Consider the following 252,233-nt stretch of genomic DNA (forward strand, 5'->3'; position numbering starts at 1 on the left):
TTTTAATTTTCCACTGAAGCATCTCCACCAAGGAGAGACCAACATTTGTAATTGCTATCCATTTAATTCAGCAATCCACTGAAAAACAATTCAAAATACTGTTCACGGTTGGAAAGTTAAATCTTTAATGGACGAATAAAATATAACTCCGGATCACGCTTCGGGGAATGTGGTCGGATGTAAACCCATATCGACATCGATACAAAGATAAGCTAGATCCAATATTGAGCAACGCATAGAAAACAGGCCACTGAACACAGGTTCGTGAGTGATGAAAATTCTTCCTTTGCAGCAAGAAAACTTTCTTCTTTTTTATTTTTTTCCGGCCTCTCATTCGCTGCAGTCGCTGTTTACAATTCCGCCGATGCACGTCGAGGCAACGTTAACGCAACGGGTAGGCAACAATTGTCTCGTTCGTACATTTAAGGGTGAGTGCACCTCCCTCAACGCTGGCTCACTCACTCAAACCCATGGGATCAACGAGCCCGCACACGTGTGTATAAAGGGTGCTCCAGTTTCTGGGGATTTTCAATCGTTAACTTCGTGGTGGCGTACCGCAAGAGCAGGGGCCTAGCCGACCGCCCACGCTCCGTGCAGGTGGAGAGGTTGGCAGAGGTGAAAGAGGAGGAGGTAATGAGGAAGCGAGGAGGTTTGGGATGCAACCGGAGTAGGTGAACGCATCGAAACATCTGTGTCTTTTTACAGCCCCATATACACATTCGGAAGCAAGAATTACTTTTTATAATCAATAATATATACATCAATTTAAATTAATGGAAAGGAAAAGAAAGGGATACGTAACACCGAGAATAAAATAAAAAAGGATAGCGGTCAAGCGAAAGAATAAAGAAGCCAAAATCAGATGGTAAAAAATGGAATGGAATGATGAAGGCTCGAACTTAGAACTTCACAACGTCGGGCCAGATTCTAATTTTCATTCTCTTGGACACCTAAATTGATCATACTTCAGTGGTGGTTGATACTATGAGTATAAACTATAGGTGGGTCTCACAGGCTTGAACAATAGCTCACATATAGCGACGGTAGAAAAGGCATAGGAACATGCGTTTAAAGTCACGGTGAGCCCAACTACAATGAGCATTATTAGAAAATGGATGTACACAAGTGATGGATAAAATTTACAGCAAAAAATTATCTGAAAATTTTATCCCAGGAAAATTATTACGGGGATTCTTATTTGCATCCCTCAGGTGGTAAGGTATTCTCTAAGGTACACCACCAACCGAACATCTTCCAAAGCGAATTCCAAATTAGATTTTACTGATAAAGATTTCGTATAAGATGGCGAATACCTACCGCTAGATCGGACGCATTTTAAATTTGGTGAAGATCACTCACTTAGATTCCACGGTTCCATCTTGAAAATTCCAATGAACTTTTAAGTAGACTTTTGTCAAAATTTGATTTTATATCACCAAAACTGGCAGACGAGTACGTTGATCTTCAACGGATGTGATGTATATATCGATCAAATATACGGCTATTGTATCATCAAATCAGAGAATAATGCAGCCTACAGTTTTCAATCTCCACATAATAAACTATGATACCCTTTTCTCGATTTTACGCCCTTTGGTGGGCCACCTCGCACTTCCGAAGATTTTTATTTGCCACAGGATGTACGATCGTATTGCCTGCAATTTAAACACGGTACCCTTCGTTCCATAAACTATCGCTCTACCCAGTAGCCTGCCACTCTTCCAACCAAACCATTAGGAAACGATATGTCTAGTTGCACGGTGGGTGCCTGCAGTTTTGTAAAACTTCAAATGGAGCCCCAAGTAATGTTGCTAATTAATCGTAGTGATGATGTACTGATGATTTAGAAGCATTTATACATACGAAATATTAGGTAAAGTAAATGACGAGGATAGAGGAAAGGGTTGGTAAAAGTGAAGACCGGGCGGTCAGGTCATATTGAAAACTCAACTCTGCTAACGCAATTTCATTAACCTTTGGGTAGATTGCAACGATAAAAATAGTCTTCAATGGGTAATGCAGATTGCGGGAAAGTACCACCTGGCAACTACTCAACAATGGCTCTGATTAAAGCAAGGCTGCATCAAAATGCATAGATAAGCAAGCGCAGCCCACGAAAATAGTTCATCTAAACTTTTGTACAAAGGAGGAAAGAAAATGAGAGCAATTAAGAAGACGCCAACTATATATTGGGCAACCAACAACAGACAATGAGGTTGAGGTTAGACAATGAGAGCGTATTACCTTGGGAAAACTGTAATTCAAAGGCAGGGATCATGTTTCTCAACCTCGCTTGTCTACTGGAAGCAAAACAACGGAAAAATAAAGCCTTTCTCAGGAAAATAACTGATGGGTAACTCCAACCATACTTCTCCACCACTAAAGAGCCTACACAAATACTATTTCGTTATTATTCTGTGACATGATCTTTTAAACAGGAAGTAAATAAGTCAAAATTTGCAAGTAAAATAAATGAGCCAATAGAAGAGGACAATTTTTGATTTCCGCGAAATGAATGTTTAATGGCAAACTAATCGCACTACCTTTGTAATATTACAGGCAAAATAGCTGAGCGTGCGACGGCCAATCATTACTGTAAAACGGTGATTACTTAACCGTAAAAAAGGCTGATTTATGAGGAAAAGACTGAAACATTCACGGGAAAACATTATTAAATTTATAAATACTTTAAGACAGCTTTACAAGATAACATCGCACAAAAATTTTAAGTAATAATTTTACTCACACGAGATTGCATTCTTCATATCGTGGAAGTGAGTAGCCCATCCGAGGACATTTCTGATACTTAATTTCTATTAAATCAAACTCTTATACTACTTCATCCGATACACTAATACAATACTCCTCGCGTCTCAATAGCTCCAAAAGTGGTTCCCAATTAAAAAAAATAAAGGGTGGAAAGCACTACCCTACCAGCCCCAATCCACACACATTATAGGCATTACAATAGGCCGGCTGGGTGCAGCGATGCATAAATAAGTTAACACGGCATTTCAATCGTTTACGTCGGAGGGCGCACCGCAAGTGCAGTGGCCTAAAGCCGACCACCCCTCACGAAAAGGGGAGGTGGAAAGGAGGGGTGTGGGGCGAGCATGATGGTCGATTTGCAGTGGGGGATGGGGAAAGGAGATTGCACCGAGAGGGGAGGGAAGTGGAAGCAGGGAGGGGGGGGTTGTATACGGCCATCCGCGCGCCACCTCCTCCACTCGCGCTAACCACGCCGCCGTCCGCAAGGTCCTTCAAAAACTTCCTCGTTCGCGGGAAGAGCGGTTTTGCCAGCGGACGCGCGCGATCGAGGGAAAATACGCAGCCGCGGTTTTTTTTTTTCGGAAGTGTTGGTGCGTTCGCGACGTTGATGACATGAAAATCGGTCACCTGGGGAGGCCGAGGAAGGTCGGAGAAGTCGCGCGGGAAGAGGACAGTTGAGCCTAGCAGAGCGCGAAGGAAATAAAGCGTGCTGAAGAAACTCTTCACATGTGCAGTGCACTTCAAGTGAGTGAGGCGCAGGTTATGCGACAGGCAAGGCGGTCGGATCCGTTTCATCTCCGTCGCAAGCACTCGGAATTCCCATCTGTTTCGTAAAGGTAAGGCATTGGCAATGAGCTTCCTACGCTCTTGCTCCTTAGCGATTCACGAGATGCATTTATGTGCTCGCACGGAGATAGCGGAACGCATATTAATATTTTCATATTTTTACGTAGACTAACTACAAGTCTCTTAGAGAATCATAACTTATGTTAAAATTTGTTTTGCTCCTTCTTCAACAACCTAGAGACTACAATGAAACATGTGTAACACAGTGATGCACCTATTTATTTCATTGCACATCAAATATGTAAATTAGCAGAAATTCGACAAAAATTCACACATTCTACGTGAGCTTTACAAATTTAATGATAAGTTCAAAAAGTTGAATGCTGAAATATTTTCCAGTAACAGCCATTTCTATAAACTTTCCAAGTTATCCTTCATGCTTAATATTTACTCTAAAAATTAAATTTATAAATTATAATATTCACTATATCCACCGCTTGCAGGCAAAAAAAATCTTCTATGGTGTCCAATACAGGGTAATAGCCCTGCTCGCATAGTAAAATCAAGTGTGCTAGTACCCACGCCTTGAACTTGCAGGAATCTGTATGATCCAATTTTAGTATATGTACCACCGAAGCGAGTACATTGAGTTATACGATAATCAGCTCTACAAATACCATCTTAATGGTTATCCATGTAGTCCGCCAGGCTCGTAATTCCTTAACCTGATTCACGTGCGAAAGTGCATTTAAAAATGCATAAAGAAAAAAATAAAAGTGCGAAGCCGTAATTCGGATGAACGTAAGTGCTAATGCATTCTCCATGTAGCAAATAACACCGGTATTGCTCGCCCGAGGTTGAGAAAAATATGTAGCTTGAAAATGCTCAATTTCATGCCCCGTGTAAAACAGGCTTCAGGCCACCAGCAGTATTAGAGAAGCGGTAACGGATTCAGTGTTGTAAACTTTCCATGTAAGTCATTACTGATACAAATAAATCAGTCACAAAAACCCAATTACAATCAGACAGTATTATTTATTTAATTTAGAGTTTCATTGGCACATGCAGTGCAAAATATTCGCATTCGAATGTAGTCCACAGGAAGAAAATTTTATTCAAATCAAATTCTCTCAAAGCGGACTGAGTGATTTCTATTGGAAGTTATCAGTTGTGAGATTTATATTACCAATGCTGCGTCATGGGAAGTGGTGGAAACTAATTTTGAACAAACTCACAAGTAAATATTTATTTTGAACGAGTCGCACCGCTAACCTTTCACTCATGCATCTATGTAACTGCGAGTCCAACTAACTATAAGATAAGACTAATATTGTCGTTTCTAGTCATTTTATTATTTCATAAAATTTCAAAGTCAATGAGAAAAGGGCAGTTAAAGTTTCGAAGCTCTTTATACAAAGAACACATTCCCACTCAAAATGGATTTTTCAATTTTCATTTTTTCGTTGAATCTAGCAAAAAAATCAAAGATCAATTCCAGAAATCGAATATCAGGTTAAACCAACATGCGCATCACAAATTCTGTTAAACTATGACTGACTGAAATTCTTTTATCAACCAAATGTAGGCATGTCAAATCATGACTGGTAACAGGTTATTATATGCGCCTTTTCCTCTATCCTGATATCGTTAAGCACTACTTAAGATGGTGTAAATTAAAATCCCTATACCATTGCACACTGCACAGTGCTTCGAAGCTAATCAAGATTTTCACACTCTCACCATAAGGCCATTGTAGGCATCCTCCTCCTTTATTATAGATGTAGTACTAATATATTCAGCTGCTTTACATCCACGAAAACTTCCATCCTCCATCTCACAATTAGCATTATATAAAGGTGATCAATATTGTTGACTCAATGAGGACATTTCTATGGTATTGACATGTTAATTTCAATTCAAACACATGCTACCGAGACCTATCTACAAACTTATACTCGTTCGGGGTCATCTTTAAATGTATTGCAGTCTAGGACGATTTTTGAGATGGAAAACGACGAGAGAAAACTGGCTAACTTAACTTTTTTTAAGTTCAAAGTATTTATTCCGCAATTATTTTTATTGCGGAATAAATACCAAAACAAATCGAGGAGCTAAAAATCATAGATGCTAACCTCTGGTCGATACTTATAAGCCATATAGAGGCTTCTCAATTTGGAAGTGGTGCTCAAACAAATAAATTCTCAGAAATATCAGGTCATTCAATTTAAGGTATTTTCATAAAAACATGAGCCTAATGTATTTTCGCTATATTTCGTTTTGAGTTCCAAATATTACACTAAAAAAATTAAATTAAAACATTCTTATTCAGGAAAACCAAAATAAAATATAATTGATTCCACAAGTTACTAAACCCACGGAATGACGACCTTGACACGAATTTGACCAAATACAAATGTATAAGATACACGATCATGGCATTGCATCCATCGAAATGCATTCATTTGCATTAGAATGTAGCAATGCTGAAACAGATTTATATAAATGGTACATTCGTTATGCTACTAGCGTGGGAAAAAGGTTAGCATCATATGTACTTGAACTGCATTCCAAAGATTCGACCACAACTGCGGTGAGGAGAAAAATTATCTAGTGAATATAACTAAAAGTATCAAGGTCGATGTTGTGGAACTGTTCCACCATGTACAATTGAACGAATCGCAATTTCCCTCTTTTTAAAGAATACCATGAAACGAATACTTTAGTTATCAAAAAAGATAGAGTATCGAAAATAGTGGTTTAATCAAAGTGCTTGAAAAATTGAAAAATTACGATTCACTCAACATTAAATAATGAATTGCATATTGAATTTTGGTTTTTACTAACTATGTTTTTTAGTTTTTGTATTGGTATGCCAGTGGTGAATAAATTGAACTCTAGTAATATATTAGGACTGGCATTGTTTTCAAATGCTATCGATTAAAGTATATTTAGAAGATAAATAAGATCAACATCCTATTTCCTTGAATTACTTAGCCATAAACGTCGCAAGAATAAAAATACACCTACAGAGTTTTCATAAGACTAGAGAAACGCGATTCCGGAAATATAAAACTGGTCGATTCACTGAAATTATCAAATGACGACTATCATCGCAAGAATTTTCAGCATGCCCTTTACTATGAAGTTTACCCTTTCAGCCGCAGTTTCCATTAAAATGGACATGAATTTTAGGGGATCTTAACCTCCTAATGTGCATACTTCTCCATAGCTATGGACATGAACCATAAAATTTACTTCGCAAAAAATAGCCAATCTTTTTTGCAAAGTGTTCATGACACCACAATTAAGTTTAAATAGCAAAAAGAATAATTTCATCAGCGTAGAGAAATAAATATTTGACTGGAAAGGTTTATATCGTTTCAAATGATACTTTTAAGTCTTCAAAGTCAACAAATAAAGAAAGTAAATTACCCAGCGAGGACGGGGAGGGTGCATCGAGTGCATGTGATTCAATTATCAATTACGCACTACTTTCAGCAGAATTTTAGGATATGAATTCTGTCAGTGGAAGATAAGCAAGATTTTCACAACAGGATCTATTGATACGGAAGGAAAGCGTGATGTATGTTTTTGATCAGAATTTTCTCGGGGTATTGTCGCATCGTAACTACGTTTGCCGCGATAACAAGGAAACCGCACATGAACCAAATGATAAACAAGAAAAGATACGATCATCGCTGAGCCAACGTCTATTATTATTTTCCGGCGCATGATGAATCGAAACGAAACCATACCCACTCGCGAAGTCAGATAGCGCGAGGGGGCAGACGGGCAGTTTTGAACGCGCGCCTACGGGGAGGAGAGGGTCGATAACAGTTTCGCCTTTTCACGACAGAGCGCTCTCGCGCGCGGCCAGAGTGCCTCTGCGTCAGAAATACACAACACAGTCACCGAGTGGCGCTATGTCGGAACAGGTGGACATTTTGCTGTTTTGATGTTGTGTTTGTTGTCTTAAAAATGACAGAAGAGGAATGCAGCATATCTCCGAGCTCACCTTAGCATCGTGCCGGACCAATTAGTGCTATCAACCTGAAAGGAACGAATCAAGGTTGGTGTGTCATGCTTCTCTGTGATTTCGAGACTTATATTCGTGAAAATTCTCCCTTAGCGACCAAGGTCCGCGGTGATACCTGGGGTTTGTGTTTCTCCTGTGTGTACTGGGATGATATCATAGAGCAGTGTTCTCGAAATTTGGTAGTTAGGGATCCGAGGCATTTCATCTGAGATATTTGGACCCATTGCTTTACGGAAGAAGAATCCATTCACGAAGGGCGATGATCCTGAGGGTTGTGCATATCCTTTAATTTTTTTCCATTTTGAATATTATCCGCAGGAAAAATTTTTCTCTGACCGATGGTGGCGTAAAATTTGTGCAACACTGCGATGGCCCGTAGAAAATTATGATCCCATCATAAGGCGGCTATCTCTAATTGATTTCCTTGTCTCCGCTACTTGCCCACGTACAGGTGCTACCTTGTGGCGGAATTTCAAATCTGAAGGTGTAAATTAACGCCTCCGAGTGAGTTATGGTGTCGCCCTATTATGGTTTGTGTCCCTAAATTATCAGGGGTTCCGTTATGAGGACACAGGTGTCGATGTCGTCCCTTACTGCTTTGCTCGCCCTGCCTGCCGCACTTTAAATTGAAGGGGCGAAATATCCGATTTGTGTGCCACAGCGTCGTCGTACTATTCGTGATCGTGGTTCAGTGACCGTTCCATCCAAGTCGAAGGCTTTACGAAAATTTCGAGTGCATCAAGGAGTGGTTTTCTTCCTTCTGCTCGCGCAACTCACTTAAGATCACGCATTTCTTAGCGTTGCCTTCTTCTTAAGTCATGCTTGCGTAATGATTTATTTCATTGAAAATAACCTATCAGGTGGGACTGTGGCTATGCAAAATCGTTCTTTAAGCTCTCCTGGCATCCCCCACCTGCATTGAGGCGCAGATTTTGTAATCACGCATGATCGTAATGTAAGCCCTCAATTGCACCCCGAGAGACGATTCCTGATATTTTGGGGCTTATTTTTCCCAAGCAGTTAATTTTTTGGACCAACTTGCATAGTTCGACGAAGGCATTATCTCCTCGAATAAATTTACATGAAGAGATATTTCTTTAACGGTTTGACTCTACATATTTCGTAACTACGGGTGAATAGTGAGTACAATAAAATTCTTTATTGGGCTTTTAATCGGAGTAAGGGGATACTGTGTACTCGTATCACATTCTGAGGACCCTGGTATTCAAATAAAAAAAATACCATTACATTTTTTCATTATTCTTTAAAATGAGTTTTGGAGATTATGAAATTTTGAAAAAAAATTGTCCTCATTTCCTTTATGCCTTTTGAATGATTTATCGTGTTTGTAAGGCGTGGGCGGCGACCTGACTTGTCTAAACCTCTTATTTTACTCGCACGTGGACATTGGTTGTCATAAAGAAACTAATAATAATGGTTGTTTTGGGGATGTTGTTGCGATAAGCTTGTCCGATTGTGAACTGGTTTGTGTGACTTAAAATGAAAACCTTGCGCTAATTCCTTGATAAAAACGCCGAGGGTAAATTTTTTGTGGACACCCGCTGCGTGCTTCTCTTAAATTACTCCTATAATGAAGGTCTGAAAGACCGGATTAATATACAGTGTGCCCGTGACTTGTTTCGAACCCGACCCCTAGAGGTTGGTAGCACATAACTCCTCCTTTTGCGGTCCGCCGATCCTCGGTGTAATGTTGCATCCTTGTTCGAGTCGCCCTTGATGAATGACGTGGTCTATGGGTGTCTCACCAATTCCATTGCTCACTGGACTTTCCCAGTCTTGGGGAATACATTTTCCTCCACACTGTGCGTCCTAACCGCTTCCCTCCTCTCTTGTACGAGAGAGTGGGTGGGTAAGAGAACCTGGAAGCAGGCGTGTGGAGAACCTTCCTTCCATGATGTTTCGCAATTTCCTTCCAGCGAGGAAGGTTGCCATGCCTCCAGTTAACGGACGGGGTGAGTGGCGCGTGTCCCAGCCCTCACCCACCCCTCCCCCCTCTCCTGGACCCTTACCTTCCTCCGGTTACCCCACCCACCGTACTCTTCCTCCCTCCCCCCCTTCTGCCCTCCTCTTTTTTCAAACGCTCCGTCCGCCACGAACCGTGAAACCGTGAAGTCTCCTGCAGTCTTTCACCTGGTCGGGCCCTTCCCGCCCTCGCATGCACACGCTGGCTCGCTCAAGAGACTCCCCACATCTGGTTTCTGACGTATTTTTTCCTTCCTTTTTTTTTGCTTTAAAGCCGCCTCCGCCCTTGCCTCTCCCTGCTGTGGTGGGTGACTCAAAAAGTCTCCGAAAAGGAAGCGACACCCACCGGTGGGAGATAAACACGTGAGGGCCCAGCCTTCGGGTTCGGTCACCATATGAATAACTCCTTGTAGGTGATGAGGAAGCTTCGGTTTCGTACAAGCATCTGCGTACGGTGCGGCCGCTCCTCCGTGGTGGTAGCTGGAGATATGATCTTCCGAGAGCGTTGACCATCCCAGTGCACATGCATTAGCGCTTCGGAGAAGTTACGAAAAAACGGGATTGTCGGCCACAACGCTAGCGACCAACATTGAAATAGCAAAATTCGACATCATCAAAGTGATGGATCTCATTCGCTATTACAGACGATATGGTTTATTTACATTCATTATATTTCGAGGGTAAATTTAATTTTCATAAAATTTAATATTCCTGAAAAAAGACAAGTATCAGGATTTAAAAAATCAGAGATAAATTATTTAATTAGCTAACATTTTCCATGTACGAAAATAATATCGTAGTTGGGGGTTTAAATGTTGGCCTCACCTTTTCATTGCTGGAAAGCCACCTTGATCGCTTTTGCCTTTATCATATCTGAAGTTGGTACCAACAAATACTCGACTCTGCTCTACGAAACTTTAATTTATTTCAAGACCATATCTTTTTTTCTCAGTTTTTTGAAAACCTCTCGAAATTCTATCCCCAAATATATTTTTAAAAATTCGACTTTGTATTTTCAGGTATAACAGAATTTATTGTACAGTATTTTTCTTATTTGTAATCGCTAAAACTGTACCAATTGCTTTTTTGGCCTCATTTCGTTCTGCAGAATCGGGTATATTTCAATTTCGAGATGAATAAACAGAAATGCTTGAGTATTTACTTGGTAGAATTGCATGATGTAAAGTAGAAATACTTTCAAGAGTCCACTCATGAATAAAGTGTAAACGAAGGCATGAGGAAAAGGAAATTTCATTTCGGAGTGCTACTGCTTGGTGGGTGATTTTTAATATTCTATTGGAGTAGTGGTCAGAATATGCGGGTGAGACTGGCTAGTCGTTCGAGTTCTGGCAAGTGTCTTAATCCTCAAGCCGCCAAGAAAGAGTAGTCGATCGGCAAACCTCCTCAAAGATGTTTGTTTGGATGGAAGCTACATCCACCCTTATGCGTACAAGGTACGCATTGGAGGTTTTTTTGGCGCCTCGAATTCTTAGGTCACTCCTAAAGAACATGCATATTTCTTCAGTAGCCTATGTTCCTGGATGTTTTATTCACGTGTACGCTGTCACCTTCCCTTCATTTTCAGTTTCTTCCTTGAAAATTTCCGCCTTGAATTTTCTTCCCACTCACGTCTTACCTGTCATTTCCTTTCTGTAACTATGCGTACCTGCTACTGAGTTGAGCTCACTCCAAGCATCTTCATATCGTTCGCTTGAAAAACTATGAAGCCATGGAAGATATATGCTTAGTTTTGCTAGTTCATATAATCCTTGATTTAATTCAAACCATTTTCGTACCAATGCTAGTCATAATAACTGAAAATATTTTAATTGACGTTAACTAAACTGATACACTAACTGACGACGAACGCCCTTAATGAAAAACCTCTACTTAAGCTATTGTGATCGGTATTTGCCTGATCTGTTACAGCTCTTTTGGCCCAATGCTTCCATGAAGAAAGCTCAAAAGCTGTTGAAGTAATCACTACAAAAATAGTTTTCAGCCTCATCAGTATTTAATCATTGTTTGAAAAAGCACCAGTTAGGCCATTGTTCCTAGACTCAACTTCCTCTTTTCGTAGCACATTCTTGCTTACCTACGTATCACACGCCCGTTATCTGTTATTTCAATTTCCTGCAAACCTTTCTCTTTCCTGATGACGTCCAAACAGTATATCCTATTCCTTTCTCTTCCATATTTGTCATGTTTTCTCCCCTTAGTCACCACCGTCAACGTGCTATCACCTGTTACCATTTCCTCATTTCCCAGTTTTCTGCTTAAGTATACCCATTATCAATTTTCTTTCCATTCACGTCACAGAATTCTTTCTTGATTTTGGACAGAGGAAATACAGAACTTTCCTTGGAATAGTTGTAAAGACTATGATGACGATTCCGTGAATGGTTTGGATATTAGTTCAAGGATATTTCAATATTTACAAAGACGCAGTATAGGTGTGAAGCACACAAATATCTCATAGAAAATTTCTATTTCCTTCACCCTTTATGGGTATTTTACGACAATTTTTGAATCCAAGTAGACTTCAGTTATGTATGCATACAGAACGACGTAAAAGCTATCGCGAGACCTCTAAAATGTATTAAAGCAATTATAATAATGATTAACAATAATTATGATAATATTTAATCCTAAATTTGGATTTTTACAGCTGAATAACAAGGAGAAGGAGCTTTATGTGGTCTCCAAGGTCATTAGAACAGAATTGAGCCACCATCAAATAACAAAAATATATGCCAAAAAATAATGCTGTAAATATTACATAAGTGTTTAAAAAAAATAACATCAAAATAAATGTTCAATCATTTGTTGATAGAAAAGGCAGTCTTTGGCAAATATTAACATTTTATTTAAGGATTTGTTATTTTAATGTTAGCGGGCAGTAAATTAAATAATTATAAGCGGTCTGGGTTTGTGAAAGGTAAAACATTTTATATCTATATTTCAGTTAGCAAAAACTGTTACACCAAGGTCGATCTATATTATAAGAAATGCTTCAGACTAAATAGCCCAGTTCACGACTGAAAATGGCATAAATTGACAACCTTTAAACCGAGACAGAGAAATGTAATATTTCACAGGTCACAGCTCAGGTCGCGCGTTAAATCTTAAGTTCGATTCTTGAGTACTTCACTAGCCACAGCATTCAAGTTCTAGTGTACCAGCTATTTATTTCTAAATACTAAGCTCCACAGTTGCGCCAAGTCAAGTTATCGAGTACGAGGCTTTAACCCCCGTTTTCAGCAACTTAATTTGGCGTAACTTGCCTTATGCTGACTAAAATACAATAATTTACCTATCACAACTCAGACCGAAGACCAATGGTATAATAGATTTTTGAGGTCTCACGTTAGCTTCTATGTCCTTCTATAGACAAAACCGTTTTCTTGTGAATAAATTTGAGTACTTCTCGACTAATGTCTTTGCTGAGTTGAGTACCAGCAGACGCTCTTCTCAAGTTATCAACTCCGTGGTAATTCTGAATCAAGTCAAGTTCTTGCGAACAAGGCTTTACACCATAGAATAAATTTGGGGCTAAAATTTGAAATTCCATTCTTTGTTTCACTGATGATTCGGTGTAGATGAAAAATAATAAGTTGCAGGTCCACATGCCGACGTAATGAATTGCGGAATGATTAACGAAATGAAACCGAAAAAAACACTCAACGTGAAAAGCATTCGAAACTGCAAACATGACCATGAAATGGAGTTACGTGTGCGCACCAATCACATTCATTACAAAATCCATGAAGTTTTGCGAAGAGGCTTTGAGAGAATAAAAACTATTTAAATTAATTTCCACGCCGTGGATCAAAGCTCACGAAACCATCGCTAAAATAATTTCATCGCGCAAAAAGTTCAATTTCAGGCAATGCGTGGAGAAAATATTATAGAGGAAAATAAAAATCGGTTGAATCCCTCGAAAACTTTCAACCATCGCAGGAATAACAGCCACAGTTTAAATGCTGAAATTATTCGTATAGATTTTGATTTTCGGAGGTGAAAAATGATCCATGCTTACCATCTCCTCCATTTTTAAAATCATTTTTGCCAATGTTTTCCCTTGCGCTTTTAAATATATTTTTTGTATAAACACGCTTTCATCTGAACGTGTGGGATGGACGAATCCGGCACCAATAGCCCACGCAACCCACAGGATACGTAGGATGAGGATATAAACGAGCAGAACCTCCGACGAACAGTCCGACCTTCGATTCGTTCTAACTTTTTGGGCATGAATAGCGAAATGGTTTTTTTTTATCGCGGCTTCCTGTTTTCTTTCTGCTTTGCGGTTTGCGACTGGTACCGATTTCTTGTGCCATGACGGGAAGGAAACTTGAATGAGTCCTTGATTTTACGGATGTCTCGCCTTTGATTCTCGAGAAACACATTTCTTTTGTTCCTGCGCGAGAAGGAGGTGGAAGGTTTGGAAATCACTGTGCACCGAATGCATTTGAGTATAGGTATAGAAGTACGCAGACGGGTAATCGAATATCCATGCCTCCTTCCGGTCTCTCGATTAACGAGACGGGCACTCAAGTAAGCTTTCGTCTGGGTCAGGGCACTCTCTAAATTAGGAAAAAGAAGTAATCATTAAACACCTCAATCTAAATTGCTTAATTGAATCTTGTGCCACGGCATGGCCGCAGCCTGCAGAGATACTTCATCTTAATGATGGAAATGATATTAAATGTAAAACGTCATGGGAGTCCCTAATTATAAATACATTTAACCGAGCCTTACGTTGATCTTGGCCCCTTAAAAGATAGAATTTATATTCGCCAATGGTCTGGGTACTGGACACTTAAAATTATTTTCTTTGCTCTTACTTTGTCGTAGTTATTCTCTGTGTTCGTTTTGTGCATATTTTTGGTTAAACGCGCGTGTTATAGTAGGCTTTTGGCAATACTATTAGTGACTCACGGAATCTACGGATTGCGTGAAATGAGAAATAATTGTTTTAAACTCGTTAAAACTGGATTACCAAAGTAACACATGGGTGATCGGCGATATTCACCCAAATCCCGTACTGTGCTCGCCGACGAAATCGAGAGACCTTAAGAGGTATTCAAGTTTCCATCTTAGGCCGATCGGTATTTGACTAATTTGAGAAAACGATATAGTAGTTGTAGAGCTGGACTTCACTCCACCGTTCCTTTCCAACCATTAGCCATTATCGGTGGCGGCAGGCTCAAGTCGTTGCCTGGTAACCCATAGGTCACGGGTTCGCAATCCCTCCTTTTTCTCCACCCAAGTTTTAATGCATGTGCACGACCAAAAAAAATTAACTATGAAAGAGAACTTCACGGTCGAAATTTCGCTTTATAAATAATGAAAATCTAACTAGGTATCGTGATTATTATGATGTAAATGACCTTATGGTGCAAATGAAATGGCCACCTCCTCCAAATACCTACCTACCTAAGCGCCTTGCCAGTGCTTCGCTAGACACATTTCTTTCATTTGTGCGTGGGAGGGAGAGATTCGGAAGGTGTGAATGGTGGGAGGGGTGGTCGAGGGAGGAGGGGGGAAGGGGCTCCTTGGGAAGTCGGCTGCGACTCCCGATTGTTCCCGTGGCCACTGCCAGCAAACGGTGCCTCGCGACTGGGGCGTGAGAATGGGAAAGCGCGGGTCCTTTTCGTTCGTTCGTCTCGACAACAATGGCACGCAACCTACTCAACGCATCTTGAGTGACTTAGTTTGAAAGCTTGGTGCGTCGGAAGCGGGCATCCCGCCCCGTCTCCTAAGCTGTTGAGCGTGGCCCGGACGAAATCCCCGGATTGATTGGAGGATTAATTGTCTTCGTCGGTGGCTCCGTTGCGGTTTCGTCGGTTGCGGATGCGTCGGTGCTCGGCAATTATCCTGCGGTGAGTCCTCGAGGTAACTTGAATCACCGCGCGATGATGCAAGCTCGATTTTCGTGAAGGCCGTGGTGTCAGCCCCATCATAGTGGGCTTAGCGGGCCGTAATGGTCGTTGTTATTAATGTGAATTCCGTGAAAGGGTTGACTCCCTGTCTGCTCTGTGTAAAACGAAAAATACGACTGGATTAAATCTTTCGATTGGATAGTAATATAATTTCTTCTTTAGGCATTTGTTGTTCGTGGGAAAGTATCGGCTGATTGTAATTATCTTGCGGCGAGTAATAATCAACATGAGTTCATTCATTTGGCTATGATTGATGATGTAAGTTTAATTCCTTCAAAGACAATCAGATCATTCTAGCTGTATTGAAGTTATAGGAGTGGGCCATAAGTATTATCAATATTAATGACTCTGAGGGATGGTTGACTCTGTGTTTTCTTGGTTCATAAAGGCCGCTATACTCAGTGAATGATCGTGCGAGTGATCATGCTGAATGATCACATGATCATTTGCAGGATCATGCGATCAAAATAGAACATGTTCTAATTTTCACTGAAATATCATGCGCAGGATCATTCACCGTGTACAGCGGCCTTAAGAGAAAGTTCATCTAAGCTATTTATTTTAAATTTAGATTTATTTTTCGTTTTATTTGGATTGATGTTGCTGGTGTAATAATATACGTGAACAACCTTCATCATTTGAAGTGTTAAAGTGGACATATTTTGATTATTCAACCTGTAATAGAGTCAACAGAGTGGGTCATAATTACTAATTTAATGTATGAATTAAAGCACAGGTTGACACAGTCCACGAAGTCATCACAATGATTGCCCATTCGTACAGATGAATGGCACTTCCGAGCACGAACCGACTCCGCGTCTATTTGGTTCAACACAAAAAAGTCGTTCAGCCAATATATTTTGACAGATGAGATTTACTTTTCCACATCCCTAGCTTGTTGTCGTTGAACATAAATCATCAGAGGGTAATGTCACTACATCAGAGGATAAGTCGTTAAGCATATCATACGATTATGCATTGAACTATTTTTTTAAACTGACGCGATCACCGTGGTATTAGAGCCGGCTAAGTGGGAAGTATTACTTCTCCTTAAAATAAAAATCATACACCAGTTGATTCTCTGTCTGCTGTGAGGTCGGAATATGATATATGTTACAATTTTTACTCTAAATGATGACAGTGCCATTCACAAGTACATGTCTCATAAGTAAGTGCATTTGTCGTGAGGGTGGCACCTCAGTGTAGTTTACAATAATAATAATAAAATGCCTTTATTCGGGCGAGGTTGAGACTAAGAAGTCCCCTCTTCCACCAATTAGTGCATGCTGGAGAGTACTCTCTCGGTCATACACGCCAGAGGTGGCTCGCAAGGTATCATGTACTTATAGTGAAAGCCAAAAAGTCGTGCAAGAAAAATTTTTGGATTGAAGATTTAAATAATTTTCTTTGCACTTGGCTTTCTGAAGGGGTGCGGATCTATCAGAGAGACGCAATTATCTTAGGCGAAAGGTAAAATAACGTGACTCATCGCTATGATGCAAGCGACAATTTTTTTAAGGCCGAGGCTCATCATCTCTACGCCACAGTCGGCAAAGTGGGCCATAATTCCTATTATTATTATTAATCGCGATTCCTCTCACGGCATGAGCCCAAGGTCAACTTCGCGGCTGTGCCAAGAGGCGCTCGGAGTTTTTATCGGTATTTCCTTCAGCGAAATGTCTCTCTCTATGGCAGAACTCAACGACCAGTCTCCGACATAATCACAGATGAAATTGGTCAGTTCATGTGGAACAGGCATGGCAGTTCGTGGTCTTGAACTTGAGGGTACAAGAACAAGCATGGGCAGTCCATGAAATAATGTGATGTGAACACAACTGTTGTATAGTTTCATGTGGTCAGGATGATTGGACTGCGCTGGTGCGCATATGTTACTATGTTCAGCCGTAACTGCTAATCGCACGTTTGTCGGTGGTTTAAATTGGGTGGTTTTGCTGTGGGGTGTATTATGTAATTTATTGGAGACGGATGTGTTTTAAGATGTGGTTGTTTTATCTAATGAACGTGTTATTGTTGCTAGATGCAGGGGCGCAGCTAGGAATCAAGGCTGGGGGGTTTAGGTGCAACTAATACCGGGGTGTGTGGGGGGCATAGGGTACCCACCAGGATAAGCGGTAGGTGCGAGATCAATAAATTTCGGAATTTAAGATAAATGATTCAAAATGGTGAGTTTTACGGCTTTCTGAGGGATATTTTATTAATCCCTACACTATTCTATTAATATCAAAAAGTAAAATGGATTGAACGTAAATATTTCTCTGAGCTCTGGGGGGGGGGGTTATCCCCCAAAACCCCCCTCGCTGCGCCACTGGCTAGATGTATTTGTTTTCAGTGTCCTTTTAATTGGGTTGGGGGTGGTGTTAGAGGCAGAGGAAATTTCGGTCTTCATCCAAATAAATATTTGTACTAAAGAAATAGAAAATAGTATAATATCTGCTTCTATGCCAGTTTCCTCCTGCTCAATTCCAGTTTGATAGGACCGCTGACGTCCGAACTCATCAGACATCCCGGCTTCATTGTCGCCGAGTGTTTCTGCATCTCGCGAATCTCTACGCTTTTGATTGGCCTAGACGCCTTTCGCGTGGGATTGAGGGGAAGATGTAGAAAGGACGGCGTGTTCATTTATATTGAGGGGGTCACTCGACTACGTGCCCCGCTTACCGAAGCGTCGGTCGCCCTGTGACCGTGGTACATTCACCATTGGGATCACGTATGCACCCCCAATTTCTTTTTGAATGTAACGGAAAACGCTGGCCAAATTTTATTCAATGGAAACGCGATTGGGGGTTGGGCTGTGTTTTGATGCAGAGCGGAGCTTCCGATGGCCGTACGGAGATGTTCGCCGAGGACGATAATGCATTAAGATTCACGTAATCACTAGAAGTTTCCTTTTTCTTTTACTTTCTTTTTGTTGGCGTCTGATCTAATTATAGCCTCAGTTGAGGAGGCTGGATTGTGAGCAATCGTTGAGCTCACCGCGGACTCGATAGCTGAAAGTGAACTCTCGGTTTCATTGAATTCTCTTTTCGCGGCCTTTCACCCTTTGAGTCGGATAAGTTTTTAAGATAATGTTCATTCTTGACCTAATTGGTTATTATACTATCGTTCTGTATTTTCTGTAACTTACGAGGGGATTTGTAGTGTAGTTTAGATGAGTTTTTTTCATAATTATATTCAACAGCTTATAGAAGTCATGATTGATATTTCAACTTCATTAACCATCGTCGTATAAAATCGTAAACACAGGGATGAGAATAAGCCCAACGTGACGTGGTATCATGAAATAAGACCAATTGAAAGGGGATCGTCGGGAGTGTATAATCCGAACCTCCCAACATCGTTTCATGCTCAGTATTTCACTTGCTTCACTATTAAGGAGAAATACGGAATGATTGGATATCGTGAGCTGCGTAAACTAATGGGGTCAATAAATAGAAAGATTCTAAAAATATGAACAAAATTTTAACTAGTGACACCACGTACTCAGTTCAGCAGTTGAAAGCTCATTCTGAATATTCCAAAAAATATGTAAACATCCTGTTTTAAGCACTTGTAAAGCCCATTGTTTCCTTCCATAGCGATTTTCCTCTCACTAATGTAGTATCTGCGCTCTGCTCTCAGATGAATTGTCAGTGGAAGTGAAACTAAGTGACCTCTCTACAATCTCCGATGACCCTCCTTGCTCAGCGCATTCAAGCAAGGTGAATGTGGTAATCGAGTGAAGCTTAGGCAAAAGCTCAGGCTTAGGTTTCAAGCGATATTTTGCTGACCTAGCCGCCGTAACTCTTTTAATTTTCACGCTGGTGGACTTACGAAAGTCCGGAAGGTCTCGTTACTGTCACAATCTCTTCAACAAGTTCAGGAAACGAGATAAAATGTGGAATTTGTCGTCTATTGTTTCGTCGTTATCATGTCATCGAAATGTGGAAGTAATTGTTTCAAAATCGTGAGTTCTTATCTCATCATATTCTATATCGTTCTTAGGCGTAGTTTTAGATACAGAAAGGGGCTTTCACTAAATCCTCACCTTAAGTCGCTACTGATCGAGTGCCTGTGAGCGTAAGCAGTATCCTAACGAACAGGTGGAATAGCTCTATCACTTGTTTCTACGATTTTCGATTTCGTAATTATCCTTGACTTAGTGAGTTTAAATGTATTTTCCGAATTAAATTCAGTTTTCAAATACGATAGCGAATTGGTATTACTCTTTACTGTGGGTAATTGCCCTTCGACTGGAGAAGATATTCTAACGTCCGTATTCGTACGTACCACAATGTAAAGGTCGATTTGGGAATCTAATAGAAAGGCCTAATGGCATTTTTTCGTCGAGGTAATGTCCTGACTCGCACACTACACAAAGTTATTAATTTCAGGGGAAATTTTTTCCTACCTAATCAATACTTAGCATCCTAGAGGACATATAAAAATTTCCAGTGGAAGTACGAAGCCTGAGTTGAGTTATGCCGAGCTTATCGGCTCGAACGAAGGCCCGTGATTTGATCTCCATCCAAGGAGATTTTCCTCAGAGGTTCTTTCTGCGTACCTCATCGTCACAGTCTTCGGCAGGAACTGAATCACTTCGCTTCCAAGGCATTCATTTATTCGTGTCCGGAGTCTCGTATAGCAGCTTATTTAAAGCTCACTTACTGCTTAGCTTACCTCACCTCTCTGAATTAAGAAGTGGCACGTACGGAATTTGAGATTTTTTATGTCGTTCTCGAAGTAAAATACATGCTTTATATGGAATTGAACCGATTTTTCATCCACTCTGATTACTAAGTATTTATCCAAACATTAGCTGCATGCTGTCCTTACAAGCTCATAAAATACAAGATCTAAATCATCCTATCGAGTTCCAAAAATGTACTCGCTAACAAGGGAATAAAGGGGTAGTAAGCGGAGAAATTGATAGGTATGAGAAAGGTTAATTACTCTTCGTGGGGTAGTGCGTATGCCAGGGTAGAAGTCAGAGCGACTTTCTGTGCACCAAAACAGTCGTCACCGTATCTTTCCATTTTCCTGTTGAGCAATCGTGATTTCACGCTACCATCCATTCGATAAGCGCAGGTGCCAGATGTTTCTCCAAACGGATTTGACAGGTGTCGAGGTACACAAGAGCCAAAGGTACCCCCACTCTTATCTCAACAAACATCATAGAACAGATTGCGAGTGAAAGAAAGGTGGACGGCCCGCTAGGCGGTGTGTTTCGGGCATGATGAATGCCGTGTTCGAAGTACTTCGCCCGTAATCCTGCCTAATCTGATTGCTAGCCTTCACGAGTGACATCTCCATGTGGAGGTATTTCGTGAAGAAATTTTTTCTCACTTCTCGGAAGTTACCAATCCTCGGTTATTGAATTTTTTCAATCTTTCTCGTCAATTCTTTTCTATCAGCATGAATATTTAGAAAAGTGTGATTTCAATTATTTTTCGCTTTTTCGTGAAAATGTAGGCTAGGAACATTTCTAGACGATATTAGCTTTTTTAACTTTTCAATATTTGATTGAGCTTAATGATACACTGTGGAAATCTCCATGTTTTAAGTTTTTCATAATAGCTGTCGTTGCATTTACGCTCATATTTCGCAGAGAATATTATTTTTTCTATCTCTCCGGAAATGTTTTCAATTTTTGCTCGTTGTTCGTTTGGGATATAAAAAAATTTCACCAATACCGACAGTTGCGTCTATGAGCTTAGCTCTTCCACCATATTGCTGTTCGTCTAGGTCCGCTGGGACTTGTGCGTCTGTTTTTCTTGCTACCTCAAAGATAGGCGTAACATCCAAAAATCTGTGTAGCATGGCGCTCTGCTCATTGGCCCGGAAAACCATAGGTACCACCCCAGACGTATTTTTTTTCGTGCCCTCGATAGATGAACCCCACCCAGCCTTAAAAGCGTGTATTTCCTGTGTTGTTTTTCGTCTCTCCTGATATCTCCTCCCGTTCACGAAATTCTGATTTAAATGTCCACGATTGGCCAGCCCACTAATCCTACGAGGTGTCATCATCATCTTGGTGGAGCATGGTAATGATTTTTCCCTCAACTTATGCGTTAATTTTTTGTCGACTTATACACTTACATTAAAATAGCAGTAATATTTTCAAACATTGAGCCTTCGCCAGCTGGATAACTTGCTTCGCCAGCTGACCAAGTTGGCGTATTAAGACTGGCAGGCTGACAAAACTCCAGCAATACTTACCATTACCTCATCTTTGGGTACATTCAATTATTGAGCATGATTCTTAGCCCACCTTTGGAATTATTTCCCCGCTATCGTCTACAAATTCCATTCTGTTTTGGCGAGACCCAGTATTCCTGGTTTTAATCCTGCCAGTTTTATCCAAATAATGGATGAATACTAACGTTTCTGCTTTTTTCTTTTGAATGAAACCTAACATTTTAGTGTTCGATTTTTTTCAATTGTTTCCTTCAATGCCAAGAGATAAATTCGTGCGGACTACCAATAGTAGTTAAAAAGGAAGAGGTTATTCTTCCTCTGATTTATCTTTTGCCTACTATATCATGAAATATCCTATGTAGATAATTTACTGAAGTTTTGTTTCTTTTTCGATTAGGTTGGACAAGATTGCATCAGCATCGTTGCCGTGATAACAGACTAATGAGTAAGTATATTGAGATTAAATATTAGGGGAAGGTATTGTTTGTAATACAATTATCAAAAAGCATAAATTCTCGTGGATCAGATGTCGCACCTCGGATATTAAGCTTTACGAGTGAATGCACTTACGATCCATGTCCTGTGTGGTAGCATTGGGTGTGGGTAGAATACTAAGAAACGCTATTTCAATCAACTTGTAGCTTAATTATGGGATTCTCTGGGCAGCGTTGCGGTCTATTCCTGTTTTTTTTTGCTTCTATTTTTTGCCTAAAATCCGCATATGGGCCGCAAAAGTATCTATTTGGACAACATAATTCCTTTAACTGTATATTTTAAGGATTATCATGTTAGATTACGGGTGCACCGTGTACCGGTTAGCGCTAACCAGGTAATATAATACCATTCCATCAGCGAATTAAGCAACCTTGGCACAAAAGAAATCGAAGGTTTATGAATCAACTAAATTTAGAGTGGAGCATATTTTTAGCCGTTTCTTTTTCTATTTATAATGACTTGGTATCACAAAGTGAAGTGCGAATCAATCTCATATGTTCTCGGGTAACTTCCCAGGATGCCAAGCCGGATGAGCTAGTTAATGAGCGCATGCGACCAGGTGGTTATACTATTTTTCTTAATGAAAATAACCATATTCGGAGAGCAGCCGGATCTTCAAATGAATCGTTCAATGTGTCACTCATTGCTTGAAGTAAAACACGATGTAAATGAACCTATTGTGAGGAAGTCCAAAGTCCCGATGAGCCCTGTAAGTGAGTTGTGATTCGTGCTCCGTAACGGTCACTTATTGAACTTATAAAAAATGCCCGTATTTGGCTGAATCTGTGAAGTCATCCGAATTCAGAAACACGGGATTAGCCCCCTGACGAGCAAAAGTCGAGATGACGAGGGGAAGAGTGAAAATGCATGCGACAACGTGCTGCTGGGAAAGAGCGAAAGCTTTTGCTCGGGTGAAAATTACCACCCGGTGTTTATACCGACAGAGTCCAATCAATGACCCAGTCGTCCTGAGCAACCATCGGAGAGTTGTTGCGCGGTTTATGAAACGTGGGCCGAGTCCGCCGCGCGCGTGACAGGTCGTGCGTCGTGTCTCGCTTGCATTCCTGGGAATAATCGACTTTGAGCAAGGAGCGGTCGCAACCGGCGCGAAGGCACTATATGTTCTATGGCGATTGCGGTCGGTCGGTCGGTGGGGTGTTTGCACTGTCGGCGGCCTTTCGCAACGATGCAATCCACTCTTTCCGCCATTTATACGTGGGATCGGTGGGGGGGGGGAGGGGTGGAGGTGAAGGAGGAATAGGAATCGTGTGTTTGCCCTCGGGCGGGAGGGAACATTTAGCGCACCCTTCGCGGAGACTCGATTTTGCCGTCGATTCGCACGGCGTAAATGAAACGGGCGCGAGAATATACACACAGCGGCCGTCTGACCTCTCTCTCTCTCTCCTCGGATGTTGAATTTGATGCGCAATTGAATTACTTCCTCGTTCCCGAACGCTTTGTTTTTTTATTATCGTGTGCTCGCAAAACGTAATACCTACTTCCGAAGCTCCAAAGGGACTGCGAACCGCTTGTGCATTTCATGAGGATTATAATATATGCAGTTTTGTGCGTAAGATAATCATTAGCGTATCTACGGAAGAACTTTAGAGAGGAGGGTGATATTCAAGATAAACGGAAAATGTCTTCCATCGTAACCAATGCTCTTCTTCGGAATTTATAATCGCTGTTTTGACAATAAATAGAAGCATACGAATAAAATTGTATGCAATTTATATTATGCCAGCCTTTTATTAAGCCAGTTGTATTATCACAATGGTAATTTCAAATTAATTGATGTAGTTTTTGTCACTATAGGTAATCATAAAAGTTGTAGAAACCTAGGTCTAACTTTATAGATATCATCGGGGATGGACTTTTTCGTGGAAATAATTTCATGGAATTTTTTTAAAATGATTACTCTGTCTAATAGTTCGGAAAATGTTAATACTTTTATCAATATTTTCTGTTGTACACAGGGCCATTGAAATTTCTTCTCAGTTGTGGTTTTATTTTTTGAATGACTCCGGAATGAGAAAGGGCCTTATAGTCACGAATGCAATCTCCGCATGAGGATAAATCGACCTAATAGCATATTCGTTGACGTTTTTCGATGTAATCGGCGTGATGTTGATGGTTTTGCCGCTTAAGACTGTAATGGTTTGGACACTTCGCCGAGTTCAAAACGCTCGTTACAGTACGTGGCCTAGTCCTCGGTATCGCTCTCTCACCCGGAAAATTTTGATCGAGTAGCAAAAAGTGAGCTCATTTCCTGGTGCAATGAACACCTAATAAAAAAACATCCCCTTCTTGGAGTAGGGAATTCGTCCAACTCGTCGGAATCAGGAGGCAAGGACCTTGCTAACGTTGAGGCCGGAGAGAATTTGTTCTCTTGAGCAACCCACCGGTATGCCGTTGTAGGACACCGACTAAACTGATGTCCATGTCACTCGTCAGGTAGTACGTATTGATGAATATTTTTCCATTTTGCGGATTCCAAATTTTTAGATCATATGTGGTTTACTATTTACCTTTGAGGAGCATGGCAGTCTAGTCGGTAAGGAGTGTTGGGCAACTGACCGTAGGACTAGGGGTACAAATCCTGAGTTAAGCCAACCCAAAGCAAATATCCTGTAAGTTCGAGGAGTCCTAGGGAAAGGAAATCGACCCCTGCGCTGAATTTGTGTTAATTCAGTGCAGGGATCCAGTGAATTTGTGTAAATTCACGTCCCTGTGGCTTACCTCAGGGTGAGTTATACTCTCACCTATCCATACCGACTTTCGAGTTGAATGAAATAGTGAGATATTTTCGTCTGGTGAAACTTCAATTTTACCATACTTATCTTGAATACTCCTTGGAAACCTACCTTAATCGGTAGAATACTATAATTATAATAACCTTGGCCAGGTGAGGTATAAAACATATATCTCCTGCGTAGAGATTCATGGAGAATAATTAATTATAATTAATAATACGTCTTTATTGGGCGAGATTGGGACTAGAAAGTCCCATCTTCCGTCTAACCCCTATACACGCCCAAGAAGTTAAACCACGATTGGTATCGAAAAATCTCGTTATTTGCTATAATTACTTTCTTTTAAAACGGATTTGCGTGAGGTTTAATGAGAAGAGGGAAGGCATCCGTGGCGTCAGAAACCTTTAACATAAATATCCTTTTCTGTTTGTAGGAATGAGATATAACAAGAAAAAATCACCGGCACAAATGTTTCTGATATTTAACATGAACACCTGTTGTGGATGATTTATTTACGAGCAGAGTAATGAGCCTTGTCTCGTCTACTCTCCTTCTGTCACAAAATGCCGTGGGGTATGATTAATTTTGACTGAGACAGACACTAGTCGATGCAGTATTTTACGAATTAATGGCACGCGGCCTTTGAAACCTCGCTCAGGAGCCGTAATCCAACGGAAGCGCAAAAAAATAAGTATCGCGTCTGGTTTGGCGGTGGGCATTAAAAATTTGATAAGTTGGAGGTCGTTAGGAGGCTTCGTAATTTGAAACTGCCGCTGCCGTACTTGCAGGCATGGATGAGTCCGTGCTTCACGAGCATGAATTCTATTTGTTTATGTCGAAATATTGACGTGTACCTGAATATTGGGAACCCTGTTTCGAACGCAATTTGAGTAGATTGGTACGACAAAAGGAGTAAATGTCACTCTCATACAAATTCCGAAGTATACAAATCTAATTGCACTCAAAATTGACGGCCACAAAAGTCAGCATCTCCGTGCTATAATTTCTGCAAATTGAATTTGAAAATATGATTTTTTTAATGCAAGCCCTTAGGGCATTACTTTTATTATTGGAATTAGAAAAATATTGATTACTGATATTATATGCATGAAGTATGAAAAAATAATACGCTGTTCGTTATAACTTGAGAACCATGTTCCAAGTAAAATTAAGGCTCATCGCTAGACGTTTTCAGTTATGAGCAAGTGAATGCAATGATTGAAGTCAAATAACGTTTTTAATAAAGCAATGGCGTTACGATCGGCGTAAAAAGCTGGAAAAAGTTTTGACTTAATAATATTAAGATTTACTTGTTTATATTTTAGTAACGTTATATTTCTTTTTAACTGTGATTTCGTCTCCACTTTCAAATTATTTTTCAATAAAATAAACGAAAAGCTATGCAACTAACACACCGTTCCTTATTTTGGACTATGATGTCATAACTGCCATAAATGCCATTACCGTCGTTAAAAAAATAATTACTTAATAACTCCGCCGCTCCGTTACGATTACCTTATTTACTTGTGTTATCTTGGACATCTTATTTCTCATAGGCTGATGAAAAGAGGGTATGCACGGCGTAAACGAATCCAAAAATCTTTCCGCGTACTTTATTTTCCTAAACGAGTTTCAGAAAGTTCTGAATATCATATCAAGGCCTAGCAAGGATTTTGAAATAAGGTGGTGCCCAAAGGCGTCACCTCGGTAACGACCCAGAAGCTTCTGATGCCAAGTGCACTACCTCGGCCCCTTTCTCGTCTTTATAGCCCTCTTATAAGTACAACTCTTCCGAAATCATATCACCCATTACTCACAGTGGCTATCCCTTCCACAGGCCTTTCACTTCCATATGTGTGTGACTGATTTATTTACTACTCGGTCCCCGTGGATTCTTTCAAGATGTCCAAGCCAAAGATCTCCAAACTCTTCCATTGCATTCGTCTGATATTGTTGAATCCTTGCGGAAATCTTTTATTACACCATTCTTCACCTCATTTCCCTCTTTTTAGTCTCTGATTTACCCTATTGAATTATGCCTGCTGTAGAAGACTGTAACATTATTTTGTGAAGATATATTATTCTTAGACAAACAAAGGGTGATTTAAGGGTTTGTTTCACCTAAATTTATTTGTTAACTTTGGTATAAAAACTGCAATCGCGACATAAATAAGGGTTTAGAACACCTTCAAAACGGCATTTTAAGATGCATATTTTTTCTATCTTTCCATAGTCCCCGTTTTACCTGGGGTTCTCTATGGGGATGTAGACCCATCTTACTTAAGATGCTTTAAGTTACCCATATGGATTCATTCAAAAGGCATGCTAATATGTAAAAAATATAATCCTAATGCTTCATCTAAAGTTCAGTACTTTCCGTCGTAATTGAATCACATATTATTCTACAGGTCAAATCCTTGAGTATTAATCGGACTACTGTTTGTTGAATATTTTTCATTCTTTATATAATGAGGCATTACAGATAAAATCTATTTTTATGGTGATGATAGTTTACGTAATAATCATGCATGATGATAAAAGTTCACGCGCTACCAATTTTATATGGCTGAAAGTGCATTTACGACGCCTTCTTTCATCTTATTCGTCATTCTGTAGGATGATCTCAGCAAGAATCTCATAAAATATCCTCCTCAAGGAAACGTATCCATCAGTATCCATTTCATCTCTGTTCTTGACATCCAAATAGAGATTACGACGGCCCTTTGGGATGTTATCTGCCCTTTTTTTTACTGTCGCTCTCGTTTTATTATGGTAAAGCTCCCATCCGTTTGTCTCCGAAAATCGCGGCATGCTCGGGAGACGTTTTGTTTACCTCACGAGAATAATTACTCGTCGTCACGACACTCGCATCGCCCAAGGGATGCGGCCACCGGTTTTATAGCCCGCCCGGTGTAATTAAAACGCTCGCGGCTCCGGGATGCGCTTCATGCCATGTTATGCTCGGGCGCGACGACGGCCCACCTTTCGACGCCAGCCGCTCGTCGCTTGTTTAATTCATCCCGCCGCCGAGAAGTGTTCGTGTCGGGTCAGGAAGCGACGGTCTGGTGGGCAACATGAGATCTATCCAGTAAGGTACATTCGGCAGTTTCTCGATATTTTCGCGTGAGTGACCTCTTCAATAAGACAAATTCCAGCGTTTTGAATGGTATTCGTGGAAAAAAATACCGGGACTAGCCACGGTAATATCTTTGCGGAGTCACCCGCAATGCACAAAAAAACTGTGCGAAAAATGTGCGAAATTGTAAAATGTGAAACTAATTATTGTCTCTCTTTATATTATCCGTGAACGTTGTTCTCTTCCATCTTGTCTTGCATATAGTTCTCCAAAGTGAAACATGCCTCGGTAGCTAAACTGGCTATAGCACTCAACCGTAAACCGAGAGATTCGGGTTCGAATCTCGGTCTATGCAAATGATCTTTTTTCTCTGTGGAATTTTCGCACAATTCGGTATTAGAGATATTTTATGTTATCACTGTTATCTCTCCATCTTTCACTCACGTTAAATCTGATAAATAAATTTATTTCGAGGCTTTCAGTCATAGTTTTAAGAAGTGAAACAAATTATTGTCTCACTTTTTATTATCCGTGAACCTTGTAGGCTTACTCCAGCTTTACTTTCCCTCCACCAAACAGCCTTCTCTTTCTCATAATTTATTCCATTATCCACTTCAAAGGTTTGCCTCCGTGAGTCATGTCGTCTCATATACCGTCAAAGCGGAACTGAAAATTACGTCATCAGAAATTAACCTCTGGCGACGAAACGAGATCGAAGCGAGTCATCTTAGTGAGCAACAAAAATGCAGTTGATGTCGGGAAATTTTTCGTGGTTGCTTGATCCATCGCGGACTCACGATTCCTCTGTGTCTACATGGATGTTGGAACTAAAAAATGCAACTTATGTTAAAAATACATCTAATGCTTTAGCAGGACGTAGAACTTCCTCTCATCCTGCTGTATTTTGGCTTTTTATGAAGTATTACTTGCTAAAAACGTAGGTTATAACATTTAAATTGTCAGAATAGATAGAGTGGACCTTATCACTTCTAGTCACAACCATATATAAGTAGGGTAAAGGGTAAGCTGAGTTTCTCATTCCCCGCAAGGAAGGAAAAATAGATGGAGGAGAGGATCAAATAAATTATCCGTAGTCATGTGAAATGTGTCCCATCTACTCAAATGAATTTTAGCAGAGGACTTTCGTTCTTTCGAGTATTTTTTGCGGATAACGTAGCAAATATTCCCCGCGGTATACCTTGTATTTATCTTGGAAATTTTAGCTGCGAAAAGGTTTCCAGTATCATTGAGGATCCAATGCACTCTAAAATTATTAAAACTGTCTTATTTCTTTTGATTTTTCAAAGCTTTAAACAAAGCGATCCTGAATAACAAATGAGAATACTCTTGTTTCTGGCTATGGCAAATAATTTTGGAATTTCACTCCTTGTATGACCTTTTTCCCTAAAATGACGAATGTCTATTTGCTGCTCCAAATGCATGAGTTTGCGGCTGTAACTGTTCTCGCCAGGCATAGTGCCTGAGAAGCATTCAAAAATAAAACAAATAAATTTAATTGGTCGGAGAGCGTTGTCACTCGTTTATGTTACATTCTGGAGTTTCCGCCACACAGTTCCAAAGTGTAAGGTTATGCGCCGCGGTGATTATTGGACGATTTTATTTTTCGCCGATTCCACGTGCCAGAAATCGATCACTTTTGAAATTCCGTCGAAAAGTTGCGTGCGTCCAGTGATCGGAACACCTCCCTTGACCGTGGAACTGAGATAATCCTCCCTACTCCACGGCCCGGACACGTCATCACGTGTGATTGTGGCCAATAATTTTTTAATATCATATCCTTTAGTAAAAAAATTCATCCTAAGCTTTTAATCGCCTTACTATCCATTTTTTGCATTAGTGAGGGAATATTTTCCATTTCCGATGCAGGTTGGATTTTTCAACGAAGTACTGCAGTCGACGTACCAAAATCTTGCATGACGAACAAAAGGTCTGTGGTTCATGTCAGCTAATGAAATGCCTAGGGTTGAATTGTAAAGGGTCGAATGTATGCATCTCATTTCATGGATATGGTTTCAAGTCCTTGTGGTTTATAGGGGAAACCACACCCGTAACTGGGTGTTGTGTGGCGGGCATTTCTCTGAAACCATAGTTTGATTATAAATTGATTTGTTGCTTTTGATTGCTTTACATCCATTTTAAAAATTTATGGTGGAAGTATTTTCTTTTGCCATTGTATGTACGACTTGCGAATGAAAATCTGTAGTCAGCGTACAAAATTTTTCGTAATGAACATAACATGTCTGCAGTTACTCAACGCATATAGGTACTACATAGGATCGGGTTGTTGCGTCGGATAGATTATAGGCCTTCCATCTCGGGGACCAGGGCTCAAATCCCGGAGGTTTTTCATGGTTAACCTGACTCCTGCTTGTGTTCTCTTTCGAGGGCACTACTAGTGTTAAATTCATCCGTGGAATCAAATGTTTAACTGGTTTAGTTTAAAACAGGCTAATGCCAACGAGCCGAGTTTCTCTCCTTCTCCTCCTGAAATACCTTGAACTCGAATAATAAATTTTGGCTGCCTTGTTCTTCTCACCAATTCCACGTGCCCCACATCGATCATTTTATAATTCCGTTTAGAAGTTGCGTGCCTCGTGTGATCAGACTTCCGAGTTGATCGATGCTCGTCCCAAAAGCGTCTCTATCGGTTGTTCCGTGGGCGTTTCTCGAATTAATCATTCTCGCCTCCTCGAGATGCGTGTCGCTCGGATTCGTGACAGTCATTGTACCCACTGCTGCTGCGGCCCTCTCTGCTGTCCAACCTCCAAGAACTTCCGGCTCTCTTAGTGTCTGACGTGACCGCGAAGTTCACAACAGCAACCTTTTCTTATGTATGTGTTCTTTAAAAAAATATTTCGGAGGATCATTCATTGCCAAAAGCCAAAATCACTGTATTGTCATTACGTTATAAAGATTTCCATGGAAACCAACCAATGGGTGTAGTGAATTAATTTATCAACTATTGCTTGATGACGGGGCGTTGTGGTTGGCATTGTCTTTTTTTTGTGATAGAAGTGAATTTGAACCACAAATTGTCTTCAGTGTATAGGGTCAGTCAGCTTGTTAATCAAGTATGCTACAAGGGATAAACGGCGCGATTTTGTAAAATTGTGTGACTTGTAGCCTAATCAAAAGAGTGTCTTTTTGTGAATGTTGTACTCTATTAAATTTGGACCCTAAGATCTTCGCGGATTTTCAATTGCATATTTTACATTTTTCATTATGCAATGCAAATAAGTCGACTAAATATTTTGAACTTCGGTAACAATTTTAAAAGGTCTAGTCGACTTCAGAGCTATTTTATAAAAACTTAAATAAATAAATTTCAACTTCAGCTATGGAATACATTTTCTACTAACTATACTATCCATAAACTCTCAATATAGTGTAGTATGCTACTCACATGTAGTTTTATATCGACCTCTTACGCATCTTTTACAGTTTTGGATATCACAACTGCATTTTATATACCTTTTACAGAGAACCTGCCTTAACGTAAATGGTGAAATAGGTGGATAATCGTGAAGGCTTCATTATCAACATAGTGCCTTTTTGTGATTAATTATTAAACGTCGTTGCTATAAGATCGCAAGAGGTATTACGGATTCCCTGGAGACGTATCTTTAAAAGCCCCATTTATTTGATAACAATTAGTGGTGGAGAAACGCATATTTTTGAAATTTTCACTAAAATGACATCCACGTCGTTTCAACCTCCTTAAGCTTCTCGCCTTTCGTTCTCTTCCTTTTCAATTCGTTGTGGCCCCACCCTTCTTAATTTTCACGCGCCGTCACTCCAGGCTGGGCTTCACCCTCGCGAAGGAAGAGGGCGTCACGCCACCCTCATCGTAATTTTGTCGGTGGCCCCCCTTCCCTTTTGCCGCAGCTTCATTTGTTAGTTATTTTGTGGGTCGCAGTTATTGTGTGGCTCTCAGACGTTGACTAATGCTTTCGGACTGGAGAGCTAAAGGAGAGATGGGCAAAGCAATTTTCAGACTCTGCGCATGACAGCCAGCACGGACATTCGTAGGTAGGTCTTGCTCTAAAGTTAAATTCACCCTTCAAATTTTAGTTGTTTATGTTTTTATTATTAGAGGTATACTTAGAGAATATCTTCATAGATAATTGTTTCCATAATTTTCGTATTTCCTGGAATTATACCTACTTGTTTTTTGCTTTGGTTGAATTTATAGATTGTAAATATCCGTGAGGAACACTAGAAAGTGGACAGATATCATTTTGAAATATGGATACGGTCATGAGGGAATCCTAATTGACCAACCAAATGACAATGAAGTCAGTTCAATTGATAGAAACGTGCATGAAATATTAAATGTTTTCATAATTAGTACAATAAATAACTAGGATGCACAATCTAGAGGCCGAATAGGAGAATTAGGCATTTGTATTCCTCTGGATAGTTTTGTTGATACAATTTATGTAATTGTTACTCATTACGAATGGATCGAATGTTTTTCCTCTTTCCTTGAGTGGAAGGACGTCGTATAAGTGAAATATATGAAGTTCTCGCGTGTGTGAAAGATCTGGTAACTTGGGAAAAAGAATATTAAGCTCTTATATCCACGCGTTATTCACCTTGTTTTAATATGGCTTACATAAGCAAATGATTTTTGCTAGTCCTTTTCTGAATTGACCATTTCGAAATCTCCTTTATCTAATGCTATCATTGCAATGATTCTTAGTATAAAATCTTTTTCATGTCAAATTATGGAATTAAATATATTGATTCCGCACCTCTGAAGTTGTCCCATTTACCATCGTTTTAAATATTCCGACCGATAGCCTTTATAAAGACTTTTTCCTTTCCTTTTTATTTCTTTTTTATTTTAAAACGATAAAAATTTATTGTGACGTATAGCCAAGCATCCTCCGCTCGTCATCCTCTGTGCAGGCAGTGCCTCGGTCCCTCCACCGGCGAAATCATTTAGGAAAGGCGCCCAGGAGATCAAATAGGAAGTTGGAAATGACTGTTGCGATTAATCTTCCACCATCAACGGAGGAGTTAATGAAACCATCCCAGGAGACGGATGGAAATAGTATCCAAATGTTCCTTCTGCGTGTAAACCTCATAGCTCAGTCATAATTTTCTTTATGACCACCTGCCATTGCTAATTGAAGAGTCAACGACCTTATAAACTTGCAGGCCTCATTTTCAAATTTGCTGGGGTATTTCCAACTTAAATACTATCATTTTCACTCCATAAGTACTAGCTTTCTGCAATAAACTATCCCGATAAGTGCTCTTTTTATCAAATTTTGTGAGTAAATTGACACCCTTCCATTGCAGCAGCGATTGGAGAGGTCTAGAGGTTCAAACCCCTCCTATCTCCGAAATACTCTGGAGATGTGTACTGCCTTCTGCATGCAACATACAGCTGAACCCTCTCACCGATTTTTTTCCCTTCCGAAGTGAACACCCCCGAATTTTTTCCTGGTTACGGGCTTGACTGTTTTCTATAAATCATAGAAACTTGAAGTTATTCGTTTAAGTGAAGCCTTGTGTACTATTTCATATAGTCCCATAAACACAAGCTATTTTCACACTCCATATCGCTATCTGGTTTTCACGAAGAGAACATATCGTGTGTTATACTTCGACCGTCTCATATTTTGCTGATAACGTGAGCACATTAACACACTAGAGCAAGTAGTGTGCTTAGAGAAAAAAGATGCTGGTGGTTGTTATGGGATAACAGGTGCTGAGGGCAACAAAAACAATGCAATGAAGATGGGAGGAAAATAATACAGTCTGATTGATTTTAAATTTTATATTAATATCATAGGCCATGCCTTTGTCTGCGGCTTCGGTTGCGTTTGATAATTGTGTCTTCAGCTACGAATGGCATAAATCACCTGATGGGTTTTGCACGGACAAAAATACACCAATAGTGGTCACTTAGACCAAATAGAAGTGAGTGTTATGATCAGGGAAACAATATTTTTAGACATATTTAAGGCATTTTGTTAAATTAAATAAGAAAAAATTGTTCTATTTTTAACGAGGTCATTAGCGCCATTTCTATGATCGACAGGTCAAATGCAATCGCTTTGTCGGCCATGCTTAGTACATACTCTGGGAGAATATAGCGCAGGTCTCGCGAAAAATTGTGTGCCCTTCCCAAATGACCTTTCTCCGACTCCAACAAGAAAGAGACCACTCCATATTTCCCACTGAAGCGAATTGTTGGCCTGAATGCTCTGGTTGGAATGCTCTGATTTGATGTGCAAAATTTCATAGCTGGCAACGAAAATAGTTGACGTTTACCCAGCCCCCAGTGCTGCAAATCCAGCCAGCAGTACGAAAATATACGACAGCCAGCAGTTAGAAAATATAATCTTCCATTTTCAGAATGGTACTCTGCTCCTAGCATTTGCGGGGATTTTAGGGAGATTCTCTTGTGACGTTGTGATTTTTTTATAATAGTAAAAACGTATCTTAACGAGCACATGAATTCAGGAACGTTCCCCAGCGTCTTCATCCGTTTTTCGCTTCACCGCTAGCTCGATGCGCCACTGAAAAAGAATCGTCGCTCGCGAGGTAGGTTCAATTGTTGCGAGAAAGGTACTAGTGATCCTATGGAGCGTGGGTTTTCTACGTGGAATCCTTCCTGGGGTCTTTGTTAACAACCTTTCTTCCTACCGTCCTTTCGACAACTCCTTCAGGTTCTAGGGTGAGCAGTCTCCTCCTCGCAAGGTTGAGAAACCCTTGAATGAATGGTTCGCATTAACGAGACGTGTTTTATTCATCGGTAGCCGCGGTAGGGATCGGGAGCAGCAAGAGGCCCTCCTGTAGTTGTGCAGAATTTACCGAGGATTCTCTTTTAATTATGAACGGGTACCTTTCATTCCCATCGACAAATTTTATACCGCGTAGCTATCCGCGTAGCCATCCGAAAAACCCACGATTTTGTAATTAAGTGGAGGTCTAAGTAGGACGTGCGGGTAAACTTAGTCAGTCAGAAGAGCCACTCCTGAAATGATTCTGTGGTTGGAAAGTAGAAAGGCAACACTATTATTCCTATATAGTTCATAGTTGGAACGGCCAAATACTAACTATGATGATGTGCAATCGCCAATGGAAGGAAAGAGTGGCTGGTGAAGGAATATTTTATGAATGAAGAAAACGAAAGTACTTGCGTTTTCTTCCGCGTAGTCATAAATGTTGGCGCCAAGGAATCCACTGTCAACGGACGGATTGATTTTTGCCTCGGTTGATTTTTGATAGTCCATTTCATCATCATTTTCGAAACGATATGACATAGCATGCCTTATGGGCAAAAAAAGTTTTTCAGTCATAATGCCAATCTATTCTCCATCCATTTCTGGTGTGGTGAAGTTCAAATAAAATAAAATAGAGGCATTTAACTTCTATACTAATATAACTTAATATGTATCTGGTAAGCATGCATTTTAAATCTTATGGACCTCAAGCATCTAAATATAATAATGCCATCGCATGGCACGAGCTAATTTTTACTTATGAGTCCTCTGAGCACACTTATGATAATGGCTATATTTGCGGAAAATAATTTTTGGCCGATAAACTAAATAAATTGATGCCAAATGTATTAAGTCAACGTGAAAATTGCTCAAAACCAGTTTGTCTGTGAAATATTGTGTATATTACCTTCGGCGTCTTTTATTCCGTACGATATCTTTCTTGGCCGTTTTTCTTACCTTAAAAAGAACAATTTATTTTATTTTTCTGAAAAAATACTTAAAAAAGCGTCATAGGGATGGATTCGCCGACAGTACTTGGTTCAAATAGGACGTTTTATTGCAAATAAAAACTCTTAAACTCTATTTTTCCTAAATATTTACTTTTTCTGGCCCAATAGAATTCTTTCCCTTGTTTGTGAAGACTATTATCTCGAGAAAGATCGGATCTGACCCATCGAAAATAAGGCATATATTTCCCCGTAAGCGCTTTTGTATTTTATTTCTCAACATCACAATTTGTGTTTTTTACGTGCCCATCCTGCGGAGAAAAGAGCTTTTAAATATATATGTACCTATATGTATTTTCAGTCTTTGTGTCTTAATGCACTATCCGCAAACGCGAGAATTATTTTTGTCAAAAGCCGAGTGTCTACCAGTTACTGCAGTCGTTTGTCATATCGTGTTCATTTTATTTTTCAAATTTAGGAAAAATCATACGAAATTAGAAATAACAGTATCCGTTCTGGCTAATAATACGAGTCACCATTGTACTTGCTAAGGCCTCGTGGCGGATTTATGTGCCGTATGGCTCTTCGAGGGGGCTCAAGTTGTTATAGTAGCTGTCAATAGATATCAGGTTGCCCTAGTGACGATCGACGGAGAGAGCACACAAAGGAAGGCACACTTGAATTGGTATTCGAAGGTACTTCTCGTGTTGATGGAAAATACATATTTTGATGCTAGCTTTTATGGCTTAGAACACGCTTGTATTGAGAGCCATGATAAAAATAAGATCAGCGGGCATACAATGGCACTTCTTACTATTCTAATAAAAGCAATAGCTCACGGGAATAAATATGCATGCACGGAATAATTTCCATAGGTATCATTCCTTTCATCGCAGTCGAATTGAATGGTAAAAATAAACGTTTGCAACTTGATGATTTCCTTTTATGTTATGAAGAAATATTTGAAAGGCAACTACCATCTTTCGACAGGGCCTTGGTCAAATATTAATGTTAATCACAAATTAAAACAATAGCGAACGCAGTTGAATTTTTTTCTGGCTCAATGATATTATTCATCTTTTTCGAGAAGAAATTCATCGGAGTGTTTTTCATCTTTATTGCTAAGTCCGTGATGAAAAGGTCTTCACTATTACATATCTTCCACAATAATTGTAGATGAAATAATGGAGGGAGACTTTTTTGTGCCATTTCAAACTGTAAATGAATACATTTTCTACTTAATGATGATAGTTAAGCTGAGGATATTATTTTAAAGATTTAAATCGTACATTTTCTTTGAATTGCCCTGGAAAAAAAGGGTTTTTTGCGAATGAAACGACGAGCGGATGGACCTGAATTTAGAACTCCCAATTCTTAGGTGAAAGTACGACATCAAGTTAGGACCTTTGTATTTCATGCCATACTCACGAAATCATTCGCTTAATGGCAGTTATGTTGAATCGCTTTCTCAGCCCATTGAGTTATTTCCATAATTGTTTCGCTTTCTCCATGTGAGTACCTCAGTGAAAGGGATTGTGTTTTGTTAAAAAAGGTCGCCATTTCCACCGAAAATACATATTTCGAAGCCACGGATGGTAAGTCTCGCATCACGTTTCCATAATTTTATCGAGGCTTTGGATTGGCATGATATACACGCGAAGGTTTTCTCCACCCACCTTTCATTAGTATAAAAGATATTTTGTTAGAAAGCTGCTTTTGAATCTCTTTCACACGCTTCAGCTGTCTCAAATGCATATTTTCACCACCATTACTTTTTAAACCGAGCGTAAATTTTTCAACACCACAATAATATTTGTGTCTTAAGCGGCCCCTAGACGTTCAATATTATTGTGCTGCAACATTTTCATATTATATCTCGATCACAGACGTGCAACCACATTGTGCTAAGTGTCCCTGCCAGAATTTCATGAAGCCAGCATGTTGATTGAAATTGAATTGTGATGCATGGTAATTGCTGTGGACGCATGAAGTAGTAAAGGAAAGAAAACAGGCTCGCAGAAAATTAGAAAATGGGTCAAACTGTGGTTTATTGATAGGGAGAAGTTCACTTACGACAAATAACTATAATCTTTGCACTTCACATCCCACAGAGCCGGAAGGCCACGACACACCTCAATAAAATCAACAATAAAATCTCTTTTGCAGCTTTCTTGTCACCTTTGATGATAACCGTGATTGATACGACTAGTTCAAACAACCGCTAGAGACCAACTGACAGGATATTGCACAATATTGCCAACTGACGGCACAGCCTTATCCCGCTGGCACAATATATTTTCAAGACTTTAAAAATCTTACAATATATTGCACAACTTTTCAATATTGCCCACATACGATCAATTATATTGCACGAACCAAAATATTTCATAATAATATTGACCGTCTAGGAGCAGCTTTTAGGTCTGGTTTTTAAGAAAATATTTCGTCGATAAGCAAGTATTTTCTCGAGCCTACATTAATTAATACTATAAAAATTACTTAATATACATGTAGCCTCTCATTCGTGGACCTGGCTTCCGTCGAATTTAAGTCGGGCAAAGAATTTCAGTTAGGTTTTAAGGTTTACTGCTTCCATTCCTGCTTCATCAGATGGATAATTTCAAATTATCTCATCCTTCGGAGCACCTGAGACAATTCGATTTTCCGTGATTCCCTCACCTGTTAGAGGCGGGCGCACTAGCAAGGATTTACAATATTTAAGATTTCGTCCTTCCTCAAGACTAATGGGCTCATCTTGAAACTTTAATCATCCAAAGAGCCGGAATTATCCCTCATCTTAAAATTGCTACGGAGAGTTTTTCTGTAAGGAGTACGGTCCTTTGAGATGAATTAGCTTTTAAATTGCCCACGCTAGAAGGCCAAGAAATAAGATTTTACTGTAAACTGAAAAAATATAATTAGTATGATTCCGCGGGTAATAAAATTTCCTAGCATTTTCATCAAGGTTTTTATTTTAGTTTTTGGAAGATATAATATTTTATATATTATATATTTATATATAATATATAAAATATATTATTATAAATTATTTTGTATCTAATAAGATTCATTACTTATTTATAGGCTATTTCTTTTGTCTCTCATTTCTCATTTTCTCCTCTATAATGATCACCCAAGCCATTTAATGACTTTCTCAAACCATTCATTCCTTATTCCTGAATTTTCAATTCGGCAATTATCACTCATAAGTTGGTAACAGCGGCTTTCCAGTTAGCATAAGCTCTCTAATAATGCAAGTGGATAAAAGCCTGGTAACATGTAATTACTTATTCTTCATATGGAACGGAAATTATTAAATTCAATTTTGAATGAAAGTAAACTTTTTCTCAGGAATTAGGAAATTAAAAGTCAGTATCAAGAAGCTCTTCAAATACAGAAATCAATTATGATAACCTAATTTATTTATTTTCGACACAGGTATTAAAACTGGAAATTTAGTGGTGTTAGCACTTAAATGTGAAAAATTGAATAAACGCATTGGAGTTGGGAAATACGCGATATCGACTTACCATTGTGTGACGATCCATTTATGCCCAACTTTCCATGAACAATTAGTTTGGAGGGAAAGGAGGATGAAAGAATGAATTTACTCGATTGGGTGCTATTCTCGCGAAAGTGCCATTGATCCTGACTGGAAATGGTTAGTGTCTCCCAATGTCGGCTATTGGTGAGATGCCGTCCATTATCAGCAAAAATCGGATCTCAAATTTCTCAGAAACGATAACATACGTACGATTCATCCTTTGGGTTGATTGAGCCTAATATTAACATATTAATAAATAATTAAATGCTATATTGAAATGTTACCATACCTACATACCCATCCGACACCGTAGCTCGTGTAGCCTAGAAAACCAACCCGCAGAACCAACCCAAAATATGGCGGAAAATGCTCGCCGCTCTAGCATGAAGCAGTACGGAATGCCATTCGGAGGAAGCAACCGACAGCTAAGGTCATTTACACGAACCACTGACTGTAAGGAAGGGTGAAGGAAAACGTGGCGTTGCGACGTGTCGACCTGTTCTTAACGAAATGTGCTCAGGGCACCATGGCCTTCTTCCGACGGACGGATTACTGCACTTGAAGTACCGAGTACCTAAAGGCCGTTTAACACGGTACACGGAATTGCGCAATCTGACGCACGTGCGAAGGTAAATCAAAATGTCGTCGTGTAAAGCGGTGAATTGCTGGAACACATGCGAGAATGCGTGGATGCGAGACGGCAAAATAGCCCCTGTTCTAATTTTGTTCATGCATTCGCGCAATTCCACGCCATTTTAGAAGTGAATGCAACTCTAACCTGCGCAATTCCGTTCCCCGTGTAAAACGGCCTTAAGACCAGTTAGTATATAAGCTAGGAAAGCTATATAAGCTAGGAAATATATAATAACTAATTCTTGAGAAGGAACGGAAATTGTTAAATCTTTTTAACAAAAGTCTTTTACTTTTGAACGAAAGAAAACTTTTTCTCGGGCATTATTATATAAGTTCCGAAAGAAACATTAAAGCTCATTTTCTTATTCATAGGGAATAAGCCCTATTTTTCTCGAAACGATAAAAAAAAACATTTCGCTAGTGGTAGCTGGCGCCAATGAAGACGCGAGATTATCCCTTCCCAAATTTCCGACCCTATCTTAAACCGGGGATTCATCGTGCTCATCACGGCGAGACTCCAATTCCCTTTATCCTTCCCTAAATACTCTCATGAGAATGAAAGGTGACAGGTTGAAAAAGTGAATGACTTGTGCACTCGTACGTGTAACCCGGCTAGGTAAGAATGCTTAGATTCCGCTGTGCATGCAACATCGAAGTAGGCGTCGGGATTATCCTAAAAAAATCCTCCTACGTGATTTATACTCTTACACTGAAATCGGAAACTGGAACTACATCACAATCTGCATTTTAGTCAGTAGGCAGGGGAGATTTCTAACTGATCGAAATTATTACAATCGGTTTTCATTACTTGCGGATGCTGAGTGATCGCAATGCGACAGGAATTAGTTTTGTTTGAAAATTTCCATTCCGAGGAATGAAGACGAGGACGTATATCGTCGTGTAAATAAAAATTTTCAAGCACAACGAATAGAAATCGCGTTGCCAACCACTCGTAATAAAAACTGATGGGAAGAATTCCGATCAGTATCAAGTGCTTCTAAGGTACAATTCCATTTCCACCACAGTAAACTTAGCTGAGTAAAATGTGGAGTGAGCTCATACTGAATTATTACCATCGGTGTAATATCTCCTTGTGCACGTCCTGTCTCCTAGTTCGTCATAGCAAAATAGCTATAGCAAAAACCGGGTTGTTCAGTGTTCACTCAGACCAGAAATCGCAAAACATAAAATAATTCGGAAGATGGAAGGATAGATGCGTTAGGATGTAAAAAATCTTCCTCCTTCGGCTAGTCATGAATTTAAAATTTAAAAACGTGACATTTTCAGCGCAATTTTAATGAGTTGGTGATGCCATTAGAGTTCTAGATCATTTACTCGTCCAGGGAGGGACTTCTATCGAGGGAAGGAATCACTAGCAAGAAGATAAATAAAGGCGAATCATACAAAACGCATGCACAGCTTTCGAGAAGCTGCGGAAAACAGCTGGATATGAGTTCGTGACTTCATCAGCTTACCTCCGAAAGGGTCGATCTATCGTCGCGAATATATCAAAATGTACGCGACGGATTTTAAAAATGGAAAAATACGTTCATTTTTCAGACTCTATCATAATAGTCAGTAACATGAAATCGGTGAACGAGGCCTTAAGTTTTTTTGAAGGAGCACGGTGGAAAGTTTTATATCATCGGCCACCTTTCCATTAGCTTACTCTGAGGAGGTGGATGAAAGCCGTGAATCCGTCATGAGAATCTTCGGGGTAATCCGGGACGTGAGTCGCTCACTGCATAGCACATCGCCATAAAGGATACGGAGTGAACAAGAGGAGTTTGGAATGGGTCGTGCGTGTAATTTTTTTTTTAACGGGAAAGAATGGGAGAAGAAAATCTCCAGACCGTCACTATCATTATTCCATCCTTTTCTCATCGTGGTGCGACGTAAACATGCGACGATATGGGCGAAGGAGTGTAAGGCGAGCGGCTGGCTCGCAACTCGGTCACGTTCAATCTCTGGAAAACGGAAGCGAAAGCAACGGGAGTGTCTTCTTTGCTCGTAAACAAGGAAAAAGGGGGAATTTGAGGAGAAGACGTTTTCATTCGCTCTGTTTCCACCCTTAATTGAAAGAAACAGCTTACGTCCAGTTGACTTGAATTAGCTTTTATTTAAAATTTACATTGGGTTGGTTGAATTTTTAAAATCCGGATCAGAGCAAGAGGAGTATTTCTGGAGTTAGTGGGTGATTTTCAGAAAAGGACAGGATGAAGTCGATATTTTTGCAGCATCCATCACCAATAAAGATTAAAGTTTCACGACATTTCTGCGTTCCGTTAATTTTAAAAATCCTAACGCTTGCCAACAACTTATGGAAATACAATGTGTTATTTTAAACTTTAATTTCACTTTATTGATGAAAGTGGTAATTTACAAAATTTTCTCGTTAAGTAGAATATCAGAAAGTTGAATGCAAATACTGTATCTAATATTTTGGCACTTGCAAATGCTCACCATTCCATTTTCGATGGGATTATTATAATATAGAAATAGGGATAAATATATCATAAGTTAGCAAGTTATATTTGCTCATATTGATCTTTTGGTGATGCTGCGGTTCTATTCAAACAGTCTGAATCCTTCAACTCGTCTGAAACCTCACTCTTATCAACTTAACCAAGCGTAACTTGGATTATTATGCAATGGACCAATACAATATATTAATATGATGCAATTAGATTGCGCGTGTTGCTAATGAACTTAGTTGTCGACGCACCCGTAACCCCAAACCTACTACTAATTGAAGTACTCTATCAGTCACAGCTTAGACGGCATCGAAATGAAATATTTATACGAAGAGAACTTTTAGTAGCTCTCGGATCCATCAACGATCTTACAATTAGTTGTCTACCTTACTGCTGAACGAGCGAACTAGAAAACTAAATTTTTCTTTGGTGCGTCAAGTCTAGTTGCGCTGCTTAAAGTTGGTGTGAATTAGTATAAGCTCTTCTTCAAAGTAAGAACTCGCTAAACTATAGTAATACGCCAAATTTCATTGATGTGCACGAACAATATTAGTCTATTCAAACATTCTGGCCGTCTAAATCAGGATTTTTAGCAATCTCACGGTTAAAAATGTCACTCTACGTAGAAAAAGTCATAAGCCACACCACGCCCTGTGACAAGAAGTGAAGTTGCTGCGAATTTATGAGGGTACGTGTGTAGCCAAGAGGTAGATGTAGATATGTTTATGAATTGAATCGATGCCATGGATACGGATCTGATTCATCTCGAGATGGAGGGGCTGCGCCTTCGGTCGGTGGCGAGTGAATCCATAGTGCGCGTTCCGTGGGGATGGCTGGCGTGAGAGTTCCCTTCGGATCCGATCACCCGAGAAGCTGATTCATACCGGCCCGCTTCCGCCCTCGCTCACCTGCCACAGCCTCCCCTCCCACTTCGCACACCCTTCTCGCCCGCCCATAGTCCTTGGCCTACGAAGCCCGTTACTCATTATCACCGGCGAGAGTTGCTCTCAAGTCCTCCGGATCGAGCGCGATGCTCTTTAACTGGATTTGCCAACTATGAATAACACCGAGGATACTCCTCTCTGGTAATACTGACGCGTCGCGACGTGGCGCAGTCGAGTTAGTAACGTTTGATGAATAACGTTTATGTTTTAATGAAAACTGTTATTGATTTGATATTTAATGAATACTGATGAAATGTTGCCTAAGAGTGGTTTAGATGAGAGAAGGAAGCCATTAAAACAATTGCTTGAAGGAGGGAGACGAGAAAAAAATTGTAATTTGAAAAGAATGACGAGGTCTTTGGGAGAAAAAATTGTCTGCAGGTGCCTTTATTTCATTATTCCACCTTTGTGATGCAATGTTTGTAGTATAGTTTGTTAGTATACGGGACGTTTTTTGGACGGTGTGGTGTGCATGTGGGAGTCCAAATGCATGCTGCATGCTGGTGATTGATCACCCCCTGCCAAACACCCTAGAGGTGGCTCGCAGGGTATTATGTAGATGTAGATGTTTAACGCTTTGTTGAAAGCCTTTTTATTCCGAAGGTAATGAATGATCTCAATTTGCGAGCGTCGATTTATTTTAAAAGAAAAACTCACAAAAACGCCACTTTACCCTTGCGGACCTTGTCCGTATCCGACCTCGTCGGACCTTAGTCTGGTCCTCAGTCGGATGAGAAACATAAACTGAGACTCAAGGGTACTCGTGTTTGCCCGTTTCGATGTACGGTAAGCGTCCCTAATGTATACAGTGGATTGTTTACACATGGAATCGTATCCCACCTTCTGTCTATTCATTCATTCTCGTCTATTTAGTTTATTTTTCTCACTCACATTACCGTATCTATTCCTTGCCTCTAATTTATTCTCAGCCTTCGTCTGTTTATCTCTGGAGGTTTTTTGAAAATTTTCTAGGGCTATTTGATATCGTCCACTCCGCTAGCGCTGCCATGCCATGTTAGATGCTCCCTTTGTATACCTCGCCCTGTATATCCATTTCTAATTCCATCAATGTTCATTTTTGTTTCATTTGTTACTTTTTGTAATCTCCCCTCTCCGTGATATTTTCCTTTTCTTCATCTTCATCTTGCTCGCTCTGCATTTGAATCTATTTCAGCCCAGTGTTTTCCTGACATTTTAATATTTCCCTTTTTAGATGTTGTTAGGGATTTTGAAGGGGAGGGGAAAAGAAATTTCGAGGGGTTACGGAGGTGAAGAGTTTTCAATGCTATGAAAGCTGCCTCTGAAAAATAATTGCGCTCTTCATTAATATGCACGGAAAGTAAGAATTGCCAAATCCCTTGAATCGAGTCCGATTCTGGCATGAAAATTCTACCGGTTCGTTATTTGCGCGTTAAGTGCTGAAATATCTCTGGTTTTTGTGTTGAAATAAATAAGGTGTATTATTAATGCTATACGACAGAAATTTCCACTCTTATTTTAGTACTTAACCTCCAACAACTTTTATGGGAAATAAATATTAACTTATCTTGAGCAATAGTTGTTCGATCGATCAGCGATGGACTAAAAGGGAAGTACTACTCCAACGTTGAGGTATTTTTTCCAATGCAAAATCAGAAGTTTTTTAAACATTACGGTGTTCATTTGTATCCCCTGCATGCAGTTGGAAAAGTTCGGCCTTATGTTATTTGGAGGGTGCACATACACTCATTGTGAACTACGGTCGTCGGTGCGCCCCAAGGTTCACTTATTTCCTTGAGCGATTAACCTTGGCTTGGCGCCGGAAATATCTCAAGGAATTTTACGCATCCCTTTCCTGTCACATGGATGGTATTCTCCTGGGTATGTGTTCAAGCCTTTCGCTCTACGGATTAAGATCAAAGTCGCGGCGAAGGAATGACTATTGAGTATAAACACGGACCGATGCGGGAGTATGTTTCATGCTCCGGCACAACTTTGGGTCAGTGGGGCTAGCGTTTGATTCTAATATATGTATTAAAAAGGTATTTTCCCGGGAAAGCCTCTTCACACTTGAGTGCTATTTGACGGGTGGTGAAAAAAAATATAGCGTACGTTTAATGGTCTATTAATTAGTAGTTTTGAATGGACTATGTTGAGAGTGATATAGTAAATATCTGTAAGCTCCGGGTGTTCTTTCATCATTCTTTGCTTCCTTTAACTTACATATGCATCACACCGTTCCGAATGCGGGTAGGCGTATGTGAAGAATAGTTTGAAATGGGGTTAGACCAAATTAAATAGCTTTTTTAAAAATCTATCCACAGTGTACCATTTTAAAAACTTATTTCGTATCCACGTCTTTTATACGTTGCTTCGTGAACCCTTTTTGTTCGTAAAATATTTAATCATCCCCTTCTTTGTCTCCAATATCATGTTCACTGGGTGAATGCTAAGGGTATAGTACTTATTGTTAGTTAAGGTCGTTAGGGTCTCGGCTTTAAATCGGGATGAAGCATCTGGACATTTATGCCGTAAGAATTTCTTCACGTGATGTCGCAGGTAGCCTACAGGAAAGAATAATTATACCCAGAATGCATGCATTTCATGCACCGATACCTTGGTGCAGGATGAGCTTTACCTTCAACCGATCAAACCTAACTGTGGATTAAGTTTGAGAATTATCGTGTTCACCCACCTTCTTAGCCTATTATTTCCTATGCTGTCTTGAAATATCACTCATAAACCTTTTTTCTTTACTATAATTTCCTCCTACTTATCCGGGGCCGGTCTTTTTTTAACATCAGTTAATTGCTAATTATTATAAATCCAACGTTGTGGTCACCATTAAAATTCTCAGAAAGGCTTCAAAAGTTTTGTTTTCCACTTCCCTTAATACAATAGAATGCCCAACTTCGCTTTCATTACTACAATATTAGTTTTTACTCTCTCCAGATTAAATACTAATGAAAACAATGTTAATCCCTTGATTGTCTTAAGAGGACAAATAAACATATTTGTAATTTTCAATTCCCAGGCAGATTTATGAATGAGGACCGAAATATTGTCTCAAAGAAATGATAATTGAGGGGGTGAGAAGCCAAGGGGTACAAGTGATTTTTTTCTCAACAGAGTTAGGTAAAGATGATTGTTAGAATAAATCCACAGAAATTGGTTGCCAAGGGATTGAGTCTCAGTTCTGCGCAGACATCGAGTAGAAACTCGATGCACTACTAAATATCTAATTGATCTCGTTTTTTTTCTATACCACATTTCTGTTCCTTGCTGTGTATAGAAAAAATAAATAACTTGTATCCCTGGGCATCCAACCCTCTAAATTAATTATTGATTTAAAAAGTACAGACCAATTTATGAGAATTGAGAATTAAATATTATCATACCGACGGTTGAGAGGAAAAAGATCACTTTTTTTTCGTATTTTTATTTTGATTCATTCTCTAGCCAAAGGAAATCCAGCGAAGCGCACTCTTTTTGTGTGCATTACCTGAGAGTACATTCCACTATCTTTCATGGTCCACTCACTCGTGAGTCCACCTCCATCCTCCCAGCGTTCAACCCAAACATTTCTCAAGGACTGCAAACCCACAGTTCAATACCTACGGATAATATCGTCCAAGCAAACCCAACTCTCGCCATCGCAAAGTGATTCTAGCTTCGGAAAAGTCGATAAAAATGACCTAAGTACTTCTCGGAGATCTTACACTCTCACATTTACGTCGGTGATTTTCAAATCAATCGAAATTTATTCATGTTGAATGGCGAGAGCGAGAAAAAGCTGGGGCGGCTCCAGCGCTGAGGCAGCGTGAGAGACGGTTCCCGAAAAATGAGATTCCGCCCTTTTCCATTGAAATGGGCTTTCTCCTGGCCGTAATAGAAAACAATGCCCGTGAAATCCTCTCTTCCGTGGGAGGAAAGGTTATCTTGAACCTACTTGAGCGCATAAAATTTCAGGTCTTATGCCGTTTCCTCAAGGAGAAGTTTTATGTAGTAAAGCTTTATAAGACTATTTATGAATGACGCTTATAACGCACATGCTTGCTCACGCTAAAAATTATTCACGGCACTGCCAACCTGCAGATACGAGGCGTTTTGCTCATGCCACAATTTAATCTGATCATCTTGAAGGTACCAAGTTTATTATTCCGATTATCATTTCTGTTGCTCGCGGTCGCAAGAGAAAACTTTGTCCGTGAAATTGTATTTTCCGTCGAGTCATACGTTCTCCACGAACCAAATGGAGCTCATAAAATTCCGTGTCTTATGATTTTTACCAATGGTAAAATTTTCTACTAATTACTTTTATAAAAATTTGAATGAATCATGAGCACAACGCTCTTTGCTTGCTCATCCTAAACGTACTCATGGTTACCGCAAATGTAATCAAACTGCATGTATGAGATATAGCTAGATTTCATACAAGCAAGCTTATTTATTTAATTAATTGATTTTTATGAAATTTTAACCAATATGTTAACAGTAAGCGACAGGCGTTATCGTTGAAGCCAAAACGCGGTGTGGACGTAGCCAATCCCGATTATCTTGATGTTTGTGTTCACTTTGCCCACGATGCATTCCTCGAGGTCTGGTGCCGATGCCTTCATTTCCTTATCTCGTTAAAACAATAATACCTGCTTACGTCGTGCAGTTTTTCACGTGAGATTTCGGGGTGGACTATGAGGGGATTGCCTTGGGGGTGAGGAGGCCAACGTATCTATCAGTATACGAATTGCTACTTTTACTAAGAAGCGTTGAAATTTAGGGAGTGGAATGAAAAATCAGACCGTATTCTCATATTGAATAAATTCTTTAAATGACCATCATATGAATTAGTTAACATCTATGTTTCACGAATAACGCTCGAGTATTCGAGGAAAAAAGATACAAAAAAAAATGCACGGCAGTGGAAACCATAATTTCCAAAACGCGTTTTGTCCACTTTGTCGTAATTTGGAATGAACAGTTCTTGGTATGTTTATGGGGCTAATATAGCTTTTTCTTTATTTTTTTTCTATGAATGGATAAACCGTAACACATTTATCAAGGGGAAATGTTGAAGTGATTGCTTTAGTAGCTTTGATAACGTGCACAAAAATTGTTTGTATCAAAACCTTGCAATTTTGGATTTCACGGTTTCAATTTAACTCTGATACTAGATTCTATAAATCTAGAAATATTCTAACACTGCAATATGCCTAGTTTTACGCAATAACTTGGATAGTAGTTTTATTCCGTAGGGGTTAAATTACTAATTCATTTGAATTCCCTTTTTGTCGGATACTTCGAAAAATATGTACAATCAAGTAAATAAATCATGCAAAACAACGTTTGATAAAAATAGTTTCGATCGAGATGTAAATTTGAAAAAACGTCTTATATTTACTTTTATTCGATATTTTCCAACTTCTTGTTTTTATAACACTTAGCATTTGAGAGCAACATTACCACAACTTCACAACCAGTTAGAGTTACATGTGTATGCCGCTAAGAAATGGATAAAGTTGCTGCGAGATACGATTACACGAAATAAGGCATATTAAAAGTTTGAAGATAATATTTCAGGGACAGCAAACGACGTTAGAGAAAGCGAGTTAATGTAATATTTTTTCTTTTTTTATATTTTCATCGCCTTGTTCCAAAGCCACTCCTAACATTTTTAATTTTAGAATGGGGTGGAGCCCAATGATATCATGGAAGTGACGTCTGTCCGGCAGATGACGCACTGAAAGCTGGCAAGGAAATACTTCGTATACTTTTATACATTTCGTTTGTTTTCGTCATATTATGTTTTGATTGGGATTGCTAATCATGATGTGAACTGAAAATATTTTTATCGGTAGTTTTGGTGGTTCACGCCGATATTAGTGGTGCTACATTGGAAAAGGAAAATAATGACAGGAAGTGAGCACATATTAATGAAATAAATGACTAACTTAGTTTTTCTTGGATGAGAGGATGTTGGAAAGTAAACTTTATGCGTTATAATACCCTCAATGAAACACATTATTAAACTCCGCTTCATTATCCAGCAATGTTTCGGCACCTCTGTGTCATTTTCTGGGTAAAAAATGTAGCGGTCGGAGTGTATAGGTAAAAAGGGGTAAGGGGGAGGCGATGAAAAAGAGAGAGACAAAAAAGGAGGAATAGGTTGGGGTAAATCAAGGTAATGTGAGGTGATTGATTATACAGTTGCCTTTGTGGGCTGGCATGCACAACCGGGGGTAAGAATTTCTAGTTGAAGGCCCGAAGGTAGTGGGAATGGGGAGCGGTGACTTTTGGAAGAGGTAATTCATTGGGTGAGGAAAATTTCATGGTCATTGCACCAATTATTTTTAAATAGTTAAATTTAAAAATAATTGGTGCAATGACCATTTTATTTTTAAATTTAACTATTTAAAATTGCTCAAAAATGCAGTTTATAACCTCTGTCAGCAGCAGTATGAACAATTTCTCCATGAAAGTTGCGAAAATTTTTATGTTAAGCGAATTTTGAGTGACAATTTCTAATTACGCAGGACCTCCTACTACGTTCTTTCTCTTAGTTTCCGAATTCCTTCCCGTTTATCGGCCGTAACAAATTTCACGATCTTCAAACTTTCAGGTGGAGTTTAATACTGTATTTTATTATGAATATTAACAACTTTCACGAAAACACGTCTGAAGCGATTTCTTTCATCCGTTTTTTAAGTTCCTATTTAGCTAAGTGTACACTTGAGGTGAAAATTTGAACTTGATAATTTAATTATAAATGCTAGGGCTGGAAATTTCCAATTTAATACCATATGGGAGAGAGCATAAGTAGAAATATTGGAACAGGAGTCTTCAAAACGACAATATTGCTTCCAAATACACGTAAAAACGGGCTAAATCGTCGTCATGTTCAAGTTACCACCGAGGCGTCGTGCTAAAAAGAAAAGGAACGTTGAATAAAGAATTATTTCCCGGAATGAAACGGGATATATTCGAATAAAACAGCTGCGGGAACTAGAGCAGTATTAATTTATTCGAGTCTGAAGTTAACCGAGTGCGTCATTATTGCTGACTAGTATTATATTGTTGACGCATCAGTAGATTTCAGACTCTTTCACGGAGATCCAGTGCTTGAGCTCCTATATTTCGGGCCATTATTTTCGCGTTTGAAAAAAAAAAAGAAACTCGACTCAACTCGGCGAATGGATTCATAACTCCGGTGGATTTTCGCCAGCTGCTCACTTGTTCTAGTTCGGAGACCGCGGTACGGGGAAACGGGCTCGAGATGATTGAAACGATTCAAAGACGGAAAAGAGAATTTTACCGGTTCCCATAGCGCTGTCTCATGCTTTTTACGTCATATTACCGTTTGCAATTCGCTTGTGGGAAGCGTTTACTTCACCTTGAACGAATCTGAGAATTATGAATGAAACGGCATAAGCAAGGCGGAAGCTTTATTGCCGTATAGTATTTGTGTAAGATCCTACATTATTCGATGCGTGTCTCAGTAACTTGCCTACCATTCGCTGTAAAATACCTAGGTATAGGTAGGTAACTATTGTTTAGAAATTTCCTCGTCGTTACATGACCGTTATGTGAATATCTCAACGTGTTTACGAAAATCGTAATAGCTAAAAAAAAAGATAGCTTTCATTATAATCACGAATATTATAAAAGAGGATCCTCTAGTCGGGCTCTGAATGGGTTGTCACCCACTGCGCGTTTAAATAGGTTTACAAAAGTCGCCACTTGCGTCGCTGACGGACAAAAGATCCTATTTAACGGAAAAATAAGGTATAATTAGGGAAATTAAACGAAATTTATATACATGATGATGTGATCTAACAAATTCATAACCTTTCCATGGCATTCCTCGCAATGATAAATATAAATAATCTTGTATATATACATCAAATTTACCCTGCCTAATATCGAAATATATGGTCATTTCAATGTGCGTAGCCCATACCGCTATGGCTTTGATTGGCTATAGTTAACATTAATGGCGAATTGATATTAATTTGGTTTCTATGTATAATTTTCTGAAATTAAATTTTTCACATCATTTGTACTGCCTATTGAGTAAACTCTTCTCCTCTATCTAAGTATAACATTCCCAGTAGAATTGAATCCTAATTCTGTCGATATTTCCCAAAGTACGACACATCTCCTCCACCACGGGAAAATTTTTGAAACAATCATAAATATCAGCGTTTTGTACATTTCTTTAACGTGAGATAGTCATTACATTTGTACCCATATGCACAAAAAATGAGGGTACATCAATTTACGTATCCGCGAAGTATATTGTTTACCGACTTCAACTATACTCAGCGTCATACGGCGTGTAAAAGGTTATTTAATTAAGTAATTCAGTCGCATAGAATCCGCTTGTTTCCTCAAATTCGAGTGCAATTTGAACTGAAGGCGACATCTCTAAAGAGCGAATTCCCTGGGTTTAGATGTAGAGCAGGAGGGGAAAAAAGCGATATCAAACTCTGCGCGAATAAATATATTCGCATTTTTTATCGTTTTGTCTCATTAAAGGAGCACTTTTTGTTAAAATTGCTTTCATCACTTTTCACAATAAGAATATATATCCCGAGTGATTAATGCTATTCCGAGAACGACGGAATTGTTAGACAGCGGCTCTAAGGGCTCGTTTCATTCCATCAGATACAATATGTGCTCAAACTTCTTTATTCATGTTTCTATTTCCGTTTCTTCCGGCCTCGAAAGACTTCATTCGGCCGCTGCTTTAGGCACTCCCCTTAATATTATAGCGACGCCATGCAAACACGACCGTTTCCTTCAGGACCTACCCACTCCGACTCCGCTAACCGAGAGACCTTTCTCTGGACTATCTCATATTAAAATCCCGCAGGGTTCGGCGTTGGGGGAAAGGTCAGAGAGTCCAAGGGTTAATTTTTTGCTCAGAGCGGCAAAATGAATGCCTGACCCTGTGGGCGGTTGAGTGGCGCGCTCACGGTGGTAGCACCCTCTTAACCTTCCCACCCCCGCGCATCCCTCTTAAGGCCTACCACCCGTTTGAATGCCTCCAAGGAGATGGTTGCGATGCGAAAATCTGAATATTTTAATGCCAAAATCTCCATTCTTTCGGCACTACCGCGTCAGTTGTTTCATGATGATAACAGTTTTAATAGGAACGATGGCTACCACTTGGATGCCGATTGGAGGAGACTAATCAAACGGACCAATGAGAGAGCAGCAGCCACAACTGGCGGGACTGAGCCCTTATATAAGGAGGACAAAAATCGTGGACCGGCATCTTCGACCTGAAGACGCTGGCAGCAGTGCCAGCGAAACTGTTGTCATCAAGAAACAACCGACGCGGTAGCACCGAGAGAATGGAGATTTTGAAACCTCGACACCGCGGAAACCTGCGCAGTCACATTTTAATGCCAGTTAATACTCCGGATAAGCCGGCCTATTAGAGGTGGGCCCAATGATTACTTTCCGGTATCAATTACAACCGATACTGGTGCATTTCGGTATCAAGTTGTGTGTAAGGATTACTTTTTTACTCTCCTTTCCTCGCTGCAGCCCTGGAACCAGGGCGGGGCAAAGGGGGCAAGTGCCCCGGGCGGCAAAATTTGAAAAGTTTATTTTAAAAGATATTTAATTTTTTAATTAAATTCTTTGGAAATAATTATTATTTATAAATTATTAATCAATAATATCTACAAAACTTCTTAATAGCAAACATACGGTGTGTAATTTCAACTACTCAAAAAATAGCATTCGGGTGTGTTATATTTTAGTGGTGGGGGAGGGAGCGAGGAGGGATCAGGGGAGAGGGGCGGAAAACTGATCTTTGTCCCCCTGTAAAAACTCCTACTTAGTTCCAGCCCTGCCTCGCCGTATCCTCTTCCAATGGCGTCTGCTTTTACTCGCTATGACTAGCTATATTAACTTCAAAATTCACTAACTCTTGGTTAACTATGTGGTATTCCATTATTTCCTGGATATAGACAGTTACTTATACCACTTATTTTATAAGAGCGCGACCCGGGTTTCAATGAGTAATCATCATCATCAGGCGCTAATTATAATTATAATTATAATTATAATTAGCGCCTGATGATGATGATTACTCATTGAAACCCGGGTCGCGCTCTTATAAAATAAGTGGTATAAGTAACTGTCTATATCCAGGAAATATATTAACTTCCTCTGACTATTCCTTGTACTCAGGATTCCTATTTTTATCCGGATATTGGCAGTGATTGCGAGAACTCTTCCCTCGATACAACAGTTTTGAAATATCTAGATACATTTGTAGAGGCACGTACCGATGCCTTTGAAGTGATTACAGATTCATGGACATATCTCCACGGCTCGTGTGGAAGCCAGTACACGATTGAAGGGATCGTAGTGGAAGAAAAGGAAATCCTTTATTCATTCATGGCATTGCAATTCCAGTATTGGTGTGCGGGAGCATGGTGTTGTGCGTGGGATAGATTTCTAGGCTATTGATCGAAGTATTCCGGATTCGAATACCGTGTGAAGCCTTTCCACACCCCTGAACAAAATTTACGAAGTGTGAGGAGACCGAGAGAAAGGAGTTAGACCCTCAAACCCGGAATGTACGAAATTCAAACGCCTGTGGCTTATTGTTAGTTAAGGGGAGCTTTACTCTCGCATATTTTAACCTCACTCTGCGCTTATTTTCATAGTTATTATTTCGATAGGATTTTACTTCCATTAAATTTAATGCTCACAAATAAGGCGTTACGCTAGTGCGTCAATAGAGTCTATTTATAAGTGTCTCATTCGTTATCTCTTTTCGTTTCCCCTAGTTAAGTTGTAGGTGTAGGTTTCAAATTAGCTTTAGGGGACTGCGCATTTATCATGAGCGGTCTTCATTTCATATTTCCTTTGAAGGTATGCCCTTGTACAATTGTCTAATAGCTGCGTGGCCCATCTTCTAATTTCTTTCTTTAGTTCAGTATGCAACTGATCTCCCTTCATCATCACCAACTCATGCCTGTTCAAGGACATCTATGCCCAAGATCCTTCATAAATAGGCCTACTCCTAATATTCCCTTCTGAGGGTAGCATTCCCTTTTGAAGTACATTTACGAAGGGTTGCATTTCTCCCATGGTGTGAAAGATGATGCCAAGATATAATTCATCTATTATTATTGAGAAAGGGTTAAGGATGGATATTTTTCATTGAAAATAGCACAAGAAATAGGTGTTCGATCAAAGAGCTGAAAAATACGAGTTTCTTTATTTACGATATATTTATACGACTTTGGGACTGCGCATTTATCATGAGCGGTCTTCCTTTCATATTTCCATTGAAGGTATGCCCTTGTATAATTGTCTAATAAATGCGTGGCCCATCTTCTAATTTCCTTCTTTAGTTCAGTATGCAACCGATCTCCCGTCATCATCATCATCATCACCATTAGCCAACAATCGTATGATTAGTTAGACGCAGCTCTCCTTCTCGCTCTCCTATGTGCTAGCCTTTTCATAGTGATGCATTTCTTCTCTTTTACGTCCTTAATAACCTGTCCCATGTTACACATTGGGGGTCACTTCTTGCCGGTTTTTCAGTTCACCCTTGTTAAATTCGGACTCAGTAATCGCTAGTACTCTGTACTCGATTCTTCAGTTTTGAAGTATGATGAAGATACTTCAGTTTTGGATAACTCCGTTCTCTATCTGTCCCTTAGGAGGACTCCAAATATCATTCCCATGACCTATGACTATTGTCCCCCATCAGGCTATTATGTCTCATGATTTGGCCGATTTAGATCTCCCGTCTTCTTCTTTTTTTTTAGTTTAAAGGGTTTTTAGAAAGCTGCTCTTTCCTTCAATCTACTAATCAATTCCTCATTAATAACTCTGTCGGTCCATTTATCTTCATCGTACATCATCATTTTATCTTCGTGTCACCGTATTTCTAATTCTTTCACTCCTGGCAAATCTACTGCAGCCAGGGTCCAAGCCTCGTCCCCATGCATAAACATGCACCAGCATTTGATAGAATGTTTCCTTATTTCTATGCTTGCCTTCTCATGTTTAGGTAAATTCTTTTTTTGTATGATGCCCGTTTTTTCTCTGCTATTTTACGGACTATTTCTTTCTTCCTTCGTACTATAACCCTTCAGCCCATCAAATGACTCCGCTCTTTTTCTGTCCCTTTCGCCGACGCCAAACATCCCTCCCTCTGCTAGGAATTCCAGCACTCCCTCATAACAAAACCCATCCACGCCCTCTGCTTCCTAATATCATTTAGCGAATTCCTCTCCTCCACCACCTCGTCGAATACTTTCTCACTTCATTTGCCATGCGTCTGTCTGTCTCCCGTTTTTATCCCCTCCAAACCCGCATCTCGGAACCTAAAGCCCATTTACATCCAATTTTCTCTAGATGCACGCTTCCGCGAAAAACAACCTAACACTCTAACTGTTGTTGCAAACCAGCTATTTTCTTTATACTCAAACTTTTTGGCAAAGGTTTTTTTAAGGCAGTATATTCGAATTAATTCACAGAAAATAATTACTCAGTGCTTGGTAGGAGTCTATCAAACAAAATTTTATTATGAATCGTAATAAATCGATCTCATCAAAAAACTACCCCATTCCTACTATATTCGTAAAAAAATAACTTATATCATCCACATATACAGATACACGCTTCCGCGAAAAACAACCAAACACCACGACTGTTGCTGCAAACCAGTCATTTTCTTTTTGCTTTACGAAAACGTGTGGAGAAGGGATGTTGAGAAGACAGTATCTGAATAAATTCACAGAAAATAATTAGTCAGTGCTGAGTAGGACTCTATCAAACAGAAAAAATTATAACGACAAGTAATAAGTCGAACTTCTTCGTTAAAACTTTCGCAGGTACTCTCATGTTAAATAAATAATTATGTAATTATAAACAAATGATTTAACATGACAATAAATCGATCTCTTCATCTAAACACTTACTTGTGCTCTCGTTTCGTAAACAAATAAGTTTTATCATATTTGTTTTCGTTAGAAAAATAGCGATTGTAGTCTGAGGTTTCAGGCGAGATGGAGTGGAAACGTGACATAAAAAGCAGGAGCAATTTCCACAATTTTAGTGTTTTCTAAAATTGTGGAAATAGCGATTGGTTTAAAAAACATATTATTGCAAATAAAAATGACAGAAATAAGTATGAATGCATTGAAATTTTCTGTTTCCTCACCTCATTCAGTGATTCAACCCGAATACTACTTTTGGATAGGTGAGGTTTGAGTATACCACGGACTAAACTGCTGGCTAGTGATTTAGGTTATGGATGCCAGTTTCTTTCCCCTGGACCACCTCGCACTTAGACCATTTTTGTTTAGGGGTTACCTTTGGCTCCACGGAGGATTTGAACCCAGGGCAGTTGAATCGCTAGCCCAACGCTTTACTTATTGGGCCACCACGCTCACCATTGGTTCCTCAAGTATGTATGGATACATTTAAAAACGGCCTGTAGTCACGCGTCTCGAAAATAAACATAAACATTTCCTAACTAGACCAATCTTTTTCCCTATCCTGATGCCATTACCTCTGTGGGATGATCGAAACTTGGAACCTTCTGAAATAAATGATTCACGCAGTAAAAAAAAACGGTTCATGCTGTGGGACATACGAATTTCTGTGAAAGCCGTCCCATGAAAAGGTATACAGTATGATAAAACAAATTCTTCCTCAAATCCGTTCGGAAACGTACCTCCCATACTCTATCCTATCTTTCCGGCATAGAAATATACGATGACGATGTCACGTACAGAAACGTGGCTGATCTGAATTGCTAAAGCAATCTATACGGGTCGATGCATCGCAAAACCGGACCCTCACGGTGAGAGGCGACCGGAAGGGAAAACACGTGGGATATTTTTTTATTAGCGAGTTCAGCGATTCTTGAAGAATCCTGGCTGGGTGAACCGCCGAGACATATTGCGCATTAAATGTTAAATAATACTCGTTGATATCTATAGTAGTATTTCATTTAATATTTCTGAGTAAACAACGCAATTTATGCTAGGTGAAGGGGTGTAAATGTGATGTGTTACTGGGAATTGAGCAAAGAAACATTATGTATTGCACAATTTTTTGTTTATGCATCCACGTCTACGATTTTGTAACGTAAGAATACCCAAGTAGAATTTATAATCTCTCACACTACGTTAAAAAATTAAAAATATATTAACTGGTGATGTCATTTTAATATCCAAGAATGATATTCGGAAGCTTTCGAGATATTGATGGGGAAGAATGGAGAAGATGAGGTGGGCACGGAGGAGGAACGACAAGTACTGGACATTGTGGGTAAGGCAGCTTTCTATATGAGATGCTGAGGAGACAGAGGTTTGGATGGAGCGAGTACTGAGCGGGGAGGGGACCTTGAAAACAGTATTAGAGGAAGGAATGTTGGGTAAGCGAGGGAGGAGAAGGAAGAAAACAGGGTTTAGAGATGGAATGAAATGGTGTGGTCCCTATCGTGAATTGAAGAGGAAACTCCAAAATGGTAGGGGAGACAGGCCGGAGTGATCAGCAAAATACCCCATGTATATCTCCTTTGACCATTAAAATACTAGAAGGATATGGTGCTTTCCCGGCGAATGTTGATGATGAACTCTTCTCGGGAAATCAGCCGGGTCAGGATGGACATTGCTGCCAACGTTTCGAATGCTTTCTCTGCCATCGTCATCAGGGCGAATGATGGACCTGGTTAGTGCCGGATTTATACATGTACACAGTTGGGGCGGTCAAGCCTTCTCTGATTGGTCCGTGTTTGGTGTCCTTCTGCCCCTTAGCTAACCCATTCGTTTGATGATGGGATTCCATGTTTTGCTCAGGTTGATACCAGCGTCTCTATTCATTGTATTCTTTGCGAGTCTTATTTTAATCGCATTTTCCGAAAGATTTTCCGAAAAAGCTGAAGACTGCCGCTCGGCCTAAAGTTTTATCCAGTTTGAATGCTTGTAACTAGACAACGGCGAATATACATGGCAATTGGCATCCCGTTCATTATAATACAAAACCATTTTGAGTAATTTTTTGTAATTTTCAAGCTTCTACGTCGAAAAAACGCCTTTTTTGCCATTTGCCGGTCTTATTTTTTCCATTTCAGCCTTCCAATATTAATGATTTCAAATGCGATGAATAATGCCTTGTGAGTCTCCATAGGTGTTATTTTCCTTGTGCTATTAACTCCTCTCCCTCCGTCAACACCGCTTGCGTGCATTTCTCCGCACATTCCTTCGGAATTGAGGAAGTTATGTCTCAGGAAACACGTGGGGACCCCAGTAAGTTCGTGAGTGCACGTCATTAGACCTGAATTTGCATTGAATACGTCCGTTTCAGAACGAAATCTTAATTTTTTCCGAGGTTCAGTGGGTGAGCGAGAAAAAAATGAATAAATAAAAAGATTTTATCCAATTTCTACCCTTATTTTTCTTGTGTCACCACTGGTATTCAAACGCGCGATATTCCTGGCTACTTTCTCCTCATCACACCTCATTTTCAACACGAAAAATAGTAAGTGGTAGTAGATAGAAAGGGGCATTGTCATTATTGCATCAACGTTACATAACATTTCACCCCTTGCTACCCATAAGGGTGATAGATATGGAGCACTGCCATAGGAGACTTATTATGAATGACAGAAAGCTATAAAAACACAGAAATTTTGAACGTTCCATACCCATTCGTACGCTTTTTGGCCCATTTCAATATTCCTTATCTATGACAGCAAAATGATAGATGCTCATAACCCCTATCCATTTTCTTATCGAATTAAGGAATGTGAATAAGCTTAGTGTCGCAGAAAGTAAGAAAAAAACACTACTTACCCCTGTTCCGCCAGCCAATGTTGCCCAGAAACCGTGCTGTACGCCTTGGGTCAAGGTCCATCTGATCTCTCAGACACCTGTAATGCAAATAGCTTATTGGTTTACTTGGTTCTCTTACACTGACATACAGAATGACTTGTCCTAGTTAATTAAAAAAATTCTCCTAAGAGTTACCAAGTTACTAAATTCATATCCCGTCATTATTATGGGTACAAATTACAACTTTATCTCAACAAAAATAAACTGGAAACTCCATATCCCGACCCTAGACGGTTGGCTCATGGAATTTAAAACTTTCATACTATCATCTTACATTAATTTACATTCAGATCAAGCTTGTAACCTTAGGGGGGGAGGGGGCCCGTAGGCTATAAACCATGCATTCTTGAGGGAAATACAGTCTTTAGTTCACCCCCTCCAATTTACTCCTTTAGCCCTCGATTTTTCTAAATGACCACGGCCTTGCTATAGGGCCTACATGGTTGATTCTGGCTGAGAAAATAATCAATAAATTCCATTACGCACATCGTATATTCTAACCACGAGAGGAAACGGTGAGGCAGGTTAAACTTGCGTGTACAAATTTATGTCCGCAGTCCTTGCGAATGAGCCCCTATTATGGAATTCATAGGTATGACATGAGGTGCATAAATAAGGCAGTGTTCCTGTGCGGATCAGGACTCATAGATTTGCACCCAAGCATAAGACGTGCTCACGTTTCAAATTTTACTCCCGAAGCTACCGCTGACATTTCGACCCTGGCAAACAATTTCGTTTCCATCCGTGGTGGCCTGTTAACCACAAATGTATTTTTTATTAGAGGTATTATGAGGTTTGTAAGTGACATAGTTCGCTTTTTGAATGGTAATAAATGGGTTATCCTAAGGAAAATCGTCGAGGATATAACTTTACAGAATTATCATTTACATAAAATTAAATAACATAAAATTACACAATCGGTACAAAAAATAATTATAACTAAAAACCTTCCACGCTTGATAGTGGAATCGATTTAAGTTTCAATGGGTCATGTAAGCTTAGCCCGGCGTAATGAATCGATCAGGGGAAAGTGCTATTAAAAAGTCTATTTGGTTTTCAAACCGGGCACTTGCCTATGGAATAACCTAAAACTTAATTTACGACAATGCTTAACATTATTATGGCATGTGACCTTTATTAATCATTTCAATGTGCATTTTGGACGAAAAATAATTTTTCTTCCATGCTCAGATGTAACCCAGGAAGTTGACCTTCGATTGTGGTGTGAGTCACCCCTTTCCGAAATGTTAGCGAATCGCATTTTCTGCCACGACGTAGGAAGCAGCTTTGGGGAGACAGGACAAGCGAAGCCCTACAATGACGTAGAGAGGACCTCCAAGGGGAAAAGAAAGGAAAGCAATAATTATGGCCTCCAGTGTTGTGAAGTTACGTAATCGATTTGTCTCAATCCCCAAGAATGTATAAGCGAATGATCGTGGGTTATTGTTCGTCGAATTTTGGGATTGCGTCACAAGTGAGGTTAATATCAACTGGCAAGGGGTTTAATTCCGGTGTATAGAAAGAATTGATGAAACATTAAATTAAGCACGTTGATAAAAAAAGGGGAGAGGCTCTTGCTCGTGCTTTGAAATATTAACGCGTACCTGATGACATTTATCATTCTTCTGTTGAGCAAACACCCAACTGCCGTACATACGGTATTGAAATCGAGTGATTAAGTTTTGCTGTAGCTTCATGGATGACATTTCCGGAGTTTACTACTCCATTGCATGATATGTTCCTGTTTTATTTCATCCCGAGACGTCTTCTTCCATGATTCTCAGTTTGAGGTAGCAAAACACCGACGAAAACGCATGAAAAAATGACTTAGACAGTGCTCGTTCCTAAAATTTCACGCAATTTTTCTCGTGGTTTTAGCTATTTTCCGCGAAAATTATTTCAATGATCTCTGCCTCTTGACGTATGGATACAGGAATCTTGCGATGGGAGAGGTAATTTCGCGACTCTGCGATCTTAAATAATACTTCTTGGTTATTCAATTAAAAATATAAGTTTTTTCATCATAGATGACATAGAAAGAGGTAAGCAGCTAAATTATGGTGTACAAAATATGAATGATTCAGTCCTTTTATTTTTATTCTGTACCTTTTCCAGCTATTAGAGCCGATCGTGGTACCATTACCATTCAAATGTAACTTTCGTGATTTGCCTTTTTTACGGGATTCATTTGGGATTAACTCAATAAGTAGTACACTGATGGGTCTACACATTTCTACTATCATGATTCTTAAAGTACAAAGAATAGAATATCGGGTTTTATCAAATTGTAAAAGCGGCGCTAAAAGTATGGCAGTAATCAATATCTTTGTTAGGCTTAGAAAAATATTGTTATAAATAAGATTGCGTAAAAGCACGGCTTTTCTATTACATCCTCCAAGTATTATGCCAAGTCATGGCTGATTTTATTTCTCGCCCCAGACCTCTTTAGTTCACCCCATCCAAATGATACCCTAAGTCTATTTTTCCAAGTTTTCTTTTTATGAGAGTAAATTTAAATTCATATTTTAATGAGCTTGCCCTACGAAAAGCTAGAATGAGTAATTTACAATTCACGGGAAAACTCCGTAAAAATATACCCATCAAAATTTAAGGCTTCTATTTTGTACTACTTACACTGTTAAGGTGTAGCGATGAATTTTCCCTTTTATGTCGGTCCATCATCGAAGAATTAGTATGAGTAAATGCGTGTTGGCATTTCAGATGAAAAAGTTATTCGCAATGTTATGTGTGGGGCATCTTAGATGAAAATCGGAGCAAGGGAAAAAATACCGTTGTGAGAATGTATGGCTAAAAAACGAAAGAATCACCGTTAATTATTGAACCCTGAGAACATACGAAGCCCTCTGAGCACAAATTCACGTACGCTATTCGTAGAAAGTTTTGCCAACATAGATGACACCCATCGAGGTTAGAAAGCAAAATTTGTGTATACTGAATACGGACTGTTCAATCTTTATCGTTTTTAGTTTATACTTTTTCCTGATACCTTTACTTAGTTAATATATTTTTCTCGAAACACATGCGACAGGAAATAAGAAATTTAATTCTGCGTGGCGTTATAAATGATAATGTAAACCAATTTTGGAATTGTATCTATATAGGCATCAAATATTTCACTCCATGATAAGTAACCAATGAGTTCTTAATTAATATTCAAGTCTCCTGTGGTCAAACCATATTGCTAACGATATATTATGCTAGTACTCTAACCATATAGTGAACTCACTCCTATTCTTTCATAATTTCGTTAAAAACAAATCGAAAATGTAGACAGAACGTTCGATAGAGTTTGTGTGTATCTGAAAGCTCGTCGCATGGAGCAGGTCAAAGATTAACGACATCTAGTAGTCTAATGGACGCCAGGCCTCCACTACTGAATGGAAGTTAATTACCAGCGGGCGCTAAACGTCTGAGAACGACGGCGGATAATTGCGATCAATGGCCAGAAAGAGCGTTAAAATGTCATCACCGAGGAGCATGGCTTTTTTTCGCTTAAGAGACGGGGGAACGAAGCCACCGCACCCTTTAAAAGCCCGGAGTAGTCGAGGAAAATGTTATGCCTATTTAATTGGATGCATTCAAAGCCACAAGAGAAATAAAACTTCAAATGCAGTGAAATGAGCGTAATTTTTTGGAGTTAAGTTTACGTGGAGGAAGAGAGCAATCGGTGGTAGACATTTAATGGATGGGTAATGGTACAAACATGAAACGATTTGCTTAAAAATAGCTAATTTGAGAAAAAGCATAAATTTACATTTTCGAGAGAGCACTTTGAAATATGAGATCCACCCGGTATTAAAATCACGAGGAAATAAAGCCATTGACTGGAATGATTTTTTTTCTAGTTTCCTTTCTATTATTTTTTTTTTTGCTGTTATACAGATGGAATGTTTACGCGAAAAATTGATATAAAGTTGTTGCCTGCGGGTTAAAATTCCACCCAGAGACTGTAAAATCCTTCTCAAAATTCATGAATAAAGATAATATCTGGCGTTTAAAAAACGTAGCCTATCAGAGATTTAATTATTATCAGTGTTAAAATTGTGGTTCAGTTTCAAAAAGAAATTTAAAAAACCAGCTATTATTAAACGATAATAATGATGCTTGGTAGAAAGACACGACCGTGAATGAAATACTTTTGATTAAACTCCCTTAGATAATGACACGTGTGCGTTAAAATCGGACGGAATCGAATTATACAGTTGTGAAATATTATAAAACGTAAAATTCGTAGGACCAATTTTGAATTAATAATCTATAATATTTTTCATGCTTCGAAGACCAACTATTTTGCAAATTTGAAGCAGAAACTACTCGGCTAACCGAAAAAACAAAAATAATTATAAAAATTACATTGATTTTATTTTGGCCACCTCATAACGATCACTGTAACACTGTGCTGCGCGGCGCTTGGAATCTGCCTTGGGACGAGGCGATTCACAGTCGGAGCAATGAGTCGGTTTACGGCGAGGAGCAATAAGCGACTTTGCTACTTTAATATTCTATTTTGCCAAGAAGCTGTTGTCACGATAGTAAAGATAACACCGGCGTGTTTGTCGAATGAGGAAGACAACCTATTTTGAGGAGCTCTACTGCCCAAATGGAGAAACTGATTTCAAAGCAGTAAAAAGCATAAGAGAGGCAAAGCATAAATTGCAAATTATTGGAACGAAAACTCAAAACCAAGTGCTCAAATTTAGGCTATTCATTTTGCGCGCAAAACACAGGTGCTACTAGAAATTCGTAGAGGTAGTTTTTAAAGTATATAATCAAATTTATAAATGAATACTCTCCCACATACTATATTCCACGTTGATATTTATAGCATCGTTATACTCTAGATCTTCCCTTAACTCAGTTTCTTTCATTATGTATAGGCAGTAGGATTACTCTCTCCATTGCCAACTTTGTCATTAGTCATAACCTTTCGATGAATTTGAATGTCTCCGCCTATTATCCGCTGCGAGGGGTTTAGGGCACCTTGTCACTTTCCTCGCGATATGCGGCTTCGTGTGTGATCCGTGCTCCATGAGGAGTGGATGTGTTTTATGCGGCTCAGAATTCCATTTCCACGCTGTCTATCCTTCATTCGCTGTCGATCAGACGCTTTGAAGGTCTGGAATGTGCTCACTTTCCCCTCCTTCTCTTTCCCCTCCCACACATTTCAACCCCTCCATTCGACCAACTTGAAGGCATTAAGAGCGGTTAATATGAACAAATCAGTAATAAATTTGAATTTTACGCTTAACTAAAAATTAAATTCACAAGTTTGGGGCGTTTCTAGAAAAAAATAACTTGCTGACGATGTTACCTATCACTCTTCTTCAGAACTATAACAGCAAAATGCCTCACACATAGTATTGATTTGTTAATTAGCCGCATCGTCGTCTGTCTTAGAATTTACTTCTCAATAGGGAAGTTTCCTTCATCAAAGAAAACGAAAGGCATTGATTACGATTCGTTTCCCACCATTAATGTATTCATAATATAAACATTATTTGGTTTTAGAAATCCCAGTCTAGACGAACGTTAATAGTCAATTTTAACCTCTTTTGAAAAAGGCCAGATAGGCGCCAATGCGATTCCACTCCACATGACGTCACAGGGACCTAGATGCTATACGAATAGTCAGGAGTTTTATATCGTCTGAGATTAACAATGCATGCATGAGGCACTGAGCTCAGGGAAACATCTCTTAATAATTACCTATTAAAATTGCCTAAGGTCGAAAATTTTCCTTCGTTTGATGGGGCATTAATAATCCTTATTTAAGCCAAGCGCTACCTGCTAGCAGCCTGCATCGCAGCGGCGCTCATAGCCTCGCACCAAGGTGGCCTCACATGGCGGAAAACGGAACCAGAATGACGTCAATCGTGCTTTTCCCAGCAATCATACCGCAATAAGCCGTCGCGTTTTTGCGCACATGAAAATTTTCACTTTTCATTTAATCGCGAAAATAGATATCGTCATTTAAAAATCTAAAAACGTGAAATACTTACCCTAGGAGTAATAATCCTTCGATTTAAGCAATAAAAAAATTGGAAACCACCCTATTCTATATTTTATCCTAGTAATTTTTCATTCCGAGATTTCTTCTTTCGCGATGCACGGTTAAAGCTGACAAAACACGGATGGAAAGCGCATGCAATAAATTATTACGACATTGCGTGTTCAAAAGTTTCCAGCTAATTTTTCCGTAAATTCAAAATATACCAAACCCGTTAAATTTATCTGGTTCTTGGCAAATTTTTTCTATGAACGCCGACATTGACATGTGGGTAATGGAATCTCACGTTATGTGTTCTCCACAACTAATTTATTACTAATTCTTTCTTTAAAAACGGCCTTAAACTTTCGCGAGGACATCGTGCAAATTTGGCTCGCGTATCTTATTTTGTTTACGTAATTCCTATAACTATAACACTGCGCGACGTGGCGTTCAGAGCCTGAATTGAGGCGAGACGTATCGGATTGTTCGCATTATCGCATAAGGGGACGAAGAAGAAAGTGGTTCGCAACCGATAAGGGAGTGCTAGATGGAAGGGGCGAGCGAATGCATTCCATTTTGCGTGGCGTGCTCCCTCCGGATTTGCAGTGGAAAGGAAAAACGGAGGTTGGAATAAGGCCTCTTCCCCGGCGCGCGACACCGAAGGACGCACTCGGACTCTCTGGGAAAATAAGTAACCTTCTCAGGCACGAACCGACCGTAAAGGATGACCTTAAACCCCGTAATGCGTCTTTACAACCTTACGTAACTTCGGGCTTCGTTTCATCCCGTTTTTTCCTGCTCTCTCCCGGTATATACTTACGCTTCTTACCGTATCCTCAGGTAGACTAAAACCTGGTGCAATACAACTCTTCGCTTGCAAAGTAACTGTTTTCCTGTATGGGTTGTAATTCAGGTGCTCTATTTAGCGCAGCGTAATTAACATTCCGAAGCGCAATCAGGAATGTGATTGTGATTTTTAATTATTATTACACATCATTCTTATTAAGCATCATTATTGGACAAAAATTAATACCATTTGTCCACTTAATCGCATGTGTTGTGATTTAATGTAATCACATTTAAATTAATATCAGACTTTCAATGAAGTTAAATTTATTGACTCTTAAGACGTACAGTCGGATTCAAAAGTATTGCAACAAATGGAGCGGCGCCACTTTCGCCGCAGTTTGGAAATCGAGTTTCGGCATTTTCTATTGTACCAGTGGGAGGGAAATTTGAACAACATTCCCACCTCCCGTAATATTTTTATAACAACATCGTTAAAGGGAAATGTATTCGGGATATGAGCAATGTTTAATACCACATAATTTATGCAGCTCCTGCTAGATAATAAATCTACGTCCAGAACGTCAATTTACCTTCTCTCGTAAGTTGGCCGATCCGTCGAGTTATATTGTCTTACAATTAAAGCTGAAGCTTTTCGATCAGCGATAGCGAGCATAACATACATATAAAATATCCACCGCAATATCACAGCAAATAATGCGACTGAGTGTTTAAAATCAGTATGATTTAGTGACACTAGAAGACTGGTTCATTCCCTTGCCTGACAAAGCTCGTAATGAATCCACTATGAAGTCAACGAGTGACATGGACTAGTGGTTAAGGAGAAGACTTACCACGGCAGCAATCCGAAGTTGGTGATTCGAACCTCTCCGCCCACATTTTTTTTCAGTTACATAGTACGGCAGTAACATTTTTTTATCCACTTTAACGCATATTAAATTAATTAAACACTACTGTCGTTATGATATTTTGAATGCAGAAATTTCTCTTTTTGCTTTCCGCGGATCTCATTATACGTTTTTACCGAAATATCAGTGCATCAATAATATGGAAAATATTTCAGTCAGGTAAACTGCTCCATCAATTCCTTTTTCGTATTACCCGAATATTCTATCGTTTTCAATAATATGTAGACACTCACGAGACCCGCTTAATTGATGTGGCCGGGTCGGTGAAAACTTGGAAGGTTGGCACATGAAGCAACCTGCATTCTTTGTCTTCGCGGCGAGCCGACGAGGACGGAAACGGACGCGACTGAGAAACCGAACCTGGAGTCAAACTCCAGGAGCAAGTGCCCAATCGAAATTAAGATTAGTGGATGGAATGTATTGAGGTAATTTGCGTCCCCACAGACGCTGGGCGCTTGGAGTGTTTTCTTTCGGTCTCCGTGGCGAGGTTTTTCCTATCTTTGGATTCATATTTGGACTCACCGTTTACCTCTTTTCACTACGTGGCTCCGTGGCCGAGTGGGTCTATACTGTGTGCTGTAATTTCGCGAGAGTCCTGCGAGGGATGGAGTCCGAAGTAATCATACGTTTTTCATTTTTTAAAAGATGTATTATTAATATCAACATAATCTATGCAGGTGACTCAAGAAAAATTCAGTAATGAATATTTAGACGAAGAAAGGAATTAATTTAATGACTCTAATTTGATGTTAGTGACAGTTATAAATAAATTAGTATTTTAACTCTTTCACTTAAATATCCGACGACTAAAAGTACCTTTGATATAAAATCGAATGAGTATCATCCATTTTTCCTACTTTTAAGTTATCATACCGAAATATAGATATCTTTTTGGAAATCTATTGGCCTTGCCTTCGGATTTCATTCCTGGCAACTTAAGAGAAACACCACGGCCAGCTCATTTATCCCACCTAAATGCATCACAGCTAATCACGGGTGAGCGTTATTAATAAGTTTGAAGATATGCATGTCATCAATTTTGGCCTTTAGCGTATTAAAATAACAGTATATCTTCATCATTTTCATACACCTACTATTTTATTACCAGGGGCGCAGCCAGGAATTAAGGCTAGGGAGGGTTTTAGGCGCAACTAATACTTACGGGTGTGGGGGTATTGCATACCCATCAGGGTAAGCAGGAGTTGCGAGGGCCCTCCTTCAGAAAATTTTTAAGAATAATGGTTAAAAATTGCGAGTTTTACGGCTTCCTGATGGATATTTGATCAACCCATGAATGGCTAGCGTGCCCATATGGGCACAGCTGCAATGGTTTTTAGAATTGCGTATAAATTCCGACGCAAGCATTATAGAGCATTCTGTCTTCGCCATAAATGATTACAATGTATCACTTTATTCGGTTCGTGTGCTTACGGCCAGCATTTATAGCAGCAGTTGACTGTGGCATGATAGGTATTCTTACTCACTCTGTTCGAGGTGGCAAAAGAGGAAAAATGGCGAAGTGTCTTCAGAAAATGAGATTTTTTTCCTTCTTATTTTTTATACTCGGCTAAGTATTTAATCTTATCCTCATAATGAATGTTGTCAACTTCAGTTTCTTTTTCCAGCATTGTGATATCTTTCGTATGAAACAAGGAATTTGAATTTATTTTTGGGTGATCCCATATGGGCACGCTAGCCGGTAGCCGGGGGTGTCTTTTTTGGCTGGTGTCCTTCACTACAACCGTCATTATTGGGTCTATTATCAAATAATTTCGATGTAAAACGCTAAGTTGCTGTCAATATTTAATTTTTTTCTTATGTAATTCGATTTTAACGACTTCAATATTTTTTTCTGTATTTTTTTGTAATATTTCCATTAATTTTTAGTACAAAAAATACATTTTATACTATTCAACACTTTTATTCATGGTGCTTGCGTTATACTTTGCTCAACTATCTAGTATGAAGAATGATACGGCTATTTTCTACCACTGGTATACATACCCAACAATCAAGGGCATGGTGAAAGGGTGGATGAGAAAGCTAAAACTTGATGAATCCATGATAAAATATTTTGGCAATCATGGCTGCAAACAGTTCATACGGGGTGAACCTATAAGTTTCGGCTTTAAAATATAGTGCTTGAATGCTCCTCAAGATTACTCGGTGGAATTCAGCATATGGCAGGGACTGAGTGCTGAAGAAAAAAATAACTACCATAAATTCGTAGGTAAATGCTCTTCGTATTTGCTTATCATGTTGGACAATTTACTAGAGCAAGCGATAAATGTTTTCCGTTTATTTTGACAATTGGTTCACTAGCTTTCCTCTAATAAGTCAGTTAAAATCTCAAGGATGTGAGGGTACTGGAACAGTTCTGAGAAAAAGGATACTCAAATGTCGAAAAATCAGCTAGCTAAGCAGCCCCGCTGCTCCCATGCTTTCGCACGGGGGGAAAAAGGAAATATTGTTGTTGCTAGATAGAATGACTTTTCGGTAGTGACTGTCAAGTCACCTTCCCAATGTGTACACTCACTCAAAAAGGTCACGAGATTCCCGCGTGTTACCTCAAAAATGGTACAAGTTAGGCAGCCAGCAGTGGTCTCTAGCTACAATGTTTAGATAGGCGGAAATGATCTCACGGATCAAAATATCAACAGGTACAGGAATGTTATCAGAGGAAAAAATGGTGATGGTCCACATGAAGCTATTTCCTTGATGCCGTCATCGTAAATGCCTGGATCTATATGGAAAATTCTGGTTCAAATATACCGCAGTAAACCTTTAGGCGAGAGATTGCACAAGTGGTTTTGTAACGAAGATGTACCTTTCCCAGACCTGGTGGTCGTATTTAATATTCCCTATCAAGTGCAACTAATAATAGAAAGTCTGATGACATAAGGTATGATGGCAGGGATAACCAATTTGTCCCGTTTCATTAGACGCCGATGTTCTTATGAAGAATATTTTTCCCGCGCGCGCTCAGACTCAGGCTAAGTGCCCAGGTCTTTGCCTTCAATGAAATTCTAACTATCATACTCGGAAAATGAAAACCCAATATATATTATTCAAAGACTCTACCAGCAATATAGGACTAACTTTGTAAATAAACTCATCGATAATGTGTTTTTTTATTCAATAACTGTTTTCAAACCTGAGTTTTATACTGCTAACATCTTTGGACAGCCAAAAAATGTTTAAACCGAAAAAATATAGTATAATTATTTAAAGTTACTTCAAATTGCCAAATAAAAAAAGTATTATAGGTAAATACGAAAATATATGGCGTATCACGTAGTAAAAATAAGAATTATGATGGTTCGAGCGATTCTTCTGCAGAATGCAGACCGGTGGCCGGAACAGCTAGCGTGCCCATATGGGCACACCCCCTCTAGCAAAAACGAATCGACAGAATTTTAAAACTAAGTGTTTATATGAATCCTTGGGAGGTAATTAAGCAGTTTTTAACGGAAAAACAAAATAAAACTCCGAAAAAAAACTCCGCTGTTTAAGGGTTAATCCTAACACTATTCTATAAGTAATAATGATCCAAATAAGTAAAATGGATTAAACTTAAAAATTTCTTTGAGCTCTGGGGGGGGGGGGGGGTTTATCCCCCAAAACCCCCCCTCGCTGCGCCACTGGCTATTACTACCCCGTAAGCCGCCTCAATAGGCGAACGGCGGGAAGTATTAGAACACTAGCCGCTTTCATATAAAAAGTCCTTTATCGCGCGGGTGAAAAACGAATTCCCGCACCTATCCGTTCGGCAAAATACCTCTCTTAATTTGTTGTTTCTGTCGGACCCGGAAATCTAGTAGCGTTATAATATCATGTTCTCCGTGTCACTGTTAAAGATATCCATTATCAATTGCTCAAGCAATATAAGCTTCGCTCGTAGTCGGCGGGTCTCTAGCGTCTCCTAACCTAATGCGCTAAACATATATGTAAAGCTTCTTGAACAGCCGTGGCAGTTTTCGACTAATCTCACAGCTTTCCTATGTGTTTTATTAAGTTCAACAATTAAGTCTTTCTACACCGCATCCGATATCCTCGTTGCATATTTAAGATATGGTCGGACGAGTGCGAAATAGCACTTCTCTTTTAATTTATCGTCCTAAAATCTTCTCTCAATACGCTTGACGAATGCTAACTTCTACAGGGCTCTCAAAAAATATTTTTTTTGTGTGTTCCCAGCAATAGGTTCGAAGCCATCGTAACTCCTAGATACTTCACTTCATCTGTTGCCTTTATGTTTACCCCAAAATATGCCCGAAATTAAATATTCCGTTTTGGTTTTACAGATGACTCTATTCCAATTTTTAAGGCTGCAAAAATTACTCTGTGATCACATATACCGTCTATGACATCGATTTGTTTTATCAAATTAGGATGGCTTACTGATTAATGGTCTAATTTTTATTTCCTCTAGCGAGCTTGTCAACTACTTGTGCAAGTGAGTGATTTGCTAGTGCGTTTACTAAGATTTTGGAGATTTATATATTCCTTGATTTAGGTTTTAGAGTGTAAGAATCCAAAATTATAGATGTGGGATTGAAAAAGTGAATGCAAATACTTGATTTTCTAATTGGAAAATAATATTATTTCGTTCATTAATTGTGCACCAAAAACTATCTATTTCAATATAAGTTAAGGCGCTGTATGTTTTAACTGGTAGCAAAACTCCACCACCTATTCCATCGTGTCGATCGCAATTGTAGATCTTATATACTGGAGGGAAAACATCGCTGTCGGTTATATCCTTCGTAAGTCAACTCTCTGTTCCTATGACCATGCCTGCGTCTTGAAATTTACAACCGATTTTATCACTCTTGTTTATAACGCTATGACTATTAATTACGGCAAAGTTAATGTCATATTTTTAGATTGCCTTTCGGTTGGTTCTTTTCCTCGCTAACGTGTATAAGATGAGTGTATCATTATGAAAGTGCTAATTAATTTAGATATAATCGCTTTCCCTGGAGTAGGTGCTTTGGAATTATCGTTATATCCCTGCATTACCGCTCCTGTATTTACTTCATGTGATGTAAGGATTTTCGCAATGTGGACTACCTCGGAGGGTATATTTAGTTAGATAACTTTACTCGTTTAAAAAATTCAGTACTGAATTTTTCTTGAGTCACCTGCATAGATTATATTGATATTAATAATACATCTTTTAAAAAATGAAAAACGTATGATTACTTCGGACTCCATCCCTCGCAGGACTCTCGCGAAATTACAGCACACAGTATAGACCCACTCGGCCACGGAGCCACGTAGTGAAAAGAGGTAAACGGTGAGTCCAAATATGAATCCAAAGATAGGAAAAACCTCGCCACGGAGACCGAAAGAAAACACTCCAAGCGCCCAGCGTCTGTGGGGACGCAAATTACCTCAATACATTCCATCCACTAATCTTAATTTCGATTGGGCACTTGCTCCTGGAGTTTGACTCCAGGTTCGGTTTCTCAGTCGCGTCCGTTTCCGTCCTCGTCGGCTCGCCGCGAAGACAAAGAATGCAGGTTGCTTCATGTGCCAACCTTCCAAGTTTTCACCGACCCGGCCACATCAATTAAGCGGGTCTCGTGAGTGTCTACATATTATTGAAAACGATAGAATATTCGGGTAATACGAAAAAGGAATTGATGGAGCAGTTTACCTGACTGAAATATTTTCCATATTATTGATGCACTGATATTTCGGTAAAAACGTATAATGAGATCCGCGGAAAGCAAAAAGAGAAATTTCTGCATTCAAAATATCATAACGACAGTAGTGTTTAATTAATTTAATATGCGTTAAAGTGGATAAAAAAATGTTACTGCCGTACTATGTAACTGAAAAAAAATGTGGGCGGAGAGGTTCGAATCACCAACTTCGGATTGCTGCCGTGGTAAGTCTTCTCCTTAACCACTAGTCCATGTCACTCGTTGACTTCATAGTGGATTCATTACGAGCTTTGTCAGGCAAGGGAATGAACCAGTCTTCTAGTGTCACTAAATCATACTGATTTTAAACACTCAGTCGCATTATTTGCTGTGATATTGCGGTGGATATTTTATATGTATGTTATGCTCGCTATCGCTGATCGAAAAGCTTCAGCTTTAATTGTAAGACAATATAACTCGACGGATCGGCCAACTTACGAGAGAAGGTAAATTGACGTTCTGGACGTAGATTTATTATCTAGCAGGAGCTGCATAAATTATGTGGTATTAAACATTGCTCATATCCCGAATACATTTCCCTTTAACGATGTTGTTATAAAAATATTACGGGAGGTGGGAATGTTGTTCAAATTTCCCTCCCACTGGTACAATAGAAAATGCCGAAACTCGATTTCCAAACTGCGGCGAAAGTGGCGCCGCTCCATTTGTTGCAATACTTTTGAATCCGACTGTACATTACACAGTGTCTTACAACGTACTGCCCCCGCTGACATAACCGATCACGGCTGACTTCTGCTCAGTGCCATGTGCGCCACAGGCGCTGGTGACCAAAAGGTGAAACACAGCTTTTAGCCAACCTTAGTGTGAGGCACTCATAACAACATGCTTAGGGACATACAGCTCGTTTTCAATAACTTTATTTTTCTTAACCAAATTAGGTATAGTGTGTTACTGGCGATGTAATACTTCGAGATGCAAATAGTTCCTGATAAGAAAATATATAGAAGGTGCGGTGATTTTTGTTTAAATTTTTATTATTCTATCTTTGTTCAACTACATCCCTCTACTGTCAACCTAAGATTAACCGTAAGGGATATTTTCCTATTCGCGCGGAAAAAATAAAAATATCAGCTAAAAATATACCATGAAAAATATATGCCCTCACTTTTAAAGTTACAATTCATTCGTACTATACAATTCGCATCAGTCAACTTGCCTCGCGAGTCGCTCATAATTAAATATCACGTAATAATGCAGCAAGTTTGGATTACCTTTGACCTGTTTTTTGGTGAAATAATGGGGAATAGGCAAGTGCAGCATAAAGGACATTATCCTAACTTCACTCTTTGTACTGCAGTCTCTCACTCAACCTTGTTTATTCGACCACTTTCTGTTTCAGTTTGAAATATTGTCCCTTTTACCGTACAGTGGCATTTTTTGCGTCTGGCCTTATTTCTCAAAAACGTTTTTTGTCCAAATTACGAAATAATCGTGCTTTTGGTTTTACAAATGCACTCCGTGCGATAGACAATCGCTATAATAATAGGAAATCTGTCACTCAGAAAATCCCATTATCATTAGCCTGTTTCCGTGGGACCAACCAGTTTTAGCGGAGTCATGTTGAAATGGACATCTGTTGCTACCATATGTGCGTTTTTGTTTTAGGTATCCTCAAATGACCTTGTTGGAACTGTAATCAACCGACGATTGCTTTCCTTTTTTATTCCCGTCAAACTCCCATCCATTACATGACGAGATCTAATTTTCATCTCACTTTACCGTCCAACTTAGCAAAACTTCAATTTAAAGATATTTCTGTATCTGCATATCCTTCTTATAGGGAATTGGAAATAATGCAAGCATTTATTTGGAGCGATTTATGTATTCGAAAATTCGCTTCTGAACTGAACTTCTATCTTAATTAAAGAGGGCTCTGCAAAAAAATAATTGAAAAGCATATTTCGTTGTTATTCATGTAGGCTTAAAATTATTTTGCAAGCCCCTTTGCCCAAAGCGATTATACTAGGTCATATCATTCGCACGCTAACTCACCTTGGCACTTAAGATTTCGAAGTTACGTTTTACTGGCTATTAAATGGCCATAATTTTTTATGGTTACAGCGGCAATGTTACTTTAAGGTATTCTTCTACTGATTGTCATAAATATTTAGTTCATCCTTTTTATAACGCAGAAATAATGAAAATTGAAATCCGCCTTAAGTATAGCAACAAATTACACCAGATGAATTTTTGATAAAACCAGTTATCTGTTCAGAATATTTATTTTAAATCCCAAGATGTATATGAAAATATTGAAAAATCAATGAATAATTCATGGTATATAAAAGGTAATTATTTGAGGAAGAAGTTTCATCACGGTCGTGGAAAAATCCTTACCTTGATGAAAAGGAAGCAAAGATGACGCCCAAGAAAGCATAAAATCATTAATGCTATAAAACGCGCAGTCATTGTCGAAAATAAAAATGTGTCGCCCGCAATAAAATTAAAAAGAGCTCCTGAAATGTCGGCATTGTTAGTTCGCTTTGAGTTTAATTATTGACAGCGGCATTACTCTGGGTAATAAATATATTTATACCATCGGCAATACGTTTCAAGTACGCTATTCCTTCGTTATAAGTAAGCAAATTTAAACTGCCTAATTAGGTTTTACCTGTTTAATGTGCTAAGTAAAGGTATTTTGAGAATTGGATCCTTTTTAGGACGCCCAAGACGAGATATACTCGTGAAAAGACTTGATATGGGAGCGAAATAATTGCTGCGCGATGCTCAACGGATATTTAAGCATGTTTAGGCTCGGTTTTTCGAAAACCGTAAGAAACTTGAGGGCTTTCAGCGTTGTAGGTTTCTTTGGCCTCTTTAAAATTACTCCTGAAAGGTGAACGGTAGCTCACACAAAGTTCGTGCAAAGCAGCTCAAAAGTGAGAAGTCTGACCCATTAATACCTACATATGAATAGGATATAAGCGGATAAATAGCACACAGCTCAAGTCTTATGATTTAAAAGCCTTGTAGCATAAGAGATATTCGTAACTTTGTTTCCAGTTTAACTGAAGTGCTTTGCCGAATAAATAATTGATCACCAGCAATTTGTAGAGTTCTGAAAAAAAGGAAGTTTAATTAATGAAGGCTGTAAAATGAAAAAAGTACTCATCTTTAAAGCGCTTGCGAGTAACACTGACCAAAGTTTGATCGGATACGTGAAAAATCTCTTTAAGTTTCTCATTCATTAAATAAATTAGTTTTAAGTATGCATGCCATTATAATTTTCATAACCCATCAGAGTGGCTTCGTTTCAATATACTATGATAATTTTTTGGGAAGTTCCTTGCTATAGCTCATTCAACAAGGATGGCTCAAAGAAAAATGGCGTAAAATTGGGAAAGAAATAATCACCTATCCGATATTTCAAGAAAGTTTTGTCCTGTCACTGAGAAGGAAATTGACAAAATATTAAAGTTCCGTGGTCTTATCTAGAGGATTTATTTGACGGGGGGGAAGGGCCATTTTTAACATAGCTTATTGTGAAGCACTTATCTTTTACAAATACTGGCACTCCCACAGCAAAAACTGAAGTTCGTTTTAGTACAAGTTTTAGTAAGTTGGGTACGTACCGGTTGAATGAAATAAAATGAGGTGAGAGCATTTTAAACATTCCGTATGTTTTTTGCAACTACAAAATCCTCATTTCAACCATTTTTTTAACCAAACTTCGTGCCTTCCCAAATGAGCCCAGAACTAAGATCTGCCCTTCTACCGTGAATATGTATTATGCACCCGCCCATGGATTAATCTCGTGCGAGCTTCACCCGCACCTATCCAAACCTACCTTCCGCTTAAACCCCGGAGCGAATGATATGTATTTAAATGATTGACGACTGTATTTGCTTCGAATGTTCACTTTTAAATATCGGGCTAGTATTTCGAACACTGAAGGTTTTTATTTTACCTGACAGGTAGATTGAAAGGTCGTCCGAGTATCGCCGCCCTGAAAGAATTCCGGTGCGAATCGTGTAAAAAAATTGCTTTAATCATACCGTCCAACGTTGCAAGTGTGCTTTTCCAACTTTCCGCTGAAGAGATCTGAATTTGTGAGCCACTGGACACTGGCTCACAAATTCAGATCTCTTCCGAGATAATTCTTTGCGAAACAGTGAAGTGGCACTCGATCCTATTAATTGGGATGTCGCTCGCATGTTCGCGAACTTTTATCGTCGACGTTCCAATTTCATTAAGCTCAATCCTTCAAAGGATGATAGGGTGTACAGGAAAGAGCGAGGCATGGTACACACTCGACCATTCCGTCACAGTGGCTTCGAATGTCTCTTGAATCGGATTCGTCCTCATTTCCAGCCTTTCGTCCCGGTATCGGTCAGCAATCGATAAATATTTTAACGTCACCAGCGGTACATGCATCACTTGTAGCTATAGAGAAACTAATAAAATGATACGACCAGCCGCCCTACAAATACCGTCCGGGTAAAAATGTCTTCCCTCAGAGTAGACTTTTCCTGCTGAAAGACATGACACGAACATTTCCAATTACTTCCAATGGCTTACCGATTATTTAATCGAAATTAATCCTAATGCCTCGTTGAAATTACGATTGTTCCAGCAATCGTTGGAACTATCGTGCATTCACACGACGATGGTTTAAACCTGTGCTGCCCTCTAGTGCTGACATCTAAAGTGAACGAGAAATTGAAGGTTAGTAAGCTGTTGAGGTATGCAGGGTCAAGATATTAATGTGCCCAACGTGTATTTACAGAATAATTTTTCTTCCGCGCGTATACTTCCTTTTTTGGACAAATCCATGAAAAAAATAGAGCAAAGAGAGCTTCACGAACTTTTCGTCTTTCTCTTGTCTCTTCCTTTTCCGGTCTCCCAGCGCCTAACCATCGCAAAGTGGCAACGTTCGGAACTACAGTAACTATTGTAAGAACATGCATTCACATGGCTAGTTCGACCAACTATCGTTGGGACGATCGCTCGGCGAATCGTAATGTGAACGAGGCATTTTATAGTTTTCTTATGGTACTGTAGTATGAAATAAACCAAGATATTGCCATAACTTCCGACTTTCGGTCTTACAATGGCAAGTAAACAGCGGATATCAACCACAAATTAGTGCTCAATGGAATTCATGCACCATGATTATACATATTATGAAGCCGTTATTATCACTCGATACAGTGCCTAAAATGTCGGAGCGCTTCGGGGCCTCACTTTCAAAAGATACGCTGAGTAAATTATATAATTACAATTTTTCATGAAAAATATCTTTTTCGTCGCAATAATTGATATCTTTAAACAGGGGTAGGTATCTGAGATTCTATTATCATAAGTAATAGTGAATAAATTGTTAACCACTGAAAAGGATGACTGTTTACAGAAATCCGTCTTAAATAATAAAAATTCTTTTTAAAAGATATAACTCATTCTTCTGAATTCCGAGAAGTGATGTCATCAGCGTCCATTAATTGGTACAACTAGGTGAAAATTCAGTCAGGTATTTAACATAACTTGGTTTACAAGGACAGTATTTTTTTATTCGCCGGTGAAAGGAAAGATTTCTATTGAATTCCATCCATTCGTTTTCGGTAGATCACCAATTTCGCTAGCCATATGTCTGAATTAAAAAAACAACAGTAATTTCCCCAAAATAACAGGTGTATGTTAATCATATTTTGAAAGAAACAATGTGACTGTTATAAATATGTATAAAATATTCAGGCTTCACATTTTTCTGAGACTGTTATAACTCAACATTTCATTTCAGTTGGTGAAGCTATTCTTACATTTTTGAAAAAGCAAAAGCACCTTTATCTATTCAGTATAAATTGTCGAGGAAATGATCGTGATCACCCGTATAAAACCAGTTTTCCAGCAGTATCATTATCTTTATTTCATTTTTAGATGGAAAATCTATAGAGCGCATCGAGAAGAGTTACCTTAAATAGCGTCAATGAAATAACGAAATAAATCTAGAACACAAATCGGTTGGCGTTTAGGCCTGAAGTTATACAATCTTTTTCTCCCTAGCGTCCAATCGGATTGCTTCATCCGCCGCCGATGGAAGAGGTGTTGTCGGAGGAATTCAATCGAATTGCACGCGTTAAGCCTCGAGCGCGGATAGTAATTTGCCGCCGGTAGCAGACGAGGCGAAGCCCTCACTCCTACGTAATAGAATTATGGAGACTTCGGACGAGGGGTCGATTGATTTTTCACCCAACGTTTTTCGTATTAAAGAGGAAGAGAGGAAAAAAAAGCCATGATAAAAGGCGACGACTAAAAATTTATCACGATCCCCGTTCCAGCACAAGTCCCCAATTGCGGCCCGGGGGAAGGAAGTCGTGAAATAAGAAAGACGCTGCGGGCGGTAGACCTTGACTTAGATATGACTACGCCTTATTTAGACGCCTCCGCCGCTTCGCGATTGAGTGTGCAGAAAAGTGCCAAAGGAAAGAAGTAGTTGACGTAATCGCACGCCGCGGGAATGAGCAATGTGAAAAGGAGTCGTACCTAATCTACCAACGGATGTGCGATCGCGAAGTGGAAGTTGTCTCAGCGATCGCTAGAGTTTGCTTTTCTTCGGAGACCCGTGCGTTGAATTCAGTTTTCCACGAAAGGAAAAGAATGAAAAAAAAACAAAGGCCATTTTTTCCTCACTCGGCCTTAACCGAAAAATCTTTTTAGGGCATTAGGGTCTTGAATTTTTACACCTGTGAGAACATTTAAGTACTGCCCAGTCGTAATTCGATGTGGTTTTCAATAAACCGTATCTACTGATTCTCCGCAATTGAACGCAATTCGCTTTCGTCTCCGAAGTCAAAGTAGGCCTTAAGTGTGGAGGGAATTGGCAGGAAAGAGCGTATTACTCTTTTTTGCAATTTGAAGTTATAAGCATTGTGCGAAAGATCCGCAGAGAAAAAAATCATCTGCCTTGACCGGGATCCGAACCCGGATCCCCCAATTTCCGGTAGCCAGTTCCGATTTTAGCCAATTAAGCTACCGAGGCGTCATTCTTACCTGTGGATATTTTTGGATTTAAGAATGACGCCTCGGTACCTTAACTGGCTAAAGCACTCGACCTGGGGATCCGGGTTCCAATCCCGGTCAAGGCGGATGAATTTTTTCCCTGTGGATCTTTCGCACGATTGTGCATTGCGGGTGACTCCTGTATTAGTTAACACCGTGGCTAGTCCCGGTATACTTTAAACTTATAAGCATTGTTTTATCAGAAGAATATATAGCCTACTTGTCCTACTGCCGGCGATTAATCTTAAAATGAGTACGAATTTGATAATAAAATGATTGTTACTTGGCAATAATGTTCGTTAGAATCTGTGAATTAGTACAGTCCTTCCGGTAAAATATCAGGAAATAATTAGCGGAAAATTAAATTGCATTCAGTAGCTCTTGCTCTTACGTTAGTTCTCGCATGTTCGGAGTTGTCCATTAGTCTGTTTCGAGACGAAGGCCAACGTAAAATAAGGCATTTATTTTCTCGATTTAGTTCGAGAAGACGCAATGCATCGGGAGAGCTCAGTAAATGGAATGCATTTGCATTCATTGAGCTCCTACGTTTTCGGAATGTATCAGGCTTCGAAGTGTCGTGTAAGTTTCCATGAGAATTTCAATTAAATACGAAGCGCGTGAGACACGTGAACCTGTTTTTCAAGTTGATTATCGCTTTGGAATGGAATTAAAATTCCTTCGTTATAGCCAATTAAGTTTTTAAATCTGTCACCCATCTTAAGTAGCGGCTTAAACTTTCTCGTTAGAATTCTGAATTTAGTGTAATATTTGAAATTTGGAAAGATAGTCGTCTTCATAAGTCATTATCGAGCTTTCGTGACGGGGAAAATTATGACTTGGAAAATAATTACATTTGCATCACCGTCGACTGTAAGGGTTTAAAATTACATTTCATCTACATATTTCTAATTAAACAATGTCCATCCTTCGCTAGTATTCCAGTATCGGTTATTTCCCTATTAATACACGCGTAAAAGCGTAACTAAAGGCGCAATATTCCTAATTCGGAATGTAGACAGATAATACAAGGAAAAGATAATTAACTAGATGTAATCGAATTAGAGGTTCCATTCCTAGTTGGCGAACCAATAATAATATGGCTGTGACGTAGGTTACTTTACAGCATTTCTATTTATGGTAAATTTTTGCAAAACATATGAGTGCTAGAAAATCTATGCTTTTCTGAAATCCAAAATTTAAGTAATTCAAGATTTTCATCATTTTATAACTATTTTTCTTCCACCCCTCTCCTGAAGATACTTCTCAACGCCGCCTCTGCATTCAGGTGGCACTTCTATTTCCCGACTCCCTGTTGTGGTGATGGTGAAGATTGCTTCCTCCGGATATAAAAAAACACTGGTCAGTTGTATGAAATGTGAGACAACCTACGTCTATAAAAAATCGATTATGTCATGAATACGCAATGCGACATTATTTTCCCCGGCAAGATGAGGATGGTGCATAACCAGCGTTGCACTCGGGGGAGTAAAAAAAAAAATTTTTTTTAACGGAAAAAAATGCTATTTTTGTTGGATTGTTTTGGTCCTCTCGTATCGTGAGAGGATGGAAGTTTCTCGCATGAATGCGCACCAATTCAACAAAGCTCTCACTGTTCCGAATGTTTTGACCCGCGAAAAAAATCTTGTCCACTCCCAAATTCACCGGACTTCGCTCGGTTGGACTTTCGACCGCCCCCGAGCCTCTAAACGAGAGTTAAAAGCTCGTTGCACTCCCACAGTTAGCATACGCAGACTGATCGTTTAGCTTTTGGACAGATGGGATTTAGTACAGTACTGAAGCTTTATTATTATATTTTTTATCTTTTTTATCTGCAAAACCGGCGCCATTTTACGAGTGAGTAAATTTATTTCCGATAAATATAGTCATCATTGACTGATCATGAATTAGTATTAATTCGTGGACTGCTGTTATTTCCCGTGATTTTTATTTCAACTAGCAAAACCCTTAAGAACTGTTGCATACCATAATTTCATGGGCTAAACCATGGTTCATTTATGAATAGCGTGAATAAAAATGACCTAAATTATTCTTTTTTTAAAAGCATAAATCACTTTGGAGAGGCTTAATTTTCTCGTATTATCGCTTGTTTTTTTTTCATACCTTTCTCTGAACATGTGTGGGGGAATAAGTTGAATAATGACAAGTTCAGTCCAACAACTTCTATAACATTGCACAAATTCTGTTTTAAATAATACTCATTAAATTGAAAAATTACAAACGTGATCGACTGTTTTATTTGGATCTTAAAACATGAACTGAGAATTGTGAGGAGCTGTATCATTACTAATGAATAACCCTAAATGAGAGGACGAGAATCACTGAAGGCTCACCAACCGAAAGTTGTAGTAATGAGCATTTATGCTCCTAAGGGCAACTGTTTTTGTGGGGAATAAAATACGAAGAGACTCTTAAGTTTAAAACACTCACACATTCCTTAAGGGAGTAACGGATCCAGGATAGGAACAAGGGGGGCCTAAGTGGCGGTAATCTGCAAGTAGTAGTGGGGGTCCGAAAAAAATTACCACTCTATCTAGTGTAAATTGGATACCCAAAGGGGGCTATAGCTGGCATACATGGGGGAATAAGTTGAATAATGACATTTCCTATTCTCCCCCCCCCCAATAGATCTACCACTGCCTTCAGGTAAACTCAGTGGCGCCGACTCCATGGGGCTTGAGGGGGCCCGAGCCCTCCCAAAAATTCGTTACAGATGTGAGGAAAAAATGTGTAAGGCTTGTCGATTTTCCCCGGAGTGTCCAGATATCGATATTCGAGTGAACAGGGTTCTAATGTTGATCATATGACTCTTCTAAAATGCTTAAAAGCTTAAAATTCACTACTTATAAAATTTACCGGGGCAAGGTCCCCGGTTTGGGTCCCCCAATACTTTTTGTAAGTACCCTGGGTAAACTTAAAGGAACGAAAACATGAAAATTTTCGAACCTATACATCAAAATGAGCACTACATTATTTACTCCACCGTCCACTTTCTTCATGGGAGAACAAATAAAATCAGTTTTAACATATAAAATCGCGATAACTTAGCCTTGTAAAACGAATTTGAAGTATTAATGGCGCATATTTATGTATTTCATTTAGTATCCTCGTTGAAGGTGAATTGGAATATCGTATTATATTTTATTGTAATATTTATCCCAGTGATTCTTGAAATGCAAACTCAAAATTACCTTTCATGAATTTTTGTGGCTAAAAAGTGCGACTTTATATATTTTTAAGCTACATTGATACTGAGGACTATTCAGGGAGTGAAATCGACGTAAGTTTTACACTCCTGGGAAATCTCCTCTGGACTACTGGAGAGCTTGAGCAAACTCACCCTGCAGTTTTTGTGAGTTCCTTTGGGTAAATAACTGGGGATCGCATTGAAAATAGCCGAACTTCTTTCTTTAGAGGTTTTCCAATATCGATTGGGATAGCAAGACGTCTCAATTGCTTCTTTCCTGGAGTAATCACAAAATTAATGACTGTGTCGTGGTAAAACTCTTGGGAATTAGATTAATTAGTTCACTGCGGTAATTTTTGAGTTTCATCCTTTCCCGTGAATTTTACTGCAACTAGTAGACCCTTAAAAATTTTCGCATGCCATAGATTTCATGGGGTATTACGTAGTTCATTAATTTAAACACAGTTGTAGGTAATTACCAACTCTTTAGAGAGAGGCCGCAATGTAAGGCCAAAGCCCTCAAAAATAATATACACTCAAAATCCAGTAGCAAAAGACGAAAGCTCCCAAACTTAGTATACTCACAAAATTCACTATCAAAAGACGAAATCAAGCTAACCTATACAAAGGACTGAGGAGACCAACAGAAAATAACTGTGAGGTTTTTACTACATTTTAATGACTTTATTTCTTTCCTTGAACACTAAATGCAAGACAAATTCAGATATGTGGCGCCCGAAAAACCTCTCGGCTAAATATTTAATCTACAATTTTCCTTCATGCAAAGCTTGACTTACTGTGAAAGAGGTGCATAAATGAAACCGCATTGAAATGTTGGAATGTAACGGATGAATTCAAAAATTGAATCAAAAGAATAAATTTCCGGGGTGAAGCTGATGGAAGGAGGAAATGAAAATATCAAGTTGTAAGATTTCATTGTACTAGAAAGGGAATGCAAGATTGAAGATGAGAAAACTGAGCTTAGCGCCTTGAACTTTTATTTTCACAATTAACATCATCCGCAGTACCAAGTAGAGAGTATCTAAACTTTCATATACTTCTTTGAGCTATTTCGTACACGAATATCTACGATTTTCATGAACTTAGCATTCTCTTACAGCTACTACAACTTTTCGACAACTTTTTCAAATTCAAATTATTATCATTATTGATATTTACAGCGGTACTTAATACAAAAATACTAGCAAATTTCATCATAATCCATTTCATTATGTATTTTCATTAATTATTATATTCAAAAGTTATGAGGGTCATATGAAATCGTTAGCCGCGGATGGCCGACCACTGATTTGGTGTATTTTATATTGACGCGTCAATTACCAACAAAACCTCTTAGTACTGCCTTTTACAAAGGAAAGAATCAACATTTTGACATTTATATAGAGAAAATCTTGTCATTGTCATACAAAGGAAAGGCAATTTTCGGTTTTTAAATTATTTGGATGGTAGGAAAAACTCATTTATTACGTTTCAAGAGAGGTAAAAAGGCGGGTGCCTATATTTTCCGATGGCGGAGACAGCGTTCTCGGAACAAAATATTTAATCAGAGTTTTTATTCCATCCGCGCAGAACTTTGTTCAGGTGCAAGGTTTAATTAAAACTTTTTGGCGCCCATTCTCCGAGAGTCCAAATATTAACGCAATCCCAGGCGATATTAGCCGAGAAGTGACGAGCGCCTTGAAGATAGGGAAAAAAGTCTTCATTTCACAATTCGTATTACAATTTCATTCTTTCATTTATTGAATGGGCACCACATTTCGTAATTTCAAAAATTCATTTTCTTTAACACGTTCCCTGCCACGCGCCGCCATAGGGCGTCTCACATAACTTCAAATCGGAGTTAGTGAGACGCCAAATGGCGTCTCGCATTGCTGCTGGATGCAACTAGTGAGACGCCAATGGGCGTCAAAGTAGCGTTTTCGTTGAATCATCAAGCGATGAATAGAACTTGAAATTTAAGCTACATTTTCTTATGCACTGATGAGACAATGTTATCTTCTGTGAAGGGAGGGTATTGGTAACACATTTCAGCTCGAATATAATTTTTTTTTCGCCTTCGGTTTCTCATGTTTTTTTCGAGAGTGCCATTTTTCAATGGCTCTATCATTCTATGTCTCAAGTGGAGCTTGAGGTATTATATCTCAACACAATGTTTCAAATTACATTTGCTGAGCTTTTTTTCATTTATTTCCTTCCCTCAGTTGTCGCTCATGCCTAACCGAGTGAGGAGCGTATCAGTATACCAAATTTATTCTCTGTGCCTGTGTCTTCCATACGGAAGTGATAACCAGTTTAGTGAATATATCATGTGTACTCCGTCACGCATTATTGGGGGAAAGAAACGTTTTAACGAAGAAGAAATCAAGCATATGTTGTATTCTGTCCATTCGGCTTCCACTAATGACCTTGAAGGATTTTCTGAAGGAGACACCGCTTATTCACGGTGTCTGAGGAGTCGTATGAATCCTCATAGTCAGGTAATCTTTCTTCTTCTAATACAGGTATGATTGCTTATTTCAATTTTTTATTCACATTCTAATAACTCCTTCTCCGTGGCACCGACTCCACGGGGCCTGAGGGGGCCCGAGTCCACCCTAAAATTCGTTACAGATGTGAGGAAAAAATGTGTCATGCTTGTCAATTTTCCCCGGAGTGTCCAGATATCGAGATTCCAGTGATCAGGATTCTAACGTCGATCATATGACTCTTCTAAAATGCTTAAAAAACTTAAAATTCACTACTTATAAAATTTACAGAGACAAGGTCCCCAGTTTGGGCCCTACCAATATTTTTTAAGTCGGCACCCCTGCTCCTGCTGTAATGTTTAGATACTTCTAGTGAGGTGATTCATCCCGCGCTTATAGAAAGAAATCTTGGGAGATAAGTCTCATTTTGTGGGAATCATTAGGAACAATAGGAAAGGGCTGTTGAGAGAAATAACGACTGCTAAATTAAAGAAAGGCATTTCAGTGCTATGAAAAACTTGTGGAGCAACGGTAAAGAAATGGAAAGATCAGCGCGACGTATTCATGATCTCCACCACCATCAGATAGGGGATAATCCCAACGGGGAAAGAAATCGAAGAGGGGAAGTGGTTACTAAGCCAAAGATGGTGATTGAGTACATACAATAAAATAAAGGGAGGAATTGACCTTGCTGATACCCTTACGTTGTATCACTGCACCCATCGAAAAATAGTAAGGTGGTACCACAAGGTGGCCGATGATGCTCTTTTTGGGACCTGCATTGTTAATGCTTTAATACTGTGGAATGAAACACAGAATCCAGGTGCCCACATGATCTCTCTCCTGCAGTTAAGACGATAAATTATAGAAGAATGGATGCATATTCTTCGGGATTCCGTTGATAGGGTCTAAAAAATCGATGCACTACCTGGTAAATACAAATAACACTGAAGGAAGTCTTCGAAGTCTGGTAATTTAGAGGATAAAATTATCATCACATAAAATTAGTATCAGTATTTTTTGCACTATTTTTAGCGCTGTATCTTCATTTTAGAAAAGCCCGTGTTGGCTGTCGCGGATGTTACAAAGAATTCTTGCAGACAATGAACCGCAAAGTTGCCCTCACTAAAGCCAAACGTGTTTCTACAAAATTTATGATCTGTCCGGATCAGCCGTACCTAAGTCTCCCAAATTTAAATCATTGCACTAATCATCTCCGGATACGGTAGCAAATATTATTAAAAGCATAATCAACAATTAAAATTTGTTTTGACATTATTTTCAATCATAGCTTTTCAGTGTACACTAAAAAGTTGGAACGCAGATCCAATTGCCTGAGCCGCCAAATGGTGTCTCGTCAAATTTTAGGCATTGTCAAAAGTGGGGAGACGCCCTATGGCGTCGCACGTGACTTAAGTTACAAGCGATAGCGCATCACGTAATGAGTGTAAATATACCGAGAAATATTAGTAAAACCCGGAGATAGGCTCAATATCATTATTGCCGTTTGGTAATAGGTTCGAAAATATTCGCCTGGCACACGCGGAATGACAGTAGAATTCGGGCCCGGCAGCGAACGTGTTAATGTAATATATGCTAATCGTTCATATTCTTTTAATAAAGCGTGACTTTCACACGCTCATTCCAAAGTATTTAAGTGAAAATAATGACTTTTCTCTCATTCACGCGCTGTAACGTCGTGTCCATGATGTTTGGCGTAATTAATTATGCGCTGATGTTTAAATTTTTTTTGTTATTTGTATGCATATTTGTATTTATTTTGGTGTTTAAGAGGTGATGGGGATTAAACGGGATTGTTAGAGATAGAAAGCCATTTTGGATGGAGGGGATGAAATAAAGCGCTTAAGAGTATAAGTGATTAATATTGTCTCAGAGGAAAAAGGTTGCGACATCACAGCGCCCAAAATAATAGACGAAAAAAAGAAGTGCCGAAATTCATGTAAAACATTTTATTTCACATATCCGAGACTTAAACCCTGGGCTCCCAGTTGTCAAATAGGTCCATTAGCCACACCAGGGGATGTTTTGCGAGTGTGCATTTGCTCTCTCACAAGTCCGCAGCATATGTGCTTTTACATGGATGCGGCTTTTGCTCGAGCACAGCTTATAGAAGAATACACCTTTTACGCGAATTAGGTTGAGGGCCACGTGGGACTCTGAGGCTGACTCTGTGCTTGGCTTAGATTGCTTGATATGTAAAGAAAAGATACCTTTCAGACTGAAACGGCGAGTATCAACGTGAACCGCACCATATTTCCAAGTGCGACAGAGACGATAAAGTAAGAGGCATACTTTTCCGAAACAAAAGTTACTAGGATACGATTTTTCCCCGAACAATAAAAGACTCCAATAAATCATACGTCTAACTCAGGGAGACAAATATCTCGCACTTTTTTGTATTCTACTTACTCTAACGTACACTCTTACTTCAATACTTTTTAGTATTCTCGTGAAGGTTACTGGCTAATGTCCTAACACCTCCCGCCACACGCCCTATGAGGCTATTTGCGGGGTAGGATGTGGATTTAGGTAGATGTATGAGTGCAGTGGCTTATGAAGCATGACATCGAGGGAATTCTATACCCCTCCACTCCCCATATTCAAGAGAAAAGGTTATATGATGGGATTATAAAGTCACCGCTAAGAAACCAATCAACAGTACAGATGACGCACTGCATTTACTCCGAAGTAGAGTCTCTATTTTGGAAAACGTGCAAAAATTTTCAACATTTGGGCCATCCAAATCATCACTTATCGCCTAATTATGTATTGCGTGCTGCCTAAGCTCCAGAGGCTTTAGGCCCAAATTATTGGTTTAAGGGTATAATCGATTTATAGCTGACACTAAGTCTTGAATTGTATTGGGATAGCTAAAAAATTATCTATTTAATATCAATTCACCTAAAATACAACTTCTATTAGCTCGCTTACTGCTCATCTGCCCTATTAGTATGTACCGCGGCACATCTGTATTGAGTGTTGCCAATGCTCATGGGGTACCGAGCTGATACTATCTCTAGGTGTACATGCCCAATAATTTCGAGGGGATTTGAATTACATTTCTCCTCCCTCCCTTGCCTTGCTTATGATCTCAAAAGAGGTACATATATTGGATAATAATTTCATTAAAAACACCGTATCTCATTTATATTTTAACCTTGATTTTAATATCAATTATTTTCATGTAATTATATAAGGCAAAAGTCGAAAAAACGCTTAAAGTATTGCTTGAATCTATTGCATTACTTGTTTTGAAAATGATAAATGCGCTGCCATGATACTAAAAAATTAAACTTATGATGCTTTTTGTTTCTCCTGCAGGTAGTTGAGCTGATACGCAGCTTAACAGCCGTGTTGGTGCCACTGTTCAACATGCAGGACTTTTCTCTTCTTCCACCTAGGTGATGTGGAATCAAGTTCAGACATGACCCTACATTGGTGGATGCATTGGTTTTGGGTCACACTCACCTTTTCTGTAGGTGAGTATATTTCCCCACACTTATATGTCCCATGAGATATCACTGCATTACACTGTGTTCTTCCACAGGATCATCATGAAGTGGCTTTTTCCTCAAACATTATTTGATGAGGCAGGGGCGCAGGCAGGAATTAAGTCTGGGGATGGGGGGGGGGGTTTAGGTGCAACTAATACCGGGGTGTGTGGGGGTATGGAATACCCACAAGGATAAGCGGTATATGCGAGATTGGTAAATTGCGGAATTTTAAGGTAAATTGTTCAAAATGGTGAGTTTTACGGCTTTCTGAGGGATATTTTATATCTCCTTACACTATTCTATTAGTAATATCAATCCAATTAAGTAAAATGGATTAAATTAAAATATTTCTCTGAGCTCTGGGGGTGGTTTTAACTCCCAAACCCCCCCCCCTCGCTACGCCACTGCGACGAGATAACACATTGAGGTAGTCTATGGCACCAGCATAATTAGCGGTACTCAGTAGAGATGTAAAATTTGTGAAAATGAAAGGGCAAACTTTTATTTGAACAATTTAATTGCTGAAAGTAAACTCATCACCCTATAAAATTGATAGCCTGTGAGTTATATATGGTAGGCCTTCGCTGTGCGATATTAATCTATTCTGGAGGACCAATCGTAAAGTATTTTTCCATCATGTGGGATAGGAGTAATAACTCACCCCTGAGAAACCAAACAACAATACAGATGTCGCACTGAATTAACTCCAAAGTAGAGCCTCTATAATGGGAAACAAGTGCTGAAATTCTCACCATATGGACCTTCAAAATCATCACTTATCACTTCATTATGTATTTGTAATTATTTCCAGGCAAGGAATTTATTTACAGAGCATCAGTACATGTTTAGATGTTCATTTCCTTCACATTTGACTCTTCAGACCTGACTGACGAGTAATAATAAAATGATTAGATACTTACAACCACTTATAAATAGCACTTTCCATGACAAATGAAAGAAAAAGGTCTGTACATATTTTCATAGTGTGTACTAAGTTGAGCAAGACTCAATTTGTCATCCCCTCAGAGTAGGAAGCTGAAAATAAGCTTACATAGCTGTCTAAGACTTACTTGTATCCTTCAAATTGCAATTCATACAGGATCACTGTGTTCTTTGGAGCCTTAATTTATTTTCCATCTTTGTCCTTTCTCATATTGACAGCCTTCTCTTCTCCTCCACAGCCACCATTACTAATTTTATTAGGGATGGTCCATCTGCCTTAAATTTGGTCTTAAACAATTTCATCATGGTCTATCACTCCACTGGCCATGTCTTCTCCCTGTAAATAGACAAGTATATAACATCTTCTACTAATTCAAACAGGTCTTAGCCTATGCCAAGAGCTTGGAATAATAACTCTTGTTTAGGAATAAAAATCAATAATTTTTTCATCACAAACAAACTTTTTACTGTCACCCTTAATATGTGTCATTTAAACAACAAATTTATTGAAACATTGAATGGAACTACACGGTTAGATAGCTTGGAAGGAACTGTGTACATATGTACTTTAAGCCTCATCTTTATCCCTCATCTTGATATAGAAAAATGAGGAATAAAAAGTATTGGTAAAGTGGAAATGTGAGAGGATATTATGACGAAACACTGCTATGTTAATAGTAAAAACAAATTATGTATTCAAAAAACTGAAAAAAATCACCAGTTTAGGAATTTTTTTTAGATAGATCGTAGTGGTTTAAATATGTTGCACCTAACATGTGTACATTTATGAAAACGTCACCTATAAGCCTTAAGGTGAGAGTAGATCTACCTTTGTGACACCAAGGGTAGAGATACCTCCCACATGCATGTGAATTCCACATTTAGGGTAGAGGGAGGGGCAGTTCCTTTTCATGGGTCACCTTGCACTTCGAGAATTTATTTGGTGAGTTGAAAGGTTTTGCCCAAGATTTGAACCCTGGACCCTTTGATTGCCAACCCAGCACTCTATCCACTGGGGCACCAAACTCCTCCCAAAAAAAAAAACTTGAGTACACAAGAATAGTAACAACTTTTTCTGCCGTTTAATAATATCAATTATTTGGAGCTATTTAAATACATAGCATGGTTAACTCTACGAGAATCTATCATTATTTCTAGCCTCTCATCAGGGTGCTTCCTGTTGAGAAAGCTCTGGTAAAGGAGTAGACAAGGGCAGCCATGAGAGGAGGGAGAAAGAGAGTGGACAAATGGAATCTGATTATGATAATTGGCCTCCAGCTCACTCTTATCCCTGTTGTTGTTTTCATCTTGGCCTCAGAGTCTGTCTGGCCGGGGGAAAGCTGAAGTGCTTGGAATGCATGGGGAGAAGGAGATAATGTTGTTATTGACATGTTTTATTTTCACTTTTCTTCGTCTAACAATGCATCACGTTATTTCTTGTTTCATTGGTACACAGATATTTCAAAATCAAAGATACAATTTTTGAAATAAGAAGCCATTGAAAAAGAGAAATACGCAATCATTTCAGAGAAAGAGAACATGCTGCAAGTTGAAAGCTTAAAATCAGTCCAATTTTATAGGCATCAATATAACGAAGAAACTATAAGAAAAGTGAATGTCCATAGAGTTAACGTTACTCCATGGCTTTTAAAATACCATTGTTTTGGTATTCAGACAGTTACTTTAATGAAGCTGTATTTCAACATAGGTGATGAGTAACCTGTCTATCACAGGTATTTTTAATGGTACATTCCAGTTTTCTTGGACAAAACTTTAAGAAAGCGAGGAGATAGAAATATAATTCAACATACGTAATGGGTAACATTAGTAGATGATCATACTTACTTTTTTATTTTGCCCTTCAATTTAATTCAAAGCATGTTTTTGGTTTGAAAAATTGAGCTTTCTCATTAATTATTGAGTTTTTTCTTTAAGTCAAATATTTAAAATGAGTGATAAAAACAATGTTGCTCCTGTGATGGGAAAAAGCTTTCGGGAGTACAAATCTTTTCTCAGAACCCTTGCCACACTTGTCCTTCTTGCTCTAGAAACATGCACCATGCCTACCCCTAATCTCATTAAAGTTGGGCACAGAAGTAACTTAGCCTGGTGAATCATGATGATAATTCACTTTGTTGATCTAGGAATTCATGAAAGGAAAAACAAAATATGCCTCAGACCATGTAAGACTTCCTCTCCTTTCACGCAGTATCTTGAGGCTTTGGGCATGAGGCGTAAGTCATGAGGAAGGATCAGGGAAGGAGGTCCCCGAGGGAGAAAGAGACTGACAAGAGCCCCACAAGTTGGGAGGTGTGGTTTTGTGAGGACTTTACCCCCCTCTGCACCCCTGTCTCCCCTCCACCCACTGCTGCCTCGGCTGTTCTTGTATGGGTTCATTCCATGCAGCACATCTCCTTTCCCCCATTGGCCGCAGGAATTCTCCCAAACCCTCCCCCATGCCCTCACGCTAACTTGGTAATTTTTCAACCACCCTCTCCACATCCAACTCTCCCCTCTCGTCCCATTAGTCGTGTGCCCTGCAGTCATCTCACTGTCACCAGAGCTGGAACTGAAACTACTCCTTCTGACACTGTTGATTCCCTCGAGTGATTATTGCTTTGCATAAGGCAGTGCTGTTTTGTTTTAGTATTCTCACAGGGGGAGGAAGGCCTATGGATCGTACCTTCCTCAATCTGCTCGTCATCGGTAAGAGTGCTTTCCATTTTGCGCAAATTACTCGGGTTCGTTACTTTGTGAAGGCCAGTTGATGGTGATCTCATGTTGTGTGCTAGGAAGATTTGGTGCAGTTCTCCCTGAGATGCTCACTATCAAGACAAGATGGAAAACTTTTTTCATGGTGATATATGTGCCACATCCCAGCTGGTATCAGCTACTGTGCTACCAAGGGATTGTGAAATTCATTTTTACATGCATTGATATGTGAAACCTGAGGTATAGATTGACTTTCACGGTTTACAGTTCAATATTAAACCCACATGTACTATATTTTCCTTGCTTGTAATTTCCCCTTGCATTTCCTTCACTCCTGACAGAGGTATAAAATGCTGATCCTTAGATAGTCAGCACTTTGGAAATGATCATCAGCCAAAATATTAGTCGTTTCATTAAAATAGCATGAATCAAAACTGTGAAAGTTTTATTTTTTTATGTAAAGAGCCTACACTAAGTCCAATTCTAGTCAATCAAATTTGTTTCAAAATTGGGGTCAGTATTATTAATGAAGAATGAATATTTCTCCTCTGTTTCAGTTGCTCTTTCCCTGCTGCCATCTGGTATATTTGCCATCCCAATACATGAGGGGATCCACAGCATACAGCCTCCATTGAACTCCCCTCCCACTGCTCCTGGGGCTGATTTTCCAGCCACTTTAGGACATGAACACTCAGCCAGTAAGCAAACACTAGCGGAGAAGGTTGCTGCCGAGATTGTAGCCGATTCCCCAACGATTGTGGTCCCGAAACGTGAAGACCATGATTATGACAGTACCGAGAAGTCAGTGAATGGTGAGGGACAGCGTGTCCCAAGTGATGATGGTCATGATGATTACGAGAGTGTGAGTGAATCGAGGAAGGATGAAGTGCCATTGTTCCTTGAGGAGGAGGGCGAAAGGGGTTGGGGGCTTGAAGATCATGCACCCCGCCCTCCATACTTCCTGCAGTTAGGGGAACAGTATGAAGCCGAGAGGGAAATTGAGTATCTTCATGCACCAGATGGCATGCCATGGCTTCCCCCTGCAATTTCACCAGCAGCAGCAAAGTGAGTGTAAAATTAGTTTTCATCCTTGTTTCATTAGTTTCTTTTTCATTCACATGCATGAGCCACATGAGTAAATATAGTAATTTGACAGATAGTACGAAGTGGGTAAAGTTTGTAGCAACATTAAAAGAGCTTCTGGAAAATATTGTTCTCATATTTTATGTACAAATAATTCTTATTCATTAATTTTTCACCTAATCACACACATATTTCCAACAAAAGGGAAATGAGTGCGATAGTAAACATATTTTATTCTTGCATCGAGGAAAATTTTTAGTTGACTGATGATGATAAAATTGAAAATTCAGATGTGAAGACATTCAATTTTTTTCTAAAGCAATTAGGCTATCATTAGATGTCTAAATCTCTCAGCATTTGATAAAGTGATGTTTTAGAAAAGAAATGCCAGCATGGAAAATTTAGTATGTGGTGGCAAAAAAGTAGAGATTGGGTATTCATTTGGTATTCCATTGATTTGACATCAGACTGAATTTATGGATTATGAATTTAGATACCAGTCACAGAGGTTCTACGTATTTTCTAGTGGGAAAAAACTGCAGCTAAGAAACTTCATTATAGATAACATAACTCAGTGGCCAATGGTCAGACTACGAGTATATTTTGATGATTGGGCATATTTGGTTAACATTACCGGTCATTTCTGGAGGAAAACAATCAAAAATCATTTGAATCTGAATATCAGTATTAAATAGGCCTTGTTGTAGCAAAGTTGTGATTTCAAAGTTATCTCCGTGGGAAGAATGGTACACAAATATCCAATGGACGTTGTTTCTTTTCATCTATCATTTTGCTGTGATATGGGATATTTGTCTCTAAAAGATGCAAAGCTTCCTTTATTATTAATAGCCCTTTTTCACTGCCGTTTTGACTATGTAAAATGTCCTACGTTTGGATTTTGAGGAAATTTTATTCAATTTTTTTTACTTCGCCGTGACATATAGACATGCAACTATTTATGGAGAATATTGAATTAATGGAATTATTGTAACATTTCTTTGATTCCACATCTAATATTAACAGCAAAAACTAGAATAATAACTAGTAACAAATATCAGAATAATAGAAATCAAGCTTACTTTATATATTGGTCAGGGTCATGGCCGCAAATATAAATTGAACTCAACTAATTGGAATGGAGCTCATTATGAATCTTATGATTAACAACGTGAAAGATTTAAGCAAACTTTAATATGGAAAGAATAGTTTGTTGAGAAAAAGAAACATCACCACTATGTGTGGCATTTTGACTGTTTAGGATATTTTTTGCCAATTTCATACCTCATGAAAAGGCTCAAAAAAATGGAAGCTATTTCACTATTTGGACTTGGCACTAAATAAATTAGATTTGTCTAATACATATTACAGATGCCTCACATTTTTCCACCATCGATTCTTTGTAGCAAGCTCAGCCAGTCTTAATCCTTTCACTACTAATGCCGGAAATATCCAGCAGTACGTACCTTGACCCAGGAGACAAAAGCCAGAAATACCTGTCCGTGATTTTCCTGTGAAGGTGAACAAATGCTGTACATGTCCGGCTACTTGCTCCCCCCTTTTATGGCGGTCATGCGTATGCAAAGTCTTAGTTTTAGGACCCAATGCAGTGAGCCTTAGACCTTAACCTCAAAATCCAGGAGCAAGAACCCAGACCCCTCATCTCATAACACCCCTCTTTGTGGTAAGAGACCGCGGTCATACGATTGTTATTCAGTCATTTTGCAAAATAAATATTTGCACTTTTCTCAAAAAATACAAAATAAGGATTGAATTCTTTGTCTTTTGATCAGTGTTAACAATTTTCAAACAAAATTGTACCATAAATATTAACTTATATCTCAATTTCAGAATAAACATCCACATCGAAATAATTGATGCATTAAATGCATTAATATTGACAGTGGAGCTTTGTTCAAAATTTGACAATGCACAGCAAAAACTGAGGAATGCAATTCAAACTCTGCAATGCAAGCAACAATTATCCATGTAGCTAATACACACAAAAAATCATAAGTTGACAGCGAACTAACGCCACTGGTAAGGTTATAAACCCAAAAAAGGATGGAGCCTAACTATCCTAAGTCCGAGATAATGCAGAGTCCCGCTTGGAGGGGTCAAAAAAGGTTGGGGCTGAAAGTGTGTGGTTATCCGCGAGACCTTTCTTAACCCTTTCGCTGTGGGATTACGCGATTTTAGCTACCAGCCTGTACAGGAGAGAACTAAGAAATATTCTTTCCTCCAGCCTGGCCGAGTGTCTTGCAAGAAGTGAACCCTTATAATCCGCGGAAACTCTTCTTTCTTTCTTACCAAAGGGAGGGCCTACATTTGGGCACTTGTCATAGGCATATTAACAGCTTGGAGCAGGAAGGAAACAGTACAAAATGGGCAGTACGATAGGAAATTCCAGGAGGTACCCCCTGCTGTATGGGCTGGCCAGGGAGAGTTAAGCTGTATTAGCGATCCCTACATTGAGGGATTGTACACTTTGGCTCCACACGAGTGGCAATAAAAATTTTGGGAAACTGCCAAAGGTAGTCGAGCAATGGTCAAACGTTTAAAAACATTTTTACCCCACAGTCAGCATACAACACGCTTGAAAACGTTCCGGCAGACTAACGGTTAATGAATGTCCTACAAAAATGCTCCGCACAGAGGGTATGGAAGAATCTCTTGGGGCTCAGTCCAGCAATCATGCTAAGGAGAGAACTCCACCATCTCCAAAGGATTAAAATTAGTCCCACTATTAACAATTCATTTCTCACCCCCTTGAATCCATTCCATTTCCATTTAAAAAATCCCTCAAAAGTCTAATAAAAATTGGATGAATTTAAGCGTGAACAATATTTGAGAATAGTTTTTTAAATTGTTAGATAAAAGACTTATAATTTAATAAATATGATTATTTTGGATGACTTTATAACATTTTTTTGTGTTGCAGTTCAAGAATGTTAATGACTTTTTTGTTGTATTTGGGACCTCTTTACACTGCCTCATGGAAACATTAGGATAGATAGTGCAATTAATCTTGTTAAGAATTAACAGAGTATAGCAGAATGTAATATGAAGGATTACATTATTTTTCACCATTGACCATTAAACATAAACAGATAACATGATCCTAACTAGCCATAATGTCAGGGACAACAATGAGGTTACCCATTGGACTCTTAAAAATGACCCTAACATTGAGATCATACTACAGCCAATTTACACTACAATTTTTTTGTCAAAAATTTACTAAATGAGAGGTAGAAGGATAATGAGCACTTTATGTTTCTCCGTAATCAATGTAGGTGCAAGTTTCTCACTTTGTGTGATAAAGATAGCATTGAGGAACTGATAGTAAAAAGAGGAGCTGGGGGAAAGAAAAGATAAAATTTTGGCTCATCTCCAAAAAAATTATTTTTAGATTTATTATTCATCCGTCAATGTTTTTAATGAAATGATTTTGTGATAATAATGAAGAAAAACTTCCACTCCTTATTTCCTAAACGACTGGTTTCCTTTGATGAGTCATCTACAGGTTATAAAAAAACTTTGGACATTAACACAGCCTTACAGCCAAAGCCAGGAATTTTAAGAGAAACAGTGGATATCACAAATTTTCTCCTCTCAAAAATTATAGAAATTTTCCAACATGCAACAGCCCCCAGTTTTGTTTCGTCTTTCCAGTTTTGATGAAAGGACGAGGTTTTTAGATTGGAGCGCTTACAAATGAAAATCTTCAAATTTTCCAGCTCACCTCTCCATCCGGCCATCCACCCCTCTCAGGATCCAACACCATCTGCCAGTGAGGAACCACAACCATCCGATGGAAGCACTCCTGACAGTCCATCAGCCAGCCCCAGCCAAGCACCGGAGGGAGAAGAGGATGGAGGGAGAGTGCTTCGAGACCAATCCAAGCAACATGCCTCTGCATCCCAAGTCCCTTCGACGGAATCCCCAGAGGTGAACCCCAATCCTGAGGGTGCAACCACCCCATCATCCTCGCTGTCGAATCTCGCGACGACCCTTCCTCCATCTTACGTCACCACCCCTTCCCCTTCAGCTAGCGTTTTTTATGGCTCATCCCCTGCACCGATAGACCCCGAGAGTAGCTCTACACCCTCCCCAGAGCATTCCGTGGCTGCCCCCTCACCTTCCACTTCCCCATCTGCACCACCAGAGGCCCTTCCCTCGTTGTCCAGTACTCCCGTCCCGAGTGATGACCCTCCATTGGTGGAAGCTGTGCGAGGGAGGGAGGGGAAGGCCATAGGTGTCAGCCATGTTGACCAGCAGCCCAAAGTGGAGTCGAAGCCCACCGAGGGCGTAGCCCCAGCATCTGAGCCGACTGGCCCGACCACTGAGATGCCGACCAAACTTGATGTAGATTCTAGTCCAGAAAAGTCTTCCTCTAGCATTAACATGTCTGCAGTGGTGGAGAAGGAAGATCAGGCTGAAGTGGGTGCAGCATCGCCTGACCCCAAGGACCCAGTGCTTGCCGACTCTACACATTCAAATGACAATGATAAGAGGGACGACAAGGTACAATCCAGTGAAGTGAGTTCTTCCAGTGTGATTGAGGAAGAAGTGGAGAAAGTGGTGGAACCACAGGTTGTGATAGGGCCTACGTTACCCAAGGACGTCGATTTGAAAAGTGACGAAAGTATAAGGCCAAGCGAGAGTGCTCCAGGTGTAGGTAAACCCATCCAGGAGGAAGATGGTGCTTCCGCCATTGAAGTGCCAACGGCCGTGGCTGTGAGGGAAGGTGGGGTGTCTGGGGAGAATACAAGGCCAGAGGATAAAATTACTGGTGGAGGGGAGGAAGGTGAGCCTCCAAATGACAAGGTTGGCAAGGAATCTTCCACAACGGTCGTGGATGTACAATCCACGGTCCAACAAGGGCGGATGACTGCACCAAAGGCTCTCGATGCTGCTTCTATTGTTGGTATCTCCCTAGGAAGTGTTCTCCTTGTTGGGGCAATAGCTGGTAAGTAGTCCATTGAAGATATTATACATTTGAGATTTTTATGAAAAAAATTGCCATTAGGCTTACCAATGACAAATCTGTTCTTTTTTAAATCATCAGATTTAACATTCCCTATAACTTGGAGTGTAATAATATTGCTTGAAAACACCAAGTTACCCCTAGAGAGTAAGTGGTATGATGCAAGCAAACATTAAACCATCACAGACAGGTTGTGTCACAATCAAATTATCTGATTTGTATTAGGTATTTTATACATACGTAGAATGCAAGTTCATGCATGCCAAAGTATTAGTTATAAATTCTACACTAAGTTCCCGGTAGATGTAAATTATCTGATGTTTGCATCACAATATGCAATCCCTCATCATCAAAAAGTTTCCAAAAACACATTAACTCTATAATTGAGTTCATAATTTAGTGTTAATAAATATGTATATTATGTAGAGAAAAGCCATTTTGATATATATCCATGCTTCAAGGGCATGGTAGTATTATGTATGAAATGCTGAAAATAACATCTCTACTTCACAATTAATTGCTAACATGAAGCAAAACATACGTGGGTATGAATAAAAATAGCTGATATAGCCATTAATACTGATTTTATATAAGTATCATTTTCAATGAAGTTACTGCCTTCTTCTCTTTCTGTTGAAGAAAGCATAAACCTTAAAAAAGCTTACAAAGCTAAAGAGATAAATCACAAAGCAAATTTGGGGACTTTTATTATGCTTTTATACCGTAGCCAGAAATCAGAAGTTTTTTCCACAATGTAAATGATCACTTATTTGAAGGGTAGGATACTGCTGCAAGTATATTAATTGAGAATGTCAGTGACTGTAGCATTTACTGAGGTTACTAATTGTGCTTGTGATAAGGAATCAACTTCACTGATGATGCAATAAAGAATAGATTTAAATTATGATAAAGTTAAAATGAAAATCTGGAGAGTTTATTTTGAGATTTCTTTCAACAATTGTTAGTGCCAACTTTTAAATGTGTTGCAGAAACGCCTACTATCTTTTCCGAAAAAACAAAAATGTTGCACAATGAGACCTTCGAGCCTTTGAAATTGAACAGAGTGAACTCCTCAAAATCAGTGACATGATGTTATGTATTAGTGATTACTCAATCAGCATGACTGAACTTGGTGCTTGTTTTCATTCGGCTAATCAAATGGATGATTCTTTCAGTATACATTTCAAACAATACCTTCTTCATGATGAATTCTCTCTTCCTATTCAGTCCAAGTGGTATTTTTTAGATCCTAACAAGTTTATATCTCGGATAGAGTATGATGAGAGTCCTATACTTACTATACTCTGATTTTTATAAAAGGGCATGTGTTAGATCTCTTTTGTTGACTCTAATATTATTATTATGAAATAAAAATTTCTTCTCGATAAGAAGTATTTGCTATAATAGTCCATTGAAGTTAGTAGGATTAGAATACCAATCCCAAAAAAAAATACCTATTAAGTAAAAAAATCAAATTTCATAAATGATGGTTGGTCAAGTAAAGTGAGAGGGGCACACTAACTAATTTTAGAGAAGACATTTCCTCATTAAAAATCCTTCAAAAGGAACTTGGAGTGGCAATAGAAATATGTAATCCCTTGTTATAGCGAACCCAAGGGATTGAAATTGCTTAACTGAACTTAACAAACGTTACTCAAGAGTGTTCTGACAGGCACAATCACCTCTCGTTACTGAGGTTATGCTCTACATATGGGCTAGACCTATATGTACTGTCACTGATGGTAGTTCCCTCAGAAGTGAATATGCTGGAGGAGTCCCGCACCGACCCCTCCAGCAAAATTACGATTTATGTACATCCCTGGTTCCGCCAACTCATCTCTTTGTTTACTTACCCCATTTTCATCATTTCCTCTCACTCTCTCACTTATATCAATAAAGCTCTTTGCATAAATTGAAATACATTGTCAGTATTGTTCTGATGTCCATGACCTTCCCCAAGAGTTTAAATTTTCCCCATTCCCTATACCTCAGAAATATACTTAGCAGGGCTCATTCCATGGGTCTGACCTTCATTCAGCCATTTTCTTCCGTTGAGTGCAGTCTGTTTCAAATCTGATGACACATTCTTAAGGCAGATGCGCACTAGCGCGACCACGACCATGACCAGTGGCCCACGACCAGTTTTAGCATTGCAACAAATGGAGCGACGCGCACTAGGCCAAGTGCGACTCATTGGTCAGACCCGAGTCGTCCGACCAAAATTTTTGAATTTTGGTCGTCCCCGACACAGCGGTCGTTGCGGCCAGAAATTACACACATTCTAATGGCACGGCGCGCACTGACTCCGACTTCACTCCGACCCGACCATACCGACTGAGCAAGTGGTGAATGTGTTTTGCTATCGTGGTCGTGGTCGTGCTCTGGTCGGAAGGTGTGTGACAGAGATCTGTCGTGGTCATGGCCGTGGTCGTGCTAGTGCGTGCCTGGCCTTAGACTGAAAAACATTTGCACTCATATTTAGCATAAGTTTTTAAACAACATTGAATGTGCTTACTAACTCCTGATGCAACATTTTTTTAAATAAATCCTGGAAGTGTGTATCCATCCATCCATCGTATCAAGTTCGCATCCAATAATAAGCATTTAAGTACATATTATAAACATATTAGTGATAAAATAAACTGGCGAACTATAATATTTGATGTAATCCTCAATAAATCGAAGAAACATTTAAAAATCATTCATTAATTGCAATTTTTTCCCAAATTTAAACGAAAAACAATAAAATGGTCTGTTGGCTTTAGAATTTAGCTTGTTTGGATTATTGAGAACTGAAAGTATTAAGGATATCATATGACCCTCAAATCACGGTGGTACACATAACTTTTATTTTGTGTATTTATAATGACTTCTATAGATATTAAGCCAAATATCCAATAGTGAAAATCTTCTTTTATTATACTAAAATTCAGTTGCATCCAGTGCACCCAGCTGAATAAAAGTAACTTAAAGAACTACCATATTACTCTGAGCGTAGTTCCCCACTTTGTTTCCTCAGTTTTGGTGGGAAAAGTTATCAGGGAATTAAATGAAAGCAAGTGACTCATTTTTTCCCACAACTGATACTTCAAAAATTCTGGGAGATGGGGTGGATTAAGGTCTTTGTACGGGGGGAGGGTTTATTACTTTAAGCACCGCCTTGATGGTATATAAAACCTGTCAGCCATAATAAGGTGAAATAAATACTTTCATTGGAAAACCCTGAAAAATTTTCCTATTTTGTCGGAAACTTTGGGAGAGGGGCACAATTCCTTTTAGTCTACCACTGAGAGATAAGATAACTCATAATTTTTCTTGGTTTGCAGGTGGAGTAGGATTTGTGCTGTATAGAAGATCTTTGTATGCAAATAAGCCTCAGACACTAAACGATAAGTGCAGCAACCCTGACTCCAGTGGTTACATTGACGACACGCTCAGGGTGAGTTCTGGAGGCCCTCCAAGAGTGCCTCGACCTATGCCAAGGTCTGGCAAAGAGTTGACTCGAGGTTGTAGCCAAGGAAGGCGAGGAGGGGGTCGAGGTGGGGGGGTGGGAGAAGGGGGCAGACCACAGCGACCAGGCAGAGCTAAGGTAAAGGCTGCAAAACCCTAACCCTTTCCTAACTCCCCACATTGAGTAGAACGCTCGAAAGTATACATAAATCTGCCACTGATCTCAGCAAGTTTTAAATTCATATTTACAAGGGAATCTCGGTCTCAGTTATTACTTACTTACACCTTTATTGTGTTTCTTTTTTGAGTAATTTGAGCTACAAATCCCTGCCTCTGTATTAATTATCATGCAGAACTAATATCATTGATGAATGTAATATTTATGGTGAAAATATTAGCTTTAATGGTTTTAATTTTAACTAATAATACATGAGAATGGCTTTGGAACTATCCCCTTGTGAATACTTGTAAGAAATTGCTGGATGACTAACAGTTTTAGTTAGGTTATTAATGAGTATTAAAAATCACAAGCATCAACCAATCTGTTTATGTCTAGTGATTTTCATTGGGACTTGTCAATGAATTATGAATTTCACTGACTTAAACTATAATATGGAATTAGTATCATTTGTGAAAATCAGCATTCAAATTTTCAGTACAAATAATAGAGCGCTAAAATTTTTGAAGAATTGCTTTCAGTCAGCATAAAAATACTGAAATGCTATTTGGTGGATAAAGCCATTGTATCTTTGCCAGTAACAACTCAATAACTAAACCTGGCCTGGGTTGCCTTCTTTTTTAACATGTAAATTTATTTAAAATTAAAGTTAATAATAAACGTAAATAACTCATTCCAACTGGCCTGAAAATTAGCTGACTATGAATAATACATATAGAATTTTTCTGAAGGTAGAACGAAGTAATGACAGATTTACAAACCCATTTTAGATATACATCCAGAACAAGGGAACAAGCCTGCCTGAGGGGGTTCATTCAGTTATGTTTCCATCTCCTCATGTATGTACATAATTTTTATTGCAGACATTACAAAACTAATAATTAATTAGCCTTTTACGGCCCTATGATTTGTAAATCAATTGCATTGATTCCATAAACCTTGCTTTGTTATTCCCTGCAATATTTTGTATTTAGCATTTCATATCCAAGGCATTCCCATGCAATAACCCTCATAGTTGCTAGATATACTTTGGCTTGAATAGCTCAGAGTGAAGAATTCAGGCATTACAAATCTGAAAGTTAGATTGCCATATTAGAATGATTCGTTAATCATTCATTTTTTACTTCCCTTCATATGATAAAATCTAGAAAATATCGTTTAACGAAAATATTTTTTAGCATCTTGTTGAGAATATAGGTATCCAATGCTGTTGTGGTAAAATGAAAAATTCACTTTATGTTTTACTCATCGCGAGGAAAATTTTTGATGAACTTGCTGTAACTTGAAACGTGCAGTTTCTCTTGCAGTCACAACTTGGATGATTAGGGCTTCCCCCTCAAATTCCTATTACCCATCCCACTGCAGCCAAGAGTAAGTAGGCCAGCCAGAGCCTGTGGTTAATCCCCTCAACCTAATGCCAGGTATTTTTTTCCATCCCCTTTGCTTGCCTTTCACTTGCAGCCACCGCTTTTACACTTCAATGAACAGTAAGATGTTGGTGCTAATGGTGTGGTTGCTGTTATTTACTTCTTGCCCAAGTACACAAAATAAAATTTTGTAACCCTTGAAGTAGTGTGGCCAAAATAATGTGAGGCAACATAGATAATCTAACCATTTTTGATACATGCTTGAATCTTTAGTTATGCGCGTATTTGAAACTTCGTTTACCTTTTTTGGCAAAGTAAGAGACGGAAAAAGTTATTTTCTTCATCTAAGGAGGTAAAATCATTCACCAAGTCCACCTTAATTCTGCTAATATGGTAGATTATGTACAAGATAATTCAGATCACACGAGCTGTACAGTGAAAACCATAACCTGAACTCACATTCTTTTGGTAGTAGTAATTACTAAATGTATAACATTATGGGTGAACAATGTGTCAATTAAGATGATAATAATTAGCTCACAGTAAAAAAAAATTTGATGCTATTAATGCTCGGCCTGTATAAGATGGAAATGTTTTCTGCCAGTGTAGTTGTGTGCTGTGCCAATGATACCTTGTGTCTTGGGTTATATTTCCTCATCCATAGGGCTTCAGAATAACTAATGCACTCGTGGACTTTATCAGCAAGGGTTACCCATCGTAGAAAATATTATCTCTGCCTCTCTAGTCACAGAACTCTTGTTTGTGCAACCTTAATTTGATGTAGCTTCTTGGGCCAGAATTGCAGCTTTAGTTGGTTGTACAGAAAATTTTAATTAATATTTCATACCTTTTTGTTTGTGGGGTTAAAAATAAGCAAGTATAAAAAAGTGGAATTGACATCAAACCAATTCTTTAAAATAAATGTAGGCAATAAAATTTTAGAAACTTTTTTGCATGGGTATGTTACTTCTAATGACAGCTGTGTGGATTTCGCAAATTAATTCAAGGGAGTATCTTCAAGGATGGGGATGTATCAAGGGAGTTGAATTCTTGCTCTTCCTTGAATTCTAATTGATTGACACATTGGTACTTCTAGATTAGTTTTCATGATTGCAAGTTAGGAGTTCCAAAAAAGGAAAACCAAAACTGCACTCCAGTTCACGCTTCAGTTAATGCTCTCAGTATTTCACTGCGTGTATAGGCTTATAAGGGTGAGGCTAACAAAAATTATAAGATTTTGTTCCAATGCATTTGAGAAATGGTACCGAGAACTTCTTCCAAGCAATTAAATTTGAATGCTGCATTGTATATGGTTTCCAATGAATGGTAATTGATATTTATGGAATTGAAAACAAATTTTAGTGTTGAGTTCACTCAAGAGCATTATTACCAGATGTGACATAGTGTAGAGGGGACAGGAGATGTTCAATGCTAATTCATGTCAAGAAAATGAACTTGGCATCCAATGGGCTTGGCTCATACATAGTTCAAGAAAAGAGGACTGATAAAACTTATTGAAGCATTTAACTTGGGGAAAACATAAAGTCAGGCTGCTCGGTTAACTCACACCAGAGACATGCCTAGTGTCATTAGGTCTGTTATGAATTCAAATTCAAGTCAATTCAAATATTATTAAACATGCATGTGGCTGCAACCCTAGAGATGACAGCCATGGAGTTAAATCATTACAGAAGTCCGAGATTGTTTTTACCTTCCTTGAAAGAGCTTAAAACTGAGTTAAGATGAAATTAGCCTGGCAAATGGGTACTATTTCAAGGATTCACTGTAGGCCTTCCATAGAGGAGATCAGATCACCTCGAGTCTGGACCGGTCCAGCAGATAGTGAATTAAATTTTTAAACAAGATTAGTTTGATCTTGTCACTTGCCCATTCTTGATCACGACCTGGCACTGGCATGGAGCATTTCTGTTCTAAAGCTTTTTTATTTTACTTACAAAAAAGGTTCTCTATTCGTGGAAAATTTCAAATTAATATCAGTCTTGCTCAGTGATACATGCAAGCAGTTTTTGTGACACATACTATTTTTCACTCACTCCACTCTGGCCTTATGAATCAACACTAATTGCATTTTTGTCATTTTTCTCATTGTTTGTTTCAACAGGAAAACTCAGAAGAAATGTATAGTCTGGATAATGATTCCTTCCTCAACAGCTTGGAGGCTATGACCATTCAAAATTATTGGACTGACAGTGTGAAGCATACAAAGTTGTGAGCCAGAGAAATAAGAATTTGTGTTTAGAATACAGGGAAGTTTCCAGTAAAGCACAGGGAGCAAATTATCTCCCTCTTGACATCACAACCAATTTATTTCCTCTTTTATGTAAACATGTAAAGGTACTACATATTAGAAAAAGGCTGGACCTGTTTTGTTGAGTTCCATGTGCTGGAAAGTATATGTACATTTTATGTAGTGTTATGTAAATTTACTCTCAATGAGTAAATTGATGACTTTGGTAAATATGTAATATTTAAGAAATATTTAACTATATTTCAGAATTCATTCCTTCTCATTACTGTCTATCATAAAAACTATAGTACCTGAAATGGAATTCAAGGCTATGTGTGATGCATAGTGAAGCATAACTCTTGCAGCTACTCATCCTTCAGAAACCTGATCCTAATAGCCATTGATAGACATTGTTCATCAAGATGTCCTTCTGAAGTAAATTTCCATGCTTACTTCCAGTTAATGTGTAGATGAAACATGATGTTATAAACACGACCAAAGATAATAAGGGATAAAAAATGGGGAGCTCTAATTATCATAAATACCCATTTCTCTCCGTATTGACCTGGCAATCGATCTTGATAGTTGAAAATTTTTCTTTCTGCATAGAGGAAAATGGCATGGAAAATTACAAAACCAAGAAGAATTTCATGTGAAATGCTTCATCCTAATGTATGTATTAAGTTTTTAACAAAATTTTGGCTAAGTACTTATGTACATTGATTATTGAGAGAATGATCAATTTATTGAGTCCAGCATTAAAATGAGGCAACTCTCGGTTTTTTTGTGAATTATCGCTAAGTTACTTTCAAAAATTATAACCCCACTATGTTCACGTAGGCAAATTTAGTTCACGCAGTTAATTCCTGATCACACTCTCTTTTCACTAATATTTAGATCATCCTATAGTTTGACTACAAAAAACATTGATCATGATAGAGGCTATTCAAAAGGAAAATGAAACTTTGGGGGATGTGATAAGTAACAGTCCTTCATACTGTAGATGTGCAGGATTACACACTCCAAAATCATTGATTTCTCAGTCTCTGCAAACATCTACCTGGTGTGAAACTAGCCACTTTCAAAATAAAGAAATAGCTGTTAATGTAAAAAGCAACACATTTGTAAAGTAAACACAAATGGCTTTGAAAATTAAGACAACTTCAAGTTAAAAATAAAACCACAGTAACACTAGAAACATAAATACTCCAGATTTTGATATACATACCATGCACTAACTTACCCACTAAAAATCAATAAATTTACGAGACCATCAAGTTAATTGAAGCAGTAAAAAAATTTGTACAGCTACAGAAATTTGCTATCTTCCTTCTTTGAATTTTTTAAAATGGCTATGTTTTCAGTTCAAGAATGGAGGTGGTTGAGCTGAAGATGCACTTCTTAAAATCATGCTAATCCAAACACCCAAACTTTAAGTCCATAAGTTCTAGAAGGGCTCAATCCTCCCTTATTAAAAAAAAACATCCTCAGTGATACATAATAAATAAATTTTAAGAAATCTCAGCACTGTAAGCATTCACATTCAATAAAGTAGTGTCATATGATTTAATATGAAGAGAGAAAGCAATCATTCACAGCCACCCCATACCCTAGCGACTAACCAAGGACCACATGCAGTATTAAAATTTGAGAGCATATCCAACCAGGGACATGGTTAATCAAATTCAACTTAATTTTCAGTTCTCAAATATAATTAAAACCTTCTTATGTATATTTAGATAACCAAAAAGAGTAAAAATGGTTGAGGGAGTACATATTTATCAAATCTCCAACAAGTTTTTATTCCCTCAAAAATCTTTCTGAGAGATGCAATTCATGACATAATGTCTCAGGGTAAGAGGAAAAACAATCTAAAATATTAGCTACAGCAAAAAAATTCAGGGCTCAAAACTTACTGCCAAATTACGAACATGAGCTGGCTTCTTAGGCGGGAACTGTAGGTATGAAAGATCAGTTAAAATAACAATTTTCTAAAAAAAAAAGAGCATTTTCCCTATGGTTTGGTTAGATGACTGCAGTCTGTTATTTTGTCCCATGTTTACTGTACAGGAGATGCAACCCTAATCAAGGGAAAGGCATTCTGAAATCAAAGTATATTTGAAAGAAAAGCTTCTCAACCAAAGCAGAATTGCCAAATTCTAGAAAAACTAAAACAAGAATTCTATGAACTGATGCAAAATTATGCTATAAACTAAAATGTGCAAATTCTTAAAAGTTTCCAAAAGTACATACAATCAATACACTGTTTGATTTTTGCCTGCCCGTGATCCTTCCTTCACGTGATTTTATCTTATATGTTTATGTCTCATTTTATGAATTGAATTTCACGATTGTGATTGGCGTAAAAGAAAAGTTATATCTTGTCAAATGCGGTTATTTTCAAAGGACACTATGAACAACACTAATTAAATGCTGAAAATAGATGGTGTATGGAATGATTTGAAACTGTTACTGTAACTATCACAGAAAAGGTTTTTGCGAATCAGGCTCAGTCATTAAAATCTTTTAAATCAATATACTTCACACTTTCACTCTCAAGAGAGAATATATTTTACTTCACTATCCTCCAAGACCCAATCTAACTGTACAACCCACAATTAACTGTTACCTAAATATTATATTTACTAACTAAGTTTATTATTTAATGGCACTCTTCAAAATGAACAGACCTACAAACCAATTCTTTGGAGTGGTGTAAATAAAACAACTACTGTAGGACAACTAATTCACATTCCTCAGTACAGTATTAATGGCATAATGCCACGAGATATCTCCAGAATGTCATTTCAGGAGCAATAAGGTTTAATTACACACCTAAAAATGATAAAAAATGCAGTTAAATATGCAATATGTGTACTGTTGCTTTAACATACTGATTGATATAGAAAAACATATCCCATTTATGAGATCACTTTAATGCCTCCATATTAATTATCATGCCATTAAAGGCTGAATCATGAGTACATATCCTCACAGAATGCGTACCATTTCTCTTCAGGTTTTGAAATACAAGATTTAATGCATAAGGGAAAACTTCAGATGGGGAAAAACTAAATAGTGAAGATTTTGAATGGAATGCAGGCATAATGGTTCTAACAAAAACTGTACAAATGATTTTTCATGCTTTCATCACTATCAAATATTAAAACGTTTGTGTACGATACATTCATAGATTTCGGCATTGAAGTGTATATCTTAAGTGTACAAAGCTGCAATAAGGATGCAAAAATTTATTGACCATGCCTGTTTTTATCACTGGTATCTGTTATTCAGTAAAGAAAAAAAAACTATGTGATATTCATTGACTATGTGCAGCTAATTAGAAAGTCAGTGATCAAATAAAATTGAAATTACTATCCATTGTCTTGTATATTTTTTCATAAAACCAATACTAGCACTGAAATGTCAGGGGATTAAAAATGATGCCCATCATCCCATTGTGATAATTGGTGTACGAACTGCAGTGGCATGCAATATAAGCCTTAATTTCAGGAGTTTCATTTACTCATCATGAGAAATTACTTCTTTCTAAATATCAATTACTCCAGACTAACCAGATGAGGAAATTGCCCACCATCAATTTCTGTCAAGATAGTCCATTTATTATTTTTTTTCTATAAAGAGGTATGAACAGGTATTAGGGCACCTTATTGTCAGGTGAGTGTGACCTGTTGCCATCTGGCACACCTGACAGAAGAGAGACTTGACATAATTCACACCCTTTTGCCAAAAAACATTTCATAGCCTCAATTTTTTTTATACGTGTACACCTGAAGACGTGATGACTTTGCATTCATTTGTGCAATGTGAATGTGAACAAAGAGTCATGTAAGGCTGTCACATCAAATACTCCCAAGGGTCTCTTTTGAAAACTAAGACTGCCATTTGGATTGTGCTCACTACACTGAAACCTCTCTTATACAAAACTCAAGGGACAGAAATTTCGCCGTTTCGTTGATCGGCAGTTCGCTCCCCGAAGGTGATTCGCACGTTGCATCATCCTAGGGGCATGAAAATTGAAGCAAGTCTGCAAGCGTTATCTTCATTCTACCTACGCATACTTCAAAACAATGCCGATTTTTTTCAACTGCGATGCAAATCGCGGGCAATAGACCACATTTAAGAAGCCTCAGTTTGCATTATTTTATCACTTGGAGTGCTTTTTAATTGGTTATCAAAAATATATGGGGCGCATAGCTGTGAGCGTGAATCGATCCAATTATTCTCAATAGTTGAATTAGAGTAGGTACATGCACTTGCAAGATTTAAATTGGAAAGCTATGAAATCAATGGATGGACTCATGCGTATTTTTCTACCATCACGAATATAAATTTACGTTTACAGCCCCAAATATTGTTTTATCGCCATTAAATTCAGATCGCTCCAGCACAACGACGAAAGCGGCTTTTGTCGACCGACTAACGGGTGGCATTTCTAGTAGTCGAATCAGTTAAATTCTACTACAATTGTTGTGGTGGCGGACTTCGTAAATAATATATTATAACGGCATTAATTCCACCGTGCTCTGAATAGGCAACTGCCGTTAAGGAAGCAACTTGAAAGGCCTCATGCAAGAGAACTCTCAACTAGAGTAATTCGCGATTTTGAAAAATGAGTTTTCGAGAAATTATATTCTGGAAGTCACTGATCGCCGGAAATTTTTTCCAAACTCTGAGAAAAATTACGTATTTTTCTAATTGAATGCATCCTAGTTACCCCGAGAACTAACCTTTTTTCCCCAGACTAAGAATATGCACACTAGTTACATCCATTTCCGAAAAGAATGACTTCGTGAATAAGGATAGCATTCAGATCAGAAGTTAGAGAATGCAGGGCAGTTAATGGCAATATTACACCGGTGGAAATTTCTGGATGATAGTCTATGCCAAGAAACAATGGGAAACTTTTAAATTCACGAAAAAAATCCGTTCTGACAATCCGTACTCTAATGATGAAGTAATGCAAAACACAAACCAAATTACTTACTTCAATGATGCGAATCATTGTCGGTCACTCGGAGAAAACTTGTGTGAGAATAAGGATGAAAATAATACAAAATAGGAATGAAATATTATAAAACAAATTTATTTTTCAACTTTGAAATATGAAAGCAAAGATGCTTGACATTTCTTTCCCCTCAATTCTTTTGCCACAGCATCTTCCACTGTTCTAAACGCGCTCATCACACTTTCTGAAAGCCCCGTGCACAAAATAAATTTCTTAATCGAGTCCATCGCTTCGCTGACCGTAACGGAGTTGGGACACTCGGGGTTGTCGTCTTCTTCCGGAGGCATCACTTCCTCCGTTGGCACCTCCTGCAGATTGGGTGATTCATCGCGGGTTATTAAATTGGTGTCTACCTCTGAAAACTCACCGAACGACTCTTCAAAGTTCATTTTTTTCGAGAGATCCCGCCAGACCTCACTGATTTCGGCATCACTCTCCGCCGAGGTGTCGCAGGTTTCGCTGTTGACAACGAACCCGGCTTTTGTAAAACAATTGGAAATGGTGACTGATGTCACACACTTCCATGCTTCGCAAAGCCGCTGCATTGCCTGCAATACAGTCCACTTTAAATTGCGGCAATCACTTCCATCCATGCGGCACATCAAAAACTCTATTAGCATACGACGGTAATGCCGCTTCACTGCCGAAATAATCCCTTGGTCTAAGGGCTGCATTTTACTAGTGCAATTTGGGGGGAAGAAAATTACCCGCACGTTTCTTAAAGCCGGCCCTTCAATGTTGTGGGCTGTGCACCGATCGAGGAAGAGCATTATTTTTCTATTCCCCCCCTCCCCCCCCAAGCGCGCATCAACACCCACCAACCACCGCCGAAATAATGCCGCCGTCATCCAAGCATTTTTACTGCTTCCATAGGGGCAAGGCATCACTTTAACATTTTTAAAGCAGCGCGGTTTAGCGAATTTACCCACCACAAACGGAGGCAACTTCTCCGAGCCGTCGCTATTGGTGCACAGGAGTACCGTGAACCGTTCCTTACTCATTTTACCGCCGCGGCTCGCCTCTACCTTTACAGCCAGAGTACAATGAGGAAGCAAATTGTAAAAAAATCCTACTTCATCTGCATTAAAAATGTCCTTAGGACTGTAGCCCTCCCCAATTAAAAAACTTAGATTCTCCCTCCAACTCTCCACCACATCCGGATTCATGGAGGCTTCCTCCCCACAAATCTTCAATGAGGTCAGGTTCCACCTTTTTTTTTAATTTGTGGAGCCACCCATTCGATGCCGTGAAGCCATCTATTCCCAACTTCAGGGCCTCCATTCAAGCTTGCTCTTGCAGGATGGGCCCTGAAATGGGAATCATCCTCGCCCGTGCCCGAGATAGCCAGTTGAAGAAAGCCTGGTCGAGGTCCTCATTAATGTTGGTGATGAGGCGTTTTCGGTTTGCCCCCTCAGAGGCAGCGTTGATAACTTCGGTCCGTTGAGACAGGATCGTGGACAGAGTTGACGGCCGAATATCGAACATTTTCGCCACATCCGTCTTCTTCATTCCGCGATCCACGGCCGTCAAAATATCCACCTTCTCCTCCAACGAAAACCGTCTTCGCTTCGTACCACGTTCCACCATCGCTACAAATATACTAAAGAGACTGACATTAAGAATAAAGTACTCAAAATGACATCTAGATGAATGAGTAAATTTTGACCACCATTACATAAGCGCTAATATCTTTTATTTATGAGAATTAATCCAAGATGGCGGCAAAGGCAAGAAGTCCTCCTTAGTTTTCAGATAATATTGAAATAAACCATGAGAATGTTAAAAGGTTAATGCTGACTCAAGAGAATTAAGAGAGGCAAATGTTCGCTACTCTTCATCTTCAAGCACGCCCGTTCTATTCGCCATAATTTAAAGAAGCTATCCAAGATGCGGCGAGTGAAAGTGCTTCTTGAAATTGATGCGTTACCATTCCGTAAATCATCATAACTTGAGCATTTACGTATCCCAAATTCGACCGGTTTGAGACAGGTATCTTCAACAAAGTGTAATAAAATTCAAAAAGTAAAATACAAGCAAAACACAACTCTTTGTTTGCAAATGAATGCATCTTTTTCAGTTTTATCAACTTTTGATTTTTAATTTCAATGCTCAAGTAAAAAAGATTTATCGTTTTTTAGCTCTCCTGGAAAGTTGCTATTTTTGAGATACGTGTTGTTAGAACTTAGTCATCGATATGTATTCTGTTAAGCACCCAAGTGTATACATGTACCTAAGTCCAGTAAACTCTCGATTATACGAAGTCAGCGGGATCGGAAAATTGGCACTTCATAATATTGGATTCTGTAATTTCAAGCCTATTTAATAAGTCGCGAAAAAAATCTTTGCTTTTTTTCCCACCGCCCTTTTTTGCCTTCGGTGACCTTTTTTTTTAACTTTTTCGGCGGTTACTCAAGATAGAATTAAAAAAAAATTCTTTCTGCTATTAATTTTATGCTATGAAAGATCGTTAAAAATCATACGACCCTAAACTTCCCATTATTTATAGTTATAATTTCAACAATCTTAGCGCTAAAGAAATTCCCGTCCATTTTAGAAAATGTTATCAAATAGCGACTTGAAAATATTTGTTCACAAAATTTATTATAGAAATTTTTGTCAGCAGCGAATAGGAACTACATTATCTACGCATAAGATAGATATTTGCCTACGAAATTTTACCGGCAGCCCGCCTAACCGCCATTTAAAAAAATAATAATGATGTCGCCCTCTATATATCGCTCAGTGATAAAAAAAGCAAGCGTTTCCAAAATAACCTTCATAGTTTGATATTTGTAGTTACTTCCGTGCTGTCACGGGAATGTACGATTTTTTAATTTGTTATTTTCATTATGATTCCGTTACGATCATTGATTACGTAGGATGTGATTCGCTACCGGCGAATATTTGAGGTAAATTCTTTTCGGGGTCTCTGTCCGGCTGCCGTGCTCCATCATCTTTGCGGACTTCAAAATACAAGACTTTTTATTCGCCATCAAGCCCATTAATGCCGGGTGTGAGGTTCCATGTTTACTAAGTTTTTCTCTCTTCTTTTATGCCGACAGGACGAAGTTTCCTACCGGAGAAATGCTGGAGGAGCATCTTCCATTATCGAGGAAATAAAGAGAGAAACGTCATTATCCACATTCATCTTTTCCTAAAAAAATACGTCCATATTGGAAATATTCCAGTGAAAAATATTCAATTGAACCGCTCAATTGAAAAGTGACCCATTTCAATTGATTTTTTTTTCAATTGATTTTTTTTCAATTGAAAAAAAAATCAATTGAAAAATCCAATTGAAATTTAAATTTCAATTGGATTTTTCAATTGAATAACAATTGTTACTTTTCAATTGAAAAAATTACAAATACATAAATACATCCAATACGGTAAACTTATTATTAGGTAGGATATACTTAACATCTAAATTTCACGAATCCCGAATTCTGAATAAATAAAATATGTTAACAGAAATTAAAGTTGAAATATTTTTAGAAGCAGTGTCATAAAAAGTTTAATTGGGCTTTTCCACATCTTTCATCACTTCTCACAATCATGAATAGTTATCGAAAAGCTGTATAGTTTTGCCATGATTATCAGAACAACAACTATACCATGAGAGCCACATCTTTTACCAGTTCTAACAACGTTGAATAGTTGTCGAAAAGCAAACGTTTTTCCGCGATTAGCGATAACAACTTCACACAATAATAACAATCTCACACGTCTTTATCTAAGAAAGGCTTCTTTAAAATACTAATTAATATAATTCTGGTTTTGCATTAAGCCAACATAACTTGTTTTTCACAACAGAAACATGTCACTCATGTTTATACAAGAACACGGGAAAAGTCTTATAAGAATTCCTTGAATAATTATCAATAGGGAAATTGCATACTTTTTATTGACAGTATGCTGATATACTACAGTAAACACTTAGTACCGCAATATACTTTTTTCCGCTTAAAATTCAGTTTATACACTAGAAAATGACTCCCAAAAGTCTCCCGAGTTTCGCGGGCTAAAAAATACCGCCCCCACTAATCTTAGGCCGTGACGTCATAGTTCAGTAGGAGTCCAAGATCCAAGGCCATTAACGTCGTAGCTGCAGGTTTGGATGATCCACGTTGCGTTTAAAGGAGAACATAGCTGAAATAAGGAAAAATTACAAGTGGTGCATTGCTCCTCCATGCAATAACACCACAGAAAAAATTTTCGTCTGCATTCCCAAGGAGGAATTTAGAAGAAAAGCCTCGATGCATGCCGTCTGTCGGGATGAGCGTTACGGAAAAATAAGAGTATAACAAACGGAATGATAAACCCGTGTGCTATGTGAGCGAAGATAACTTTAATATAAATAATATTTCCATATTTCATCGACTGAATAACTTGAAACTGAGATTTTTCTATAATTCGGCCGCCGTAGAATAAAAACTCAACTTCTCAACAAAAATCGAGATACTTGTTTCTCGACGGGTACGATCCATCGATGGACTCGAATTATTTATGGCACTTGTTCAATTTCAGTTACGGAAGGACATAGAAAATTCCATGATGTTTAAAATCAAGGGAGTAAATATGAAAATAAAGAGCAACGTTGATCTTCATGCATTTGACTGCCAGCCAAGAAGACAGCGTTTTCTTCTACTGTCGGCGTCAAAATGATGTGCCGCTGTACTTTGCAAATTTATATCCTGGCTTCACTGCATGCCATAATAATGAATTATACGTCATTTTTTTAAAGAAAATTTTATCCTAAATTCTGGTTTATTTTTTTTTACAAATAATTCGAAAATGTAGACACACCAGTGCAATAAACTCCGCGCACCGTAAAATTAGCCGCTGTGTCAACTTCATAAACTTTGTAATTCAACCTAGGGAAAACTACTTCGTCTGCAGCATTCATCTTCCACAATAATTAAAACACTCATCAGTGCAGATTAATAAAATAGCTTTTGGGTATTTTTAGAATTTATATTTTGTTATAAATTAATGAAAATATTTAAACATTATCTTATCCTATAGTTTACCCCGAAAGAAAAAATAAAACTGATAGAAACACTTTCAATTTATTTGTAATTTTTCTATGATCCATAATCTATGAAAATATTGATTCTTGTGAATGTTAATCAACTCCTTCCAAGCAAGGTATTTTTAAGTTGAAAGTATCATTGACAGCTTCGAGGTGGAAAATAAGTTCACCATAAGACTCTCTACCGGACTGCCAAAAGAATACACATTTCACATGAGTGTACGCTTTCGCCAATATTACATGCAAGTCTCACTTTGTTATGAACTATAAAACATTTCAGATGCACATCAGCTACCTTTCCATTTCTCGGCATCGAATTTCGGTGCCGACGAAGTCTACAGTTTCACTAAAATACCCTGGTATCATGATGGAATCAGTAACAGGAAGCTTGCTACGATCAGCCTAAGAATAACCATATTCCTTCATCTTTACGCAGTCTATAGCTTTCAATGAAGGAGAAATATATCAAATAACAGCCCTGAAGTCACAATGAACAACTCCGATACGTCTGCACCTCAAGAAATGAATCATAACCACGCCGTCGCTTGTATTCAAGTATGCAACCTCTACTATGGCCGTGCCGCCTCGTACTGAATAATTACGTCACTTTTCTACCAACCAATCATAGGGCGTTTTCGATGCTCACTTGTATTTGAAAATTCTCGTGAACTTTGATGCATTAAATATCGCAAACCACGTCATAAAATAATGATAAAAACTTTCACCGTGGTATGCAAACATATATTTTTATATAATTTTGGGGCTCTTGATTATATCTGAAATATATGCAAGTCCCCTTTTGCCAACATAAGTTATATGACATGACTTAACCCATTTTTGCCCAAATTATTTTTTTGCTACAAATTTTAATGTTTTTGGCATTTTTTGTTATTTTTATTTATACTAAGTACATAAATCGTATTTACAAGAAATTTCCACCCTTGGAAGTACAGTAATACTATTTTCCAATTTTGGAACACTGGGAACGAATGGGAGCATAAAGACAAATCCGTTTTTTATTGAATATTTGTCGTAACATCACGTTTTAAAATGAGAATACACTTGCTTCACATTAGTATGTCACATGAAACTTTTTAAAACACATGCGTTCCATATTAAAGTGACCCTATACCGGCAAGAGTTACCCGTAATAGCCCGTATGACACTTCCCAATTTATTGGCCAATCCATTGGATATTGGATTGTGGACCCACTGACACACACCAATTTCTAGCCCAATCTCCGTTTCACAATGGGTGCTTTCCAATCACCTTGCGCAGATTAGCTCACATCGTAACAGATTGAAACACATTAGCGCACAAAGAAACAGACGATTGGAACGCATCTGCGCTGATGTGTTTACAAATGGTGGACCGATCGGCGGCAAAAGTTGAATGTTCAAATGACCTGTAGCTTTTGAACTGACCTTCGCCACATGATCAATCAAGAAGGATGATAAATGTTCGTCTATATCATTTTGTATTTATATAAGCACTAGTAAGTATTAATTGAAATAAAATACTATGGAACTATCGCTACTTAATAATTACCTCTCCCGAACCGCTACTGTGCCGGCAGTTATACTTCATTTCGCATTTCTGGATTGAGATACACATACAATAATAATTAATAATCCATATCACGCAGGTAAAGCCGTAAAAAATGTTAACACTGCATTATAAATCTGCCGATTCTATAGTTATTTTGCGGTACTGAATTACAATTAATGGAATAGAATTAACGCCACATGAACGTTAAAGGAAATTTGGTATATAATACGTCCGCTATCCATGTAAGCTAATGAAATAAATCTGCTTAGAATCTAAGCAATATAACATATTAGTTTAATAGCTTACATTCTCCATTTCTAATTTTTTTGATAAGGACAATTTCTCTAGAAAATCGACTAGCCTCCTCTTGCTATCGTCCTTTGCTCATGTTATATCAATCATTACGTTTGACGAAGATAATATTATATTTCCCAAATTACGAGCTTAATTAAACTTATGTAAGACATATACAGATCAAATTATAGTTTATTATTCTCAAATGATCATCATACTTATCTTTGTGATGGTGGAATTCATTTTCCGTCAGCAATATATTTTCCCGCCATCATTAGTTTTGTCTGCTAGCGCAGACGAACAACGGTGCAGGATGTGTTCCCATCTGTTTAGCGCAGATGACGTCACAGGTGCGATTGGAACACGCTCTGAGCTAAACAGTTTCAAACAGATCAGCGCAGATACGTGATTGGAAAGCACCCAATATTGGGCACAATTTCTTGGCCAATCTAGATTTTAGAACGGGTTCTATTTTCTCGAGGCCAATCTCCAATCAGAACTCAGTCTTGTCGACTCCTAGTGGCCAAATCTATAAGCTCTTTGCAAAACATTTCACCTCGGAATTTTAATATCATATATAAAAACTTTAGAAGCATAGCAATCCATGGAATAGCTCAAATAATTAATATGTAATTTGAGAGAACATAAATTCACAAACATTAACTGTCTAAAGTGGGTAATTCGGATATAACATTTCGGATATTTAATGATTAAAAACGTCGTGATTCTCCTCGATTGCGTCTATATTTTGTTTAAATTACAATTATTAAACTATTTTTCATGATTTGAGCGCTAAAGTTTCGGGTGAAAGTCCCAATTGATGACACAATCTCTGTTTATTCGATGAACATATTCCAGCCAAAACGAGCCGCTACGTTATCTTGGCTCACCTATGAGATCACAATATTTCCTATCTCTCATCATTCAAGGAACTCACCCGAATGAAATTTCGAGCAATTCGAAAATATCCTTGCAGCCCCTCGAAATAGTTATTAAATTTACAATTATTATGCCACCTCCCATTCTGTAGCTCATTGGCAATCAATCTGCGTCTTGAGATGCTCTTTTGTCATTTTGTGTTATGTGGCGTTCTCTAGTGGGGTATTAGAACACTATAACGGCCAATATTGGTGTAAATATTGGTACGTGTCATACGATGCCTAAAGCCCAATATTTTAACCAATATTGCGCGCCGATATATTGGCCAATAAATTGGCAAGTGTCATACGGGATTAAGGGCGAAAAATTATTAGTTTTACTTTATATCATGCATTATGAATAATGTTTGAGAAATACATAAACCTTCATAAAAATGGATATTTTTAAAACATTTTGTTTTTTTTTCTAAGTTTTTATTGCTTCTTTAAGCACTGAACAACACTGTCTTTGAAATATGATTTTATGCTTTCCCGGCGAATAATGTGGGTAAACTTTTCTCGGGATTCCCACCAGATTTCCATGGCACTCAAGAGGACTTTTCAGCCACGGGATATACAGAAAGAAGGTGGAAAAGAAAAAACCGGTAGCCAAAGCTTGCCTGCCGTTCGTCTCCACTATTTCGGGTAAAATATCAAGGATACTCAGGAGACACAATATTGAAACTATCCACGTGCCTCCGGTCAAATTAAGGGAGCAGCTGGTTAAAGCGAAGGACCCAGTTGGTATCAAGACTCCTGGTGTCTACCGTGTCCCGTGTGAGTGCGAAGAAGCTTACATTGGAGAAACTTGTCGCACCATTGAGACTAGGCTCAAGGAGCATAAGCGGCACTTAAGACTCGGGCAACTGGAGAAATCTGCCATTGCCGAACATTGTGTGAGCCAGGACCACATCGTTAAATTTGAAGAAGCAACAATAATTTGCCATGCTAAAGGTTTTTGGGATCGCATCACGAAGGAAGCTATAGAAATTAAGCTGGAGAAATATAACTTTAACAGAGACTCTGGGTTTCCATCAGTAATACTTGGAAACCCGTTTTACAGAAGATTCCAGAAGTGAGGAAAAATTCGCGAATGCAAAAATCAAAAACTAACGCCACCTGCAGTCACAGAGATAGCCAATCGTGATGCAGTTGACCAAATTATTTCGAAATTACAGTTAACACGTTCCATGCGGGTGGCATCATAAGATGCCACGAATGTCTTCCATGGGTGGTGGGTGACATCATAAGATGTCATCAGTAGTACATCGTTTCATTATTTTTTTTTCGCGCCCAGTTTTGATCCAGAATGTCTTTTTTCGACGCAATTTAGTAAATTAAGATTTCTTCTTTTCAATGGTATTATCCGTTTCTGAATTCTTTTATATCCTCTACCTCTTATCTGTTTTTTTTTCGCAATTTTTTCAATATTTTGGGTCATGCTCTTCGTCACCTCATCTATTTTTTTCTTATTTATTTGTTATCATTGCGTGAAATTTGTGTATTGATAAAACGACGGGCAGGGAGGAACTCATAGGTGTTTCACCTGGTCAATATAAGTTTCATGGTGAGTTTTTTTCCTCACTCCAAAATTGCTCCGCTCCAATGCAGCACACAATTACCGATCCGGTGTTTATAAAACGTTAGCAGCACATGATAATTTGAGCTTCCTTCGCAGGAGGTCTTACATTGTTTCTTATACCTCGCTCACCCTTCCGTCCATTCGAATGAAGAGTACATTTTACAAATTGTCTGGAAAATTCTCTGTTCCGGGGCTTACTCCCGGAGGTTGCAACATTGTTTCATTACTACCCTCACTCCACACATACTTCCTTCAAATGTTAGTCGCGAATGGTGCTCTGCCCTACCACACGGCACTCTGATTCTGCACCTCAGCTCAAGAGTTCAGCTTACATACGTGCTGCCGTGAGATATTGTGTTTTACGACTGTAGGCGTTCGAAATGCACAGGAAGAAATATATCGCCCATTCAGAAGATACCACCACAACCGTGCTCAATTCTGGTAAGGGTTCAACACTCATTCTTTCATGTTCAGTAGGATAAATATCTTAATAATGTATTTATGTTCGTATAATAAGGAGCAGGAAATAGGAGAAAGAGGAAGTTGGAAGAAGATGAAAATGGCAAGAAAACTGAAGCAGAAACAGGACCATCTGTCTCCTTTGAGTTTCAATATCTGCGAGTGCAGTTTGGAAAATTTATTCAATTTTAAACATATTATTATTTTTTGCTATAATTAAATATTTTTTTTAATCAATAACTAGGATGTTCAAAGAATGATCCTTCGCGAGCCCTAACACAGAGATTGACCGAAGACGACTTGAGGAGGCTAATATCTGAGACATGTTCTTCGGGAGAAGATGAGGATTTATGTGAGGAAAGCGCGGAAGACTTCCATTCTTAAATCAGCGACAGCGAAGATGAGAGCGAGGACGAGGACCTAGGAGATTCTGAGCGTGACAGGACCAATGTTTCTCCAACTGATTCCATCATTGAAACCATGGCACCAAACCCCTCAGGTACCGATAGATTTTGTGAAATGTGGAAAAATGAGCAGCCTGCTATCACACGGATGCCATTTACTGGTTGTCCCGGGTTGAAGGAATCCCCTGCTGGCAATCACCCACGCGATTATTTTGACCTCATAGCCAATGAGGCATTTTACGACCTCTTAGTTTCAGAAACCAACAGGCAGGCTGAGACCCTTCAATCGGCAAATTTATCGCCACATGCCAGAATAGCCGACTGGAAACATATGTCGAGAGACGAATTTCAAAAGTTCCTTGGTTTATTGTTCCACATGGGAACAATTAGGCTTAATATAATCCAGGATTATTGGAAAAAGGATGATTTATTCAATTTAATGTGCTTTTCACGGTATATGCCTCGGGATAGGTTTCTTGGCATTTTGCAAACGCTTCATTTCGCTGCAAATCCTACGGAAAATGAGCCTCTACCAGAGGATAAATTGTTCAAAATCAGGCCATTGATTAATCATTTTCAAGGTAGAATGCATGCCATTTATTCACCCGCTAAAGATTTATCGTTGGATGAATCAATGGTTTTATGGAGAGGCCGTCTGATTTTTCGACAGTACACGAAAGGAAAACGTCATAAATATGGCATTAAAATTTATTTGTTAACGGAATCATCCGGAATAGTAATTCGAATGCTGATATACACTGGGTCTGCAGATAAGGAATTAGGAGGGCAGGGGCACGTAAGAAATGTAGTACATAAACTACTTCAGGGCCGAGAGGATTTTGGCCATTCTGTTTATTTAGATAATTACTACAGCAGTGTGCAGAAGTCAGAGAACTTCTGGGAAAGGAAATGTATTGCACAGGCACATTGCGGGTAAACAGAGCAGGGAATCCCAAGGAAATTGTGTCCCAAAAAATTAAGAAGAGTGAAATAGCAAAGCAGTGGAGTCATGATGGCATCTGCGTCTTGAAGTGGAGGGACAAACGGGACGTTTTGGTCATCACCTTCGAGTATGGGAGCCAGTTGCTTGAGGTCCCGACCAGAAAAGGAATAGTGAAATTAACACCGGAGGCGATAGTTATGTATAACAAATTTATGAGAGGCATTGATCACGGCGACCAAATGCTAGCATATTACCCCTGTGAGCATAAATCGGTCAAGTGGTATAAGAAATTATGAATACACATCTTTCAGGTGATCATTATAAATAGTTACATATTGTATCAAAAATACAGTGGACACAAAAAAACACTGTACGAGTTCCGCATAGAGCTAATACGATCCCTGGTAGGAGCACAAACAGGCCCTACCTCACGTCCATCCACACCGAAGCCCCCCGAATCTCATTTTCCCGCTTTCTTTCCTGCCGACGCGACGGGGGGAATAGATGGAAACAAAAGCGATGCCGCGTTTGTCACACCAAAGGAGTCAGGAAGACCGTCATCACTTTCTGCCCAGATTGTCCGGATGAGCCCGGATTATGTCTTCGTCCCTGCTTCATTGAATATCATGGGAAGATGCCAGAGAAATAATTAATGTGCATTTTTAAGTGTAATGAAAAAGTTACTCTTTATTTTGCATGCTATTTTTTGATAAGTGCTATATTTATTTTTACAACAATGTATTTTACTTTAAACTAAAGTAAAACATTAAAAATGTATAATAGTGATGGTTTACTTTCAAAAAAGCATTGTATTGGTCATGCAGAGAAAGCTTACAGCAAATTGTTGGAATCAAAAAAATTGAAGAAAAATGTGTATTCTTCTTCATCGACTTATATTGCTTCCTAGCTAAGGCTTCCTCGGAGTATTACTTTGGAAGTACCTAGCCAATCGGGTTCTCTACTGTTAATTGCCAAATGTGCGGGGAAAAATGTAAGTTTGCTGTAGAGAACCCAATAGACCATTGCCCTGACCATTGCAGTGTTTCTAATCATTTGTTTTGTTTTCGATATGCATCATCATCATCACTGGTCAACAATCCTAGGATTGGTTTGACGCAGCTCTCCACTCAGTTCTCCTATCAGCTAATCTTTTCACACCTACGTATTTCTTCTCTTTCACATCTCTCTGTACTTGTTCCATATATTTTGTTCGAGGTCTTCCTTTTCCATTCTTGCCTTCCACTTGTCCCTCGACGATTGTCTTCATCAGGCCATCATGTCTCAAGATATTGCCTATAAGGTTGTTCCGTCTTCTTATTAAGGTTTTCATGAGGCTCCTCTTCTCTCCTACCCTTCTTAGGACTTCCTCGTTACTAACTCGGTCGATCCATTTTATTTTCATCATTCTTCTGTAGCACCACATTTCAAAGGCCTCTATCCTTGCTTTCTCCGCTGCGGTCATTGTCCATGCCTCACTTCCGTATAGGAGCATACTCCAGATGTAGGTTCTCAAAAATTGTTTCTTTTCTTCCATATTTAAGTTTCCCGCTGTAAGCAGGTCTCTCTTTTGGTGGAATGCTCTCTTCGCCTGGGCTATTCTGCTGATAATTTCTTTCTTGCTTCTCCCGTCACTAGTTATCTTGCTTCCCAAATAACAGAATTCATCCACCTCTTTCAGTTTTTGCCTCCCTATTTTAATGTTGGTCTTGACTTCTACTCTTCTGCTGCATACTAAGATCTTGGTTTTCTTCGTGCTTATTTTCAGATGATATCTACTCATTACCCTACCCATATTAACCAGAATATTTTTCAAATCCTTCTCTGTTTCTGCTATAACGGCTATGTCATCGGCAAATCTTAGCATGCTAATTTATTCTCCATGGATATTCACTCCCAATTCCTTTTCTTTGATTTCATTAATGGCTTTTTCAATGTAAACGTTGAAAATTACGGGTGACAATGTACAGCCTAGTCGCACTCCTTTCTTAATTCTTGCTTCTTCACAGCTGGGCCCTGATTTTATCACGGCTACTTGGTTTTTGTATAAACTGTGGATGATTCTTCTGTCATTATAAAGAACCCCAATTTCCTTTAGGATTCCAAGCATTGTGCTGCAGTCCACGTTGTCAAATGCTTACTCTAAGTCCACAAACGCAACGAATGTTGGCTTGTTCTTTTCCATTCTTTTCTCTATGAGCAGTCTTAGGGCCAATATTGCTTCCCTTGTGCCTTTGTTTTTTCTGAATCCAAATTGGTCCTCATCCAAGTACTCTTCTGCTTTTCGTTCTATTCTTCTATAGATGATCCTTGTCAGTATCTTTGACGCATGTGTAGTAAGGCTTATGGTCCTAAAATCTTCGCACTTCTCCGCTCTTTTCTTCTTAGGAATAGGGATTATAATGTTCCTCTCGAAATCCTTTGGTATCTCACCTGTCGTATACATTTCACTAATGATTTTGTATAGCTGGTTCAACGTCTTCTCTCCTGAATTTTTAATTAGTTCTGCAGGAATGTCATCAATGCCAGACGCTTTATTTATCCTGAGGTCTCTTACAGCCGCATCAAATTCCGATCTTAAAATTGGAGCTCCTATGTCATCGGCATCCACTTCCCTCTCGTTTTCGATAGCATTCGTTTCGATATGCAGGAAGCCAAAAATACTTAACAAAATATTGCAGTTTAACTGTCAAAATTATATCCAGTACTTATTATTATTTAATGTTAGCAACTAAAATTGAAATGAACTTTAGAATAAGAAGGGGTTTGTTGCAATTTGAAAAATAGAATTTGGGGTATTGGTGTATTGCTGGTTGCATGGTTGCATTGTTTCGCCATGGCGGACGACATCTTAAGATGTCACGAAAAAAAGTTTAAAAATAAATATTTCCCGTATGTTATCGGCAACTTAAGATATCAAGGTAATCATTATAAACCGAAATCTATTGGAAATTAAAATAAAAAAATTCCGTCACCCGGAACACCCAAGATTTTGTCGGCCGCGTGGAATGTGTTAAAGAACTTCATTTATATAAAAAGGCCACATAAGGAAATTAGACTGTTTAATATAGGTGCGATTAAAGAATTGGCATCGTATTTTATTTAATTATTTTTTTTCAATATATATTTTTATTTAACTAAATTTATTACAACAATGAGACTTAGCAACCAAACATTAAATAATTCAATATTCAGCCCTAATGATGACTGCCGAGACGGTACTTGAAACGTTGGCCGTTATAAAAACATTAACCCGGTGGGAATCCCGAGAAAAGTTTACCAACACTGTCTTTGTTGAGCAATAATGATGGTCAGGTTAACAATACCTTTTCATTGTTTTAACATCAATTAGTGATTGTTGTTATGAGTGAATGGATTGCCCGTGAAGTCTTCATTGCTTCGACATCATAATTTAAGGTAATTTCTTATCATCATTAGCTGAAATTGCTGCTTTTGTTTAGTGTATTTGTCTGTAACACCCGTTACTAACAACATAGAAAAGTTTATCTATCAATTAAACTAAAACACTGAGATTTTTTATTTTTTGGAAGAGTGAAGTTGTGTTATAGTGGAACTTTAATACCTATAACAAATTTAAGAATATTAAAATTTAGTTGGTGAAAATGTGGTAACGGGTGTTACAAACTTTGGTAAAACTGAATTTTGTCTTTTATTTTACTAATAACTTATTTTTATACTAAGATGTGTATTTAAACCTGGAAAAAAGAAAACTAGGGCTTATTTTATACCCATTTTTTTCTACTATGAGCAAAATCTGTTTACAGAAAATGCCACCAATTGAAACGACGATTTTGATGAAAGCGTATCGTGAACGGCTTAAAGCTGACAAAGATAAATATCAGCAGCATCTTATAAATGAGAGGCAGCGTGAAAAGCAGAGAAGAGAACTGAACAAAATGAAAAAAAAAATGACAACAAATTACTGCTTGAAAGACGTACACGTGTCCAAGAAAGAGTGAGGAAGCATCGCAACAATGATAGCGTTCAGGCGAAGATTGCGGTGAGTCACCGGTGCCTCACCGGTCGGTGCGCGCTGCCATCGGCTGAACGTGAAAATCAGCAACCGGTACATATTCTGGCCACGTGACTTGTAGCAGACAGACATGCGAAAATGGGCGCCAACGATGAAGTGAGAGATTTGGCTATATTTATCGCCGCCGACGACGATTTCATGCCAAACATATTAAATATGATACAGCATGAAGTTGTTGTAAGGCGCAACAATAGGCTGGCCATAAGACAGCGAAGAATTATTCAGCGGAACGAAAATTATTTCGAAAGAGTCATTCCTCTCTTCAATGATGATTTGTTCAAGGAGCATTTTAGGATGTCAAGGGCCAGTTTTCAGGTACTTTTGAACAGGTTTAAAGTCTTAATTCCGTATTTGAGAGCATCGCATCCCATACAACACAACAAGTATTTTACCCCGAGTGGGTAATCACACACGTAGAGTACGTGTGTAGTTATGTATTTGATTTATTACAGTAATTCCCAGCGAGTGTTGAATTCATTTAAGTCAATGTATTTCAATCTCTGAAGAAATTACTATTGAATATTGACATTCAAGAAGTTCTGTGTTCTATCGTGTCCTAGTATAGCATGTCCCAATACCGATAAAATTATATTTTGTTTTTGGAAATTTGTCTCATGTTTTACGATTTTAATACCAACCTTATGCATTAAAAATTAGTATTGATCTAAACCAGGTCATGATAGCTATCTCTTCGTAACAATTTCACAATTCAATGTACTCTGATCAAAAAGTTTATATGTGAGTAGAGTTATCCTTTGAGTAAAATTGATTTGAGTACGAATTCTCTTTTAGGCATTAGTTACTTTAATTGGGAACATGATGGAAGGCCACAGGGACAGATTTTTCAACCTGGCAAAGAAAGTTCAGGTGACAATTTCGATTCTTTACAAGCAGGAGAGTTTTCTCGCTGTCGAATACCGGTTTGGAATATCAAGAAGCACATGCCATGGTGCTTTCAAGGAGATAATTCTAACCTCAAAGCACCTAGTGCCAATATATATCACCTGGCCTAATATGAGAATACTTTTGGACAATGCTCGAGGGAGAGATGATCCCATGCACACTACTTTCACCACTATATTTTATAATCTTAGTGAATCACATATCATATCAAAATAGATTGAAAAACGTATGTTTTTCCATCTATTTTACACAAAGAATTAAATTCATTGAGTTTTATATTGAAAATTTGTCCATTCAAGGCATTTCAACTCAAATCCAATGGATTTCCCGGCATTGTAGCAGCTGTTGATGGGTGTCACATTCAGTGCAGGCAGCCCCCTGGAAATGCTAATGATTTTTATAATCGGAAAGGAAACCATTCCATAATTTTACAGGGTACTTACGAATCCCTTAATTTGTTTCATGGTGATGACTGCAATCATCATTTGAAAAATGAAACAAATTTAACAAACACCTGATTGCATTTTTTATCATATAATAGTTTTTGATCTCATTCTCCCCTTTATAGGTCATTGGGATAATAATTTCCCACCCCCTGCTATAGTTTATGAATTCTTTGCTTCCTCATGTAAACCCTGATTTTTATCCTTTGTTTGTCTCTCTGTCTTTGTAAAATTAATTTAAATGTATTTTAAAAGTTATTAATCAGACAGGAACATTTTTCAAGAACTGAAAATTCCTTATTTTCATCTTTTTTCCTCAAAATCCTAATTCTGAGTTTTTTGCTCGATAAAATTGGTATTTATATTTTCCACTCTTTTAGTAATTGTCACTTATGAAATGAATCCTATTCAATTACGTTTTCTTTTATTCACTTTATATTTTTTATTTATAATAATCATTAATTTATTTTATAAATATTTTTACGAATATTTACAAGTTGTTGTTATTGTCATTATATCACAACTCAAGTTATTTAATCCTTTTCAAATATTCTAATATAATGTGAAATAACTCAAATAACAATTGTTGCAACTATTACGTAACTATTGCCATTAGCGCAGCTCTTGGGTAGTTTCTCCTCCTCGGACTCCATCAAGTTGTGACGTCATTTTTTTTTTCACGCGATAGACTAGACCAGCAGGCGAGACGGACGGCTCTTTTTTCGGCTAGGTGAACCGCTTACTCGTTATCAGCTGTTGACAAATGTAGAGCTGGAGAGGAAATCTTCACGATATACGAGGGGGTAAAACGAAACTCAAATTATTAACATTGTATCGCTTGCACTCAACAGTGGTCGACTTGAAGAATATTCAGGCTCTGCTAAATTTATCATTCAAACACTAAATGTGTCTAGTTTGTGTTCTTCTGAGATTGTAGCTACGAAAAGGACATTTCTCAGTAGGCTCATTTTGCAGCAGTCTTTCTCAGAAACTCTCAAAGAGCAAAACCTCTGCTGCACAGTTGGAATAGAGATATTAGAAAATAGGGGATTATTTTCAAAGAGGTACGTTCATATTTTTACATGTCGATAACCAAAGTCTTTTCATAATTTTGTTGTTGACACGCAGTTCTACATTACTTTGTTTTGTTTTATGAATAAATGATTCCTCATATTTTAGCCATGGAAAATTTATCGGCATGAGAAATAGTGCCTGCACTACTGGAAATCACAGATGATTAGGCATATAATGTAGTACATAGTACGATGCACAATCCAACAAATCCTACTAAAGTTCTGAGGAGACATAGAATTAGACATAGACAATAGAGACATAGAGACCAAACACAGGCTTATTGCCTTATGGGCTACCTTACTTCCTTGAATGGATGTAATAGTCTGTAAAAAATATATATGCATGGAAGAATAAATTATTATTATTATTAATTGGCAACCGCGAAGAAGTGCCATGTACAGAGGCTATTGTGGATTACAATAAATATATGGGTGAAGTAGATAGATTTGATCAATACCTATCTACATATAGTATCGGGAAAAAATCACGTCGATGGTGGGTAAAAATTTTTCACTATTTTTTTGACTGTGCCATAGTGAATAGCTTTATTATTGTATATAACAATACAGAAACACTGAAGAATAAGGGGCAAAAACACTTGAGTCATCTAAATTATAGATCAAAATTGGTGAATGAACTAATTGGCAACTATTGTTCTAAGAAAAAATCAGGTTATATGCCAATGAAAGGCAACGCGAAAAAGCGAAGAAGCTCAACCGGTGCTGCAACAGTAAAAAATACAATTCAACTTATGAATGTAGGTTTGCATATGCCTGAAAAATTGAAACATATTGGAGATGTGCAAGTTGTAGTACCAAAAAGAAAGAGAAAAGGAGCAACGTAATATGTAAAGAATGTGGCAATGTGTGTGTAAGGACTGTTTCAGTCAATTTCACAAGTCGTGATGTGCAAAATTATATAATTTTTGGTAGTGAAAATTCATTTTTTTTATTGTAAAGAATTTCGTAAATGCAGGAGATAATAGTTCATTCACTCCCCCAATAAAACATTTTATCTAACATAATTTGTTTACATTTTTATCAGAAAGAATCAGCACAGAAAGGCTTATCATTGTACCAAACGAAACGCAACCCTCAACGCGTGATACTGCGATAAGTTCAATGTTAAATTTGCAACAAAAAACTAAGGAGGAAAAAATTGTGTAGGCAGTTATTTATTCATAAAACAATAATAAATCATTCAGCGAAAGATGAAGGCTGTAGATAAAAATATAGAGGACATATTACGCTTACAAAATATCGCAATTTGTAAAAGTTTATTGTAAAAAAAAAATTTTGGGATAAAAATATAGAAAAACTTTATTGATTCAATCATATAAAATATACATTATGCACCCCGCCAAATTTTGTAACTTTTTTCAAATCGCAAGTCTTTTGACCGTTAAAGGGTTAATGAAGTTCGTATATACTGACTAAAAAGATAAAACAAACTTTCTCTTTATTAAACAGGTATATGTGACCATCGCACCAAATTCTTGGATATTTTCGTTGGACTACCAGGGCGCATTCATGATGCCCAAGTGCTAAGACGAAGTCCTATCTATGCCTCCCTGGTGAACAGAAACAATCCCTTGTTACCCCCCCACTTACACTTGATAGGAGATTCAGCATACCCTCTCCTGATGAATTTAATGACTCCCTTCCGAGATACTGGACACTTAACGAGACAACAAATTAATTACAACATAAAATTGAGCTCAGTTCGGTCAGTAATAGAGAGAGCATATGGTTTTCTGAAAAATAAATTTAGACGACTAAAATATCTGGATGTTCAGAGCTTGCAATTAGGATGTGACATGGTGGCAGCAGCCTGTATGCTCCACAATTTCCTCATTTTAAGAAGGGAAATTATTTGTGATGACATTGAATTTAGAGACTATGCTGACGATAATCCAAATGAAATCGACGATGAAGATATTTTGGTGCCTGCTGCCATCAAAAGAAACAATATTGTTGAATTATTAAAGTAAATTACTATTCCTTTTAAATCATGTACAATGAAAGGTTTAATGAATATTACCCATGAGCTTGTGATGTTTTAATACTATGTGCATGAAGGATGTTGGTAGCACCAATGACATCAGATATCCAACATACTTATTGCCAGCACTCTACCGAAGGTCAGGATTTATGGATAGCCAGCATATCATTTATAATGCATAAAATCAACATTTTAGCACATAGAAATGTTGAAATGAATCAGAGATATAAGAATTCCAGCTCATTATTCATTTTAATAACAACCAGTTGAAAGTGATGCATAAACATATTTTAAAGTAAAGAACCATATGAATGGATGGATATATGTGAACAATTTTTATCATATTATTGCACTTTCAAACTGTCAAAGTTATAATTGAACTTTTGAAAGAAATAAACAAACCCAATCGAAAAAGCTCTTAAAAAGCCCAAAAATTAAATAAATTAACTCTTACATAAAAAGGAATATACACAAAAAGGGTTATAATCTCAATATATATTGCGGTACAAAATAATTCCTGAAATCAGAGGTTACTCATCATTATTTTGTTTTTTTTTGTTAACCATCAGCATTAGAATTTTATTTCTTTCCCTCTGGATTTCGTTAGATTCCCTAATGGCTTCTGTGAGGCGATTGATGGAATATATTATGTGTTCCCTTTCTAACTCCAACTGTTGTCTTCTCTGCCCATATAACTTTTTCTTGTTGACGTTCTTAAGTATGGAAGGCAATTCAGGTGGCAAAGTGACATTATCAAAGGAGTACGGAGGTGAAAAATTTTGAGGGGGATCAATAGGAGAATCGGGTGGACTGCATGAGGCTTCCTGTGTGGGATTCGCACTGGAGACTGCTCTTCTCACCCCAGACGTCGATGGCATATCTCTGCTAAGGGAAGGGACAATGGATGACTGAAATGAGGCCACTGTATATCCAGGGTTTATGGTTCGGTCATCGGTGAATATTTCAACCATGGAATCATAATAATCCCATGAAATGTGACCCCGGCCAGTGGCTGACTTATTTTCTATGACTCTTTGAAATGTTTTCTTGAGATTTCTCATTTTGGCATCTAAAATATCCGCTGTCACTTTATAACCCTTTGAAAGGAAAACGTTAACTATTTCACTCCATACACTCCTCTTCTTCACCTTGGGATTCCGAAAATTTTCTTTTCTCTCTCTGTATGCACTTAAAAGAAATTTCGTGGCATTTGGATTCCACGCAAATATTTTTGTTTCATATCTCATTGGTTCCTTAGGTTCATCCACAAGCTCTGGGGGAGCTAAAGTTACATTGGTAGTTAGTCAAATGACAGATATGAATTGTTTAATGCTTAAGTACATTTTGTATAATGGATTAATTTTGAGAATTCTCACTGCATATGTCTACATAGATTTACATCAACATTAACGGTGATTTTATCACCATGTTAAAAGTGCAAGACAGGGAGAAGAATTATTCATAACTACGTTGTTCCCCAGTAAGTGAATAACTGATCTACGATAATGTTATTGTAATACTACACATTGATAGCATAAATAAGAGGCTCCCACAGCTGTTGAAAACCGGCGCTCAACTTGGTAGACTTCGCCTTTAAGATGAACTTATAGGCATATAAATATGTCTTGACTACTCACTAATTACCTACTTGAACTACCTAAGGGATTACTGAGTTACAGTCTTAATTATTAACGTCAGCAGTTCAGAAAAATACTTACAAGGATTATTCAAATGGTGCTCAACAGAGTTCTTCTCCAAGTATTCAGCAAAATATTTCTCGTCTGTAAAAATGAGTATTTTGAAATTGAAATAACGCTGTGTAAATTTTCAAAGAAATCCGTCTAATTACCGCTACTTCTTGCGCGATTATCACAGCTATCTTCCACTGTGGTTATTTTATCAATTTCATTCTGTTCGTTAGTCCTCCAAGAGCAACATGCCTTTATATTCACTTAATATATCTTAAGAGGCACGTGGAAAAACAGAGGAAACATTCGTAAGCTTGTGCATAGATAAATTTCCAGGAGGACATTTCGAATTTACCGAAGACTATCCTTTGCATTAAATGCAATTATTTTTAATATAGAAGTAAAACAAATAACTGTCCTTTCCAAGAAATGAAAAATCGCAAACTTCCGAGAAAAAATACAAAAAATATCACTGCCTAGTTAGGATGGAGAAACGTGAACATCAACATCATTAGTCGAGCATACGTTACATGAAAAGTGCGAGGGTGTTTGCGGAGAGGGAAACTCTTGATTTCCGAAAATTTAAATAAAAACAATCTGAAAAAAAGTCTGATCGGAGAGTTGAAATGATGCTAACATATGATGATGCTAAAGTTGAAAGAAGCTCACATATACGACACAATTACGACCTATCTATATAAGAAATATATAAAATAACCGATATATAACCTGAACTCAGCCTTTTGTGAGTTTCTGGGCTATCTTCAATCTGTATGGTCATCCCATTGTAAATATACACACAAGTTATATTTTCGCCAGAAGAAGTCATGGGGGCAGCCGTATTGATTCTCAACATGTTACCAATTCGCACCGGAGATGAATCCCGGTGGAAAAAATGGCGTCTGATCTGCAACATATTGACTCACCGGTAACTAACCGGTGAGCGTTCAGGAGATAATTTCCACCGGTGCCGCAACTGTTGAGTCGCCTGAACGCGACCAATCTTAAACTTAAAACATCAGGGTCAACAAATAACACCATATCTCCAATTGGCAGCTATAAGTGCGCCCGATCATTTGGAAAAGCTGTTAATAGACTGAAAAAAAACCTTTCTCAAGTAGCCCAAGCAAAAAATATGCTGTTGTGAGAAAATTCGCCCTTGATTTTGGACTAAACTTAACAGAGGAAAATAACACTGATCATCTACCACATCGCAGAGTGCCTGCGGAACACAAGGAGTTCATTGTAAACTTTTATTGCAGTGATACTATCAGCCGACTGGCACCTGGGAAACAAGATGTTAAGTCAGTGAAATGTAAAAAAAAACTGGCAAGAGAGTGCACATGCAAAAACGACACTTAACTATAACAGTTAAAAAGGCTTTTGAGGAGATTAAACCTTATCATCCTGATATTGCTTTGAAGAAATCTTTGTTTTTTTCCCTTCGCCCAAAGCATGTCCTACCTATTTCTCAAATGCCACACAATGCGTGTGTCTGTAAATATCACAGCAATGTTAATTTTTTATTAGAAAGTATTTCCAAGATTGAGACATGCATGTTGGGTATAAGCTCACAATGTTCAAGTAGAAAAGTGAGTGACCTATTAATGAATGCCCACAAAGAAAAGATTTCCTGGAAAAAATGGGTTGATGAAGGAGTGATCCACTTGACTGTTGTGACTGGGAGTTTAGAGAAAGCTATTGAAGAGTTAGAAACAAAAATGACTCATTTCAAGAGCCACTGTTGTGTAAAAAAATACAGGAAGATTACTTTGAAGATTCTATTTAAGGCCTAAATAAAGAAAAATGCACAGAAATATATGGAGCAATACAAATAGACTTCGCTGAAAACTATTCGATGACTTATCAAGATGAAATTCAGTCTGCCCACAGGAGCCACCAACAAGTAGGCATTTTTACATGCTGTGCATGGCTACCTAATAAAAAAAGAAACTCCTATGTTGTAATTAGTAATGACACAAGCCATAGTAAATTTTGTGTGTGGACTTTTCTCCGAAAAATTGTTTTTGATATTAAGGACCGTTTTCCTTTCCTTGATAAATATAAAATATTTAGTGACAATTGTGCAGGACAATTCAAGAACAAATATTCCATGTCAGCATTGTGTAAGATGGAAGCAGATTTTAATGTTACCACTGAGTGGAATTTCTTTGCATCAAGCGATGGGAAAGGTGCTGTTGATGGAATTGGTGGGGTAGTAAAGCACCATGCTTGGACGGCAGTTAAAGGGAACCGAAATGTTCACATTGAATCAGCAAAAGACTTTCACAATCACATTTTGAAAAAAGTAAATGTCATAAAAAGTTTTTATGTTGACAAGAGGGAAGTTCTGGAAAATGAATCCACTTTACGAGCTTATTGGGCCACTGTTGTCCCAATCCCAAATATTTGGTCAAGCCATCATTTTCGGGTCTATGATTCTTTCCATATCTTGGTAGCAAGAACTACAACCTCTCTCATGACCGAAGTACCAGTTTTTAAAGAGACAACGGAAGACATACAAAAAAATATTTTAGATCGTAAGAATAGACTTCGATAGGAAGACGTCTACTCCGATAGTGGAGAAGAGCTTCATTCTCCAGAAAAGATGTTGCCAGTGTTCACTATCAAAACACCAGTAGATGTTTCCTCTGGGATGCATGTACTTGTGGAAGTTCCATGCGAAAAATTGAAAAGAAAAAAATTTATAAAAAGGGAAAAAGTACTACTATGCAGCCATATGCCAAGGGAGTGTGGAAAATGAAAACTACATATCTGTGATGTTTTTAAGTTCCTAGATTTCAAGAAAGTTTTCATAGCTGATGATGATGACATCAACCATGTTAGTTTTAAAAACATTTTGGGAAAATTACCAGACCCAGCAGTAAAGCCTAAGGGCCTGATCACAATTTAATATGAATTCAGTGGGGAGATTGACGTTCTGGAGAAATAGTGATGACCACATCTACTACACCCATACAGGTCACATGCCAGTTCTTGAATGTAACTGTCACTAATACCAGTCACAGCAATTATAATTTAGGAATAATTCTAGTCACTATTTATAAAAATGATACAATTTTCCACTGTTAAATCGTTGCTGTAAAAGCCTTAAAGGAATTTTTGACACATGAATTTGACGTAAAAAAATGTCATATTAGTGGGTATTAGTTTGGTCGTCAGTATTTACTTACATAAAAACAATATTGTAAATGCATTATTAAGATTTAAGTCATTTATTTTCGTTCAAAATGAAGGATGATCCCAACTCTGTAACATCAGTTACCCTTACCTGTAACACCCGTTACTTTTTGTTTGCCCCTTTAATATGCTAAATAAATTCTGAAAACAGAAAACCCATAGATGGCTATGATGTTCTTACCTTAAATAATGTATTTATTTCTTTTAGGATATTTTTAGAGATCATGTTTCACAGAGTTTTAACAAAAACTGGACTAACTGCATGGAGAAAGTCCAATGTGTGTAACACCCGTAACTGTTGTTATTCGGTTATACAAGAGGAAATTAAATAATAATTTAAAAGTTAAACTAGGCATTGCGTTATAATACAATATTTATACCCCATTATCACATAACTTATACTTTTTACTCTTTATTTTGGGTTATTTGGACATTTTACGTGTCAGAGCGTAACACCCGTTAATATGGAATGCATGTACTACGATTGCATATGTTGCAGGATACGGTTCACATAGAAACCTTGTTTGGTTGTTAGGTTGCTAGGGATTGCTTTTATATTTTAATCATTCACTATGTTTTTGTGATAGCAGTTTAATGAAATAAGTCGCGTGCTTCTTACAAAAATAATTATTTTCAGAAAAAGAAAAGGTGGTCACGAAATTAAGACCCCTGTGGTTTGCCTTGGTGCGCCATTTGTGGGGATACTGCCACCAAAGGTGAAAAAAATTTAGAATGCGTTTGGTGGATTGGAGGGTGTAAAAATACATATTAGGGTTAACGTTGAATGCATAAGAGTGTTTACCTCCAGAATTTATAGCAGGGAGAGGGTACGCAGGGGCAACATGATTAAATTTATAGGAGAAAAACAGGTGGTAAACATAAGGCTGTATCGAGTGCTTAGTGTTTTCAAATGACTCTTTTTATGCAGTTCTTCGTAATTTTAAAGTCACAAAAGCGCATTGCTTTGCAAACAACTGCCATAAATTTGTATTGCCACACATTAAAAATCTGGATTCCACTAATGTGTATGAACTAGTTAACTGCAATCACATTTTAAGTAAAATTTTATATTTTGAAGGCTTGGCAGTGGAGTTGCCAAATTTATTTGAAATTAATCTATGAAGTTGGCTGTTGAATTAATTCATGTATTCTTTACCTTTTTCTAGCAAACAAAAATTGCATTTCAAGTGATTTTATATATAAGTTAATTAATCTTTTATTTTGTCATTTCTGTTTGATAAACAAGCAGCTTTAATAAAAGTGAAGAATGAAGCTCTTCTAAAGTTTTATTCTTCATAACTTATGTAGTCATTCAGGGGCGGATCCAGGATTTCTTTCTGGGGGGGCACAAGCCAGGCCGTATCCAGGACTTTCTTCTGGGGGGGGGGGGGGCACAAGGATACCTCGTGATACAAAACGAACGCAATGATAATGGGACCATACTAAAAATCTTGCATATTTTTTAAGGGGCTGGAGGGGCCTTGCGTCCCCCCCCCCCCCCCCCCCCCAACATCCACCTATGTAGCCATTGCATCAGAAATGAATATGCATTAGCCAAGAGAAAACTTAATCCGTTGGAAAGTATATCTTTTCTACATAATTTTTACTCTTTTGAAAGGTATGATCGTCAAACTTGATGCAGACTGATTTCATTACAAAACCTCAGTTAGAATTATGTCTAAAAATATTGAATAAATTAAATTATTCACAGGGTACATAAATACTTTTTAGATCCACTATAAATTTTGTTTCCATACATCTACATTTGTTGTCAACTTTCGAAGCAGGTGGTATTGCTTAGACTGTTTCATGAGATGGCCTGTCGTTGGATTGCTGATGAACTAACATAAGCAAATACCTTAAGAGTGGAGGGACTATAATGCTCTAAATTGATTTCTGTTTAGTTTTCTCAGCTGTTTCAGCATGAGATATGAAGAGGAAATGTAAAAAGAAGACACTTTTGGGTTTAGATCTACATAATATAAATTACCAATTTTGAGCTAATAATTCACCTTGTACAAATGCCCAGTTAATTAAATAGCCCGCAAACAAAGTTCAAGGGCCTTAGGAGAGATTGTATTAAATTGTATATAGACTTAATGAAAATAGCATAAATTTTTATACAGATTGTATAGACTGTATACATCCTTTTTTTAAGTGCTATACAGCCACAGCTCAATACAATTGGAATTTTATACGGGTCTGTATACAATGTATAAAATATTTATACATTTGCATAAGAATGTATACAAATTTTATATAGGGGTAGTAGTGTTTCTTTTAATGGGTGCGTCGGCGGCTAAGGCCATTTTGCACCACTCACTGACTGGTATTGATAAAAGGGATTAGGCCCGTTCTGAATTTAACGTGTCAATAATTTACAAGAGGTATCATTTATATTTTATTGAAAAGTCGAGTTGAGTGTAGGAATGCTATCAGTCGGGAAATGTTTTCGGGAGTGTCTCCTAGTACCTCAGCTAGGTTGACTCCGAGGTTGTGATTCACCCGTGCAGTACGATATCTGGCACAGTCCGTCAGGATATGTCGCACTGTTAGTGGACAATTGCAATTTAAGCATTGGGGCTGTATTCTCTCTTCGGTGAAGAGGTATGAATGGGTTAATAAGCAGTGACCAATTCTTAAGCGTGTTAAAGCCACTTCCTCCCTGCGGACATTTCTTATAGAGGTCTGCCACGCAGTTATTACGGGCTTTATTTCCCGAAGTTTGTTATTTTGGATTTCGAGCCATTGCGTCTTCCAATTTTGTCTAATCATACCCTTCATGGCATTCCCTAAATCTTCCGCTGGCATTAACTGAAAATCTGTATCCGGAGACCTGAGCGCATCTTTGGCTGCAGAATCTACTTTCTCATTCCCTGGTATGACCACATGTCCAGGGACCCAAGCGAAGCTTATAGTGGTCCCTTTTTTACTCAGGGATAAGAGTGCTTTGTATGTCCTGAACAATGGGGTGACAAGGAGAATAAAGAGATATGGATTGTAGAGCACTGTATGAATCTGTGCAGATCATAAATGACGCAACACTGTTTTTAATGGATCGGAGAGCAATCCTAATGGCAGTGAGCTCAGCCGTAAAAATGGAACAGTACGGATGCAATTTTGCCTTAAGGACTCCATGATATGGGGATACCACAGCGCACCCACAGGCGGTATCCGATTTGGAACCGTCAGTGTATACGAACGTAAATTCGGAGTTTTCGGCGCGGAATTCCTTAAAAAGTTGTTGGTATTCTCCCGGCATAGTAGTAGATTTAGAGCAACGAGTAAGGTCAAGTCTCAAAGCTGGCCGGGGAATTAACCACGGCGGCACGTTACTGTACCCAGTGGGGTACGTGGCGGGCAAGGTAAAATTGCGTTCTGCGATTAGGTTTCTGAAGCGAACACTTAGAGGTTTAGTGGACCTTGTCTTTCGGTTAAAAAGGTCTAAAAGCAGTGGGTGAGAAATAATGTTAAAACAGGGGTGGTTCGGCGCAGATAAAATTTTTGTGGCATAATTGCACATCAACGTCTCTCTACGATTGACTAGGGGAGGCTCTCCTGTATCGGCGTAAATGCTCAAGACAGGGGAGGTCCTGAAGGCACCGGTTGCTAAACGCAGTCCAGTATTATGAACCGTCGAGAGCGGTTTCATGTAGGTCTCACGGGCGGTTGAGTACACAATCGATCCGTAGTCTAGCCTAGAACGTACTAATGCTCGATACAGCATTAGCATTGAGGTACGATCCGCGCCCCATGTCGAATGTGACAGAAACCGTAAAATGTTCAGAACTTTGAAGCAATTGTCTCTTAGAGTTCGGAAATGTTCGCGCCAATTCAGGCGCCGGTCCAATGTCATACCCAGAAATCGGGCGTTCTCAACGTAAGGAAGCTCATTACCATTGAGATATAGGGACGGTGGGGCTTGTACACCCCGTCCTCGGTAAAAGTGAATGCATTTCGTTTTCTCAGTAGAGAAACGGAATCCATTCCTCTGAGACCAAACGGAGAGCTTATTCAGAGTCAGCTGGATCAGCCTAGAGGCATTCGTTAATTTTGATGAACTGCAGAAAATAGCAAGGTCATCAACAAACAATGAGCCCATAACTGGGGAGCGGATACACTCGGCCACATCGTTTATCGCAATGGCAAATAGGGTCACGCTCAGTACGGACCCCTGGGGTACTCCATTTTCTTGTGGGTATAAGGTAGATAGATATTCACCTATTCTAACTTTGAAAACTCGGGCAGACAGAAATTTTTTAATGAAAATAGGTATATTTCCTTTAAACCCCCATTTATCAAGTGTCTTCAGAATTTTGTACCGCCAAACACGGTCATACGCTTTCTCTAAGTCGAAGAACACGCCAATTACGTTTTGCCGCAAGAGAAATGCTTCCTGAATGAAATTGTCAGTCCTGACGAGATGGTCGGAAGTTGACCTACCTCGTCGAAAGCCGCACTGGATATCTGAAAGTAGGTTCCGCCGCTCCAACCACCAAACGAGACGACGGTTTACCATTCTTTCCATCACCTTGCATACGCAGCTGGTGAGAGATATCGGTCTATAGTTGTTTGGGTCCGATCCATCTTTTCCTTGTTTAAGGAATGGTACGACTATGGACTCCCTCCAAGGGTCTGGAAAACTCCCCTCTGACCAAATTTGGTTAAGGGATCGCAGCATATGGGGGAGTGCTTCTTTGGGAAGATTTCTTAGAAAAGCGTTATGCACCGTATCTATTCCTGGTGAGCCGTCACGGGATTCGAGGATGGCGGAGGTCAACTCCCACAGAGAAAAGGGGTCGTTGTAAACCTCGCCAGAGTCTCTCGGGTTAAAGGTAAGAGGTATCGTCTCATTCTGCTCTTTCACTGTCCTAAATAGTTCGTCGTAGCTGCCGTTACAACTCGTCTCCGCAAGTCGACGTCCGAAGAACTCGCTTATTTCGGGAGGTGACGTCAGGACTCGGTCAGTCTCCTTCAGGGTTGAAACTGCAAGGTTGTGGTTAGAGCCAGAGATGCTTTTAATCTTCCTCCAGATGTCGGATATGGGAGTCCTGTGGTTTACAGAACACACAAACTCCTCCCATGAAGCTTTCTTGGCCTCCTTAACTACTTTCCGAGCTTTCGCTCTGAGGCGGCGGAAGGCGGTGAGATTAGTCGCCGTAGGATATTTGCTAAAGATTCGGAGTGCCCTCTTTCGCACCTGTATAGCTTTTGCGCACTCCTCGTTCCACCAAGGAACTGTGGGCCTGTGAGATTTGCATTTAGAACGGGGTACGGTGGAATTTGCGGCTTCTAGAATGTTATCTGTGAGTATTTTTATGTTCCCCACACCATTCACATTGTCGTCGTGTTTAAAATAAAATTTTCTTTTAAAAAGAGACCAATTGGCCTTGCGGACAACCCAATTGCTTGGTTGAGTCGGACGGTGGATAAAACCGCCACCTTTAGTAATTAAAATAGGGTAGTGGTCGCTACCGCATAAATCTTTATGTACGGACCACTCAAGCCTACGCATTAGGCGACCCGTCGAAATGCTTAACCCTTAGAGGACCAAGGGAGGGCTAAAAAATGTCCACCTTTTTATTTTTTCAATATTTTAAGTACTCATTCACCCAATAAAGATTTATAACTTCGTTATATTGTCAAATATAGGTTTAAAAAGATAAATACATCTTGATGTATATGGAAAATTTTGTTCATACAACGTTAAGAGAGCGTAAATACGCGGTGGACACAAAGTAACCCTCCCTTGGTCCAACCTGTGACAAGTTTTTCGACCGAATGGAATGGTGTAATGGGACAAATAGTTTTGTTTGGCATTATAATTTATAACTTAATTAGTTTAAATTAAGTATTAACGTTTATTTTAATTCAACAATAGGCTCCATATTGCATTTATGTATTTAAACTATAGGATGTAATTACTTTGATTTTATTTCACAAATTTCTAGTTTACATAGTTTAAATTATTATTCTATTCTAAGAACTCAGAATTCGTAAAAATAGTTTTCAATGTATTTATCTTACATATTGATTAATTTTCTTCAAAAATTTTGAACTGCATGTTTAAAATAAATACTCTCTGTTTCTATTCACTTTGCTTACTCTTGTAGGCTCTGCTTAACAGAATTATAAACTGATACATTATATCGAAAAAAAGCTTCTAAATACCCTTCTGAAATTTTGAATATTGAAGTCATTCCCTCTATAATACTTTCACAAAAACCTTTTCATTGTATTTATTTTATTCACACATGAACAGGAAAGGGCGCAAAGAACTCTATCCAGCCATTCATGAAGCATCTTTTACTAAATGAATTTTTGCATGCCCCCGAAACACTTTGTTTACCTATCTAATCAGACTCGCAATAATTCGAAGTATTTTACCTTCATGTCAAACTGGAATGCCATTGATACGAAAATATGAGTGCAACAAGAACTAGCCCACTTTCTTACCGTGATATTAGTGTTTTTAAATTTATGACACACCGGCTAATTTACTCAATACTTTCACCCTCACTCTCAGCTGCTGCATGATTTGAACTCTCGCCATTCAAGATGCAATCTGTATATAATATAATGCAATTTATACAATCAGGATACAATCCCAAAATTACCTATCATACGGTGAGCATTTACGATGCATGACATGTTGTCGGCAAAGCACCTGTGAAATTTTGGTCCTCATGTTGACATCTAGAGCTACTATGCGGTGGCTTTTGAGTAAAAGGGTTTATATCTTTGAAAAGTTTTCCTATCTGCTTATCTACTTGACTGAGAGTGACGTGTAATGAGAATTGGAAATTACAAGTGACAAGGAATAAATCAGTAATGAAGAATTGAGTGAAACTGTAGTCCATGTTAGTATAATCAGTTCAAATAATGAAGTAAGGCAGGTGAAGGTAGTGACTTTTGTAGGAAAAAATGCAGCTAGGAAGATATAGAGAACGTTGCAAAAATAGCAAGGAAAAACCTGAGTGATCCTCCTCGCGTGACTAGGCGAACCATTCAAAATATATTGCGGAAAAAGCAATGTTTACTACCTGCTGGTAAGGAAAAGGATATGCGCAAGTCATTTGAAAAAAATTCAACCCTGAATTTCTTGACATGATTTTACGGCATACAAATGAAGAAGCAGAACGAGCTCGAAGTCTAAAAATGATACGGTAGAACTAAAATCCTTCGTAGGAGTGTTGATATTGTTCGGTGCAAACAGTGATAGCAAGTTAGAATTGCATGATTGGTGGTTACGTAGATTTGGAAGGTCCTCCTATATTGCTGCGAAGAGTTGAAACTTATTTCAGGAACTATTGCCTTATTTGATGAAAAGTCTACTCGGGGAAAGACAAAAATGAAAAGACAAAGTTGCGCTTATTTTTCAGTACTCCAAATGGTCAATGGGATATCACCCAAATATTACATTTGTGAACCCGATATGATGAAATGATGAAATGTTATCATTGTTTAGGGGAAGGTGTAGATTTATAGTATTCATGAAACAATAACCAGGGTAGTATGGGATACTTATAAGAATGTTCACCAACTGTTATGAGAGGTATGTGCTCAACATGGAAATTGTTGCCTCAGAATATAATGAACCATCAACAAGCAGTGGTTCAAATGAAATAGTGAACGCCTGGTGGTCCCAATCAAGAATTACGGGAGAAATATGTCAATGGGTAGATACTATAATTCTGTGGAGCCAACAGAAGAACTTTATGGATTGACTATGGTTGGAACTATGCAGAGTAACAGAAAACGTATTCCTGAACAATCGAAGGGAACAGCTAGTCAGAAGATTTTTTCAAGTTTGTTTGAATTTACAGACCCGAGATCTGAGAGTCCACCGGTGACTCTTATCATTCATCACCAAAGAGAAGCCTATGAAAAATATCGTTTCTCTATCCATACAGCATATAGAAATCTATTCATATCCGATATAAATGTCAGTATTTGTTTCAAAAATAAATGTGACGGAAATTTGCTCTACTACAACACCAAAGGAGGAGTTGATATTACTGATCAGATGCTATGCAAGTATTCCACCAAAAGATCTACAAGAAGTTGGCCAATCTGTCTTCTTTGCACTAATAGACATTGCTGCCCTGAATGGATTCTCTCTTTTTATACTCATTTTCCTCAGTAAAATATCAAAAAAATTAAAAGGAGACATCATTTAGGCATATTTGTTGGGCCTTGAACTTGTGCGGTCACAATACAGTATTAGTTGGAAAAGACAATAGGTTTACAGAACCACATTTTATTGATGATGGAAGGGGTCGCAGATAGAAAAATACAGCCGTCATGTTCCTGTCAAAGTAATTGGCACAGGAAGTTTCCACGCGTGCAGCAACGCACTCACATAAAAAAGAGAAAAACCAAACAAATTATAAAAAACTATGATAATAAGTACTATATGTGACAGTTATATTTGCGGTAAACATGGCATAAAAACTAACGTATACAATACAGGCAATAACACTGCCTTATCAGAAGATTTGAGTTGATTATTCATTAGTGATTCCTAATGTTAATAATTTTATAACTTTATCGGAATGATATGGTTATTAATAAATAAATACTACGAACAATATAGAACATAATTTCTTTAATTAGGAGACTCATTATGATTTATCATGTACTTTTAAATTAGGTAACTGAAAACGGAGTGGAAAATTTTAGGTTTATTTCAAATAATTATAAAATTGTTGTCCTGGAGCACGGTTGCTGAAAATTGACTTAAATTTGAAATACTATGCCTTATTGTTATTTTAGATGCACAGTATCGGTGATTTAGAAACTTAATTTTCAAATCAGAGCATGAAATCCGGAACCTCTGTGAAGAAGTTTTATCATAATTTCGTTTATGATCAGTTTAAAAGATTTGAAAATTTCAACATTTTTATTGCGATTTTATGACTTTCAGCTGGATAAACAACTTTTAAAATGTTTTGACAATGTAAAAACACAATTGTTGAAGATATATTGTTTCATGATTAGTTAAAACGAAAAAATATAACTGGACATTTTTTGACCCTCCCTTGGGCCACGGTGTAACCTGAAAAAGGTTGGTCCTTTAAGGGTTAAGTCAATACACGAGAAGGTACCGTTGAAGCTGTTGAATCGAGTTTTTTCACCGGTGTTTAGTAAAAACAAGTTAAGGTCATTGATAAAATTTGTAACTATGTGTCCCCTTTGATTGCACTGAGTTCTTGTGCTACCCCATAGGGTGTCGTGTGCGTTGAAGTCACCCATTAAAATATAGGGCCGAGGTAGCTGGCGAACGAGGGATTCTAAATTCATACGTGTGACTGGTGCTCCCTCAGGCAGATACACGTTACATAATGTAACCGCCTCGGGGGCGTGTACCGTCACTGCTACCGCCTGAAACGGTGTGGTTAGATGTACGCGGTATGAGTAAAGAGACTCCCGAATAAAAATCACCACTCTACCCTTGGCTCGTTCACCAGTGGTATCGTCTAACCTGAAAGCATTAAAAATTTTTTAAATCCCTTTGTCCGTGGTTTTAAAATGAGTTTCCTGAAGGCACAGGCAGCACGGTCTAAAGTCTCGCAATAAAATAGCAATCTCCTCCTTATGCCTATAAAATCCATTGCAGTTCCACTGCAGAAAAAACGCCATAAATAAATTAAAAGAAGGAAAAAAATATAAATATAAAGTTATAAATAAATGAATATATTATCGCCGCAGGCGATTGCTTTTCCCCTTCTTCCTGGCCATTGAAACTTCCGCCGCAGAGGGATAGCCGTCGTATTCCATCTCCTCCATCTGACATTGGGCGTTCCCAAGTAACATTGACCGTTGGGCCTCGGTTGGGGAACCATAGTTACGGTTGGCTCATTGTGGGTGGATATGCCGACCAAATTCCGCTGTTGGCCCAACGCAGATATTGTTCGTCGGCCCAACGGAAATCCCCAACGATGGCCCTACGAAATGGATTATCATTGGGCCACCGTTGGGACATCATACCATTTCCTCTATTTCCGCCATGAGCGCTGCAAACAAAATTCCGACAAGATCTTCAACGTAGAGATGGGCGAAATTCCATTGTAATCAGTTTATCGTATCAAATGGTTATCGGATCGGTAGCATCGGTAGATTCATTAAAAAATAGGGATGGCATAATCGATTGCTTTGACAGTCAGTGCTACCGACTATGTGCAGGCAGAATAATTATTTTACCTTTGATGTATCCAATGATACTCCAAGTTGATACAATCAAATGAAGATAATGCCAAACAAATGGTAAGCTTTACCTCATCTCTCATCATATCATTATGCGTCCGATTCACGTGACTTTGTATATTAGTGGTATTCCTACACGTAATGATAAATTCACTGCAATAACGACATGTCGCAGTTTTTCCCAAGTTTTTATGAAAACATTTCCATAATTGACTTTCTAAGGGAGCCATATAAATTTATTTCTTTCACTAGAATATCCAGTCTACTTGGTTTAAATTTCAAAATAAGAATATAGCCGCCGGCAGGGGCGCAGCTAAGAATTAAGGCTAGGCCCTATTGGAAAATTCTTATAAGTCTTACAGAACTTCTTATAGGATTCTATAAGTCTCACAGAAATTCTTATAAGAACTCTGCATATCTTAGAATTCTATAAGAATGTTGTGCGGGTCGCATACCTTTCGGGTTTTTATCCAGCAGGCGAGTCACCATAACTTATGCTGGCAACTGATAACTATTTAAGGAATTCTACATAAGATAATTTTTGGAAATTATGTATAACTCTTTTTAAGTAATGTTCTGCTAATTTTCTGGTGTTTTCAGCATGGTATTTGACATCAATGGTTCCAAGAAGCGGAGGCTTCTTTAATGCAACTAGTTAGTATATATATCCCGGAGGGCACATGAAAATTTTCAGACTTATAAGATCTGTCTGTTTCGAGTCTAACGTAACCGATGGAAGTTCGATATGGGCCGTGAATAAGCACGATGTATACTACTATTGCATACGTTGCAGGATACGGTTCACATGGTTCCCTAGTAACCTAACAACCAAAATTTGTTTGGTTGTTAGGGATTGCTTTTATATGTTAATCACTCGCTTTGCTCGCTCGGGGGGCTCTGCCCCCCCTAGGCCCCCCCGAAAAAGGCCTGCGGCCTGTTATGCTCACTGTGGGGGGTCTTACACTTTTTGTTTGCTACTTGTTACTTAAGGATCGTTTACTTTTAAGCTGGCTAACTTAGGTATAAGCAATATTTCCACTTTCACGTAAAACGAGCGCATGGTATGTAGGCTACCACCACACTTTCGATGTAGTATTTCAAAAATAACAACTAATTTCCTTCCTTATATTTCTCCGCTTTTGATTTGAATGCGCTTTGATTTAAACAGATGTTTGTTCTTGCGGAAAGAAGACGCAAAGAAATAGACACTTCAAATATTACTTTCTTAATTTCCTTCCTTATATTTATCAGTTTTTCGTTTTAATTCCTTTATCTTCTTTCCCAATTTAGCTCCTCTTGTTTGCATAAACAAATATGTTGCTATGATTGTTCGTTTGTATGACTGCCGCGCCGCCATTGGAATGTGGTGGCCATTTTTTGAACTAATCCCCATACTCAATTTTAGATGAATAGGCAGATAAATAATTGTAAATTTAGTGTTTTCATAATTTTTCCTGGGGTTTCAGACAATTTTAGAGGGGGTCTTCATAAGACTTTTTGTCGTATCTCGTCTCGTTCACCCCAAACATTTGTATGAGTGAGTGAGTGGTCGTAAGTGGTCTTTATAATATATACTCGCTTTGCTCGCTGGGGGGGCTCTGCCCCCCCTAGGCCCCCCCGGAAAAGGCCTGCGGCCTGTTATGCTCACTGTGGGAGGTCTTACACTTTTTGTTTGCTACTTGTTACTTAAGGATAGTTTACTTTTAAGCTGGCTAGCTTAGGTATAGGCAATATTTCCACTTTAACGTAAAACGAGCGCATGGTACGTAGGCTACATTATGAATGTAAATATTTATAAAGAGAAACGTTTTTCTGAGGGGCTAAAAAAGTAAATAAATTTCTACGAGTTTCTCTAACTTATTCAATTCAAATACAAAAAACGTTGAGACCACGTTCCACTGCATACGTAATATCATAACATAACACCACCTAATGCATACGTAATATCATAACATAACGACTTTACGTATCACAATGAAAAACACGTTTATTAATTATTTTCCACAAAACTCAACCAAATTCTTGATACACGAATAAGATGTAACAGCTGTTCCCCTTCGTAAGCGAATTACGTAGGGACAGAATATCAATATCTAGAACAAATGCGCCTAAGCATGAATTGGGGCTAGTATGATGAATTTTATCGAAATATTATTTATCGTGATCGCGAATGATTTCACTTCAGAAATACCTCTATTTAAAGTTTTAATGAATCGGGATACACAAATATCTCAGCTTTAATATCCAACGCAATGCGCAATAAATCTGGTGAGTAACGGATCACAGCCTTTGGTGTACAAGACATTGTGAATGTCAAGATTTCGATAATTTTCACAGTTGAGTAACTTAGTCACTCAAGGAAACGTGATTTTCGCAAGACAAATAATTGAATAAGAAATACCTTTATTTGCACTTATCTTCCATATTGTATTATTCACTGCCTATTCACTCCTGCAGCTCACGGATAACATTGTACATTAAAAAGGAAATTAACGGAAAAAAGAACGTAAACAAAAATAAAAAGTTATCACCATCACAAAACACGATAATAAAATCATTTTTACCAACCTATATTATGTAAGACTTGTTTAAAAGTCTTTCTACTACAATCGTGTATCGCCAACAAGATACGAACTATAGTCAACAGCACGAATCTTATTTCTAAAATGGCATTTAGTGTACTTGTTAACTTGGAAATTAATAACCACCACACTTTCGATGTAATATACCAAAAACAACAACTAATTTCCTTCCTTATATTTCTCCGCTTTTGATTTGAATGCGCTTTGATTTAAACAGATGTTTGTTCTTGCGGAAAGAAGACGCAAAGAAATAGACACTTCAAATATTACTTTCTTAATTTCCTTCCTTATATTTATCAGTTTTTCGTTTTAATTCCTTTATCTTCTTTCCCAATTTAGCTCCTCTTGTTTGCATAAACAAATATGTTGCTATGATTGTTCGTTTGTATGACTGCCGCGCCGCCATTGGAATTTGGTGGCCATTTTTTGAACTAATCCCCATACTCAATTTTAGATGAATAGACAGATAAATAATTGTTCATAATTTTTCCTGGGGTTTCAGACAATTTTAGAGGGGGTCTTCATTAGACTTTTTGCCGTATCTCGTCTCGTTCACCCCAAACATTTGTATAGGTGAGTGAATGAGTGGTCGTTAGGGGATTTTATTTTATACAGATTCACTATGTCTTTGTGATAGCAGTTAAATAAAATAAGTCGAGTGCTTCTAACAAAAATAAGTCATTGACCTCATTCGGTAAGTCTTACAAAACTGGCATTCCTAAAATCATGTTACCTTAAACAGATAGTTTCGTGGAATTTTAAACTTTTCATCATTAATTTAGATAGATCGATATGTATATTTTTTCAGATTGTGGCATATCTAGTATAAGTGGAAGTTTTAATGAAAACAGTGTTTCAATGGACAAAGTGAGTGATTTAGACCTCTCTGAAGAGAATGAGGTTGAATTTGTATGAGTAAACCTAAATGACATCTGCACAAGTATTATTATATGGAAAATACATCAACTATTATACTCAATCAGTGTTTCTGTGATTCCTATTAATATCCCTAAATCTTGCACTTATTGTTAGCCATATTCTACATATCCTTTTCTCCAAAATGGCATCAAATTCCATTTTGCTTTGTTTATTTCTTTCATTATCTATCCAAATCTGCATGTAGAGGTCTCATTCTCTCTGGTATCTTAAATAAACATTGCTCATATGCATTTGATTTATAAAATTTTACTTTTCCTTCCCATGTAATTTCTTTAAGTACCTATCCCCAGTCGAACTTGAATTTTATTTCATTTGCTTCTTCAATTTTCCAGGTTAAATCATATTTCATATTGCAACTCCTGTATCTTTCATTGCGTAGTGATTGCCAAAGTCGTATTCAATTATCAGTCCATAATTCTAGGCTATCGTTCCCAGGCAGCATCAAGAGTCAGTTTTATATCACTCTGATATCGTTTTGATATCACCAACATCACTTTTACATCAGGTGAGTTTGCCGACGTAAAAGTGATATATGTTAGATATCTTTTCCCGCCGTAAAAGTGATATCGTTCGAAGTATCTAAAAGTGATATTCAATAGATATATAAGTCAGATGTAAAAATGATATCAGTGAATGAGAGAAATAGAGAATGCAAAAATGGTATGAGGCCTCAAGACAGAAGAAGTGTGGTTTTATTCATGAAAGATTCTCATGGGTATGTACAGGTTCTGTACTTTTTTTGGAGAAATTACCATATAAGTTGGGGGGCAGACTCTCCCTGCCCCCGCCAATGCCTTCCCCTTATGATTATGAACAGGGGCGGATCCAGGATTTCTTTCTGGGGGGCACAAGGATAACTCGTAATAAAAAACGAAGGCAATTATAATGGGACGGAATTAAAAATCTTGCATATTTTTGCTTAAGCAGCATTTAAATCTTGGCCTTCGCGGGGGTTTTTGTGGAGATTCGTTGAGGCGGATGTGTCAAAGCCGATCATCGGAGCCGGTTTCTTGATGTATTACGGCCTCCTTGTGAACATCCGTAATCGACGGCTCATCGACAGCACGACTTCTCTGAAGGTAAGCGGCGGCATAGTGCGAAACCCTCTCCCCCGCATAAAGGCCGTATGCGGTGGAAACAAATATCATAGTATCTTGGCAGAGTTCCCTAATGTGATCCATCCTGGCGGTGCACCCAGGCAGACATACCAATCCACTGTTAACCACATGCCAACCACCTCTCTCCTGCAATGCGATATGTTTGTCATTCGACAATTTCCGATCGACGACACGAGAATTCGCAATCATGATGCGAGATGGAGTAGCACGCCCATCGGAGAGCTGTAGGGCATCTTCCCTCCATCTACTGCCCAAAAAGGGAGATGATTGGTGACCCTGCGGCACAACCTTTTTTGAAAACCGGCGTTTCCAACCATATTATTTGTGCGGACGTATCATCAGGTAGGTACCCATTACTCCTGAGGTTAATTCAAAAAACACTATCTAAACTTTGTTTGGACTTTTTGAACTTAAATTCATTATGTTTGGCATACGTAACCCTGACCAGACATTTATGCGCCCCACGAATGAGGTGTTTCGAGGACTTGAGTTATGTTTTGCTGACGTCTATGGTTTTTTAGACGCTTCTTATCCGGGAATAACATGAAAGGCACCTCCGCCAAATGCTCACACGTCTGAATGATTACGTGGTTGTTATTAAGGCCCCTATTAGCCGAGGCAACCAGACGCGCCACCGGTTGCGCGTCCGGTGGAACTGGTCAGTCGTGGGGCATAGAATCAAAGGAGTCCTATTAGCCGAGGCAACCAGACGCGCCACCAGACTTGCCAGTCGCCTGAGCCCCAAAACCGCGCCCTCCACTTTGGGTTGCTCAGGCCCCTATTAGCCGAGGCAACCAGACGCGCCACCGTTTGCGCGTCCGGTGCCGCATCTGGTTGCCTCGGCTAATAGGGGCCTTAGGCTCAATGGCTGCCTCTAAACTGCAGTATATCATCGACAATCGTTCGGACTTGAGCGTTTTTCCTCGAACCCTACTCAAATGCCCTGCCCAAAATCCTAGAACTAGTAATTCGCTGCGAATGACACGGTCATTGCCAGCGTATTGTCTCTCTATCATAAATCCTGGACATCTAGATATTTCATGTCGAAAGTTGTACAAAATTATCACACTAAAGTGTTTCCTAGTTTTTTTTCACATATTACCGATGAGACAGAATTTTTAAGACACTGTAGACCAGTGCTTATGTTTTAAAATCATTAGATACTGAAGCACGTATCAACACGTTTAATCCGTTCCTTTTTTAAGTGTATGCACCCACCCTAAATTTTTTTAGGCTAAACTTGCAATGAAAGTTATAAAAATGAATCATGTTTTATCAGAAATTAAAAAAATTAATAACTTTTTTAACAAGAGACGGATTTCCCTAAGGGGTGCCGATCACCGCGGTGATCCGATCCGGTGAACGCGTTCTAGTGTTTTCCGTTCGAAAATAATCAGGACTGTAAATAGCATGTCTAAATCAAGAGACATTTCATTTTGAAGAAATTTTACTTTCTTCAAAATGTTTTGCTATGCTTATTATTATGGAAATGGTCGTAGGGTTGGTGTTGTCAAGTCTCAGAATATAAATAGCAACCCTCGTCGTGTGAACTAGTGAACCCTTGTTCTATTGAGGTAAGTGAACTTTTAACAAAAAATATATATTTCGTAGTTAATAATGTGGGAAAACTTTTACCGGGATTTGCACTGGATTTGAAACTTCATTTTAGCTGACGTTTTAAGCTCGGACATTGGGCTCTAAAGATCGGAAAAAATGGAGTATCTAAATCTCTGAGAATCCTAAGAGAATTTTACCCTCAGTTTAATTTTGACTTATTGAGCCTAGAATTATGCTAAAGGTAAACAGAATTAAATTCTGACCAAATGAATCCTTTATGTGTGTCCCAGTTAGTACAAAGTGAAAAAATGATTGTTTCTCATGTTTAAAAAAATATATATATAACGACGTAAAAGTCGCGTTGGTTTCAAATAGAAGTAGGTAGGGGTTCGGCAGTACGTTATGCACTTTGGTTGCCATCCGTTAAGCTGTATGGTAACGCATAGCGGACAGATATTGTCTTTTTTATGTATAAATTATATTGAAAAACTTTTTTATAGCGAGGGAAATAACGATTTCAAGGGGAATATAGGGGTGTGTATTGCACGTGCTGATGGACTTGTTTTTCTCACAATTTGGGCATCCATTTATGCCCGTCCTCATTTTAGATACAGGTACATAAAGAATGCTTTAATTTAAGAGTTTAGGGAATTCACTTGCGCGGTTGTATTATTACATTCTTTTGTAAAACTGTAAAAGTCTCGAGTTCAATGGGCACGGGTGACGGGGTTCACGGGGTATCCGGTGACCGGGAAAAACTGGAAATATGCGTCAATCATACATGAAGTTTTGCTCCTACTTGTAATTTCAAACTCATTAATTTCAACTTCATTTCGTGGTAAAAAAATTCCGCATCAACGCCCATTTTCTGGCCTAAAAATGTGTTATTCGTTATCATTTCTCGTCAGTGCTTATTTATCGCGAGTAATCACTTAAGATTAACCTGGAATTTTGTATAATTTCCGTGGGTAACCTGAATTAACGCATGCATTTCTATGCTTTGATTGGCTGGACACTATAGGCCGGCCATTATTTTTCAGAATTTCGAAAAGTTATGTTTTCCTGGTCTCAAAATGATCCAAATGAGGTCTATATTCACTTGTTAAAATTTCGTTACTTTAAAATAGCGGCAACCCGTGCCCCAAGGGCCCTAAGTACGAAGGACCCTCAATTGAGTTTCTTGGAGTTTAAAAAGTGCTATTCCTATGTAAAACGTAAAAGTAAAGCCCTAAAGGGCCAATTTTCTGTTTGTTTAGACCTATCTCTAAGCGTTTAGGAGATATCGTCCGTCGTAATGTAATCCCCCCCAGGGCGCCTCCCCGCACCGCGGCACCGCTGAGGTACGGCCCGCACCACTTACTACAGAATTCCCCTTGTTTTGACTGTTTTGAAATACGGCCACAATGATGTATTGAAATGGTAATGATATAATTATGTGAAAAATCGTGAAGAGGACCCAAAAAGTGAATTTTTTTTGCATTATTCCATAGGTTATCATGTCTAACTATGAAAGAGTATCTAAATGTAGACCTATCAAGAGGAACCTACAAAGGTATCTACAAGCAGAGGGAGTTTCATTCTCTTCTGTCTCAACTGTGGCAGAACCAAATCAAATGACTGCTGGCAGTGCAGAGGAAATGGATTATTCCGCCTCAGAAGAGAGTGATGATGGGTTAGTTGTACAGGGTTGTTTCTTCGTCAACCAGTCATGAGAGCGATGTTGATGATTCTGAAACAGTAGAGCAGGGGAGTGCAGACAGTATGGGAGACCTGCAGTCAAAATTGGCTGCTTGGTCCTTGAAGCATAGCATAACCCATGCTGCATTGAACGATTTATTGTCACTGGATGTGTTCAAGTATCCCTTGCCTAAGGATGCTAGGACTGTGCTCCTCACTAATGCTCTCTGCAGCAGTTTAACCTATCATTCTATGAAAGGATCCAGTGCTGTAGGGAAGTATTGTTACTATGGTGTAGATAGTGGCCTCAGGAAGGTATTTGAGAATAATCATGTTAAGATTGAGGACAAGACTTGCATAAGGTTATCATTCAATGTAGATGGAATGTCTGTGTTCAAAAGCTCCTCCACTCAGTTTTGGCCTATTTTGTGCAAAGTTGTTGATTATGACTTTGATCCCTTGGTTGTGGCTCTGTTCTGTGGGAATTCTAAACCCCAATCAGCATCAATTTTCTTGAAGGACTTTGTTCAAGAACTCAGAGTTCTCTTGGATGAAGGATTTGTATTTGAAGAAACTGAGTATAGTGTGCAGATATATGCTTTAATTTGTGATGCCCCTGCTAGAGCCTTTATTAAGTGTGTAAAGAGCCATACAGGGTTCTATGGATGTGAGCGGTGCTCTCAAAAGGGGAGGCAGGTTAATTATCGAATGGTGTTTCCTGAGACGAACGTTCAATTAAGAACCGATGCATCTTTTATGGACTTGGTGGACAAAAACCACCACATTACTGAATCACCTCTGGCACTTATTCCCTCATTGGGTCTCGTCTCTCAAGTCCCCCTGGACTACATGCACCTGGTGTGCTTAGGTGTTACTCGACGTCTCATTGCACATTGGACAAAAGGTTCTAATAAAACCAGAATTAGTCCTGCAGGGAGAAGTGCAATATCAGAAAGGCTCTGTCGTTTGGCTAGAAATACTCCCTCTGAAATTTGTCGGAGGCCAAGGGGCTTAGATGCCATGGATCGCTGGAAAGCAACAGAATACAGGACCTTCCTTCTGTACACAGGGACCGTTGCTTTGAAGGAAGTGTTACCGAAAGAGCTTTATGACCATTTTTTGATCCTCCATGTTGCCATAAGGCTGCTATGCTCAAAAGACACTGCAACTTCTCATTGCCAATATGCAAAGGAGTTGCTGAAGTGTTTTGTTACTCACATGCCCCGTTTGTATGGGGCTGATTCCGTTGTGTACAACATCCACAATCTCCTGCACATAGCTGATGATGTGGAAGTATTGAGAGGCCCTCTGGATGACTACAGTTGCTTCCCTTTTGAAAATTATTTAAGAAAGTTGAAGAAGATGGTAAGAACTCCCAACAATCCTCTGGCCCAAGTTTCTAGGAGATTATTGGAGTCCAGCTGTATTACAGTTCGTAAAGCCAGTCAAATCCAAGTATTTGGGACAAGTATTAGTGACATGGGCACCACAGTTACAGATGTGTGTGTGGGCTCCTGGAGGTATTCCAGTGTGAAGGAGAAGGATTCTTTTGTTTTGTTGGAAGATGGTAGGGCTATGAAAATACATTCAATAGTGATGGACTGTGTAGGTGAAGAGGAGATCCAAGAAAACGTTTTTTTTTTCAAAGGATATGCCTTGCAGCAGAGTTATGATTTTTATAATTATCCTTGTGAATCTTCAAATATTAACATTTTTCTGGCTGGAGATTTATCTAAGAAATTGGTGCAATTTAATTACATTGACATTAAGAGAAAATTTTTTGCCATCCCTGAAAATGGTGATTATGTACTGTATCCTCTCTTCCATTAATGACTTCAAATTTCATAATCCTATAGTTGAAATAATTTGGCCAAAATGGACATGGGAAAGATGTTCGCAGTGGTAGAGTTCCGGGATGACGTGGTGGAGGTAATTCCAAGTGGCTGGGTTATGGAGGACATGAACCATGCTCTTTGGCCTTCAACATTTTCGAAAAGGAGGCAAGAAAAGGCCATAATGGGTTGCATGCAGCCAGAGGAAGACTGGGCTCAATGGCCAGTCAAAAAAATATTTGCTACAAGTGGTAAGATACATGCAAAGCATTTCTCTGCTGATAATATTTCCTTTTTGCATGTTTGATATGTGCTAATATGTGATCATTTTCTAGATTCTTTCCAGAGAGCAAGAAGAAAGGCTAACAACGCTCTGTACACTTCAAATATATCCGATTCTTCAGATGGGGGCATTCGGAAGAGACAAGCCAAGCGCCCTGCTAGGTTTAATCTTAGCGATGATGAAAGGGAAATAGAATCACCAGCCCGGGAAGGAACTACAAATAATGTTACGCCGACGGTACCAGCATTTCCATGCAATGTTAATGGAGCGAAAAATAATGAGGATGGAGTATCCAGTCGAGACTCCAGTAAGACCATCAAATTGGAATTGAAAATTAGTTAATATTTCAATGTTTATATGGCCATATTTTTCGTGTATTCTTACTGATTGATCTGTAGTATGTGAATGGTTTGGAATATTAAGTGTACTTTAATATTCTTTTTCTCATTGGCTTTAGCTTGAAATCAGTCAATAGTGTTAAATTAAGTGACCACGTCTAATGGGTCCATATTGGATGAATTATTTTGTTCATGTTGTTCCAATATGTGTTACAGATTCCCAAGTGTTAAAATGCCTGGCAAAGTTGACGTATGAAGTTCAACATATGAGGAAAGAGCTGCTTGCCATGAAAAATTCTCTTAAATGTGCTTGCAATGGTAGTAGTTCTCCAGCCCCGGAGTTAAAGTCAACTTTGCCCCTCTCGACTGAAGAGGAGATGGCCATCATGTGTGATGAGGTCAAGGAGGGAATGGCCATGGATGCTTTGGTAATGTCTGTGATATACTAATTTGCTTTCAGTGCCACTTGCATAAATCACATCAGAATTGCGATGCTTTCAACCACTAATTCTAAAATCAATCTCTTTTCTGCAGGTCAATACTTTATCTGTTGCTGGAGGAGATACCCTGGTGAAAGTAGTGGTTAATATAATGAGGAAATTGATGACAAACGATCTGGCCAAAGTATATAGTGCCTGTGGAAGGAAGGGGAAGAAGAGTCTTGTGGCACTTCCTGTGTACAAGGCAATTGAAAGTGAGCAAATTACATAGAATTCCCTTTCTCGGAAGGCTTAGGATTTCTATCTCTGTTCTAGCATGAAATTAATCGTTTATGCAGTGAGTTCCATTTGGGTAATGTGTAATATGATAACTTTTACAGTTAACAATAAGGTGTAAAATAACTGAATTGAATTTATCATGTTTGATGACAGGGAAGAGATGTAGTGTTTGGCTTTACTGTCATACACCCCTTGCTTGTAAATATGTAATAACCTTTTCACTAAAAGATAAATCTCAAGAACTATATATTGTTTATTAATATGATTTTTAAGTGTTCCATTTTCGGAGCACTAAGGTTATCCACTACCTCCCGGAATAGTAGGCTTTCCTTTTGATTCATCTTCAGTCGTAGGATTTTCAAAAGGGTAAAGACTTAAAATAGAATAGCTAATGTTAACTTGAGTTAACTGTAATAATGCAGGAGTAACTGAATAGGGCTCCTAAATTTAGCATGTTCTTATGTGGAAAAATGTTTAACTTATTCTTTGGGGAATGGTCCACATGTTTTTCTATCTTTTTTAACTTTATTTCTAACTAAGTATGTAGTCAGTAAATGGTAGTACTTCAACCACATTCTGCTCTGTTAATTACCTCAACAGTGTTAGGTAGGGGATGACTTTATCATCATAATTTTCAATAACAGACTCAGGAAATTGTTGTGATTTGTTGTTTTGAGTTAGTAAATGATAAGTAACTAAATGATTCCATCAATGTACTGAAGTAGGCCTATGTCTGGGGTGGTTATAATTGCTCTGATAATTTTTGTCTTCACGCCCATAATCTATTTTCTACACCAGCTATGTATATCCTTGTCTCCTCTTTGTGGACCCCCTTCAGAGTTCATGCTCATAGATCTATCTTCCTACCAGGTGCAGTGAGGAAAAACATTGTTGGCGCCACGGACTGTGATGTCAGGGCCAAAGTCAGTCGGTACCTTGCCTGTGCTATGGATCGTGAGGGGGGAGAAAGGAAAGAAGAGTATTTGCTCAATAGAATTGCTTGTACTATGCAATTAAATTTAATTTTTAGTTACTTGATTCGTGATATCTCGCCTGTTCTGTGATCCGTGAGGGGGGAGAAAGGAAAGATGATTTTCTCAATAAAATCATTTGTGATATGCCATTAAATTTCATTTTTAGTTATTTGATTCATTGAGGCATACACCATCCCAATGAATTTCATGGTAATTAACTTTTGTTGCTACTCTATTCATGTTTTCAAGACCAGAACATACAAATTCTTGAAGTTCTTTAATTTTTTAGAATTCATAAAATGCTTCTACCTTGAAATTTATTTACTGATGAGTGTAAGCTTGAGTGCACCCAACTCTTACTCATTCAACTATGTGGTATAGCTATTAATATTTTGTACATTCACGGTTTGAAAGTGGTGCAATTGCATTGGTGGATTAAAGGAAGCCTTCCTATCTTACACCTTGCCAAATGCATATTTTTATGCAGCTATATTCTTTGATGCATCAATTTGGAATTCATAAGTTTGTTGGTTGTTTAATTATGTGCGATAAATATCAATTTGACATCAGATTCTGAAGTCCTTTTCATATCATATTATAGTCAGGTAAGATATCCTTTTATTGTCAGTTTTATATCACTTTGACATCGGCATCTTAAGTCCTTTTTATATCATATTATAGTCAGGTAAGATATCCTTTTATTGTCAGTTTTATATCACTTTGACATCGGCATCTTAAGTCCTTTTTATATCATATTATAGTCAGGTAAGATATCCTTTTATTGTCAGTTTTATATCACTTTGACATCGGCATTTTAAGTCCTTTTTATATCATATTATAGTCAGGTAAGATATCCTTTTATTGTCAGTTTTATATCACTTTGACATCGGCATCTTAAGTCCTTTTTATATCATATTATAGTCAGGTAAGATATCCTTTTATTTTCAGTCATATATCACTTTGATATCGTCAGCATACGTCACTTATATATCGGCAAATGTTATCATTTTTGACCAAATGCCGATATCGGCAGTCGATATCATTTTGACTAATAAGTGATTTTTAATGATGTAAAAGTGATATCAAGCTGATATCAGTATGCTGCTGGGGTTGGTTTCATTGATTTCAGTTTCTTTTAGCATGTGAGGACTTTAACCCTATACAGAACCCATGCCCTGAAAGACCTCTATGGTATCTCGCCTTGTCTGGCCAGTCAGGTGAACTTTAAAGAGCTTGAGTGTCCTTTTTGATGTACACCAATGATAGACATCTACATTTGGTTCATAGGAAATCATTAGGTTTGCTGTATACCAGATATAGGCGTCTACATTTGGATTGAATTAGGTATAATGCTAACTTTGTACTCTCCGTAGGGATGTAAATCTTATGTAGCTTTTTATAGAAGTTTGCGCAAGTGTTTTAAGCATGTTGATATGATATTTATAATTAATATTTCCATCGGAAAATTTCTTATAACTAACTTTTGTAACTTATAAGAAAATTCTTATAAGAAAATTTCTTATAATAAATATGTCCAATTTCTGATAAGAATTTTCCAATAGAGGGGGGGGGTTAGGCGCAAGTAATACTTAGGAGTGTGGGAGTATTGCATACCCGCCAGGGAAAGCAGGAGTTGCGGGGTCGTCCTCCAGGAAAGTTTTAAGAATAATGGTTCAAAATGGCGAGTTTTACGGCTTTCTGAGGGATATTTGATTAATCCTAACACTATGCTATAAGTAATATAGCATAGTGTTTTAGTGGATTAATTAATTTATAACTGATCCAATTAAGTAAAATGGACTAAACTTAAACATTTCGTTACCAAAGACCAGAGAATAGGAATTGTGAAGGCAATTGAATCAAATAACTAAGGGGTGTACATCTTGCAGTGTGACATGTTTGAAATTAAGGAGGATTTCTTTGAATTACCTTTAGAAGTAGTACCATTGGTATATTTGTAGTAAAAAAATTGGTACCTGGATGCAAATTGCACAGTCCACCCAGATTTTATCTAAGTGTGTTTTGTTGCCCTACAAAGAAGATGGACAGTTTTTGTGTGTGCCATATTGTAATATGGAAAGGTGCTGTTGAAATTTTCCTAATTTTGTCCTAATAAAAATTGTCCTAATTTGTGAAAATAAAAGTTGGGGACCTTCTGAGCTGATATTGATTTTTTTTCCACTTTTAACCACTGCAACATTACTTTGTCCTATAGCATTGATTGTTAATGTATTTAATTTCATTTTGATTTATAGGGAGTTAAAGGTAAAGAATCTATCTACCGGTATCGTATCAAGTGAGAAGGTAAATTAATTTTACTTTCATTCTATAAAAATGAGAAATGCCAGTAAAATATAGCAGTTGTTGGGAAACGAATGGCAGAATGTAAAAGGGCCAGCGGTATATCGTTGGAGATTTGTTGGCCTTGGGTTGGGAATACGAAGGCCCGACTGTAATGCTCTGTTGGCCCATCGTTAGGGAATCGTTGGTTGGGATACAGTTGGCGAGGTGGCCAAATCATACCATGGGCCAACCGCTGTGTCCCATCATCTGCCAACAGAGGGCCAACCAAAAATGTTACTTGGGTTGCTCTTGACTTGAGGCCCGGGGAGAGTAGAATTGTCACCTCTTTTAGGCGAAACACACTTTGATTTTTTATGTCCTCTCTTCGGAGGACTTTCAGGTGTTAGGGTCTTTGGAATGGAAGGATTATCCTTACGGTCGCTCTGTGATTTTTTGGATACGTCAGTTTGTTTATTTCCATTATTTGTACTCTTCTGACCAGAAGCTTGCTGGTCGCGTTTCTCAACAGGAGTATCTTGGATTTTTTGAAAATCAGTCTGTGTTGAAGCGCAGCGGACAGAAACTGAAGCCACAGAAGCAAAAGAGCGGGAGAAAATTGGAGCCTTTTGGGCGTTGAATTTCTTCCTAGCTTCAAAGTACGAGATCTTTTCAAGAGTTTTAATTTCCACGATTTTCTTTTCATCCTTCAGCTTCGGACAGTCACGGGAATAGACGGGATGATCGCCGTCGCAGTTCACGCAATGCGCTTTGGAAGAGCAGTTTTCATTTTCGTGCTTTCCCTCACCGCAGCGTGTACAGGCAGCAGTGCCTCGGCATCTACTGGAGATGTGTCCGAAGTGCTGACAGTTGAAGCATCGCATTGGATTTGGGTTATAGGGACGCACCGGATTGGAAGTATAGCCCACAAATACCTTATCGGGTAGGGAATCACTGGCGAATGTGAGAATTACAGATGTTGTATTTATTACTTGGCCGTTCTGTTTTCTTGTAAACCGGCGACATTGTATGACACCTTGGGGGGCCATTTCGGTCTTTATTTCCTCCACATCAACGTACAGGAGATCAAAGCAGGTGACCACTCCACGACACGTGTTTAGTGTCTTGTGTGGTTCTACTGTTATCGGAATGTAATGTAGTTTTTCTAGATGCAACAGTTTGCGACTCTGTGTTTCATTTCCCGTTTCTATCAGTAGTGTACCCCCGCGTAGCTTCTTCACTGATACCAAATCTCCAGGAATGGCGGCAGACAGCACTCTACGTATTAGGAACGGAGATACTTCGGACAGATTTTCGCCTTCTTTTGTGCACTTCATAATCAGAAATTTATTTCTTTTTTTTAATTTCGAATTCTCCCCCGTCCACATATGGACGGGATCTCTTGGGTGGAGGAAGAGTTTCCAACTCCATACGAACAAAATTTTTTCATCCCCTGGGCTCCCCACCCACCACGGAGCCACACATTTGGGACGCCACACCGTGATCCGGTGTGGTCGCCAGGGCTACCCAAGTGATATAGGAACCTTTGACAGGGGATCTCTTTCGGGTTAGAACCTCCAGCGCGGGGGCCCTCCGAACCCACGCACCTTCGGCCGTCCCACGGAGACCCCCATATCGCCAGCACTAACCCGTCCTGGCGTACGCTCGAAAGGAGCCGCCAAGCTCCCCAGCCGCCAGGAGCCGATTGACCGACTTGGGCCCTTCTCGGCCTCCCGTTTTCGGGGCATCCAGGGCCGAAGTGGGGTATTGAACTCCGGCCCATACTGGGTATCCGATGCCCAGCTGGGTGCCGGAGAACTCACCCACCAGGATCCCCTTCTCCCCCACGTACGGGTCTCCACGCACGGCAAACACGCGGGTGATCAGGACGCCAGATGTTTCGGCTACTCAGCACAGCAGAGTCACATGCTGTCTGGACGCTATCCTAGCGTACGAAGGGTTTTTTGACGAGGTTGTCTCCCCGGTGGACTCGGGTCCGTGGGGGCGCGACTCCCCAAAGGAAGAGATTACTCTCTTCCCCCCGTGCGGGGGTGCTCCCTCCTTTCTGGGTTTACGACCATACCTGCAGCATTGGTTCGCGGTCAACTTATGTATTGCTTATATGTATTTAGCAAATGGATAATTGCTGCTTGCACGTAAATTGAGACTTTGAATTGAATTCCTCATTTTTTTCTGAGCATTGTCAAAATTTAAAATAAGTTCTAAGGTCAATATTAACGCATTTAATGCAGCAACAATTTCCATGCATACTTTTCTTTAGCCTGAGTGACGCATATTAATTGAACAGTAGCGCCCTGGAAATAATAGCTTTGTTCGCGTCGCTGCGACTTCTGCACTTTTTTGCGACTTCTTTCCCCTTTCCGTTCACGTCTCGGGGGGCGCAAGTGAGGAACGCTGTTCGCGTCGCAGGTTCGGGTTCAAAAGTTGCAACTCCTGCCCGCCCCTTTTGCGTCCTCGTCGATGGTAGGGCAAAAGTGGCACGGAGGGCAGCAGAGAGAATTATGGGAAAAAGCAGACGAGCGAAACTGAAGAAACAGACGATCTCAATATTTTTAAATGCTGTTTCAGCGTAACAACAACGAATATAGTGAATATATACTTCCAAAATATATAATTTTGACTGAACTTCATTATACAAGGAAAAAATATCACCGAGTTACACGGAATTTCAATATCTATCGCTGTATGAATAATTACTTCTTACATTTAGAGGAATTTTGTCTGTTGCACCACCGACAGCATTGACGATGAATGCCTTCTGATTTAAACCCATCGCCTCCAGATGTTTGAAAGAATTATATATTCATAGCATCACGTATAAAATACGCGATGGCTGGGACCGAACGTCAAGAATTATTTATAAACCCCTACCCTCGTTCGACTTATTAAATCCAAACTCACCAGGGCCAAACATTTATTGTTAACCAAAGTAACATTTTGGTTTTGATCCTCGCTACTCAGGTGCAGGTTTATGTGATAAACTTTACTTATAACGTATTAAGGGACGTTAAATTTAACTTTCAGCTAGTACTTTTTGTAATAAACACATGCCATAAATATTATAATAGATTAAAGATTTCATACAAAATATAGCTCATCTTTGGACAACAAAAACCAAATTGTTGTGGTGGGATGAACGTATTCACGGGATTGTTATGCCAGATGGGAAATTAATGCATTATGGTTGTGTTTTTATTCGAGGAAATAAAAGACTTTATTTGAAACAGTAGACATAATATAGTTTTTATATTTTGCTACATTCTGCTGTCAAATGACAGCTCTTCCCCTGTGACATGCAGAAAATCAAGTGGTGGTTGATGAGAATGGAATGATGTCATTTATGCTGGAAGGTATGGTAATTTAATTCGAACTTTGATTTGTTTTCGAAATTTACTCCATAGTGGCTTGATTATCAAATTTACTTCACATTGCAAATAAATAATAATACTTTCCTGGATCTAGCGTTCACTATTTTTGATTATATAATTCCTCTTATTTAGATGGTTCCTCCATCATAAAGATAATGCCTTCTGATATTGACCATATTTGTGATAATCAAGAGTTTGTGATTTGATATAGGGAATAATCAACAAGTTAAACTGATTCTCCCACACAAACCGGCAAACCACAAAAATCCCACCCCAAGAGGACACTGCCAACCAGCAGCAGTTTTCCTGGGATGATGCAGCCACGAAGCTTTTTTTGAGGCTTATTTTAATTTCAAGAAAAATATGAGAAGAAATTTCTTATTCAAAAAAGGCTATATGAGGCAATAGCATCAGAAATGCATAATCATGGTTATACCATTTCTGCAGTGCAAGTATGCTATAAATACAACTCCCTGGAGTGGGCATTTAAGTTACATGTGACATGTAATAAAACGGGTAGAGGCCGCAAGATACTTTGATATTATGAAACGTAAGCGTATTTTTATTTTAATTATGAAGCGTAAGCGTAAAGCATAAGCTTTCTTTGAATGTCATAGCTTAATAACTCCTATAATAATATTCCCTCCTAATAATAAAAATTCACTTTACTATCTGGCCATAGGGAAATGACAGAAATATTTGGGAAAAACATAAAAATGTTCCTAAGGTGGTGTCTGGCCGACAAGGATTGACCATAGGAAGCACCAGTGGTGCCTTGCCAAAGTCAGTATTTTGGATGTACAAATAATTTCATTGCTTTGCATGCTACTGTTAGGGGAGGGGTGTCATCATACCTCACTATAAGAAAAGTGGGAATTAAGATATGTTTGCTATATGGAGGCTGGGCAAACGTATCTCTTTACAGTGTTGAAACTCCTGAAAGAGGAAGTGTCGACTCCAGGCCATCCACATCATCAGCAGAGCTTGAGGAAGTATCTCTCCCAGAAGGTCCATCCTTAACTAACCAGAAAGAGCCTGTGGGAAAGTCACGAAGCGGGATGGGAAAATGGCAATGGCACTTCTGTGAAAGAGGAAGTCGCTAGGCAGTCTTTACTCTTAGAAAAGAAAATTGAGCAAGATAAGGCCTTTCTAGAAGAGATTAGAAGTGCCAATGCAATTAATGCCCAAAGTAATGCCCTGAAAGAGGAGGCTAATGCTCAAAGAGCAAGAAGGAATGAACTCTTTAAGTGAGCAAATTGTTCTGCTGAAAGAGCTCCATAATAGGGAATAAATATATTTGTAAGAATATATAATAAATCAAAAGCATTTGTGCTAACATGGTATTACTCTACTTTAGAAGCACATATTCTCTTGATTTTATCATGTACTTCTATTTAGAAACGAAACAGATTCATGTCGTAAAAGTATGTAATGTTCGGTGATTTAACGAAAAAATTAGGAAAACCTGGTAAAAGGGGATACCCCTATACAAATAGGCCCCTCTCATAGCCAGTTGCCAACAAATTTCATCTCGGAGAATTTTTCCCCCATCGGCATCGATAGGGTCTTCCAGGTTATCAACAATTCCTTCATCACCGTCAATTAATTCAGCATCCCTGTCAGGGTAATCCTCAGGCAGGGGTTCCTCAAACCCCTCCAAATCATCCATGTCTGCACACATATGGAGAACACAACAGGTATGGATGATTCTAATGATCTCAACAAGATCTCTTGTTTTGAAGTGGTATAGCTGACGGAACCTTTGTTTTAACCACAGTATGCTCCACAGTGCTGCGGCAGCTACGTGCTAGGCAAAATGAAAACACCGACTTCATCATATACATCTCTATTGGTTGTCATAAGAACCTAATTTTAAAATGATTCCATGCGTATTTTAAAACATAGAAGCTATCAGAGATAACGTATCATGAATTGTATAAATTTGAACCTCAAGTAAACACACAGGACATACATAGCCCGGATGAAATTGATAAATGGGCGCAGGTGAACGTCATCACTTTCAGAATTATAAATAAACAGTTTTGGAATTAATATCATTAGGGCCATGTTCACCAAGCTTCACCATGATGATGACGATGTCTACACATGGAAAACAAAGTGATCGCACTGAATCACAATCAACTATTTCTTTCTCTATCACTGAATGTTTGGCCCGCTTACGCACCCTGCTGAATCAACAAAGCAAAATCGTAATATTCAATACACATGGTTTGACATATAATTTTACTACCTCTCTCCTGTGGCTGAGCTAATGCTGGTAATAAATTTAGATTATTATTATTATTATCATCTTCATGAGAAGAATCCTCCTGAAGTCCTTGGAGCAGATTTCTAACAATCACATCACGCGCCATCTTTTCCTGAAAAGCGTTCGCATCGCATCGAGTTGAACCTTTCTGCCCTCGTCTGTTCGCTCTTGCCCCCGCGGGTGCAGAAGTCGCAGATGGACCACGCGACGCGAACAAAGCTATGTTATCGTTTCAAGGCATTTATGACGCGTGACGTCATATATGCCGTTCCGTGGCATGCTAACCAGGCGTAACAAAGTGTTTATCAGTTCGAGACGCTGGAAAGTGGATTTACCTTGAGATATACATCTCCTGCGCTGTAGTACAAGTTTAAAGAAGTACGCCCGCTGTTTTTATTTCACACTTAAGAGAATTATCGGTATGGAAGCTGGATATATTCGTGCGGAGTCCGGAAATCTGCCCGAAGTCGACTCTCCCATAATGATGGATTACTTAATAAGCTGTGAAAAGTACACATCACCCGAAATTCGAAATGCAAAGGCTTTGCGGTAAGTATTTTATGTTATTTACAAGATACATAAATATATAAATTGCTTTCGTGTGAATACTGTTGCAGTAGGTTGTCATTATTAGCAAAGTTGTAATAATACATGTGACCTTTCCGCAATGTTTACATTATAAATCTTTCTTCCGGATCAATGAGAAAAGAATACATTGAGAGCGCGATTGAACGTGTGCGATTACAAAGATCTAATAATATTTATGCCAGGTGAAGTGTGAGATTTGTCCGGGACAACCTGTGGCATAAGTTGAGGTATGCACGAGTGGGTTCCTCAATGATTTATGCAGTGGCTAACTGTAAGATGGATGGTGGTGGTGCCCTTGCAGTGCATCTGTTGGGTGCTCGACCCTTTAAAATCACAGGGCCAATGAAGAGGGGGAAAGACCTAGAAGTTGATGCAATTAAGTCATTAAGACTAGAGTTGGGTGTTAGTTTTGAAACTACAGGACTTTTATTGACGGCTAAGCTCCCTGAATTTGTGGCATCACCTGATGCCATTAGTTCGGAATATGTGGTAGAGGTGAAGTGTCCCACATCTGAAAGACGCAAGTTAAATTATATTAGCAAATGTGGGAAAGTGAGCAGTAGATGCCATGCACAACAGCAACTTCAAATGTTTTATTGGAAGGAAAAAGGAATATTGTGCGTTGCTGACCCTAAGTACGATGTCAATTCCAAAATTGAAATTAAGATAGTCAATTATAATGAAAATTTAGCTAAGTCACTGGTTGACAGGGCTCGGAAGTTCTGGAGAAAGAATATATTCTCACTGTTAATTAAAGCCCTTTGATTTCAATAAAATGTTTTAATTGATTTTAATTTACAATTTCTGATAAAAACTTAGTCCATTTAAATTTCTTTAGGAGTCAACTGTCTATGTTAACAACGTATCTCTGTATTCCATAAGTGGAATGGTTGGATTCTGGATGGCAAAATGTACCTATTCCTACATTAACCTCGACGAGGATTACTGGAATTTAGCAGTTTTTTCAGATGAAAAAACTTTTAAAAGCAGTGAAGTTGGAAAAATTGAACTATGGAGAGAGCGCGGTACCAGGTATATTCACATGTATTAACCTATTTATTACAATAAGAACTCTTATTAAAGAATAAAATTTTACGAAATAATATTTTTTCGAAACAGGTACAACGCCAATCACATTTTAAAAACGAAAAACTCCGGCCGTATCACCCTCAGTTTTTGGGGTGCTATTTCGGCCGCAGGCCCCGGGCCAATGGTTCGAACACCACCAAGAATGACAGGAATTGACTTTGTCAATATACTAAATGAACATCTGATGCCATAAATAAACCAGATTGTGCCTGAAGGCGGAGGTGGTGTTCATTCAAGACAATTGCGCCACTTTGGCCTTCAAACTCCCCCGACTTGAACCCCATAGAAAATATATGGGGACTTATTGTTAAGGAGTGGGAGTCGAGAAGGGAAAGGACCTCAGACGCTTTGGAGGAGCATGTTCGAGAGGTGGGGCGGTCCTTAGCCGTAAGACCTCCCTTATTTGAAAGGTTGACAAAATCAATGCCAACAAGACTCTCAGCAGTCATCCGGGCCGATGGAAATAGTACTAAATACAAAAAAAAATATGTAATCTCTTTCATTCCTGCCCCCTAAGTTACTCAAGAAATAGTAGTTTAGTTTTACGCGAATAGTGCCCACATGGTGTTTGCGCTCAACGGTAACGCCTTATTTTATACCACACTGAAAACTTCATGGTGGTTCTAAAAAATTCATTGACGGTTGCCTTCCCGAGGAGAAATTAACCGCTACAAGAACCTGCAACAATCAGACAGTAATCACCAGTGAAATGGCATCATATAATTTCAAAAATGTCATTTTCTACTCCAATAGAGTTCAGGCAAGCACATATATCAAATGGGTCATAAAATAAATTTAAAAGTAGATATAAATATGTATTTGGATTTCTGGGGATAGCCCTGTTACTCTCCGACGCTGCAAAAACGGCCGCAAGGTATTCACCAACATCATTGCCACATCTTGGGTGAGTCGAAATGTTCTAGTAAATTCATTTCCAGGAAGTTCAAAGGGATTGCTAGCATCCCGCAACATTCGTCTTTGTATGCGCCTGTTGACAAAGTTTACTCGCTCTTCCAAGACCATGAGCTCCCAAGCAAGAAAATGAAGAGCCATCCTAGTCTATTTGCCGTATTTCTTTGCAAGGGTGACCTTATAAATGTTTAAAAAACAGAGAAAAGTGACGACGGAGATAAAATTCTCAAATTAAATAGTTACGCAGTGTGTAAATTTATTGCTAGTTATTACGTTATATGTATTTTCCAAATCTATTGCACCATCCTAGCCGCGACGCTTTCAAAAACTTACATTTACAACTGCATACACAATATAAGTACTCACCTTCTTCCCTACATACATTCTTGAGTTTAAACACAGACTTTATTCGTTTTCACTCACTTACACGAATCTCTGTGGTCCCCTTTTAGGCAGTTCGTACTTCGTCAATATTTACAAGATATTAAGTTACGTAATTATTTACCGTATTAAAAAATAATACCTTGTTTCTTTTATGGTTGCCGTAATAGTATGTTGGAAAATAATTTCTATAAATGCTGTCAAGCGCAAATTTACCATCAACGCGATAATATATATGCATGCAGTTTTCTTCCGATTTTCGTCCTATAAACAACAACATCAATGAATGAATTAAAGTGGGTCTTGTCGATAAGCTTAACAAGGGGAGTCTACAAGGCCCGACAATGCTATCGAAAATTTTCGGTAGTCCTAACGAAAAAATTTGTTAACAAAAGTTACAGAAAATGGATTTTCGTTAAGCTATCGAGCTCTCGACGTCGGTAAGCATCACTAACGAGTTACGGAAAGCCCCTGCAGGACAGGGCATAAGTTCACAACTCTTCAGTTGTCCATCGTCTTCATGCCCTGAAGACGATGGGCAACTAGTTAGTTAGTTAGTTATTGTTATTTTTAGGGTGCGTCGACATCTTAGGTCATTTTGCACCGCATCATTCCATTCGTAAAAATTCATTTTGGGAGGATCACGTCATCTGAACCTGAAGGAATCTGGATATTTACTTCCTCGGAATATAAAATAATAGGTGAGAAAGTTGAGTGCGTGAATACAAATTGTGTAACGAGGTTAGATTTCATTCAGCAGACCAATAGTTTTCAGAAATTTTATTACCCGACTAAGACGTTCAGGGTCGTCACGAAGCATATCGTTTAGTCCTCCAACAAGGTTCATCCTATATCGCAATATCCGATATAGGTCACATTCCGTCAGGATATGTCTCACACTGATTATAGAGTCACATTCCTCACAATGGGGCGGGATTTTCTCTTCTGTGAATAGATAGGAGTGAGTCATGGCGCAGTGCCCTATCCTCAGTCGTGTGATGACTACCTCCTCTCTCCGAGTATTCCTGACCGAAGAGGCCCACTCTAACACGTCAGGTTTCACACTACGGAGTTTGTTCCCCGTTTGGGAACACCAGCGTTCTTTCCACTGATTTAGAACGATTCTCTTCCACGCTACCTGGAGATCACCTGCAGGTACTGGAAGTGTATTGCATTCTATATCGGATAGAGCCTCCTTCGCCGCTCTGTCTGCCTTTTCGTTTCCGCGTATTCCCATATGCCCTGGTATCCACATGAAACTGATTTTCACACCCCTCATTTGGAGGGAGTGGAGGGCAACATGAATTTCGTTTGCAATGGGATGCGACGGAGAGAATCGGAGTATGGTTTGCAGAGAGCTCATTGAGTCAGTGCAGATGACATAAGGTGTGCCGTTTTGATGGATTCCCTGAAGGGCCATCCACAGAGCAATCAATTCAGCCGTGAAAATACCACACAGAGGGCTGAGCTTCCGCTTGATGACACCGTGGTGATTTGAGACCACGGCACATGCACACGCCGAATCAGTTTTCGACCCGTCCGTGTACACGGGAATTAACTCTGGATTGAGGGCTAAGAATTCGTTGAAGAGCTGCTTGAACTCGGCGGCCGAGGTGGAACTCTTGAGACGTCTGTGGAGTTGCGTATCGCATAACGGTCTCGTCTTCTCCCATGGAGGTAGTCTAGAAGTAGTAGCGGGGAATAATACGGGAACGTTGAACGGACATTCGTCTAAAAAGTTTCTTAGTCGTACGCTTACTGGTGTGGTGGCTTTCCGTCGTCGGTTAAATATTTCTAAAAATCGTGGTTTGAAAATGACATTATGCGCTGGGTGATTTCTCGTCGCTAAAATTTTTGCAGCGTAGTTGCACATTAGAAACTTCCGTCGCGTTTCGAGAGGTGGTTCTCCAGCTTCAGCACACAAACTCAGGATGGGTGACGTCCTGAAAGCCCCAGTTGCCAAGCGCAGGCCAGCATGGTGTACGGTTGATAGTGGTTTCAGGTAGGAGTCACGTCCAGACGAATAGACTATGGACCCGTAATCTAATCTGGAGCGTACTAGTGCGCGGTACAATAAAATCATTGAGGAGCGATCCGCTCCCCAAGTCGTTCCAGTTAAAAACCGTAAAATATTTAAAATCTTCAGACATCTCTCCCGCAAGTCTTTCGTGTGTTCACGCCAGTTTAGCCGTCGGTCAAATATCATCCCCAAGAAGCGATATGACTCAACGAAAGGGAGTAAAGCATTGCCCAGGCGAAGGTTTGGTGGGAAATGAATCCCACGCATACGGTGGAAATGCAGGCACTTAGTTTTCTCCGCAGAGAATCGAAATCCGTTTCGCTTGGACCACACGTTCAGCCTGTTGAGAGTAATTTGCAACTGCCGTCCTGCTGTTGCAACTCTAGACGAACGGCAAAATATTGCCAAGTCGTCTACAAATAGAGAACCCATCACCGGTTCCTGAATATAGTCGACTACGTCGTCAATAGCAATGGCGAAGAGAGTCACGCTTAAAACTGAGCCCTGGGGTATGCCATTGTCAAGTGAATAAAATTGTGACAGATGCCTTCCTGTTCGTACCTTAAAAATTCGGTCGGTTAAAAAGTTTTGAATAAAAATCGGCAAGTTCCCCCTAAAACCCCACGCATGAAGCCTGTCTAAAATTCTCCTCCGCCAGACTCTGTCATACGCCTTTTCTAGGTCGAAAAAGACTGCTACGACATGCTGTCGAAGGAGGAAGGCTTCCTGAATAAAATTTTCTGCACGGACGAGGTGATCTAATGTGGATCGACCTCGGCGGAAGCCACGTTGAATGTTTGAGAGAAGCTTTTGCTTTTCCAGCCACCACATGAGTCTCCGATTTATCATTCTCTCCATGACTTTACATAGGCAGCTTGTGAGGGAAATGGGTCTGTAATTATTCGGGTCAGCTTTTTCTTTTCCTTGTTTAGGGATAGGTACCACTATTGACTCCCGCCATGACGATGGAAAATCCCTATCAACCCAAAGTTGGTTTAAAGTGAGCAGAACTTCGTCCAATGCCTTTTCCGGAATATTACGTAGGAATGCATTATGTACCTCGTCCAACCCTGGCGAGGTGTTCCTGGTGTCTTCGATGGCGGAGGTGAGTTCCCACAGGGTGAACGGGTCGTTGTACGGAGCATCTGTATCTCCTTCTAAGAAGGAAAGGCGAGAGGCTTCGTGTTGGCGTTTACGGTGGAGAAAGGAGCCGTGGAAGTTATCGTCACTGCTTGTGTTGGCTAGGACCTGCCCAAAAGCTTCCGAAATGGCGGGCGCTGTTGTCAATAAATTGCCGTCAATTTTCAAGTAGGACACGTTGTTAGGCTGTCCCGAAGCTAAAATGGATTTGACCTTGCGCCATACCTGCGCAAGTGGCGTTTTATAGTTAACACTTGCAATAAATTCCATCCATGAGATCCTTTTAGCCTCTTTCACCACACGACGAGCTTTGGATCGCAGGCGGCGGAAAGAGGCCAAGTTTGTTGCTGTGGGGTATTTATTAAATATTCGAAGAGCCTTCTTACGAATACTGATAGCTCTGGCACATTCATCGGTCCACCATGGTACCCGTGGTCGTTTTGCCTTACCTCGAGATCGCGGTACGCTTACATTTGCAGCTTGTATGATGGCCGAAGTTAAGAGCTCGATGTTTTGTACAGCGTCCCGATTATTATCGTGCAAGTATTTAAAACATTCTTTAAAATGGTCCCAGTCGGCTTTACGGGGAAGCCAGGTAGCCGGTCGATTAAAATTGCCATTTACACAGTGGTCTTTTGTAATTAAAAGCGGGAAGTGATCGCTCCCACATAGGTCGTCGTGCACGGCCACGCTAGTCTTCGTTATAAGACTGCTTGATAAAATACAAAGGTCTATGGAGGAGTACTCACCATTAAAACTGTTAAAACGTGTCTTTTCCTTGCTGTTCAATAAAATAAGGTTAGAATCTATAATAAAATTAGATAAAATTCTTCCTCGCCGGTTTTGCTGGGTCCTTGTGCTACCCCACAAGGCGTCATGCGCGTTGAAATCTCCAAGCAATATAAAGGGCTTAGGAAGTTGGCGGGTAAGGTTCTCCAAGTTGCACCTTGTGACCGGCGCACCCTCCGGTAGGTAAACGTTGCATAACGTTATAGTCTCCGGAGCATGGATTGTCACCGCTACTGCTTGAAATGGAGTGGTCAAGTGCAATTGGGAGGTGTAAAGGGTCTCCCGAATAGCAATTGCCACTCCACCATGGGCTCTTTGACCACTGGTGTCGTCGTGTCTAAAAACATTAAAACCCTTTAAAATTCCTTTATCTGTAGCTTTAAAATGCGTCTCTTGGAGACAAACACAACTAGGGTTAAAATCACGAATTAAAATGGTAAGCTCCTCCCTGTGTCGGTAAAAGCCATTACAGTTCCACAGTATGATAAAAGCCATTAAAATAGGGAATAAGTTAAATAAATAAACTAAAACTCGATCACTAGGCTAGAGGGAGACTTAACGCTTAAAGCGTCTCTTCTCCTTAGCCTTCGCCCGGTTTATCTCTGACTCCGAGATATCATCTTCATCCATGGATTCTGGTAGGCTATGTATAGCCTTACCAGATGGACCGGGGGACTGGGACTTCCCACGCTTGTTTTGCGTGGTCCCGGTGGTGCCTGAGTTGGCGTTCTTCTTCGAAGAATCCAACACGGCGTCATTTTTCCCTGTCGGAATGTTCTTTGTTACCGGTTTAGTAGCCTTATCCGGTTTGGCTTGGTTGTTGCTGTTGTCCGTTGCTTTGCTCTCTTTCACTTTCTTTTTGTTTCCTTGGCTTACATTGTTATTATTATTGTTAACTGAGGTGTCTACTACTGCAGCGTACGATCTTGAAAAGGTAGGTGCCATTAACGTTCTGAATTTTTTGCGGGCTTCAAAATAGGGTAACCTCTCCACAGTCTTGATTTCCATGATTTTCTTCTCTTCCATCATTTTTGGACAATCACGGGCGTACACTGGGTGTGTACCCTCGCAATTGACGCAGGATGGATCTGAGGTGCAGGAATCGCCGTCATGTTTATCTTTGCCACAGCGTGGGCAGGTGGCCTTGCCCTGGCATCTTGTAGCAATGTGGCCGAAACGCTGGCATTGGAAGCATCTCATAGGACTTGGGATGAATGGTCGGACTGACACAGATTCGTAGCCCACATATACCTTTTCGGGAAGTGTGTCGCGTGAGAATGTTAGGATAACAGATGTGCTATTTATCAGCTCGCCGTTCCTTTTAATTTTTATTCGGCGACAGTCTATTACGCCTTGTGGAGCCATCTCCGTCTTAATTTCATCATCGGACACGTAGAGGAGGTCATAGTTGCTGATTACACCCCGGCAAGTGTTAAGGGTGCGGTGCACTTGGACCTTGACAGGGATATTATTAAATTTCTCTAATGCGAGTAATTTTTCACTTTGTGCTTCGTTTGTTGTCTGTATTAGGAGCGTTCCGTCTCTTAATTTTTTGGCGGATTTTAGGTCACCCGTCACTGTTGCTGAAAGGACTCTGCGTATTAAGAAAGGTGACACCTTAGTAAGGGTCTCCCCTTCGTTTACACATTTCATCACAAGAAATCTGCGGCAAGCGGAAGCTATATTTACTCCCCCGTCCGTTTCCGGACGGGATCTTTTGGTTGGAGGAAGATTGATTGTCTCCATGAATGCGTACAGAAAAATTCATCCCCTGGGCTCCCCACCCACCACGGAGCCACACATTGGGGACGCCACACCGAGATCCGGTGTGGTCGCCAGGGCTACCCAAGGGATATAGGAACTTTCGATAGGGGGTCTCTTTTGGGTTAGAACCTCCAGCGCGGGGGCCCTCCGAACCCACACGCCTTCGGCCGCCCTACGGAGACCCCCATATCTCAGGCACTAACCCGTCCTGGCGTACGCTCGGAAGGAGCCGCCAAGCTCCCCAGCCGCCAGGAGCCGATTGACCGAGCTGGGCTCTTCTCGGCCGCCCGTTTTTCGGGGAATCCAGGGCCGAAGTGGGGTATTGAACTCCGGCCCACACCGGGTTTCCGACGCCCAGCTGGGAGCCGGAGAACTCACCCACCAGGATCCCCTTCTCCCCCTTGTACGGGTCTCCACGCACGGCAAACACGTGGGTGAATCTGGATGCCAGATGTTTCGGCTACTCAGCACAGCAGAGTCACATGCTGTCTGGACGCTATCCTAGCGTACGAAGGGTTTTTTGACGAGGTTGTCTCCCCGGTGGGCTCGGGTCCGTGGGGGCGCGACTCCCCAAAGGAAGAGATCACCCTCTTCCCCCCGTGCGGGGCGATGGGCAACTCGCCCATCGAAACGTCGGCCGAGATGGAGTTGGAGAACCTGACCCGGTGGAAATCCCGAGTAACCCTCCACAATTCTGTACGCCGGGAAAGCCTACTATCATTCGTCGCCATGATTGTTGCATTAGCTGTCCTTCATAATTTAAGAATTCAATTTAAGGAGGAAGGTAGGAGAGAGGAGGATGAGTTCTGGTATAGACATTTTTCACTTTCTATACCATTGATATATTAATTGATACTGTTATTTTCCTTAATGAGCAGATTCTGATGATAGTGATGATGAAAATGGTGGAGACAATGGAGAAATTGATGAAAATGAAGTGATGCCAGAGAATGGAGGGAGAGGAAATGCATTTAGGAGACACTTCATAGCTGTTGTGGAATTTAAATATGTTGCTAAACATGTGACCTTCTTTTGTCCACTTCCCATTACCCCCTTCACTACTTGGTTTTAATGTGTTTTTTGTTTTTACCACACTACTTCTTTCGGTTACCATTTTGATATGTGTCTATGTATTTTGTCGTGCTGCAATAAACTCTAGCAGTCCCATGGGATCCTGCGTCTTATTGCGCTCCCAACAGGTCATGGGCCCAGCAAAATAACCAATTTAGGACTGTGAAATTAGTTTTCAATTCGAGTGCGTGCGTATGGCGTAAAGTGAATAATTACTAGCCGAGCACATGGCCGCGATAGCCGTTTAAATCTTTAATAATCCAGAGTTGTGTTTCCTCTTCATTCCAAAATGCAGAGTCAATCGACAGCTTCGTCGTTTCAAATTAAAAAGTTAACTGGTGCTGAAGATTATAAAACATGGTGCTTCGCTACTCGAATGTACTTAACACACGAGCGGTTATGGGACTACGTCATTAATGCCGTTGATGAAAAGGACTTTAGCCAGGAAAAGAGTGAAATAGCTCTCTCGAAAATTTGCCTCCTAATTGATCCTTCTCTGTACGTGCATGTTTCGGAAGCGAAAAGTGCGAAAGAGGCTTGGGATAACCTCAAGGATCTCTTCGAGAGTAAGGGTTCTGTTGGACGGTTGTGTCACCTAAACAAACTCCTAGAGATGAAACTGTTCAAATTATAGTGGCATGTCAGAATATATTACTGACCTAGTGAGCACTTCCCAGAGGTTGAAGGACTTGGGTTTAGAATTACCGGATGAGTTGGTTGGTGCAATGATGCTGACGAAACTAACTCCGACGTATGAGCCTATGGCTATGGCGTTGGATCACTCCGGCAAAGATCTAACCGTAGATTTCGTCAAGTCCAGACTTCTAGCGGAGGAGAGCAGACGGGCCATGCATACTCCCGGTGATGCAGCATTGGCGGTTCACAGAGGACCACGAGAGCCAGCATTCGCGAGACATCAGAAACCGTCGTACAAGTGCGGCTTTTGTCATAAAGTCGGACACAAAAAGGCGGACTGTTATGCTAAGAAGAGAGCGGATGAGAGGAACAAACATCAGCAAGATGGGGAATTCAAATTTACATCCCACGGTCACAAGAAAAAACCTGAAATCATCGGACTTTTTTCTGCGGCACTTACTTGTTAGTGCTGGAATTCCGAACTCAGGTTGGATAATGGACTCTGGGTGTACTAACCATATGGCGAAGGATTGTAAGATATTTGTTGATTACCATGAAAGTATTACTGAAATACCAGTGGCTGTCGCTAACAACACTCTTTCTCATGCTAAAGGGTCAGGTTCTTTAAGGTAATTGTTGCTGATGGTACAAAAATTGTTAGTGATATAATGCACATTCCTAGTTTAACTGCTAATTTAATGTCCATTTCCAAATTATCTGAAAAAGGATTGATTTCTGTTTTTTCGTCAAAAGCTTGTGCAGTGTATCATAGGGATGATTTCAATGTTGAAGGAGAAGTAAGAATTTCAGGGTCATTAGTTAATGGATTGTATATCCTTGATGAAGTGCCTGCGAATGATAATATCACCTTTGGTAATCCTCATTTGTCTAATGTAGTGGTTAATGCATGCAGAGAACAAGCTCATTTGAGGGTCAACAATTATTATTGTAAATTGTTTGAAATTAATTAGGAGATGCAAGTCATCAGTAACATGTGGAAATATTTTCCAAATTACAATGGGAAAAGTTGGTAGCAATAAATCTTGAATGTAACAGTCATGTTCTATTTACAGCTTGCACATTGAGGCTATGATTGTGATGGTGATTAACAAAAGCATCCTCATGTTCAGCTGGTGCAAGTATATTCACATAAGTACAATCAATGGCCCCTATGGCTCCACAAAAGGGCTGTGGAGCATTTTGAAATTTCATGCGTGCAGCCTGACGCTCTTCACTAGTTACAGGGAACTTCACCCACCGTCGTAACATATGTTGGTTTATTAGATCTGTCACTACATGGAGGACCGCCCCTGTCCGATTGTGGATTGTCCATCAGGCAACTATATTGGGATTTTATATTGGAGAAAGAGAAAAATAAATTAAACGTAATGTGATCCTAGTTTTCCTATGCAAAATGAGTTGCTATTGTTGGGAGTGCAGTAAGACGCAGGATGCCATAGGACTGCTAGGGTTTATTGCATACCCGTCCTGGCGTACGCTCGGAAGGAGCCGCCAAGCTCCCCAGCCGCCAGGAGCCGATTGACCGAGCTGGGCTCTTCTCGGCCGCCCGTTTTTCGGGGAATCCAGGGCCGAAGTGGGGTATTGAACTTCGGCCCATACCGGGTTTCCGACGCCCAGCTGGGTGCCGGAGAACTCACCCACCAGGATCCCCTTCTCCCCCTTGTACGGGTCTCCACGCACGGCAAACTCGTGGGTGATTCTGGACGCCAGATGTTACGGCTACTCAGAACAGCAGAGTCACATGCTGTCTGGACACTATCCGAGCGAGCGACGGGGTTTTTTAACGAGCTTGTCTCCTCGGTGGGCTTGGGTCCGTGGGGGCGCGGCTCCCCAAAGGAAGAGATTACTCTCTTCCCCCCGTGCGGGGCAGAAGCCTCTAAAGAAGCATTGTATTTAAATTCTGTTCTTTCTGAAAATTTTGACTGTCAAAACTGTCCTGTTCTCTTCAATGACAATCAAAGTGCTAAAAACTTAGCCATCCATGATGTATATCACAGCAGAACTAAGCACATTGATATTAGATTTCATTTTATACGTGAAATGGTAAACAGTAAAAAGATTAACTTACAGTATGTCTGCACTGATGATATGATGGCTGATATACTAACTAAAGGTACACCAAAACCTAAGCATTTCAAATGTGTTAAATTACTGGGACTGTCTCATGTTTAAGGGGGAGTGTTGTGGAATTTAAATATGTTGCTAAACATGTGACCTTCTTTTGTCCACTTCCCATTATCCCCTTCACTACTTGGTTTTAATGTGTTTTTTGTTTTTACCACACTACTACTTCCGGTTACCATTTTGATATGTGTCTATGTATTTTGTCGTGCTGCAATAAACCCTAGCAGTCCTATGGCATCCTGCGTCTTACTGCACTCCCAACAATAGCAACTCATTTTGCATAGGAAAACTAGGATCACATTACGTTTAATTTATTTTTCTCTTTCTCCAATATAAAATCCCAATATAGTTGCCTGATGGACAATCCACAATCGGACAGGGGCGGTCCTCCATGTAGTGACAGATCTAATAAACCAACATATGTTACGACGGTGGGTGAAGTTCCCTGTAACTAGTGAAGAGCGTCAGGCTGCACGCATGAAATTTCAAAATGCTCCACAGCCCTTTTGTGGAGCCATAGGGGCCATTGATTGTACTTATGTGAATATACTTGCACCAGCTGAACATGAGGATGCTTTTGTTAATCACCATCACAATCATAGCCTCAATGTGCAAGCTGTAAGTAGAACATTACTGTTACATTCAAGATTTCTTGCTACCAACTTTTCCCATTGTAATTTGGAAAATATTTCCACATGTTACTGATGACTTGCATCTCCTAATTAATTTCAAACAATTTACAATAATAATTGTTGACCCTCAAATGAAGGTGCTCAATATTAACGCTAGATACCCTGGAGCCAGAAATGATGCATATATCTGGAGTGTCTCCCCCATTCGACGTGTTATGGAAACAAAGTTTAACCAGGGTGAGAGGCACACCTGGTTAATAGGTGTGTCTTTTCTTACTGTATCACCATGCAGTGTTTTGTAATTTTTTGTACAGTAAACAAATATCTGACTTCCAGGTGATGCAGGATACCCATTGGAGCCTTGGCTGATGACTCCATTGAATGATTATCCCCCAGGTACACGGCAATACCAGTATATTGGGGATCTTTGTAGGGCAAGGAATGTTGTTGAAAGATTCTTTGGAGTGTTTAAGGGCACATGGAGATGTATGTCTTATCAACGCGTTCTAATGTACGCTCCTGCTTTTGCTGGTAGAATGGTTGATGCATGTGCAGTGCTACACAACATACGCATCCATCACAACTTGCGTGCTGAACCTGAACATATAGGAATTATTGGAGGTGTTCCAGTTAGTTTGATCTGTTTACGTCAAGTTGATTTAAAGTCTTTAATTGCTTATTCTTCCGTTGCTCATATAGGAATTGTAATTGGTGGTTTAATAACAATAAGCTATTGGGGATTAAGTGGTTCATATACCCTAATAATTGCCCATGGTCTTTGTTCTTCTGGTATGTTTTGTTTAGCTAATATTTCTAATGAACGTGTTGGTAGACGAAGACTATTTTTTTTATGTAAAAAATTTAAGTGTGTAATTGAAATGTGTTCACAAAAAAAATTGTAAACTGTATGTATTTATATTTTTTTATATAGTTTTGTTATTTGAGCATTGTTTCTCCATTCATATTGTGTAATACATGTAACATCCTTGACAAAGCCATGCATAATGCAAATGCTTACGGTGACTTAATAAATCAATCAATCAATCAATCTATCTAAATAAAGATGAAGTTTTAACCCACCAATATGCTGTTCAGGGACATCATGCCTGATGTTCCTAGACAAGGAGAAAATCCACGAGCCATTGCCCTACGTGTGCAGCAACGGATGATGCAGTAGAAATACAGAGACCTACCGGATGGTGACAGGTTATAAGGAATGATTGAGAAAATTAGGAATTAGGGTCTGATTCCCATGGCTGCTTATAATCAATGTAACAACCATTTTATAACGTTCCTTAAAAAAATCATTGCCATCTAATCTTGATATCTAGCCATAAAGGCACTACACCTAACTACCTTGGTTCCAAAAAATTCTTTCCCCACAGAACAAGTTTCACGGAAGTAAAATAAATCATTCCAAATTTAGGTAAATGCTATTGCCATTTATTATTAACACGTTACTCAGCATTGAATTTATTTAACGCTTCTGTTAGCCTCCTTGAGGCCTCCGTCAATTCCTTGGTGGAGGCTGTATGCTCCTCCAACGCCAAGGCTAGCCTCCTATTTACTTCAATCCAGCCTCCTCCATACTTGCCAGGCTTTTTGTAGCCTTTGCCTGACTCTCCAAGGCCATGGCTATTCTCTAAACGGAGACAAAATAAATGATTGATAATATAACAATTGAAAGGTATAATTTTTGTGGCAGCGCAGATCCAATTATAAGGTCATTACCAACCTCCATATTATCATCATTTCTGGAGGCAAGTTCTTCTAAACTCTCTCTGGCCTCTGAGAATTGTTTGGAGAGTCACCTCTGAGGCACAACCCTCCTTGCATTTTGATTTGGTGAAGCACCTGGTGCTTCTGCCACCTCTATTGGCATATTTGCACCCACTATTAGCCGTCCTCGGTGGCGCCGGGGTAAAGTCCCCGACTGCTAACCTAGAGGTCGCGGGTTCGAATCCCGCCTGGGTGGTTTGACCACCATCCAGGACATGGATGTATGTGATTGTTAAACAAGTTAATTGTAAGAGAGGACTATCTAGTCCTAAATTCGCTTGTGAAATAAAGACGATATTATTATTATTACTACCACCTCTTGGACAGCATCTGTTTCAACCCCTGCACATTTAATATAATGTTATGAAATATTTTAATAGTATTTATATAAAAATTAAAATAACTGCATAGAAAAAAGCATTGTTATGTAACCTGTGCCAGTGAGGTCTTCTTGGGTCTCTACTGGGGCAGGGGATTAGCCAAAGCCAACATTTCAATGGCTGACACTGCCATCGTCCTGAGGGCGTCAACTGACTCTCAAACTATCCTGATATTTATCATATTCTAAAGAATTAGATCATACTGTTGTATGTATGTCGTATAGATGTCGCCACATATGTGTCGGTGCTGCCACTTGTGGTAGAGTGTTGTTTGCTGTACAGAAACCGGCAGTCTTTCTGTGGTGACTACATTGTCAAGACCATGTATTATAACGGACCAATAAATCTACAACATGGTTTCTTTAAGTCTGTGCTACGACTGTTATGTTTCAAGTAAAAGTAGATCGAAATGCCAAAAACCGACGAATCCGACCGGCTTGAATAAAATACGGGTGTTCAACCGCGATCACAGACTACGATCGGCATGTCAGGCCACGTGCGTCCGATGGAGACAGAGGGCAATATCGCAGTGAATTGGAAACACTGGTTTCAAACTTTCGAAATATATCTAATTGCCAGCGGTCTCGTGTCAGAAAAGGAAGAACGACGGGTGGCATTATTACTCCACTACATTGGCCCCTACGGGTTGGAGGTTTTTAACTCCTTCAACGTGGACAGATCACAAGTTACTTTTGATGAATTGGTGAGAAAATTTAATAGCCATTTTCTGCCAAAAAAGAACCTGACTATGCAAATATATAAATGTTTTTCAAGACTACAAGGTCAGGATGATATCGATGTATATTTGACTGACCTGCAAAATCTGAGTCATACGTGCGAGTTCGGTAATTTGCGAGAGTCGCTGGTAAAGGACATATTTATACTAAATATGAATCGGCGACATCATGTGGTTAGAGAGAAGCTACTGCAAGAGCCAGACCTCGATCTTTCAAAGACAGTTAATCTCGCCAAAGTCATTCTGTCGTCACAGCGAGATGCGGAAAAACTGGAAGTGGCTGATGTAAGCTTTGTTCAACGTTCGCGCCCCGGTGCACCATCACGTCGGACGACCACGCAGAGTTCAGCAACGGCACGGTCCACGGGAAATACGCAGACGCCCGCGCATGCGCAGCAACGTCAGCCGTTCGGGCGGCAGCTGCTCAGATCGCCGCGGCAGACTCAATGCTCCAAGTGTGGTCAAGTTCATCGCTACAAGTGTCCAGCAGAACAGGTTCAGTGTCGAGTATGCTCTAAAAAGGGTCATTATGCAAAATGTTGTTTTTTTCGTGACACTATTAAAACTGTGACGGTCGATTCTATCGATCAAAATAATTCTTTGTTTTTGGGTATCATCAATTGCCAAAATGAATCAAAGTCAAACGATGACAAACCTGTGATGTGTCATAATGTTTTATCGCCAGCCTGGCAAATAGAACTAATGATCAATGATATTAAAGTTCCATTTATTTTGGACACTGGTGCCATGACGAATGTCATATCCTACGAAACATTTAAAATGTTAAATATTGCCGAGTCTAATATTGTACAAACATCAATTAGAATAAGTGGATTTGGGGGTAGTGAGGTCAAAGTCAGGGGAATAGTTAATTTAAAATGTGTACTTGTTCCTGCAAGGGTTGTGTCAATTAAATTTGTGGTTGCTGACCAACCATGTTTTTCTGTTATAGGGCTCACAACATGTCAAGAGTTGGGACTAATCAAGAGAGTTTTAATGACCTCTAATTCTAATATATTTGTACGAAGTGTCACATTTGACTCACTATTGCTTAAATATTGACCTTTTTCAGGGTTTGGGATGTCTCCCATACAAATGTACTCTAAATATGCACTCTGATGTACCACCCAAGGTTGAGCCTCTCAGGAAGGTGCCATTTTCTTTATACTCAAGGCTCAAAGATGAGTTACAGAGAATGGAAAAGCTGGGAGTGGTAACAAAGGTATCTGACCCAACACCCTGGGTAAGCTCAATTGTAATAGTAGAAAAAACGTCTGGGCAGTTGAGGATCTGTCTTGATCCTCGTAATCTTAATCGGGCATTAATGAGGTCTCATTATCCTCTGCCAACTATTGAACAAGTAAGATATAAACTCAAGGGTGCTAAAGTATTTTCTCATCTTGATGCTTATTCAGGCTTTTGGATGATACCATTGGAACCAGAAAGCTCTAATTTATGTGCTTTTCAAACCCCCTTTGGCAGGTATAAATTTCTGAGGCTGCCATATGGACTTAATTCTGCACCAGAAATATTTAGCAGGATCATGACAGAAATATTTTCTGATATCCCTGGTGTTTTGGTTTATGCAGATGATATTTTGGTGTGGGCAGAAAATGAAAGTATACATACTGAAAGAATTCAAAGAGTTTTTCAAAGGGCTAAGGAAGTTAATCTTAAATTGAACAAATCAAAATGTCATTTCAGAGTCAAGGAAATAAACTTTCTAGGTCATATTTTTGATGAGAATGGCATGAGGGCAGATAATTCTAAAGTTAGGGCCATATGTGAAATGCCTAGACCACAGAATCCTAAAGAATTGAAAAGATTTCTTGGTATGGTTACTTACTTAAGTCCCTATTTAAATAATTTGGCAAAAGAATCTTAAACACTTAGAAAACTTCTTGCTAAAGATGTTGTCTGGACTTGGGATTCAAATTATGATAGTGTATTTAATAGATTAAAGTAAATTATAACTACTGCTCCAGTGCTTAGACATTTTGATGTTAATTTACCAATCACACTGTCAGTTGATGCTTCTAGCACTGCTGTTGGAGCTGTTCTATTGCAAAAGGGTCAACCAATTTCATATGCTTCAAAGAGTCTTACAGAAAGCCAGCAAAGGTATGCACAAATTGAAAAAGAATTGTATGCTATTCAGTTTGGTTGTCAGGAGTTTCATCAATTTGTTTATGGACATATGGTCAATGTTGAAACAGATCATAGACCTTTGGTGACATTGTTTCAAAAACCATTGGCAGATGTGCCTAGTCGCCTGCAAAGAATGATGTTGGCACTTCAGTCCTATCATTTAAAAGTTATTTATGTTCCTGGTAAATATATGTTTATTGCTGATGCACTGTCAAGGGCTCCTCTTCCTGAAACTGAAGCCACTGACATTGAACAGGATGTGGAAGTCCATATTAATTTGTTGTTAAATAATCTAGCCATGTCTGAGCAAAAACGTGAAGAATTTATTGCTGTAACAAATGATGATCCAACATTGTCAGTACTCAAAAAATATTACTATGAAGGCTGGCCAAGCTCAAAAATGAAAGTGGAACAGTGTGCTAAACCGTACTGGAATATGCGCTCTGAAATAAATGTAGCAGGTAACTTAGTTTTTAGAGGATCCAGTCTTGTTGTCCCTGCTGCCTTACGCCATGAACTTTTACAAAAAGTCCACTTGGGTCATCAAGGGCTAATTAAAACTAAAAGTTTAGTTCGTGGCATAATATACTGGCCAAATATGAACTTAGACTTAGAAAATTTAATCAGTCAATGTGAAATTTGTGCCAAATTCCGGTGTCATAATCCCCATGAACCAATTGTTAATTACCCCATTTCTAAATTTCCCTGGGAACGAGTTGGAGTCGATTTATTGTCTTTTAGAGGTTTGACGTACTTAGTAATTGGAGATTATTGTTCTAAGTACTTTGAGTTGGCATTGTTAAAAGCAGGATATACTGCATCCTTAGTGGTCACCCTACTCAAGTCAAGTTTTGCTCGCCATGGAATCCCAGTGTATCTGGTTAGTGACAATGGCCCTCCGTTTAGTTCAGCAGAATTTAAAACATTCCTTTCTGAATGGGAAATAGAGCATGTTACCACAAGTCCTTACTATCCAAGATCTAATGGCCAAATTGAAAGTTTTGTTAAAATAGCAAAAAGTATCCTATTAAAGAGTCACGAGGAAGGCAAAGATCCTTATCTAGCCTTGCTTCATTATAGGACCACTGCTAAAACCAATTTACCTTCACCATCAAAACTATTAATGGGCCGTCAGTTAAGATTTAATTTGCCTATTTCTCTCCAAAATTTACAACCGAAGACAGTGACGTTTAAAGAATATCAAAGGGGCATTAAAAAGCAAAGAACTTCCATGAAAACCTATGCTAATCAGAGAACAAAAGAATTGCCCACATTAAAGGCTGGGGATCATATATACTTCAAAAAATTTCCAAATGATTATTGGCATCCAGCTGTCATTACAGCTGTAACAGAAAACTGCCCCAGGTCATATTACCTTAGGACACCTGATGGAGCTATCTATCGCAGAAACCGCCATCATTTGAGGCTAAAATATAATAGCTCGAAATCATTTCCACAATCAGTGCACAAGGAATGAGCTCTCAGGTTTCAAGGGAAGGACAGGATGACCAACAACTATCAACACCTAAGACTAACAGGTCTAGGTCGGGTCGACTTGTTAAGCCCCCTAAAAGGTACTCTGACTCAGAGTATCCTTAATTGTGTTTAAATCCTCATATGTATGTATTATGTATTATTTCCAAGAATGTTGTTGGGTTCATTATATTTTTATTAAAAGTTATTTTGTTATAAAGGAAGGGAGATGTTGTTGGGAGATTGTCAAGACCATGTATTATAACGGACCAATAAATCTACAACACATACATTAACCGGTGCCATTTTTTGCTTTGTATTACTCACAAAGATGTTTCTAACAAGGAAAACTATTGACAGTTTTACTGAAGTGGTAAAGATTTGTAATTTTTGCCAATGTCTGGATAAATTTTTGTTCATTATTTTTTTCACAATTCCTTGAACTAATTTTCAATGTAATAAGAAACTAATGTCATCCAATTGTTATTGTTTGGTGATATTAAATTTGATAGATTACAATAAATGAAATCCTATCAAGATGAATTTTCCTCTGCCCTTTCTCAGAAGTCATGAAAGAGGTATGGCATGTAACCAAATTTTTTGCCTTTATGAATGTATTCAAAGTACCTTTTAATACACCTTTTTCTATAAACGGGCAATAAAAAGGAAGCAGACTAAAATAACAAAACTATTTTGTAATGAACTAGTTATTGCAAGCCAAGAACGGCATGGCCTGCATAGAAAATGCGAGTTTCAGGATTTTAACTTTAAGTCAGAGTATAAAACAATCCTAAATGACCAAAGGATGAAGTTCGCTATGAAAAAATATTTGACTTAGCCGGGATTCGAAACCGGATCTCCCGATTGCCGGTCAGGCGTGCTACCAGTTACACCACCAAGCCATCTTCTCGGAGCGAACTTCGGGATGGGTTTTACCGAACAAGATGTTGACGTCACAAGTCCACACTGTGGCACATGTGGCGAGGGTCGTGCTTACTAAGCCACTGTCGGGGAGAAAAACCCTTATTTTCCGCTGGTCTGCGGCGACGAATTTCAAAGCACTGAAGGAACAAGTGACTTTGTACGCAGTCACGCGCACGGGTGCAAAGTTAAATACACCAAAGGATGAAGTTCGCTATAAAAAAATATTTGACTTAGCCGGGATTCGAACGCGGAAAAACCCATCCCGAAGTTCGCTCTGAGGAGATGGCTTGGTGGTGTAACTGGTAGCACGCCTGACCGGCAATCGGGAGATCCGGGTTCGAATCCCGGCTAAGTCAAATATTTTTTCATAGCGAACTTCATCCTTTGGTGTATTTAACTTTGCACCCGTGCGCGTGACTGCGTACAAAGTCACTTGTTCCTTCAGTGCTTTGAAATCCTAAATGAGTTCCAAAACAGGGTTGCTCAAGTAAAAAGACATTCCAATAAAAGCTACATTGCAGCATCAAATAACAAAGTAAGATCGCTTAGGATGTGATCAAGAGCCACTCCATAAGAAAGGGGCTTAGATATAATGTTAGATGATGAAGTAGTATCTGATTCCCAAACTATTGCAGATAAGTTAAATGCTCAATTTTGTCAACTACCCATGCCCTTCATTCACAATGGGTATCCAAAATCCAAAGTGGGTACGCCCAGTAGGTGAGCCAATGCCTTACTCCTGCTGCCAATAGACACCATTGAATTATTAAAATTAGTAAAATGACTAATTAACAAGTGGTCATGCGGCTGGGTGAGGTCTCCATTTTTGTTTTGAAGGCAGTCATTTCCATTGTATCACATCCATTGTCCAGATGTTATTTAGCACATGTCCTTTGAGGAAGGTAGCTGTCCTAGCATCAACATTCTCTCGTTATCCCATTGTAAAAACTGCCAATCTTGGTCCTTTCCTATTCCTTTTTTTATAAACGATCCTCCCCACTATCTATCTATGAACATACCCCTATTGTATGCAGATGATGCATTGTCTGATACATTCTAATTCTTGTAATGAACTGATTGATGATGTTAACTCCTGAGTAAGTGATATGGACAAAAGGTATTCCTATAACAAACTTCTCATTAACAGAAGTAAATCAAAATACCTCCGTTCTACATTAAAAAAATCACCACCACTTCTCAGTCCCCTTATCAAATTGGATGACTTAAATATTGCAAAGGCCCCTCTGACAAAGTTTCTTGGTATGTTGATAACTTAGGACGCGTCCTAAGTTATCTGGGCTGAAATCGAAAACAGTGGGCTGAAATCGAAAAAAGCTGGGCAAAAATCACTGCAGTCTAACGTATTGCTAAATGAATTAAACTTTTTGTGAATTGAGTATTTTATGGACACAATGAAACATATTTAGGATGATTTAGTCCAGAACATTGTTTAGGAGGGAAATAAATTTTAAAAATAGGGGGAAGTTATGCGGGAACCATAGTTACCAGGGGCACGTGAAATTTGATACGGGAATATCAAGAGAAAACAGATTTTCTTCCATGTAAACTATATTTAAGCTATCTAATAGCTACTCATAAGGTAAGTGATGATTTAAAATTGCTGTTGAGTCTTTTACACCCGAAATTTTGGTCATTGAAGCGTAATAATAAAAATGAATACCATTGACAAACATATTTATTGCAAATTTCTCAAAACGAAGGTGCACCACATTAAATTCTATTCTGAGTCAGAGAATGAAGACTCTTCATATTCTAAAATATTTTCGCTTTTAACCAGAAGATTTTTCACCTCCTCTGGAAGTTTTTTTACTTTACGGGGAACTCCCGCAGAACAAGAAATAAAAGGCTCTGACGTAAGCAGAAGCCAATGGAAAAGGTCATAATTTGTGGCAATTCTAGAAACTTTCCTGGTATGTTTTTCGCGATATCTTCTTATATCCTTGTATCGGGCTTACAACGCCTCTTCAGAAAGCTGTCCAATGGGAAGTATGGCATTTTTCACAATTTCCGCTCCATGCAGTAAAACTTTATGAAGAGTTGGCGGCATATGAAACCATGGATAGAGTTTGACATAGATTTTAGCGGTTTTAAGGCAATAAGCAGAGAAAGTATTATCATTTACTCGAATTCCAGTCGAGACAGCTTTCAAAATTACCGAGAAGCGGGTAATTAGGTCTTCTGAAATTCCTGGAAGAGAATTGTAGATGGCACTCGATTATGATTGTCGATTACTGATAATTTACCAACTCACGCAATAATAACGTTCTAACTGATTAACGATTAAGAAAACCCACCAAGTTGACAAAGTGAATTCCCTAAAGTAAAAATACTATTTCCACTTCCAAAATATTTTATGGAATTTACAATCAATATCAACTTTTGACAATTTTCAATTTCAACTTCCAATTGCTTACATTAGAATATTTTTGGAGTAAAATGCTTCGTGTATCTCTTATCATATCAATGAAGAAAATGTTACAATTTACCTGAAATTTCAGCCGATAGTGCTGGATTTGCGAAGTAGCGTCTCGCAGTATTCCCGTCATTGGTCGTACCAAAACCTGGCTTAGGCCAATCAACAATAAGACCCATTCTGGACCGGAATCCGTTTTGAACAATTTTTTTCCTTCTTTCCATTCCTATTTTAGATCCATCTGCTGACTTAACCTATCAGTAAAGATTCAAGTTTTAGGTAAAAATAATTATGCTGGGAGATTTTCATTTACTTTTCTCTGATGCAATACACGTATATACGTTTTGATCTTACCTTCCACATTTTTATGTCCAGGCGGTAAAATATGTGCAAAAGACATTCAAAAAATCTTATATAGCAGTGAAGTATTGACAAACCAAAAGAAAATTTTGATTCGTCCACCTTCATTTTTTTAATTTTATTTAAATTATTCATGTCTGAAATTTTTGCGCCGCAAAGATAGCATCTCATACAGTTTACATAACATAACATAGCATAACGTTTCAGTCAATGCACCTCAAACCTGTAACAAAAAAGTTATGAATATATACTCCATTATTTCCCGCGTGAAAATTGACGTTGATAGAGAAACCTTACCTTTCCGTTAATCATTATAAGTAGTAATTCACATTTGACCACAACATTGCCCACACTAGCGAGCTGAAGGTTGTTTATTTGGTCGCGTACATAATTCTCTTCGGCTTTTGAGATCTCTTTCGTTTCCTGGACCCACTGAATCCGCATAGCCCTACAAAATCTAGCCGAAGACGGGTGAGGGTTTGACCATATGTATTCTCCTGTTTCACAAAAGAAGAAAATATTAGAAACGATCATGACTTTTTGTCCAAATTCCTCCCTTCCTTCTCTAAATTCAATCTCTCTCTTCCCTCCCTTTCTTCTCTAAATGTAGTATCTCCGGTACAAAGTCGCTTTCATGATTTTCTTCCCAAAGATGTTTCGCAAAATGGGACTGCACCAGATTGCAATTTAGGTAGCACCTCTTATGTTCTGCCACTCTTCTCACGAGCATGCGACCCGTCTGCCCAACATATGTCTCACTGCAGTTGTTGCATTTTCATTTATAAACGCCACTCCTTTCCAAAGGTTGCACTTTGTCTTTCGTATTCCCCAAAAATTTTTTGAGGTTGTCACTGTTATAGAATGCACACCTATATTTATCCTTCAGGAAGAGGTTTCCTACTTTGGTTCGAAACATGTCGTACGGACAAAATAAATTAGTGGAAATCAACGAAGTCTCCTTTTCATTTTCGAGTGATAACTTCCACATAGTTGAGCCTAATACAATTGAACGAACCTCCCCTTTATTACCGAAGGGCTAACCTTGGATGTGTATTCTGTTAAATCATCAGGTGGACGACCTTCCTCATAACTCCGGAGCACACCAAGAGCATGTAGTCAAAGGGAATCTTGGGGACCTTATGATTTCCCTATCATAATGTAGTCAATGGGGACACATCGGTGTTATGAGGAGGGCCCATAGTATCGGTATCCTTACGAAGAGTGGCGTCGTCATTCAAATAGCAGATTCTACGATTGTAGCCGATTCCAGCAGTATTGACCTTCCCGCGACAAAAATAACCCAAATGGCCTTAAATTTGGCGGCGAAGGCGTGGGCTGGCGCATCACGAACGAATCCCATGATGCCGACAGTGTAAACTTAAATTTTGCGAGGAAAGCGTCTATATCGCGAGGCTTTTCTTATCCTTGATAAACTATCAAAAGCGAACACACATCGTAGTAGTAGTAGTAGTAGTGTTTGGATTTAGGGTGCGTCGACGGCAAGGTCATTTTGCACCACTACTGTGCTATTTAATTACAATTGTTATGTATAAAGTAATCTAATGCATCTGATGTCTTCGTTGAAAGTGTACATAATTAGACTTTATTAAAAATGTTTATTTCTCTGAGAAACCGAAATGTACAGATTAAGTTGGTAGGGTGGTCTCCTAAAAGGGTTTTTAGGTCTCCCCCTAGATTATTTCGCCTTCGCGCTTCGCGGTACTTAACACAATCTAGCATGATGTGTCTAATACTTAATGGACATTTACAATCCCCACATTGGGGAGGTTCCTTCTCTTCAGTAAAGAGATACGCATGGGTCAGGGGGCTGTGCCCTATCCTCAATCGTGTGAGTACTACCTCCTCTCTGCGATTACTACGAGCTGAGGAGGGCCACGCTGCTACCGTGTCCTTGATGCCACGGAGCTTGTTATTATTTAGAATCCTCCATGACTCCCTCCATTTTCCAAATACCACGTTTCTTAGAGATGCTCGTAAGTCCTCGTGGGGAACCAGCGTTGAGACTAGAACTTCGTTATTCAGAGCTTCCTTGGCCATAGCGTCTGCTATCTCATTCCCGGCTATCCCCTCATGTCCCGGTACCCACAGAAAATGGATATTCAAACCCTTTCTCGAAAGGGTCAGCAGGAGAGAGTGTATTTCTTGCACGATCGGGTGCACGGGTGAGAAGCCAGAGATGGCTTGTAGCGAGCTCCTGGAGTCAGTGCATATCACAAAGGAGCCGCCGTGGTCATCTAGGGCTTCTAGAGCTGTCCTTATGGCATAAAGCTCCGCCGTGTACACACTGCACATCGGGTGAAGCTTTGCTCTGATGTTCCCGTGGATAGGGGAGACCACTGCACATGCACAAGCAGAGTTATCTTTCGAACCGTCAGTGTAAACGGGGGTAAGGTTGGGGTGATTCCATCGGAACATGGCAAACAAACGCTGGTACTCCGAGGGAGTTGTGGAAGACTTCGGTCGAGATCGTGAAAGAATATTCACCACCGGAGTGGGAGTAATCCAAGGGGGGTGTTCCGAGAATGAAACAGGATACACTTCAGGTAGCGTGAATTCGCATCCGCGAATAAAATCGTTAAAACGAACGCTTACTGGTCTGGTTGCTTTAGTCCTTCGGTTAAAAACATTAATAAAACGGGGTTTAAAAAGTAAACTATAACATGGGTGACTCGTCATTGCTAAAATTTTGGAAACGTAGCTACAAAGAAGCCAGGTCCTTCGGTAACATAGAGGAGGCTCGCCTGCGTCGGTATATATACTGGGAATCGGGCTGGTCCTAAACGCCCCAGTGCATAGTCGCAGACCTGCGTTGTGCACTGAATTAAGTGCTTTCAAATACGTCTCGCGTGCGGACGCATACACGAATGAGCCGTAGTCTAATTTCGACCGCACCAGTGTGCGGTAAAGTAAAATTAAGGTGGTGCGGTCTGCTCCCCAAGATGCGTGGCTTAAAAACTTTAAAATGTTTAAAGACTTCAAACAGTTTACCTTGACAGAATTAATGTGCTCCTTCCAGTTGAGTTTGTGGTCGAGGGTCATCCCCAGAAAACGGACTGATTCCACAAATGGGAGGTTTCTACCACCTAGGTGTAACGTGGGATTTACATGGACGCCCCGAGTGCGAGAAAAGTGAACGCACTTTGTTTTCTCCAAAGAGAAAAGGAAGCCGTTATTTTGGGTCCATTTGTGAAGTTTATTGATGGTGAGTTGCGCCATACGCGATGCATTCACGACCCTAGATGATCTGCAGAAAATCGCGAGATCATCCACAAACAGTGACCCTAACACTGGCTCCTTGATGCAGTGAGCTATGTCGTTGATCGCAATAGCGAACAACGTCACGCTCAGAACCGAGCCTTGGGGAACTCCGCTGTCAAGAGGGTAAAAATTTGACAACAACTGTCCCGTCCTTACTTTAAAAACACGGTTGGTTAAAAAATTTTGTATAAAAATGGGCAAACAGCCTCTAAAACCCCACTCGCGTAATACGCGTAGAATCTTACGTCGCCAGACCCGGTCGTAAGCCTTCTCTAAGTCGAAAAATACACCGACTACGTGTTGGCGGAGAAGGAAGGCTTCTTGGATGAAATTTTCAATTCTGACCAAGTGGTCCATTGTGGAACGGTTCCGTCTGAATCCGCATTGTATCCTAGAGAGGAGTTTTCGACGCTCCAGCCACCAAATGAGACGTCGATTTACCATTCGCTCCATTAACTTGCACAGGCAGCTGGTGAGAGAAATCGGCCGGTAAGAATTCGGGTCAGCTCGGTCTTTTCCATGTTTTGGGATGGGGACAATGACGGACTCCCGCCAGGACGGAGGAAAATCCCCATTGGCCCAGAGCTGATTAAAAGTTTCAAGGATTTCCAGCAACGCCGATTCCGATAGATTTCGGAGGAAGGCATTGTGGATCTCGTCGGGTCCTGGGGACGTGTCGTGGGAGTCATGGATGGCAGATTTCAGCTCCCAAATGGTAAATGGCATATTGTAGTCTGCCGTTGTTTTAGGCTCCATAAAGGATATAGGGACGTTCTCGAGCCTTTTCTTGAGGATCGCAAAAGAAGGGTCATAGCATTCGTCGCTGCTCACTTTGGCGAGTAATTGGGCGAATACGTTCCCTATCGCAGCTGGAGAAGTGATAACCTTTCCTTCGACTTCTAGGAAGGATATACCTAGATGCTGGCTGCTACCCGATATGCTCCTCACCTTACGCCATACCTGTGCAAGTGGAGTCCTGTGGTTGACACCGGAGACAAAATTCATCCAAGAAATCCTCTTTGCGTCCTTTATTACCTGACGCGCTTTCGCTCTTAGTCGCCGAAAAGCGGAGAGATTATTTGCTGTAGGATACTTGTTGAAAATTCGGAGAGCTTTCTTACGTTTTTTAATGGCTTCTGCGCAGGTTTCATTCCACCATGGCACCGCATTTCTTGGAAGGATGCTTCGAGATCGTGGTATGCTAATTTCGGCGGCTTGAATGATGCTGGATGTCAAAAGATTTACGTTTGTTACACAGTCGTTGTTTTTATCCCACACGTAGTTAAAATTTGAGTTAAAAAGATGCCAATCAGCTTTCCGGACAATCCAACAGCCTGGTCTAATAAAATCGGGGTTTATATTTTGCTCCCTTTTGATTAAAAGGGGAAAGTGATCGCTCCCACTAAGATCCTTATGCACAGAGAGTTTGAGTTTATTGACCAAACTAGTCGATAAAATACTCAAGTCAATGGAGGAAGAATCGCCGCTATAAGAGTTAAAACGGGTTTTCTCGCCGTTATTGAGTAAAAAAAGGTTAAAATCACCAATAAAACTTGATAAAATACGTCCCCTGCGGTTGCACTGTTCCGGGGTGCTTCCCCATAGACGATCGTGAGCATTAAAATCTCCGAGTAAAATAAAAGGCTGAGGTAGCTGGTGAACAAGGGATTCTAGATTAAAACGGGTGACGGGTGCACCCTCCGGCAGGTAAACGTTGCACACCGTTATCGCCTCGGGAGCGTGCACCGTCACCGCTACCGCTTGGAACGGTGTGTTAAGATTTATTCGGGAGGTGTAAAGAGCCTCCCGGACAAAAACCGAAACTCCACCATGGGCTCGTTGGCCACTAGTATCGTCCAGTCTAAAAGTGTTAAAATGTTTTAAATATCCCTTGTCTGTATCTTTAAAACGCGTTTCCTGCAAACATATACAGAAAGGGTTAAAATCATTTATTAAAACAGCCAGCTCCTCCTTATGCCGATAAAATCCATTACAATTCCATTGTAATATAAAATTCATAAAAAGGGTTTAAAAAGGGTAAAAGATAAATAAAAACAGAAAAAAAAGGATGTCAATATTGAAACTTGGAGCAGCATTAGCCCGGAAGTCTGTGGAATCATCGCTTTAAGCGACTTTTCCTTCCCTTATTCCTGACTTTTTCGATCTCTGTGTCCGAAATACAGAGATCTTCGTCTATGTCCTCCTGCATCGGTTCCATACCTTTGCCGGAGGGACCAGGAGAGGGAGTTTTCTCTCGCTGGTCAGGTTTTCTGGTGGTTTTCTTTGTTGTATTTTTGGGAGACACTACGGAGGAGTTAGGGGTGTTTTTTTTAGTATTGCTATTGTTACTCGCATTTGTTTTTTTTAATAAATCTATCTGCTTTTCAGGTTCCGTCTGTGTAGAAATGGTGCACTTCTTAACTGGAGCAGAGGCGATTGCGGCAAAGGAACGCGAGAAAGAGGGGGCACTAAGGGCTTTGAACTTTTTCCTTGCCTCCAGGTAAGATATTTTTTCCATAGTTTTTATTTCCATAATCTTCCGTTCCTCTTTCATTTTCGGGCAATCGCGAGAGTAAGCCGCGTGGGTACCCTCGCAATTCACGCAGCAGGCCGCTTCCGCACATTTGTCCCCATCGTGCTTGTCCTTGCCGCAGCGCGGGCAGGTGGCCTTGCCCTCACATCGCGGTGCGATGTGGCCGAATTTTTGGCATTGGAAGCAGCGCATCGGTTGAGGGAAGAATGGTCGCACAGTTACAGATTCGTATCCTAAGAAGACTTTAACGGGCAGTTTGTCTAGAGCGAACGTGAGAATTACTGACGTGGTATTTATCACTTCACCGTTTCGCTTCGTAGTCAGTCTGCGGCAGTCGATGACGCCCTGGGGGGCCATCTCTCTCTTGATCTCTTCTGGTTCCACGTAAAGAAGGTCGTAGTGACTTATTACTCCCTTAGAGGTATTTAGAGTGCGGTGGATCTCGACTTTAACTGGGATGTCGTGTAATTTTTCAGTTTTAAGCAATTTTTCAGCTTGGATGTTGTTCGCAGTCTCTATTAGTAGGGTACCATCTCTTAGTTTTTTCACCGAATTTGGCTCTCCAGTAATTATCGATTGCATAGCTTTTTTTATGAAAAAGGGAGACACCTTTTTCAGAGTGTCACCTTCTTTGGCGCATTTCATAGACAAAAAACGCTTCGAGCTTTCAAAAGACTTTTCTCCTCCGCCCGTGTCCGGGCGGGATCTTTTTGGTGGAGGAAGAGTAATCGTCTCCATGAATGTAAGAACATAATTCATCCCCTGGGCTCCCCACCCACCACGGAGCCACACATTCGGGACGCCACACCGAGATCCGGTGTGGTCGCCAGGGCTACCCAAGGGATATAGGAACCTTTGATAGGGGGTCTCTTTTGGGTTAGAACCTCCAGCGCGGGGGCCCTCCGAACCCACGCACCTTCGGCCGCCCTACGGAGACCCCCATATCTCCAGCACTAACCCGTCCTGGCGTACGCTCGGAAGGAGCCGCCAAGCTCCCCAGCCGCCAGGAGCCGATTGACCGAGCTGGGCTCTTCTCGGCCGCCCGTTTTTCGGGGAATCCAGGGCCGAAGTGGGGTATTGAACTACGGCCCATACCGGGTTTCCGACGCCCAGCTGGGAGCCGGAGAACTCACCCACCAGGATCCCCTTCTCCCCCTTGTACGGGTCTCCACGCACGGCAAACACGTGGGTGAATCTGGACGCCAGATGTATCGGCTACTCAGCACAGCAGAGTCACATGCTGTCTGGACGCTATCCTAGCGTGCGAAGGGTTTTTTGACGAGGTTGTCTCCCCGGTGGGCTCGGGTCCGTGGGGGCGCGGCTCCCCAAAGGAAGAGATTACTCTCTTCCCCCCGTGCGGGGGCGAACACACATCGTTTACTTCTTAAATCACTCTGCGATCTTAAAATCGGTAAAAACTGGATGCCGGAGCCTAAGGAGATGGGCATTTCATCTGCATTAATTTGAATCCAAATTTTATCGAGTGGGTAAATTTTATTGTGGCCCGGTCACATCGTAGCCATGGGTTTTCAAAATGTTAGTAATTTTGCTTTGTCTTCTTCTGGCTCATTTTGGCGCCAACCCATCGTAGGTCGGGGTCCCCATCGTAGCCTCTGCACGTCTCTTTAAGTAGGAGGTTGGGGCCACTTGAAAGCAGAGACCGCATGTGCCATTGCATCTGATCCATATCATGCAGAGTTTCCGGGTCTTGGGTCGACATGCTGCTTATGTCCGCCTTGAGCCAATGCAACCTCCGTTAGCGTTTGAGTGTAGGCCAAATCTAAAACAAAAATAAAAAATAAATTTGAAAAATCTTATAAATACGTTCATAAGTTTAAGATATCAGAATGCAAAATTTGTGTGAAGAATTGCCTTTCTACAGACAAGCTCGTATCTTGTTCCTTCCCATTTCCCTCTCCTTCAGCGGCATTTTCCAAATATTCCAAATTTGGAATAGCCTCTCCCTAAGCCATTTCCAATCGACGGGCCAGCCTCATACTCTGAAGCACGGCATATCATCAATCATCGTCTTTGTTTAGGGTTTATAGTGCAAAACTCTTGCCCAATGGAAGCAGCGCCACATCACTTTTAGGACCCCAAATTTTCAGAGCATAAATACTCGGCACATTTTGATGGAACACGAATCTAATGAAATACCTTATAATTCATTGATTGCATCGCGATAGTTTTATAATTATTATTCCGTTTTCATTGTCAATACACCTATCGCAAGTAACACAAGGGCATTCACAGGAACCGAACTTAGAGCGTTCATGTGTATGACACTCAGATTTGATTCGTCGGTATTTGCGATTTCACTATTTATAATTATGGGAAAAAAATTTTATGACCTCTTTCACTATATCAACGATGCACTTATCACAAGGATTACACCAGGCCAAGGAATCAGTAATGGCGCGACGGGGTAGGCTGTTTCAAATCGGAAGAAGTTCGCAAGTCGGGTTTCAAGAGGGCGCATGGGGTCCAGGCAGATGGACACGTAGTACTCCTCTTTGTATGGTAGGTGTCGACAATGACGCCGGAGGCGAGGTTCACAGGCGCATGAGGGGAAGTTCACATGCGCATGAGGGGAAGTTCACATGCGCATGAGGGGAAGGGATATCAGGTATCAGTCCCGTGGACTCTGAGAAACGCGAACGTTCTCACGTGGTCACATGTTCTGGTTTCCTGCACGCCTTTGCCTGCTGAAACATCTTGTTAGTGGAAAATGCCGAAGACAACTTGTGCAGTGGCCGGCTGCAGCAGCCGAAAAGTTGACGGCATACATAGGTTTCCTATGACGGTGGAAAGGTAAGTAATTATTGATTAAATTTATTATTTATTATAGTGAAATTGGTCGTGTTGCAAATATCGGCGAAGGTGGTTTGTATTAACGCAGTTCTGGTAATGCCACTGTTATTTAATTATATTTCCCTTAATAATGAATGCTCTCTATGACTGAATTGTGGATCCCCTGAAATAACACATATATTTTAAAAATATATTTCCCTTCGTAATGATTGCTTTTCGAGGGTTTGGTGACTATCTGCGTCGCATGATTTGCGTGCTTGCATTCGAGCAATTGCAAGCCAGATTGATAATATTACAGCTCTAAGGGGGGAGGGGTATATTAAATGCTTAATTGCGGATTAGTTAATGAGAGTCCTATCCTCGCCGTCTCCGGTTAGGGTCGTGCGACTCCGAATTCCGGACACCCGAAGCACGATTGTTTTCTTACTTATTCACTAAAGGGTATGCTTTATTTGGTTGACAATATTTTCTCATTATATTTTCATTTCGCCGCGACATAATGTTAATTTTCGATGGTGTCATGACATGTCCCACAAGCGCTAACTTCTTTCTTATCATCGACATCAAGATGTGCTTGGGGGTATTGTGTTTACATGGACGATTCGGATTCCCGCTGTGTATAGGGAAGGGAAAATCTTGTGTGAAAAGGTACTTTCAGGTATCCCCTCTGGCGTTCATTGTGTTGGTAATTTGAAGTTTAGGTTATAAAGTTTTTTGACCAGTTATTAGTAGTGCTAGGGTGGCATCGTTATTACATTACAATGCTTTCAAATGTCATCGCTAATACTTTTTCCGAGGCTATTATCATTTTGACAGAGTAAAACATCACTAACTTCATGATGGTGAGAAAGTACTGAATTTGTTCTTGATTTTCTGGTTTCTTCGCCTCAATTGAATACACTTTGATCTGCTCATTTTATGCTGGCGTAACTATTCCTATGCTCAATCAGTCGCAGGTCTGATATCTTTAGTCATTGAAACTCTTAATTCTCAAGGCAAAGGAATTTTTACAATTTTTACTCAATACTATACTCTCACTAAGTGAATGATAATAAATTTTCTTTCTCTCACTCCCAGTTGTAAATGCTATGTGCTTGTTTCAACTTTTCAGCTTTGAATGACGTTACTTTATTCAATGTCTTCATTAGCTGTTTCCGATAAATGACTTCATTTTTTTCAGGGCAGAGATGTGGCGTAAGTTCTGCCAGAACCCAGCTCTGGCGAATATCCCCGCAAATGGACTACACATGCAAGTTGCATTTCTGTACCACCCAGTTCCAAACAAGCGAGCGCATCAAGTTGAATAGGAACGCTGTGCCTACTCTTTTTCCTCCATCTTCCCTTGACCCTGTTAGCACTCCTGATGCTCCTGTCCCCCCAACCAATGATCTCAGCACTCCTCCCCATCATATGACACCTCCTCCTTTACCATGTTCTGTGGGTTCATCATCAACCAATTTGGTTTTTTCTACTCCCGGCACCTCAGCTCCCCATCGTTTATCTCTAAATTTCACCCCTATTTCGACCTCTCCCATCACATCTAGGGAAGGGTGTTCTGCAATGCTTCGAGATAGTTCACCTTCTTTAGAAATGATGGAAGATGAAGTGCCTACCCTTAATTGTAATCCCACCTCTTCATTTGTCACTGAATCTTCCCGGTCAGCAGATGTTTCAAAATCTAGTGAGATTCTTGCTACACCTTTGTCATCATCTGCTGCTCGGAAAGGTGGAAAGCGCTCCATTCTCTTCGACCTTGGCATGACGAGGGTCAATCAGTTGACTCCTCGCAAGAAAATCATGTACAAGAGGTTGGTGAATCAGCGCCGACAAATAAATCGGTGGAGAAAGCTTGTGACTAAAAAGTCTAATTTATCTGATCTTAACCCTGACAGCAGATTCATGAAGGCCATCGAAAAAAATTAATCCCCCTCTGCTGTCACTTTTTTAAGCACTCTTTTGAGGGAAGGGCAGAAAAAGCCAAAAGGTAGGAGGTGGACCCATGAACTAAAGGTAAAAGCCCTATCCATTTTTAAGAAGAGCCCTCGTGCACATACTTTCCTTCGTAATTTCCTTCCAATTCCTTGCCGCAAAACCCTCACCAAGCTTCTTTCTTCTTTCCCATTCACCACGGGGATCAACCCTACCATTTTCAACCTCCTCACCACCTCCGCACAGAGAATGGAGGAAAGGGATAGGCACTGCTGCTTGCTGTTCGATGAGATGTCACTCAAAAAGGAGCTGGTGTGGGACAGGGTTCATGACCATATTGCTGGATATGAGGACCATGGAAGTAGCAGACGGCGGGAAGTCATTGCTGAAAAGGCTTTGGTTTTCATGGTCCGTGGCCCATGGTCCAAGGGGAAGTGCCCTGTGGCATACTACTTCAGCAATGGGGCAGTTACTTCCACTTCCCTACAAAACCTGATACAGGAAGCCCTCCACCATCTTGTGAGGACAGGGTTAAAAATAGTAGCCACTGTCTGTGACATGGCTACAACAAATGGCAGGGCCCTTCAGCTCTTGGGAGCTTCATTTGATGAACCATCCTTTGAGTTCGAAGGGAAGACAGTGGTTACAATTTTTGACCCTCCACATCTTTTGAAGTGTGTCCGGAACTTGTTCTGGGCACATGACTTCATGGTTCCCGTAACTATAGGGGGCAATGTGGTCATGATGAGGGCATCTTGGAGCCATGTGCGGGCGGTATATGATGACGATGGCCAAAATCCATGTGGAAGGTAGGATGCTATTCAAAATGGAATTACTAGTTTATCATTTAAATTTGCAGCTGTTTTGCTTGGTGTCATTTCACATTAATTTCTTGTGATTTTCAGATTATTTAAGCTCACGGAAAACCATTTGAGCCCAGAGGGCTATTTGAAAATGAGGGTTTTCCTTGCGGCCCAAGTTTTCAGCCTCCATGTTAGCCGGGGAGTCGGGGCTTTAGTTGGTAGAGGTAGGTTCATTCATCAGCTCTCATATAATATTGGATCAAGATTATATTCGCGATGTCATTCTGTCCCTTTATCTGCAGCTGTTTTACCAACTGCTGCACTGGGGACAGCAGAGCTGCTGCTCCTGATGAACAACCTCTTCGATTCCATGAATGGAGATAAGGCGGGAGCGAAGAGGATTGGGAGCAGTAGCATGTACCGGGTGCCAATGACAGCCAGAAGCCACCATTTGGAAACATTTCGGCTCATGGAGGAGAAAATCAGGGCACTAAAAATGTTCAAGGGCCGTGGGGTTGCTGGAGACCACATCCCTCCCAAATGGCGGCCCAAGTAGATCTTAAGTAGTATTTTTCTTTCTTTCCCTTTAGTAGTATTTTTCATTTAAAACTTCAAAGTCGCCTCAAATGGACACAGTGATAAAGGGGTTGTTAACCGCTGGCATAATTGTTGAATGGCCTATTAAGTGTTCATTTAGATGTTTCCTAATACCAAAGGCCAACGGTGGGGTAAGGTTAATTTATGATTTGTCTCCATGGACCAAATTTTATGTAATCCCCAAATTCTCGTTGTATGGCCCAGGCAAAGTAATTGCTACCATTCCTCATAACGCGTTTTTGTGTAAAATTGACCTCACCGCTGCTTTCTACCAGCTTCAAATTCATTGTAGTCACTGGAGATTCTATGGCATAGTGTACGATAAAAAGAAGTACGCTTTCACAAGGCTACCTATGGACCACTCACTATCGCCAGCCATTTTACAAAGATGGGCAGAGGACGTGGCCCTCTTTATTGAAGAGAAATTCAATGTTAATGCAGTGACTTATCTTGACGATTGGCTTATTTTCTCAAGAAAAAGATTCTGTGGTTATGATATTGTAAATTATTTAAATTCTGAATTTGGTATTCAAGTAAATGTTGGTAAATCTGTTTTGGTAAATGTACAACGACTAAAATATCTGGGAGTATTGATTGATACTAAGGATTCCTCAGTGCAATTAACAAAAGCTTCCATTAAGCGTGTGAAACAAGTGATACCAGTGTTCCCCTCAGTACGCCAAATTGATATTCAAAAGGTAGCAGGCTACCTGAGTTGGGTATGCTGGATCTTACGGCTACCAACCTTCTTAATATCCCATGTGTTTCAAAGAAATAATAAGTGGTGGCTAGTGCTCAGTGACAGTGAAATATTCCAAAGAAAAGTATCTCTCCCACGAGCCACAGAAGAAATACAAGTGTACACGGACGCAACACCTGCACAAGGGGGGGTCGTGATACCGGTGTGGACATTATCCCAATCATTCCCGATCCCTGACACAATTAAATCAATCAACGGCGCGGAAACATACGCAGCCCTTATGGGCTTGGCCAAGACTATGGATCTTTTATCTGCCTTCAATATAACCAATGTATGTATTAATGTTTTTATTGACAACACATGTGCTTTGTATAGCCTCAAGAAAGGCAGAGGTTTTGTACTTACCATGTATCCTGAACTTGTAAAATTGTACCTTGATACGTTAATTAAAGAAGATCAGTCACACAGCGTGACCTGGTCATACGTCCCAACCGCCGACAACTTGGCCGACGCGCCCTCGCGGGCAGTGCAATAAACCTATATGCGGGCGGCGGCCATCATGGCGGCCGTTCCGTATATACGGGGACGCCTGCACGCGGGGAGTTAGTCGGATCGTTGTCGGAGGCACTGGAACGTGTGGCCAGCAGCAGGACTATATTTCGAGGGGAAGAAAGTGCCTCCTCCCAATGCGATTTCAGGACCTCCCCCTTCTATAATGGGGTGGATAGCTACCCTTAGGGGAATTAGTATGTTATGGGAGCGGGTGGGAAGCAGGTACGGCCATATGAACACTCGAAGTTTGAATCAGGATCCCATTGAAAACTTATTCAACCTTGTGAGACAAAATTGTGGGTGCAATCGCACTCCAAATGCATATCAATTTGTCTCGGCCTTGAAGACTGCTGTCATCAATGGATTGGTTATCACAAATTCACGTGGTAACTGTGAAATTGATGACTGCAGCTCTTTGAGTGGGTTGAATGAGCTTTTCAGTGGAGATAATGAGGATACCTCTTCCCTATTGCATGAAGAATATGCTCTAGGATTGATTCCTGTGGCCAATAGAACATCACCTAAAATGGTGAAGTTGTCTGCCAAAGAAATGCAATCAGTTGCAGTCGTTGCACAACACGTGGCAAGGACAGTTCTGAAGGACAACACATGTAACTTGTGCTCTTCATGCCTTCTCACAGAATCCAGATCCATGTAATCTCTTCCTTGAGATGCAGAGGGGAGACCATGAACCTTCTCAGTGTCCCACTGAGGAGTTAGTGGTCGCCGTCGGGGAGGGGATTACATGGTTGCTGGAGGAATTGCCTGTGAGAGGCCATGAAGAGCGACTCTCTCACAAAATGGAAGAAGAGTTGTCCCAAAAAGTCAACTTTTCTTTCATTTTGTGTGAGATTCATGGTAAGGCCCTTCAGGCAAATAAAGTTAAATGCATTGTAATAGTAGGTATAGAAAAATATATAAGGATAGTAAATAGGGAATAATAGAATAGTTTGAGTAGTTATTTTATTTATTTTTAAGGGTTTCATTGCGTTATCAGTGCATGTCTGTTTAATGTTTATAGGAATGTATTTTGTGACTTTCATATTAGCATGTAGTGTTTCACTTTGAGGTGTAAAATTATTTTTTTAATGGAGAATGTCATTAATATCCAAACTTGATTACATACTTGTATAATTACAGTTTTATTAGATCCATAGTGTCTCTCTTCTAGTGTTTTTTTTGCTATATTTTGTTTTTGCTACGGGGAGGTCCTGAAGTGATTAGGGATTTATTTTTAATGTATTACCTATGCTTGTATCAATCCCTGAATCATTTGATGCCATTCCTTTACTAATGGGACAACTACTCTGTTTTCTTGCCCTGTGGGATGTGGTCTTAAAGGGTCATAGGATTTTTTTTGCTATAATGCTTGCCCTGTGCTTGTATCACTGCCTGAATCATTAGATGCAATCCCTTTGCTATTGTCACAACTTACTTTGCGTTCTTTCCCTGTGGGATGTGGTCTTAAAGGGAAATTGTACATTTTACTATAATGCTTGCCCTGTGCTTGTGGATGTGGTCTTAAAGGGGCATAGGATTTTTTTTACTATAATGCTTGCCCCGTGCTTGTATCAATGCCTGAATCATTAGATGCCATCCATTTGCTATTGTCACAACTTACTTTGTGTTCTTGCCCTGTGGGATGCAGTCTTAAAGGGACATTATACTTTTTGCTATGATGATTGCCCTGTGCTTGTACAACCGCATGAATGATTTGATGCCATTCCTTTCCTATCGAAAAAACACTGCGTGTTCTTGCCCTGTTGGATGCAGTCTTAACCTGGATCCGCCCAATGTAACATAAATGTCACACCCTGTATCGCTCCACTGTAATGGCTCTTGCATCGTTCGGGCACGGTATATTGTTGTGTTTTATACCTTATAAGAAAGAGGAAGCTAAGTGCTTCAATTCAAGGTAAGAATTGTCAAGTGAGAGTGAAGACCTATCCTTTGAGTACCCCTGGTACTTATGCGCCTTCCCTAGACACTAAAAATGGACGTTCGCTTTGTGTAAATATTTAATTTTTTCATTGACTATATGCGCTACAGCGACAATTTTTGGTATGTATTAACATAATGATACAAAATTATTAATAATACATTAATATGTTTGGTATTGCTTTCCATTTCTGTAATATACTCTGATAAATGTTACTGTGACATAAATGTCACATTGGGCGGATCCCTAAGCAAATCTTCAAAGTTTCGAATTTTATGCTCTATAGTTAGAATTTATTCCATTTTCAACGTTTTTTCCTTCGTATTCCCGCCAAAAGATTTATTATATATCAATTAGTCGATAAATTTGCATTTATTAACTTTTATTCCGGTAATTACTTATGAATTAAATTTTTTAATATTAGGGATATCGATAGCTCAGAGATATTACACTGTGTGAAGCCCAATAGCTTCCGGACAACGAAGACTTTGACGAAGTACAATATACCTTGAGCCACCAGAAGCAGCAATTGTCACTTATGAGGACATTGCAGATTACCAGGCTGGTGGACTTGAGGAAAATTTAACGGGAAGACAACTTCGGGCAAGAGTGGAGCTTTTTTTGCAGCTTGATAATGATAATACTAATGAATTTCAAGAGAAGTCCGGAAGTATTTCGGTACCAGTTAGATGTAAGGAAAAGGATTCAAAGTCAACGAAGCTTATGTCACTTCTCCAATAGAAAAAAGTAAAAAGAGAAGCTGCCAATGTGCGACAAGAAGGTCATCTTGTAACAAATAGTTTATTCCCCGAAACAGATCTTCCTGAATAGAGGGCAAAATTAGGTATTTGTGTAGAAATTTTTTAAATAGTTTTTTTCAAATGACATTCTTTTTTCTCATGGCACAGTTAGATAATTATACTACTTCTATTGTTTTTTCATCTTCTAGCATCAGTAAAGAGGAGATGAAAATTTTCATTGGGATTTTACTGTTATGAGGTTGTAACTGGTTTCCATCCAAGCGATGCTCCTGGGAAGATTCTGGGGGTGCTCACAACTCAATGGTTACCGTAGCCTAGCGAAGGAATAGGTTCTTTGTGATGAGTAGATACCTTTACTGTGCAGACAATACGATGCCCGACATAATAGACAAATTGTGGTAGCTTCGCCGTAGATCACTAAATTGAAAGAACGTTTCAGAGGGATTTTTCCCACTGAGAAAACTCTCTTTTGGCAGGGGTATGATTGTGGAGTATTTTGGTATCCATCCTTGCATGTAATTCATTCGGCGGAAGACAATCATTTTTGGTGGTAATGGTGGAATATTTTCCTTGACTTTTGGATGTAGCTGTTCACAATCTGTAGCTGTTCACAATCTGTTCACAAGCGAAATCTGGTCATTGCATGTCACAATTAGAGATCAGGCGTGTAGTAATGCAAACATTACTGACCATACATCGATGCAAAGGCAAGTATAGCCGCCGTACTACTTCATTTTCAACAGAGGCAGACAGTAAAATATGTTACGATGCTAATGATCAATTAGTCTCAAAAGATTGCGTCGCCGTGCTGGAGAACATTGCACTTCCGTCAAATGCACTGCATGCGATGCATGAAATATGGACAAATATTGCTTTACTACTTACCACTCAAAATGGTACGTATACGCCGGCATTGAACTCTAAAGCAATCTTTAGTTTATATGAAACAAATTGATTCAAATTTAATTCAATTTTATACTGTATACACCCTTATATATTGTGAGAATATTTTTCAAACATGTGTATTTATTCTATGTATTTTCCAAAATTGGGAAATGCATTTTCAACTGTTTTACTTATTAGCCTTGTAAAAATATTATTTAAATGTACCTTCTACAAATCCATTGCTTGTGTCAATTCAAGGTTCTGTAATTTCATAACACTACTGCCGAAAACTTTACATAAATTTAAAATAATTTTTCTTGATGTGTATTTGACAAGTTTATAATATAAACATTATAAATTTAAATATACCCCAAACTTTTGAAATAGCATTGAAAGAATCCAAAACACTCCTACACCTTAAAAAATCACAATTTACATCGAAAAATTTATGAATCGCGGGCAATGGAACTCTGAAAATTATTGCTAAATTTTTAAACAATTTACTTTAAATTTAAACAAAAGCTCGAAAATAGTGTACGTAATAATAATATGCTTTTCTAGTGGTTTTTTATCCTTTAAAAGTACAGTGCAGCTCAAATGCGAAAAATATTTGCTTTTTCTGGGGAAATATTACCTTGCACCAAAAGACAACAGATCCGCCCAATGTGACATTTATGTCACAGCCTGTATCTCGGAAACTACACAACCGATCAGTGTAATATTTTCGGAATGTAGTAAAAATGAGACCCTTACCATTCCCCTAGAATATGAATTATAAATCTCAAAAAAAATATTTTGGGCGGATCCAGGTTAAAGGGACATTATACTTTATGCTATGATGCTTGCCCTGTGCTTGTGTCATCATGTGAATCATGAGATGCCATCCCTATGCTATTGGCTCCACTTACTCTGAGTTCTTGCCCTGTTGGATGTGGTCTTAAAGGGACATTATACTTTTTGCTTTGATGATTGCCCTATGCTTGTGTAACCACATGAATCATTATATAGATGCCATCCCTTTGCTATTGACAAAACCTAATGAGTGTTCTTGCTCTGTGGGATGTTGTCTTAAAGGGACGTCATACTTGATATGATGCTTGCCCTGTGCTTGTGTCACCAAGTGAATCATGAAATGCCTCCCTTTTGCTATTGGCTCAACTTATCAGTGTTCTTGCTCTGTGGGATGTGGTCTTAAAGGGACATTTTACTTTTTGCTATAATGCTTGCCCTATGCTTGTATAACTGCATGAATCATTATATTGATGCCATCCCTTTGCTATTGGCAAAACTTAATGAGTGTTCTTGCTCTGTGGGATGTGGTCTTAAAGGGACATTTTACTTTTTGCTAATATGCTTGCTCTGTGCTTGTATCACCACGTGAATCATTAGATGCCATCCCTTTGCTACTGTCGCAACTTATTCTGTGTTCTTGCCCTATGGGATGTGGTCTTAAAGGGATATGGATTTTGATTGCATTTTGGAATTTATTTTCATTTTTTACAGTATTATTTTTAATTGTATCTAAGTTGTGTTTACCAACGATCAGTGCTAATAAATGTTATTTCCTCAATTGGCCGTTTTCTTTCAATATAACCTATCCTATGTCGATTTTAAATGTTTTTGGCTCAATTTTTTCTGTCGCTTCATTTTTTTGTGAAATTGAAATTATAGAAACCAATTAAAGCAATCTGCATGGCGACCGTGCGCGAATTCAAATTTGCCGCCGACGCCACCTACCGACCAAATTTCAAACTTTTTGAATATACAGTAGAAGATCGATAATCCGGAAATCTATTTAACGGAATGATCTAAACAACGGAAGGTTTTCCCGGAGTTTTTCAAAATTTCTATTTTTTAAGTTGCATCGCCGAAAATATGGCTATCTAAGTGGTTAAATCGCCGTCTCAGAGCCTGGCTGTCTTCTCGCTAATCCCAAGAGATATAGTCAACTAAGTTGCCGTTATTTTCTGTAAAATATTTCATTTCGTGATCCGGGATCCCTAGATGTAGTGATTTCGCGCAAAAGATTTCACGGAATCAACGTACCATGTATATTCCTCGAACTTTCCGGACTTCAGTAGAGGGATGAAAGTGGATTGAAGTTTACATTGTGCGCGCCGCACGCCCAAAATTACTTCAAATTAATCCGAGGAGATTTGCAGTTAAAATAAAACTGTAAGGAACATGAATGATAACTGCTTATTTTCTTACGATTGCCTTCTTTTTCACTCAATGAGCTCCGACCGTCAGGAAGAGGAATTCTATCGAAGTCTTTAATCTGCATGCGCTCATTTTGCAGCAGTGAGAATCAACGTATTGCTTAAAACACATTTTTTCAGCTGGCATATTCCCTGGTGAAAGCACTATTTTCCGATCAGAAATTTGCCTTTTTTGAAAATCTACGAGCGAAATTACCAGTTGCTTCAATCGCGGGAGCCCTTTAGTAGTTTTAATATTGGATATGGCAATCCCTTTTCACAAGTAGATGTTCTCAAAACATATTTAACCCTTCCTAATGACCCGCGGTTGAACCTGAGATTGCGATAATTAAATCCAAGAGAAAAATGAAAGGCCACCATGCATTGCATTCTCGAGTTGGTCGTTGGGCGGGCGACCCCCGCCGCGAGGCCCTAAGACTCTCCCTATGAGTCATGCGGACTGGTCGAAAACGTCGACTGCACCACTCCACCCTTCTCCCAAAGACATTGTATTCGCCGCAGGTCAAAAATGACTCACAATGTCCCAATGACACGCCTTGTCGGTCACGTGAAATAGTTCTCGCAACATAATGTAACTCCGTGGGTCTCGTTGTCAGTTCTTTTCAGCTTCAGTAACAAGGCGTTTGCCATCAGATAGCGTTGTGCAGTTTGTGTCGTTAAGTGAATAACCCTGCAATAGATTGATTTTCATCTCTATTGGTCATGGAAGCAGCGATCGGATCCAAGAGAAAGAGGAAAACTCTCTCCCTTCAACAAAAAGTGGAGTTATTGAAAAAATTGGATCGAGGTGTTAGTGTGTTAAAGCTTCGTGAGGAGTATGGTGTCGGGCAATCGACCATTTATGACATTAAGGGACAGAGAGAAAAACTTTTGCAGTTCGTTTCGGAGTCTGACTCGTTGGCCGGAATTTCCAAAAGAAGAAATATACGGGGGCCGAGTAACAATGAAGTGGATAAGGTGGTATACGAATGGTTCCGGCAGCGACGAAGTGAAGGAGTTCCAATTTCCGGAGGAATAATAATGGAAAAAGCTAAATATTTCCACAAGGAATTACAAATCACGTCACCGTGCGAATATACGACAGGGTGGCTACAAAAATTTAAACAGCGCCATGGCATTCGATATCTGAAGGTTACCGGAGAAAAACTGTCAGCAGATCACGATGCTGCGGAAGATTACGTCAATGAGCTGGCAAAGTTGGTGGATGAACATAATCTTTCACCGGATCAGATTTACAACATGGACGAGACTGGATTGTTCTGGCGCTGTCTTCCCCGAAATACGTTCGTTTGCCGCGATGAAAAGACTGCGAGCGGAGCGAAAGAATCAATGGAAAGGGTCACCATCGCAGCCTGTTCCAATGCTGCCGGGAGCCATAAATGCAAGCTCATGGTCATCGGTAAAAGTGCAAAACCACGCGTATTTAAGGGTATACACCAGTTTCCTGTGATTTACAGAGCCAATAAGCGAGCTTGGATTACGCAAGAATTATTTAAGGAATGGTTTCATACTAACTTTGTCAAAGAGGTCCGAAAAAATTTCAAGGCTCTTGGACTGCCTGAAAATGCAAAAATTTTATTGTTGTTGGACAACTGCCCTGCTCATCCTCCAGCAGAAACTCTCGTCGAGGAGAATGTTATAGTGTCTTTTTTGCCGCCGAACTGTACTGCTCTAATCCAGCCACTTGATCAGGGGATAATAAATAGCCTTAAGTGTCACTATCGAAGTGAAGTTATGAAAAATATCATCAACCGTGACACTGCTTTCTCCTATGAAGAATTTAAGAAGGAATTTACCCTTAAAAATGCAGTATGGTGTATTGCCGAAGCGTGGGATAAGGTTACTCCCCAGGTTTTGAAAAGATGTTGGAGTAATTTGCTGCCGGATTTTCAAAACCGCTGTGAGGAAACTGACGACATACCAGAATTTGATGGCTTCCAGGGTCCGTCGAATGATCCCGTTTCTCATTTTATAAATTTTGTGAAAGAGCTGGATGCCGACATAAGTGATGAAGATCTAAAAGAATGGAATGCCTGCGACAATAATGCCCCAGTGTACCAAAGCTTGACCGATGGAGAGATAATGGATGCAGTCACGGGTTCGACAGTTGATGAAGACGTGACCGACAGTGACTGCAGCTCTGATGAGGAGAAAATTACTACGTCGGACGCAATCACTTATGCAGAAAAACTCATAAAGTACTTGGAGCAGAGGCCCTCTTCTTCCAACGATATGGAGGTATTACACATGCATAGGTTGAAAAACAATTTAATACAAGAGAGACGCAGCCGCTGGAAACAGGTCAAACTTACCGACCTCATGAAGAACGCACCAACAACCAAGTGCGCGGATGTTGCTGCCACAGATACTGCGTGCCACTCCACCCATGGCAAATAAATATCCAATGGACGTAATGGTAAGCAATTTTTTCAATTTTTCGGGATTCATGCCGCTAGGGAACGCGTTGTTTATGAAGTTAATGCCAAGTAGATTTTCCAAAATACTCGCGTTTTCCGCCCTTAAAAGATTAGCTACGACTATTAATATTAAATTGAAGAATTAACATTCAAATTCGATTGTTATTTACGGTAACGTACTCGAAGTGGGATTACCTCCGATCGGAGGATTTGATAATTACCGATAAATGTATGCTAGTAGTCGTGAAAACGACATGGAATTTGCGATAGCTGCATGTTGAAAAATACGGAGAGGCAAAATGTTGATATTCCAGTCGGATTGTAAAAATATTATTTGCCATATTTATTTCATTTACAGTTGGCCTTATCAAGAGTACCTCTGCGATTTACGGACGAAGAATATTTTCAAATGTTTTGAACCTTTTTTTAATCACAGATGGCAAATAGATATCCAAGATTCTCACCATAATATATATTCAATAAATATCCAAGATTCTCACGCCTTTCATCATGAATTTTATTGAGTTTTTCTTGATCCCTTACTCAGCAATACATCATTTCTGTTGATGCCAATGCACGTTCCGGAAAAAAATATTTTCCGTATTGCAGTGTTGCCTGCATCCAGGGAACAGATCTATTTACCGGAAATATCTTTAATCCGGAAAGGGTCTGGTCCCACGCATTCCGGATTATCGATCTTCTACTGTATGTCGATCCGCGCCACCTAGGAGCCCGACTGACAACTTCTACCAGAGGGATATGACGTACGCTTTAAATTTGCCGCAGATTCCTTGGCCTGGATTACACTCACATTACACACACTGTTTGGAACTGTCAGCTGATGGGAGAGTAGTAAAATAGATCGACTCTCTCCGCCTTCATCTTAAACTGACGATTGAAGGAATTCATCTTCGTCAAGGATGATTGTTTCTGCGGAGCTGTCGGCATCCACGATCATCGACGTGTGCACTCATATCCCGTGGTTGCTGGTACACCACATACTATTCTGATATTCCCGGTCGGTCGTAATAGGCGTCGAACTCCGAAACTTCCTCGGATCAGCGGTTGGCGACTCGACTAGAATTCTGAGTAATGGTGAGCCGGAATCTCCGCAGTATTGGTTAATATTAATTAACGACATCCTTTTTGGTTTCGCTCAAATTCTTCTCATAATTATTCACATAACTTTCATAAGGTTTAATATGACTCTTGAATTATTTTACCAATTTATCAGCAAAGTGCATGCATCAGAAGAAAACAGCACAGTATTCAAATCTGCCAGAAGGATCTGCAGATGCTAGGACTGTCACAAAAGCAGTTGAAACTTTTCCAAAAGGGACCGCTTTGGTTACCTTCGCAGATGAATTTCATTTTCACATTCGCTACCCTTTTAAATTTGCAGTTTGCATTACCTTTAATTTCCCTGATTTGTGATTGACATTTCTTGAGATACATACATATTCGAGTGGTTATGTATCTCACTGACCATCTGCATGTATTTTATCAACATTCTTATCTAATTTGGGAAAGGATTAAATAACACATCACTACTGAGGATAAGGGTTAAACAGAGGAGTATATGCTGATCAAAAGAAATTGGTCGAAGCCTATAACAACTTTACGAAATTACATTGGAAATGATAGAACTGGTATCGACAGAATTGGATTCGAAATGTCAGAATCAGAATATTGATTGCAAAGTTTTGGAATCCACCCACAACGAGTAACGACGCTATTCATGGAAGTGAAAGAAACATGTCAGTAGGAAACCACATATTAGCATGTACCTCTGCACCAGATATGTTAAGTCTCCTTATGAAATCAGAAAGTTTAATTTATCTGACTACAATCTCCATAGAATAACATTCACTTGATACAGCTGCAGCCTCACCCTTTTAGACGCCTCTTACGACGAGCGGGGATGCATCAGGAGTAATCTTTCCCCCTACCTGAAGGGGTTATGTGTTGCTTCCACTCGGTGCTGAGCAATGTTTTCCATTCAATTACTCAAGCACTACTCAAAACTGACTGATTCGTAAGCAGCTTTTTTGCGATGTTTCTTCGAGCAAAAGTAAAAGGATAGCGTTCAAAAGTATTCAATCTAGGCTCAAGATAGGCGAAATCGTTCGTAGTAGTAGTAGTAGTATTTGTGTTTAGGGTGCCTCGACAACTTAGGTCATTTGCACCACAGACAATCTATAAAAACAAAACATTTTAAAAGATGCATAAAAAAAAACATTTAAACATTCATAAAAGTTTTGAAATAAAAGGGGTTGTCAAATTATAAGAAGGTTGGAATTTAAACACTTAATTAGCCCGGTCTCTATTAAAAACTTTATCACTCGGCTGACACTATCAGGGTCGTCTCCTAGGATGTGCCCTAGGTCTCCTCCGATGTTCAGCCGATGGCGCACAGAGCGGTATTTCTCACAATCAGTCAGGAGATGTCTCACAGTAATGGGAGAGTCGCAAACATCACATAGGGGTGGAATTCTCTCTTCGGTGAAGAGGTACGAGTTCGTTGTAAAGACTACCGGCTTTTGAACAATATCAATAAGGACAGCTTTCCCTGGCCATGAATAGATGACAAATTACCGAAGGTTAATGCATGCAAATCTCAACCTGAATCCAAAGAAGTGACATCTCTTCAGAAGGCAACTCAACCACCTTGGATAGGTGGCGTCCAACTCTGGAGTTGTCGCGGACCCCGAGAGAACAGAACCTGTAGCTATTTGGCCAGTTCCAAGGAGCAATGATGAGATTAGACCTCATCTTAGACTGTGCGTATATTATCGGCAGTTTGTGAAGGCGTTCTAAAATGTAAGAAACCACAAACTAAGGTGACTGAAGAAAAGAGCAGCTTCACTTGGAATGATAGCTGTCAGCAAGCACACGTGATCAGGCCGGATCAGAAGTGGGATCCTTCATTATTTATGTCTCTCAGGTGGTACCTGAATTTAGATTTATGCCTGGTAGACTTGATTGGCTCCGTATTTTTTTCGTGTTAAGAACAATGATAACAACATTGACACGAAGAGATGAATCACAAAGAAGAAAACGAAAACATAGTTAATAAGAAGCAAGGAAAGATGCCAAGAAAGTAAAAGGCGATGGGATCAAAGAGACTTCAAACAGTCCATGGGTATCTCAAGTGGTATTGCTCATGAAGAATTATGCATTAACGAGATACTGCAAAGACTACCGGCTTTTGAACAATATCAATAAGGACAGCTTTCCAGTGCCATGAATAGATGACACATTAGACAGCCTTGGAGGATGCAGATTAGTTTTGTCATTGGATCTGAAAATGGATTCTAACAAGTGGGGCTGAAGTCGGAGGACAAAGAGAAGACTGCATTAATAGTGCCTGAAGGACTATGGACAGTACTTCAATTACCACCTTCCCAGGTCGAAGAAGGTATACCAAAGTTTAATGCACGCAAATCTCAACCCGAATCCAAAGAAGTGATACCTCTTCAGAAGGCCAATGAACTACCTTGGCTACATGGCGTCCAACTCGGGAGTTATCCCGGATCCTGAGAAAAAAGAAGCTATAGCTAATTGCCCAGTTCCAAGTGACAATGATGAGATTAGACTTTTCTTGAACTGAGCACTTATTATCGGCAGTTTGTGAAGGGGTTCTCAAATGTAGAAAACCTCAAACTAAGGTGACTGAAGAAAAGAGCAGCTTCACTTGGGATGATAGCTGTCAGCAAGCATTTGATGAGCTAACACCTGATCAGGTCAGATCAGAAGTGGGATCCTTCATATTTTACGTCTCTCAGGTGGTACCTGAATTTAGATTTATATCTGGGGAACTTGATTGGCTCCGTATTTTTTTAGTGTTAAGAACAATGATAACAACATTGAAACGAAAAAACGAATCACCAAGAAGAAAACGAACACATAGTTAATTAGAAGCAAGGAAAGATGCCACGGAAGTAAGACGATGGGATCATAGAGCCTTCAAACAGTTCATTGGTATCTCCAGTGGCATTGGTAATGAAGAAATATGGATCAACAGGATTCTGCATTCTCTACACCCCCACCCTATGTTACCCAAGGGCAGAAGGGAAGTTCATCTCGGAAACAGATTTTATCAATGGGGCTATTGGAGGAGTTTTCTCACAGGAGCGGGAAGTATTTAAAAGGTAATTGGATACTTCAGTAAGGTTTTGTCAAAAGCTGAGTGCAACTTCTGTGTTACCCTTCGGGAGCTATTGGCATTAGTTAATGAGGTACGGCACTTTCACAAGTATCTGCATGGAAGATACACTATACTTAGACGTGATCATGCATCACTGATGTGCCTTGCCACTTTAAAAACTCCTGAAGGGCAAGTAGCATGCTTGGTTGAATAGCTCTAGGAATCTGAATTCCAATTAGTCCATCGAGCGGTAGCCACTCATGGAAATACTGAGTTTCTTAGCAAGAGGGCCGTGAGAGGAAAGCTGCGAACACCGCTTATGACATGACAACAAGGAAGTATTATTATCTTCAGGGTAAAGGCAGATAATGATAGGAAAATAGTGTAATGGGTTCACACTAAAATAAGCCATATTATTTGTTAAAAGAAGCTTTGACACTTGAGGGTAATTAGAGCAATTTACTTAAAACATTAAAACGAACGATGTCGAGTTGAGTCAGTGCTAATGACAGCGGACATCTCATCGTGTCGGATACCCTGTAAGGCCGTCCGTAAGGCTACCAATTCAGCCGTAAAAATACCAATCCTGGCGAAGTGTTACGAGTTTCTTCTGGGTCGCTCTTGGTTGGACTGTGTCCAGGGTGGAGAAAGCATTTTGTTCCTTTTTCCCTAGGACAAGAATTAGTGGGAAACACTAGGCAAACCAAGCAGTTCACGGGTCTAGGTCTGAGCAAGGTCGAGGAGTCAGACCAGAGAGGAAAGTATCCTAATGTCTTCTCAGATGACAAGAGTAAGGCAATCATTGGATTCCAGGCAAGGTTGGTCTTGAAGGATGAGACAATTCCGGTAATCGGTAAGTGTTACGATATCCCGTTGAGTATGTGGGTTAAAGTTGAGGCATGCATTAGGAAGTGGGTGGAAGCAAAGAAACTCACTCCAGTAACTATTTTAAGTTGGGCATCATCCATTTGGTTTGTTTTGAAAAAAGATGGCAGAGTTAGAATTGTTGTGGATTTTAAAAAGACAGTCAATTCAAATCTGAAAATAGATCAATATTCTCTGCCAAGAGTGAAGGATATATTTGTTACGTTTTCTGGGTGTAAATATTTTACCATTTTGGACTTTCTGAGGCCTACTTACAATTACAGGTCTCTGAGGAATCCATGGAGCTGTTAACCTGGGGTTTCTTTCGTTTTAACAGATTGATTTATGGGATTGCAAGTGCTGCTCCATTGTTCCAACAGGTTATGGATGTTATTCTAGCAGGTATTCCTAAAGTTGGTAAATACATAGATGATATTGTAATTGGAGGGGAATCATTGGAAAAGTGTAAGTAGTATACATCAAAAGTATTGGGAAGTCTTGACAAGCACTATGTTCAAGTCAATTATGATAAATGCTTGTTTTACAGAACTTCAGTCCAATATTTAGGGCATGTAATAAGCGCTCTATGTCTTCAACCTATGCCTGAAAAAGTTGAGGCCATCACTAAGGCTCAAACCCCAAAGAATGTGACGGAAACGAGAGCTTATCTAGGCTTGCTAAATTTTTATAGGGATTTTCTCCCAAATATTAGTCACACGTTGAAGCCTTTACGAGTAAATGAGCTATAACCATCGCGAAAGGGGATGAAACAGGTTTTGCGGATAGGTGGTCACAGCTGTGTGAAAATTGCTTGCAGGAGAGCAAAAGTTGGTTGTTACACAGAAATTTGCTAGTACACTATGATGAAAACAAGCCAATTGTTCTGTACACAGATGCATCAACATATGGTGTGTACTGTGTCATGTGGTTGATGGTGCAGAAAAACCAGTCCTGTACCACTCCATGTCTTTGTCTCCCAGTCAACAAAGGGATTCCCAGCTAGCAATAGAGGCATTTGCAGTAAAGGTTGCCGTCACTGCTTTGCACAAATATTTTTATGGAAAGAAATTTAAAATTGTGACTGATAATCTACCTTTAAAGAACCTTATTTCTCCCAGTAAGGGTTTACCTGTTGTGGCTTCGCCAAAAATACAGTCATGGACTGTTTCTCTTCAAGCCTATAATTATGAAGTAGAGAATCGTAAGAGTTCCTTGCTAGCTCCAGCAGATGCACTCTCAAGACTTCTATGAGAGGAAATAGCAGAGAAGGATGAATGGGAAGTGTGTCATGTAGATGTATTTGAATATTTGCCCCCGTCAGCAGTGACAGTTGATGAAAGCACAGCAAGTGACCCGGTTTTCACTGAAGTTAAAGAGTTTGTTGTTTCTGGTTGGCCAAATGTGCTGGCAGATTTGATATTGAAACCTTTTTTCATCATTAGGTACAATTTAAGTGTGGAAGATGTGGATGTCTTCTAACAGGGTCGAAAGTAATAATTCCCCTAAGCTTGAGAAATGATGTGTTGGATTTGTTACACAGAGGTCATCCTGGTATACGCCGAATCAAAATGCTGGCTCGAAACTATGTTTGGTAGCCAGGCATAGATGACGGCATTAAAGTTAAAGTGCAGAATTGTGAACCTTGGTTAGTCATTAATTTTAGACTTGCATCTTCTACTACCATCTCATGGCCTAAAGGTCAGCATCCATGGCAACGAGTGCATCTTTATTTCTTCCATCCTTCCGGATTTCAGTGAACAGTGAGTTTAGAGAAACCCTCATTAATCCGTCATTTTGGCCAAAACATGTCTATGTCGGAATTTACTCTTTTTGGAAGGCCCGCCGGACAACAGAGACGGATATGGAACAGGGAACTGAAAAAATGTCGATGTGTATTCATTAATGGTAAAATGAAAAATGCGAGTGAAATGAACGTGTTTATTTTTATTCATTTTCAATGTTGTTCGGTAATTTACCAATAAATATAGAAGAATTTATTCCTATTAATACACATTTTCCATCAATCTCCTCCATTGGTATCCCTACAAGGAAACACTCAGCAAAACATTGTTTTAAGTATTGTGGAAAACCCTCTGCCTTTCTTGTAGTGATATACACGTTCATGAGAGCCACGCAGATTTCCCCATCATACAAAATATTTCTAATCTTGGCTATTCTGCTATCCTTCAAAATGACTACACAATCACTTCGCCGCTTAGAACGTGCAGCCTCCTCAGTCTCAAAAACACGCCCTCCCATCACAGCCTTTGGGTATTGCTTCACTTTGCCTGTATTCATCAGGTACCCAAGGCATTTCTTTCTTCCGGGTCCTCCCCAGTGAAGTCTCTCTCAACCTAATAACTTAAAACCTCTTCCTGATAAGGACACCTTCATTAGAGGGTAACCCAAAAGTTTCTTGTGAAACCCTGAGACCTCTTCACTAACATTCTCTGCTCCTTTCCACACCCTTACACCTTGCTGAAGCAGGAAACGTTTGGATATTTGAGAAGCCACTCCTTTTGGGATCTTAATAAACTTAACAAGTTTTCCATTTGCATTTTCAAAAACAAACCCTGAATGAGCCCATAATGGACCCAAATCTCGGACACTTGGGAGCCAAATGTAGCAGGTGATGCTCATTATAAGTCATTTTTGCTTCACCATACATAATCTGCACCTGGAAAACAAATTCTGTGAGCAGATTATGGGTTTTATTTAGTTCCTCAGGCATTATTGAGTCACTCAGAAGGATATATACTCCTTCAGCCAACAAAGCCCAATGCTTCACATACTTCTTTAGCAGAATGTCTTGCAGGCATGGTAAGCCATAAAGTAAAAGGCAATGCTTCCATTCATTTGCTTTCCAAAAAATTCTCTCTTTTAGAGACCTAGGGATTCTAGGTATACCTCTTGGAGGCCTAATAAGGGACAACCTGTCATTAATTACCTCCAGAGTAGCTGGACTTCCAATGTAGTATGACTTGCCTACATCTTCACGCCACAGAAGCGAGAACTGGCGCACAACACCAAGGCACATCATGTGCATGTAGTCAGGGACAAAGCCTCGGACAATTCTAAACAGTGGCAGGTTTAACAGAGGCGACGGTTGTTTCACACTTTTCACTTTGCACTTCATCTCCACCGCCTGCTCCATATGTCTCTCCATTTGCCTATCTGTGCTCTCTTTATCTTCTCCTCGACTATAGGGTATTTCACTTGTCCATCCACCAAATATCCTTTGTGAAGGCACCAGCTGCACCCATAGTAGCCATTGAACTGGGTTGTTCCCTGAATCATGGGTCTGGCGACAGAATCCACACTGCGACATGTACATATGAATCTACTGCACACAGATTTCGAATTTCTTGTCCAAGCTACCCCCTCATTAAATAACTTCTTCCTTATATATACAAACTGTTCTAGGGAAAGGTCCATTTTAGGATGACTAGTTCCAACCCAAATACCACACCAAAATATGTTTTTATTTCTTTCTACTGGTGGAATTTCATTGACCTGGATGTAAATAGGCCAGATCGAGCATTTGGAGCTTTTAAAAATGGGGCAACCATCGGTATTCATGATGTAGGAGTAATTATTTCTATTGTTCAAAAATTGTCCAGGTTCAGATAATTTCTGGTATAGAAAACCATCAAATATGTCTTCGATAGCATCTGGATTTTTTAATGGAATCTGTCCACCCTACAGTCAGAATTCTCTTAAGTCTCAAGGAGTATTCTCAGCTGCTGCTCCACTGGAAGGGTTACAAAGAAGTCAAGGACTTCTCTAAAAATCAGAAGTTGATTATTTTCTTGTCATGTATCTTTGTTGTTGGCCAAAGCAGTATATTGTGTAAAAATAGGCAGAGATGGAGGCATCTAAATAGTATGTAGTTTAAGGTTTTCTTGGTAATTTCAAAACTATTAATGAATGACCATGTTGCCAATATTGTATCATGAGTGCAACGATAATAATGTTAATAATGTCTTTTGAACAATTAATAATTGCTAATTAACTTAAGGGAACACAATAATTATGTAATATGCTAGATCGAGGGGTTTGGATTGGTCAGAAATAAATGTATTTCAATATTAATAATTCACTTATTTGCTTATTGTTCTGGGGAAGCTCTTTATTGGAGGGGATATCTGTTCTGGATGAAAAAGTCTCACCCCCATCTTTAGTTCATTTGTTCAAAAACACATCAGTGGGTGGATGTGCCATAATGGGCACTGTCTCAATCCCTCCGAGACTTAATCCCTCCGAGACTTCATCACGAGGAGACGATTCGCGAGCGCCTGAGTGCCACTCTCGCGAAGCACTGGAGTGCGTCGTGCCTGCTTGATTCACGCGTGCCGCTGATTCTCGCTTCCTGTGAAGTGCTCACAATTTATAGTGAATTCACCAACGGTGTCGGCCTCTTTATGCCATGTGTGAACTCTCGCTAACCTCCGCCACCACCTCGCCAATCGTAAGGTGAAACGTCAGTGTGAAACCTTTCCCCTCCTCTGCCTTCACCTCCCCTCTCACGCCTCCTTCGAGCGCGGTCACTATCCTGTAAGCGAGCCGGCCAGCTCTCTCTGATTGCTGACCTCGGAAAAGGAAGGAACTCCTCGTGCCCGGCATCTTCCCTACGGGAAGAATACATTAACCTCAGGCAATTTAGTATTTTATGTATTGTGCTCCTTAAGCTTACTTTGGCTATTAAATGTATTAATACTGTTGGAAATCAACCATATTGTTTCTAATTTTTTTTAACTCCTAACCGCCTATTTCTCGTCTATTCATTCTCGCGACGTATGTGCGTTGCAGGATCTGTTAATCTTATCCGCAACTGTACCATTAACTTATCTTAAACTCACGTCGTTCATGTCGTCACGATCGCAAATAGATAAAGTTTCCTCCTCAACAACTGTTTATACTTAATTATATCTCCTCGGCAATTCCGCTGATACTCCAGCTCTGCTCCCTTCAAAATCATCGCTGCCTTTGGTTTTTCGCCAGTGTATGTCGAGGAATACTGGCATTGTCGAGGTCCTGTAAATTGGGCTCAAGGTATGACTTATAACGTTTCCCCTCACGGTCCTCGGACATTTTCACGTATAAGGAAAACGTGTCTTGAAAGTATCTACTAAACCCTCGCGATTACAGATTTTAAGGGCATTTCCCCTGTCAACCTCGCCGACGGTAGAGATGTGGCCACCAAAAACTGAAGAGAGAAGCAAAGTTGAAACATTTAGGAATGCGAGATGCTCATTGCATGCATGGGCGCCATTGTTGCTACGATTTCCCACATTCTTTTTTTAAACAGTTGACAACCCGCTGTACGCTAACGGTCGACCACGTTGGTGAGATCGCCAAGAACGGTATTGTTTTTTTTTGTAATCGCTGTTGTCTGGCCAATGGAAAATATGTTCGCATACGTGAAGTATGTAAAGGACGATGTACGAGCAATTGTTCATATCTCGAAAATTCTTAATTTCCGTCCGATTTCCACGCAAGACTTAAGCAATCACAAAGTTTATGACTTTCTGGAGTGCGAATGAGGAAGAGAGGGTAACGAAGGGACAAACCGGCGAAATGAAGGAGAATTATTATAAATCGCAAATCCTTCTAATGGCAGGTAAGTGTAATGTATTACGTTATGCTCTCTTAGTGAAGGTACGAGTTCTCCCTGTAATGTGCCATAAACAGCATCCTTGGTTCACTCTCAGCGCAACAAATCAACTGTACGCGCCAAGAAATAAATTCCTATGTATTACAATATTTCAATATTAATAGTCTATTCCATGAATTAATAGTTTATTCCATGAAGTTGAGCGTTAAATATTTTGTATATTATAGATACAGTGGAGGAACTTAAGAATATAATCGCTACTAATAGGGCTCCGGTGGCGAAAATAAGAAATTTAAGTGATCACGAGAGTGATTCCGAAGATGAGCGACTGGTTAAAAAAAAGAAAGGGAACCGCATGGCGCAGGTGAGGAATTGTAGCATGCACGTTAGTGTCCCCATTATTTTCTATGTTAAACTATGTACCCTGAGTTATTAACGGTATAGCATTGGAGAAAGATGTCGCCATTGATTCAACGAGCTGAAGTGGGGCAATTCAAAACCATTAGCTCACTTTTTTACCATGGCAACTAATCTTACAATCTTTGCTGGTTATTTTGTAGCAGTTTTAAATTATTTGTCTTTCAATTTGCCTTTGTTTGATTGTGAGAATACACCTCCATGACGTTTTCGCCAAGGCCAAAATGTGATGTGTGGCATTTTTTAGTGTTCCCCCCCCCCCCCACCCAAAATTTCTGGTACCCCTCCCCCCCAGAAATTCCTCGAACTACCTCGAACTTCCTCCGAACTTATCCGCAGAACTTCTCCCGCTAAGGACTTTTCGCGCTAAGGTTTTTCGCGCAAAGGCCCTGTAGCAAAAGGCCCTGTCTAGCAAAATCCTGTCTCCGGAAAGCAGCATCCGAAAGCAGCATCCGAAAGCAGCATCCGAAAGCAGCATCCGAAAGCAGCATCCGAAAGCAGCATCCGAAAGCAGCATCCGAAAGCAGCACCGAACCCAGCACCGAACCCAGCCTACCTACAATCCAAGACTTATATAGGACTACTGCGGAGGAATACTTACTCCTTTTGGCAAGCAAGGGGAAATCGGTGCTAAGGTCTTAGTATTGCACTTTGGAGTGAGAAGTTTTACCATTGTCCTATCACAACTCTCTCTCCCTCCAACACCTCACCCCACTATCTCCTTCCCCTCCATGTGTTCCAATGAATATCCCTCTGATTCGACTGATGTCTCAAACCCAGAAGTTGAGGGGAGAATTCTGGGTGGTATGCTGTTGACTCAAACCCAGGGGATGATGTTTGGCAGAGCAGCCGGTGACCAGGGGCAGTGGCGCAGTAGTTGAATTCGCCTTGAGTACCCCTTCCGCCGCTTGGAAAAACCCCTCCCCTCAAATCCTGTCTCGTCTTGCAATAGGCAAGCTCTCTTCTGCTCGTGGCCTGGTCGTGGACGCATGTCTAGTGAGACATGGCAAATTTAGAGCAATTATTCTGCTGGTATTTAGCTGGTAATGTTTCCTTTGGGATCATGAATTACTATCATTGTTTTCTGAAATACTTCTGATTTTGAATACTCTACTTTGAATAGTTATCGAACGATAATAACTCGTAAATTTTTTGGCAACCTTTTTCTTGGGAGCAGATTTTTCTTGTTTGTGGAGTCTTTCCCTGATCCAGTTTGTGACCGACGGTTGGAGTTTTCCCTGTCTGGGCTTACGTGAACAATCAACTAGATTTACGACGTAACGTCAGATATTTATCATGTTCGTATATCATTAGGCTGAAAAGATGAAAGCAGCAGCAGCAGCAGCAGGGGAAGAGAAATGCAAGGCCATCCTTGCCGAAAGGAAGAGAGAGCTGCTGCGATCACCATTGATGCTCTCCAGAAAGAGTTTTACGGAATGCAGCTCCTACTCTGACAATGAAGATGAAGTAGTCCCTAAAAAGCTTCTGCTTGATAGTGAAGCTAAATATCACAGATTAAAAAAAACTTCCAGGAACTGAAGAAGAGAGAAGAGGAAAACCAGAAAGTTGTGGAGGAGTGGAAATTGTTGAAGGGGAAGGTAGAAGCATTGGAGGAGAACAAAATCCTCAAGAAACTTAATTTTCAACTGCAAGAAGTTATTCAGCATTTTAAATCAGGTACACCCTCCACAGTGTTTAAATGGTGGGAATTAACGGAAGATTAAAGAAGTATGTGTCACTATTACAAGAACCTAGTTCACTATTTGATTAAGCGCATCCTCTTGCAGGTACTGCAATGGAAGCCCTGGACAAGCAAAGTACAAGCAAAGAGATACCAGTTATAACCACAGAAGAGGATTTGATTGCAGAGGATGGTTATGTAAGTGGCTTCACCATATAGTAAACACTAGAGCTAGAATTCCTGGCCAAAGCCTGATTTGTTTGTTTGAAATTGTAACCTTGAAATATTTTTGTTTATGAGCTCATCACCTACTCTCTCTTGTTGAACCTGAAGGAAATCTAAAGCAAATAACTTCTGCTTATTTTTTTCACATTTAGGTCCTCTTGGGCAAGAATGTCCGTATAAAACAAGAGAAATGGGATGTAATTTCCAAAAACACGAAAGATTCTTTATTTATTAAAGATCTGGCTGTGGTTGTTTGGGGGACTGAACATTTAAAGGGTCGAAGCCTCGATGGAATCCCCTGTAACCGACTGAAAAGTCAGGGTGCAGTGAGCAAATCACCTCTGACTCCAGAGAAGCTAAGTGCCATAAAAGGTAAGATTGCTGAAGATGACCATTTAGTGTAGATTTTTTGAGTAACTGTGTCCAGCTTGAGAATTTTTCAATATTTTATGAGCTAATTAAGTCAAATATGATTAGAACTTAAATAATCTCCTTTAGTACTGATGTCTTAGCAAACCTATACAGCCATTGCTTCTAGCTAATAGTAACGTTGCTTGCATTCTTATTTACGGTATTTAATGGCTTTGTGCCGTAAAATCGTGTGCTACTAAGAGTAACGTTGAAGTACGCTATGGAGGAGGAATGTAATACGTGTTTGGAAGTGAAGACTGGAAAAAAAGGATCCAAAGAATACTGTTTCGTGCCTATGTGTACCAGCACAATTAAATCAACGCCTGACAAAGTTTTTGTAAATGTACCCATAAAACCGGATTTGCGGAAGAAGTGGCTCTTAGCTGCCTGAAGAGATTTGAAGAAGATGCTTTTATCAGCGTCAACTCATCTCCGCTGCTGCGCTGATCATTTTAATGTAAGTAAATGTAACACTTTTACAATCGATAGGAAATCAACTTACTTGTGTATACAGAACAAAACCTAAATCACAAATTTTTGTTCATTATATTACATACTTATTTAAATATAACGATTTATATAACCTTTCAGGACTAATAAAATTAGCGAACTACTACTTTAAATCCAATAATTATTTAAGATTATTCACCACTACGTTCTTGGTGTAAAGATATTTTAGCATGATCTTAGCTTACCTTGGCATAGTGAAAATACAATCCATTCAGACCGATAACGTTCTCGCGGTAGAATCCACATAGTTTGCCGTTCTTCGTGGTATTTAAGTATTAGTGTCACTCTCAATTAACTCGTAAACGAAGGGTGTTTATTGAAAATGAATTACAATTAAAATTATGTGAAATAGTTATAGTAATTAGTAAGCAGTTCAAAACATAGCCATCGATTAAATCTATGCAATCATAATTATTAATAGTTTCTGTACCTATTTACTATATTTTTCACTAATGCCTTACAGTTGGAAGAGGATGCCGAAAATTATATGTATTGGAAGATGATGGGAAGCCCTTTGAGGATGAAAAAAAACGGTAACGCCTCATATATTTGAATGCCAGCATCGGAACAGCCCTATCTCCCCAGATCGCCCAGTACTCAGGAAGAGAAAATTCTTTAACTCCTCCAGGACCATACAGAGCCCAAGGAGGTGCAGAATGACCAAGCCATCCCCATAAATGACGACACTGATGAAGCTTATTCAAGCCCATTGATGCAAGAAGAACACATTCCGAGCACAAGTGGGGCTCCCTCTTCTGCAGAGAAGGGGATACAGGCTCGAATAAAATATAGGAGCAAGTATGTGCAAACAAGCGGATGTTCTAGAACAGTAGCTACTTCGCCAATAAAATTTGAAATTAAGTCTGTTGTTTTGCCCACCCTTGAAAATGATTTGGAAAGTGATTTTCATTCTAGCACCTTCTCTCAAAACTAGGACTCATCATTTCATGAGTGTTTTTAGTGATTCCTCAGATTATTCAAAGGATGAGGAAAGTGTAATGAAGGGTATGAATATAAAACGAATAACATTTTACATCGAAAGAAATCCAAAACTGTACCTAGGGATTCCAAGTGAAGGTTATGCCGTGATTTGTGTATTATCAGACCATATTGATATGTCACCAAGGCATCTCATGATATGCCTAAAAAATTTAAATTAAATGATTCCCTGCAGGTTCTGGCACATGAATTTGGCAGTCATTATTCCTCTGTCAGTCGCATTTTAAAGTCTGTGTTGCCTCTAATATCAAAAAGTGTAAAAGAGCTGATATTTATGGCAGAAAGGGACATGCGCCTGCGAGTCTTACCTATGGCTTTCATGGCCCGCTATTTAAATGTGTGTGGCAGAATAGACTGCCGTGAAATAGCCATTGAAAAGCCGAGTGATGCCCTCCACCAAGCGCAGACATGGTCAAACTACAAAAAGGCAAATACAATAAAGTACTTCATCTCGTGCTTACCAAGTGGTTTCATCACCATTATTTCTGAAGGGTATTGTGGACGAGCCAGTGATGAAGCCATTACCATGGAATGTGGTTTTTTGGACACTAGAGAAGAGTTCAATTATAATGGCTGACAGGGGCTTCAAAAACTTGGAGAGGCTGGTTATTGCAAAAGGGAGTAGCCTGGTGAGACCTCCATCAGTGCTGGCCAAATTATGAGTGCGCATGACGCTAAGATGTCTGAAACAGTGGCCAGTCTCAGAATTCATGTGGAACGGGCAATAGGCAGAATCAGAGACTTCAGCATTTTGAAGCCAAGCTATGTGATGGACCACAATTTAGTTTCATGTGCTGATCATATGATAATGATTGCTTGTGCTTTGGTCAATATTCAATCTCCTTCTGTTAAATTTTAAATTTAGGTTTGTTCATATTACTTTCAGCATTTAAAATTTTGTGACCCAAATGGCCATCTATTACAGTTCGTTGAAATAATGACTTGATAAAATGATCTATTTTACTATGCAGTATGGTGTTTCTTATTACTCACAGGTGCAATGATGTGATAACCTTTGAAAACTCCCTTTTCACGCTTTCAAACTTTTCCTAAGCAACAAGTTAAGCATAGTTTGAAGGTAAAAGATTTTCATTACTGAAACGTTTTTATTTTTAATTTTGTGGCATAACCTAATCAAATGACATTTCCTACTAATCATTCATGTTATTGGTACAGGTAGCCAAGAGTACCTCTGATTAATACCATTTCATGCTTATATGCCACCTAGTGTGAACATAAGAATACCTTTTTAAGACCTAATAATAATGCTCTGCTTCCATTTGAGTGCTTCACCTTAAAACTTGTCATCGAATACCAACATTATCATCATCTGGTTTTCTGTCTGCTGGCAGTTTCTCTACCCCACTGCTGTTTCCATCTCCCTCTGTCGCAAAGCATATTTTTAGTGAAAATGTAGTTGTTGTCCTTCATGTATTCTATAAAGTTTATTATTTTTCTTCCTTCTTTTTATAATCTTCAAATTGCCCTATTAATATTATGACCAATCCGGTGTCCGCTCCTGGACTGACAGCGCCAGCGGCCGGAACACGAACAAAAAAAAGGAGTAGGAGCAGCGACAGGGAGGACGGACGGCACAGACTGGGGGAAGGTGCAAGCGGGAGCAGTGTAAGGACGAAGGAGAGGCTTCTTCGTGGGAGTAGTGCACCTGAATACCTCCCGGGATTCTATTTTTCCTGTTGTTCAAGCTTACAAGAGTCTTGTTGATCGTATCCAGTATAGGCTTTAATATAACTAGATTTGAAAAGTAAAGTCTGTTTCATTTCGTTATTATTCTCACCAACGACCGCAGACAACCCACGAACCCAACCCAAGAGCGAGAGAGGAGTCTGGTTACAATATGTTTCTACCTTTGACAATATGGACCAACCAGTTACCTTTCCTTAGTCTCATTTCCATCATGAGCTATCTTTCCTCCTTCACTTTAAGGCCTCCTTAGTTCTCAACTTATCTACCCATCTTACTTTTGCCATCCCTCTCCACACCCACATTTCAAATGTACATAATACTGAAAGATATATTGTGATTGTTGGTGTTGAAAATTTTAAAACATTTATTTACCGAAAATATTGGATACATTAGACAAGTAGTACATCCTCTCCGTTTTCCTAATATTCTTGCTGATATCATCAACTCAAATACCATGCAACCTGTAGCTTTAATCATTAAAACATAAATTCAATCTGTACAAATTGGGGAAACCATCAAAAGAGACTGGACGTGAAATAATTTTCTCCTAAAGAAATGAGTTTAAACAAAAAGAGTTAAGTGGTCAATGCATTTTACTATACTTGGCATAAACACGAATTTTTGATCCTTTACAGGTATTTCTCGACGAGAAGGCCCAAATGGATATCTCTATTTTGTGTATAAATCAACACTGGCTAAAACCCTACCATTGACAACAACTATATAAAATCAAGGATATTATACTGCTGATGGCTATGCAAGGGATAACATAAAAGATGGAATTCCCTATATATTACTGAAAAAAGTGAAAATATTATGTTCAAAGTAAGGAATGATCTCAAAGAGTTCAATGAGGATGGTAGTTTTCAGCTCTCAGCTATTGAAGTGAATGAAATGAACCATAGACCGAAAATACGGTGTCAAATGCTCCAAATGTCTGGGCTTTGTTTGCCAAGAGCATAGAGCTGTTGTCTGTCAGGTATGTGATGAGCAAGAATGACTAATGAAACATGATTAATGATATTTTTTTATGTTCCTTCTCAACAATTGTACTATCATCCTAAATAAAGGTATTATTTGACAATTTGAACAAAGTTCTTTACCATTATAACGATCTGTGCGGCAAAAACGATTTTTCAAGTTTGCGCACTTTGATTTCTCAAAATAAATGCCTTTTTTTGGAGAATTGACCAAAACTACTCTAATACCCTCAAAACATAGTATCTCCGCTTAAGAACGTCGTTGGAATTACTCAATTTAGTCAAAACCTTACTAAGACATGGTAATTTTAACGAAAAATGTTACTTTTTCTAGTTTTTCACGTTTTTTGCCGTTCTTGGTCGATTGTTCTGGACCCTTCAGCTTTCTAGGAAAACTGGTAAGCTTTCTAGGAAAACTGGTAAGCTTTCTAGGAAAACTGGTAAGCTTTCTAGGAAAACTGGTAAGCTTTCTAGGAAAACTGGTAAGCTTTCTAGGAAAACTGGTAAGCTTTCTAGGAAAACTGGTAAGCTTTCTTGATTCTTGATGAAAAGACAAAAACAATAAACCTAATGAAATATTTGAAGCCATGTTGAGCTCGAGATACGGGACCTTGAAAATTGGGGTATTTTTTCACCCCGCGATACCAGCATAGGTAAAGAAAAATAGCGTTACCGTTCTAGGGTTTAAGTAACTGCTCATACAAGCACTTGCATTGGAAATTCATTAAAAAAATACGAGGTATGCAAAGTGGACAATGACTTCCCGGACCATAAAATGTCATTTACATCATTTCCCTTCGGTTCAGATTTTAACTAAAAAGGACAAGATCTGCACATATACCTATACTGTGTTCAATGATGTAAACATGAAACATTTTACTTCTCCTGTAGGACAGACAAATCACAGAATGAAGTTTTAAAATCTTTATTCAGACATCACAGGATATATGAACTTACACCAAAAAACATTGCAATGAGCTATGATTTCTAACTTCATTTCATCACAAAAGTCAATGTTAAAAATGTTTAGCTTTTCATTAATCTCAAAGTTTGGATCTGCTACAACAAAAAGGCCTCTTCTTCTGGCGCCAGACTTGGTCATAAGCCTTCTCCACATCGAAGAATACGGCTATGACATGTTGACCCAGAAGGAGAGCCTCCTGGATAAAATTTTCGGTTCTCAAGAGGTGGTCTGTGGTGGATCTACCTCGCCTGAAACCGCACTGGGTATTGGAAAGAAGGTGCCGACGCTCCAACCACCAGACGAGCCGACGGTTCACCATTCTTTCCATGATCTTGCAAAGACAACTGGTAAAGGATATTGGCCTATTGGTGCTTGGGTCTGTTTATTCCTTTCCATGTGTGGGGATTGGTACAACAATCCAGGAGGTCTTCTTTGACTCCTCCTTTAGTCGAGCCCTTAATTCAATTCAGTGTTTTCAATTCTTTTATGTTTTTGAGGAAAATTAAAATTGAACTAATTTACTTCAATGCTTCAAAAAAAGAGAATTATCAAATGAAAAAATATATGTATAAAAAATAAATAAACAGAACTCATGCAAAAATTTGTCCAATGTGCATGGAAAAAAATTAAATACATCTTGAAGCATAAATAAAAAACAATAATTAACTTTAGGATTTCTAATTCCACGCAAACAACACTTTACTCTGACACCTTTGTACACATGCGCCAATTTCAAATGCATCTGTTATAAGGCTGGTTGAGGTGAGATTGACTCAACGGTACAGCCCTTGCAGTCGCGCCTTCGGCGCGGACAATTAGTGACTGCGCTCTGAGTCGTTGAAATGAGGCAAGATTAGAGGCAGTTGTAAACTTATTAAAAATACGGAGGGCACGTTTCCGTTTCTAAATAACTTCGGCGCATTCCTTTTTGTACCATGGTACCGCTGGTCGACGGATTGCGCCCTTAGAAACTCCTTGGGAGACCATCTCGCGTTTGATCTCGGTGTGCTTCGCGAGGCATGATTGACACGACCAAGGGAGCGAGATTAGGGGGATGTGTTGATGTGGATGGTTGCCGTCATAAGTGGAGCCGGAGTACTGCTGGTGGCATACGCTGACAGGAGACCGAGCGAGTTACAACCATGTCCCGCGCCCGGTACAGTAGGAGTTCACCCCCGGCGCCTTGGATCACCTGGGGGGTGTGCTTGAATCGCTCGAGATTAATTCCGGCAAGGAATAATCCCGATCTCTCATTCCGTGCCGGAATCTTTTTGCTCGGGATTTGGTGTGCTTGAAATTTTCAAACCGATTGTCGGTTTCGAGTGTTGCTATCTAGATTCAACCCGAGAGATAGAACAGGCAACGTCAGGTTGAGGACGTAAATACAGAAGTTGTTAAGGCAGTGTCTAAAAATATTTACAAAACAATTGACAGCAGAAAGTCAGATACCGCTCATATTGAAAATGAAAATTACGAAAGAGCAGAAGGAAATCCTTCTTCAATTTGTTAAAGGTAAGTAAATAGAACCAATTTTTATTTTATTGATCGTAATATAACCTACATCACTATTTACTTTTCAGAAAATGAAAAAATCAGAAAAGGGACATTAAAAAACAGTTTTACGGCCAAAGACGCCGCAAAACTTTGGGAGGAGGTGACGCTGAAATTAAATGGCTGTATGTGACCAAAGAGGTCATGGAAGGAGTGGAGAAAGGTAAGATTGAAAATTGAATGAAAGCAAATATCGAGTATTTTCATTTGTAACCACGAATCATCGACGCGGCGTGTTTTTATTTTTTTCGACGCATAAATAATTAAGATGTTTTCGGTTAATGAAGCGTTGCTCAAATTTTTGTTTAGCGATAATGCCAACAGCTATTAATGGAGCATCTTAGTGGTGTAAGGGCCCGCGGTCGACCTCTCACACGGAGCTCTTAAGGGGAAACCCAGGAGGTGGGGGCGGAAAGCCCTCAACGGGGAGAAGAGCTTTGGCCCGTTGTAAAAGAAAAAGAATACAGAGTTGAGTTTGGGACCTCGAAGTGAGTGGACGTTATTTCTAATATCCTTCCCCCGCGAACCGGCGCTACATTAGCGTAGTCGGTAGGATAGTTTCTCGATCCTGATTTCGCGTGCGGTTCGGCGGCGGCAGCCATGGCGGTTATGGTGATGCCGGAGAAGTTCAGTGGTGCGGAGTGGGAAGAATGGGTCTTCCAATTTGAGACAGTTGCGGAGATAAATAAGCGGCCAGAGGAGCAGAAGACGCTCTATCTGAGACTGCCTAGCAGGAAACGCTCTCTCGGCGTTTCGTGATCTACCGGAGGAAAACCGATGGAGTAATGCAAAGGCGCGAGAGGCTTTAGGGCGGCGCTTCAACCCAAGGGAAACGAGCGAGAAGGATCAGGCGCGATTCGTCCAAAGGGCGCGCAACCCCGGAGAAGACATCGCCGCCTTTGCCACGGACCTCGGACGCCTTTCTCGACGCACATACCCTTCCTGGCCCGAGGATACGAGAAAGGCTGTTGTGCGCGACCGCTTCCTGGATGGGCTCGACGGGAACATCAGAGTGTGGGTGAAACAGGCGAGACCTGATAGCCTCGAAGAAGCTATCGGCGTTGCCATCGAGATGGAGGCAATCCATTTCGTAGTCATCCACCAGGGAAGTGAATGCGTTGGCGCCGGCAACGTTCACCAGGTGATCACAGGAAATCGGTGTGGAGAGTCGAGGGTGCGGACGCGAGGACAGAGTGGAGGCCGCGTTAACACATAATTCGGAGACAGTGAGAGAGGTCTTGCAATTCTTACGAGGAATGGTTGTGTCGAGTGGTGATGACCGCGGCCCCGCTCCGGAGAGGCGGGGCTCTAATTCCAGCGTGAGCCGCAGAGATCGGCCGCGCTGTTGGATGTGCGGCGAAAAGGGCCATCTGAGAGCCGAATGCCCACGGCTTTCCTTCTCGGGAAACGACGGAAGGCCGAGGAGGTGGTAACCTTCTCGGCCGGTGACGAAAAAGGAACCCGAGACACTTCTTCACCGCTCGAGGGCGTCGGAGGATTTGAATGACCATCTAATCAAATAAACAATCTGTGAATCAGTGGGAAACATTTATCGCTAATAGGGTAACTGAAATCAATGAGCTGACAAAGGAATGTGTTTGGAGGCATGTCCGAAGTAATGAAAATCCTGCAGACAATGTATCAAGAGGCTTATCACCTCAGGAAATTCTGACAAAGGACACTTGGTGGAATGGTCCCTCATGGTTGTCATTACAGGAAGATACCTGGCCTGCAGCTACAATTTTGGTGTCACCATCTATTCCTGAACAACGGAAGAAGACAACAGTTTTCTTAGTCACTTGGAATGAGTTTGGCGTGCTGCATAGATATTCATGGCTAGACAAGCTAATTATAATTACAGCATATTGTCTAAGATTTTTTCATAATTCGTCAAGGTCATCAGTTAGATTCACTGGTCCTTTGTCCGCACAAGAGGTTAATCTAGCCATGTTGCAGTAAATTAAGGTGGTGCAAGGACAGATGTTTGCACAGGAGTTTAGAGAATTATCTAATGATGGAGAAGTGGGAAGAAGATCAAGACCCATTTCTTGACACCAATATGATAATTAGGTATGCGGACATAAAATAGGAAATCTTCCTAAGGAGAGAGTTCAACCCAGTCGTCCTTTCCTGAACACTGGAATTGACTACTGTGGTCCTGTCCACATTAGGAGTCATAATGGTCGAGGCAGTACTACATTGAAGGCATATATTGCTGTTTTTGTTTGCTTTGCGACAAAGGCAATTCATCTTAAATTACTCGGTAACCTGACTTCTGAGTCATTTATTGGATGTTTGAGGAGGTTCATCGCTCGACGGGGAAAATGTGCCAATTTGTATTCTGACAATGCTACTAATTTCAAAGGTGCACACAAGGGAGTTGCTCAAATTGTTTACTTCAGCTACTCATGGGACTAAACTCAACAAATTGTTAATTGAAGACAACATCAAATTGCATTTCATACCTCCCAGAAGTCCACATTTCGGAGGTCTTTGGGAGGCAGGAGTAAAATCTGTAAAATTCCACTTAAGGCGTATCTTAAGGGGGCCTCATCTCACCTATAAAGAAATGTATACTTGTCTTACATTAATCGAAGCATGCCTAAATTCTCGTCCTTTGTGTCCTTTATCATGTGATCCAAATGACCTTCACCCATTAACCCCAAGTCATTTCCTAATTGGTACTGCACTCACCCGGAGAGGACGGACTAATCCAAGTGGCTTCAGTGAAAACTGCTTGCGGCGTTTGGAGAAGAGCAATTTCCAAACTGTGTCCCCTTCCCATTGAAGAGTAATTTCTTGCAAGTTTTTTTTTCATTTATTTGACAGTGTTTTTTATATTTCCAGTCGCCATACCTCTAATTCGCTCTGATCAGCTTGAATCGAGAGTTGCTGAATTTTTTTGAAAGCGATGCTTTCAAGGCGGGAGGGATGTTGGCGACGGCAGCATTGGGTGCATCCAGGGGGAGCTCCGCTCACTGAGCGTAAGGTGAGCGAACCACCGCTCTCCCCCTGGATGCGACCGCTCACCACCCGATCACCAGTGAGCGGCCGCCATGTTTGAGAGCGTACTCTCGGGTATGATCAGCGCTCACCTAGTAGGTGATCGGCGCGATTTCCAAATGGTGCCAGGAGAGGCATTGGGTCGGGCAGCCGCATTAGTCATAAGCTACGGCAAGTTGCGCGCGCTGCATGTACGTAATGTATGTCATAGAAAGTTGAGTTGTAGAGGGTCTTTTGCTATTTGGTCGCTGAAGAGGAAACATCGTGGGCATGGAGGGAACCAATTAATATCACAATTATGTTGTGGATGGAGTGATATATCAAGTCCACGGATCACCTATTTTCCACCAGGAATTACAATCAGGTGATATATAATACTTTTTACTATTATTTAAGTATGCAGTAAAAATATTTTCCGTCTTTCTTCATGTATTTCGTTGGGAACTTCGTTTATAGCGGTGAGGAATATATGTGAATAAGACTTTGGTGTCTGAAGTTAGTTTTAGTGTTTTCATTATTAATCACACCAACAAGGATAGCATGAAATAATGGTTATTGTGATAATTGCTTAAGATTCTTTCCTCCGTTCAAGACTTTGGTGTTACCCTCCTCACGTGGCACGGTATAGTTATTGAAAATACGTACCTGCAAATATTCGATGCCCACAATGTGACGCATTCCGCAAGGGAGCCAAATTGCTTGTCTGTGAACTGAAATTTTGAAATTATACTTTCCATATCATTTCATGCACTCTTGACAACTTCGGTTTTGCTGGTGAAGGGGACAGGGTATGTTAAGGTTTGGTATCCGGCGAACGGTGTAGCGTTTTAACTTTTTATCCAATTTACCATTTTGATGTTTTCCTTGATGTTGTGATTATTGTGGTAAGCACTTAACACTATTTTCGTCGTGCTCAAATTCAGTGTTCTCCACCGCACCCAACGTGGCACGAATTCCTAATCGCGTAAAATATCGCGTGCATTAAATGCCTACAATGATATAGGTCAGTGATAAGGCATAAGGGAGCTGAAGCGTTATTCTGCAGTGGAAATTAGCCGTAGGCCAGATCGGTATCGCCCCCTGCCACACACCTTGGCGGTGGCTTGCACGGTACCTCGTAATAGGCGCGCAGCTAAGAAATTAAGGCTGGGTGCGTTTTAGGGGCAACTAACCCTGGTGTGTGGAATACGGGTGGTGTGGGTGCCCAGAATTTTTTTAAAGATGAATGGTTGAAAATGGTATGTTTTTCGGCTTTCTGAGGGATATCTTAGTAATCCTTACTTTATTTTATGAGTAATATTTATGCAATTAATCCGAAACATACCATTTTTAAATTTCTCTCAGTTCATGGGGGGGGGGGGGGGGGGGGTTCATCCCCTAAAACTCCCATCGCTGCACCACTGGCTCGTAGTAGTACATGAAGTTCAGATGCAGCATTGCCTGCGAAAGGGATAACCTAATAGTTAAAATGTGTTTCCAATTCTTCGGAAATTTCTTATAAACTCAAAAGTTATTGCTACCAATTTTTGCTCATTGCCAGGGATTACGTTCTGGATTAACATTAAGCCATGGGAACTTCATTTCCTACCTTGACTGCACCTTCTTGTTTCGAGGATTGTCAATCACAAGTTTTCTGCTCCTTGGATGCTGGAAATGAGTGTCGCCTTGGTTTTGGTGTGCTTGCAATGTCATTGGTTGCATCACATTTTTACACCTCGACCAAATATAATAATCTTTACCTTACTTCTATTCCCGCAGTCATGCCGTTGAATTTTTAAAATTATATTGGACCGGAATTAACTTTATTCTAGAAAGGTGGTCATTACGAACGTGACTCTTTCAGTTTTTATAATTAAAATATAATTAACCAATTAAGAGAGATAAGGCATTTTTTGGTTTTCTAGGTAACTTATAGAGAGCAATGAGTGATTGTACGAATTCAAGGAGGAAGATTGGGGGTCGCCCATACAGACCTTATTCTGAAGCTGTGATGCAACAGTGTTTGGAGGCTATCAAAGCAAAAAGACTATCCTCTCGCAAGGCTGCAGTTGTCTATGGAATTCCACGTAGTTCTATAATTCTTAAAATGAAAGCTGTACGGGAAAACAATGTGGCACAACCTGGACGAAGCTGTGTGTTTACTTCAGAAGAGGAGGAATCATTTGTACAGCATGCTATCAAACTGAGCGAGTTCGGATTTCCTATTTCCACGATTGACCTTCGCTGCATTGTAAAAATGTATCTGGATTCATGTGGCCGTAAAGAAGTGAGGTTCACCAACAATTTTCCTGGAAAACGTTGGTCTGAATCATTTGTTCAGAGACACCATGACCAATTATCACAAAGATTTGCAAGTAATATTAAGAGGAGTAGAGCTGCTGTGACCAGAGATATCATAAATTTATATTTCGATAATCTTGAGAAGGAACTGGAAGGTATTGCTCCTGAAAATATTTATAATTATGACGAAACAAACCTGGTTGATGACCCAGGAAAGAAAAGGGTCTTAACTAAACGGGGTTGTAAGTATCCCGAAATCATAATGAATTCAAGCAAAGCGTCGGTATCTATCATGATGTGTGGCAATGCAGCTGGTGAGATCCTAGCACCATATATCAATTATAAGGCTGAGAAAATGTGGGACACTTGGACGGAAGGTGGCCTTCTAGGAGCCAGGTATAACCGCACGAAAAGTGGTTGGTTCGACAGAATCAGTTTTGAAGACTGGTTCATGACTTCACTCTTACCTGAGCTGAAGAAGAAAGAAGGAAGGTAATTATAGGGGACAACTTAAGCAGTCACATTAGCCCAAAGGTTATTAAGATTTGTGAAGAGAATTATACTGCATTCATTGCCTTGCCTCCAAACACAACACATCTGACCCAGCCTCTGGAGTTGTCGTATTTTCGCCCTATGAAAATCTACTGGCGACAGATACTAGAGGAATACAAACGATCATCTTGCGGAAGAAAATACCCAACAATCCCAAAAGACATTTTCCCTTCGCTGTTAAAGAAGTTGGTGGATAGGTTGGCTGCCAATGGACCTTCTAATCTGAAAGCTGGATTCAGAAAATCAGGAATGTATCCTCTCAACAGGAATGAAGTATTAAATAGGTTACCGAATAATGAACTCGATTTCTCACTACCATTAGTGAGTGCGTCCTTCATAGATCATCTTGCATTAGTGAGGGCACAAGAAACTCTTACGAACTCTGATTGTACCGGTACCGGTGCTGGTACTAGGAGGAGGAGAAAAAACATCAATGTTGAGCCAGGGAAGAGTGTATGTGCTACAAATTTTGTAGGAATAATGGAATATGCCTTCTCGGATTTCCAGCTCATACAAGTCACAGGTTGCAGCCGCTTGATGTGGCTTTCTATGGCCCGCTGAAGACTGCCTATAGTCAAGGCTGCGAAGATTATTTGGTTTCTAACCCAGGAGCCGTCATAACAATACGAGAGGTAGGCAGAATATTCGGTAAAGCTTACCTTAGAGTGAGTACTATCCAGACTGCTGTGAATGGGTTCAGAGCTACTGGCATTGAGCCCCTAGACAGCAACATTTTTACTGATGAAGATTTTCAAGCTTCACACACCACTGATATCGTTGAAAATAACCAAAAAGATGCTCCTACCATAGGTATCCAGCCCATTTCTTCAGCCCGTACTACAGACCCCGCCATGTCGGCAACCCTACCTCCACAGCATCCTAATTCCTCAACTGTTCCTCAACAGCCATCTACCTCTTCGACATTGCCTCCACAGCTCCCCACTTGCTCAGCCCTACCTCCACTTCCAATGGCCATCAAGAAAACAATCAGGCGACCCAGGAATAAACTGCCTTCTTACCACATTTCTGGAAGTCCTGTGAAACAAGCTCTTGAAGAAAAGCAGAAAGAAAAAGAATTGCTGGAAATAAAAAGGCAGGAAAGATTGAAAAGAAAAGCTGAAGCATTGGCGTCAAAGAAAGCCAAGGGTTCTAAATCTGAGGAAGTAAAGAAAAATAAAACCGTAAAGAGGACAAAAAAAGTAAAGAAAATTAAAAAGCATCAACTGGATGACGAGTCATCAGACGAGTCACCGGAAGAGGTTCCTTACATGGAGGACGACATAGAGAACGAATCAATATTTGATGAAAAGTGCATTATTTGTAGAGAGTATGGAAAGGAAGAATTGTGGTACCAGTGCTTCAGGTGCAAATCTTGGGCACATGCTGCATGTTCTGGCTGGAGTAATAGCGAAGCGAAAGACACGCCCTGGAAATGTGATTTTTGTGTGTAAATTGTATTTCCTGGTTACTATGTTCTTCTAAATTTTTGTATTGCCAAATTTTCAATGTTTTGTTTCATTAGAATCGACCGGTTCTTGATTTTTTTGTGCTTAAACTTTGACTTTTTAAAATTCATATTAAGGGTTAGCAAGCTAAATGTTTTTCTGAATCCTTAAAATAAAACTTTTCCATCTTAAGGTACTACTTTTATCTGTTCGTCATCTTACCCACCCCCATTCGTCATCTTACCCCACGCGTGGGGTAAGATGACGAAAATTACACTTTTACTTTGGTGAAATGTTTTTCATAATTCAAGAGAGGAATACGTGGTACCAAATTTTTTTATTAAACATAAAGGTTGAAAGAATTGTCCTTTCGAATTTTAAACCTCTTAATAAATTAAGGGAAAAAATCTGAAGCTTAAGTTCGTCATCTTACCCTACCTTCCCCTACCACATTTAAGTGTAATGTTTCACCAACAATTTAACAGCATTAAGGCCAACTCTCACAGTAACTTAATTTCTCACATAACCTACTACCTGTAAAAAAAGTTCTGTGAATTTAAGAAATTATACAATCACGTTAAGCATTAAAATATGTCAAAAGTGGTATATTGTTGTAGGAAGTTACGGTAGTTGGTTGGTTAACACCTCAAGATAATGACCGAACTTTTTTCTGTTCTTTCCATATGGAGTGGAGGCGCTCAATGCAATTGCCGAGCAATTAAAGTAGTAGTAGTAGTATTTGGATTTAGGGTGCGTCGACGGCTAGGTATTTTTGCACCACTACTGTGTGATTTAATTACAAAAGTTATGTGTAAAGTAATCTACTGCATCTGATGTCTTCGTTCAAAATGTACATAATTAGACTTTATTAACCCTCCGCTACTCGCGTGGCGTCTGCTGGACGCCAACCAATATGTTTTTGTTTTTCTTCGGCCAAAGTGTGCGTATAATAGTTTCTCCTTCTAGGTACCTTACTCTTTTCGAATTGTCTGCCATTCAGTTAAATCATATCAGATAAATTTATAGCAGGGTGCCAGGCAAGGGTTTTTGAAATGTATTTGAGTCTGTCAGACGCCACGCGACTAGATTCGTTACAATTTAATAAATATTTTATTTTCAATCAATGCTCATTTCTTATATTTTATAATTGTTATTTAATGCTATTATTAATTATGATTATCTTTAATTTGTTGTAAATAAAAATGCAATTTTTTTCTCTTATTTATTTATGTGGTTTAAGCTCGCGTTTTTGTTTACTGCGGGAATATATCAAGGAATTACTGCTCTCGATTTCACCGGAGACAATCATTCGAAGGTCGTATTTCAGCCACCCATCCATTGTGGGTTTTTTGTGTGCAACTTAATTGCACAGCAATTGATTGCAATCTGGGGAGCGGCACGCCACGGCCTGCTGTTTCGGCATATGCCCAGCTGCTTTTTTTTCTATCCGCGTAGGTCCAACGCTTGTCTTTTCGTCGAGTCTCAATTATAACGTATCTTACCCTAGTCTATTCAGCACTGTGGATAGGCGCCGCGTCGCGAAACCATATCGGTGACGACTTTGCTTTCTTTTGAATTCGGCATATGCCCTGCTAATTTGTTTTCTATCTGCGTAGGTCCAACGCTTGCCTTTTCGTCGAGTCTCAATTTTAACGTATCTTATCAATGTCTATTCAGCACAGTGTGATAGACGCCGCCTCTAAAACCATTTCGGTGACGACTTTGTTTTCTTTTCAATCTGCAACCTTAGAGAAACTCTCCAACATATCTATGACAAGTTATCTTTTTCTTATCTATTTCTCGCAGCCGCAGAGATGCCACGTCGGGTCCCCACATATTGCGCTAATTTACTAACTTGTTTTCTTTTGGATATACAAATGTGCAACTCTTGTAGTTCCTCCGTATAAATACCCAAGTATCCCGCTATCGACCACTCATTCTTTGTCCGTTGGTGTATTGGTGCGTCAGAAAGGAACTTGTGACTGCAAGGAGCCCCTGAATTTTATCAGTAAAACGTGCGAGTAATTCCAGAGTGGTGCAGTGGAACAAGCTACACTTCATAGTGTTTCATTGTTCGAAAGTGTAAGTTTTATATTCCTTTATATTTATGCATATACATTTATGAAATTAATCACGCTGTAGATGGTTGTTCCCTATTATGATGTATCTCTTCTGGATTTACTTACGTCCCTTAGATGGAGAGAAAAAAACAGCTAAACCTAATGCGTGAGGAAGATCGTAGCTATCTGCAGCGTCTTCTGATGGAATCATCAGATTCAGAATTGTCTGCAGTAGATGATGAGAGCGAAGGTGAAGAAGATTCCTTGAAGGAACAATTGCAAAACACGGATACGGAGCAAGAAATTACTAGTGAGGAAGAAAGTGACCGAGAGGATGAAGAATCAGGTAAAGAATTTGTTTTTGGGAAAGACAAAACTACGAAGTGGGCTTTGCAAATACCAGTGGTGACTGTAAGGACTCGTCGTCATAATATTGTAAACCTGAATTCACGTGTGAAAGAAAGTGCTACAACCGCTAAGACTGTACTCGAGTGTTGGAGATGTTTTTTTACCGACAGTCTGCTTGCTATTATTTTGGAAAACACTAATAAATTCATTGAATCCCAAAAAGATCGTTACGATAGGGAAAGAGATTGTAAATTTACCGATTTGAGTGAACTGAAAGCTTTCTTTGGATTACTGTATATGGCAGGTTTCCTTAGAAATAGTAAGCTAAATACAAGTGATTTGTGGTCTACAGATGGAACTGGTGTTGAATTTTTTCGATTGGTGATGTCTCGTAAGCGCTTCCACTTTATTTTACAAAGCCTTCGGTTTGATGACAAAGCAACTAGAAGCGATAGGAAGCTATTAGATAAGCTTGCACCTGTTAGAGAGGTTTTTGATATATTTGTTCAAAATTGCCGTGAAAGTTATTCTTTGGGAGAATACGTAACTATTGATGAAATGCTATCAAAATTCAGAGGAAGATGTGCATTTAGGCAATACATCCCGAGTAAACCAGGAAAATATGGAATTAAGATATTTTCTCTAGCAGATTCTAAAACATTTTACACAGGGAACTTAGAAGTATACGTTGGGAAGCAGCCGGAAGGCCCATTTTACGTTAGTAACAGTGCCAATGATGTTGTAAAAAGGTTGGTTAGACCGATTGCTCACAGTGGTCGCAATATAACCGCCGATAATTGGTTTACCAGTTATGAGCTAGTTTTAGACCTACTCAAAGCTAACCTTACGTATGTAGGAACAGTAAGGAAGAATAAACGGCAGCTTCCACCCAGTTTTACATCCCCTGTCGGTCGAGAACCATTTACAACTCGTTTTGGATTTGATAGGCATTGCACATTGGTATCATACATACCAAAGCCACGAAAAAATGTAATTTTAATATCTTCAATGCATCATGATTCCACAATCGATGAAACAACAGGGAATTCGAATAAGCCAGAGATCGTGACATTTTACAATGCAACTAAATCTGGCGTTGATGTAGTTGATAAATTATGCGCGACTTACTCAGTAGCAAGAAACACCAAAAGGTGGCCGATGACTATATTTTATACCATGCTCAATGTGGCAGCAATAAATGCTCAGGTTATTTACCTTGTAAACAACAAAGAGAGTTCTCATGCAATTTTGAAAAGAAGGCATTTTATCAAAGTCCTTGCGCAAGAACTAACTAAAGAGCACCTGCAAAAACGTAGTCACGTGGTAAATTTACCGAGGGAATTGAGAAAAAGAACTTTAGCCATTAGTGAGAAAGACAAAGAAACTGAACATAATGAGTCAAGTACTTGCAGTTCCAAAAGTATTCGTAGGAAATCGGAGGAAAAAACGAAGGAGAAAAAAGAGAATTCTAGAAAGAGATGTTACATTTGCGACAGAAAAAAAAATCGAATGACAAAATATAGGTGCATTTCCTGTGATCATTATATATGTTTAGAGCATTCTGAATACGTTTGTATTGTTTGCAAGGATAAAAATATGTAATTGTTGCTGTGATGTGGTTTAATTGAGAGCAATGTATCAAAAATGTGCTTAGTTACTAAAAGATGGTTAAAATGTCTTAAATAAGTTAAAAACTATTGTATTTACAATGTTATAACTTGTAAAGGAGCAAATAAATAACATAAAAGTAGTGTGTTGCATTTAATTTTAATATTAACTATTATATTATAATGTACACTATTGGCGTCTAGCAGACGCCACGCGAGCATATTTGTCCCAAAATTTGACGCGAGTGCGGAAGGGTTAAAAATGTTTATTTCTCTGAGAAACCGAAATGTACAGATTAAGTTGGTAGGGTGGTCTCCTAAAAGGGTTTTTAGGTCTCCCCCTAGATTATTTTGTCTAAAAGGGTTTTTAGGTCTCCCCCTAGATTATTTCGTCTTCGCGCTTCGCGGTACTTAACACAATCTAGCATGATGTGTCTAATACTTAATGGACATTTACAATCCCCACATTGGGGAGGTTCCTTCTCTTCAGTAAAGAGATACGCATGGGTCAGGGGGCTGTGCCCTATCCTCAATCGTGTAAGTACTACTTCCTCTCTCCGATTACTACGAGCTGATGAGGGCCACGCTGCTACCATGTCCTTGATGCCACGGAGCTTGTTATTATTTAGAATCCTCCATGACTCCCTCCATTTTCCAAATACCACATTTCTTAGAGATGCTCGTAAGTCCTCGTGGGGAACCAGCGTTGAGACAAGAACTTCGTTATTCAGAGCTTCCTTGGCCATAGCGTCTGCTATCTCATTCCCGGCTATCCCCTCATGTCCCGGTACCCACAGAAAATGGATATTCAAACCCTTTCTCGAAAGGGTCAGCAGGAGAGTGTATTTCTTGCACGATCGGGTGCACGGGTGAGAAGCCAGAGATGGCTTGTAGCGAGCTCCTGGAGTCAGTGCATATCACAAAGGAGCCGCCGTGGTCATCTAGGACTTCTAGAGCTGTCCTTATGGCATAAAGCTCCGCCGTGTACACACTGCACATCGGGTGAAGCTTTGCTCTGATGTTCCCGTGGATAGGGGAGAACACTGCACATGCACAAGCAGAGTTATCTTTCGAACCGTCAGTGTAAACGGGGGTAAGGTTGGGGTGATTCCATCGGAACATGGCAAACAAACGCTGGTACTCCGAGGGAGTTGTGGAAGACTTCGGTCGAGATCGTGAAAGAATATTCACCACCGGAGTGGGAGTGATCCAAGGGGGGTGTTCCGAGAATGAAACAGGATACACTTCAGGTAGCGTGAATTCGCATCCGCGAATAAAATCGTTAAAACGAACGCTTACTGGTCTGGTTGCTTTAGTCCTTCGGTTAAAAACATTAATAAAACGGGGTTTAAAAAGTAAACTATAACATGGGTGACTCGTCATTGCTAAAATTTTGGAAACGTAGCTACAAAGAAGCCAGGTCCTTCGGTAGCATAGAGGAGGCTCGCCTGCGTCGGTATATATACTGGGAATCGGGCTGGTCCTAAACGCCCCAGTGCATAGTCGAAGACCTGCGTTGTGCACTGAATTAAGTGCTTTCAAATACGTCTCGCGAGCGGACGCATACACGAATGAGCCGTAGTCTAGTTTCGACCGCACCAGTGTGCGGTAAAGTAAAATTAAGGTGGTGCGGTCTGCTCCCCAAGATGCGTGGCTTAAAAACTTTAAAATGTTCAAAGACTTCAAACAGTTTACCTTGACAGAATTAATGTGCTCCTTCCAGTTGAGTTTGTGGTCGAGGGTCATCCCCAGAAAACGGACTGATTCCACAAATGGGAGGTTTCTACCACCTAGGTGTAACGTGGGATTTACATGGACGCCCCGAGTGCGAGAAAAGTGAACGCACTTTGTTTTCTCCAAAGAGAAAAGGAAGCCGTTATTTTGGGTCCATTTGTGAAGTTTATTGATGGTGATTTGCGCCATACGCGATGCATTCACGACCCTAGATGACCTGCAGAAAATCGCGAGATCATCCACAAACAGTGACCCTAACACTGGCTCCTTGATGCAGTGAGCTATGTCGTTGATCGCAATAGCGAACAACGTCACGCTCAGAACGGAGCCTTGGGGAACTCCGTTGTCAAGAGGGTAAATATTTGACAACAACTGTCCCGTCCTTACTTTAAAAACACGGTTGGTTAAAAAATTTTGTATAAAAATGGGCAAACAGCCTCTAAAACCCCACTCGCGTAATACGCGTAGAATCTTACGTCGCCAGACCCGGTCGTAAGCCTTCTCTAAGTCGAAAAATACACCGACTACGTGTTGGCGGAGAAGGAAGGCTTCTTGGATGAAATTTTCAATTCTAACCAAGTGGTCCATTGTGGAACGGTTCCGTCTGAATCCGCATTGTATCCTAGAGAGGAGTTTTCGACGCTCCAGCCACCAAATGAGACGCCGATTTACCATTCGCTCCATTAACTTGCACAGGCAGCTGGTGAGAGAAATCGGCCGGTAAGAATTCGGATCAGCTCGGTCTTTTCCATGTTTTGGGATGGGAACAATGACGGACTCCCGCCAGGACGGAGGAAAATCCCCATTGGCCCAGAGCTGATTAAAAGTTTCAAGGATTTCCAGCAACGCCGATTCCGATAGATTTCGGAGGAAGGCATTGTGGATCTCGTCGGGTCCTGGGGACGTGTCGTGGGAGTCATGGATGGCAGATTTCAGCTCCCAAATGGTAAATGGCATATTGTAGTCTGCCGTTGTTTTAGGCTCCATAAAGGATATAGGGACGTTCTCGAGCCTTTTCTTGAGGATCGCAAAAGAAGGTTCATAGCATTCGTCGCTGCTCACTTTGGCGAGTAATTGGGCGAATACGTTCCCTATCGCAGCTGGAGAAGTGATAACCTTTCCTTCGACTTCTAGGAAGGATATACCTAGATGCTGGCTGCTACCCGATATGCTCCTCACCTTACGCCATACCTGTGCAAGTGGAGTCCTGTGGTTGACACCGGAGACAAAATTCATCCAAGAAATCCTCTTTGCGTCCTTTATTACCTGACGCGCTTTCGCTCTTAGTCGCCGAAAAGCAGAGAGATTATTTGTTGTAGGATACTTGTTGAAAATTCGAAGAGCTTTCTTACGTTTTTTAATGGCTTCTGCGCAGGTTTCATTCCACCACGGCACCGCATTTCTTGGAAGGATGCTTCGAGATCGTGGTATGCTAATTTCGGCGGCTTGAATGATGCTGGATGTCAAAAGATTTACGTTTGTTACACAGTCGTTGTTTTTATCCCACACGTAGTTAAAATTTGAGTTAAAAAGATGCCAATCAGCTTTCCGGACAATCCAACAGCCTGGTCTAATAAAATCGGGGTTTAAATTTTGCTCCCTTTTGATTAAAAGGGGAAAGTGATCGCTCCCACTAAGATCCTTATGCACAGAGAGTTTGAGTTTATTGACCAAACTAGTCGATAAAATACTCAAGTCAATGGAGGAAGAATCGCCGCTATAAGAGTTAAAACGGGTTTTCTCGCCGTTATTGAGTAAAAAAAGGTTAAAATCACTAATAAACCTTGATAAAATACGTCCCCTGCGGTTGCACTGTTCCGGGGTGCTTCCCCATAGACGATCGTGAGCATTAACATCTCCGAGTAAAATAAAAGGCTGAGGTAGCTGATGAACAAGGGATTCTAGATTAAAACGGGTGACGGGTGCACCCTCCGGCAGGTAAACGTTGCACACCGTTATCGCCTCGGGAGCGTGCACCGTCACCGCTACCGCTTGGAACGGTGTGTTAAGATTTATTCGGGAGGTGTAAAGAGCCTCCCGGACAAAAACCGAAACTCCATGGGCTCGTTGGCCACTAGTATCGTCCAGTCTAAAAGTGTTAAAAAGTTTTAAATATCCCTTGTCTGTATCTTTAAAACGCGTTTCCTGCAAACATATACAGGAAGGGTTAAAATCTCTTATTAAAATTTCAAGTTCCTCCTTATGCTTATAAAAACCGTTGCAGTTCCACTGCACGATAAAAGCCATGATTAAAATTTAAAAGAGGATTAAAACTAAAAGGAGCAGTTGAGTCACGAAGGGCGCTTGAGGCGCTTGACGTGACTCTTCTTCCCTTTGCTCTCAATTTTTAAAATATCCGTATCGGATAGGTATTCCAATTCCATTAAATTGGTTTGGCTCTTTGGAGCCTTATCAGAGGGGCCGGGGGACTGAGAGTTCCCGCGTTTGGTTTGTGTAGCCCCGGCGTTGTTTTTGTTGGGTTTCTTATTTGGAGATTTCGTTCCCACGACTTTATCCTTGTTTGCCGGATCTGTGGCCTTAGCCGGCGCGGCCGATTTTTGTTCTCCAGCCTTCTTGTTCAAATTTTCTTCCGTCTGAGTCGAGATGGTGATTTTGGCGATAGGAGCGGAAGCTATTTGGGCGAAAGATCTGGAAAAAGTAGGAGCTACTTGAGCTCTGTACTTTTTCCTCGCCTCAAAGTACGGGATCTTTTCTACCGTCTTGATCTCCATTATTTTCCGCTCTTCTATCAGCTTCGGGCATTTGCGGGAGTACACGGGATGAGCACCCTCGCAGTTGACGCAACGCTGGTCACCATTGCACTCACCCTCATGCTTGTCAGGCCGCATCGTGGGCAGGTGGCTTTGCCTTGGCACCTCGTGGCCATATGACCGAACTGCTGGCACTGGAAACATCTCAGGGGTGCCGGTATGAATGGTCGCACTGGGACCGATTCGTATCCGATAAACACTCTGTCAGGGAGTTTGTCACGCGCGAACGTGAGTACGACTGATGTCGAGTCGATTTTCTCTCCGTTGCGCCTTGTAGTGAGTCGACGAGCATCAGAGACTCCTTGGGAGGCCATCTCACGTTTGATCTCGTCGATCTCAACGTACAGCAGATCAAAGTGGCTTATAACTCCCCGACAGGTGTTTAGGGTGGAGTGCACCTCGACCCTGACGGGAATATCATGCAGCTTATTAACCTTAAGTAACTTTTCGCTCTGGGCTTCATTTTCAGTTTCAATGAGCAGTGTGTCATCGCGAAGCTTTTTAGCTGATTTCAGCTCCCCGGGAACCAAACCCGACAAAACTTTACGAATAAGGAAGGGGGACACCTTTTTCAGGTTCTCCCCTTCCTTCTGGCACCTCATTACTAGGTAGCGCTGACTAGCGCCTTTAACTTTAACTCTCCCGTCGTCTGGACGGGATCTTTTTGTTGGAGGTAGAGTTTCTTCAGCCATCCAAGTATATAGAATTCATCCCCTGGGCTCCCCACCCACCACGGAGCCACACATTTGGGACGCCACCCGCAAGCCGGAATGGACGTCAGGGCTACCCAAGGGATATAGGAACCTTTGACAGGGGATCCCTTTCGGGTTAGAACCTCCAGCGCAGGGGCCCTCCGAACCAAACACGCCTTCGGCCGCCCTACGGAGACCCCCATATCTCCAGCACTAACCCGTCCTGGCGTACGCTCGGAAGGAGCCGCCAAGCTCCCCAGCCGCCAGGAGCCGATTGACCGAGCTGGGCTCTTCTCGGCCGCCCGTTTTCGGGGAATCCAGGGCCGAAGTGGGGTATTGAACTCCGGCCCATACCGGGTTTCCGACGCCCAGCTGGGTGCCGGAGAACTCACCCACCAGGATCCCCTTCTCCCCCTTGTACGGGTCTCCACGCACGGCAAACACGTGGGTGATTCTGGACGCCAGATGTTACGGCTACTCAGAACAGCAGAGTCACATGCTGTCTGGACACTCTCCGAGCGAGCGACGGGGTTTTTTAACGAGCTTGTCTCCTCGGTGGGCTCGGGTCCGTGGGGGCGCGGCTCCCCAAAGGAAGAGATTACTCTCTTCCCCCCGTGCGGGGAAGAGGGAAAAGTGATCAGGTACGCATGCAAATGAATTATATTAAATTATTCAATAATTACTCATAGGTCAATGATTGCTATGCCTTTACGCACATCCAGACGGTTTTTAACAGATGAATATAAATTTTCGTATTTTCTAATCAGTAACATATTGCATAACCTCAGGTTTACGATATGTTAATAGTCTCAATGCATGTATCTATCCTGCCACTCCACGGCTCCTACATTGTTGAAGAATTTCACGAGCCTTCCCCTGACAGCTTTCGCTTTATCAATCATTCAAAGATTAGGTCCCGGTGCCAAATTTTGTTCGGACCCATTCGAGATCCTGCAGTAAATGTAACCGTTTCCAAATGTTCATTGTCCAACCAGTTAGAATTCTGACCATTTGCACTAGCTGACTTATGTACATAGTTGGAAGGAAATCTTAATTGCATGAGAAGTTATATTAATCCTATTTTTCTTTAGGTCAGCCTTGGAAAGGTTATTTCCCTTCCCAAAGAAAAGTGGGATATGGTAATGAGGAATACAAAGGATTCCATTTTCATGAAAGACCTTGCAGTGGCAGTGTGGGGAAGTGAAGCATTGAAAGGAAGGAGTGTAGATGGGATTCCTTGCCGGCGATTAATGTCAAAAGGTGCTGTAAGCAAGCCACCTCTGACTCCAGCAAAACTGAACGATATTAGAAGCGAGTATGATGATTGATTTCCAGTTTGAAATTAGAGGCTTTAAAATTGCATTTCAATTAATACAGAAAGTAGATTGAAAGTAATTGAAAGGCCTAAATGTTTCGTGCCTTGTGTAGCATGTGTCCAAGAATTTTGTTTAACTCTGTCCGTAGCAACTTTTGAATATTGGCTGGAGAAGCAAGGAGTGGAAGGAGCGGAGTTGATGGCACGTTCAAGGAGGAGGAGCCAATGTTGACGTCTGGGAAGACGTCTGTGAAGAAGGTGTGCGACAAACTTGCTGATGCACTGAGGGCCAATGGTGTTGCTGTCACTGGTCCACAGTGCAAAAGCAAAATCAATGGCCTTAAAAAGACCTACAGGTCCATTAAGGACCATAACAATAGGAGTGGGAACTCCAGGAGAACTTGGGTGTATTTGGAGGTATTATACTGCGGAACTCACTTTTCATGCCACCCGGATGTTATTTAGTTTTGTCAGTTTTTTTGTTTTTAATTGGTGAGACTTATCCTTTCAGCTAATGGACTCCTTTGAGAAGAAGTCATGGATGGCTCCAGCGCGAGCAGTTGATACCGCAAATATCGTCGAACAGGACTTATCATCATCACCTTCAAGTAGCAGTGGAAGTGGAAGAAGACGTAAGTCACTGCCAACTGATCGAATGAGTTCCATTGGTTTCGACTGCAACATCTGTGATGTTTTTACAAATATAACTTAATGAGTCTATGCAGTGTTTTTGTGAGGTATTTTGTAGCAAAGTTAATTCTTTAAATAGCAACAAGCAACAACACACTCTACCTGCCTAAACTTAAGACGGAAACAGGTTTTTGAAAAACTCCGAATCTTTCTGCGAGGGTACCAAAAACACTTTCAACCATGCGTCGTCCTCTTGACAAGCGATAGTTCAAAAATTTTCGCCTTTTGTCAATGACCTTGCGGTAAAAATGATTCTTCAGATCTTCACGAAGCGTGAAAGCATCGTCTGCATTGAACACAAGTGGGAGTGTGACTGCGTCAACAACTTATCTTTTGGCACATAAAACGTCCACTATTAAGAGCGCTATAAATATCTGTCATTTCAAAAGCTCCACCATCAAACACGCGGCCATTGCATCCAAAGTTAATGTTAGTACTTCATAGATCGCATTCACTAATGGGAGGAGTATCTGGCTTTGAAAATGTTTGTAGCTGTAGAAATTAGACCCGCATCCTGGAGGTGGTGTTATTGCTTTATGTCTGCCATCGATGGCCCCCAAGCAATTTGGGAAGTTCGGGAAAAACGGTGGGGAAGTACAATTTTCCGGAGCAGGACAATTATTTCGAAACATAGCAATGAGCGTTTTGTTAATCCAGACAGGAAATTACATTCGGCTTTGCTAAACGCGTACAGTGCCGTCGCCCCGTCAAGAACAGCATCCAAGGATTTGAAAATTTCCGTGTAAGATATGAAGCCATGCTCGAACGACGTCGCATCGCATGTGAGTGGGTCGTGAAACTGAAGTTTTTCCGCCGACCATTAGCTTCGCATACCTTTGGAAGCTATACTAGAACACACTGCCGCTATGGACCCGCCTACGAAACAACAGCAGATAATTATCAAATCCAGCCGCATCTTTTTACACTTATTATCACAGGACGTCTGATAAACAATTCCCTCTACTTCTGGGACTCAGAAAAAGAGAAGGACGATTTCAGGAGAAAATCGTTAACGGACGATCAGCTGCTGAGGGATTTGTCAGAATCAGATGAGGAAAATGTCGATAGTACCGATGACAAAAGTTGGAATCTTCAGGATGAAAATGACGAGACTGATTCGTCTGAAGACAGTGGGGATGAATCTGGCTGAGAGACTCCTGTCGAAAATCTGCGAGCTGAAGAGCATCGCGGGAGTGCTCTTCCAGCGACAGAAACCCCTATTGTTTATGTGGACCGCGTGCCTGATCGTCGTGGAATCCCCCTTACGAAAAATACATGCTAAAGGTTGGCAATCCTGGATGCGATCCATTGTGCTATTTCTGCCTGTTAAAAAACGATGATTTTTTCGATTTTGTCATCCAAGAAACTAACCTGTATGCCAGTGAATTGCGAAAAAGAATCTGTACCCAAGGGCCAGGATAACAGAGTATAGGAATCCCACTCGTGGGGGATTGGAGACAATTTTAGGTCTGATATACCTAATAGGGATTGTAAGATTGTCATCCATACCAGATTATTGGAAAAGGTTGGAAGATATCATCGATTTTCCTTGCCTTTGCAGCACTATTTCTCGAATCGATTTCATCTGATTTTCCGGGGCGTGCATTGTGGCGGGAACCCTGAAGTAGGAGATACGATACCAAGTGACCTCATGTATAAAATTCGACCTTTTGAATTTATTCACTCAAAGAATGAAAGAAATTTACTAATCCGGCAAAGAATTTTGCTTTGCTTTTCACGTTGCTTCGGCGTCACGAACATGGTATTAAATTATATGCTTTTTGAGCCTTATGGTCTCGTGCAAGATGTTAAAACTTACACTGGGGCGAAGGGTGCTGATGTTGGAGGCAGTGGACATTCAAACAAAGTCGTGCGAAAATTGATGGACAATTTATTTTCTGTGGGCACAGTTTATGCAATGGCGTAGCCAGAATTTTGAACAGGGGGTTCACCAGAGATTTAGGTGGCCTTCCGGGGGTTGCAGGAGTTAATTGAGGCCATTTCACTCATTTTTGGTGTCTCTTTTAAAGGCTCAAGGGGGGTTTGTAACCCGGAAAACCCCCCCGCTACTTGGAATATTATTTTAATTCCGTTGAAATATCTAGTGCGTTACTCATAAAGGACACCAACACCACTGAAACTCCAAGGACAAGCAGAAGAAATAATCATCCTCACGTCCTAAGCAAGACACTAGAAAGAGGCGAATCAGTTCAATAATATACCTCTGACATGTGCTTAAGTGGACCGACAAACGAGACGTTCTCTTGGTGTCATCGGGTGTTGGTGATCCACTAGAGGTTAATTTGAGAGGAGAAAAAACCACCAGAAGACCGGAAATGGTTGTCAAGTACAATACATACATGGGGGCGTCGATAGGGCTGACCAATTAATGGAATATTATCCCTTAGAAAGAAAATCTTTGAATTAGTATTTCAAAGTTTCTTTGCATGTTTGTCACCGAATGCAAATTAATAGCTACTTAATGTACAGTCACTTTCAAAAGTTTTAGGGCAAAGTTTGTGGCGCCACTTCTGCTCCTCGAGAAATTTTAGTTTCCCTTACTCTTTTTACTTTCCTTGGTTACTCACCGAAAATATTACATTTGCGAGTGAAGATATGGGCACTCAGAGGGAGATATTACTTATAAATTGATCATTCTGTTTAAATTTACATTCGATTTAATGATTATTAGTGGTTTAGCCATGTTAATGAGTAAACTTCCCAATTTATAACTCCACCATGTCCAAGACCCTTTTAGTCGCCTCATACGACAAGCAGGGATACTGCAGGAGTATTCTACACACCCCTACCTGCAGGGTTCAGGCACGTGGCCAGGGTGGGGCTTTCAGCCCCCCACAAGTTTTTCCCTCATACTCACTTCTTGTCATTGTACTCCTCTAAGACAATGAGCCACTTCAGTTATTACCAATGATGAATAAAAATTTTTAGCCCTGTGCAAATGAAATTTATGGCTTATTTGGGAAACTTTTGGTTTTTCAATTGAGGGGAACTTTGATCAAGTAGGCAACCCATGCACCACATCCCAAGCCTTCACCAGAAAAATTGTCTGGCTATGTGCCTAGCAGGTTGAATGATTTCTAAGGAGCAAGTATTGGCGCTCTCAGAATTAGACATCCATAATAGCACGTCATCTCTTTTGCTGACATGTAGTGACTCTAAATCCCAAATCTTCGCAAAAAGACAGACAAGCTCAAAATCAGAATGGCCACTGTTAGCCACAAAATTTTCTAAGATCCCAAAAACCTGGATAGTTTAACTATCA

The 252,233-nt window shown here is 39.7% G+C and overlaps 6 protein-coding genes and 1 long non-coding RNA gene across 14 annotated transcripts; 6 read left to right on the top strand and 1 right to left on the bottom strand.

Annotated features, from left to right (window-relative positions):
• The first annotated feature begins 3,285 nt into the window (after window positions 1-3,285).
• LOC124153528 (cell surface glycoprotein 1-like) lies at window positions 3,286-109,206 on the top strand. 8 transcript variants are annotated; one of them, XM_046526750.1, is made up of 8 exons: window positions 3,286-3,605; window positions 22,112-22,159; window positions 88,685-88,842; window positions 93,069-93,576; window positions 97,332-98,563; window positions 101,908-102,170; window positions 102,980-103,048; window positions 105,699-109,206. In XM_046526750.1, exons 3-8 carry the CDS (start codon window positions 88,788-88,790, stop codon window positions 105,807-105,809), a joined length of 2,238 nt encoding a protein of 745 aa, XP_046382706.1. In that variant the 5' UTR covers window positions 3,286-3,605; window positions 22,112-22,159; window positions 88,685-88,787; the 3' UTR covers window positions 105,810-109,206. The 8 variants fall into 8 exon arrangements, with proteins under 8 accessions (XP_046382706.1, XP_046382708.1, XP_046382704.1 ...); XM_046526748.1 differs by lacking the exon at window positions 3,286-3,605 and adding an exon at window positions 7,450-7,624; XM_046526749.1 differs by lacking the exon at window positions 3,286-3,605 and adding an exon at window positions 15,186-15,459.
• A 46,789-nt stretch (window positions 109,207-155,995) lies between these two features.
• LOC124174190 lies at window positions 155,996-160,773 on the top strand. The gene is made up of 4 exons (XM_046553288.1): window positions 155,996-156,354; window positions 156,461-156,620; window positions 157,516-157,624; window positions 160,713-160,773. The coding sequence occupies exons 1-4, from the start codon at window positions 156,088-156,090 to the stop codon at window positions 160,771-160,773; spliced, it is 597 nt and encodes a 198-aa protein (XP_046409244.1). The 5' UTR covers window positions 155,996-156,087.
• A 27,185-nt stretch (window positions 160,774-187,958) lies between these two features.
• LOC124174027 lies at window positions 187,959-190,402 on the bottom strand. Its single transcript, XR_006868842.1, has 4 exons — window positions 189,256-190,402; window positions 188,953-189,181; window positions 188,672-188,852; window positions 187,959-188,372 (listed from the first exon to the last, which is right to left on the bottom strand). It is a non-coding gene; the product is annotated as an uncharacterized LOC124174027 (long non-coding RNA).
• A 7,041-nt stretch (window positions 190,403-197,443) lies between these two features.
• Window positions 197,444-199,919, top strand: LOC124174028. The gene is made up of 2 exons (XM_046553168.1): window positions 197,444-197,581; window positions 198,762-199,919. Exon 2 carries the CDS (start codon window positions 198,818-198,820, stop codon window positions 199,502-199,504), a length of 687 nt encoding a protein of 228 aa, XP_046409124.1. The 5' UTR covers window positions 197,444-197,581; window positions 198,762-198,817; the 3' UTR covers window positions 199,505-199,919.
• LOC124174191 lies at window positions 199,760-200,869 on the top strand. The gene is made up of 3 exons (XM_046553289.1): window positions 199,760-200,319; window positions 200,416-200,537; window positions 200,616-200,869. The coding sequence occupies exons 1-3, from the start codon at window positions 199,760-199,762 to the stop codon at window positions 200,867-200,869; spliced, it is 936 nt and encodes a 311-aa protein (XP_046409245.1).
• A 5,703-nt stretch (window positions 200,870-206,572) lies between these two features.
• On the top strand, window positions 206,573-210,850 carry LOC124153529 (jerky protein homolog-like). The gene is made up of 2 exons (XM_046526756.1): window positions 206,573-210,382; window positions 210,742-210,850. Exon 1 carries the CDS (start codon window positions 208,669-208,671, stop codon window positions 210,361-210,363), a length of 1,695 nt encoding a protein of 564 aa, XP_046382712.1. The 5' UTR covers window positions 206,573-208,668; the 3' UTR covers window positions 210,364-210,382; window positions 210,742-210,850.
• A 29,604-nt stretch (window positions 210,851-240,454) lies between these two features.
• Window positions 240,455-250,100, top strand: LOC124174192 (piggyBac transposable element-derived protein 4-like). The gene is made up of 5 exons (XM_046553290.1): window positions 240,455-241,547; window positions 248,037-248,074; window positions 248,436-248,677; window positions 248,772-248,892; window positions 249,889-250,100. The coding sequence occupies exons 1-5, from the start codon at window positions 240,526-240,528 to the stop codon at window positions 250,098-250,100; spliced, it is 1,635 nt and encodes a 544-aa protein (XP_046409246.1). The 5' UTR covers window positions 240,455-240,525.
• Window positions 250,101-252,233: the final 2,133 nt, after the last annotated feature.

The sequence above is a fragment of the Ischnura elegans genome, chromosome 2 (genome assembly GCF_921293095.1).
Source record: "Ischnura elegans chromosome 2, ioIscEleg1.1, whole genome shotgun sequence".
Lineage (NCBI taxonomy): Eukaryota > Metazoa > Arthropoda > Insecta > Odonata > Coenagrionidae > Ischnura > Ischnura elegans.

Bases quoted from the DNA above. Each gene is read 5' to 3' on its own strand.
- LOC124153528 (XM_046526750.1), top strand. From the start codon at position 88,788: ATGACCCTACATTGGTGGATGCATTGGTTTTGGGTCACACTCACCTTT. The intron at 98,564-101,907 runs GTAAGTAGTCCA...CTTGGTTTGCAG, and splicing joins CCTTGTTGGGGCAATAGCTG to GTGGAGTAGGATTTGTGCTG. The intron at 102,171-102,979 runs GTAAAGGCTGCA...AACCCATTTTAG, and splicing joins AGCGACCAGGCAGAGCTAAG to ATATACATCCAGAACAAGGG.
- LOC124174190 (XM_046553288.1), top strand. From the start codon at position 156,088: ATGGGTCCATATTGGATGAATTATTTTGTTCATGTTGTTCCAATATGT. The intron at 156,355-156,460 runs GTAATGTCTGTG...TCTTTTCTGCAG, and splicing joins GAATGGCCATGGATGCTTTG to GTCAATACTTTATCTGTTGC. The intron at 156,621-157,515 runs GTGAGCAAATTA...TCTTCCTACCAG, and splicing joins TGTGTACAAGGCAATTGAAA to GTGCAGTGAGGAAAAACATT.
- LOC124174028 (XM_046553168.1), top strand. From the start codon at position 198,818: ATGGACTACACATGCAAGTTGCATTTCTGTACCACCCAGTTCCAAACA.
- LOC124174191 (XM_046553289.1), top strand. From the start codon at position 199,760: ATGGAGGAAAGGGATAGGCACTGCTGCTTGCTGTTCGATGAGATGTCA. The intron at 200,320-200,415 runs GTAGGATGCTAT...TGTGATTTTCAG, and splicing joins GGCCAAAATCCATGTGGAAG to ATTATTTAAGCTCACGGAAA. The intron at 200,538-200,615 runs GTAGGTTCATTC...CTTTATCTGCAG, and splicing joins CGGGGCTTTAGTTGGTAGAG to CTGTTTTACCAACTGCTGCA.
- LOC124153529 (XM_046526756.1), top strand. From the start codon at position 208,669: ATGGAAGCAGCGATCGGATCCAAGAGAAAGAGGAAAACTCTCTCCCTT.
- LOC124174192 (XM_046553290.1), top strand. From the start codon at position 240,526: ATGTCTCGTAAGCGCTTCCACTTTATTTTACAAAGCCTTCGGTTTGAT. The intron at 248,678-248,771 runs GTATTATACTGC...TTATCCTTTCAG, and splicing joins GAACTTGGGTGTATTTGGAG to CTAATGGACTCCTTTGAGAA. The intron at 248,893-249,888 runs GTAAGTCACTGC...TTATTATCACAG, and splicing joins CAGTGGAAGTGGAAGAAGAC to GACGTCTGATAAACAATTCC.